This window comes from Aquila chrysaetos, chromosome 13, assembly GCF_900496995.4.
Source record: "Aquila chrysaetos chrysaetos chromosome 13, bAquChr1.4, whole genome shotgun sequence".
NCBI classification, from domain to species: domain Eukaryota; kingdom Metazoa; phylum Chordata; class Aves; order Accipitriformes; family Accipitridae; genus Aquila; species Aquila chrysaetos.
The window spans coordinates 36951433-37239790 of record NC_044016.1 but is presented as its reverse complement, the minus strand read 5'-3'; the positions used below and the strand labels follow the sequence as shown (position 1 = coordinate 37239790).

Sequence of the window (288358 nt, the reverse complement as noted above, 5' to 3'; positions counted from 1 at the left end):
TGGGTGCTCCAGGCCTTTATGATTTTCAGTGCCACTCAGGCTCTGCTGACTGGGAAAAATGGGCCTCAGAGAGCAGCGGCAGGTTCAAAGCTCACCAGCCAGGCCCCAGGAGCACAACGTGGCATTGGTTTGGGGTTTGGGAGAAAAAAGAGGGAGGAATGCAATAATTTATTCTAAGCTTACATCATTCTTGCTAACAGAATGTAGTAGTTTAAGGCTGGTTTAGAAGTGATTCTCCAGGCTGCATTCATCCCTTGGGCTGTTGCATGGATTTCCCCTCACGCTGCACCCTCCCTGCAGTGAACAGGAGAGGGCTGATCTCCGCAGCAGTCTATTCTATGTTACATTTAGTAGTTTCGTAGTCAAATCCATAGAGTCTGTCTTTACTCCAAGTCATATTCGCATTCACCTTCCAAGGCGTTGTCTGTGTGTTATCAAATAAAAGGCTTAATTTCATAATCATTTTGTAAGAGACAAAATGTCAACACCCACCTCCTCTTTTAATTTTAAGCTATTTTTGCAGCTAAATAGAGCTATGCTCATTATTTCACTCCAAGAAATGAAATAGACTGTTTTTGTGTTGGGGTTGTAATCTCACAAATTGTATAGTAAGTACTCTCAAGAAATAGCAAGGAGTTCTTTTCTATAGAAAAGGGACACAGAGTTAATTAAAGGACATGCTCCAGCTGGCTTGCAGACTTTGGCTACTCCTTTCAACAAGAACCAGTGTAGCTGACCTGCCTGGAGTGCGGTTTGGATTAGGGATACAAGAGAGCATCGGGGTACGCCGCCAGTACGAGCGGCAGGTTTGAATTCCTGCCGGTGAGCTCAGGATGTCTGTCGTGTTTATCTCGCCCACTCTGCCGTTTTATTACTCGCAAGAAATGCAGCCAAAGTCAAGGCGGTGTGCTGATAGCATGCTTTGTCTTCCTCAGAGTTAATAACGGACTTGGAGAACTGAGTTATTACGCTAATCGTCCCAATTCAAAGGGGTTGCTATAGGAAGGCTGTGGTTCTGTGTTCCTGGCCAAATGGCAGTCCTCTGGATTGCCTTCCTTTCTCTTCCCTTCCCAGCGATTCAGCCCACCCGCTCGCTTTGGTGGCTTCCCTGACTGACTTTCACACTTTTCTTGAATGGTTTGATCCCAGGAGCAGCCTGACAAAGAGCAGCACTCACCAGAGTGCAAAATGTGTGGCGCTTTTAATTGTGCTACAGGTCAAAGCCTGGTTTTTAGTCCGAGGTAAGTAACAGTGGTGGAGCGGTGTATGACAACCTGACCTTGATGTGTTTTCCTTTACCCCTTGAATATTAAGATCTAAGTGAATATGCGACCTTTGTGAAATGACTTGGAGGATCCAAATCTAGCCCCTCTTGGGGGGATATTTAGACCACAGAAGCTATCATCTAAGCTAAGTTGACATTAATTAGTTTTCTTGTTAGCAATTTCTGAAATTATGCCATCTCGAGGATGAATTATAGCAGCTAATTAATAGAACTTAATTTACACAGTGTCATTGTGATACCTCCTCTAATACATAATCACAACAACAACATTAACAATAATAATAATCTTCTCTGTCACCCAGAATGTTTTTCAAATCCTGCTATAGCTGATCACATTTGTCAGTCTTTCTGTCATGAAGGAAAGCCAACATTATTTTTGTTATTCTTAGATGCGACTGAGCTTATTGCTTATTTTAGTATTCTTGCCTTCAACTTTTAAAATCTAAATTTTCATTTTAACTTAAATTGTATTTTATGATATATTTATATACTTTTCAACTAACTTTTATACTTACAGGCAACCAATTATTGTGCCAGAGGATCCCAGAGTTAATATTTTTGGTTTTGAAGCTTCACTTTATTTGAGACTATATAAATAAGGTTCTCATGAAGTATTTATACACCCTAACCCAGCTCGGGGAAAGAAACCGAAGCAATGAGTAAGTAATGAAGAATCAGATAATATTTGTGCTTTTACATTTTAAAAATAGAGAACTTGTTTTAAAAACTACGTGAACTTTCAAATTCTTAAAGGAAAAGAGAAACTTAGTTGTCACGTAAAACCAAGACTCATTCAGTGTTGGTGGGATTCTGCATGTTATCTCTTTTTTTTCACAGTGATCTGGTTTTCTTCAATTGAGTTATACTTGATTTATACCTGTAACTAGCTCTATATACATAGACAAACCATCACATATCCCTCTCCTAAGTAGGTGCATATCTCTCATATGCATACATGTCTGTATGTGTATTCATAAACACACACCCATATGTACAGCTGGTTAGCCACTTGCTAATTTCTCTGTTTCATGAAATACATAGTGTGCCTTACAAATTCATCACCACTTCTCTGTGGTGATGTCACCTGTCCTCTGCTGTTTCAGTGATGTATATTCAGCTCCTGAAACCTTTGTGCAGATGGCTTTGGATAGATTTTATGTAGTCGCAGTATCAATGAAAACTCTCTGTTGTTTGAATTGTAGCTAATCTAGTATGTGCATGATTTACTGGCATATATGTAGCATTTATCACAGTAAGAAGAGATGAAATGTTTTAATAGCTTCATTGTGCTCATTTGGGTTGAAATTTGTCTTCCTCGTTATGCAGTGGCATTCACTCCCTAAGTTGCTATCCCAATCTTACACTAGTAAGTTCTTTGTATCAAGCATTACCATCAATTATTCTGTCTCTCTTTGGCCTGAATTTGTAAATTGCCAAACATCTTCAGCTCTTTTTTGTAGCAACGAGAGCTGAGCTCACAACCCCTTTCTAGAATGGGACTTAAAGTGAACCAAATTTATCGGTGTAAACAACTGCAACTCTAAAACAGGTAATTATGTCTTCTTGAGATAATATCCTTCGCATATATGTTTATAACTCTGTGGGAGTTCTTAGAAACTTGAATTAAAAATTAGGCTTTCGCTTCCATAATTTTGTCTGTTTTTCTGCTACTCCCACTGGTTTTGATTTTTATTTTAGGGCTCCTTTCTCCATAGAGGGTTTTTCTGATGACCCTTCAATGTCTTCTAAAGACGTTTATCCTACATACATTGAATGTGATTTGATTTAGCCCTCCCCCCACCTCTGTTTTCTAAATGTTTCTGAAACACACGGGTGTAACAATAAGCTATGATTCAGCACATTTCCATCACATAAAAATCAAATTTCAGTGGCTCTGATTACTCCTTATTGTGCTGAGATCAATAGATGGGAGAACCCTTAACCTAGCAGCGTGCCAGAGTGACCGACATGTATTCATAAGAACAGTCTATAAATTCAATAGAAATACTAGGTTGAGGGGGCATTCATGCTTTGAATAGCAAGGGGTTTTTTAAGCTTTTCTACCTTGCTTTACACAAATTGGTTTTCTAAAAAGGCTTTGAGTCCTTCAGAGTTTGTACTTTGTAACTGGGTAATAGAGAGATGTAGATAGTTACACAGTATCTACCAAAATAATGATTCTGTAGTGACTGAATCACACTTCATTTTCATTCCCCAATTATAACATTAATTCTAAATTTCACTTGTTAAAACCGCTTTCCCATCCTGGTGTTCTATATTGTACAACATGGGACGTTACAATGTATTGTATTTCATAGAAAATTAATTTCTAAATCAGACTGATGTGTACTCAGGTGAGAAGAGGTCACACTCCCTTTTAAACTCAGTGATACGAGTCTGGAGTATTCTTTTGAAACCCACTGGAACTAACGTAGACTTTAGTGGTACAAGTAAGAGGAGGACTTGACCCTCACCATAAGGATGGACAGGAAAAATATTGTGTCACTATTTGCAGTATTAGTACCACTCTGATAAATAAACTATTGTGCCTTACATTAAGTTCATTTTTTTATAAAAGTTGTCAGTCAATAACTGATAGAAAGGTTGCAATTTTGTCATGAAACTGAAAAAAACACATTATTTTCCAAATTGGCATTTCATTCAGGATAAACTATTGGCTTTGTATAGAAAAATAGAAGCCAAATCTTGGTGTAAGTCAGTGTAGCTTCTTTAAATTTTTTCCTTTCCAATTCATGCTAGGGTTATTTTTGCCCTTTAAATGATGCTAATTAATATTTTTACAGAACCTTGAAAATGGTAATATTGGTGTTTTATGCACAAACATACGTCCTATATCCTTGCTCTTAAGAACCCGCACTCCAATTGGATGAAATCTATCTTCATTAAAGAGAGCAAACACCATTTTAATGTACCATTTTAAGGGTCATAGCTTTACTTCCTCTCTGAAACAAAAATGCATGTCATCTATACTGCCTGAGAAATCAGTACTCCACCTCTTTTCCAGAAGAAATTCAAGTCTGCAAGAATATATGCAGCATAAAAAACATTTAAGATTTTCTTGCTGAAACCCTTAGACCCTTCTGCTTCTGCGTAAAGAAAATTCAAATAAACCTATTTTTATTTATTCAAACACAGCCTCCTTAGAGCTGATGAAATTGTTTTATTAAGATGCATCCTTTGATGAATTTGTGCATATGTATGGAATTTGTGAGGAAGGAACAAGGATACTTTCTTTTGGCAAGTATTACATCTTTCTCTTCCATAGAGTATAGTGCTCTTTCAAACACATGAAATCAAAAGCCTCCTGCCAAAGGCAGCTTTGTATGGTAGTTGGTTTAATTTTTCTTGAAAATTTTGCCATGGGCTATTTTGAAAAGTGTGTTGCTGTTGCAGAGCAACGCATTTGTTTCACATGAACAGTGGCAAATTCCAAGACTGGCTTACACCCTTCTCTACAGTTTTCGAGCACCGGTTTCTGAGAGTGCCAGACATAGTTATGTGAACATTGAGACGACATTTCTGACTCCAGCTATTAAAGATTTATTTGGCTTGAGAACATGTTTTGGTTTTGCAGATGATTACAAATGGCAAGGAGGCTGAATACTGGCACTGGAGATAGTACAGTGTGACCCTGATGAGCTACCTGATAGACGTGACAAAATAAAAACAACCTTGATTTCCATTTGCATGCTATTGCAGACCTTCTGAGCAAGTAGCAACTGAAATAAGACTGCATTTTGCAGGTAATTCTTATCAGTTTATTTATCGTAACTTAAGATATGTGATGTTCCCACTTTTTGAAATGAAAGTCAACATGAAGTTTGTCTGATCACCTTAAAGTCATGTTATAAACAGCTCTTTCCCATATTTAGCACTTCTCATTACACATAATACATCTCTCTGACCAATGTTGCAAAATACTTCATGGAGAATATTTTCATCAGAACAAAATTCCTTTTCTGCTTACATATTGTCCAGAGAAGACATTAAATACCTGAAACTACAAAACATATTTCTGTTTACAAGAAAATGACATTGCATATGAAAAGCCAAAGAAAAGTATCGGATATCTTATGAATTCTAATGCAAAGTACTTTTTTTTTTTTTTTTGACTATTTACATGCTGACTTGAATGCTTTTTGTTAATGTGTGGTCTAAAAAACCAACCAAACAAAAAAACCAGAGTTCTGAGTGGACCTGATTTTGATAGCACTTAGCCAAGTCTAGAATTTTATCTAAAGCAGAGTAACACAGAAGTTTAATAAGACTTCCACAAGGTCACAAGAGAAATTAGCTTTTCTGCATCAAGACTTATAGGTCTTACAGGACTATACTTCTTCCTTGAAGTCGTTTCTTGTCAAATAGAAGAACCTCAGGAACATTTTTAGGTACCCACCTTTAAATTAGAAGAGTTGTTGAATACAGAAGAAACAAGGGATATTAAGAAAACACAGTTGGTTTCATCTACTACAAATGTGCCTATGGGTTGATATAGCTACCAATGTGCTTTTTTTATTGATATTATTCTTTCTTGTCTGCTTGCTTGCTTTTTCTCCATCGCTACAGCCTGTCTTCATTGGCAAAATCAATCTTTCCTGTCCTTCTGTTTTTTATTAAAACCATTGTTGCCTTTTGTTGTATGTCCAGAATTGATCCCTTGTGATAAGGAAAGGTTGGGTGGAAGGAGGGCCATAAATAGAGTAAATCACAGCCAAAAGAGCGTGATATTTAACAGCTTGGGTTTGCAGCAGTAAAGGGCAAATTCGCAGGTGTCACATAGAGTGCTTTCATCGCCCAGAGGGGCAATTCCAACAAGGACTGCCTGCTGCAAAGTACAATGGTGTGAGGTGATTCGTGGGTCACCTGCACACAGTTCTCTTGATGGATTGCAGAAACTTTCTCTTGTACTGATCTTAGCTACATCCTTGCTGCCTGGGGTTTTCTGACAGGCCTTTTCTTCTGTCAGTAATGGACTCTGCCTCCTGTTCAGTATCTTTTTCAAGCTAGTTACAGAAAATCCCCTGTGATCTATCGTATAGAGCTGGCAATCCAAAGAATTGTGCCCATGGTGTACTACTTTATTCTTTGCTCTCTCCGAAGGAGTTGACCCTCTTGCAACATTGGCAGTTGGATTAATGTACACAATATGCACTTTGCAGATAATGCTATTGACTGTATCTTCACCTACCGAGGAAAAGGAATCCAGAAGGGTAAACGGGATTTCTGGTGACTGGGAGGAATGTGATTAACTGCCTGATGTAATGCCCACTGAAGTAAGCAAAATGGTTCCAGCTAATTCCATTGGACATTAGAGTAAACCTTTTTGGACCAGACCTCAAAAACTCAGACAGTAGATTTTAGTAACAGCAGAACTGAAGGAAGGAAAGTAAACTTCACGTACTGGTTATATCAGAGTAAAAAGCTGAAATACTATACGAGGTCTTTCTAGCGGTGGTCATTAATAGAGTTTGACCACTGAATCCATACCAAGGCCTCATAAGCAACAAGCAAAAAAAATAAACAGTTTTAATATTAGAAAGCTGTTGTCCTTCTGTGACTGTACACAAATATGCGCCCACACATGCACAATTTGGTAACTTCATAGTCAGAATGTTGGAACTGGCATTTTTCCAAATTTAGATAATGTAAATCAGAATTTAACCCCTTGGCTTAACTGCACCGATAAGAAATGGCATTTGTTTGTGGCCCAGCAATGTCGAGGCATTCCACATCCACTGATCTGTGACAGTAAGCACTATTTTTTTGCTCAAGTGAGAGAAATTATAGAGGCGTAAAGAGACAGTTCAACTGCTCTTCAGATGTTTCATTTCTGCAAAACTGGTGCAGCTCAGAACTCCACACCAATTAAAAATAAGTGAATTACAAAGAAAAATCAGCTGTGAGAACATGGACTAATTGGACTGGAAGGAGAAAAATAATAAAGTGGATACATATTTTGAGAAGTGCTCACAATAAATAAAAAGGAAAGACACGTTGCAATGTCTCCATTTTTGCTTTATACAGAGTGATGCTCAAGGCAGGGTGATTCATGTGATGAAATAGAGGATCTGAGCAGATAATAGTTTGCCAATTCCCTGAGCTGCTTGCAGGACACAGAAGGTTGTCCAATTAATCCCTCTTGTTTGGATTAATCATGCCAGTCTGTTCTACAGCAGAAGCAGCGACCAAACAGGAACAGAAGAAATGCCTCTTGGGAGGGATTTCACTCAAAAAAGAACTTTGGACTGAATCAGTATCCTGAATTCATGCAATAATATTCACAATTAAATAAAAATCCTTCTCCTTTTCATGTTCAATCTCTATCATATATTGATTAAAATAAATCACATATAATAAGCTTGTAAACTCTGATATACTAGGTATCATACTCTCAAATTATTACCTCTATTTCAGCAAGGCTTTGTGCAGCACCCCTGCTTACAGCCTGAGTCCTGCAGACCCTCCATGTTTATTGCTTCCTTTGTACCTTTCCCATAACTCTTTTTTCAACTTCTTGCATGCTAGTCTCTTTTCCTAAGACATAGCAGAGAATGAAACAAAGAATGACCCTTACATGATAGATCCTAATAACTGTGTTACCACATTTATTAATGCATCTTCTGAATACACGAAAAGTGTTCAGATACCACAAAACCAAGGACAGAATAAGACAACACAAGATAGGACTAGATGAGCTGCTTTTTTCCTGTGTTCTGGCTCTTGTGTAAAATGTATGATTACTGCCATTTGTGTCATTCTGTACACATTTTGTAGGAATTGACTGCTCTCCTTTGGTGTAAAATTGCTAGTACATACTTGAAGAGGGTATTCTAAAGCAAGTAAGTGCCACATGGAAATGCCTGTGTTCTTTAAAGGCTGTCTCAGACCCAATCTTTCTTTACCTGCATTAATTGCAAAACACACGTAGGCTGCAGCAAATTCTGAGATTAAAAATGTCCGTAGAAATCTATACCCTACATCACACTCTCCTCAAACACATTTTGAAGTTTAGAAAGAAGTAGTTGCATAATTTGTTAAAAATATGCTTTTAGCTTCGTTGTTTTCTACATCATTCCTATTTGTGTACTTGTACGCGCATGCACACACACAGATGCATACTTAGATTAATATAACTACCTGAAGCAATACTGAGTTGCTGAATATTTTATGAGCCTTTGGAAGGTTAGTCATTATGCGTGTTCCTCAGTGTGTCTCATTCACAGCCATTTACGGCTAATTGCAGCAGGACCCTAGAACGTCCACAGCCCTTAGCTGGAATAGTCAGAAAAAACTTCCCTTGTAAACACAGAGGGGTGAGAGGAAGATTGCCTTGGGTGTTATACTATCACAGAAACCATAATTACATCTCATTACAAAGGAGGGTAATTCCTAATTGCATCTAATTACAATGGAGGGTAAATGATCAGCAGCTACTTAAAATGTGCCTTAAATTTATTAAAATAAAAGAAAAATAAATAAGAATGGAAGTTCAATCCCCAGAGGTAAAGTTTTATATAGGGCCAAGGTCAATTATCCATAATTTTTAGTTGTTAAATGAAGACTTTGTATCTTTTTAAGAAAAAGTTTAGCTCATACTGCAGTTTTAAGTTAGAAACAAAAATAAATGAAGATTTTATGACCTTTGTTATTCCACACATCTGTCCAGATGATTATGCTGCTGCCTTTCAACTTTAGAGTTTAAGAGTCTATGAATCTTAAAGTCATGAAAGTGTATTTTCAGCAGTATAGGGAACTTTCATTCCTACTTGTTCAAAGGCTGAACAATTTCATAGTTTCATTTCCACTTCTTCATCTAAATACTTAAAATTCTGGAAAAAAATTGAAAAATTTTCACAAAATGTTGCTTGGTTAAAAACTTGCCTTTACATCAAAAATATCCCAATGAAATATGCCAAGCAGCTAAATGATTGTCTGCTGAAAAATGTTTTTATGTTTATGCTATTTTAATGGAAATATTTATACAGAAGTTCAGTACTGAAACATTTGTCTTGCTTTCTGACTATTGACATAGAATCTGAAAGAGGCAGTTACTCCTTTGGAATTGCCTGGGTCATCTTATTTTTCACTTTAATGTTAGCCAGAGTTTCAAAATACCCAGTACCCTTCAGCTCCCTTTGTTCTGGCTTTTCAGTACTCATGTCCCTGTGTTTCTTCTGTCAGCGTTGAGCACAGGACATTCGCACCACATGTCAGCGTACAGAGATGTAAAGCTGGCACAGGGTCAGAATCGGGCATGTGGTTTATAAATTGGTAGATAATGTTACTGAGCCCCATGTGAAAATGGAGGTGCTAGAGAAACCTAAGCTCAAGGGCATTGCCTTGTGAAATATGAAAGGAAAGATTCTAGGGAAGTGCTCTAATTTATTTTAAGTGCCTTTGCCCACATCCTTATCCCTCATTTCCGTCCTTCCTTCCTTACGGATGCTCAGAGATTTGTATCGCTTTATTTGTATCATTCTTGCTGCATTTGGTCTGAAGGCTTGAGGGGAGAGTCAAGAGAAGAATAAAGTCCTGGCCAAGCAGGGGCTGAATTTTCCCCTAGGAAGACTTGTCTTTTTATTGGCAGAGCTCATATTGATAAGAGAGAGGTGTGATTCTCACGTTTAATGAAATTCCTGTAACCTGAGGCATTCACTTAACATCTGCTATGCAGTGAAGATGCATTGAAGGTTATTCTGTGCACTGTATTTGGTTAAGAGGACCCATTAGCATCCTCCCCTGTGTAGCAAAAAATCAGAATCCGAAAATGGTCCCAGTGCCAGTTTAGAAAGCCAGACCAAGCCACCTGACTGAAACATTTCCTAGCACATGGAACGCCTATTGTCCAATCTTGTAAGCAGTCCCACTTCCAGCTGTCAAGGGGCTGGTGTCCTATAGAAATAAATCAAGGCTGACAAACTGTAGTTTAGCAATAACAAGCACCCTGGGTTGGAACCGCATGATTGGCAACCATGATAAATTTCTGTAATTACTATTGACTCTGGGCAGGCGTTAAATGCTTTAACATATTGCTAGAGTGGTGAAGTTTTGATTAGTTTAAAAAGATGTATTGCACATAACTTTCAAATGCTGGTAGACTCTTTTGGTGCCTCAAGACAGGTGACAGCATCCTGCTGAAGATAGCAGTGACAGAGCTAGTAACTCCTGTTATCCTTTTGCCTGAAAAAATTCTCTCTATTGGTGACAGAAATGATTGCTCTTGCTGTGATCTTGCTAATCTGTCTGTAATTTTCCATCCGCCACAATTACTGATCTCTCTTTTTTCCCTGTACGTACATTGTTATTGCTACTTTTGTACTGTAGCAGATGAGACAGTACTGTGAAGGGATGCCTAACTGGGTTTTGCTTCTGGGGAGTAAGGCTTTTGATGACAATGGGAGTTCAGTAAATACGTGCACAGACATGCTGAGGTTAAGGTTGTGAAGGACTGATTTGGAATTTTGCATATTGTAGTTTCTATTTTTCACACTGTTCTCATTGTAAGTATTGGGTTTATTTTTCTATCTCTCCATGTTGTCTCTTTCTCTATCCGTGATGCCTATTCACATCTCTGTCAACAGCACTTCTCTCTCTCCCCTGCCCCCCCCCCCCCCCCCCAAATGATCACAAAGAACATGGTCTGTCATATAACCTGTCCATCATACTCTTCTCTGGTCTATCAAACTAAGGTTAAATCTGGTAAAATGTTTTCAGTCCATCTGTGATAGACATACGTGACATGTAGAGAAAAATAAAAACAAGCCTATATAACCTTAATATTTTCTGCAGGAAGAAAATAAGAGGCAAAAAAGCAGGTATGTTAGAAGCAAAGTTAGATTTGGAAAAATGCTACTGAAATATAGATATTCCTAGCCACTCTTTGGAAATTTTACCGAGCCTTTAGAATAATCTTAAGTCATACTCCTTTTATGTCCCAGTCACTATGCTGTGCAGCAGTAAATTGAGTCCTGTTTCTACAAGCTCTGATTGAAAGGGACATGCATTCTTTTAACTGCCCACCTCTGAACACCCGCAGCAGGAATAATATTAAATTAAACTTACCGTCTTGGCATAATTAAAGTATAGAGCCTGCATAAATATTGCATTAGGCTTATTGATCTGAAAATTATTATTTGACCACCGCTAAGCCTTTAGAGTATGTCTACAACCAGGTTTTTGCTGTCATAAGAGGAATATCTGAATTGTCATGTTACTGTTTTATCTAGTCTCTAAGAATGATTCAAACCAAGAAGTCTCTACTTTCTGTACCATAATTTTATTATTTGTATTCCTGTGAGCCTTACAGCTCCATTCTTTTAATACATTCGAGTATGTATTCAGAAAAAGTTCTCATGCTGAAGAGTCTGCAAGAGCAATGAATTCTCTAGTGGGAGCTTAGAGAAGGAATTAGAGGAAGAGGAGAGAAGAAAGAGTAGAAGGAATAAATGTATTGTAGTTCCCATTTTACAGATGGGCATAACCGAGATGCAAAGATTTCAGATCAGGAAGATGCATTTACAAAATTGTTGTAATCTGTCTTGAGTACAAGAATGCTTGCTTAATTTTGAACATATATGTACCTTCCATGTAAAGCTATAGCTACAGAATCTATTTCCGGCCCCCCCGCCCCCGCCAAGTTGTGTACTATTGTACCTGGGGGAGCAGTGAGCGAGATTCCCTTTCAACACAGTTGGTCGTTTACTTGCAAAGCTTGACATCTGATTATGTCTTCCTGTAGTATTAATTTATCTTACACAGCTATAAAAGCAATTAATGGTCATTAAGTTATGGAGTACACTAATTATATCTATTGCTCTTCTTTCTTTCACAGATACACATCTGTGTGTGTACAAGTGTATATATGGTTTTGAGTAGTGCATTATGGTGTAGTTATGTAATAAGATACCTGTTGCTTTATAGTGATTGAATGATGTATGTCCAAACTCAGTCTGTCAGTTTACTACGGAAGAAATGTATATTGTGTGTCACTGTGGTAACACAGTTGTAGATATAAATAAGATTTTCTGAAGTTCTGTTTACACTACAGATGGTTTAAGCAACACTGGGACAGAGCCTTGGCTCGTAACTGCCTTCATAGGAGATACGAATGATTATAGTACCAAGGATTTGTTGTTAACGATGTATCTAGAACATGCTTTGACTGCAAAAGAAATATATGTCCATTTTAGAATATAGCCATGAGAAAATAAATGACTCTCTATGTAAATAAGAATTTGTCGCTTTGCAGTATAGCACCGAATTATTTTGAAAAACACCAACTTACTTTAAATAAAATGCACTTCAGCTGGTGCTTTCCAAAAAAGTTTGGTCTTGTTGATTGTGATCGTCTGTCTATGCCCTGAGATTCCTGAAGGTGGCTGAAAACTGACTAAAACTGCAGTATGCATATTCTCAAAGGCTAAAGAATTTTTCTTTCCTCAGTCTTGGCAACAGCCCTTACTGGAACCAGCTAGACAGGCAGGCAGAGCTAATTGGCAAGAGAGCAAGTGAATGACATAATTGGCTGCAGCATATCATTATCTTGGTGTACCAGCTATAATGAATGCCATTCACACAGGCCAGATGCAGCATCCCAACAATATGCTAGGGCAGAAAGAGTGTTTTATCAGTGGTGCTCATTCCTGATGCTCAGTGTTGTCATCACTGTGAGAAATGAGCTCTGCCAAAATGCATTAAATCCATAAAATGCACTTCCATGCAAAACGTAGCGCAAGAAGGATTATAAAATTAAAGGGAGAACTCAGTGTAGCCTTGCTCAATAGATCGAATTTAAGAGGGGCACTATGCCTTGTTGGTGAAATTCCCATACTTAGACTCACAAGTTCTGTTTCTGCCCCAAAGTAGTGTACAATCTCAGGTAATATCTCCACGTCAGCTTGCTTTCCCCATAAATGGGAATAATTACTGTGACCTTTCATTGTTCAGTAATCAAGAAGATAGGGGTTACAGAAATGCTGTTGATTTTTGAAACTTTTATATCAGAGGGGGTGCAAACTTATTCTGAGGTTGCTTCAGAATGGTTGTGTTCTGTGGTTTGTTGTGACTCCAAGTTTGGCAAGGTACAGTTTTCAAAATGCGGGGTTGTTTTAGGTAGAACCCAACTACACTTTCATGTCTATAGGTACATCCTATATTAAACCTTCTCCTCTGAATCCAATATAAAGATCCAATAAATTTAGGAGACAAGAATATTTCACATACCTCCAATTATAATCAGATCTGGAGAGAGACTTGTAGGTAACAAATTACCTGCACGATCTTTAACCCCAATTACCACCTACATGTGCTCATCCATAATTGTCTTTCTTGAAAACTCTTTCTTCCTGAGAAAGTAAATGATGAATTAAAGTTGTGGCTGTCTGTGGACAGTTCCAAATTGATGTATTGTTTGAAGGTTCCAGTTCCCTAAAACACAGGTATTAGCAATCTCTTCACACACCACATAATCCTTCTGAGCTCCTCCTCCCTCATGAGTGTATCCCGGGAAGAATGAAAAAAACCTGTGATATGGAATTTTCCAATGCAAATTCAGTTTAAAAGACACAGGAGAGGGAGTGATTGTGACAGTTACCAGTTGTTATTTATTAAATTGGCTGATCTGCACTAAATTGTGTTTGAGTTGTAGCCCTAAATTTGAGTTAATGAGGGCTGCAGTATTAACCAAGCTCTGATATTTTAAAGTCATGGGTTATAAACTTTATATATGTTTGTTTCAAGTGCTAAGTTCTTACTTGCTTTCTAGATTGTAGACTGTTTGGTTGTGCTCAGCCAGTGTTTTCAAATACTTCCATGAAGTCATAAGGATTGGAAATACATTCCTCATTGAAGAAAACCTGGGATGCATATTCTGTCTGGGAACTGAGGACTCCACGTCCCTCCATCAGCTATTGCCAGACACAACCAAAAACAGAAGTCATCTGTGAATGGCTACACCTCAGGTTTAAACTGGGAAGGGATAATGTGATTATGTGCGCTGCCACCATTGGACCACATGATGTGATCACAAGCTTATAGTGTCAGCTGGTGCTAGTGGGGATACAAAGGAGAGAGAGAAAGGGGGAGAGTTTCAGCCTGGTGGGACTCCTTAGTTTTGTCCTACCAGGTAAATCTGTGTGTAAGATAACCTTAGCAGACGTGCAGTCTGAGTAGAGATTTTATATATGTAATTTCATCTCGTGAAATGATGATGGCTGCACTAAAGACATCCAGATGATCTATGGAACTATGGCTTCAAATATAATAAAACAGAAAATAGAGTGGAAGTATATGGATTTTAGCACAGATACAAAAGCAAGTGTTTTTGTGATTGATAGCTCTCTTGCAGGCATTGAACTGAATTGCTAGTAGCTTGGCAATGAATGAGCTCAGCCTAGTTAAGAGGTAGCATTTAATATTGCTAATTTTCTTCTTCTGATCTGTTTGCAGAAATCCTGCAGTGTGAAAAAAAACTCATATCTGTTTTCTAATCTCTGAATTGATTGTATAAATAGGGAATCAAAAAAGACTGTCCATTCTTTCAGGTACGTTTGATATTCTTGTTATGTCCTGCTTTATGGGCAGGGCAGTGTGGCTGGTGTTTACAGGAGAGAGGATGTCTGTGTCTCTACCACCTCCATAACTCTCCCCCTCTCATCCTGGAAGCTGTTTTTCTTGTTATTATAGCATTCTTTATGATCCATTGAAAAGCCTCATGGTGCTAGGATTGGCAGTGCTGTTCTTCAGACCCGTTGCTGCTGAATGTAGCATGTAAAGTAACTGTGGGAGGTGATGGGTGGGAAGGAGAGGAAAGGAGGGGTACATCTTAACCCTGTATTAGATACTTTTGTCTGTGCATTTGCATTAAAAAAATCAAACCAAGGAATGACCTTTCAGATGACAAATATTACTTTTGCTGGTACATTAAGATTGGGGTACTCAGAATGGTGCGGGAACATGGAAAACACAGGATGACGGCATAAGTGCAGGCAAGTAGGAGAAACAAAGCTTCTGGATCATTTAATCCAAATGACATTAGCCTGCTTTGGAGAGCAGTGAAATCAGCAAAACCCCTTCCTTTACTCCTCACAACAATTTTGTGCTTGGCCACACAGTGGCTGAGAGCTGTTGTTTGAACTTTAAGAGAGAAAAATAACAAAATATTGTGCCAAATTCATTATGACTTAAATAAATTTCACAAATGATAATCAGGAGAAACTAGACCATTAACTGGGCAAATGCAAATATTGCTAACTCACTGCCTGTGAGAGAGAGCCTCAGGTATTCTCCAAGAGTAAACAGATGTAACTGTATTGAGTTTAGCTGAGTTATGCTGACTTACATCAGCAGAAGATCTGGTCCAAAATACATACCCAACTATCTCATGGAAAAACCTCAAAGTAATTAATCCTCAGTCTTTAATACAAAATTTTACTGTACTTTGTACTGAACTCAGTGTTATGACAGGACATTAGACTTGTTTGGAGCAGGCTTTTTACGCTGGGCCTTTCGGGGGAGTTACGCATTTGAGTGCTTAGTGTAAGAATATTAAATAATCGTAGATGTTACAGAAACGCCAGCATGCTTAGTCCAGCCAAGGACCACTCTTCCATTCTCTGGTGTAATCAGTTTTTTTTCTGGAAGAGGAAAAGAGCCACTTCATAAGAAGCAGAATCTATCATGGTCAGGAACCGGTCTGAAACAAGAAAACCTGCAGAAACTTTTTCACTCTTCTTATCATTTCTTGTAATTCATTTGTTCTCTTATGGCTGGAGGAGCAAGAGGTGTCCTGTGCTTGACAGATATAGCCTCTGCAGCTGTACCTTTCAGTGCTGGTACTTTCCAAGAGCTTATTGAAGGTTTTGTAGCTTAGACAGGGGAGAAGAGATTGCTTAGATGGCTGACCTGTTTGATTTTGACCTTGTAAGGAAGTTTTTATTTCTTTAATAGTGTTTGTTTTAAAGAATCAGGTGTAACTTTGAAGATTAAAATCCCTATATTTGAGTACCTGCAAGCATAAAAAAAATGTAAAATAGAGAGAGGGATTTAGCCCAAAGAACTTCCAGCTTATTCCCACCACTTATTCTTTCTTTGTGATGCAAAATACGTGTCTTTCAGCATACGGTATGTACTGTGTTTTTATACAAGTAGAAAAATAATGTTAAACATCAATTGAATATTTTGAGTGCTGTAGGAATATAAATATGTGATAACCTAAGGCGTACACATTGACAGTCCACTTGCCAGAAGAAAAGAACGCTGGGTAACTCGAAGTTTGCAAAGGAGTTCAGGAAATCTCCTTAAAACTCAAAGTGTCTGTTGCAACATTAGTGGTGTTTTATCAGTTAATATAAAAGGTGTTTGCAGCTCGGTGAAACCCAAACATTAAGATTATTGCACATTTTATTGGCCTTTCCTGAGCTCTGAAACTTGAAATTCATCTGCCTCTAACCTTTTTCACCCAAGTCAGTTTCATACATAACTAAAGAGCGAGCTGAAATTACAGGGAGCTGTTAAGGAATGAATTGACTTGCTTTCTTCTTTCAAAACTGATATTAAAATATATGAGGCACAATTGTCAAACTAAGAAATTGCAGGATGATTCATAGGGAATGAATGGCCAGCCTGCTAGTCTTTCTGCTCCCTTACATTACTGATTTTTAATACTCTTCGAAGGGGAAGATGTTTGCTTGCCATCTACGAGAAAGTAGAAATGAGGAGGGGGTAAAGGGAAGGCATGATCTCTGCCCAGCTGCTATGCGCATATTGCAGATAATGCCAATCACCAGAGCATGCTGGAGATGTTAGATGTTTTAGTAAACAGCTTGTAAATGAAAACACAGAGGAATTGCCTCTCTCCCCTCCACCATATTTTATCCTTCCCCTTTTGTAAAAGATACTTGTCAAGCAACAGTGTGTTTGTCAGTGTCATAGCCCAGCATCCAGGAGCAAAATATAAACCAAAATTGATTTGTACATTCAAGGGTGAATTTTCACTCCAGTTTGCTGAGCTACAGCAGTGAAGCATGTCTATTTAATTTGCAACATAAAAAAGGATAAGTGCCATGCCAGCTTTGTGAATGCTGTTGGTTCTACATGGGTAGCAAGGGCTAGAGGTATCATATAAACTGGGGCCTTGATCTTGGGATTCTGCACAGATGAGTACACTGCTACCTTCTAATGCAATTGAGTGAAGATATTAAGCAGAAGTTCAATAAGTTTAATGTTAAAAGCATTTTCCAAATTGCATTAAAATTAATTAAAGTTGGGGATATGCAGGCTGGAAAACGGTTCAGTTGTTATCAGTGGTCTTCAGATAAGGGCACTTTCAGTCTCCAAACCGGACTCAGTAATCCCAACTGTGCAGCCTCTTCACCTGGACATGCAGATGTGATAAAAGGTATGCAGAAAACAGGTGTTTTTCAAAATGCATGTCAGGAGATAGAGCATTCAATGAAAGGATTATGTGAACAATCTGTCTTTCCATGATGATGTTCCTTCCAAGGCTGAGGTGCTAGTTATGTTTTTGAGATTGTTCACAGCTTTTTTAGATAATGCGATAAAGATTTAATCAAACTTTTCTTTCTCAAACTTTTTACTTATGATAAATGCATTCCATTTATTACATAGTATTCATTGAACTCGTTTTTCAAAAACAGTTGTCTGCTCATATTTTTTTGGTTTCCAGCTTCTGCATATCCCAGTGTTAAGCTGCAAGCAGTATTGGAAGTGATACTATAATCTGTAGATTTTTGATGGCTAAGTCTTGTAATGTTATTTACTACTTGTGCATTCTTGTCATCTTAAAACTACATAGAACTAAGTATGCACATTTTTCCTTCTCCTTGTCTCCCAAAACTGTGATTGAGTTGAAGTAAACTTGCTTTACTGGCATAGTTCTGCAACTCAGACATTCCCAGTGAGGGTTTTTTTTTTTTTCCTACTTTTTTTGACAGCAATGCTTATGCTAAGATCTGAATTTACTGAGTTAAGTGTATATTCTGTGCTGTAGTGGTGATTTCACTTTCCCACTTTTCTGTAGCCTTTTTCTGCTCTTGCACCTTGAAAAATTCCAAAATATCAACAGTCCTTTCATTGCATTGTTTAGCATTTCACAACGGCTTTCTTTGCTGTAGCTTTCTCACCTTTCAACCCACTAATTACATCTTCCATTTCTTTGTTCCAACACGAGGTAGTGCAGTGCCTAACTAAAGGTGTTATAACACAGGCAACCAAGTGGAGTCTATTTAACAAGCCTTAAAGTTTTTCTGCCCATTTATGTACTCTTTCTGTCGAAGTGCTTATATTTGGCAGCACCTTTTGCACATTTCAGCTTACCACTGAAAGTGGCATTGAGTTCAGAGTGTTTATTCTTATCTCTTATAGCACCTCTTCTGATGAAGTACTTCCTCTTCCATTTTCTTGTGCTACTTCCCCTGTTTTGAGGAGTTCCTTGTTTTGACCTATTTTGTTTCTTTTATATAATTCCAGATATTCTCAGTTATCTTGAACCTTGATTTCCTTACCTTGTACATGTATTATTGTGACATTTATTATGGTGTCACACCTGAAAGACCATGTCACATTAATGTTGACTACTGTGGTGTAGCTTACAGTTGGAAGCCTTAAAGTGCCTGATATCTGTTCTTCAAATTCAGTTTGAAATGATGACTGTAGGTCTCATAATGTCACTATCCGTAATGCTCTCAACAGTTTTGTGTTTCTGGAGTTTGACACTTAGTGTCACCACACAGATGATCACTTCCAATATAAGCTCTTTTCTATGTTCTGACATTTGGAAGGGTTTGTCTAAATGTTCTGAAATAAGCGTGGTCACTCTGGCTTCTGGTGACTCCATCTGGGGAATCCCAGATTGTTTTATGTGTGGCTTCTCCTGGAATGCTGTACCATCATTTATAAGCTGTGATCCCAGAAGCAGTTCTAATGTTCTTTTCATCATTTGGATTTTTATATGCATTCCTTCCTCTTCTGAGTGTTATAAATACTCATATTGGAAACAGCAACCACCATTGTATAGCATATGGCATGTCTGAGCATGCTATCAGTCAGTGTTAGTAGGCTTTTATAGAACTGATCTTTGATCTCATCAATGTAGTTGTCTGCTAGTGAAAAACATCATCATACCAGGTTTAAAACCTTGCTTGGAGAAATCGGCTGTGAGTAGACTTCTAGACTATGAGTGATACTTCTTTTGTGTTTTGAACTCTTTAATTTTCTTCCTTTCCAGTGGTAAGGACCTTGCATTCTGAAAATATTATTGCTCCCCTCCCAATACTGTTTCATCCATTCCTGCCTACCTACAAGTGCACATTCAAACTATTTCATGATAATACGCACCCAAAACTTTTCATCATTTGTGTAGCTTGCGTAGTTGCAGCTGTTGCTCTGACGGTTCAACAACAAACTTTCATAATTTCTTCACGTTTAATCAGAAACTTCAGTCTTTGCTTTCTGATTTCTTTTATCAAGACATGCCACATTTATCTAGACAGATTCCATTACTTTGGCATGATTTCTGTCAGAATGGCAACACACCTTGCTGTGTCCCTAAAACTCAAAGGACTCTTGAGGTAGATTATTCTCCTGTCACCCCCTAACCTGCAGAACTCCTGAACTGCTTTTTCCTTGGTTCCTATTCTTTGTTTCAGATTGCTTGGGCTGTCCTACCAAATTTCTGCCTGTGGGACTCATATAATCAAAGTAGTACCTTCCCACAGCAAGGAAAGTTGCTAGTAGAAAAAAATAAGAAAAGCACAATTACTCATGATTCATTCTTCTTCTGACATCTACTGAACTGCTTTAGTTAGGGATGTAGTTTTAAACTGTAGTCAATGGAGGGAATAACTCAGCCTATTTAACATCCGAATCGTCCTCTAGAAGTTCCTGTTTTACTCTGTCGGCTAAGAGCTGAGGGCTGCTCTCACTCTCCATTGACTATGTAGATCATCCAGGTCATCGTGGTGTCAGCTTGGGCACTTTTGAGTGTCTAATACCAAGCAGAATGAATCAAGTACATGTGACCAGAATGGTTTTTTTGAGGGTGGGGAAAAAAGACTTGCTGAAACAGAAGGTCTGCTATTGCTGTCTGTCTAGCAGATCTTTTCTCAAACAAGGAGCAGGAAAGCAGAATTTAATCCATTTTATGCAGATGAGTCGATATCTTTTGTGTTACTGTGACTGTAACCATCAGTGCAAACTAATCTCAACTCCCACCGTTCTTCTGAAGCTAAGTCTGTTTATTAGAACACTTTATATTTCTTTGTGTGACTGCGTTCCTGTCATAAGTATGTAGATCCTTTCCTGGTGTTTTGCTTGCAGTATGCATCCGTGTAGAACCAGAGTTAGTGATGTTTCTTCACATCATTGTTCTTTATCCTTTCTGGTTTTGACAAGATAAACAACTTATTTACTGTTTTTAAAAACAGAGGAGGTAGTAGTCAATTTTTTTTTTTTTAATGGCCTGTCACCTTTCAGTTTGGGGCTTAAGATGTTCTGTGATTGGACTTTTTAACCAAACCAAGAAAAAAAATAAAAAATATAACTCAAAATAACCTGAAGATTTAAAAAAAAAAAAAAAAAAAAAAAAAGCCGTGTAATGTGTTTTGCCATTAAATATTTAGCATAACTCATCTCTGCAATCAATACATTTAATTTCGGTTTTCCTACAAATAAAATGGCAGAAGTAACTGCTTAGGTTGAAACTCTCAATTCCACAACTAGTTTGTGGTAAAGTGGAAGACTTGTAAAAGCCTTAAAAGCCTGGAAATTTGAAGTAACTTGATAATTAGGTAAGTATCTCTATGGTAGGTATCTGTGTTCCTGTCTATGGACAGCAGACAATTAGATGTTTTGAAAATGCATTTGAATAATTGTACAGTGCTGTGCATTCCTCTCCAGAACACTTCTTCCTGATGTGGGAATTCCCTGTGAATGGTTACAGTTTACACATTTTACTGAAATTTTTTTCGTTGAAAGACATTGAAGTTTTCACTTTGCCAATGTTAACAGTACATGTATCAGGGCAATATCATTGTTTTAGTTGTGATTTAATAATCTGCCCAAAAGCTTTCTGTGACTCCATTAGAAATAGCTGTTTAGCTAGAAACACTGAACATTCATGTTGAGAAGTACTTTTTTTCCCTGAAGTACTAAGACAGCTCTGAAATACAGTACCAAATTGTAATTCTCTTTGCTTCAGAAATTGTCTTCTAGACTACAACAATTTCAAATGGAGTTTAGACACTACTTTTTAGATATTGCAATAATTTCCAAATACCCTATAGAGGCAAAACGTTCTTTTTTGCTGATAAACCCGTCATGAAATTTCTTTGAAAGTTATTTTTTATTTTAAAAAGAAAACAACATCATCCTTTGTGTTCTTATAGCTTCTTGCAGCTTCAAGCGTTGAGGTGAGGTAGTTCAAAAAGCCTTGCTACACTCCCATTTGTCCTCAAGTGGGAAGGCTAATTGTTTAAAGAAAAAAGTTAGGATTCCACTGTTGTAGGAATCTTCAGGGTTTGCTTTGGTCAGTTCTGATGCTGAATGTGAAGGGAATACTGCTAGGAGAACCCTGCATTAGGTTGACTGCTTACTGCAAGAGCTGCAAGACATTCGTATAGAAACTAATTCTCTCTTTAGACTGAACTTTCTACCCTGAGCACTGCCTGCAGCATCTCCTTTGTTCTGAGTTATTCTGACATTCAACGATACAAAGAAACCTAAGCATGGTTCTCACATTGGCTGCAGCCCTGCTTCATAGTAGTTCGAATCAGGAGGACTGGAACATTGAAAGCATGGATTTCAGCATGCAATTAAATTATTGCTGTTCATAAGCATCACTCACAGCTAAACTGTTTGCCTAGTGACAGAGAGGCTGATTGTCTGACTCTCTGAATTATATTCAAATAACAACGTCCCATTTCTCGAGGGACCCATTGGTGCACTTACAAGCTCTTTAGGGCTTTGGCTAGGCTTAATAAAAGACGATGGATTTGAACTGGCATCTTATGCAGTGAGGCTGGTGTTGTAGATGCCAAATTAAAACTAAACTCTTCTCCTGTGCAAGAGTCGTATAAAATTTAACTGAGAACAAATATTCTATAAGGAAATAGGAAGGACTAGAGAGTTATTTATTAGGAATAAAATTTTCTACCTGCATTTATAATATGTTTTACAAGAGTCTTCAGAAGGATGAAATCTACGAAAGTCCCAGGTTTCTTCAAGTGAAAACCTCATTATGAACTTTTATGAAAACACGATTGCGGTAGGAGGTGAGGCAGGAGAAATGACTGAAGAGAAGAACTGTAATGATGGGAAAAAGCATGAAAAGATGGCAGAAATACTATTGAATTTCCTCCTTTCTCTAAACAAAATCAGTTTGTTCAGACAAAAAAAAAATTGCTTAGTTCAGGCTGGGGAAGTTTGAAGGCTAAAATACTACAGTGAAATGTAAGAGTTGTTTCATGGAGAAATACTGGTTTCCTTATCGTAATATAGTTTCTTTAGTGTTAGAAGAAAGCAACTTTTTCTGTGACTAGTTTCCATTGTCATGTCAAGTTCAACCCTACGAAATTATATAGGACTTTTACCATTAGAGTTGTTTTGTTTTTCTCATTTGCCCCTCTCTCTGCAAGTTACAGCAGCAACATGATACTAAAAGTAAGAATCTGACTGTTCATTGCCTTGTATCTTCTGTTTTTACCTTCACCAGTGCAAAGTACATGTAAATATCCTTTGTCCTCAAATCATTCCCTAAAAACCCTTATCAAGTTAGAATAGATTATTTTATACCTGATGTTCATACTTTCTGTCCAGTAGGTTGGCCATTGGAAAATGCAAGCTAAGTGTCCAGCCTGACTTCTTAGGTCATTGTGACACTGGGCAAGTCAGTTATGTTCGTTAAGGATTTATTCCTTATACGTATATGAACATATAATTTTTGTCTCTCATCAGTTGTCTGTCATGTCTGCTTAGATTGCGAACTCCTTGAAGCCAGATAGCTTACTGTATTAGGTGTTCACATTATATTTGGTATGCGGCATCATGGGATTCAGTCCAATTTGGGCCTTCAAAATAAATTTCATTATATCTAAGTAAGGGATTTTGTAGCAGTTGTTTTCTGAGTTGGGTGGACATGTTTTTTTCCAGGACTACCTGGACCAGTCAAAGGTATTAAAGTGCCCAGCGGCTTATTGCTGGCTGTCAGCTGGGGGTTTCTGACTCCCTTTCATAGAATAGCCAGCAGAACAGCATGCACTAAACTGCTAGTGCACAAAATAGTCCAAATTGGATAAAACCACTTTCATCAGCATTTGATGTTAATTTGTATGACCCTGAAGTAGGTGAAGAGGGCTTATGCATTTTGTTCTGTCAGTTCAGATATGAAGATAAGAACAAGTGGTGCCTTAAGCCACCCTAAGTGTTTGCAAAATAAACATCTCTGTGACCAGAGATGGCTCTGGGAGCCAGAAAAATGCCACAGAATTCTGAAGAGGTGCCAGACAGTAAAATCTGCTGGTCAGTTTGTAACAAAGGTTCAAACAGCAATGAGGCTGCCTTTCTTGCATTCAGTATATAGCATTTCATAGCTTACTTTCCTGAAATAATATCCCAATTAGGAAAGTGTCTGTGCTGCAGGGAAATATTCTCATCATGGAGCACCCTACAGAGTGCCTCTCTGCCTGCTCAGAGTAATGAAGAAAACACAGGGAAAGGGCAACAGAAAATGTGTAATTTCTAATAACTTTGTGAAGCTGCTCTTAAAGCTGGAATAGGGCAAGCTAGAGGGCAGTTGCTCAGTGAGTCAGTAAATAAGATTAATTAATAAAATATCTTATGGAAAATTCTGCATCGCAGTTGCAGCTACAAAAGCTCTTAAATGTCTACACTCTCTTATTAAATATTGGAGGAAGGAACTACTTGGGAATAGATCTTATTTTGTTCTCTAGACTATCATTTTGTGTAAGTGCAGGTCAGATCCTGTTAGATTCCTAAATAAATCTGGGCTTTTTACAAAATGGTACAAGAAGCCTTGCTGAATGCTTGGGTGCAATCTCCATAGCAAAATTTATCTGATGCAGCCTTAAGTTTCTTGAAGGACTACTTCACTTAATCATAACTATTTTCTGCAAGCATTTTAATCAGTTGCTAATCCTCATCTCTTCATTCACATTAGATAATTAAATCAAGATTATTATTTTTAATGTTCCCTCAAAACCAGTGATCCTTATGAAAATGGGTAAGATTGTCTGTGAAATGCCATAAATGGTGTCTTTTTCTTTTGGGAACTGTTCTGTGTCTTTTATTTAACATTGCTACGACAGGCTATTTATGAAATACCTTCTTTCTTCATGATGTACAGTGGGCCAGTTTTGAAACTGCATTGCTAGGGAATCACTTTTTAGATGAACGGTGGAACAATACAGGATTGTTGTGAACCTTTAAAGGAGGAGATGAAGGAGTAGGTGTAAAGGAGGAAACAGAAGCCATTTCTAAAAGCATTAGGTCTATGTGACAGGGCATTACCAAGGCAAAACAGTGAATGGAAATACCCCAATTGTTTTATTGAGTATAGCACAATCAAAGGTCATCAAAAGCAAAGTAAATGTATTACTCTTACCCTTCTGAAAGGGACTGCTGAAAAATGGCAAAGCTCCAGGATGAAAATGACTTAATAAAAAGACTAATAGTCTCTTGAAATTGTTCTGTCAATACTTTTCTAGGCAACTCAGAACAAGAGGATTGTTGCAGCCATCTAAAGATCCAGGATATTTTGGCACCTTGAAGTAAATTTAGTTCTCATGAGCAAAAACCAGGTTGGATAGCTGGACCACCTCTATAAAAGGAAAACGTCAAAACCCCTTCATATCTGTAGACTGCCAAAACACATGGAGGTTCTAATAGGGATAGCCTAGAAAAGCTGTAGGGATGAGTTTGCTGAACGAAGCCATTCGCAAAAAACATAGGAAGACGGGAAGAATTGAGAGGAATATCAGAGTAGTCTATGTAAACAAAAACATGGAAAGCTGCTGAAGAGGTAGCAGCAGAGTAACACTTCTGAGACAATGATTCATAGGTGTTGCAGAAGACTGTAAGATACATTAGGGAAATTTCTGTTTTAAGTTTGTTTATACGGATGACTGTGTGGTGTTGTACAGATCTTGACTGAAATGCATTGTTAGCTATTTTCTGAAGGAATGGAAAATGCCAGGTTTCTGGTAGGCTGTTTTCACCTTTTATCGTTTTAGCTCTGTGTTCTTATTTTTATTCATTAAAGACAGTTAATAAATTTAATGGCTTTGATAGTAGCAGTAGATCACCCCCGACAGCTTTTAAGTAGATTTTTGATAAATGAAGATACTTGTCAAAAATAGCAATAAACAAATCATGCAACCAGAGTTAAATATGCATTGAATCCCCATAGACATATCTGAAAGACCTTGTTAGATATAATTGTGTTTATGTTCCACTTTTTCTTCCCTCAGGTTTTGTTACTGTAGATAATACCAGTAAAATCATATTTGCTTGTATGATTAATCTGCCTTATGGCTTCTGCAGTCACCAAAACCTGCTTGTGGTATTTGCCCTGATCACAGTTGAGATATATTAGAAAACTTTGGACCTGTGGACATATATGCACTGCACAGTGCCGATAAAAGCAAATTATCTTTTCATTTTTGCACATCCTTAAACTTCAGGTGACATTGGCATGCGATCCAAGTTGTCTTGGATCAGATGCTGTAACTGTTAAAGGCTACGGAACTGTGATAACTTGTTCTGCATTTGGTGGGCTAAGTCAGTAATAGCAAGAAAGCATAGTCTCCAAAATGTCTGAGTCACTGTTAGCATTGGAATAAGGCTCTTACATCATTTAGGTACTTTTAAACTCCTTCCCTTTTAACTGTGTGGTTCTGGGCTATTTACTGTATAGCAACACCAAGACTAGAATCGAAGTCTGAAACCCTCTTCAGTGATTTATATACAATGCCATCCTACTATTTCTCAATTATTTGTCTCCTGTTTCTTAAGAGAACTTTGTGATATCAGCAGGCGTTAAGTTTTAATTAAATATGCCAATATTTCTGTACACTAAATCACTCTCCTGCTAGCATTAATGCCCACTTACTGACTGTAGCAGCCACCAATATCCAGGGTTTAAATCCGTAAATGAAACATTTCTGTACTATTAGAGAGTAGGAGGTGCGTAAGTAAAACAAAGTAATGAATTAAGCAGTACAAAAAACAACAACTGTTTCCGGCATTAATGTGCAATGTAGGAGACTCCCAAAGCATATCAAGTGAAGCTCATCAGGGAAATTCTACCAAGGCTCGACTCGTTGAATATCAGAGAGATTATTTTGTGTAAGCCATCTGAAAGGTATTGTAACATAATTAGTTGTTCAGAGTTGTAGGAAGCTGCTTGCCAATTCTTGATGGATTTCATTTGTAATTTGCCTCAGGAGTGTGAAAGCTGCTTCAAAACCTGTTTAGAGAGAATTCTTCCGAGGTAAGACTATAAATATCCACATAAGGTTAAGAAGCATTAGCATGGTTGAGCTGTTAGAGCCACCGCTGTTTGGCTACAATGCAGACAAAATGGAATTCACTTCTATTGTGATCATTTGAAGTCCAATAACTTTCTATAGTCTGTAAGTATGGAACTATGGTGGTCTGAATGGGCATTTAGTTTGTCACTACTTTGTAGTTTAGCTATTAATAGGTTTATCTAATTACATCCTTCATAAGGTGCACTGAGAAAAGTTACTTATTAAAATTCTATGTCCTTCCTTTTCAAATGCATGACTTATTAAAAGTGTAATCGTTCAAGGGGAAATGAAGCATTGGGATTTATATTTATTTATACAGAGAGAACTAAAGCCTTGTGAAGTCAGTGGAAATTTTTCTATTCATCTCAATGACTTTTGCATCAGGCCTGTAAGATACAAGTAGAGGCAACTTCAAACCCTCTTAATTGTTTTCATGTACAAGACAATATTTAGTAGTTAGGAGTACTTGCCTTTTTTTTCTATTCAGCATGAAATATGCTACACAACAGGTTTGGCAAAATAATATGAGACGAACCTCCAGTTATTAAAAAAAGGCCAGAGTCAGTATTTTTAAAGGAATTTTGGAATACAGATGATATCATAAGTTAATGTATTTGCATTCATAACTCTTCCAGGTTTTAGTATCTTCTGTTAAACACTGTTCCAAAGCTAAACTGTGAAGTAGGTAAGTTATTGGAGTTAGTTTTGACTTTGATACTGTTTCTGATTTAAATTCTAGTTTTGCAAAAGTTTGTTCTTAGTACTTTCTGAGGAAGTTTAAATGATTGGCTGGTCCCCACATCCTCCATTCATTTTCCTTCCACCGCTGTTCTGCTTAAACAGTTTGTCGGGCAAAGAAACACTGTGTACAATAGAACTGTGTCATGATCTTAGCTGGTAATGACAAATAATAACCTACTTGCTTGGATGATGAAAAACTGAGACATTATTGCAGAGGTTTTTGACACCTGAAATCCTGGTTCTGCTGGAGACAGCTGGACCTCTGCCTCAGAAGCATATGAGTTTGTGAGGAATAGTGAAAGCAGTGAAATTAATTGACTTCAGATTCCCATTTCTCTTCAGATAGGACTAGATGCTCAGTTCCTTTTCTGCCTCTCACCCATGGACAATTTTGAAATCTTGGCTGTTGTGTTTATTTCTGAGGCATAAGATTTTATCCTGATTCTGTCACGTTTATACCTCGCTATTTTTTACCCATTTTTCATATGGAGTGATATTTTAACTGACATGCTGAGTTATGCAATAATATATGTAAAATCTCCTTGGTGATATTTTGCAAAGGAGAAAAAATAAAGCTGTCAGGGAAGTGATCTTCAGAAATACAAGCTTTATCCTGGCTGACTTACTTCACGTTGTGTCCCAGTGCAAATCTTTTGTTATTTGAGAGTAAGAAGACTTATCTCTATTTTATTCGCAAATCCAAAAGTTAATCTGTTGTTTTCTCCCATGATATAGAGCAACACAAATATTACAATTAGTGGGGTTGCCTTGCATCAGCCAGAAGGACTGTCAGATCGGATGGTGTATAAGGATTTTTAGATAAATTTTACCTCTGGGAAATCTCCAGGTTTTCATTACATTTCTGGAATAATTGTCCTCCCCTTTTTCTCATTTCTAGAGGGAAAGATAACACCTCTCTTTCATTAATGAGCCTTCTTTTATCTAAATTATTTAAATACAAGGCAAGGTCCCTGCTCATTCTCCTGCAATATAGGCAGTCCTATACTGAGATACTAAGGACACTTCTAAATGAGATTTAATAATATAGTAGGACATTTAGCATATATTAATTAAATATCAGCAGATGGTAAGGAGAGCCCTCGCTGAGAGTGAATAAGTAGAGAGAAATATAACTGCCATGTAATTAAGCCAAACCTGCAGAAACAATGAAGGTGCAATTACTTTTTTATTAACACATTACACTTGCATGCAATGCTGAGGAATTTAATTACTACCTAACTTCAATTATGTTCAGCTCTGGAGATGGTTCAAGTGACAAAGTTCAAGTGACAAAGTTCTAAATCTGAAGATCTGCAAAGTGTAAAGGTGTTTGGATCCATAGTTGCTTGCCATCTTAATTGCATGAATAGCTGTACTCTTATCAGTCCAATAGTGTCAACACAGAAAAGAGGATTTGCAAAGCCCTGCTTTTCCAGCCTTCCTTTTTTCTTTCTCCTAAACCATGCCCACTGATGAGCTCCACTGAAAACCTCTTAGTCTTAACTCTGCCTGGTCACAATTCCATCTGGGTTTAGATGTGCTGTCTTACACTGGGCTTTGAGGTTCCTGACTTCCCGTCTCTGTAGCCTGTAGCTGGTGGTAAGTCTGGAAAGGGAGATGATGGGAGATGATTTCTCTATGTCACTGCTGTTAGAAAGCTGCACAAGAGTAGAGCTCTGGTGTGGATGTAGGCTGCAAGGTAGAATGTAAGTTGTATTAAGACTCAGGTGGTCTGAAGCAACTCTCATGAGTCAACCTGAAAACTGGTGTAAAATTTACAAAATCTAAATCATTTGAGTGCCATCACCACAGAAGGAAATATATGGTATCATGGCAACAGCAACTGATTTTGTATTTTTGCCAGGCCAAATAAAGAGCGAGATTTTTCCTATCTCCTCCAAGCAAAGGTGCCCTCAAGCTTCTGTCTCTTATGTGTCCACAAAGCCCTTTCTTGGGTGTTCTGCACTGTGCTTAAAACATAAACAGATATGTATATAATATCTTATTAGGATTAAAATTCAACTCTTACAAAGAGTTGAAATCCTGAGAGGTCCATAAGCACTTCGGTTTTTCACCCCATTTTAAAGACAGCATTGCATGAATATATGCATGTATGCCTGGAGACAGATATGGGTGAGTGCTTGCACATCAGAAAGCTACTTGTCAAGGATATGTGGGTGTTGGAATAGATGTTTGTATGTCTAGTTCTCATTGGGTCATTAGGTGGGAAAACTAACAATTACACTAGCTAGCTGAGATGTATCCCCTGAGACATGACTGGTTATATAAAAATAAACTAAAACCTTAATCCTGAAGATTTTTCAGGAAAAATGTCTGCATTTTCACATTATTCCAGGGAAAAACTATTTAGTTCCAGAAGCAGCTCCGTTAACTTACATTGGTAGAGTCCCTGATATACTCAACCTGACATAAAATGCCAAGAAATGGACAAGAATGACATTTAAATGCATGGAATCGACAGACCTACCTCTAGGTGTGGGTTGTTTGGAGTTTTTTTCCAAATAATAATGTAAAGATACATTTGCCATCCAATTCTACTACCTTAAAGTACCTTGTTTGACATTTTACTCTGATGAGTGAACCTTTAACAAGGTCATTAGCTTTGAAGGATTTTCTCTTGGGATTGTGGAAAGCAGTTTATTCTAAATAGCCGGGAAAAGAGAAGAAAACATAAATAAAAATAACACTGTGGTAACTGTGAAAGATTTAATTTGTAATGAACATAAAGTGGAAGTCTCAAAAAAAAATCCAGCCCTTCAAGAATACAGCAGTCATTCAAATAAATAAATCTAGCTGCACCAAAATAACTTAAAAAAATAACAACTAAGGCCCCTTCTGTTGTTTATTAATATGGGAGTCACTGCATTCATGAGACCTGAGGTACTACATTCAGTTCTGAACAGCTTGGTGCTAGAACAACTAAAAAACATTCACAAAAGAATTGCCACTGAACTTAAGAGGTAACAACGGAGTGAATTACAGGTTAGGCATTAATAAGAATATAAGTGGTCAGATTTGTACTTAAAAAGCAAATGTGCATGTGAATGTGAAGAGATAAAAGCTGGAAGTGACCCTGATACCAGAACTTGCTAAAACATGAGCTGTGCACGGTGGAACTAAAGGATGCAAAAGGGTCATGCAGGGTCTCTTGTGCAGGCTAAGTACATGGCATTATTTGCAGCTAGGTTTGAACATCATGCAGTCCCAGCCCAGAAGACTTTTTGATCTTCAAATCAATTTGGGACAGCATTCGTTTATTCTGTGAACTCTTTGTCCCAGCCACCAATGTTGGAGACATGTTGAACAACTTGATAGCAATAGTGTTTCCCAGCATGTTAAGCCATTTCACTAATGTTGCCTAGGTGTTGCTGTGGGGTTTCTTTTTTTCTTTTTGTAAAGTGAGAAAAGGTTCAGGCCAGAGGCAGCATCTGCCTGTTCCCATTTGCTAGATCAGCATTTACCAGGAAACTGATGGACGATGTGTCATTCACTGGCATGGACTATCAGACTGTTAAAGGTCACAATGGATATCTGCAGGAGACTTAATGCAATAAGATAATATGGATAAAGCAGTTCCATTTCACTAGAAACTGAGGTTATACCTGCTGAAATTCCTGTATTTGGAAGCCAACAGGGTAGTGAAAAAATTGCCTCTAATATTTCTCTTTTCCTAATTCCCTCCACTACTACTTACTTTAATGAGTGTCATGTTTAGAGAAACAACCCTAAAGCTTCCTCCTTCAGCTCCCAGTGACGGGATGAACTCTGAGTATCAGATCACTCCCATTAGTGGTTTTGAATGTTTGTTCAGATGCACCCATACTTGAAAATACAGCTTTACTTTCTGAAAAAAAGCAGCAGTATGGAATGATAATAAAACCTTATGCTACTGCACTTCACAAGATACTGTTGTTGTGGCTAAACAGGACTAGAATTCAGAGAAAATCTAGTATGATGTCCTCATAACAGATATGCTATGTTTTCCTCAAAAATTCCTTTAAATAGTTTTTTTCTAATTTGTCCATATTAATATAAAATTCAAAAATTACAGCTATTGTAGATCTTGTTCTCCATCATAAGAGTGTGCTGGGGCAGTCTGTTAACTTCCTCAAGGCCCTGACATATGGATGCAGATAAACCAGTGTAGTTTAATATGGCCTCACCTTATAAGTGTTTAAAACAACCACAGACGTGGTCCTGGAGTCCTGAGTATCACCCTCATATATTACATGACAGAGGGGAGACCTGCCAGGTGGTGTGATTTTTGTAGGGTGGTTTGTCTGCTGGTGTTTGGGGAACTTGCTGGAAACTACAGATGAAGTGTCAGTTTTCCATACAAGGCATGCAACAGGCCAATGCACATTTTCTGGCTTTATTCTGGAGACTGAACTGGGTGTTAAGTGGTGTTTAAGTGTTTATGCTAGTCCTCTGCATAGAGCTAAATTTTATTATTTAACAGGTGTTTTTCTAGCTAGTCTTCTGTAAGTATTCAGTGAAAGCTTTGTGCCTCTTGCCTAAGGTTCATTCAGCAGGTTTACAAACTCATGAACTGAAGTATTAATATCATTGCAACTCCTTTTCTTTGCTCTTCCTTCCTCTAAAAACACCCGGTGGAAACACTTAATCACATTTTCCAAGGGAAGATAGGAGTTTGGCTGTTGCTGCTCTTCTGTATTTGTATCACAAGTGTGAAATTGGATGCCTGTGAATTCTGCTCCATAAGGATCAAAGTCCTTTTATCCAGATGAGTGCACAAGGTTATGTGACAAACCTGTGAGCTGAGGACCAGCCAGGTTATAACTAGAGAGTGACGGGGACTGAAATGTCACAACTCCAGCTAACTATGTGAGAGTATTCGGAATAACTGGATAATGAAAACTGCTGGTAGCCTTGAAAATTATCACTGCGTTACCTGCTTCACCCAGGGAGATTGTTATATGACAGAGAACAATGCTTAATTCTTCTTTTGCTTTTAACCCTTCTTTTTCTTAAAACACTAAATTCAGAGAAGGTAAATCCTGGAAATAGTCTTCTATCCTATGAATTTGGGGTCCAAAGCCATCAATAGCTGGCTTTGATTATTGATTTAGGGAGAGACCAGAAGTACATTTTATGGATTTTCATTCAGCATGTGTACGTTGCAGACTACTAGTTGCAGTGCGCCAATCTTTTGCTCTCCTCAGGGTCACATAAACCTCTGACCACTAACATGTGCGTGGACCCTTTCACCAGTGGATTAAAATAAAATTGTCCACATGGCATTCAAAAGGAACAATACCTGAATTTGCACATCTTCTTTCCCTGGCTGTACCTTAAGAAGGCACCTACACTCTGTTTCTGTCCATCCCCTTTGACAATTTCCTGACATACTTCACTGGTTTGAAGGCTCTCATTTCAGACTCAAATGGAAGAGCCAGACTATTACTGAGAAACCAAGTGCTATAAAGGGAAATAGAATGAAACAGAACAATGATTTGTGTGCTCCTGTGCCTGGTCTCTGACAGCAGACAATGCTGGATGCTTCACAAAGAAGCTGTAATAATTTCCCTGTCCCCAGCCAATACAAAGCATGCAGGTAAGCCACTTGATGTCGTATCATACAGTTGACTTCTCTTCCTGACTGCTGATGACAGTAAAGAAACAGGGGTGTTCTAGTAGCATGTAGTAGTGACACAGAATTGTCTGTTAACTTTGTGCTTTTTAAACTTTACTCCCTTTAAGTCTAAAGCAATTTTTATTTTCTTTTTTTTTTTACAAAAAAAATTATAATTGTAACATTCCACTGTAATACATGAAATAAGAAGTAGAGTTGGGAACAGAACCCTGGAATCCTGTTCTCAATAGCAGAGTAAACACCTTGTTCACCTTGGTAAGGGAAAACAGATTCTGTCTGAATCTTTTTTGGCAAACAGTTAACACCAAGTTCTTCAGCTATACTCAATGGAAGTAATTTGTCCTTTTTTTAAACTAATTTGCAACAGGCTAGACAAACTTATAGAAAGACATAATATACTGGTATAAAAACAGATTTAAGACAACTATAATCCTGTAAATGGATAGCAGTGTGAATTCCATTTTAAAACTGTGTGGATACTGTGACTACTACGCTATATAGTGGTTCTATGTATCTCTATTAATGTAGGCAGGACTCAAACCTGACATATACTGACAGCAAAGTGTTATGGTGTGGAGATCAAGTAAATGTTCTAGAAATAGCACTTGAGACATCTTTGTCAACTTATCATCAACTTTAAGTGCAGACCAAAGCAAATATTTGTTTCAGCCTAATTGGCTGGATATCACATTAATTGCACTATTTAGTAAGTTATTATCAATGAACACTGGAAGAAATTTTAATAGATTTATTTGCTGCATATAGCACAGGAAAAAAACCTTCTATTTAATACACAAATACATTGCACATTATCTCTTGTTTCACAAGGGGTTTGTTTAACTAAGACTCTGACTGATACCAGCAGTCTCTTAAATTGAAAAATTGCAATTCATTCCCCCACAACTTTGATACAAGTCTTATCAGCATGAGGAAGTGACAAAAACATATCTCTTCTCCAAGACAGTGTAAGGATTAGCTGAACAGCAAAAGATACTTTATTTTGTATCTCAGAAATGAAAATAATGGGTAAAAAGCTTTGTCCTTTATTGAAAGCATGGGTGTAGACATAGGGGTTGATGTTATACTCAGGTTTACCCCTACTTATCAGCAAGGCTACCTCATCTTTTCATTGCTCCTCTGGCTTAAACTAGTAGTGCAGTGGTTCTCAAGGTGTGAAATGTGTGAAAGAAAAGGGAATGTAGAGGAACAGCTAACTAGAAGATAAGAGTATTTGTTGTGTCGAGCTGCACCACTGTATATTGTTAATAAGGAATTGCTTTAGCTCAGGTCTGGAGCCAAGATTTGTTGTCTTCAGATGCTTGTTAAATCTTGGCGATGGTGTTATAATTTGCGATGCTGCCTAAGAGTTTCTTTATTCAACAAACTGACTGCAAACTCAGAACCAAAACATGGTTTTAACCTCAAAAGAGCTTACAGTAAGTATCAGCCAGCTGACAACAGTTGGATACAGACATGAGATAAGAGGAAAACTGGATGATGCTCTAAAAATGCAACTGATTAACTGTTTTCAAGAGTCCTGGAAAAAAAGGATTATTTTGAAATGAAATAGGAGGTTTCTGAATGAGTAATGGAGATTAAGTGAAATGCCCAAGTTCACACCATGAATCTGCAACAGATTCAGGACATGAAGCCAGCTCTTAATTTCCCAGTTCCATCAACAATAGAAGATGATGCTCCTTCTGGGGAGTGCACCCAAACATAAAGAACTGGAAGAAGCCCTTTGCCGTTGATAACACACCAAGGACTTAACAACATAATAGTCCTTGTAGAGATTACAGCACTGTGGCCTTTCCTATATTTTGCCTCCAATTAAAGGAGTTATCTAAAGCTCAGGACTTCATGCAAAGCTGTCTGTGACTATGTGCTTTGCTTGTTTGCATGTATATGCCTCATGCTGATAGTACCAAATCCGTTAATAGAAAGTGGATAAGAGTACCTTGAATGTGAAAGGGGCTGTATAAATCCATTTTACATTCAACTTACATTCTCTCTAGCAGCAAACACTCTCAAATGGATGAGTATTTTATAAATATAGAAATGAAATATACTAAATGTATCTAGGGATGAGAGACTATAGACACTAACCTTTAAGGGAGTTGGAAAAAATTAACTCTGTGAAATCTGTCCCCTTAATCATTCATATCTAAGCTAGTCAACCAGCCAGAGATTCATTTTTAAGCCTTCTGCATTTCTCAAAGTATTTCTTGTAAAGGAAAAGGGATAGGGCTGGAAAATCTTAACTGTATGGACCAGGACAAAATGTTTTCCACTCACAATTTGCTTTCTAAAGATGGCATGAAACAGCTGATGAACAGGTAGGCTGCAGAGTTGGTGTTTGCTGACTGGATTAAATCATTCTGTATGTGAGGTAGTGCAGTCCAGTGGTCGTAGACAGCAAGCAAAATCAAAAAATCTGAGTCTTTTTTTTTTTCTTTTCCCAGCTTTACCACCAATGTCAAGTGTTGGCGAACACACTGAGAACACTTCAGTGTAGCTCTTCTTGACCTCTTCCTCTCTCATTTCTCCTTTCCAGCCCCGCAAGGGGATTGGAACCTGGCACTTTGAACCCGTGGTTTCAACATCCTACTGTGCTGTAGTTTCCCTCTTTTATCTGAAAGAAATCGTTCAATCTCTGGGTGAGGAGTTTGAGTGATACTAGCGCTTCTCTCGCTCAGTATGTGAAGATAAATACATTAAAGACTCTAGGTATGCAGATTACTATGGTAATGATACCATGTAAATAGCTTGGATAGGAAGGGGTGCAGTCATAAAACAGGTCAAAACCTTTTACAGATGAAAAAGTGATAGAGTTAAGCATAGTTATTTTTCTAAACACAAGTCAATAATTTATTCTGTCAGTCCTTTTGTACCCCATCTCTTATATTTTCCTTTGAAATTCAGAGTTGTAACTTCCCACCCACATGAATGTCTTTAGGAACAATCCAGTTCCCTATAACCAGGTACAGGAGTCCTCTAAATAAATGTAACTTGTAACTTTAACCACTTACTCTAATAAGCCCCCACAGGGCCTAGGTTGCCAGTATTTTTTACAGAAAGGACATTGTGAAGAGAAAAGCCCATAATGATATTTGCTCCTTGCTTGTGCATTTTACTGAGCTACAGGCACAATCATGCCTAATTAAGTCCCTTTGTTGTTTTTCATCATTTTTGCTCTAGGCCTGTAGGTACACGTACTAGTGGTTTAATTATTAAAGGAGATCAATGGGTGGGGTTTATGGTTTAGTTGGATGGAAAGTTTGTTGAATGATAATATGTAATACTGTTTAATAATCAGTATGTGATGGGAAACTGCTTGAAAGTGCAAGACTCTCCAGGTCACCTACAAACAGTTGAATTTACCAGCTTTTAAAATGTATGGTAGCAAATCTTCAAAAAAAGGGCCTCAGAATATGTGAGCCAACATCTAAGATCTGTCAGTCTGAAACATTTTTACATCACATTTAGGTTTAAACTTAATTCCAGCTAAAATGTGTAACACTGCCTTCTGTGTCTTTTAGAAGAAAATAATAAGGCCCATGTCTTAGTTATCTAAGATGGGCTCTGGCTGTATTGAGGAAAATTTATGTGAGATCTCTATTTCTCACTTAAAATTCCACAACTGCATTTAGACTTGAGTGGAGTTATTCTCACAGAATGGAATTGCTTCAATTCATCCAAATCTGGATCACTTTTCCTCCCCTTTAAAGGAAGAGAAAAAATAACTTAATTAAAGTGACATTGTATTAATGGTGGATCACGTCAGCTAATAAATAGTCAATGCTTTACATGCCACATTTAGGTTTCTTCCTTCTATTTAAATAGCAGCACAATTTGACACTTGTGTGTGTTAAATCTTCTCTAGTAGACACCATGAGCAATGAATTAAGTGTGAAAATCAGAATAGCATTCTAGAAAGAAAAGGAACTTGTCAAACTCATGTCTGACAAGTGCCTGGATGAGCATCATGGCAGTTTGCATGTAGAAGTTGTGCTGGATGGCAAACTGCATGGGCCATCAAATTCAAGGACCAAGATGGAAATGGACTTGTCATTTTTTTTGCAAAACACTCTTCCTTCCAGTACAAAAAGTATTATTTTTATCTTAATTACTACTATCTTTGTTATTTAATAACATGTGTGAAGAAGAACATTTCCTTTTAGCTCTATACTCTAGAAGGTATTTGGTGTTTCATTCTATCATGCAAAATTCAGGCTTTACAACTATAAAATTCCAAAATGTTTTACAAGTGGCCCTGATCTGGCAAAGACCTACCCATCTGTTTACTTGAATAATAATAAGCATTTCTATTCCAACAGTGCCCTTTATCTTGCTTGGTCTTTACACAGAACCATCTGCTTCAAATTGACTGTCTTTCAGACTAAGCTCACCAAGAGCCCTGACCTTGTAATCTCATCTATGCCTTTGACCTTGCAGAGCTTCTCTGAATGAAGGATTAGGGTCTGCCACATGCAAGGCAGTTTGTGAAAGCAGGGTTTAACATTGCAGATTTGTAATTGGAGTCAATGAAGTTTTTCCTGAATATGACTTGAATTTCTGATTTACTTTGAAGTAAGATACAGCAAGAGATGGAATGCAAGTTCACCTACTTCATGTGTTGTCTTGTCTGAAAGTCACTTCTTGGTCAACTAAAGCAGTAAGCTAAATCCCTGGCTGTTAGACTGGACTGTTTATGCTACCTGCTGATTTTTGTCTTTTCCAAAAGAGTAAATGCATTATGTAAGGCTTAGCAAAGCAGGTAAAGGTATCACTCCACAAGGGAGTACTTCCAATAAGCTGGATTCCAGGCAAGCAAGAGCATTGCCCACTGAGGCACGTGTTTGATTGTAAATGAACTGTATTTGTGAATTGCCTCCTATTTACTGTAAGGCTTTCAATAGAGATCTTTCTTGAGCTAAATTACGTTATCACAATAAAGTTACAAGAAACAGGATTTCTTCAGCCAAACCTACGTAGTCATCAAGCACCCCAGTTGCTTTGAAGTATTCATGCAGCCCTAATAGAAGATACTCTCAGATTTACCAACAAGTGGCCTTGCCTTTCATAGAAATGTTACTGATGAAGTGAGAAGCATGCAGAGAGCACATGTGGAATATGAATGCATCAAGTCTGCTTGGTCTTTCCAATTTGAGACTGACTCTTCTGTGTCTTGATGCCTCTTTGCTCTAGCAGCCTGAAGTACTAGCTTACTTTGGAGGATTTGAAATTATTTTCTTCTCCCCTGTATCCCTATCTTCCATTCCTTTTCTTAACTCTATATTCTTGTCCATTTGCTGGAGAGAGAAATGGAGAATTTTTGCTGTTTTTTATATACATTCAGTGACTGCAGTTCTCAGAAGAGTCATTCAAACTTTTTAACAATGAACTCTGATTTGTTCTTTGATATTGGAAGCTACAAGAGTTAGAGACATAAAACTCCTCCACAGTATTGTATCTTGAGGTCAAACCATGCAATCAGCCTAATTTTCATATGATCACCACTTAGGACCATAAGCCTCATGTTTTGGTCCTGCTTTGAGCAGGGGATTGGAGGAGGTGACCTCCAGAGGTCCCTCCCAAAGTAAATTATTGGAAGAGTCTATGATTCTGGTCTATCAGATGATGCTTTTCAAAACTGTAGCAGGCCCTTTGACTCCACAGCTGTGAGATGCGGAAACTAGGAATGAATATTTCACCGCAATCTCTTCTATCGACCTGGTTGCAGTCATGCTTTAAATTAACAACAAATTCTCTTGATTGTGTTTTTGGCACATTTTCTCTGATAAATTATTCTCATACTTTATAGCTTCTTAATTTTTTTTTTGCAGCACTGTTTGTGAACCCATAGAAAGTGATGCCTTGAAAAACAGACAATGGAAGACATATTACAAACTGCAATTGCATGTAATTGCTGCTTTGTAAGAATTCATGGGGGAAAGAAAAGGCTTCCTTATTCTTTCAAATTTGACATTCAATGTGTAAATGTTTAAATCTGTCTTTTTCTTGTCTAATTTTTTTTGTTTGTTTGCCCTAATCATGCACTGAGAATGTTTGCAGGCTGTTACACATATGATGACCAGGATATGCAACAGTCAGAAACTGCTCAGAGTCACTCCCAGGATAACACTGTGTCTGTCTGACTTGTGGTGAAGCTTGGGGAAAACTTAGAATATTTCATCCTGTTGGGCAGTTGATTGCTTTCTTGCTTTTTAAAACTCGGGCTTTGTTGTTCTGTTCTTCAGAACTTCACAGGCAGAAGTTGTCTATGGCTCAATTCTACCCTTAGAGACCCTGGGGAACAAGGCGTGGTTAGTTGTTCCTATCCAAAATTTGACAAGAGTTCTAAATGAAGAAGTCATAATTGCCTTCCTTTGATATTGGGCTTTCAGGGTAGAAACAATAATCAATTAGCTTCTCAGTCCTTCCCCACAGGTAAAAGAGAGAATGCTTGAAAGTGAGTGGAGTATATCTGAAGAGTTTTGCATTTTATGTTATGACATCCTGTGTCATGCCTTACAACGATGAATGTGTTAAATGTTACCTCTTCAGGACGGTGACACAATTATTTTTCAGTGGTGCAGAAGACATGAAGAATGGTAAATCTATTCTAAATGTTTCAGGCTGCTATTTCAAGTGGTCTGATGCGGCGGAGGCCTGCCTAGCTATGGTCAAAACAGATTACACAAGCAATAGGTGATATAGGTAAAGAAGGAATAGCTGGCAAACTGTAGAAAATAATCTCCCTTTCTGAAGATGTTGGAAAGCTTTCTAATGCCTTTGCCCTTTGTGTGATCTTAGCGTGCTTCTCAGACTTCCTCTGGAATGTATTATGCTCCTCATAATTAGTTGCCTGTCTTCTGCTGGGAAAACAGAAAGCTAAGGAAGGAGGGGGGAGCCTTTGAGATGATGTCTAAGCAGTAAGTTCCCAGTGTTTTATTGAGAATCCAACATTTCTGTTAAGTAATTTCCCCAAGCAACTGGGATTTACTCAGTGTTCCTAGTTATAATTAAATGATAAATCTCGGCATGGACAGCATCCAATATAGAGTAAGTCAGTTCTACTGAAGTGGAGTAGGACCCAAGATACATTTAACTAGGAAAACAATCCAGCTTGGGAAGGCTGTGTTCTCCTGTCAGAGACCAGGCAAAAGGCAGACATCACTGCTTCATAACCCAAGAGCTGTTCAGCAAGTAAAGAGTATCAGCCATATTCTGCAATATGCAATTTTCTATGAAACATATTTATAAAGGGGCTTAATATTTCATCATCAATGTGAATTGTTCTTACAGGGCTCTTTATTGTTGTTGTTACTTGTAAGAAGAATCCATGCTAAAAGAGTAGGTTGATTAGTGAAGGTACATTACAATGTAGTTACTTATTGCTTTACACGTTTCCCTAAACCATTAAAAAACCCACTTCATATATCAGTCAGTTGGCCTTTATAAAATATTTTTATTAAAAAGTTTACAAGACTGGGCCCAAACAGGCACTGCAGTTCAGTAGCAGGTGTTGTCTGCTTCTCTGTGCATCAACAGGTTCAGCCGAAATCAAGTATCTTGCCAGTGCTCTATCTGTTTTAGCCTTTGGATCTATGTTAGTCTAGAATAAGCTCACCTCATGAAGAATGATCTCTTACTGACTCAACAGTGGAGACTCCTGACTAGAATGTCCTTATTATGGCCAATGTCTCTTTCATCATTAGTGAAAAGACCCTAGTTCATTAAGCATTCAAAGCAATCAGGAGGTTGAATCATACAGAACAAACACCAGTAGCTAATGTATATGCAATGCAATACAACAGAGGAAGTATCTCTTGTGGGCAGAGTGGCAGGACTAGTAATTTTGTGAATTGTATCATTAATAAAATATATTCTATTTGATGCTAACTTTGGAAGGTTCCTGCATGATTATTACATTTTTAAGCATCAGAATTTTTTTTTCTAAAGGCTTTACTGGAGGCTAAATTGAGTTCTAATACAAATTTCGAAGAGGTTCTGCTGAAATGCCGTTAAAATTTTAACTTTATGTTCTTTCAGGGGTTTAAAAGTTATAGAGGCAAAGCTATACAAGGCAACAGGAGTTTAACTATAAGATTCCTCTGTTCTGTAATAGGTAGAATGTCCAACCTGACATAGATTCTTTGTTGGGTTATGTATTCTGAATATTCGAGGTTTTTTCTTAGTAAACGGTTGTGTTAACTAAGAGGTTTTCAGCACTTGATCTTTTCAAGTGTTTTTCACTATGAAATTTCAAGCCTTTCTGTTCTGTTAAATTAAATCTGAAAGAAGCCAGGAAGGTGATTAGCCTTGATTGTTTTTATCCAGGACCCGTTGCATTGTTGTTCACTCTCAACTTTCAGTAGTTGCTTGCTGGTCTCTGACCATAGTCCACGTTACAGATTGCATGACCTGGGAGTGCTGTACTGTGTGTTGGCCTGACTCCTACCCAGCTGGAACCTAGATATACACCAATCCGCCTCTGCACCTTGTTTCAACAGGAAGGTATTCTTGGTGGTGGGACTGTAATGGAGCTGGAGCATCCTCTGACCACATCCCCATCACAACATCTATTTGTCAGTAAATTATTCGTTTGACAGAGCTAATGGGTAACAAGTTGAAACATTCAGAACGTCCCAAAAAGACAGTTTTCCTGCTTTCTCTGAAGAACTTACCTATTGGTAGATGTTCATGATATATGAGAAGCAAGTCCTTGGCCCATCACTGACTCCATATGATATATAAATGTCTTCATGGGTTTATTGCATGTTACCTCCTATGATGGTTTTAATTTACAATCCAGAGTTATAAAATTCTGGGAAAAATGTCTTTTGCAGGCTGTTAAGCATTAGCTTTCTCCTATAATATTTTTAATATGCCACAGACACTCATGGCAATTAAAATGCCTGCTGATGTCAGAAGCATCTCCTGTGGCACTTTTGCTTTATGCTATCCAGGAAAAAAATCCCAAGTTCTCATGCCTCTCTGAAATTATTCCACACTGTTTTTAATTTTGATGATAGCTAGTCAAAAATTTATGAATAAGCTTGTCTGCTATCAAAAGCTGCCTCATGGAACTTTACTATATTGACACTCCATCATGATAGGGAAATAAGTATCATCTATCTCATTTAGCTTTGGAGAATGTGTCTGCAGGAAGTCAGGCATAGTTAATGATTCCAAATAGGCAGCTCTAAAAAGCATAGGCTGTATTTATCTCTGCTGTGGACCCAGAGCAAGTAGCAATACTACAAATCCCCTGTCTTCCCTCTCCATCCAAAATTCCTTATTAACCCTGCCAACATATCTCAGGTTTGAGCAGGGGGGAATGTCACTAGGGTTGAGCACATAGTTGTTATTTATATGAATGCAGAGTCATCAGGAGATCAGATCTTTCCAACCACTGGAAATGAGGCTATCCCTTCTGTGATGAGTATTATGTTGGTCTCTGGAAGAGACTCTGAACGTGGGAGCCCCCTGTAGTTCATATGGAAACAGTGCTCTTAATGCCTGAGCTCTCTAGGAAGAGCCCCCGGTGCTGGTCTGTGCCGTAGGTGCTCCTCAAATTAGCTGGGGACGAATGTCTCTAGCATGAACTTTTTAACATAAGACACCTCAAATAGCAGCCTGGCTATGAAAGTGTGTTTTACTGTGGTTCCAGAGCTTTGGTGTTCTTAGAGTAACCAGGCAAAAGATTTGTTTTCACTATATTATTTATAAATGGGAAGCAAATGTACCAAAATAAAAGGCAGTGGAAAGTAACATAGTACTTTTATAGTCAACTGACTCTGACAAACAAATTGGCCAGCAGCACTTCATTAAGCAGATCACCTTGCGTAGCGCACACTGCTGTAAGAGCAAGTTTTGCCAGAAGTCAGTTACAGTTCACTAATGAAAGATGTTTGAATAGTTTGTGTGAAGTCTCTCTGGTTTTATTTTACTTTATTGAAGTTGAAGATGTCAAACAAAAGCACTTTAACTCCCTTGATTATGCTGTGCTGTTTCACATGGGGGTATTTATTCATGCCTGTTTTATTGAACAGGGTGGGAGTCAGCATATACAAGAAATCAGAGATAAAATAAGTGGAATGGGAAGTGCAGACATCAGTTGAAGGGTCAGCAAGGCTAGATGTGGAGGACAGCGCTTGGACTTTTTTTCTAGGTTTTTTGTTTTCTTCAGTGTATTTACACCCTTAGGGAGTTCTTTTGGTTAGAGGAATGGAATAGGAAAGTGATTTGTTCTTTTGAGAACAATAGGTAGGAAAAAAAAACCCTTCCTCTTTTAATGTTCCTGGTTGATATTACCTTTAGTAATTGTCAGTGTGCTGGCTGTATGATTCACTTCTGTGTAACCATGAATTTAGGGACCTAAGAATGGACTTGGAAAAATGACATAGCTGAATTCCAAAGTGAAATTCTGATTTCTTTTCCTTAGCCATTGCCCAAGCCCAGAGGTGAATAAACCCTGAAGTATTCCATTTTGAGCCTTCCCAGCTATCAACCCTGGGCTCCCATGTTGGATTTATGATATCATTTGTAAAGCATTTTCCCATGTCTGCAGCATCCTTCCTGCACTGGAGCGATTCTGTCCAGGGGACCTGCACAACACTTTAGGATATTCTAAAGTAGCACTGTGGAAGGGTTAAAATACCATGAACAGGGATGCAGGATGGATAAATCTGTTGAGGCATATCCATGCTGCAAAAGTAGGGGCAGCAGGAATAGATGCAAGGCAAGTAGGAGGGTGAAAAAGCCTTCATGTTCCTACCTTCCTCCCAACCCCAAACTTTCCAACTTGCAGTTCCCTTTCACTATCTGTGTATTCAAGAGTAAAATTGGGCCCTAGGCAGGATGATGTAGTCTGCTACCCAAGTAATAGCACTGGATTATTAACAGGAGTTTCTTGCTACCCAGTTTGGTGCTTGTTTCTCTAGATCAGGGTGCCTTAGATACACACCTAAAAAGTCAGTAATGCATACTGCTAACCTGGGCTGGCCCTTTGAAAAAGGTTTTTGATCAGAGGCACAGAACAGAAATGCTTTAAAAAGTGTGAAGCCTAACTTTTTAAAGCCTTGAAAAGCTTGCTCACTTCTCACAAACACAGATTAAAAAGGTGGAAAGAGGCCAAAGGAAACAGATAAAGCAGTAAGTATTGTAAGAAGAGGAAGGAAAAAAAATGAATGTATAACTGGGGTATGATCCAGCTTCTAAGGAGATCTGGGCTTGAGGAATTTGGATGGTATAGTAAGGATTATCTTCTGCTGCTGTCTTTCTGCAACAGCATTACAGTAATCATAGTGAGAATTATGACTTCAGTTCCTATGAGTGCACCCATACATATGTTATGAATAGGAAACAAGTAAATATGCATTTGTATGTATATGTATACACACATTAACAATATTGCAAAATCCATGTCTGCTTTATGACTCCATTTTATAACACAAACTGAATTTCCTTTCCTCATGCTTACTCTTTATAAATTTTGTCCTACTTGCTCACACAACTGTTTCTTAAAAATCTACATGCCTTTGTTTTGACAGGGTTTAACATTCCCCAAAGGGTTATGTGCATTCATGTGTAAAAGGGAAAAAACTGTTCCTTACTGTAGCAAGAATGACCCAAAATGCACATCTTCACTCCAAAGCATAGTTCTTGATCCTCTGAGTGGCTAACCGTGTCAACAAGCTGTTATTATCAAAGTTTAACTGAATTATTTCTACAAGGTAATGCGCTAGTGCATAGGGTTATTTTTAATTCTTTTGTTTTCACTTCAGTGGAATGGAACAGATAGAAATCAAATCTTTTGGGGAGAAAGGGAATGAAAGGGGAGAGCATTAGGACATGTACAGAGTGAACTGGTCTTGCTCCTTTGATTTTATGCCTCTCTTTCATTACCACTTCATGTAGCATCACATCTGCATTCAATGGAAAATTAAAACCTTTCTTGCACAAAACGCTCTTGTGCAAAAGGCAATATTAGATGAGCAAAGCACTGAGTGCTGATGCTTCAAGATTTAAGATTTTGGTATACATGTGTTACGTTATACATTTCATATATATGCAGATACTAAAAACTGAAATACCTGATAACTGATCTCTAGGCTACTTATTTCCTGTCCCTCTCCTTAATGACATTCAACTCTTTCACTTTGTCTTATCCTTCAACTCAAGCTAAATGGATTCTTGAATTCTGAAGTTTTAGTTTATTAGGGAATTGTGATTTTCAGACCTTGGCAATACTTGTTTTTTGGCAATTAATCTCCTTCTCATACAACAAAATATGTGGTTTGATGGTAGGTGAAGAATTAGCATCCATTCTGACTTCCATGATTATAAACTCATGATTGTGCTTGCTTAAAATGAGATGCTGAGCAATTAAAGACAGCCTACTCACTATGTAACTGAATACTTAAAGGAAAATCTCAAGATTCAGTTTGCATTTCTGGATACTCACAGTTAGAGATGGCTATCTGCTACTTTTTTTCCTCTGAGAGTCAGTAGAAAAGTATGGCTTAAGAGAATAGTAAGAAAATAGTTCATGTGCCTTCCATATACAATACTAGCAACACATGACTTCGTGGATGACTCGTACCACTTAGGCTAGAATGATCACTGGGGTTTAGGAATATGCATTTGTGCCTAAAAAGATAAACTGTCTGTATTGGTTCTTACAGCAAATGCAGTGATAATTATCCAGGAAAAATATGAACTGTAATGAAATCAAGATGTGACCTGAATAAATCTCAAATTTATACTGAAATAACTGAGATCCTGTTCACCCCATCCCTTGCATCTATGACTGTCAATTGGAAAGAAAATTGCTACTAATCTACCTGAAATGCAAAGCTTTGGAAAGTTGAATTGATGAGTATCACAGGAGTTACTCCTGACTTGTGTTATCCTCACTTTGATGACAGTTTTCCATTGTCTGAATGTGTTGGTATTTTTGTTTGTTAGTTTTGCACTGAGATAAGAAAGGAGCGTTTAGTTCCATAGAAATCAGTGGAGCCTCCTCTGATTTGTACTGACATCAGTACTGTGCTCACAACATGGCTGTGTTTAACCCTGCTTAGTATTTGTGCTCTCTCAACTTACCAGAATAACTGCGTTTAGTGAAGGGCTTACTGTTTCATTTAAGAGTCCTAAATGAAACACATGGTGCTTGCTGGGAGTGTGAATGAGCAGGGCATGCTTTATCTCCTATGTTGTGAGAGTGCCAGAATGCTAGGCTATTTTGGGATGAGGTAACAGACAGAATTAATGTGGTCTCTGGCAGAAATCAGTCCAGGGTTTTCATATTATTAATTCTATGGATGAGGATAAGGGTCTCTGTTTTGTCCTTAAAGCTGTCACACCCTTTTCAGCTATTCATATTAAGAGATGCCTTAGCAGTCACGAGGTGGATTTCATGAAAATTGGATGTCATCTCCTTCACTAAATAGCCAACTGGTGCAGAGAGCCTAAGTGAGTTGGTGAATTTCCCTCCAGAGAGGGTTTCATTTAAATTAGTGGATAAAATTGATACTTTTTCAGAACATCTGTTCCTGCTTCTAGACTCTTGATCGTGGTGGTAATAATATCAAGTGCAACTATCCAGTTTTTTCTCAGCCATGTTTTCTAAATCTTGGCTATTGATATTGTTTAGCATTGTTAATCGGTCTCCCTGCTTCTCTTCTCCCTTTTATGGGCTTGCCTTTCTAGACATAATTAGACTTTGTTTATGCAGATATTTTGTAAGTGGCTGTGGCAGTCATTTTGGTAAGTTCAAGACTTTGTGTTGTGGTGGGCTTCTAATGTTCATTAAAATCTTAAATCAGATCAAAGGAAAAAAGCATAAAAGGCAATTAAAAGCCAGCCCACATCCATATCTAGGTAATCAAAAAGTACTGTATGATAAGAACCAGATTAGAAGCCTCCAATGACTAATATGCAGCATTTCTTCTGAGTCACTGCCAAAAAGTCCATTTACAAATATATTAAACAAAATGTGCACTTGATGGTGTCTAACTTCTAATCTTTGGTCACGATGAAAATTGACCTTTTATTTCTACTCCTTGTCTTCTGTACCGTAGCCATCTTTTAATCATGACAGTGCTCTTCCTCTCTCACATTAAGTTCTTAGCTTCCTGAATAGCTTCCGCAGTGATAGTTCGAGGAATTTTATATTTAAAAGAATTCAAAAGCTAAATTTAAAAGGTTATTTTTTGACACTAAATTGCATCTGAGCTTTATAAAAAATGGTGGGAGATTTTGCCTCTCATTCTGCAATGTTTAAGTTGACATCTAATGATGTCTAATACTAGATAAGTAGAGGACAGGTAATGCTGAAATTTGATAGCACTATCCATCTTGCTGCATCCCATATTGGTGTCAGCTCAATTCACATACGGACATTGATTCTTCAGCTTGGCATCCTTCAGCATAGGATCTGTAAAGACCACAAAAGGTGATTAAAAGATAAAGTGGAAAAGAGTTTTCTGAAGCATGCAGCTAGATGATGACCGGACTTTAAGTGCCAAAATTGGTAAGAATTTGTTTTTCACAGGGAGGGTGAAGAGAATTGTAATATTGATGCCACTTTAAAAAAAATTGGTTTAAACTTTTGAGTGTGTGTATGCATGCACAAACGAAAATATCTTGTTATTACTACAATCGCATTTTATTTTGAAAAAAATTTAATTCATTTTCCTTGGGTTTTTGATAGCTGGCTTTTCAGCCAGCCAAGACGTGAAAATGTTCTAAAAATGCGCTACTGTCATATACCCACATTCAACAATGTCAGCGCTAGCAACACTGACAGCCCTGCTGAAGAAGGCCGCTAGCATTTCTAATACTGTTGATGTGGGTCTGAACAAACTGATAGGGTGATACAGACAGAGATAAAGGAGTCAGCGGGTTATCTGGATTAGGGTTTCCAACGCTGGAGCAGCTGTGGTCCGAGTTTGTGTTTTCAGTAGAAAAATTAGAGTGCTTGTAGGTAAGTCTGCTGTCGGAATCTTGTGCATAAACACAGTAGATACACGCTGCTGCCAGCGTGTGTGTTCAGTCCCTTGAACTCAGAGGAAGTTATGGGGAATCAGCAGCAAAGCGTATCCTTAGTTTTTCCATTTCAAGAACAAGACTTGCTGCAATCAGGTAGAACGTAAATGTTCTTTCATGCAGTAATTGTGGCCATGTGTTCCCCTCAGGAAATGATGGGGGGTTTATTCTTTAACTTTTTGGAATGTTATGGCTTGTAAATTTAGTTTTGGACTCTTTTGTTTCATTTTGGTTTTGGAATACATTTCTCCCCCTCACTTATTTATTACTGTCCTCAAAAGGTGAAATCAAATGGAAAGCAAGCCTCTTTTAAAAAGAACATTGTCTGTTCCAGAGCCCTTGGTTTATGGAATGTTTATTATGCTTTCTCTTGGTAGACAGTCTTTTTTAAAATCTGAAGAAAATGCTAAATTCTTTGCTTTCTCATGACCTCTTTTCTTTCTTCAAACATGTTTATCACAGGGATTTTTTCACAGGGTGTACAATAAAGTTATATTCATGGATGTGCCTTTCTTACTAACTCTTTCTATATTCCACTTTTGCCAACAATCTTAGTTTTTTGTCAGTTCTTTGTATTAAAATCATTCCAAAAAGCTTCAGTAGGGTCCCTCCATGCTATGAGTTATGTGCACTTACAGGTAAAGTGTTTAGTAAATAGTTAAAATAGATAAGGGAAAGGATGATGAGTATAGTCTTATCATCCTTCATTTTATAGGTAAAGGCACAGTGACAGAGATCAAGGGGCTCACAAGAGTTCATACCTTGAGTGTGTGATAGAGGCAGGACCAGAGGAACATCTTTTACCCCTTTCTAGCCCTCACCATCAAAACTATTAATAAAAGTGATGGTAATATTGTGTATCAGAATACCTGTTTATAACTGTGCACTGCACAAACAGCAAAAAAGTTTGTACCTACTTCAAAAAGCAGTTTGTCCTTCGACTTTTTTCTCTACTGCTCTGTAGCAGTTGAGGTCAGTTTGGACCCTTGAAGAAAGTTGTGTTGTATGAGGATCTCCATTCCTGGTTTAAGAAATGAAGAAATGAGAAATCAAAGGGACTTCTCGTTAAGTTTAGCCATACTTCTGTTTACAGTAAACACATTACCTCAGCTGATGATGCAATGAGGGTGGTTAATTGCTTTTCTTATCCTTAAGACAGATTCTGTACAGGTTTCTGTTGTTACTTTGTGTATGCCTGAATGAACTACTGATGGTTCTAAAAAATCTTCATGAGAAGAAGCAAATATATCCTTAAAATTACATTCAAGTATACTTTCTGCCAATAACTAGTCTCACAATGACATGTTGGATATGCTTATTAAAGTGATCCTGATATGTAATATTAAAGGCATTATATTTAAACAAGAGCACTTACAGTCACATAAAACCATGTTAAAAGGCCTATGGGCCTTCACATTTCTTGACATAAACAACTGTCAAGGCAATAGCAAGTTTTCCTTGTTTTCTAGTTACTCCATAGTAGCTCCCCAGGATGCTGTAAAATGTCTGGTACACACCTTTCCTGGAAAAAGGAAATGGGATTAATTGTATCATGAGGTTAGTCCAAAGCAGCAGTTCCTCTGTTCCTCTCTGCAAAAATGGCTTGACATTAGGTGTTGCCAAAAAAGTTGCCAAGGCAGTCCTTCTGAATTTGAGGACTGCTCACTGCAGTGGGAAGAATTTATTGGCCATTTAACAGCTGTGTGTAGTGCACTCAAAGGATGAATAAACAGTAATGAATTGGAGCAGCTTATGCTTTATTTATTTATTTTTTATAGTGGAATTGGTAAGTAGTTTTGAATTATCTGCGCTGCTTCTGGTCCTTGCAGTGGGTAATTATCTCCTAGGCTTCCTATGGTTTGTACAGTACTCTGTCCATCTGCATTTCACCTGGGGAAATCCACGTTATGAGCTAAGAACAGCTTTACTAGCTTCAGTGGGAGGGGGAAGGGATAAAGTCTTGATATTTTCAGAGCAGAGCTGGCAGTAGAGCTGGCAGATTGTCGTTGTTGCTGAGCTTCTTGTTTTACTGCTGTCTTGTGCTAGTGACTCAATGTTCCATGCTTAGGAAATGTCAGCTTCATGGATGAGCCATCCAATGAGAGTATCAGTTCTCTCAACAGGATGAGATCCTGGCTGAAATGAGTAACTGCCTGCACGCAAATCTATCCTGGAGTCAGTTAGTTAAAGAGTTAGAGGGAGGAAACACCATCTTGCCTTTTTTTCTCTGTTAACTCTTTATTTCTATTTTCTAAAATACAATTCTCTATAGGTGTTATTACTGATATACATGTAATTCCTTATCTTACTTAGCTTTCTAAACCAGGTGCGCACATGCCAACTGCAACAGCAAAAGCAGATGGTGAAAGTTCCTGAAGTCCCCTGGTACTTTTTGGAAGAGGAGATACTGCTCTGAATATCCTGGCTAATTATACTGTATGCAATTGCGTTTTATCTGTCTGTGTTTTTCCTTTCTTTTGTTTGAGGAAGCTGTGTATTTTTTTTAACCTTCTTCTAAATTAAAGGTGACTTGTGTTTTTAGAGCTGAGCACAAGAAGAATTCTCACCTTTCCATAGCAGTTGAAGTTTACTATGCAGAAATGTTTGATGCTTGGGTAGATATTAAGCTTTTGTTGAAGATTTTGGCAAAAAGTGTGTGTTTAAAGCTGGTTGAAACATAGAAGGGTTTCTCTATTGGAAATTCATTTTTGATATTTGTATTAAATAAAATTAAATATTATTTAGGGGCAGCCTAAGAGAAAATTAGAAAACATACTTTCTTTGGCTTGTTAATATTTTCTCTACAATATAAATTTAGGGGTAAGGGCAAAAGAAACAAAATACTGCTGTAAGAAATCACTGGAACCAACAATTAGTGTGTAATGTTGAAATGGAATCTGGAATATTCACACCTTTCTCTGATGCAGCTGATACTGGCCGCAGTCAACCAGCACGCTACCAAAGAGATTCTTTCCAGGCACTTATTAAGTTTCTGGCTGTCTATGAACTCAGCTGCCCTATCTCACAAATTGTATTACATGTATTTTGAGACGATTTGGAAATGAAGAGTGTCTGCAAAGTACAAGTGTTGCAAGTTAATCTTAAGACTTTTTTTTTTTTCTATCTTCCCTACCTGATCATTAAGATCAAAATGCTGATATACTAGGGACGGGAACTAGGATGCCAAAATGAATAAACTAGAGTTGTGCATATGGGACTTGAAGCCAATTACTGTAGGAAAAATACACATGTGGAAGGATAATATTCATGACTGGAAGACAGAGATTGGAAAGCATGCACTGTTTAGATCACACAGAAGTAAAGGTTAAATTGGTCAAATAGCATCATATATCAGTGAATGGAAACATACCAGAGCCAAGAGTCTGCGAAGAAAAAATCTATTTAGATCAAAATCAATTTTAGGAAGAATGGCAAACAATTTAAGTAAAATAGATCTGCAAGGCTTCTACAGCCCCTCACAAGCTGATTTTAGTAATGACCGCAGCTCTGCAACCAGAATTGGGTCATTGTAATAGATCTTTGCTTCTCAGATATGGTATAGAGAACAAATGCTACCAAGAACTACTGTGTACAAATATTCCTGGATTAAATTCAAAAGCAGCCTTTCCCAATTCATTATTGAACCACCAGGAGGCAAACACGAATGTGTCTGCATCAGGCACTCATGAAAACTTCTTTGGAATACTTCTCACAATCCAAATTATACGGGTTCAAAAAGGACCTCTCGCTGCCCCAGCTGCAAGGATTGGCAAGTCTCGCTGCAAGATAGCAGCAATACTTTCAGGGTTTGGTAGTTTGAAGCTGTTTCCTATTTCCACAAACCTCAAAAAACATCAAGAAAACATCAGGGCGTGAGCAGGAGGTCCAGCACAGACCCGGTAGGCAAAGCAGCAAGGATTGCCCGTTTCCACTCATGCACAGGTGATGTCCAAGCCAGGCTCTAGTGTTACACTACGATCTAGTTTAGACAAAACCACAGGACCTCAGTTCTGTGAGACGCTCAAGATCTTGCTTTCCGGCGCACAGTACACTTGGTCCCGGGAGTGAAGACATGCTTTGGACATCTCCCTCCTCTCCATCGATAGGTGGAGCTGCTACAACGCAAATCCATGGGAAGTCACTCCGGCAAGGGCTCCCTCGGCTTGAGGCTTTTGCTGCAATCAGAATGAAATACGAAAACACATCAAATAGAACTGGCACCCCTTTAAAATTGTATCTGTATTTGTTATCCTATCAAAATACATATGGATGAGGAAGATAAAACTATATTTTAAAGACCAGTTCATTAACTTCTGATGAATTGATATAATATACCTGCTACTGTTCTTTAGTTTATTGTATCTTTTTTATCAACTGCCAACTCCCTTTCATGACTTTTCTTTCATGAATTTTTTTTGAGATAAAACAACGCATTTTAGAGAAGCTACTGATGCCTCGAATCTAACATTTGACCAGGAAACTGTATTCTCTCTTACAACTTCAGTTTGAATCTTATTTGGGGTCTGAATTCATTCCTCTTAGTAGCCTTTTATTACTAATTGAACTGCTATTACTAGTCCATATAGTTCCTGTAAGTTTAGTAGGAGGGCCTGCATTCCCAGAAAAGGGTTGGTTTTTTTTTCTTCTTTATCTTAGGATAAGCAGAGATAGGATATGCAGTAACTTGACAAACACAGGGAGTTACTGTTCTCCACCTGAGCCATGTTAAGGGTTCACGGGTGCTTTCCAAACATTGAAGTAGTTAAGTAGAGAGAGCTGTGTGCATTAAGCCACCTGATGGTGTTAGAATATTGCATTCTCTTTGTGGGAGGAGAGCATGGAGATGGGAGTTAGTGCAGCTTGGCTGATGAATGGTAAATAATGAAGCCAGAGCGCTTCAGCTGTTTGGGGTCATCTGTACAGACCCTAGATAACAGCACTCCCAAAGCAGCGTAAACTCTTTGGTTTGGTTCCCCAGCAGAGGAGGATAGTTAATTAGCTGAATAGTGTGGTAGGGCTGTTCTTGCTACTCATGTAATTAAAAATCAGAAAGATACTCAGGCTGTGCTTTGTTTTTTTTTTTTTTTTCTGATTCAGAACTTATCTGTTAGTAGCTATGAATTCAGAGAAGCTAAGTGTGGCTTTTTGGAATGGGACAGGCACACCAGCTTGCTCTGTTGCATTAGCTCGGTGCTTGCTTGGAGGAACAGAAATATGGCCCATGTGTGGACTTAGTTATCTGAAAAATAAAAGGTTGGTTTGGTGCCTGTAATACCACCAAGAAACCTGGGAGAATCCAGAGCTGTGGCACAGCTCTCAGCCTCGTCTGAAATTGCTGAATGTTTGCCCTGGCTGCACAAAGACCAGGATCCACCTCAAGGAGACTGACATGTTATGCAGCTGAGTCGGAGAAGGGAAGGAAAGGAGTGAAGGGAAAGAAACCGCAGTGTGGCAACTCCCTCCCACTGCTTTGTTCCACAGGAGATCATTAAACCTTAAAGGTAAGAGAGGCATTGTAACCCTTTCTTCCTTGTGTCCTAAAAAGTAAAAAGTAATGGCTGTATTTAGAAAACCAAATACAGTCGCTTTGTTTTTTAATGAGACTTTTGAAAAATGTACTTCAGAACCTATCATCTCCCAGGAGTTAATTGATACTAAAGTTGGTATTTATCCTACTAAAAAATTGAAGGAAAGGAACAAAACGTCCCGCCGTGAAACAGGACCCAGCAACTCCTTCTCTTTCTCTGCTCTAGCTTTCAGCACAGAGCAGTGACTACATGCTGCAGGCGTGACCCCAGAGAGATAAGGGATTTCACTGGAGTGTGGTTTTCATTCTATCCTCCCACAGTGATCTAACAGAGTTTGTTTAATAACATTCCTTTTGTTCTGGCAGATAATCATGGGCTAGCCCAGATAGCATCACAAATTTGCTCCTTTCTGATAATAGGATTTTATCAGGGCTTCAGCAGCATATAGCATTTACAGGATATGGCTTTAATTAAAATGACAATATGGGACAGCTGAGGTTAGATTCCCTAGTCTGGCATCTCTGTAATGTCAGACTGGAAAGGGACAGGGTAATAAATGTCTTTCATCTGGTATGAGAGAGAAGGTAGAGAACTATTTTGCTGACATATTAATCATATCTTGGCTGGAGTTACTGCACTTGAAAGTTCTAAGGTAAGCTGTCCGTGAAGGCATACAGTAACTATAGACTCTGCTGATGGATCCCCAAATGGGCTAAAACTGAAATGGCAGGGTTTACACCTTTTTTTTCAGTCATTGGTGATGGGAACCTCAGATCTTGTGATGTGGAATACAAGATTATTGGAGTTCCCTGCAAGTCTATGGCTGTTTCTTAGTGGGAGTGCAATACCTTCTGTGTTTGGGCTGTGTAATAGGTGACATAGTTCAAGCCTGTGCATGCTATCACTAAAGAAATAAGTGTTGTAAGCAGCATTTCTAAGGTAGCGGGCTGGTTTGGAAAACACAAGCTGTATCTTCTACTAGCAGTTCATCAACTTTGAAATTCAGAAATCATGAAAGACTAAATTTCCCTGGCTCTGAAAAAACAGCTGGGGGGGAGACATACCCTATGCACTATACAGTGCATACTGCAGAAGGAAAATTATAACTTGAAGCTAGTTTTTCAATGCCTGACATCAGATTTGTGCTGGTACTGAGTGCTTAGGTAGATGAGAAGCTTTTGGTAGCTCTCTGAACACGCTCTTCTATGCCCCATACGGAGTAAAAGCTCCAACTTCTTTAAAGTTCACATATCAGAATTCACAAATCAATAGTAACCCCCAGCCAGGCAAAGGTTCCTTATCTTTGTGCTACTTAATGCTTGCTGCTAGAGAAATCAGGCAAGGGATAGTGAGTCCTGCCTTATCTGTAGTGAAAGACTGGCTATCAAAAAATCTGCAATATGCAGAGCCTCACCTCCTCTTCCCATCTGCCATCTCAGGAACTCTGCAGTCCTTGTTCCTACTCCCCAATTCAGTTTCATATTGACAACAGCCTGTTCTCCCTCACCATCAAAGATCAATAGGAGACCATGTTGTACTGGTGGTTACAGAACTCACTGAGATAGCGATAATGTTGGTAGCTGGTGAAAGAAAAGGAAATTTTTCAATAACAATTCCTCTCTAGAAAATGTTGGTTCATTGTAAACCAAGCTTTCTAATGAGTAAGGGACCCCAGAAGTTCCAGGAGACGGTGTGCTTATGCAGGACTTGATGTTAAACCTAATTTTCAAAGTTGCTGAGTAGGTGCAGTCATCTCTAACTTCTGGAAGTTTTCAGTCTTTGAAGGTGCAACTGTGACACAGCAACACATCAAAGCAGGCATCTACCTTTAAGCAAGTTGACATACTGAAGGTTTTCCAGTACTAAGCATCTTGTAAATTGGAATTTCATTCTCTTAACACCATAACACAGTCAAGGCTAGTTATATGATGTCCTAAATAACAAGAGATGGCAATGGATGAAAAGGCACTAGAAATCAGCTGACTTAAGGGAAAATAATTACTTTTACTCAGCAAGGCTGAAGTTAATATTTTTGAATCATTGAATTGCCAGATAGAAACCTCCTAAGAGAAGGAATTTTTCTTATTAATCTTAGTGCTTTTTCTTGCTTTGTTTTATTCTTCTGTATATATTTTGTAGCTTTTAAAAGCTAAATGAAAGTGCTTTATATCCTGTCATTATTGACTTTGAAGTCAGAGGTTAAAGAAAGTCACTCAATCTAGTTCTTTTCCTGAATATATAGGGTTTATTCCCTTGCTGAATATCATGTTCGAAAAGCCTGATGTTATGTTCTGCTTTGGTGATATAATGTAATACACAATAATTTGATTGGTTTTAAAATTTTTTCGCATCAAGGTCGTGTCACTTGCAGTGCAGATTTCACTTACACAACACTGGAAGAATTGGTTTTATGTCTTACTCTGCAAAACTCCTGGATTTATTAAAATATATGTGTATGTGTGTTTAACTGCATGTGAAATACAAACTTCCTATTAAAAAACATCTGTGTTCTGATCCTGAGAGCACAAATAGTGCTATGAACTGAAGCACTGTACACTTTCTGTTGCTGTAAGAACTTTATTGCAAGTCACAGCTTTGCTTCTAATCGAAGTGCAGTCTCCTGGTAATACTTGGCTAGAGTCACATTCCCAGCTAAAAATATAGTATCTGGCTTAGAAATGTGACATGTCTTTTTATCTTAGTTCATTATAACTACCCTTTAAATAATCAGTAATTACTATCCTTTAACCTTTAGTTCTAACTTGAGACAGCAGTTATTTAATATTATTTTATCTTAAGTGTTGAGGAAAGTAAAAATCTGTATTTCAAAGCAATTTACTGTTAAGTTTTTATCATATGATGTGTGCTTCTAATAACTTCATAATTATTGTTACCTGGTCTGTCGTCTTCTGCTTCCCTTCCTCACAAATCTTCTTTATAGCATGATCAAGGAATTGTCTACTTCAGCTACTTGTGCGTGGAGGCATAAAGAAGACTCAAAGCATGAAGTGCCCTGGCTGGAGGCTGAAGGAAAAATCCATGGTAAGCGCTCTACTTTTAAAAATTATGTACTTCAGTATGTGCTCTGGTTTTTGTTGTGTTATGTCTTTTGCAATGAAAAGTTGTATGTGAACTGATATGATCCAATTATCCCATTCTCTGGACTTATATTACAGTCACACTTAGATTCTCCAAGCAAAAGTTGGAGCCTTGCTTTGTAGGAGTTATGTGAAGTGAGAGGTGATGCCTGACCCAAAGGCACTGTGCTTTAAATACATAACAGAGCCTCAAAAATGAGAGGGAAGGTGTAACTTGGAGGAGTGAATTGACCTGTCCTGAAGTCTTCATCCAGGTTAGTGGTTTCCTGCAGCCCGAACTAGTGTCCTAGTGTTCTTTCTTCCTTTAATTTATTATAATGAAGAGTAAAAAAACATACCAGTGATGACCTTGGACAATTTATCTGTGACTTTTGAGGGATTGTTTGACCTTGAAGCATTTTTCAAGAAGCAGGTTGGGAGCAAGAGAGTTAAATTTTCTTTTGTCTAGGCTGAAATACAATTTTCAGTGTCATAATTGTCTTTGTTACCTGTTTGGGAGTTGTAATCCACTTGTAAGAAATACTTCTGTAGGCTCTGTTGCCTGCTATAAAAGTGGAAGAAGAATTGTGTGTGATTAAAAGCATTCAATTCTTCCAATTTTTTTTTGCAGTAACAAATTCCTGAACTATGGGAGAAAAGGGTCTGTATCACACCAAAGGTGAGTTTTATGCAATGCTTAGTTCCTGTGAAGAGATAAATTGCACCCCAACAAACCATAAAATGTGCATGCTTTAAATACTACAAATACATTGCAGGCAAAATATTTCCTCCTTTGTCTATCTGCCAACACTTGAATATGGGGGTGTATTTTCATTTACTAAAGCAGATGTAATTGTAAATCCTTAAGATACCCTCAAGATTAGAGGAAATTTTTCTATTTTTAGTAAGTTTTCCTGGTAAAACACCAACACATGAAGTCAGGTCTTGGTTAAGTAAAGCAAAAAACCCCTGCATTCCACTTCTTTCTTTTCAGAGCTCAGTAAGTTTTCCCTAAAGCCAGAGAAAATTCTACTTCATCTTTCATAGAAGGCCACATCCGCTAAGCTACTGACTTCGTGGTCTCTTGTGTGATTACTTATGACAGAGTTCATTGTATTTTGTTTGAGAACATAATTAAGTCTTTAGTGCATGACAGTCGAGTGGCTAGTCAATGTTACAGTGCTTGCTGCTTCCCTCTGCTGCACAGAACTAGAATTGCTTGGCTGTCTTCCATGAATCTTGTCTTGCAGAGAGATGCTACCATTCAGTGGCAGATAATATGGATGGGTTTGAGGAGTGTCACGGTCCACTCGGTGGACTCGTGATGGTTCGTTTGCTACGATCTCGAAAGTGCAAAATTAAGGTGACCAACACCAAAGGGGATAGCAGTAATCACACAGTATAACTTTATTGTATTGCCTGTGAAGAGGCACGCGATAGTTAGAGATGGGTGAGAGAAAGGAGAAAAGTAAAGTTAAGTTTAGAGAGAGGAGAAAAAAGAGGTTATAGCTACCACCGCTGATCTCAAGACGTCCTAACGGTCCCGGGTCCAGCTAATGCTGCGTCGTCGATCGTCGTGGTCCTTGGTGGGGAAGCTTCAAATTCCCATTGTTCAGAAGTCATCTTTTATGCTTAGTAACACACCTTGCTCCACCTCTGCCTCAGGAGTCTCCGCCCTTCTCAGAATACAATTATCATATCTCCGCCCTTCTCGAGCGAGGCTATCACGCAGGCGCAGGGTCAGTGTCCGAGGCGTGGTAAGTCTTGGAGGCGGGTAGCCTTCGACCAGGAGGTGTGTTTTGGTATTATAATGAAGCAAAGTTCGTCTAGAGTTCATGATTTCTTCATCGATGTTATGGCAACAGGTGCAATCCATCCTTTTTGACAGTAGCTATGCGGTTATCTCTAGCGGTTCTAGCCAGGTACCTTCCAGGAGCCTTGTACCGCACATTCTGTTCTTGGGATTGGCCGCTGCGCTCCAAACAGGCCGTTGTCAGGTAACGTACTGTTCATGTTCCTGATGACAATGTTGAGACAATGCTGATTTTCTGACCGACTCTTACAAGGGGGTACCTGTATAGCGCAGTGATGTAGTTTAGTCCAAGCTGGGTGCTGCACCATATCTGAAACTATCTTGGCTGTCTCTTAACAGTGCTTCGTTATCTTTTGACTCCACCTCAACTGGAAACTTGCCAGGAAAGATCCTGTTGATACAGGTTATTTCAGCTGAGGGTCTGACTTGGGTGATGCAGTGTTTTATATCATTTAGTGTTCTTGTTGATGACGTTCTGATGTAACCTAGTCTCTTACTTGTGAACCATTAGGTCTGCATGCCGTGGAGGCAGACGCTGATGGCCTTGACTGTCACTTGGGAGGGTTTGTACATATAGTGTGTATAAGGACTGCTCTTATCACACCTGGGCCCCCATTTGTGTTTCAATCTGGTAGATGTCACTGTGCTATTACTAACTTGAGGAATCTTTTGGAGGTGGTAAAAAAACCCCTAGAGCTTGGTGCCACTTGCAGGAGGGTTTACTGAATTCTGTGCAGCCTACTCTTTTTATCAATTTTCACTGTAATGTGTATGTCAAACCTTAGAGAAGCATTTGTATGGCCTGTTCTTGACAGGTGGAATAGGTTAATTCATCTGAAAAAGCAGCACCGTTTTTCTTGATGGTAAAGGGATCATTGAAATGCTGAACAGACAGGCTCTTTTCTCTGTCCCTACCTATAGGTTTGTTCTCCAGTACTGCAGAATGTATGCTAAACATTGTGGTAGTTATTATCCAGTGCAAGTATAAAATAGCGTTTTCCACTTGTCCACACCTGCTGGAAACAATAGAAAGAGTTCGTTCCAGTAAGCAGCCTCTAAACACTGCAGGCTGATAGGGGGTATACAGTGGGATTCATCTTCACTTTAGCTAAATTGCAAAAATCTAGTAAAGTGGACCCAAGACAAATTAGACGGTGAAGTCATGTGACGGGTTTGCTAGCTTTAGCATCAGAGTGCTGTTATTCTTAACAGTATTGATAGCATTGTACACAGGAGGCAAAGAACATTGGGTTAAGTTGAAAATGTGAACGCTATCACCACAGCCTATTAAACCAATAGATGTCATTTTCTTTTTCCTGTGTATATGCAGAATTTTTTTTGTAAACTGCTCAAGTATGTTAGCTTAATTTCTGAGAGATTTCCTGATCAAATGGTATGCTGAAGGTGTTGCAGGGTGGGGAGAAAAAGGTGTTTATGCCTAGCTTAAGAGGGTCTAGTATCATAAATGATTTTTTTCTTTTTTTTTTGGCAGAGGGAGTCATCCCATTACATGAACAATATTAACCATGGTTTTTTTTCACTGTCTTTTTTTTTTTCCCCTACCTTGCAACAGTTCTGTCTCTGAGAAAGCAAACAGAGTGTGAGTCTGGACAGTCTTATTAGCCCAGAATTACAAAGCTCAGAAAAATGCTGCAGAATTTAGTATGACTGCTGCCCGTGCATTAATGTTACGTGCCTGACAGGGCAGTGTACTCTTATTATTGGATACTAGTAATAGGAATAAAATGCTGTAAAACATTAATAGGAGCAAAAACCTGTGGGGCTATCTGAACCTATCATGTTGGGAATTATGCTGGGAAGCTTACAGGTTTAACAAAATATAGCGAATCTTCTATGCCGGATATAAAACTCTCCATCAAAACATCAGAATGTTTGGCACTATCTACCAGTGAACTCTCATTTATATTCTATGGGAACTTTTATAAAAAGGAAGCTGAACTACAGCTTTAAAATGAGAGCTTATGTTACAAAATCTGCTCTGTTGGAGGACTTTTCAGTGACACCATCATGTGCTGATCTAGGAATATGTTGTAATTGCAATGCTGAAGGACCATGTTTGCCCCTTCCTGAACAGGCAAGCTGAGCTACTGCTATACAGTAATTCGGGCACCTCTGAGCTCATGGACTGTTTCTTTGGAGGGTGGTAGTGTCATTAAAAGTAACCGTGAAGAATTAACTTATTGATGAGTTTAAACTTGCTGTTTAGGGGTCCTCAGCCTCAAGGAAATGTTTTTTAGGGCTTTGTATACTGAAAAAGTTAGAAAACCACAACTGTATAAATTTTGCTTTTTAACTGCATGTTCCATTGTAGTAAATCAACTTATTCTTTGTTACAATAGATGGCATTAGCACATTACTTGTCTGCAAGGCACTGCAGTAAAGTTTTTTTTCCTATCATTTCTACACTATCAATGTGGAGATAACACTTTCTCTTTGTGGAAGAGATAGGAAGCTAGATCAGCCAGCAAGATGAGAGTGGTGACTTGTATAGGTGGGTTTGAAGAGGACTGTGGGTGGTAGGCTTGAAGGCTGCAGTTATATTCAAGAGGCAACATCACTAAGCAGGATTTTATGGCCCAGACCTGTCATTCCCACCCACATGCCACTCTTGGCACTGTGCCTTTGTGTAATGTGGTGAACCACATCAAGAAATTGAAGAATACCCCTCTTAAGTGGTGTATTTCCACAGTGGTATCTGTTTTGCCTTCTACTGCCTAACATGGCTTTTCCAATACTTGTACTGGTATGGCCCTTGGTCTGCAGCGAGACTGGGAATGAGAAGCTGGGGCAGAGGGGCCAAAAAGTGCTTACGTTCACAGCCAGCTGCTGGGTGTCAAACTTCACCTGTAGTCTAAAGGATTGGAAGTAATTTTGTTTTATTACAGAGTTTCTTATTTTGCTGTGCATTTAAAAACTGGATAAAAAATATGAATATATGAGAATGCACTAAAGCTGAAGCATAGAAATAAGTGATTGACAAGTATGTGTCTATTATCAGAGGGTATGCCTTCTTACAAAATGGGAAAAGCTGATATCTGAGCAGCTTTTCTCGCAGGATTTTCCTCTTAATTCAGGAACTGGTTGCAATGGTTGTATAGCTGCCATCTCCACACAATTGCATCACTTGCTCAGCTCTAGTAAGTTCCTTCAAGTCTCTTGTCAGTATTGCAACAGTACCTCATCCCTGCCACACAACACTTGTTCATCTCACGGTGGTTATACAGATCCTTTGATGTGCTCTTTCAAATTACAGTTGCCTGAGAGATACTTAGTTCTTTTTTTAATTAACGCCTTTGAGACTCTTGAGTCTTTTTTTTTTTTCCCTCAAAATCCTCAAGCGATTGTAGAAGTGAGTGGATGGCCAGCGGATCTGCCACCCTTCTAGACGTGTGGTACATTACATTCATAGACCTTGCTTCTCCATCTCTATGTATGTGACTGTTGAGTTGGAAGAGGGCGAAATCTTCCTGGCAAGAGACCTATGTATCATAGTAGATCCCTATTGGCTCCGTGGCAGGACATGCTACAGGGCAATCATTTCTTTGCTACAGTGACCTCCATCTGGGAATGATTTATCAGGTTTTATACATTCCTGCTGCAGTCCCCAGAGTGGTGCGCAGGCAGGCTTGTCTGCCCTTCTGCAGCCTGGGAAACATAGCCTCAGGGACGTGTACTTAGCAGCTGAAACAAGTGCAGTCATCTAACAGAGCGGTATTCAGGGAGTGGCAAGAGGTTAGCTAGCATGCTTCATGAGAATGGTGGGAGCTGTCAATAATTGGGTTCTTTGCCTTCTAATCGCATGAAATGGGGAGAACAGCTTAGCTAGCTGTTTGGTACTTGATTGATTCGTGTTAACTGACGCTTTTCAGAAAATGGTATCACTTGCATCGAAGCGGGCGTCTATTGTTTCTCTGCCTTGTAGCTGAAATAATGTTTTAATAGTTAAGGAACTACTCAACTACTTGTTGTCTTTCACACCTGAGATCATCAAACAGTTGCATTTCATGATGTGTGACTAATTATGAATAATTCAGAATTGTAGTTACTGGGTGGATGCCCTCTGCTTTTGCACTGGAGATTAAAATGAAAATAATAAAGCAAAGCTTTCACTTCCCCCTTTTCCTCTTGTTACTGAAAAGTCGTTATTGTGTGGCCATTTCAGAGGCACAATTAGGTAACTTAATATGACACCTGTGTATTTCCAGTCCTGACAAAATTGTACTTAATTAGGGTAAAAATAATCTCCCATTTGTCATGACTCACTGTGAGGCTTCAGTGCACTGGTTAGCAAAAAGGGGAGACAGGAACTGTGTGCGATTAGTCCAATACATTCAGCAAATCAAAGCAGGGTGAAGTGTCCCTAATCAAGCCAAACATGTTTGCAATTTAAATGACTGGTGCCTGCTTCAGCATCTTTCCCCAAGTACCTTGGGCTTCACAGGAAACATGTAGCAACATCCAGGCTAAAATTCAGATTGTCTCATTAACCCTAGTCTGGAGCATTAACCTCTTATCTTGCTAGTTAGCTGATGATCTTCCTTTGCTGGTTCCATTTCAGGTTGGGTTTGGGGTTTTGGGGGGGGGGGGGGGGGGGGGGGTGGTGGTTTTGGTTTGGGGTTTTTTTTTTTATTTTGGGAGGGGGAGGAGTGAGAGGGAGGTTCAGCTCTCCAATTATAAAATTCGTTTATGTGTTTCTATCATTTTGTGACCTGTTATTCTATCCATCTACATTTCATGACTGGATTGTAATCATGCACAGTCACTGAGTATCTCTCAGCCTTCACTGGTTAATTGCCAGAGGAAGGTCTTAGTGAATTCTGCTTTTCAGTGCTGTGTAAGTTTGGATGAAAAAAGGTGGCAATAACTTCTCACTTGATGAGAAGGTTCTGAACTTACTCAGTAATAGCCTTTTGAGAACAACACTGCCTCTGACTGAGACTGAAATAGCTAGACACATCACTCACTTTTTTTCCATGCTGGCAGAACAGAAACAGACTTGCCCAGTGTTTCTTGTCCCTTGCCCTCTAACTATACTCTTGCTCACAGACAGCAGCATCCCTGCCAGCTCTGAACTGTACAGCAATGTCTGCAATGTTTTGAAGAATCTCTCAGATAGTCTCTTATGGCTTGAATGCGTAACCTTTTTTCTTCTTTTCTTAACCACAGATTACAAATAGCTAAGCTACTGAATTGCTTGTCTAATATCCTGCTGCTTTTGATTTTCTTTGCTCTCAAAGCACACTTTCTAATCCACGCGCATCTCACCCTTCAATCCTCTATTTCTTGTCATGCACCTCCCATTCCAAGTAGAAGTTTAGACAGGAAGATCTGAGCCAGGATGCTAAATCTGGAATAGATACTTAGTGGGTGATTTTAAAGGATGGGGTAGTACCAATGACATGTGCTTTTTATTTGCAGTCTGAGCTCTTTACACAGAGGTTAGAGCATGTTGTATAGCTGCCCTTTGCCTGTAATCCAGCTGCAGCCACAACAAAAATGCCTGGATGTGCGACAAGTGAATGTAGGTGGGATCAGAGTATTAATTTATGTAGAGAAATCTAAAAGGGCATGGAAATAAAATAATAATTAATGCCAAAGTAGAAATTCTCCTTTGCTCAATTGAAGGAAATGCTGCAGGTAAAATTTCAAGTGCAGCTGATTTCTCCAAATTACAAATCAAGGAGTGAATTGGGTATTAAGATTATGACATTTCCTAAATGCCTGGGTCTTATGATTCTTAAAATCGATTAGTGAAGTTCAGATGTTCATCACCCCCTTGGCATGTTAATCCACATTTTCCTATTCTGATGCACAGCCAACCACTTCAGCATTTTACTTTTTATCAGGTTAACTTTGCTCTGTGGTGTCTGTCGATTTTTGGAAAGAGTAAACACAGGAAAATGCAAATAGTTGTATTGTATTTCATCTTAGATTAATCAATTTAAAAATAATATAGATTTTAACTCATCAGAAATGATGGTTTATGACAGCTCAAATGGTGACTTCATTTTAAAGCAAGTGGGATGGAATTGTTTAAAGAAACATCATGGGCTTTTTTAAGGTGTATTTTTTTTTTCTATCTCTGAGGAGGCTGAAGTTTATCCTTTGGAATAGAAGGGTTTATATAATTTTTTTCTTCATTTGGAAACAAAATAACACAAAACTTGAGAGCAACACTTTCATTTCATGTTACTAAAATGTAGGGTAAGGAAAAATCTTTCTAAACTAAAGCTAAGAAGAGATGTACATTGCGAAGAGTAAGACTACATTATGAATCAGAGGTAAACATGCTACTGTGATATCCTGATGAAAGATAAAGTAGAAATTGGCATATATACCTGTCATTCTCATTGTGCTCGCCCTTCAAAGTACTCTGTCCAGCAATGAGTTGGGGTTATATTGCAGAACAGACTAATGCAGAAATCCTGAGATGCTCTCAAGTCTTACTAAGCTTTAGAAAAGTAGATATGAGCTTTCTGCTAGGAAATCTAAATAATATATTCAGATATGTGTATATATACACACTAAATTATGCAGCCACTAGATGTCCTAATGCAGAACTGCAAATCCAGCATGAGCCATGGTGCACAAAAATTACAAAGCTGGGACTCAAAATATGTAGATGATCAGTTTTTAGCTTATATACTCTCAATTCCTAGAATATGGCTGAAGAGACTGTAGAACACAACTGAAAATGAAACTATTCATGGAAGGCATGTGTACTGGCTGATTAATTGCCATCATACATATATGTTATGTTTTAATACTGGTATAGCAGAAGCTATGGCAACTCAGTCTGTTAGGGATTGTTTCTAAGTACGATGTGGCTGGACCCAGTATTGTATCTTGCTGCTAAACATTTTTGTTGTACTTGGGGTAGCAGGTGATACTATTCTGTAAGATTTTACAAAGTCATATGAAGATACAGACCCAGTTCTAAAGGAAATGCAACCTTGAAACCCTGATCTTATGGAGAGGAGTGAGGGATGTTGCACAAGAGAAGAAAATGATAAAACTTTTCTTTGACATGATTTATTTTTTAAATTTCTACATTGTAAGTTGTGTAAATGCAAGACCCTCATCTTGAAGTTGCTCTCTCCGCCCACAGAATATCCCAGCCGTCATGAGGCTGTCAGTGCACAGAACTGCCCGCATGACATGCGCAGTGAAAACGGGTGTTGCAAAACAGGCATTCCATGCTTAGGAAGAACCTTTGAGGCAGAGCTTGTTGCAGAGATGGAGAAATGGTTGGACAGAACTAATATCTGGCAATTGTTTTTTATTGTTGGCCTGGCAGAGCATATTCTTTAAAGGGGGAGGGACGAGGGACTGTGTTCTTTAAATGTCAGGTGATCCAAAGCCTCTCACTAACGCATCTATCTCTATGTTTTGTTCAAAGAGTGCCCTGTGGAATAGCAGAGAAGCACCTATAGACTATCATAAACTTGAGGGCAAAGGAAAAAGAACAGCCTGAATTTCAGCTGTGTTTCTGCATATTCATGATGTCTTGTGGAATGCTACACTCATCCGTTATCTCTGTATGTTTGGTGCATAAGAATGGCTTTGCTGGTCAGACTCTTAATGGTTCATCTGCCCTGTAACCTGTCTCTGAGAGGAGTAGGAGATGCTTAGGCAAACAAAGTACAGCATACTTTTCATGCTCTCATCTCTCAGCCACTGATGTATAGGCTCTTCCTGAACTGGAGGTAGGTTGCTTAGCTAATATATTGGTTTTAATATTCACTAATGTGCTTATTGCCCATGAATTTGGCTAATTCGTTTTGAGCCCTGCTCTCGTGTCCTCTGGGGTAGCTTTATAAAATATGCATATATAGGACTGTGATGAACATCTCCACAACTAAAAATATGTCAGGCTGTAGTTAGTCTTCAGTAATGATCTAGAGCACACCTGCATGGTACAGCAAGCCCTCCTCTTACGTGTGGGCAATCCAAACACAGATCCCACTGTCAATTTGTGTTGAAAACTCAAAATCAATCCGTATCTGCTGTGAGCAAGTAGTGTCTTGAATCACACTGTGGAAGATAGGGTTCCTGAAACACGCTAATACCACTCGTACTTCGTCTGCAGCCTTGGACTCGGAACACATATTACAGTAGCTCTCCTGTCCTTCATGTGCTTCAGCAATTAATTTATACTAGCATCTACAGAATGAATGCGTTGCTTGTATTCTGTGTTAGGAACGCAGCGGAGAGAAAAAACATAATGCTTTTCTTTCTCTTGACACATACACGCACACCTGGGTCTTCAGACCCAAAGAATGCCATCTCAGCACATGGGAAGTGTTGAGAGCTACCACAGGGGGAATTTAATCCCCTTCTACCTTTGCTACATGGAGAAGAGTTGTAATTAATCATTTGTGCCCAGGCTTCCTCTTTTTCTTGCATTATGATAGACAGGGGCCATTTCTTTAGTTTGATGCCACAAAATGAAACACCCAATTCAATGGAATGCACTTTGAGGTCAAAGGCTTGTCCCTACATTATTTCTGTGTGTAATCAGATTGCGGGCTGGTAAGTATTGCTGAATCAAGGCAGGTAGTATCACAACTTTCTCACAATTATAACTCTTCCAGGTGGGCTGGGTCATTTTTCCCGTTTTGTTTAGGGTACTCTTGTGAGAGAAAGAGAGAGAAGGGGAAGGATAAATGTTGGAAATATGCTAAAAGCAAGTAGGAGGTGCTTTTTTATTGGCTTCTGAGTCATGACAATGGAGCCTGTTCAAAGTGCTTCACGTAATTTCACTACTTATTTGTTGTTACAGTTGGATGTTCTTGCTTGCTCCTGAATTATTTCCCTATTGTACAGATGTGAATACTTGCACTAGAGCCAACTGGTATGTGTCTAATGTTCTCTGTGGTATACATCAATGGCTTAGATGCATTTATTCTCCTTTTCTCATTATATATGTTAAGCGTAGCGATGGTACATTCTATCAGATTCCAGTGCTGTCTCAGGTATGTTTTTATTTGTGAGAGCTGCAAAATGAAGCAGCTGTCTTTCACCTGCTCCTGAGAGCATGTCAGCAATGACCCTCCCCCAGCCTATTGTCTGGCATACAGGTGATGTGAATTCTGATTTATTGCAAATCACAGGTGGGTTACTCCAAGGTCATACATCAAATAAGAAACAAAATGTAATCACCTGGCTGCAAATTTTTATGTTGCACTTGAGAAGAGATCGAGACTGAAAGCACCTTTGCAAACTCAGCTGGAACATTCTGCTGAGCTTCCAGGGTGGAGAAGGTGATTTATTTTTTATTTTTCTTTCCCCCTTCAGGCTGTAGCTGTATGGCTTATTGAAAATTATTAGGGTATTGACATATTCTAGCTAGAAAAAATTACTTCACAGTTGTAAAGTGCTGTTTGTTTAATAAGATAATGTGGTTGAAGACCGTAGAAATATCTTTAGCAACCAGCTCAATGGCACAGTACAAGATGTAACCCGAGATGTAGAGACGTGGGAAAGAACGTGCTCAGAAGTATCTGTTGAGTGAGGTGGTGGCAGAGCTGAAGAGTAGAGTTGAGACTTTGGCTTACAGAGTCTGTCTGTCCCTCCTGTAGGCACTTTCCTACTGCCTGGGTATGTGCTTGCTGTGGTCAAGGTATTCAAGAAAGTTGCTTTGGTTTTCTTTGTTTCCCCTTTTTGATTTCTGTTTAGCGTCTTTTTTTCAGCAGCTGCATCAAACCTTAGACTTTCAGATTCTAGGAAATCTAGAATCCCAGATGTGGAATATGGACTCTGTCAGAAAATGAATATTGCTCATTGTAAAGTTTAACCCTTGAAGTGCTGGGGAAGAAGAAATCTCTTCCCTGCAGCATTTGCAGCTTCTCCATTAATTTTTCTCCATGTTCCTCCATTAGTGCCATTAATCCTCTTTGGATTCCTGTCTTCTCTTTGATTCTTGCTCACACCCTGATATCAAAGGTAGAATCTTGCTTTCCCTGTGACTTTCCTTTTGTTAAAATGCTGTGTAAATAGCCTCTGTTCATAGAAATATAGCGCCATAGCATATAGAGAGCTTTGTTTCTGTAAGGTGCTGTACATTATCAGTGTGCATCAGTGCTTAAGGAACGTTTAATTTCATCTTTAGCTGCCTTTCACTAGCTCAGAAACTGCTGCATACTTCCCCCACCCTGAGATTCTATCTTTGTGGAATATTCTGCTTTATTTATGTTTCTGAGTGCACTGATTGAAGTTACCAGCTGTTGCCCTTTTTTCTGCTTTTGCTCTCTTCCTCCCCATCATAATTGCATTATAAACAATTATGAGAACTTGATACTTTTATCTAAAGCACCAAACATGGACTCTTTGGCATAGGCAAAAATAGATAGATAATTAGTTGGGCTTGAAGCAAAAGTGGCTGTATGTATGTACTGGAAAATATGGCTATGGTGCTGACGTGCTAAGACTTTAAAGGGAGTATGCTAGATACTCTGACATGTAAAAACTTTTCCTGTGTAGCTTCCTAGTTCTGGCCCTCAATGTTGGGGCGTTTTTGTTTGGTTGGGGTTTTTTTGTTTTGTTTTGTTTTTTCCTTGGAACCCATTGAATGTGGAGAATGACCTAAAAGGCTGTTGACGAAAATGTATTTTTCATATATTTGCTCTCTGCCTTTGCAGCTCTGCTTTTCATTGTGAGCTGAAGTCTAGCACAAACACATGATGGAAAGGGAATAAGAGATCTTCTGATGTGATGTTCTCAGATATCGATTTTTTTTCTCTTAAAATTCTGTTTACAAATTCCTTTTGCTTTAATTATTTGTTTCCTCCTGAAAACACCACAAAGCTAGCCTGCAGGAGGACCAATTGACAAGCCTTGTTCTTAAGTATATGTAACTAATCCTACTGCATTTTTCCCAGAATTTATCAGTCAGAGATTTCAAAACACTTTGTAAGTAGTAACTGAGTCCCCTTAAACTTGAGATGTGCGCATGCTTTAGATTTTGTGAAGCTGGGGTAGAGTGAACTCAGTGCAATTGCTCAAGTGTAAAGCATGTATGGGAATAAACCCTTGTATTCTGACTTTTATGGTCTTGGCACTTGGTGAAAATGGAGTTCATTTCCAAAAGAAAGGGAAATGGAGAACAAATACAGTATTTCAGGGGTACTTTGCATACTGATGCAACATGTAATATCTTGGCTAGGAACACACCATGTTTGACTTCCACAATGATAATTCTCTTACAGTCATAACGATACAAATGCGATCTGTTTGTTCTTATTGTGTAGTATTGCAGGAATCTCATGGTGAGACACTTAATTAGTATCAAATCTCATTTTGTACCTTTTTCTGCTCCATTACTGCAGTTTTTGTATCCTACTGGAAGCACTGATGCACCAGATTTCACTGTGGCTTTTTTTTTTCCTTTCCTCTCCCCCTCTGCCCGCTTGATGGTAAAGAAAACCACACCAGTCCCCGAAATCTTGTGCGTTGGCCGCTGACAAGGACAGAGCCTGTGGAAGAGCTGCTGCTCTTTATGACTGGAAGTTACTCCTTTAGCAACTTATCTTTTCTTCAAGCGGTACCTTTGTTTTCCTATTTCTTATCTATCTAATCTATCCAGAGTGGTACAGCAGCAATTTCACTTGAGCAAACCGGAGATTTTTTGGCCTTACTATCTGCTTCCCTATCAGGTATGTAATAAAAATATTTATATGCAATTAGAGAGGGGGAAGGGAGAGTGAAACAGTGACACTCCTGGCAAGAAAAAGAATTTTTGATCACAGAGCCATGCAATATTAATAAAGATGGCACAAAATGTATTTGCTTTGGGTGTGGGGGATGGCTGTTGTAGTATTTTCCTCATGTTCTTGTTACCAGTAGTAGGGTGTGTTTTGGGGTTTTTTTTTTTTTTTTTTTTTTAGGGGTTTGTGCCCAAATGTGTGAATCATGCTGAGAGAGAGGGTAGAAAAACCTCCAGAACCCCCAGAACTCTCGTGAATGCAGCTGGGGGGGGGAGACTTGTACGCCCCCCATCAAACCCCAATCGAGTCACACGGTCTTGACGAGCAACGTTTTCTGCTCCAAACTTTGCTCCGGCAACCGCCGGTAGCCCCGGCCCTGGCTCATCCTTTTTTGTTGCCGTTTGCGGTTGGTTGCTCGCCCAGCGCGGGGCCGGCCCCCCCCCCCGCCCCCGGCTCAGTGGAGGAGTCTGCGTGTTGGCAGCGGGCAGGTGCGGGGGACGGCGGGGGGGAGCGCACCTGGGCACCCCCCCCCCCACACACACACACCCGCACACACCCGCACCCCCGCCCCGCGCGCCGGTGGCAGAGCCCGCCCAGCGCGCGCCTAATTGGCTGCGGGGGAGGGGCGGCTCATTAGGGATGCGGGCGCGCGCCGCGGCTGGCTAGTCGGCGGCGGGTCGGAGCGCGGAGCGGAGCGGAACGGCGGAGCTGAGAGCCCCGGCCCCGCTCCTCGCCCTCTCCTCACCGGGCACGGGGCGGGGGAGGGGGAAGCTCCCCGCACCTGAAGAGAGAGAGAAGGGGGGTGGGAGAGGGGAGGGGGAACAAAAAAAAAAAAAAAACCAAAAAAACCGAAAAGGCGAATTCTCCTGCCTGAGCTCGCCTCCGGAGGGACCGAACGGAGATTTGCATCCCTTCTCCTTCCACCGGCCGGCGGGGAGAGGCGCGGGAGTTGCGGGGTCAGCATGGGCGGAGTGGCTGCGAGGAGCAGCTGCCCCCTGCGCCTGAAGCGGCGGCTGCTGTTGCTGCTGGGGCTCTGCAGCTGGACGGCCGCTCTGCGAGGTAAGCGGGCGCCCGGGGCTCGCCGAAGGGTCAAGCCCCGGCAGCCTGCCCGGCTTCCCCCGCAAGCTGCCGGCAAGTTTGCGGCGGGAGCACCGCGCTCCGGGCGGGGGGGGATCGGTCGTGTCCCACCGGTTGCTCCGCGCGCGCGGAGCTCCCCGCGCCTCCCTGGCGGGCGAGAGGGGCGCGCGCCGGGAGGACCGTTCCCGCCGGGGCTGAGGGAGCCCCTCGCGCCCGCCTCGGGTCTGTGGGGAGTACCTTAACGGCGGGGAGAGCGGGCACCCCCCCCCCAAAAAAAAAAAAACAAACCACCCCCCCCGCGAACCCACCGCGGGAGGTGACAGGAGCTTTGCTGCAGGACAGCGTGTCCGGAGTCGGTCTGGGGTAGGGAGAAGCGGGGAGCTCTTGCGGTGGCAACTGTGGTTGTACCGGTAGTTCGGATTCTTGGAGCGGGCGTCATTTACCACAAGGCTGCTGGTTTAATAGGCGGGGAGAGCTCCAGGCTGTTAGGTGCGCAAGCATCCTTGGGAATCCAGCGTGTGCGTGGATCCTCTGGGCAGCGTCTTTATGAAATATTCACGGTGGTCCTAGCGACTAGTCGGGTTGTCCCAAAATGGTGGGCTTTGGGAGATTCAATGACCTCTTCTGGCAGTGAGAATCTGATTACCTGTCAAACAGTGCGAGTGCCTGAGGTTGGATGTGCATACGCACGAGCGTGTGTATTTTTTATGTACGTGAGGTGGATATTTTGAGATGCTTGGAGTCTTTTTTTTATTTAACTTTTTCCTGGTAAATCACTTGAGCGAGATAATCTCTTTAGGGCAAATAGCCAGAGGATGTCACCAACTCTTCACCCTCTGGCATCCCTGACACCTTGGCTGGTATATCTGGACTTCTCAAAGTATTCAAAGTGCCTGGGAAGTAGGGGGCAATCTAGTGTTATGTTATCCTTTTTGGAGGAAGGTGCCTGTGGTTGATAAGACATAGTTTCTGTATTTAGAGTCTGTAACCATATGTTCAGTACAAATGGCTTACTTTTACAGAACAGAGTAATGGGACTTTGTAGATCCTAAAAGATTCCTCTCGCTGTTTCAACACTAGTCCCTCTGTGGAGGTCTCTCTTTGCATGCCTGTTGTGTGTCTCTTTCTTCTTCTTTTGTATATACTTTATTGGTTTTGGTCTCTGTATAGGAAGCCATCCGCAGGTAGCTAGCGGATTATGACACCTTGCCACAGTTCCTGGGAACCTTACTGGCCACCTGATCTGCTATGTTATCTCATTCAAGTCCAATGACTGGTCTAGCAGAGGGGAAATCTGAGAGGTTTTTGTGTAACAGGCAAAATACGGCCTTTTAGCGGTTCTTGGAAAAAAAACCAAAACACTTTACAGAACGGTGAAATAAATGATGAGAATAGAACGAAGTCTAACATTAATTTTTTTTTTTTTAATACTTTCATCAAGAAACATCTGTGACTGCAAAAGAATGCATGTGTATTTAAAGCAGTGATGTGAGGTGCTAACTGCCTTTTGTTTGACACGTCTGGTAGGACTCTATGGCAGTTCTTGCACCCTGTGAAGTATGGTCAGGATCAGGCCCTATAAGCATCTGAAATTTCCCACTGCAAGTCATGTGTAGCAGGATGACTCTTCTGTTGCTGTTAAGGAACAAATTTTAACTGTTTAATTAAAAATTGCCACGCAGGACATTTCAAGTTCTAGACTGGAGCAGAAGTGGTTTTTGACATTATTCTGAGGAAGAACAGTATATTTTTTCATCAGTTTGGTGTCTGTAGTCTCTCAGTTGTGATGTTGCATAGTGTTTACTTGTAGCTTTGGCTTAAGCAGTTAACCTCAGTTAACAACCCATTGAGCTATAAGATCTCAGTTTATGAAGTTGTCTAAAAGCTGCCTCCGAAACAAATTGTTTTCCAGGATTTTATTCTGAACGGGGATTAAAGAAAAATGAAATGATTGTAGATACCCTTCGCACTGCATTTTAAATCTATTGGAATGAATATATGTACACAGCTTTGGGCTTTTATTTTACAGGAAAAATTGCATAGACACTATGGTAATTTGAAAATGAGAAGAGAGTTGCTAATATTTATTATCTCACTGATGCATTGAAACTAATTTTGGGTTGCATGTATCTGAATAAAGATGTCTATAAAACATGAACATTAGTATTCTTCTGTGTCTTGATATTAAAGCCTAAAGCTGTGTGTTACATGGTGTTCATAGATCTGAGTACGTTTTGTTCTAAATTGGCATTGTTTAGGGATTTTTCTTTTCCAGTAGTATGGCACTTACTGTACAGCTTGGTAGCCACTGCATATTGCTACTGATTTTATTATGAAAAAATGTTCCGCTAAGCCACCTAATGGAATATGGGTGGGTCTGTGGACAGGAAGCTGTTGAAGTAGATACCTCCTTTTAGTCTGAAAATTTTGGTGTGTTTTTGGTTTTTTGTTTTTTGTTTTTTTTTTTTTTTAAACATAAAAAGCACTGACAACATGCAGTCCAGAGAGCTGCATATTTGAAGTATTATTCTGCATCTAGGAACCAAGAAGACAAACCAGCTTCTGGACAGCAGAGCTCTTGGAGAAATAATGCTTGTTTTAGGTAAAAACAGCAAATTCTATTGATACTGAAATAAATCTAGTGGTGAAGACAGGACTGGTATGCAAGTTTTTTGTGTCCTGATTGTATCTTTTGTCTTGCATTTAATAACGTCCTTGTGCAAATTAGATGAGCCTCCATTTATTTCATTGTAAGTGGGTTAGAATGTCATTCGTGTATCTGAGAATTCTGTCCCTATTTGCGAAGTACTTCATTGTTACCAGCTTAGAGGTGTGTAAGAGCTATCACTGATGCTTTCTTTGAGGAGTGTTGTTGATTTGCTGTGGCCAGCTCTGCTTCAGAGTTTACACTGTGTTAACAGAGTAGGGAGGTTTTTTAGGTGTCTTGATTTCTATATCCAAAAGGAAGTATATTATTTCTGTTGCTTTATTAGTCTGTCTCAAGTTCTCTTTCTCTGTTCCTCATACTCTGCTGAGAGTAAAGCTGTTTGATTATTTGTAAGTACAGTCAACAGTTTACTATCTGAAATATTTCTGACATGTGAGCCCCAACTGAATACACACCATGTCAGCATATTGATTTATTTGATCTTGAAGTATGCGTGTTATTAATATCTCAGCTAGGTGTACACTTGAAATATTCTTAACGAGCGATATAGGAGTAAGCAAAAATTAAGGCAAGACGTGGGTGCCATATGACTCTCTTGTATGACTTAGATCAAATCACTCCATTCAGATAATGTTGTCTTTTTGTTGTTAGGACAAAGCATTCATTAAAATAACAAACCACGTGCTCTGCTTTGAACCGTCCTTCCCCTTACCCTGTAGTGTGTAGTGTTTTATGTGGGTTTCTCTGTCAGTGTTTATATTATTTAACTTTGTAACTGCTCAGAAAATAAACTTCCTTTACTCGTGAGTTTGTTTACTAAATGCTTTATCATCTTTCTCAGATCTTCAAAACGATACAGGCTCAGTTTGCATGTGGTAAAGCATTGCTTTGTTTTCATAGGTTGAGAAACTAAGGTTTCAAAAGAGAATAATTAATTTCTCTAAAACCACAGGAAATTTGGGGGCTTTAAAGAGCGGTATTTCAAAACTGGGTGCATGATGCAGAAGTAGTCACATTTTGGAACTTGGAATATCTATGTGTGTATCTTTAAGTCATTGTCTAGTTTTGTTAAGGCTTCCATTTAGTCCTGAATTTTTTCTGCATTTATTACTGTCTTCGTGATTTGTTGTAACATAGTTTGTGAGATAATTCAGAGAAAGAGTGGGAAAGTCTGAACATTCCTATTGAGTGTAAGACTGACTTTGGACATGAATATGCTCTAGTTTTGTCTGTTATAGAACACTAATCCTTATGAGGATTGTTTTAATTTGCACTCTGATAATACTTGAGTATATTACTGCTTTGCACAGAGAGCATACTATGAATTTCTGGAATGCTACAGATCAGAATGGTAGTAAGTTTTCCTTGTATTACTCAAAGACCTGAAGAGCTACGCATATGATCCTGTCCTGGAAGTGAGGTGTGCACAGCCTCCATTGTCTGCTTTCTTTCTAATGCATGCATCTCTGAAAATATTTCATTTTTGGAAAGACAGGATAATTCTGCCCTTTAAAGGAGTGTCTTGCAGGGATGGTTTTTCTTGGCTTATCCTTCATACACATGTGCTTGTTCATATATGTGCTCAAGAGATGTGCAATTTCTGTCTCTTCAGATGTACAGAATAAAGCTTGATACGTACAGGAGTGAAATGAGCTTTCCATGCTATGAAAATTTTTCCATCTTCATACAGTAAGAGGACTTTGTATCAAGATGAATTTTCACCAGGGCAGAATAGAAGCTTATCTGATGATATTTTCACAGTGAATTACAGAAGGTAAACGCAAACAGTATGATATATGCTAAGATGGAAAATTACTTATGGTGCAAAGGATTCCTCAGGGCCGCTTGATGTATCTTTTCTGTATTTTTAGTCCTGCTTTCTGGTGAAAGGTGGAGTCTGAGAAAAAGAGCAGAATTTTAACACCAGAGGCTGCTGTTTCAGTTGGTTTTAGATGCTGCTGCTGTTGCAGTGAAGCAGATGGTCAGATTCATTTGTATAAAATAGAAAAATGTTTCATTTTCTATTTATACTTTTAAAGAACTTCAATAACTATGTTGTATCATGTGGCCTTAGCTTAGAGCATGAGTATTTGTAAGTATGAAATTTTTTATGCTCCATCGTATCTCATTAGAGATCAATAAACCACATTTTGAAGCATCTTGCAAGTAGGTATTAGAAGATGCTAACGCTGTGTACAAGCCTAAGTAATCTGAACCTTGTAATTTACCTGCATAATTGTGATCAATGTCATTCTCATCCATCTTCCCCTCCCCACCCACCCTTGTGTGGCCTTTTTTAACACCATTCAAAAATGTTGCTAATAAAGACTTATTTGCAGGCTCTTGGTCAGTGGAGTCCAGTTACTTGCCCACTACTGTTTAGTGCCAAATGCTTTATAGAAACTTCCATGCAGGGGATGTCAGAGGGCAATTACACTTAAACATGATGTTCCCTAATGAGTGTTCTGCCGACTACTGCTGTAGGTATTTTGTCTGTTTTTGGCCTGTTTCTCTTTTGAATTTTAAAAAGTTACAGACCTCAGTGAAGCCCTGATGCACTGATTTCATTTAGTTCCATTTAGATTAAAAATACTTCCTTTAGGAAGCTTAGCATAGTTAGAATTCATTCAGCAATTAGCTTGCTTTTGGATTATTGAAGAGGATGAATAGGCGGTATCTAATTAATTTGCTTATACAAGGTATTCTTTGTGCAATACTGTGTCTGTATTGAGGTAGAACAATGGCAAATTAACATGGTTTCTGAGACAAGAATATGTATGCGAGATTACATGCATGCATCATAAACACGATTTCAGCATACAGCTATCCTAGTCTTTCTATACTTTCCTAAAAAAAAAATAATAAAATGTTACCATACATGTTTGAGATTCCTGCTGTGAACATCTCATTGGAAACCTCTGCTTAATGTGTCATGGAAAGAGAAAAATACAAGCAGCCAATGACCTTAATTTCTGGATAACAATGTTCTGAAGAGTTTTTAGAAGCCACAAACCTATTGCAAGCAATTGAAAGAAGCAGCAGCCTGGGTCTGGACAGTTCCAATGGAAAAGCAATGCAAAATGGGAAGTCCCAATGCTAATTACCCACTTTGCATCCAACTGATGCTGACTGTGACTAGCTTGCCATCTGAGGGGAAGCTGGCCTATGAGGTGGCTCAGTTTAGATGCCAAATATGCTCTATGAGTCTATTGTTTCACAGAAAAAAATTTTTAGTAGAGTCTCTTCATTTAACAGGCATGCCAGGCAGAGATGACATGAAGCTCTAGCATCCAGTCTGTGAATGCTACAGACCAGTTTTGTGTACTGTCTGGACTGCATGATTCCAGTCATTCCCGGTTCTGTAACAGTTGTGACTAGGGAACACAGATGTTGAAGGCTTGGTTGGGACTTGGATGTACCTGCAGTTTAGTCCCAGCTCCGCAGCTGACCTGTAACCTTGCAGAAAATGACTTTGTGGTGATAGTTAACTTTTCTTGCCCTATGTACGGTACCTGTACAGTAAGGGTTTGGGTGTAATTGTAAATGGCTTCTATACTTTGAAGGTCCAGTGGATGCTTCAACACTTGAAACGCTGTAATAAAAAAGCGTAATTAATCTGTAGATAAAGCTTATTTAATGTGTCTAAACATACAAAATGTAATCAAAATGAATGGAAATAGTGTAGCTGAGCTCTTTTTTGTTTCTTCATATCCATGCTTGTTTTAAAGAAGCAATAGGAGCAACAATAGGAAAACTTTTAAAAAAATTGCTTCTGACTTTTTCCAAGAGACCTGCTTTTTGCCTTTATGCTGAATGGAGAATTAAAATAACATTTAACATGCTTTTATGTCTAATTTGTGTTGAATGTCAAAACCTTTTTGAAAAAAAATCTGCTCCTGGTTGATGAGAGTTTTATTTGTAGGAGGATAAACCAAAATATTTTGGTTTTTGTTCTGTGTGTGTTTTAGTGCTCTTTGACCCACTGCACAGAAAACTGAAATACCATTGCAGGTTACTCATCTGTAAATGGTTAAAAGAAGTGTTACATTACTCATCTTCTGCTTGGATATGCTTAATTTTTTTTTCAGTAGAAGGTGCTTTTGTGAATCTAAAACTTTTCTTCTGTGAGTGTTTCTGCATGTGAAATTGAATTGCTTGAATCCTGCCAGACAATGAATAGAAAAAGAGCAAACATGGAGATTTCTTATAAATTGTGAACAGTTATTCACAAAATTGCTTCTCTCCTTACACCATTCCTAATAATAAATTGCATTACAGAAAAACAAATTTGCTCTATTAATTGAATTCAGCCTTTCATATAAAACAGTATCTGATTTGCAGTTCAACAGATGTGTCTATGACTTTTATGGTGACAGATGCTTCAGGTTAGCTGTGTTCTAGGCCAGATTTAAAACCGCTAAAGATCTGTAGTAAGCCATTACCCTTTGAAATATTAATTTCAACTTCCAATTCAGGAGGTATTTGCTGATGATGACATATTGTAAGGTATTTACTGCTGCTGACATAGATAATGCTAGTTTTCAGTTGGAACTTTTTGTTTTGTATCTTTTAACTTGGCTGGAAAGAACATGGACTGTTTGGAATAAAAAAGTAACGTTGGGTAGCAGTTAAAAACGCTTTGCCTGTCAAAGCTATGTACTGCAGATCAATAATGAATGTAGTGGATGCACTGGAAGACACTAGGTGGTGCATATATTTAATGCATGTCATTCCTCTTCAGCACTATGTCCTAACTGAAGGCTTCCAGATAGAGTTTTGAATGTTGTTATTCACATCATGTAGTTCTCGGAGCTAAGTAATTTTAAAAAAATACAGATTTGTTAAAATAGCTTTATAATTCTGGAATTAGATTCCACACACACACACTCCACTCCCCCCCCCCCCCCCCCCCCCCCCCCCCCCGGATAGTTGTGCGTTCTTAAGACTTTGAGCCTCCTAATATGGTTCATAGGCAAATGATCAGTAATTTCCCTTTTATAAAAAGAGTGAAAGTAGCTGACAGGTATTCCAGTGATAAATATAGCAGTGTAAAAAACCCCTCTTATTTACCATTATAAACTATAGAATCCTGATAGAATCAATAGGTCAAATCTGTAGATCCAAGATTGAGTAACTTGGTGTATCTTAAGCTAAGATGGAGTAACATGAAGTGAGATGCTGGAGATTTGTCTTATTTTTCTGCCTGCTGTGTCCATTCTGATTTTTGCTAGGTTGAGGTTTTTGGGACCCATAATAACCTAGAAATAATGTATGATATTAGGCCTGGTATATATTATTTATTTCTGAGTGAATGCAAACATCTCAAAACTTACTGCAAAGGGCTGGCTATGCTGTAAATAATTTTGCAGAATGAAAAGTTTCCAGGTCTTGACATTCAGTTTTGATCAGCAGAAGTATGAAACTACCCTTTCTGAAAGGTTTTGTGAATAAAATGCTGGGAAAGTCCCTGTTAACTAGAACAGTAAGTAATCTTGTAGCTAGGAGTTTCAGGTAGAGCACAAAGGATCTGTATGTAAGTTTGGTGAGTCTATCTGGTAGTTGCATCTGGGACTGAGAAACATTGCTGTAAGATGTTTTGCTGTTGCTGAAGCATGGTGGTTTCTTGAAGGAGAAAGGAGGAAGGATTGCTTGGAGCTTTTGGGCTGCTTTGTTGGAGATGTGCCAGCCTGACACTAGGAGCAAAAAGTTGGCAGTATATGTAACCCTATGTTATTTAACACTTTATTTATAGGGAAAATGTGTTCATTCATGCATTCTTTCTTGTTATCAATCCAGTTTTTTAGGCTTTTCCTAAATAGAAAGCAAATTCAGTAATATTAATTTAGTTTCTAATAAATAGTGGTAGTATCTTAGAAGTGGAAACAAGTTAGTCCGTTCCAGTTGTCATTTGGTAACATAGTTTATAGTTCTACTGAATACCCAGAGGCATTCCATTAATACCGAATTTCCCACAGTAACAGCAAAACTCCTTCTACTCTCACTATAATATTAAAAGTGTAGGACTTATTTTGTGTCAAATGAGCTAACAAAATAAAAAGATGAATTTAAAGTATTTAATCTGTCAGCATCAATGAATCTAAGAGGATTATCATTCCATTACGGCTAATAGATTTTTTCCAAAGATAACTTTGCTACTTGACTTGCCTATTTCTATGAAGATTGTTACAGATCTAATTTAGACTACAATTTAAATATTCCTGCTCTATTTTGATTGAATCTGGGAGTTAGTAATATGTGGTACCTGGCTTATGTTGAGCTTTGTAACTTTCTTCGATCACTTGAATAGAAGCTCTCAGTCTTGCATCTTAATTCTTCATAAAGATTGTGTACTGTTTTCTGTTTTGAGTTGTACTAAACATGACTTAACAGTTCAGATTTGAGAGCTGTAATTTAACAAATTATGTGCCAACCTCTCCTTGCGTTCTTTCTGAGGAATTAGTGAGAGGTTGGAATAGTAAGAATAAAAATCAGGATTACCCTTATGATGGGTATCCTCCTACTCTGTAAAATGAGTAGCAAAATTCCCATTGATGTACCCTAGTATAAGGAAAAAGCCCTGAAGATTGGGATTCTTGTCTTCTGAGTCATCATAACTTTTATCTAGGTCTTGGAGTGGGCAGTGATGTGTTAAGTTTCTTTGAGATAAACAGGTATGACTTCATTTGATGCCTTAAAGAAATAGAATGGGAACACTTGTATCTTCCCTCCACCTCCCCAAACAAACTCTGTGGAGGAGGGAGAAGAGTACCTGGTAGGTGGAGAAACTTCCTGATTTTAGGCAGAGCCTGGGCTGTAGCTTTTGACTTGCATAACTGTAATAATGCCCTCACAAAGGTCTTGAGGTTTAACAATTAGAAATGCTGTAGTGAAGGGAGAAGACCTGGTGATAGATATCAGTCCCAGCAAATAAATTCCCACTCTCATATTACATGCTGAATTTTTCACCAAAAGGCTATCACAAGATATTGCAGCATACATGATATTTCACTAAGTTGTTTGTGAGAATTAAAAAGTTTGTAGTGATGCTAACCACCAATGAGTGTAGTGAAGCATTGTTGCTGTTTGATTAGTGAAATTATCTTAGCCACATCTGGGTGGACTGATGCTCCCCTTGAATTTGGAATTTAGCAGATCCTTAGTCCTTTGAGGAGACAGACCAGAGATACATGTAAATGAAGACTGCATCAGCCTCTTACAGCTGTAATCATCTCCCAAATTAGCATTGCAGTGCTGTAGCTTATGATGTCAGACTGAATTACATGGCTATCGAAACGCCACAGTGTACTTCAAAAACTGTTTGGATTCTGTGAATAATTTAAGGACTTTCAGTTTCCAATATTTAGTGCTTTTCTCTAGTTTGCTGTTTCTAATCATCAGGGGTTTTTTTGATGAATACATTAAATGCAGAAAAGGTGGCAAACGTGAGAGCAGGACCCCTTCACAAGTCCAGCAGTGATGGAATACCACTGGGGGGAGGGGGAGACTAGTAAAACATTGTAAATGGTGACCACAGTATTTTTAGCTCTCATCACCTATTGCTTTGATGTAAGGTTGTGTCTGTAACTAAGTGACATTTCTAGCTGGTTTTACAATTTCCAGCAGAACAGCTTGAGCAGTCATGAACTGATTTGTGCATTTGTGTTTGAAATACAGCCGTGCTCTTTAGCACTTTTACCCCTTGAAGATATGAAAGCACTCAAGAGATTTCATATTTTTTCAAAGGGCAGGAGCAATGTTAGTGAAAGGGGTGGGGGGATACAGAAAACTGACTGTTCTACCTCTATATTTTTTGAAAGTGTTGTTACTGAAATACCTCTGTGAATGTTCTCCAGCATCTTCTGGTTGAATGAAGGGGTAGTGAAGGCGGAAGGTGAAGGACCTTCTTTCTGCTGATCAGATATTATTACTTGTCTTGAAAATGCATTGTGTAGCCTACGTGCTGTTTCTCTTAGAGATTTCCCTCATGTAAAAGATAAAATAAGACTAAATGTTTTGGAGCTAAATTCAGAGTCCTGCTGCTGCCCGCTATGGTGGTGGTTAGCCAGCCTACAGCCCTCGTGAATGAAATCATAGCTGCTAAGAACCTGGCAGAACTATTCTTGAGTGGTTTTTGTGCTTTTGGAATGTCAGTTATAGTCTCCTCTGTCCTGTAGGGACAAAAGATACACCTGTCAGGATGGAAACAAATAACAACCACTCCGCGGTCCAGTTTTATTCAGCTGTACTGCACCTGCTGCACTATCATGCAACTTGAAATATTCTGTCATCCTAGCCTGTCACACTTGACCTCTAAAGCAGCTTTACATGAGAAAGTAGAAAAAGCTGCTACTGGAAAACAGGACTCTGCCTGGTTCTGGTTCATATTTTTTAACCCTTGCTTTCTTTGCAAGTATACACAATAGAAATCCACAAAATGCTAACAGCTCACACAAAGGAGTTTGGGATTTTTTTTTTTTCTAAACCCTTTGGAAGTTCTATATTTAAAATGCTTTATCAAAGGTATAAAATGTTTTATGGGGAATCAAGCTGTTTTTCATACTGGATAGATAGGAAGCAAGTTCATTAACCCAAGAGTTGTTATGGATGGGGGAGAGTGATTGCTTCATTTTTTTCAGTGCACAATACATCTGGAAATAAACTGCATGTTCTTGCTTTTTGTTGTTGTTGTGTTGTTTTTTCTTAAGCTGGCCAGTCACAGAATGACATGTCACGTGTCCAGCCAAAACATTGGCTTGTACACATAGGACTGCAGTTTGCTGCCCTGTGGGTCTTTTTGCCATGTCACGCACATGGAAAACAGAATGGGAAGCAATGACTTTGACTCAGCCCCAAATGAGACATGTAGGATCAAGCTTTGATTAAAAAAAAAAGTGGGGACTCTATGCTCTAAGTTGGCTTCTGATGACTTTAGATGGGGATGATCATTCTACCTGAAAAGACATCTGAAAATTTGGGAGAACAAAAAGCTCCACTGTTGCTAAAGTAACTTAGTGATACTTGTTCTGATTTGGACTACAGTGTCCTGTAAGTAAGCTGTATTTCTCTGTGGTGAAGGCTCACTATTAAGACCTAGCTGATGATGATGCATGGTAATGGTTTGTAGTGCTTCTCAAGAGCTAGCCTGACCCAGCAGGCTGCTTAAAATTCATGTATGGTATCAGCTGTGAAGCAATGTCTGAAACCCATAGAGGGCTGCAATATTCTAATTTATTGCCAGGTCCTCTTTTATGCCCATTGAACTATTCAGATCTTTCCACAGTTGATTATTCTTTTCTGCAGTTATGTTGGAGGGGGAAGAAGGGTAGAAAAAACTCTTTTGCCACACAAGCATGTTACTATACTAGTATGTTGCCATTTACAAGCAACCTTTTACCTCTTAAAATAGGTATCTGTAATAAGATGATGCAAGAGAAAAAGGTCACTTAATAAAGGGGAGTCAAGTGCATGTGGAATAAATAACTTCTTTTTAATATAAATTGTAAACAATAGTTTGTTATAATGGGAGCTCCTGCAGCTGAGGGCAGTTTGTTTCCATTTTTATATCATTATTTTAGCTTAGTAATGCTCAAATGCATTCTTGAAAAAACTTTAAATTGGGCTAGTGAGTGTGGTTTTTGTTGGGTTTTTTTGTTTGTTTGTTTTTTCTGTGGTGAATGAATTGAAAACATGCTATCTTTCAAAACACTTCAGCATATACTATCAAGATTTTTTTTCTCATTTAACCAAGCTTTGTGAAATATTTTATTAACTATTGCAACATGTGTCATGATCACACACCATGCTTACTTCATGGAGTTCCTGGTAGCATCTGTGACTTTCAAATTTCCAATATTTTCCACAAAATGTAGTTGACATCTAAAAACCTCCAGGTGGAAACATTGTTTCACAATTTGTTAGCTGCTTTTTTGTTTATCTTCTAGTGATTTTTCTCTTGGTTTAGGCTGAAGATTTTCTTTTCCCTTGCCTCTGTGGGATTAAGTTGGATCTGAGTTTGAAAAGAGGCAGCAGTTAGATAGGGAATGAGGATGAGGAAATAAAATATATTTAAATAAAACAACCTCCCTTCATAGGAACAAGCACAGAACTTGTTTTAAGCCCAAGCTGCTGTTCTTGCACTCCTATTTATTTTATATCTCCTAGCATTGTGGACAACAGTAGGAAAAACCCTCTTCGTGGCTATTTAAAATGCTGTCTCAGTGGTTTAATAAATACAATTCACAAAATTCTGCTCAAGCATCTGATACGGCACGTATTGTAGCAGTAAAACACAGCTATTATTTTTACTCTTGATAGTGATGTGTGCTTTGAAAGGCATGTTACAACATACTGTCTTGTATGTTAGTGAAGAAGGTTCTATTGCAATTCCTTGTCTCTGTTCCATCTCCTTTAATTCAGAAAAAAGCGGATAATTTATATACAGTATTTGAGCCATTTGCCAGCTGGCCTTGAAATACTGATACAGAATACTTGTGGTGTTAACGTGTGTTGGTTTTGCGAAGGAAATACAAGATACTAGTGAGCAAGCTGGATTTTGATCAGGGCAGCTGAGCATTCTGATGCTGCTATTTCTAATATGTCTGTGATATCTGGCTTGGTAGTAGCACTATGACTTTGTTAAGCAGATTACAAACAGTCACCTTTGCAACCCTTTTTGTGTAGATTACTTTGCAATATTTATTGCTATGTAGCTGTCCACAGACAATGTATCTTGATATTTTTTAATACATTTGAAAACAAGGGTATTTGTTTTGCTTTAGTGCATTGTCTGGAAGAACTTGCTCAAAAGCGTAGAGCAAATAAGGTTGATCAAAGGATTGTAGCCTTATTTATTTTGGCAAAAGTATTATATTGGCTATTGAGTGGCTTTTCAGTAAAACAGACTTGCCACTGGCAAGTGTTAATGAAGATTTAGACTGTTCTGTGAATAGAGTCCTATACAGAGTATTGAGATGATGCCCTGTATTTATGAAAACAGATTTTGACCTCTAGGTTGTCATTAAACTATTTCTGCTGGAGATCAGCAAATCTCTTGTGGCTATTACAGTTGTAGTAATCTGTTCCACTGATTTGGCACTACAAATTTCTCAGTAACAACATGAAGTAAATTCTTTTAGTAAAGAGAAGACTATGACAAGGTGACTATTGAGAGTGTCTTTTTATCATGTCAAGGATCTCTAAGACTTTAATTCAAAAAGTTAGGTAGCCCTGTTAGTGCTCCTGCAGACACACGTTCTCACATATTTGTGCATGGTTTTTGTGGAACTGATTAGAACACTAGAGATCTACCAGATTCAGTTAAAAGACTATGGGTTTAGGTAGCTGTATGAGTTGCCTACATGTTTCCTGCCTTCAGCTTGTCAGAGGAGGATACGTGGATATTTCAGGAATTCTCTATTTGCTGTATGTGACGTCTAAGATACATCCAAAAAGGTTTGGTTTTCATTAGTGACATTTGAGACAAGTGAGAATGAAAGTAATTTAATTTGTGGTATGGTTACTTACAATACAGTCTTACTTTTCTTGATCTTTATGTTTGTTTGTTTGTTTGTTTTCAAATGATAGACAAGCTTCTTAGTGGATGGAAATGAAAACTTCATTACTTAAACATGGTCAATATCTGTCAGGTAAATTCAGGCTCTACCAAATATTCATTTCATAATTGGGTGAACGTAAGCAGTGGTATAGAAAGGACTTCCCCTAGTTGTACAGTAAGTTAAAATTAAGAAAACCTTCAGTATTGTGTTCTAGCCACTGGAGTATAAAACCTAACTGGCTATCTAAGCAGTATTCAACAAGGTAATACACAGACATTTGAAGAGCTGGGGTGCAGTGGAAATCGCCAACATGCTTTATCATTTCATTGTTCTGTGTAGTGTCTACAGAAATCATCAAATTACATTTTTAAAACATCTTTGACACCCTTCCCTTTGTGTAAGATGAGTCAATAAATCCGCAAGTTTTAATTGTCCTACTTGTAGTAGTCCTTCTCATAGGCTGTTTGTTGTGACCATTTAAGTTGAATTTATTGTGTCTGCTATAGTAAGAAACTCTGAGTTTATAATCAATATTTGCTATCCCTAATTCTGTGTCTACTTTCCACGCTTGAAGTGATAACTGAGATGCTAATGTGAGAATACACAATCTGCTTCGTCGCATAACGAAATCAGCATTTAAACTGAAATCCCATTTAGCTTGCTTTTAGCAGATTACCTTCTTGTAACCTAAAACTCAGCACATCTAGATCTGGTCTGACATGGCTTTTCTGGTTGATAGGCTCAGCCAACGAGTAAGACTGTAGACTACCTTCAATGGGTTGTCTAGAGCTCTTGACTGCCCTTTGTGGTTTGTCTTTCTCTAATAGATAGGGAAGGTCTAGACTGAACTTCAAGAAAGTGAAATGAATTATTTGTGCCTTGGCTCCTCCTTTGTTGTTCTCCCTTATTTATTAGTATTGTAGGGACACAGAGAATGAATCTGATGCTGCAGTAGTTTGGGCAAGCTGTACACTTGTTAGGTCAATCCTAAATTTTCATAGAATACTAAGCAGCAAATCCTTACATTTATAAACAGATGCATCTTCTTCCACACTGGAATAAGCTAGGAAGCTACTGAATTAATGAAATGCTGAAAGTGCACGTGCTGAAGCTGTTCTCTTACTCGGTTTCTTTCTTCTACCATTATTCTTGCAGTAGATGCCTGTAAACTACTTGATTTAGCCTTAATTTCAAGCACAGCAGAGATGAAGGGGGGGTGTGCATATTTCAACAAGTATTCACTTGTATTCTAGCTTTTTTTGTTTGCATTTATTTTATGGAAGGATTATACTTATTTGACAGAAGGAGATGTACAAAACATTTGTGGCAGTGTATTCCACATGGCATTCAGCGGGGAGGCTCAGGAGTCAGTTCCCTGGGTTAGACATTGATGGGAAAATGGAAAGCAAGTGTCAAGTAAAAGCAATAGTCACTTATTTATAGTGGAAGGAAACACTGCACATTGCTTATCTGTTCTAAAAGGGGGAAAAAGGAAAAAACACCACTGTGTTCTTGTAGACCTGTACTTGTAATACACAAGCGAGTAAAAAAGAATCAATTTCTTTTAGCCTGTAAATTGCTCCTAGCCTGCATAACACTTCGCCAAATAAAGAACAGTTGCCAGTATTGTGCTTTAGTTGTGTGTCACAGCAATGACTAATGAGCAAGGGTGTGGATTTTGAATAGTACCACCTCCTTCCTCACATCTTATGCTAGTTAATAACCTGGACTGACTCATTGCTTGTTGGACTCTCCTCCCCTTTCCCCTCTCCATTTATTTGCATCTTTTAAAAATTACCTTGTTACACTTCCAAAAGACAAATTCTAGTGGAGGGAGGCTGCAATAGCTGCTGGCTTTCCCCTAGGCAGAGTTCTCTGGCTTCCAATTAGCTGCAGAAGAAATCTGGCTGACAAGGAAATAAAAGATGGAATTCATATACTCAGCTGTATGTAATCAAGACATAAACCACCCCATAACATGCATCAACAGGGCCTGTAACAATGGTTTTAAATATTTTATATTCTGCAGACAAAGGGTGCTATTTATGGTTTTACATGTGACCTAGATTATAATTTTGCCGGATATTGTAGAATATCCTCTCTGTCTTCTACTCCATGAAATCCCAGTGTTGCCTTGGCTTACTAAAATCTTTCAAGAGAGGTCGGGTTATGCTCTCAGCTTCTCTCAGTGAGATTTCTTGAGTGCTGCAAAACCTCTCTTATACACATTTCATGAACAGGCTTTCTGCTGGTTATTATTCTGAGATTTCTTTGAGACATGATTATTTTGCAAATACCTCTTCTCTGAAGTAAAATTACATAATAACTGCTTGTTATTAATAGTTTTTCCTCATTTTAATTTGTGGGGTTAAGTTGCCCTGTGAAATAGTATTTCAATGTTTTTTTACATTATTAGAATAGCAAAAAAGCAAGGTTCCTTGCTATTCAAATGTCAGAACATTTGTAAATTATGTTGGATAAGTTGCATTTCTTGTCTTTGTTAATACTAGTTCAAACCTCAAGGTCTTTTGCCTGTGCACCTAGATTTTGTCATATTACTACCTGTTTGTCTAGAATGGTAGTCGTCTTTCAAAGAAAAAGAAAAACAACCACTTAAAAACCAAGATGATTGGCTGCCTCAGTGTTCTCAGTATTGACCATTATCACAAAATTGCAGAGAGTTTATATTAGACTTTTGGCAAACATATTTCTGTATATGCCAATATGCTTATCAACTGCTCTATAATTATTACAAAATTATATTAGTTAGTTGTTATTCAAATATTTCATACTGTTTTAAGTTTGGAGCAGGAAAGGAGAGAGTCTGAATGTAATTTCCTTGTTTTACTGGGTTGCTGAGTTATCAATGAGCTTTGCATCCTCCGTTTTCTATCATTAACTCAGCAAGACTGAAGCAGATAAAATATTTTCTTTGACTTACTGCACCTCATTTTGCATTTTTGCATACATATTTTTAATTCTTTCATCTAGGTTTATAGCATGACTTTGGTTTTGTTGCACATACTAAATCTTCTTGTACTAATTCCAAAGCAAGTTCATCTGTCATGATTACATTTAATTTGGTTGTTTATGTATGATGTTTCTTCAAGAAACAGTTTTCCTAGTTTTCACCTTTATAAGAGAGATTTGGAGGGAATAATTTCCAAAGATATTGTAAGGAGGCTACATGGTAATTTCTTATTCCTTTGATGCAGTATCAATGTCTTGATCCGACTTTGCTTTCTGCTCCAGCTCTGTGGATGAGTCTTCCTAAATATTTTTGATAAAGCATTATGTATATGTGTGTATGTTTATAAACCATATACAGAAAATATAAGCATCCTCATCTGTTTCGTGTTATGAATGTGTAGTCTGCTGTTTGTTGGTACTGTGAATTCCAGGGTACTGTTCTAGATGGAATTCGGGCTGGTGCTGAGTAGGCAGGTGAGAATAATTTTTATTTTATGCCGTGTTCTGAAAGGAGTTATCTATAAATATCTACCAAGTTACTACTTTTATCTTCCTAAAAATAATTCCTTAGAACTGTCCTTTATGAAAAGGTTTACAAAAACTTAGCAATAGTTAAACTCACAGTGTGCTGAAACTACCAGCCATCAGGCCATGTCCAAGAAGGTATGTTCACTGTCTGTATCTATAGAGCTGGTTTTGTAATGCTATGAAGAAGGCTGTACACCTGCCATGAGCTCTGTCCCTCCTGCCTCCCAGTCACATGGTGTCTTTTTTCCGATATCCTATGTGATTCTGTCTAGAGCCATATTCGCCTTCAGAGAGCACTGTGAGTCTGAAAAGGTGTTCTTCAGCCGCAGAGCCACTTGGGCCATGCTTTCAGGGTCTCTGCATGTGTAACTTTTGTGTCTGGTCTGGAGAGACGCCTTGCAGTTACTAACTGTCAAGGTAAACATATCCAATATGTCTTTTGTCCTCTTTTGTCTTATCTTAGCCCCAGAGAGTCTAATATAAATAATATTTTACCAGAAATGATTCTGCAGTTGAAGGCAAGCAGAATAGATGACCTAAATAGATGCCTTTCACCTATGAATATCCCTATCAGACATTTCGTTGTATCAGTCTGGCGCTGAGAGATAAAAAATACAGAACAGTGCTGGTTTTTACAAAGTTTGAGAAATTCTTAGTAACGCTGTGAACTAATAAATTTTTGCTTATCAGAAATATGAATGTCATGTCTCAATGTCTGCGTTTTTAAAAGAAACTTCAAAAGAATATCTTTGTCTTACGGATTCCCTAGTTTTTCATAAAAGGCTGAAAAACACTTTTTGCAACCTTAAACTGCTGTCTTCTCTCAAATCTGTCTTGACAACTGTTTAATGGTGTTATTGTCACAAATGGACTTCCACCAACGTTGGAGACATCTGAGCAATTTTAAATGACATTGGAGTTCATGTAGGCGTTCTGCCTAGAAAGTAGCTAGATTAAAGGCTGAACCATCTTGTCTGCTGTGAGCTGTGATATATCCAATGTAGTAAATGGGAGCGTTATAGGCCAGAAGCTGAAGAGAGTAAGATGGAAAGAAAATGGTCCTAAAGGCTAGCAAGTCAGGGGTATGGATATTTTGGTTAAGGCAGTAATGTAATATCTGGAAGCATGGGTTCAATTTCTAATTGATGTTTTTCTGATCAGCATAATTCCTGTGACTGTGCACAATGAGCTTCTGGTTTCCTCATTTCAAGCTCTTAATTTAGTTTTTCAGCTTAAGCTTTTGGGGAAGGATTTCAGTGTTTGTGAGATGGGAAAAAAAGAAAGCATATAACTCACCAAAATGTTATTATTGAAATCATTCCATCTCTTGGACAACGGCTTTAGATCTGACTTGGAGTAGGCTGTGAATGACACATATGATGATCTGTTGGCTGTCTTGTGGACTTCAGGAATATGTATATGATTAGAAGGTACTGGCAAGGGAGCAGGTGCCCATATGTTTTCCAGTGCCATGACGGGCGTTGATTGATTTGTTTTGTAGGTTTTTCTCTGAACTAGTTTCAATTTAAGATGACTGTACAAGCTTTAGGCCTGACATTCCAGAAAGGACAATATGTGAAAAGTTTTAGGCTGTGTATTAGCTGTCTAGATTGTATATTTTTATAATGGTTTTATGTCAGAATTTTATCAAGTAGCCTTAAATCAGCAAAAAATTCTGCATCTGTAAGTGGATATCACTTGCTAAAAACCAAAACAAACTTAAAAAAAAAAAAAAAACAACAACCTGTAGAATGTTGCAATTTTCCTTAAATATGTTACTTTCCAAACCAACTCACTTCAGAACTCTTTATGCTTAACTATTCTGGTACTGAAAGTGCTATGGGGCTTTCTCTCTGCAAGCTATCCTTGTGATCCTCCAATTGCCTCTAGACTATCATTCCCAGATGCCAAAACGTTGTACAAACCTGTCCGTTTAACTCTTATCTTTCTCTGTTTAATGAATAGGCAGGAGACTTTCTGTTGTTCTTGCAGGTCAGCTGTTGTGGATCACCCTTACAACTTCACCTCTGTGAGAACCCCTCTCTATTCAGAAAGGTGGTGTGAAGTCTGATAATGCTTTAGGGAAGGGGATTGCTTGAAATCTTGTTTGTGACCCAAATGCATAAGACTTAGACTACAGTTTTGGTTTTGTTTTGTTTTGTTTTTCCTGTAAGTTTAAGATAGCTTAGTGAATGCATTTGTCAAATGTTTCTGATACCAAGGATTGTGTACTGGTAACAGGAAAGTGTGGTGTACTGACATTTTTATGTGAATTACATGCATTTACAGGATCCAAAGTCAGGTCTTTTGATTGCCTTGTTAGTTGCCAGTGTTGATAATGTTTTCTGAGAGGTGAAGCTGCATGTTACCAATTGCTAAAGTATAGAAGAAAGCCAAATAGTCGGCTAAATGGCTTCTTTTCTTTTTGTAATAAACAATACTCTTTCATACTTTATTAATGGTATGTGATGTCCGTCCTTGTCGTAGTTCTCTTTGTCTTTCTCACACTAAAACCAAAGGATATTAGTTTGCCTTTCTCAAGGGAGGAGTACTGATCTACTCATGAGGAGGTCTGGTTTACAAAGCTTGTGAAATCCAGAGGAAATCCTTTGATTGGCAGGGAAAATTGCCACAGACTTGACTTTGCATGCTGTAGCCTCACCAGAGATTTGCTTTGATGCTGCCTTGTTTCCTGCTAATATAAAAACAAAAGTTGCTGCATTCCCAATTACTACTTTATCTGTTGTAAACATGGTCCCTTGGGAAGGTGCTTACTTGGAAATGATTTGCATGTTTGACAGCAGGTTCTTTTCCCTGTGTTAAAAATGTAGGGCAGTATCTGTCAGTAATAGAGACCCTCTCTTCATTTTTCCTTCTCTAGTGTGGGTGGATAATTGTATTTGCAGGCCCAAAGAAAAAATCTGCTGTCATGCAGACAATTTTCATTAATTTTGTAATAACTTAATCTGTGTCAAGGAACATAAAATGGATCAAAACCTAAACGAGAATGACTTTTTAAATAATAAAATATTGGCACGCAGCTAAGCTTCAATGCATTATCGTTCAGACTTGAGAAGCTGTTAAAGTTGGAATGTTGTGGTGCATCTCAAAGGAACCATTTTTAGTTTAATATGTTAAATTGCATTAAAATTAAAGTATAAAAATAGTCTCTCCTAAATTACATCTGCAGCATGTGACTTCTCAGGCCTATTTACTTTTTTTTTAATCCTGCTGAAGTTATGACTAAGAATGTTATAAGCTTTTCTATTATATGTATGGTGAAAACCAATTAGTCTTGCAGTGCTGGGCCTAGAAGCCTGCTGATGCAATGTACTCGGTCATGAACAAAAGAAAGTTATTAGAATCATTTGCAGCAGGCTACTCTGGAAGCTGTAGAAATACATTCAGTTAATTGAAGGCAGAGTTTCTAAGAAGCTCCAGTACTATATTTCTTCCCCTCCCCCAATCTCCAGAAATGCAAAGTGTGCCCTTTAGGCCCTCGTGAGAGTGGGGAGGTGGAAAAACTTTAACACCCTGGTAAATTGGCTGTGTCTGGGTGAGTGAGGTAGGACCACCATGAGCACTGCTGAGAAAAAGGACTGATCGAAAGTGATGGAACATCCATGCACAGTGCACCCCAACGCTCGTCTGGGTGTGGCACTAAGTGTTAAGAAGGGCTGAATGAAGGTAAAAAAGACACATTCATAGGTTACAGATTATAGTCTGAAGGTGGCACAGAAAACAGGGAATCAAGGATAGAATGTATATATTAAAATCCCTGCCTTGCTAGGGCAATGTCTGTTTTGGAAAACAACCCCTTGCACCGATGTATCAGTTGTTTTTACCCTCTTTCCTTGCTTGGATATTGCCTGCCTTTGTCTGGTTGGTTTTTGGGGGTTTGTTTCTTTTGTTTGGTTGGTTTTGTAACATCTAGCTCACTGGGGATAGGCATGGGCTTTGTACAGTATCAGAGCAAAGATTCTGGCATTGTTATTTATTATCTTAAAGTTCTGAATTCATGGGAGCAGCCCTTACCACTATAAACAGGACTTGAAGTAATGAGCTTGCTTTTTTTTTTTTTTTTTTTTTTTTTTTTAGTAAAAAAGGTAATATTCAAAATGTATCCCTCAATAGACCACTTTCCCGAATTCCTTGTCTTACCTTTTTTGGTACATTTTAATTTGCATTGTTGCTGCAAACTAACAGAGTAAATCATGCATGGAAGATTTGTTTTTATGTTCTGTAATTGCTCAAAATAAAGATTTCTGGAGCTTTTTAAAGCTGGAGTAGGAAGTATAAAAATACCACGTTCCTGTGAAAATTTGGTAGGTGACTTTTTGTTAGTAATGCTGGAATTCTATTGGTAAGCTGTACTTTTCTCAATAAATGGTAAATAGAACCAGGCTTTTGATTTGACAGGAATGGAGAATGGAAAGACAAATCTAAAGGGGGGCAAATACTTAAGTGGAATAAATTGGAGAGCTGGAACCTCTGAGGGATTTAAACTAGTACTGGCTGGCTTTTTAAGTCTTAACAAAACACTATGTTTTTAGTGGCTCTGATCACCATGCTTAGCAAAAGAAATTATTACTTTAATGTTCCTTGCTGTCACTAATGTCCTTGGCAATTGTATCATTTTAGTATATATGTAGGAAACAAAGTATTTGGCCAAACTGTTTTTTTTATGAGAACAAATGCTCTCAAAGCTGAGTGTGGATGTCATATTACATAACTGATGCATGAATAGTGCCATACCTGTGTCTTGTTGGGTTTTTTTAAAGACTGATTAGCGTTATTCTGTCTGTTAGTGTCTGTTTTAATATTTTAGCAAAATATTGTCTAAAACCAGTTGCTTGAGGGTTGGCGGATTAACACAATAAATAGTGCAGTAGACTCTTAATTTTATACTTGATTTACAAAGAAACTGCTGAACTTGCAGAGGTTTGCATCTCTCTATTTCTCTTCCTTTTGTGGACTCTGGTGTACATGTGATGCAGACTACCACAGATCAGGTAATCTAAATGTACTTGCAGGGAGCTTTGTAATAAAAGTTTGGTTAACCACAAGAGGCTTGACAGATGAAAAGTAAAACTTTATTTACAAAATGCTGCAAAGACAGCGATCCTCTGTGGTTAATTATACTTTATATAATTGGCACAATAGTGCTACTTTACCTGAAGATGATTGATCTTGCATTCTTTTACATACACTTAGAATAAAATCTATTCCATATTACTTCCATAAGTAGTTGATTGCAAGATGGCTTTGAATTTCTGAGTTATGTCTCAATGCTGACAGTAACATACTGAAGGCTAGAATACAGTATAAAGGGACCAAAAAAGAAGTCATCTTATGCTTAATTAGTCCCACAAATCTAATTTCATGCTTTTTGTAAAAAACAGAATAGCTTTTGGGTAAACATTGCCCTTCATTTTCTATATAAACATATAAGAATACATAAATGCTATGCTTTGAATTAACAGCCAGTATTGATTTACTGTCAAAGATAAAAATATTGGTGACGTGGGGGAAGAGCTCTAGGAATTTTTATTTAGAACATTCCAAAACATGATCCCGATTAATCTGCTTGTTCCCAGAGTTCTTCTGAACTCCATAAAATTAGAATTTTCTGTCTTGACTGCAGGAGAAGACTGTATGTTTGCAGTATCCAACACATGCTTAAATAGGATTATAGAAGTTCAGGGAATTGGGCATCTCTTCTTACGTTGCTGGGTCAGCTGAGTAAGTGTAACTTGGATTTGTAGTCATCAAAAGTATTGCTCATGGGAATTACCAGCTTTAGTTTAGTTCCTTGGGAACAGCTGACCTTGTTGGAAGCCATTGTACAAGCTGTATTGATCTGGACCTTTGTCACTTTTAGCAAAATCATTTTAGAATGAGTCATTGGATATGTCTATACCATTCTGAGCAGAGTGTATAGCTTACTGAGCAGCTGAATGTATATTTTACATTCTGTTCCTCTTCCATTTGTCAGATTGTCTCCTGACAGCCTGTGTGAGCATACTTGGTAGCGATGTGAATACACCAAACATACTCCAAGGGGTTCATTCTCTCTGTGCTCAAGGCCATGCTTGCAAGACTGCAAGATGGAAAATAGATGAGTTTTGTCCTGAGGGAACGTTTGAGGCCACATATGTGCCCACTAAGATGTGAACTCCTGTCTTAATTCTGATAGCTGTTCAAATTTCAAGCAGTTTGGGAGAAGCATTCCTGGCTACAGCATTGTTAATGAAGGAAACTTTTGGGTAGAAGGACTCTGGTCTGTGGCTTTACCACTTGAGAACTCAGTTGTGCTTCTGTACTCTTTCTATACTGCTTTAGGGTGGTATCTTGCTAGGTATTTCACAGTATCTGCCTGTGACTGGCAATGTATCTTTCAGTAGCTGTAGAATGGGATGACTTGGCAGGAAAATAACCCAGAATTCTGAAATTTTTGGTGGCTCTGTTGCTGTTCCTCAGTACAAAGAGAGTCTGACCAACTCAGTGCAGATTTTTCACATAGTTTTAATGAAATCATTGAGAATATTAATGGTGCTGCTGTCTGACCTCTTGAAATCACTGTTGTGTCCAGTCAGGTACAGTAATGTGACAGCTGCCTCCTCACTGGCAAGTAGAAAGGTCCAGCAATGGACCTTCAAGGTACAAAAACAAGATTCTGCAACTGGAGAATGGTTACAGGTCATCTGTAGACCAGGAAAAGTGTAAAGATGAGTGCGCTTGGCCTCAGCAGTGAATTACAGAAACATTTGCTAAAAGAGCATTGTTCTGCTTTTTTTCCATTTAAAGAATGATTTAATTGCACGTGAATTAAGGGTTTTTTAGATGGATTACTGCTGTCAATGAATTTCATAAACTATGACCTGTGCTCTGCAACCTCCTCTCAAATGTTTGCAAAAATATCCAAGCTGCTTAACCATGGTGACATAATTGTCAAATACGTAATTGTGCTTTGACTGCCTGTAGCGCTTGCTGTCACTTGAAAATGTCAGAAACTACTACTGTAGGCTATGCAGTCATTTAAATATCTGCCCATAGTATATTCCTTGCTTGACGAAAAAACTTCAACGCCTTGTGTACTAGTGCATGCTTTCTGATGACTAGGGAACATTTTAGATTTCATAAAGCATCTACAAAACCTCTGAATAAGCTACAGAGCTCAGAATCATTGGGTGGAATTGGATTTAGAATCCTTTAAAAAGGACTCAGAATAGGACCTGTCATAATATGCAACTAGGAACAAAAATCTGCCAAATCCTCTGAAGTTGGAAATATTGATTAGTTTCTCAATATACATATGAATCACGATGGCATGTTAAAAACAGACATTGTGACAGTCCGGTACCAGTTTGCTCCGTGGGTGCATCTAACTTTATGTCATGCACTGATACTGGAATTGCTCTTTTAAGTGTCCATGTTAATGAGAAGCAGGTTGTTTACTGGGGTCAAGCCAGTCACTGTTGTTAAAAAAGGACTGTCAAAACCTTTTTTGGAAACAGATTTTGCCATTACAGATAGGAAATGTGCACTGCTAACACATTGTCATTTCTTATAGACAAATTGAAACATTTTAGAATGTCCTAAACATTTATTGTCAGTGAACTCAAACCTCCACAGTAACTTCTTTCTGCTTTGCAAGCTCCAGGCAAGAATGTTCTGTTACTGGGTTATAGGGCAGGAAAAGGAGTGCTAGAGGTAATGTGCACTTTGAATAGTTGGCAAGGTTAGCTTGTGTTCTTCAGAGGAGAGAAAACCCACTTGGAATATTATCTTTCCCCCCCCTTTTTTTTCCTTTTTTTTTTTTTTTTTTTTTTTTTTTTTTTTTTTTTTTTGGTGAGCCCTTTGTCTATTAAGCTTGGTACTTTGGTACTTTTTGCTTGACAGCTTCACTTCTAGCCATCTGTCTGCTTGAAGAAGATTTCAGTGTTTCATGACAACTACAATATTTTGAATGTAGTAGTAGTAAATCTATGTAAGCTAATGATGAAGAAACTTTCCAAAGGTTTATATTTTGGCAAGTAGCCAGAACTCAGGGTTGCTCGTACCTCTCTGCTGCCCTCTACCTACCCATGTATGTCACTCAGTAAATGTTTCCTCCTTTCCTTTTTTCTTGTCCTGAAAATTTACCTTTCATCTTGTCTTTTTAAGCGTTGTCTTTACTATTCAACTTTGATGAAAGTGTCCTTACAGCTTACACCCCTTTAATGAAGTCTTGAAAAGTCTGTACCAGAAAATGACACACCTTCTGTGCTATTTTCCTGTTCCTTTGGTTGGGACTATTGAAGTCTTGGTGTTTCATTCCCCCTGCTAAGGCTGAGCCCTGAAGCAGACTATGGCAGGAGGGGGAAAACACCAGGTATGAGAGGTTAGCATGCACTGCTGGAAGCCATAAATCCGGAAGGCGGCACTCTTTCAACTCTGGCAATCCTGTGCCTACGTTTTGTCTTTCAGAATTTGTCCTTCCAAACCTATTAGCATCCCCAGCTGCTAAAATATATGGTATAGCTATGTCTGGGATGCTGTATGAAAGTCTGTAAGCCAGTTACAAATTTGTGAAAACATAACTCTGTTGACAGCTGTGCCATTCAATGCTGTCTCTCAAAAATACAGTTCCTAAGTATTGCTCTCTTTGAAAGCAGGAATGCTGATGTGAGACAAAAGAGTTCTAAATGGCAGGTTAAGAAATACCTAAATCCCTGTCTGGGCTTTGACAGTCTTTTCCATAACCTAGTCAAGTGAAAAGGAGTAGCTAATCTTAGCAGCACAAGGTTTTTTCCTGCCTTTTTTTTTTTTTTCCTTCTTTCTTTCTTTTCCTCCTTCTTCCTAGAGTCAAGCTGAAGTGCTTGTTTTAGGTCATGTAGGAAGTTTTCTCTTTCCAGATAGATTCTCGTTGCTTTGGTATTTGTATCCAGGTAAAACAGAGTGCTTTTCATCCTGGCTAGGGAAGAGACATTCCTGACTGCTGCCTTAAAAACTCAGACTTAATAAAGATATTAAAAAATGAAATAGTGCTACTCAGCTGGTGTGAACTGGTGTTATGCAGCACTTTCAGGAGCTCCACACCTTGCACCCTTTGAGTGTGTGGACAGCTATTCTCTGGAGAGAGATTGAAAGACAGCCTAGTGAAATTAGTGTTAGGAGTGCTGCTGTACCTTAGAGAGGAAGGGTGTGGAATTGGTAGTTCGACTGAAGAAGGGGTTAGTGTTCATAGAATAGAAGTCTTAGGTGGAACACATCAGGTTAACATTAAGGAGCTGTTCTTCACAATATGTGATCTTACTTTGAGAGGAAGATATTCAGAACTGCCAGCCAGCTTTGTCTAAATGGTGATTCTCTACTATTTTAACTAGCTGTGTATATCTGGACCTACCACTGATACTGAAACACTGCTACTTTAAAGTGCTTTGAGACACAAACATGATAGCAACAATAGAAATGCTTCATTTTCCACTTTGCTCAAAAAGCTGGATATTTTTTTTTTCCTCTTAGGGCTTTTTTTTCTCCTCTTTTTAATGGCATGCAAAGTGGCATTTTCAGATAATCCTCAAAAATAATCTTTGCAAAAAGGCTCCTTTACAGTGTAGTTTTTGGCTTATAGATGTAGAAGGAGCAATTGTCATTTGGTTAGAGCATTGGTCAGAAATGCAGGAGGTTTGGATCTGTTTTTATGGATTTTAACAATGACCTTAGGCAAGAAGCTTTCCTGTTCTGTGACTTGATTAATCTAAAATAGGTAAATCTTCCTGGCATGTGCCATTACTCTACTTGGTGATAAATCTGGCTTTAAAAGCACTATTTCAGTGAGTTGAGTGTAAAGCTGCTTGTTGCCAAAGGTTTTGTTTAAATTAGTGTTCAGTTAAAATGTTTTATAGATGATGATGATGACTGCATATTTGCAAGCTCTTGCAAATGCGTGTAACATGGTTTTTTATTCTTCTTTACTTAAGCTTAAGCACTTGGAAGCTGTCCTGAAGAATCCATACAGTTAGCTTCTCAGGAGAGCTATGGCAGCAAAATATTTAGAAAGCTGGAAATTTGGCAATTTATGGCAATCTTCTTTTTGTAGAATATTTGTCTGTTTTACATTGTAGTAGCTAAGGGTAGGCTGTGTATTTGAGAGTTATGAATAGAACCTTGTCTAGAATCTTGATTTATGTACAAATGTACTGTAAAGTCTTCCATTATTGGTAGCATGATGTATGCATAAAACATCTGTAAATAGGGCTCTCCCTATCCAATGATGGTGTCCAGGTGATTGTTAGGATGGCAGGTTAAAACTTCTGTGCTAGCAATTATTTATGATCAGAGGAAATAGAATCTTCCCTTACCTATTCTATATTGTTATATCTGTTCTATTTAGAAAAAAGGCATTTAAGGTCTGATTCTTGGCCACACTTACACAAATGGCTATCATGAATCCTGTTTCAAGACCTGCTGTGCTTTCCTGAGTAAGAGCATAAGTGCTCCAGAGCTGTTTTTAAGTATAGATGCAATGAATGTTAGTTCAGGTAAAAACCCCTCATACCAAAACCTGATCCTTTTTCAGAGCAAGAGAATACATTACATTATCACTGATTTAGGAGTTATAACGAGAAAAGAAAACGCAATTGCAACCCATGGTGGATATACAGTAATTGAAACCATCTAAAGGTAGCACAGAACTTTTGAGATCTACTTAAATTGTTCAGAAGGAGCCTTACGGCTTTTAAAGAAGGCTGTATGCAAGTGACAGCCCAGTCATTTGCACAGCAGCTACTGGCTGAAGAGATGCTGCCCAGGATTACTGCATTTATTGCTTCAACAGTAACTAAAGTGGTATAATTCCATTAAGATCTAATCTGAAATTGTTTTCAAGCTCTGCATGTTGTGTAGAGAAAGGCACAAATAAATTATATGTCTAGATTTCTAACCTGTGTTTTGAAGATTTGAAATATACATAGAAGAGCAGATCATTTTAGCTTTTTGATTACTGTGTAGTGATAGTGCTGGGGGCTCTAATATAAAAGCCTATGAAATTGAACTTGATATGAACCATGACAGGCCTGTTTAATGTGCTGATGCTTGGGCTTTCTAGGTTTTTTCACTGTATTATACAAAATGGGGAAGAAGTGGTAAGTGTTTTTAAAAATTATTGTGTAAGTGCAGCACACTGTCATACAGTAAAGCATTTACCCTGGGGGAAACAGAATGTAGCTTGGTGTTTGTTGTTCTGTCCCTTGAAAGTGCCTGTTTTCTGCATCTGCTGTTTCCTTGAAGTCTCTTTTTTGTTGTTATTTCTCTCTCTCTCTCTCTCAATATTCCTATTCAAAATAGTGTTATATTGTGATCTGGAAAGAGGAGGAAAACCAGAACTCTGAATATAAAAACAATTGTTGTCCTTAAAGAAGGTGAAAAGAAGGGCTGAGTATTTAGAAATTGAGTGCTTGTACATGCCTTTCATTTTATCTGTAGTATGAACCAATTACTCAATTCAAGATGAAATGACGAAATTGCATCTGGACAGTATCAGACTCGTGAAAACCTGACCTGGTAACATCTATTCTTTAAAATTTACCTCTGTGTCTGTCTTTGTTTTCTTCTTTTTATTCTGAGAAGATGTTTGGCATGTACACATTAAAAACAATTAGAATACTTGTTGATCTCTTTAATTGTCATTTATTTATAACAATTGAAATTACCATTAAAAGCTTTTAATTTAAATAATGTTTGTGAGAGTAAGTTGCATGAAACAGTGGTTTCATCAATAACATTTCAAAAGTCAATCAATGTTAATCCAAGTTTAGGTTTTAGAGCTCTATTAACTGATGGTGATATTTAAAAAAACCCAAAAACAACACAAAACAAACCCTCTTGAAGCATTGAGATTTCATTCTGGTATGAAACGTACTATGATATAGCACTCTGGCAGTAAAGGTTTGTTAGAAGCCTAGAAACAAAGTCCTTGACTTAACATCTTTGAAGCACAAAGCATCTTTAATATTAAAGGATCAAATAGGAAAAAATTACAGAGTCTGTGTGAAAGAATTTGCTGATAAAAATGCATCTCATTGATGGTTTGCATTTCTAATCTAGTGTGGATTTAGATGAAGCATCTCCTTTGTATATTCCACAGGCACAGTATGAGCTCTGACGATATAGTATAGGTGGGATGAATAAATAGGGAATCGCGGAAAACATACTGGGATGATTCTAATGGTTTTTTTTGATAGAAATACTGTCTTTGCAATATGGTCTTTTGTAAAAGAATAGAGTCACACGAGGATACTTCTTATTGTAATTTTATGTAATTGATTATGCTGTGTTCTTTCAACTGTGCTTTTCTAGTTTTTTGCATATTTACCATATGGTGAATGACAGCTCCCTGTTTGCTTATTGAAACATGACCTTCAATAAGGTGTGCAAGATCAAATAATTAGTGAATTAGATTCTTAGCATTTGTAAGGTCTCATTGGTTTACTAAAATTGATGAAATTATGTGGGCTTACACCACCAAAGGGTGTGGCCTACACTGGGTAATACACTAACTATTAAAAAGTAGGTTTTAGGACATCTAGGTCCTCCTCTGGCTTCTTCTGTGTACTTGTTCTTTTACTTCATTTAAGTCTTCTGATACTTACTCAGAAGCTGGATTTTTTTCCTTATTCCACCTGGATTTTGAGAAAGGTGAAGGTGAGAAGTAGTAGAATCAATGAATGCATTACTGTGAGTGGTTTTGAGTAAGATAAGTGCTATCAATCAGATTTTTTCAAGACCTATTTAGCATCCAGCAGCTTCTGTTAAGAACAGATGAGAGTTTGTGAAATCACTTAATCTGACCCATCTTAAATAAGATAGCTAATTGGAAGCCAAGATTTTCTTAGAATCACAGAATGTTGATTTGCAGGTCAATTGTGAAAATCTAATGCCTGTATTATGTTGGTTTTGTTTTGGTTTTGGGGTTTTGGTTTTTTTTAATTTCCAGATCTTTCACAGAATATAAATACCTGGGTTTGTCCAGTGATACACAGGTGTTAACTTTCTTTCCTTTTACTTTTTGGAGTGGGGTATCAAATGCTGAATATTTTTTCTGGTGTAAAGAATGAGAGGTTATGGGTCACTTGTACTTCTTAGCACAGGGTAGCAGTACTGGTCAGCACCGTACTGCTCTGTCCTCCAGTATGGCTGAACTCACCTAGTTTACCAGAGAGTAGGACTGAAGTGCTCTGTCTTCAGCAGGTTGGGTTTTTGTTTGTTTGTCTGTTTTGGTTTGGTGGTTGGTGGGGTTTTGTTTAAATGTATATGAAACAGCAAAATAATGTTCTTGGATAGATACATAACTTCTTACCACTGAAGGCAAATCTAATGAACTGTTGCATGTATTCCGAATTGGCCGTATACGTTACTCATATATAGCTATAGACATACCCAAATTCAGATTCTTAAAACAATGCTTTATTATAATTACGACAACTCTTCTGAGCCTTCTATGTGTCTGTTTTACTTAATCTGCTTCTATATTAAAGAATCATAGAATCGTTTAGGTTGGAAAAGACCTCAAAGATTATTGAGTCCAACTGTCAACCCAACACCACCATGCCCACTAAACCATGTCCTGAAGTGCCTTGTCTACACATTTTTTGAACACCTCCAGGGATGGCAACACCACCAATTCCCTGGGCAGCCTGTTCCAATGCCTGACAACCCTTTCAGTAAAGAAATTTTTCCTAATATCCAACCTAAACCTCCCCTGCCACAACTTGAGGCCATTTCCTCTCGTTCTATCACTTGTTACTTGGGAAGAGGGACCAACACCCACCTCGCTACAACCTCATTTCAGGTAGCTGTAGAGAGCGATAAGGTCTCCCCTGGGCCTCCTTTTCTCCAGACTAAACAAACCCAGTCCCCTCAGCCGCTCTTCATGAGACTTGTGCTCCAGGGCCCTCACCAGCTTCGTTGGTCTTCTCTGAACACGCTCCAGCAGCTCAATGTCTTTCTTGTAGTGAGGGGCCCAAAACTGAACACGGTACTCGAGGTGCGGCCTCACCAGTGCCAAGTACAAGGGAACAGTCGCTCCCCTGCTCCTGCTGGCCACACTATTTCTGATACAGGCCAGGATGCCATTGGCCACCTGGGCACACTGCTGACTCATATTCAGCCGGCTGTCGACCAGCACCCCCAGGTCTTTTTCTGCTGGGCAGCTTTCCAGCCACTCTTCCCCAAGCCTGTAGCGCTGCATGGGGTTGTTGTGACTGAAGTGCACAACCTGGCACTCGGCCTTGTTGAACCTCATACAATTGGCCTTGTCCCATTGATCCAGCCTGTCCAGATCCTTCTGTAAGAAACTGCCGTGTTTTTCACTTTGCTTCCATAACTGGTGTGTTGCTGATGTGTTGCTTTTCAAGAGAAATTGCGCATAAATAGATGGGGTATAAGGTTATCCTAAGAGGCCTGGGTAAAGTTTAGTTTGCTTTGAAAAGTCAATGCTAATGCTGATTATTTCCTTTTCAGTCCAGCCTCTGTAAAATAATATAACGTTTTCAGAGTTTGATTAGAATCTGTATGTGTTGACCTTCTGAAGTATTCGCTTAAAGGACTTGGTTTTCAATGTTAAGTTCTCAGCTGGGAAGCTGAGATACCACAGCTGCTGCTGTTGGATAAGGGCTCCATGGCGGAAGTCTTACACTGTAGTAACAGTGGTTGGTAACAAGTTCATTACTTACATGTGCAGTGTTGCTTATGTAACATGTTGGTTTTATGCAGGAGAATTTGACCTCCTTTAAAATGGGGAACCTGAAGTACAGAGGAAGGGCATAATTTGTTTAAGATTACAAAATAAGCCAGTACTATTGTGGGACATAGTGAGTTCTCTGGAATTCAAGCCCCATGCTTTCTGTCTAGTAGACCATGTTATTGTTGTACAAAGAAACATTCAGAGTCTAGAAAGATGTGGTGTGCTGTGAATGCTGAGAAGTAAAACACTGTGCTACTATTGAGCAGAGATTAGGGTTTCTGTGCTGTTAATGGGTAAGTTTAAGAATCTTAATTGATTTCATAAAGCTGCCATACTGTTTTTTTGCCTTTATAGCACTGGGTCCAAAACAAGCTACTTCTAAGCTGTTGCTGTATAGAAATAGGAGAAGAATTCCTGTCTAAGCCCCGTGGGGCTGAGAGTGGCAGGTGTGATAAGGTGGAAAACCAGGCTAAGCAGATGGGCAAGAACAGGAAGAACTGTGTAGAAGCCTCATCCCCTAAACTAAGCAGTGCACAGCAATTTGCATCAGTGCTGCAGCGAAACAAACCTCTGTATTGTAACAATTTAATTGTAAATTGAAACTGCCTTGGGATGTCATAGCAATTGAGTTTCTCTGCAGAATCATAGGACTTGAATTGCTGCAGCTCTGCCAAATGACAAAAGATGCACATCTGTGCAGAAAGATGTGTTTCTCCCCTCAAACATATAAAATTGCTCGATTTCTTTTGGATGTCTTCTTGCAAAGAAATAAAATGGGATAAATATCTTTTTTTTTCTGTAGCTACTCACCAGGTTGGTTTTGCTTCTGGCAAAATCAAGCAGAATAGTAGCAAAGAAATGGAAAGGAAGAGGGAGCTGGGCGCTCACACGGTTAGCCATGTGATTTTTCATCTCGGTAAGGAGAGTGTGGGGAAAGAATTCATGAATGCTGGAAAATAAAGCAGTATCTATGTTTCTGTCTTACCTTCTTTCTCTTCCATGCAGACACAGTATTTGTATATTTATGACATAGGTGTTGCTTTAGATTTAGATGTTTTTGATGCTATGCAGTCTGCTATTGTACATAATTGAGGGAGTGAACTATTGATATAAGTACTTCTTGTTGTGTTTGAGTGCATTTGCACAAGGAGGCTGTACTGCTTTAAAATGTTGTTTCATAAAACATGACAATTGTAAAATGCACAGGTGAACACCTGGAGAATTGAAGAGGGAAACTTTGCCTTTTAAGGGTGATGAGAGGGAAAGAACCTATATTAAGAAGATGGAGCAGTGCTTCTTCACTAAAGCAGAGGTAGCCATTTTCAGAATAATTTTCAGCACAGAATTCTAATGCTCACCCCTCATCAGGCATGCATTGTTCTTTGTGTGACACACTAGCTGAGGCTCACTTGTCTCCTTAGACTTAGACAAAAATACATGGGCATAAATTTTAAAGCAAAATAATTGCATTTATTCCCCCAAAAAACATGGAGAAATTGACTTCTGTATCGTGCTGTGATTTAATAACTATTTATGGGATGTTAGGAACCATTTGACTCCAAAGTTTTAACTTAAAATAAATAAATCACACCTTATTTGGAAGATAATTGGGTTTTTTGATATTTAAATATATCATATGCTGGTATAATTTAACATTTTTTAAACAAAAACAAAGGAGCTCGAAAGTTCCTTAAAGACTACAAACCTGTTGTGGTTTGGGTTTTTTTTTTTTTTTTTTTTTGTTTTTTTTTTTCCCCATAATTTTGCAGAGATTTTAAGTAATGTCTGAAACGGGTAAATGATTGGGCTTCTTTTCTGTATTCTTATAGTGATAAAACAGGGAAGGGAAAGCCAGAAACAGAGCTAGTGGAAAGATGGTAAATTGTTTCTAAAGCAATGATGCCTTTTAAAATCCAAAGCCAGAATGAACTACAGCTTACTTTTACCATGTTAAACTGTCCTGTGAGTTTTGCAGGTTTGCTCATTGTTCTTTGCAAAAATCAGTTTAATTCATTGCTTTTCTTCCTTAGATCCATGCTGCTTTTCCATTGTTAAAGCAGAACATAGTCTTCTGTTCCTCTTAGCCAAACTTATAAACAGGTATACTAGAAATAAATGGAGTTTCTATTAAAAAAAAAAAAAAAAAATAAATTTCCAGGTATATGTACTTTAAAAAGTTGTTATAAGATAAGGTAGTTACTCTGTTAATCTTGTAGTAGTTAGGCCCACAGCTAAAGAATCCACTACAGACAAGCTGTGGTTGGCACCTTAATCTGAGTTTTGTGTATTTTGCCATACGTACAAACCTTCTCAGAATAGTTTAGATGTAGCGAGTTGTGCAAGTAAGACTGTAGGAACAACTGGATATGGAGTAGTCTTCCAGAATGACATCAAACAAGAGAATGACAGAAAATCATCACTGCACAGTGGATCAACAAATAGGTTTTATTTATGTTCTCAACTATTCAGTGCTGCTGTTGCTCAGAAGGCATTTCTTGGGCCATAGCTGGCAGTAAAATACTTACCTGGGAGATGGTAGCTTCATGTGATGTTTCCCAAATCTTATTCGGATCAGGAGAAACCCAACAGCACAGCCTTTTAACAAAGCTTCACACATGTCAGCCTGCATCTGGCTGAGGCTTTTCAGTCATGTTAAAGCAAGCACAATGGAATAGATTTAATAAGCAATGCAACATTTTCTTTCCGAGTAAGACAAGCCTCGTTTGTCTCGCCTCGTGATACAAATGCTGTGTTGTTACTTTGTCTTAGAGTACCACCCGAGTGCAGCAACTTGAGCTACGAATTTTGCTAATTTCATATAATTAGTTTCTTTAACATGCTGGTGGGTAAGGTCGCGGCTGGTGTTGTACTTTCTTGGTGAAGCAATCTCCTCTAGTTATTTTTTTTTCTGGAAGTTTTCTGGAAAATATCTTCTACATTTCTATTTGTATCATTATGCCTCTCTGCATTCCCTTTCATCTTTCCTGTTCTATGCTGTCTGCAATGGTGCTTTTCCTTTCCCTTGGTCACTGTTTGAAAGGGAATTATCAGGTCAGCAATATAGCTCATGAGAAATGGCCTGTAAAACAACTTAGATAGCAGATCATCTATCTTTATTTGATGCATTTAGATTCCTTAATACACTCTGGAGGAATTTGTCTTACCTGTGTCAAGATTTTCTCAGCAAGCAGCCATTTCCTTAGCAATAACAGTTTACTTAAACCATCTGGTTTGCTTCTTGTAGTATTCATTTGCTTATATTGAGAAGATGAGTGTCTACTTGGAGGTGCCTCTCGATTTATGGCTAGCAGTGCTTTTCTGTCTGTGTCTGCCTCTATGCCAGTTGTCCAGTCTAGAGGCAGAGAACAAATTGAAATGGGTAGTTCTCTGCACACAGGGATTTGTGAAGTCTGGTTCATTGACTTAAGAGTCTAGTAACCTGTGTGCTGGAAATAAAGCTTTTTTTTTTCTGTAATTGGAATACAACTGAAGCCCCCCCCCCCCCCCCCCCCCCCCGGGTCATCAGGTCACTAGTGTAAAGTGGCAGTTTTTACTACAGACCTACTACAGACAGACACTGATGTGCTGCAACAGGGATTTCAGCTTCCTCCTTGTCAGTGGGGTAATGTGTGCAGATGCAGCTGTCACTGGCTGGTTGTTGATGTGATACTCTTGCCCCTCTCTTCTATTCCAGTTCTCAAGAGTTTAACCTTGTATTCCTTGTGTATCCTGTGCTGTAACCTGCCATTTTGATGATCTGTCAGTATGTCTATTGATTACCCAACATTGTCATCTGAATGTCAGGTGTCCAAAGAATAAAACATAAAATTGGAAATGGTTGATGGGAAAGTTGAAGGATAAAATCCAAATCTACAATTCCAAGAAGTGTGCATATCCAAGCAAATGAAGTTGCAGTGGTTTGATGCACAGAAACGAAAAGCATCTTTTGATATTAGGTTGGATTGCAAAGAGTGCTCAGCTATAATAGAATTAAGTAAAGGAAGTGTCAGATTAGTTCTTATGCAGCAAATCTTAGCTGAAATTCTAGAAAGGTAGAAAATAGATAACACATGGTATTGACCATCCCTTGAATGTAGTCCTCGTGTACACAACTAGAAGTTAGTTGTAAACACAGTGACCAAAGGACTTGAGCATTTTTTCAGTTCATGTACATTGAGGTGTTTTTCTGTGCTTATGAAACATAAACAAACTGCAGTACAACACTCAATACTATCTTAGTTATTAAACCTTTTAAACAGCCATGGCCTTTTGTTTTCTCATTATTTATGTCAGGTATGTGTATATCTGTTCAGGTAATCATGCTATGTAACTACAGAGGAACATAAATGATATTTCTTGATACACTGAATAGCAGCCTCGGAATATAAATGATATTTATGAGGAAGTTGGGAGTGCTTTAAATATTGTGAAACCGCTTACTTTGACACATTGGGGATAATGATGCTGAAACACTAAGCTCTTTGTAAACTGTTTAATGGCAACAATTTTCTAAATCAAAGCAATCTACACTTCCCCATTTACAATTTCATTTCTAAGTACTAAAGTCTCATAAAAGGGTTTACAACATTGAATCTTTAGCTTCTGTGAATAGTTATCTAGCACTGATGCAATAGCATTATCTTCAGTTGAATATTTTATCTTTAAAATTATCAGGATTTTTTTTTTGCTATTTTTTATGCAGAAATAGAATGCTAACAGATGCAAAATTTAGTTTTAAACTGTGCTAGGGGCTGAAAAATCACATTTTGTGGAGGTGTCATTTGATGCTTTGAATATATTTTAGACTTTAATAGTAAAATGTTTAAAAAAAAATTATAGTGCTGATCTTTTTTATGCTGGGAAATGATACAGATGTGAGAGTGCACACAAAACTTTTTCTATTTTATCTCTGCTCTTAATGTAGTAATGATGTCACAGTTCCACCTGCATATTCACTTTCATTGCTGACCTTTCCTAACTGGATGTTTTTTTTGAGAAGCAGGTTCAGTATTCTTCTTATATTAATGAATATGAATGATGTGAATTTCATAAAGCTTATATCATTTCCTATCTGTCTTAGACGATCCTTCCTCAAGACATGCAATTGTGTGTGTACATACACATAATTTTTAGCAGGAAAGTAGCAGTTTTAGGCCCCACCTGTAATTCACCTTAATTATGCTGGCTGTCAGTGCAGAATCGTTCCCTACAGAACACTTTCTAATGTATCTAGAATAGTTACACGTCTCAGGTGATGTTTCCACCACTTTTCCCTAGAGAAACTTCCACATTCTCAGATCTCACTGTCAAGAATGTTTTTGCTCATGTTCAACTGAAATCTTCCCTTTTTAAGAAAACTCGCTTCTTTCCGTTGGAAAGAGACTACATTGTTTGCTCAAGTCTTCAGTTGTCTGCTCTGTTGGCATGAACAGTACAGTAAATCCATTTTAAACCTTGTTTCGACATCTCACAAAACAGTTTTAAGTTTATAAGGTTTTTTTTATATTGTTGGGTCTGCCCTGTGAAGTCTTATTTCAATGTTCTTGTGAGCAGAAACACAAAAGCTTGGAAAATGTAAAGTATACATCTCATTTATCTAAGACAAGCTGAATGTAAGTGTCTAATACATGTGTTGCATTAACACTTAGAAGTGAAAGACTTGTCTTCAACTCATCTTTACCCCTGTCTGCTTTCTTCTTTCCCATATTTGGCAGGTTATTTTTAAATTTTACATTTAGTATTTGTGAAGACGTCTGATGAGCACAAACAGAACCTAACTGAAGCCTCTGTGTTTAATATCACCCTTAAAATGGATTAGTGTACGAACACGTAAGCATATTCCTCCAAATAATCCTCCTTCTTTTCTCTGAAGGGCAGTCAAGGACTTGCTGTAAAAGTTACTTCCTTGAAAGAGGAGTTTTTCTGTATGACCTGACCTTGCAGAGGAGGCAGGACTGCATCTATTTTCTCTTTAGTCCACTATATGCATCTTCACTGGCAAGAAGTATTAAATCTTAATTTAGTATTTTAAGTAAGAAGTCATGAGTATGCAGGTGTGGAATTGCTGTTGTTTAAGCTAACAAGAATGGATGCGGACCTCTGTGGAGATGACCTTGTGTTGGTTTTCATTCATACTTAAAAGTAAAATGTAGGGTGTTCAGCTTTATCAATTGCATGTAAACTTAAAAATGTTACCAGGTATTGCTGAGCTGAATGAAAAGGGAGAAAGGTTTTTTTGAGGGGTTTCTTTGGGCTGATGGGTTGTGGGGTTTTTGGTGGGTTTTTTTGGGGGGGGGGGGGGGCAAGGAAGGGGGGTTGGTTTGGGGTTTTGTGGGGGGGGGGCTGGGGGAGGTGCAGATTAGGGGTTTTTATTCCTGTAATATTTTTGGTATCATTAAGGCTGGATAATGTCATATTTTTAGGTAAATAATGACTTAAAATAGGACAAGAGAGATCATTGGCCCATGGTAGTGCTGGGCATAGTAAATTACAAAGTCGCTCCCAGGCCACACAAATTAAAGTGGTGTTTCCCAGTTTCAGTAGTTTTCAGAGTATGTAACATAATCAGTTGTTATTCTGGTGAAGCTGCTGAGTGGTGACTTGACCGTTTTGAGATCATCCAGCCTTACTGTGATATGGCAAGACAAATCTTTATGGAGAGATTAAGGAGGGAGGGAGATGTTCCTTTCTGTCCTTATCAATCCTTCATCATCAAGCTTTAACACTAGTAGGATTCAAATGCATTCTTAAGGAGAAAAATAGTGGATCAGTTTGCACCTCATCAAGCTCATCTTTTTCTCATGTAAGAGCTTTTGTGGGTGGTTTTAATAAGTAAATCAGCAAAACAGGAAGTTTGTCAAACCCCTGGTTTTTGGTTTTCTTTTTTTTTCTTTTTTTTTTTTTTAATATTATTTCTTAAATCCATGCTGTGGAAGACATAGTAAATGGTTTTGTACTTATCTAGAATTACTGCCCAGGTAGATGTGTTGCTGTCTGCATTCTTTTGGAATGCTGACTGTACCCATATTGTACAATTTGTCTTGTTTAGTACAATGTCTGTTCGTTTCTAGTCATTGCTAGGCAAAAAGATTGCCCTGTCTGTATATCTGCATTTCTAACAGCGGCAGCCTGTTAAGTATATACTATTCCACATTCATCCAAAGGGAATTTTTATCTATTAAATTTCAGTTACTTGGGAAAACACTGTGTGGGTATATGTGAAATTTTACAGCACCATTAAAACAAAGTGAACTGAGCACAGGTTTATTAAAGGATGTTATTGAAACTTCAGACACATTATTCTATGGTGTGTGGCAGACAGAAGCAAAATGAACTTTAATCACTTAAGATTAATGGAAATTATTTTCTCAACTTGTGTCATAACAGTGAACATCAGCAATCACGCATTCTTTCTTTATCACATAGCACAGAAGATAACTATATGAAACTAATGTAAGACCTTAAGATTGTCTGCCCTACACTGCAGTGACAGTGCCTTTACTTATTTTGTAATGAAATAGTAAAAGAATCTGAGTTCTTGTGAAATACAATAATATTTTTAATTTTTCTATTGACATTTGTGGAACAGTGGTAAGTGTAATAGTCACGTAGCAGAACGGACTTTATCTTCTCTAAAATCATATCAGAAATCTAAACATGATGCTTATAAAAAATATACTCAGGTGGTCTTCCTTTGCATGTGGTGGGTTTTTTTTGTTTTGTAGCTCTAACTTCCCTTACCTCTTGAAAGCTAACAGGTAGTGCTTGTCCCATCCTTTGAAGATACAAAAATCTAAGCCTACATAATAAAATGAAGGTGTAATTGTAGTGCAAGATAGAGCAGTTATATTAATTGGAAGTGGTTAGAAAAAGCAACAGTGACAGTGAAGAAGCAGTGGTGCAGACTTTAACAAATACTAATAATTGGAGGATGGACGCTATGGTTTTTTGGTCTGATAGCTCAAGGTAAGCATAGTTTGTCCTTTTCTTTGAAGTAGTCTAATGTAAGCTTTGGCAATAGTTCTAATTTACTTCATGAAACACTAATTGAGCACACTCAGAAAATATTTTTCTATAGGAAAGATCTTGACTGGAGAAGTGTCTTGCTGAGAACAGGTAGTTCATGAGCTTTTTTCTATTTCTGTTTTGGCTCTGATTCCCTTTGCTCTGAGTATCCCTTTTTAATCTTTGCAGATTTTGCATAATCCTGATATGCGGATTTTATAAAGTTGTGTTTCAGACATGCCTTTAAAGGGTTTAAGCTTTAGAGCTATGGAAGCCTGGAAGAGTCTTTCTAGTGACTAGTGTTCCTTCCCTGCAATACCTAACTGTAAGCTTCTGGTGAACTGAAGGTTGAATTTCTCTTTCCACATGTCCTCTGTACAGTAGTTATGAACTCCTCCTGAATTATATTGTTGTCATGAAATCATCCTGAGGCTTCTGTCATAGACCTTTTAACAAAATGCAAAATGTGTTTTACTGTGCTAAATGTTCAGTGTTAACTGTGTATGCTCTAATCCTAAACAGAGATTTGAAGAGAATGCTTAAATGTTGGTTACTATGTCATGACATATGGTTACATTAAGATAAAGAAAAAAAAGGTAACTTATAGTAACAGATGGGCTTGAACTCTTTGGAGCTGTTGAATACTTTTAAATTTTTAATTTACAATGAATCTTTCATACAACATTTAACTCTTCTGTCATATTCTTTTAAAATATATGATGGCTTTTCCATACAGTTGTCTAGAAATTGCATATGAATACTGAGTGGTAAAATTAGACAGTCATTAGAATGTGAAGAAAAGTAATTTCACTGAAATTTTGATGCATATTTGTTGCTGTTCAGAGTGTTACATATAAGGAAAAAAAACCAAAACATTTTTATAATTCTTTTTATTTTGGCTGCCAGTAAATAACAGGCAAATGGATATAGCCCATGTGAAAAAACAAAACAAAACAAAAACAAAAAAAACCCAAAAAAACCCCAAACCAACAAAAAAAACCAAACAACCAAACCAAACCAAAAACAGCAACAAAAAAAACAAACCACCAGAGCACATGAAGTAGCTTGACATACTTTCGTTCCTTGGCTATGAATTAAGTTTGATATTCCATTGGTTGTTTCATAGAAATTATGCCTCTACCAGTCTGGAAAATGTCCAATGTTGAGAGTCAGAAATATTGTCAAACACAGTTCATTAGAGTTAGAAATTTTTCCTAGCAAGTAAATTGTCTTGCCAACATGTCCTCATGAATTAATTTTAACATGGATGTTAAAGAATTTAGAAAACTTCTCAAATATTACATCTTTCCTATGCCTGAAAAAAGCTCAAATGCTACTCAATTTCCTGCAACAATAATAATAATACTAAAATAAATCCTAATAAGTTTTGTGAAAGATGCAATTAAATCTCTACTCTGAATGCATTAAAGTAATTGAGTGGCTCTGGGTGCAAACAGGCATGATGTAACTTGCATTCTCTACTATTGCGTTTCCAAGGAATGCTAAATATATTAGTGCAGGAAACTAAGGTTTAACTCTTTAACTAGGAAAACTTCTCCTAAGCTGACTTTTCTAGGCAGCTTGTTTGCAAAAAGGGAAAACAAGTTTAAGTGTTTCACTTGTTTTCCAGTTTGAAAACATAAAACATTTTAAAATTTCTCTGAAACCTGAAATGGTGTTTAAACCCTTGCAAGCTTGAGAACAGACTTGCTCATCAGCTTGCCAAAGTATGTAAGAGGTAAGAAGTAGAAGAGAGCTGAGGCATAGTTAGGAAAGTATTTGGCTATGACAGTAAAGAAGCTAGAAATAGAATTAAAATTAAAATGAAACATTTTAATCCCAGTCCTAGGCCAGCAGTCTCAACCAGCCATTGCAACCAAGCTGCATTTGGGACAATTGTCAATATTCCCCTTCTCACTGGGTTCCATGTATCCAAAACGGGTTTAGCAATACTGTCTTTTTTGGGTTGTGTATCTTATCTAACCTAACTTATAATGTCTACATTACTATTTGAGAACGATTGCACTACTGTCTTGTGAGTTCACTGAGACCAAAGACCAGTGAAAAATTTCTGTGTGTATGAAGGACTTAAAGTAGTGGGACCTTCATGTATATACCTCATATGCTGCACTTGAATGAAACAGGGGAAAAACTTGGGCAAAGCATTCCTAGAGTTGTAAACTGACAGAGGTAAGAGTGGAAGTGCAAATTTGATTCCAAAAAACTCCTACAAAACAATACTCTTGCAGTACTGATGTTGGAGAAATTAGTTCAGATCTGTCCATATTTTTCATTTACAAAACAACAGAGCTATTGCTTTTCCTTTAACTATTTGATGTGCAGATTTCATCATGGTGAAATCCCAAAACCTTAAGGAGCTGATACTGTGTCTAAAAGACACAGACACTCAAAACTGGATTTAAACAATTACTTTAATCTCCCATCTGGTGGCTGGACTTGTCATGAGCTCTGAATGTCATCCTAGCTGAGGTTGTCTGCAGTCCTTGTGGTGTGTGGACAGTGGCTATTCCAAGTAAAACAAAATTTAAGAAGTTGCATCTAATTCTCTCAAACATGGTAGGAATGCTCACCTTAGAACAGTGCAAGTAGGCATAGATTTCTTTAAGGAGCTTTATGATATTTGAAGTAGCACTTCTTTTTTCTTTTTTAATTTTATTTTTTGACACAAAAGACTGGTAAGGGATGGAAAAAGCAGTGCATAAATCTGGGTTTGGAAAAGAATGACAGGGAAGCTGTGTAGATGTAAGATGTCTGAAAATAATTTCTATTCAGACTGAGTGATTCAAGCCACATGCTGTAGTCCCAGAAAGGTTACACTGGTGTACACTGCAAGTAGCTTGTGCTTGGATTATTTTTTGTTTGTTTGTTTCTTTTTTTTTTTTTTTTTTTTTTAAGGAAGTGCCATTCATTCAAGAATTTTTTTCAAGTAGTCTCTCAGTGTGCCAATGATTGTTCATCTCAGTACGTTGCCTCCCATGCTACAGTTAATGCTTGAGAAATATTGAGACATTAAACTTGTAATAGTAATGCATTGTGTGTGTGTGTCTGTGGGTATGTATTAACAGCCTGCTGCTAGTGTACTATTATTTAGCACAGGTGTTTACTGTAATTGTGATATATTGGGAAAATATGAAGTGTTTAATGACTCTCCCATATTCTTTTCCCGCCTATGTATAGTGACAATATGGGAAAAGTTAGCAAACAGGTCTTAAAATCAGGAGCTAAATGCAGATTCTACCCACAATCCCTCAAACTCACTGTGTTTCTTTGCACTGCTGTGAATCATTGAGTACTTATATAAATTCATAGAAGGTCAAAATAAATCTGAAGTAAATTTGATTTAAAGAAGTTTTGTGATGTCTCATAGAGTAATGCTGTGGTTATTCATAGGTGAAGTTCTGCTTTACATGCAGTTTTATGTGGGTTTTTTAATATATTTAATTGACTAATTTCAGCAACTGGCTCAGAGCAAGGACTTTTTTTTACTTTCTTCTACTTATCTAACAGTTATACAGAGAATTATATGCCTACTAAGAAAATGCAGAAGCAAAGGGTTAGTTCTGAGTGAAATCCAGGATCTCTGTCTTTGAATTTATTCTGCTTGTTGTAAAGCAGTATATAAAGTGATTCATGGACATAAACAAGAGAAGCACATTACACCTTTGAAAAGATTAGGCTATCTCAGACAGTGAAACTCCAAAAAGCTCCGAGTAATGATTCTTCAGTCACGTGTTATGTCTTGGTACACATGCTTTTGAAGGTGTTTTTACAGGGCATTTAAAAGGATTATGGTATGTACTAACAAATAAATAATCTTAATTAGATGTTATATTAAAATGATTTCATGAAGGCCTAAGTTGAAACATAAGTAGCATTAGGAAAACACTTAATTACCAATTAACCGACTTAAAACTGTATCACTGTACACTGTCTTTATGTAGCAGAAGACTTGCAGCTCATGAATATTTTTCTGTAGCTCTTGGTTATGCTGTTAGTGAGCTTCACTTTAGAAGTGGGATACCCTGGCTGTCCTTTCCTCTTAACTCATAAATACTTCAAACTGTGCCATCCCTGTCTGCACATAAGTAAATGCAGATAAATTGTCATTCAGTCTGGATTGTTCCTTTTTAAATTAAAATATGTTCAATTAATGTTGGCAAAAGAACATTTGTCACTAATCTTTATTCTTATAAATTATATAGGTTTTTACCAAGGCGTGTCCCCCTCAAATTTTGGAATGAATATGTGCAAAATCATAAATTAGTCTTCAAAATAAAAAAAAAAAAAATGTTTAAAAGTAACCACTTCTTTTAGCCTATTAAAATGCTGTACAAAACATTTCTAGATTTATTTTTTTTTTGGACAGCATTGGAAGAAATACTGGAGAATGCATTATTGTAAACTGTCCATCACCAGCCTTGTCTTGTCCTGCATAGCTTTGCATATTGAAAATCTCCTCAAGATTAATGAGGTTGCATACCAAGTCTTCCTGAGATCAGAAGCTATGCAGTATTGTCACATCTATTCCTATATGGTGTGCTGGACCAATAAAAATTGAAGAATTTCTGTCCCGGTGTTTTTCATAGACAGATACCCCCAATGGAATCAGTGAAAACATAAATGAAATTCAGGTTGTGTCTATTTTGGCTCACAGATATCTGAATTTGCACTATTCACCAGACACCATCTGCGCTTCCTCAGTATGCTCAACCACCTACCCAAGAAACACTCTATTAGCCTGCATGTTTGTAGGCTTTTTAGATGCTGAAAACTTCGTAGCTTTTAACCCTCTGCAACCTCCTTATTTTAAAAAGTGAAAGGGTAATTCAAGACAGTTCACCAGGCTGAAGTCTAAATCATAACTTGTCCTAAATTGTCTATGAAGTAGTGTGAAATGTGACCTAACTATAAAAAATATCCACTTGTCAGTACATCATCCTACAGACGTATGGGTTTTAAAAATAAAAATAATAATAAAGTCAGTATTGCAAGTGACATTTACTACAGTGGATAATGGTTTATGGTTAAACATATGCATGCTAGCAAGAAATCGCAAGTGTAGCTATAGCACTTCTTATGTGACAGAGAGCAGCAGGATGGCTCCAGAGTGTTCAAAGAGGTTTGTCTTGGGGAAAGCATACAACCCTGTATTCTACAGAAGAGGATCTATTTATATGCAAATGTTGTCATAAGGCTTCAAACTTGGATTATCAAAGGGTATATCAATACAAGCTTGTAAATCTTTCTGCTGACTTTTTATACTAGCATGTGTGTGACAAGTGCTGAAACAAAGATGTTGGTCAGATTGTATGCATGGCATGCAACTTTTCAAAAATGTATGCGAGATGCACATTTTGCCAACATTCTACATATACACACACACACTCTTTGCCAATGTTTGAGATTTGGCACTTTAAAGTGTATATGGCTTTGGTGTATTTTGCTTAAATTACAAATAAAAATACTGAGAGATGTTATGTTAAAGAAGGTTCATGTTAAAATTGCATAAGAAAATCGTTCACTTGGGGGGTTGCCTCGTTAATTTCTTAGCAACAACTGGACCAAAAAGGTTGATTATATATTAGAAATTATATCGAAAGTGATTCAATCAGTAGAGTGAAAAGTTAAGGAAAAGTTGCCCCTGAACTTCCTCTTGAAGCGTAACGTGTAACCAAACAGGTTTGGAAAAGAAGCCTACAATTGTTGGTGTTTCTCTGAAACATTTCATAGTGAATAGGGTTTGGGGTTTTTTTCCAACAAAATCCTCTTTCTTTGGAAAATCAATTACATTCTTGCCTAAGCATTTCATGTTGGAATACTAGATTACACGTTATAAATGAAATGCTTATTTCCTTTTAAGTGGATTTAAAGTGGACTTAGAATCCCTTATTTAAATAGCCATGGGAGGATAATGAAGCCATATTTTTCACCCTTAGGAGGTTGGTTCTTTTTCTGCAGTTGCAGTCTGGCCGTTAGATCCGCAAGATGAATTGCATGATTTTATATGAAATCTACAGTTGGCATTATGATGACAAAGTTCAGTGTATTATTAAATGATTGATTTGCCCGGGAAGAAGCTTGTTAGTGGAATGAGGATCCATTTGTGCCAGACAGATACACTGTCCTATCAAACAGTAAGAAATACATATCTGAGAATACATGTATGTAGCAAAACACGATTACAATTGCAGAGGATTTAGTTCTGCCTTCTAAATCTTTCTTAATGCATTGCAAAGGGATCCTGCTGTCATAAAAATAGAGGGAAGTACATGTGACTCCCTTAGATCCCTCCGTAGCCCAATTATATATTGACCAATGTAGTCCTACATTTAAGGAGAAAAATGGCGATGTGGGGAACAGTAATGTGCCACAGTAAGAGTGTTGCAACTTCAACTAAACTTGCTTATTAGAGCACTGGAAGTACTGTGTTGCTTATCTGTCTGAGATAGTGTTAGTGTGTATCTGGGATAATCAGAAACAGAAGGAACCAAGAAAGATAAAACACCATCAGCTCTACCAGCCCTCCTTTTCTAGAAGGCATTTGAAAAAGAGTTGTATAAACAGTATGCTGCAACAGAGGGCACAACAGGAGATAGAATCATTAAAACAAGAGTTCTGAATACACAAACTCCATGGGAAGTTAAAACCTTCAGGCCATGGAAGCTGAAATAAGCATAATGAGAATTAGGAAAGAGTGGAGGGACGGGGAGCCATGTAGTTCTTTTTGGCTGGTAAACAGAACTGGAGAGAATAGCCTTCTGTGTGTGCATGAAGTTCTGACAGGTCATTAATTCTAGAGAAATTGCTCCACAGCTGCTGATGTGTGGATGCCATTTCCAGATATCTCATTAACTACTGTCTAGGTTAAATGCTGATGTTCACTAGTGTAAATCCAGCTATGCAGCTGGTGAACGTAATTGGTTTGTAATGCATTTTAGCTGGTATGTTAGTCTGGGGGGAGAAAAAAAAAAAAGGAATAATTTTCAGTGGGACGATTGTAATTTTGAGTATCACATTCTGAAGTATGAAATAAATAGTTCCTACTCGAAGAGGAGGACGATGAAGCACCCAGGTCCTAGAGGCATACTATTCCGATATGCTCACTAACCACTTTAGCAAAAGTCCCTGGGTTGTGTGTCATAGCACAGAAGCAGCCATGAATTTAATGGATAGCCATGTATAAATAAGCATTGTTTAGTTTTGTTGTATTGCTACCCTTTCTTCCATTGCTTGAAAGGAGGGAGATGTGGGGCACCCTTTCCCCATGACAGAGAATAAGAGGTAAATCCTGCAATTCCAGAATTGAAGTGGTAAATAAAGAAAGAAACTGTTTAATCATGCAGGCTACCAAAATGACCTTGTACTACTTGCATCTCCTTAATCAGCAGCTGGCTTATACCATGTCTTTTGCTAGTTGCAAGCAACAACAGAATCTAGGGGTGCACTTATTTCTGGGATAAGAACTACATCTCTCTTTGCAAGACCAAAAAAAAAAAAAAAAAAAAAAAAAAAAAAAAAAAAAAAAAAGTGTTGATAGCGTGAAAAATAATAGAAAGTTTCCGAACTGTTGTTCAGTTCATTGTATGCTAGTTGGGCCCAAGAGAACATCCCCTATCTCCTTCAGTTGATTATGCAAATATGAATAAATATGTGAATACCTATTCCTACTTTTTATTCTCTGTAATCTAATGTCTCCCCTGACACAATACTCTCAAATTATCTTCAGTGAGTAATGACTTGCATTTAGCATTTTATACCAAACTGTCATATAGATCATTTTCTGTTATACTTTACATAAATTAGGAATCCTCCCCCATGGAATGTGTATGGCTGCCAGAGAGTTTTTACAAGATTAAAAGTGCAAACAACACAATTCTGGTGTAATTTGGAAACACATGAACAGAATAAAATGGTAAACTTGGAGGTTACAGTAAATTACAGTGTCATTAGTCAAAATCATTCAGGGAGTCATTTGGCTTTCCCAAAATATGATTATTTTCTTTGGTGGTATAAACTGGTAACTCATAGTCGTTATCCTGTTAATTGTTATTCAGTAGCCTTTATAGGTCTGTCTGGAACCTAATAGTCAGATGACCTCATTACAAAAAAAAATACAGATGTGAGCACTGCTTTGTCTGGAGGCAGACTTGATAGTTAAATGGGATGAAAAGGCTATAATCATAGCATACTGCTACGGAGGGTCTCCACAGGCAAAGGTGGAGCAACTGGGAGCTACTGTACTCAACAGAAAGTGCTGTCCACACTCAAGGTGCAATACCTACTAATAGGAGTATTTTCTGGAACTAGAAGAACACCATTCAATTTTTTAAGCTGATACAGATAAACGTGGCTGAATCATATGTTCCTTTGAGAGTAAGTAGGATTTTTGTTTCATGTAACTATCATTTTGGCAACTTTCAGTGCTAGGCTAAACTTTTTCGGCGTTGGAAGTTGAGTATACTAAATGGGGCACACACCCATGACATGTCTAATTCAGTATTTTCCAAATACTTCAAGTATGTGAAGTATTATGAGCTAATTTTCAATTGTTCTGTACCCTTTACAATTCATAGGACCCATTTTTGCAGCACAGATACAAGGGTGGAGTGGGGTTGGGTTGTACTTAATTGTGGAATAAATTACATAATTGATTGCCATGTCCTGGATTAGGAAAAGTGAATGAAATCTTGACGTGTCCAGAGTATGTTTTATTCAAAAGTCTACTATTTACACTAATTGTAAAGTGTGAAATATCCAAGAATTTGCTGTCTGCAGATACTTTATTCCCGTGAATACCAGGCTGATGATAAATGCTGGGAAATGAGCAAATTCTTTGTCTGGATAAACTTTTAATAGTAGAAGATCAATGCTTTCCATTTCTAAGAAACTGCAAAGGCTTTGGTGATTTTTGAGGCTGGATAAAATGCTGAGTGATAGAGAGACTTCAAGGTACAAAGTACAGGGTTCTTTTTAAACTCATAGGAAAATGCTAATTTTTCCTCAACTATAAACAAAGTGCAATTTAAGTAAGTTCACAGTAACTGTAATACACTAGGGAGTGTTATTGATAATACATGGAGTTGGTTTGTTGCATTTCAGTGTTCTTCAGATGTAAGGTCAACATAAAGCTGGTACTGAACAGAAGGTGATTTGTGCATGCAGCTGAGAGCTCTCAAGAATGGAACTTGGCATTCTAATTCTTGAGCTTAGCTGGTGACCTTGGTTTTTCTCCAGTTAATAGCGCGATGTCTTTAAAATGAAGACGTAACATTTTTACCCAGTCGTAAATAATAGGGCAACATAAAATAAGGAGAAGCATGCTGAGATAAAAATAAATCCGTAGTCTGATATACCTGGTTATGTGCTTAAGCTAAATAGAATATAATTTCTAAACAGGTTGTATTTTGCAGTTGCCAACAGAGCATTGAAAGCATTGATAGATGAACTATGAATCCTGCTAGAAGACTTAAACTGTCTGTTCTGTGCTTCTACTAAACTTTATTGTCCCACAGTGGAATAAGCAGAAGTGAAAGTGTGCCAGCTCTAAAAAAGATACTTCCTAACCCAGTGTCTGAAGTCAGGGCTTCAGGAGGTCCATGATGGTAGATTACAGCAGAAGGGTCTTGTCCCACTTCGTCCTGTCCATTCTGTCCTTCTGACAGGTGTTGCCATTCCACAGGTGAGAAAACCTGGTTACTTTATGAATAAGTCCTTTGGCATACATGGGAAGACATTGCTTCTAAACCAGGTAACAGGGACATGAAATGGCCCATGAAATCAAAGAAGAGTTAGTAAGAGGTGTAGAAAAATATTTACAACATTGATCTTTAGAAAAGGAATGTAATAAGGAAAAAAGATGGCAAAACCAATTAGAACAAATTTTTGTGTGCTGCAAGCAGAATAACTATTCTTGTCTTGGAAGGGAAACCAGTATAAAATAGTGAGAAATTCTCTTGATATATAAGCAGGAGCTATCAGAAGCCACTTGAAAACCTGTAACAGTTTCACGTGCAAGAGAATAAAATATAATTTCAAATTAGTTGTTTCCTGTTAAGAAACTCTTTTATTCAGGAAAGGGAATTCAGTTTTTCATCTAGCATTAAATGTCAGGTTTCAAAATTTCAATCAAGCATGCGGACTCTAGGAGAAATATTACTCTAGGGGATAGATTCAGGTGTAGATACCGAAGCTGAGCATTGTGTTGGCCTTTTCTCCTAATCCTGGTATAATAAAGTTCTGACTCTTTGCACTTGGGGGCTCTTGATACTGGGGAGAGTAATGCCAGGAGATTTCTGATAGCTGTTTCAATGCATCCTTAGAAAAGCAGCTTTGAACAGGGACTCGGTAGGTTTAGTGGTGCCTGGCACTTGAAAGAGTAGCATGTGAGAAGGAGGCTCTAGCAAGCTATCCTGCTGTCAGCTCCTCCTCTTTATTACATTACTTTTTTTTTTTTCCTTCTATTATTTCTGTTCTATTGCTTATGCTCAGTGGCTGTATCAGTCCATTCAAAAGCAGTCTCATGATTTTCGTATGGCACTGCTCTGTACCTGCAGTTTGCTTACCGATCTCAGTGCTCGAAGGGGCAAAGTTGCTATCACAGACCGTACCTGTTACTGGCAGTGGTTTCACAGAACTGTGGATTATTTAATTCCAGATGCATCATAGGTTGTCAGAAGTATTTATGAACTTTGAAAAATGCCTTTATGTGCCTCAGTCTTATACTAATGAATATTAAAAGGAAGCAATTCTTGTGTGCTTTTTCTCTCTTGCACTCCCATCCTTTCTACGTCCCCTGTTCCTTAATAGCTCCCAACTGGTATCCTGGCAATAGGAGGGGGTTTACTACCTGCTGTGTCATCACCAGGAGGTGATATTTCACAGTGATAATATAGTTCCTATAAAATGTGACTTTTAGGAAACAAACTGGGCCAGACCATCTGAATTCTCCTAAGAGCACCCATGTTTAGCTTTTCCTATTTATATCCCTCCAGAGCAAGAGATAAAAAATTATATTGCTTTTAAAAAGAGATAAAAAGTACTGTGGGTGTGACTGCTTTCCGGGGGACAAGGAAAAGGGGAATAACAAGAGTTTTAGGTGATGGAAGAACAAAACAGAAGGTAAAGAGGAAGGTTTTGTGGAACAGCAGGAGAGGAGGGATGGTTCAAAGGAACATCAGGAGAGGAGGTGTTGGGGGAAGGAAAGAACTTCTAGTTTGTATGGGGAGAAAATCTGTCATCCAAATGCATGTGCAGATGCTGAGTCTGTATTGCTGAATCAAGTCTATGTGTTTTGTGAAGGGTATTTGCCTTGTTGTAGAATAGGAAGCAGCAAATCCTGTTTTAAGTGCAAGAAATACTTGATAATTACTCTTTTGCGTGGCCTGAACTGCCTGGCATTTGACAGGATCACAGCAGTGTCTAGAGGGCTCTGTCAGAGATTGTATTACAAACCAATAGCACAAAAAGCCACACGGTCACCGCAACATAGCGAGAAGTTCAGGGGTTGGGATATTGTCTTGCAATGTGGAGAAGTTGAATTTATCTCCTACTTGCCTCACCTGGAATAGCCTCCCCGTTCTCTCGTTCAGTTTATATTTTATTAACCACATAACATGGAACAGGTTCAACTGGAACAGGTCCAACAGGCAAGGGGAAGGAAGACCAAATTCCTGACCCAACAGTTGCAGCTTCAACAAACTAGCATTTTCAGACAGAAATTCCCCAGACTAATGTGCACTTTATAGTCACTGGCCCCTAGTGAAAAACAGAGTAAGTGCCTGCTCAGTAGTTTTGTGGGCAAGATACAGAATTTGTTATCAAGATAACAGAAGTTTACTCAGCTAGGAGACTGGGATAATGGTCCTACTTTTTATTCTTTTTGTCTTCGAAATACACATTTCTCATTCCATAGAAGATGTCACTGCCAGTTAGAAAGTTGTTGTACTCAGGTGAAAATTTCTGTTCTTGAACCAGGAAGAAAAAGCAAACAAGACTACGACTGTCTCTATTCCAAACATAAGACTAACTTAAAATTCAGAACTTCAAATTGAAATGTAATAAAAATAAGAAAGATGGGATTTGTTACTTAGATTACTCTCTGACATCAAAATCACTTGCAAAAGAAACAGTATATTGTTACCTTAAAAAATTGAGGTTTGATCAAGTTTGTATTTGAGGATTTTCAATTTAAAAAAAATTATATGGAATTTCCTTGCCTTGCTCTTAGAAGTTTCAGCTAGAGACCAGAAGGACCTCATTAAAGACTGCTGAACATTTTTTTTCTTATTTTGCTACTTCCCTACTGATACTTTTATTACTTTTCCCTATGGTGCTTGACAATGCATGTGTTTTGTGTAGTGCATTACTAAGCATAATAGGAAAGCATGTGGGGAATAAAAAGAAGTTATCCTTGAAGCATCCATAACATCAGCTAATTTATGTATGAAATCTGCCAGCAATATAAAGAAACTAAGCAGTTGTGTGTTTTCAAAGACACTTCTGCGTTTTGGTTATGTAATTCCAGAAAGAAATCTTTCATCTCACTGCTTGGCAGGGCCAGAAGCAGCTGCAGTGTGACAGGAAGGAGGACGGGAGGAACACTTACAATGTGGTGGGTGATGCTAATCAACTGTAGAAATCCCTTCGATAAATCCCTGTCTTGGTAGTGTTGCTGTTTCCTCCTTTGGCCTATTTTTTTGGTATTCTGTCTTGTGCTGTGCTAAATGCCCTTTGCTGATGTATAAATGCTTATATGCTGTCCTAGGGCATACAGTCCTATCGGCTAATACTAAACCCCACAATGAATTACCACCTCCACCCTGTGACAATAAGAATGTAATTTTGCAAGTAAAACTGTTTCTACCCTAGGAATAGGTCATAGTTATGCTGTTTAATACCAGGAGAAAATAGGGGCTTAATCTACTCTTGCGCCCAGTCTTTGCAACCAAATCCAAAAGGTTACTCTGCACCTCTGTAAAATTCTTAATTGAAGAAGTGCCATAGATAACGGCTTGCTTCATGTCCAGAAACAAAGTAAAATAGTGCATTCTATCCTCCTCTATACAGGTTGTTTTACTGTTCTTGCAGTAGTATGAGCCCTGTGCCTGTGGCCTTCAGGGGATCTAACCTCTCCTTAGCCTCCCTTCTTGAGCATACGTTGTGGTGCATTCTGGCATTCAAATAGCCTTTGCACAGACTCCAGGCATTGTGATTAATAATTCAGTATTATGCCAGACATAGATTAGAGGCAAACATTAGTAAAAAATAGTAAAGGTCATTTAAACGGCAGGAAACAAGATTCTACAAATAGCGTATGTCTGGCAGCTTTGCTAAGCTCCATCTCAGAATAAATTGGTGTTAAAAGCCCACTGGATGCCCATCAAAATCTGTGAATTCACTGTGAAAATCCCTCATTGGCTATGTATGTCTTGTCACCACGTGCTGACTTCTTTACGTGATGACCTGTATTTCTTCTGAAGTGCGACATTACATTAGAAACAATCACATGCGTCTGTTAAGAGATGCTTTCACTTGTCAGCATCTCCCCTTTACTTACACTTACTGACTTTGGGTTTAAATAGAAATAAATTCTTCCCCCTTTATCATCCTGTCTCTACCATCCTTTCTTTATTCAAAGAAATAATTTTACTTGAGAGACTGTAGTTGCTGCTTTGTTTTGGTAGGTAGAGGTTAGAGTGAATTTTCTCTTTACCATTTTCTGTTTTAATTTCTTGGCTTCTCGGTTTCCTCTTACTCTACTGTCACTTGATGGCTTCTAGTGTGATCTAAAGGGAGCTCACCACTAACGTTTATTGTCTTGGAAATGGAGGGAGTGCACTATTGTTCTGGTCACCAGTCCCTCAGACATGGCTAATAACATCAGTCCTTTATCTTGTCAAAAATCCCGCATTTGCCTGGCTGGAAAATACAGTCTGAAAAAAAATCAAAGTAGTAATACATGCAAACATTTTTACCATTCAGTCAACCAAAGTCTGAATAGGTTTCATGATCACAGCAACCACATTCACAGCAACTACGATTTCATTTACTGGTCTAAATAGTTGGAATCTAGTTGTTCATTACCACGCTTTTGGCTGATTTGTTCCAGATATTGCATACACCTGACACAATGAATTGTTGCTTGACTGGTTTTTTTTCTAACGTGGTACTGAGTTCTTCTGAAATTAAGCTATGACCATAGATGCTGAGCACGTTTGAAAATCAAATCCTTGTGCATCCTTTTTCCTCTTTTACTTTCTTTTATGGACAGAGTACTAGATTTTATATCAATATAATAAAAACTTATTAAATATTCACCATCTAGTATGCATTACTTTAAAAACAGATCATTAAAAAGATGACCAGAATGAAAAATCCTCACAGTCACATAAGAACTCTTGCAACAGAGAAAGACCCTTTTCTTGCCCATACTGCTTAATTCATACATGGTGGTTTCATGGTGATTTTTTTTCCCTTGATATTATTCTTAATTAAGCCTCAAAAAAGAGTCAGAATGTGCCTTTGGGGGCTAAACTCAATTTAATTAACAATATATTCTACCAGATTTCTTGGATGTTATTACACTTTTGCTTCTTGCCTGTAAGACACACATTTCTTGTTTGTGTAGTTAAGAGATTAAATAAAACCATAAAAAGGGTTATATTTTTAACTCCAGAGTTTTCTTACCCCCACATGCACCTTTTAATGGTTGAAATTAAGCAGCAGGGAGATTTAGGCTGAATGTTTCAAGGCCATTATAGTTAGCTATACCTCTGAGATCCATTCGGCAATGCAATGCTAACAGAGCACTTAATCTACGTCACGGCAAAGACTCTAGGGTGCGTGCCCAACGGAAGGCGTTTATTTACCAAATTAAAAGCACAGCAAGTAAAGGCCTGGGTGGTATTTAAGCATATTTTATCGACTCCTATTCTGCTTCTATTTACTAAAGTTCTCACTGATGGAAGATGATGGATGAGCTGATTGCTTGGCTTTCGAAAAGGTGAAATACATCTTCTCTGATTTATTCTTCTTGCATTGACAAAACAGCTTTTGGTGTAATTGGAGAGTATCCAAGTCCAGCTAGATATGTCGTGTCCTGGCAGCTTCTCTCACTGCTGTATTACACTCAAGCTTGTGTATGTCTCATAATGGAGAGTCTGACAGATTTCAGATTTAATGTTAAGTCCGGTGTTAAAGCCAATTATAGACATATATAAATCTATAAGCCTGCCTGTGGATAATAAAAAGATTTGTGTATTCAGTTCCTGACTTAAATTAAGCTATGCAACTTCATAACGGAGAAGGATCTGGCCCATAATTTCTGTGTTTATGTGATACACGGTTACATACACAAATATGTTACCAAATTTTACCTAAATATTATTTGTTGAGTACCCAGTATGTAATGCTCCTTTGGATATATGCATTGACTTGTGTGTGTTGTCAATCTACTGAAGTTTTATTTGCTTTTGATTAGATCCTGGTTTAGTTGAATGGCTATAGGCTTGGCTGTGCCCATAGGTTAGATTTCTCACAATATACTATGGAGTTTTCTGATAAGAAAATTACTTAAAATATGTCATAATACTGCACTGTGGAAATGTGATAAGGTTAATCATATCAAGGGCTATTTTCCAAACTCGTATGTTTAAATTCAGCCTAAGGTAACACCACCGATTTTACTACACATGCAAGAGCAAAGCCTGTATTTTATCTTTTACACTAAATATCTGTGTCTCGGTTGTACCTGTTGATTTTTCAAGATCTAGAATGGAAGATGTCTAGATGGAATTTAGATATACGTATCTTCTATAAAATCTATGAAGTATATGTTAAACACGTGAGATCTAGCATTTCAGTGTTCCATAATGCTTTCATATCTTTTTAGTGAGTCTTTTTTTATGGAAATGCTGATTTTTCTGTAGCTACCTAGTTTGTCTCCATCTCATTTCAAATGTCACACTTTGCCATGATTTTGGCTATTTCCTACAGTTCATGATTTTATAAACTCCCTTTCAGACACTGATGTTCACTGTAAGGCTACATCAGAGCTGTCAGACTTGACAAATAAATCCTCAAGTCTTGGAACAAAAGGGCTTTCAATCACAGAGCTGGCGATAAACATACTAGGTTAATAATACTGCTTTTCTTAGGGAGAAGATGACTCAAACAGCAATGAAGTAACAAGTGATTTTTATCATCTTGCAGATATGAAAAGAATATTGTTTGTAGAGCATTTGAACATAGTTCTTGAATAATTCCGCATTCTTCTCGGTGCTTTTATGTAAAAGATAAGGAAAAATGTTCTGAATGTAGCTGATAGGGCTTGGGGCAGTCCAATACCAGTTTGTGATCGTTTACTAGAAACAAGGTGTCAGGTTCAATGTGTATGTGTGCATGTATGTATGTTCTTAAGTATGTGAAGGTAATTGTAGGCTGGCAGATTCTAAGAAATGCTGTTTCTTTCCTCCTAATGTTGAAGGCTAAAAGGAATAGTTTAGTTTGGAGTGGTACATGTTTTCATCTAGTTGGTCAAACATGTACAAAAGCTACGCTTTTTTCTTTTCTGCGCAAACCCCTTAATTTTGTGACTTTTGCAAAAACGCTGTAATGGTGTGCTGGGGTTTGTGTGAAATTCATTTCAATTCACCTCCCTTCAATTTCTCTTTCAGTTCATGATTTACATAGTGTGTACAGTGAAGTGCAACTCCCTGCTGCAGCTCCTGGGCTGAATGTGTGCGTATCTTACATTGCTTGTGGTGTCGTGAACTTCCGTTAGAAAATACAGTTCATATTCTGCAATTGTGTTGTATGGATGAGTTCTACAGAAGTTCTCAAGCCTCGTTGAAATGCAAGTTCTTTTTGTTACTTACTGGTTTGGTGAAAAGGCCCAAAATACTCTGATTGAATTCTCATTATTTATGTCTCAGGATATTAGATACTTGAGAAACTATTGGAGGAAGTAATATGAGAATGTTGGCAACTATGTGATCCAGCCATTATGTCTATGTTCGTAGTTCACAACCAGCACCAATGGAAGTATTAATTAGAAAGCTGGCTGCAGATCCTCAACTTTAAAAAAAAAAAAAAAAACCCCAAAAAAACCAAACAAAAAAAACCACAAAACCCCACCACAATAAAAATCCCCACTCAAATCCTTATTTTTCAAAATACGTGCTTTTTGCGCTTCTACCTATTAATTGTTCTGTTCTCTTTATGGTGCTCATTTCCTTTCTTGCTGCTATAATGGCTTTCTTATTCGGTATGCTGTAGTTTCCAAACATAATTAAATTACAGTATGCTGTGTTAAGCAATACGAGTCATCGTACTGACAAGAGAGCTTTACTGTGAAGAGACTGCAATGTAAAAAGCACAGAGAATGAAGGAAGAGAAGTGCCATTTTACAGACCAGAAAAATGAAGCTCAGAAACAAGGTACTTGCTCAAACCCACATTCACTTTCTCTTTGGCAAGAGCCGGAAACTGAAGCCCAATCTCTTTGCCTCATACATGAGGCCACTGTTAGGTAAATTTTTTTCTTTTTCTGAAATAATTAAAAAAATATTTATACATATGTATTTATGGAGCTTTCCAACATTGGGAAATACAGAAAGAAGCAAATGTTACTGAAGCTTACAAGGAAGATCAAATTAAATAGAAATCAAGTCTGCAGACTTTAGGAAATTAAACACCTTGTGTCTTGGAAAACTTTCTGTGATGTTAAGGACAAAAAAAAAAAAAAATGCAATCAGGGTCCCAGTGGGATTATTATTACCTTTTTTTTTTTTTTCCTAACTAGCATTCAGTTAATTTATTTTTCCTGTAGTTGCATGACTATTTTTTTAAGAACTTGCCACTATCTGAATAGAGGGGTTTATGGTTATTTTACTTCCTTTTTTCTTCTTAAAAAAGACCCCCAAAACCTCAGGCTTGCCTCCTGCTAACGAAGTGGTAAGAGGGAAATTTCACTGCAGTCATTCTTTTGGAAGGTAGTCAGATACCACATTATTGGAGACTACGTAAATGAATAGATGGATGTAAACAGTATGTTGGGGATTAGTTGTCAATGTCATTTCTTATGACTTAGTTGAGTGAGTCATGTATCTGTGGCAATATATTTTTATTCAACAGCCTTTACTTATTAAAGGTAAGGCAACAGTAGCTTTTGCAAGACTTTTTAGTCTTTTTAGTTGGCATTTAGAAGGGAAGATAAAAACCTCTACACTTTGCTCTGCTTAAAAGAAAGACTGCAAATGCCGTTGTCTCTGACAGGCTATCTAAGATTTTGAGGAAGGGCTTTGTACATTATTAATAAAAAGGTTGTTATCAGTATAATTTTTTTCTGTTCTCAGTTCCAAATGTGAAATATGTGAGTACTTGTTGATTTAGCAGAGCTAATTCTATGTGTATGACAAACTTGCTGACGTTTTTAAGCATCAGAATATATTTGCCATGCTTTCGTAATAGGTACTTGTCTTTTTGAATATATTGTGTATTATATATTGTATTTGTATATACATTGTATTGTGTTTCACTTTGTTTCCTATGACATAGATCAATGGGATCAAGCTGGGAAGCAATAAGAACTAAGAGTATTACAGCACAGACAAGTTGCAGGGAGTCTGTTTCATCAGTGCAATTTTCCATGCTGCTGGTCCTAAGTGTTTTAAGGGGAGGCATGTAGAGGGATGATAGTGAACTCTCATTCATGTATCTAAATAAAATCCTATTTAAGAGTTAAATATTTTTGTTATAAATTGATACCAGCTTTAGGGAGGTCAGATGCATCAATCACTGATAGACTGCAATTCTTCAGATTAACTAGACTTGGCAAATGAGTTAAGCATAAGTTGTAAGTCAAGCATGTGCTCAAATCTCATTGACTTTTTAAAAGCAATATGAGTGCTGTTCTGTGCTAAATTGGAAACTTAATGCTGTTTCACTGTCATCAGTTTGAATTTATTTTTAGCTGCTCACACAGTATCAGGAAAAGAAGGTTCTAGACACTTAGTGTCTTCATATGATGAAGAAACTAACCCAGCCTCACTTTAAGATTGTTGTGCTGATATTGCTCTTAGAAGTGTAGCATCTTTTCTCCTTTTGCAAACTGATCATTAGAGGTCATCAGATAAATAGTACTGAAATAGAAATATAGACTGTTTGCAGGGTATAAATATGTGCTACTGCTTTAAATGGTAAATAAATGAATTAGGGGAATATTGTTGGATCAACTTCCTGTTTTTCATTGTGTCCCTCGGCAGGATGTCGCTTTATCTGCCAGTGAAAGGCTTGGCAGGCGAGGCATGACAAAACCCCAAATGTAGTGGGCTTCAGTGGGAACAGCTGTCAATATAATTGGTATCTTATCCATCAAACTGCTAACTGAAAGTTGACATTTATTACAGCTAATAAAGCACTATGCCTCTTAACATTGAGAAATTGAACTTAAATATCATGTTTGTGGAGTTTGAAGGAGATGGATTTTAATGTCATACTCCATAATTTTTGACATGCTGGGGAAAAATGGAAGTGTTCTGGGATGTTATTACTGGTTTTTGTTTTGAGAGTGGCTCTTGAGTTGTGAGTGCACAAAGGTGGCCATTACCCCTCTTCCCCTCCCCACTGGGGGGAAAAAAAGTTTGTTTCCTGGTATGGTTTCTAGCTATAGATATACATGCCTATCGTGGGCATTATGAAAATATACAGCATTCAGTACCAGAGTCTGTATTTCTAACCCATTCTTGATTTAGTCTAGTACTTCAGTTTGTAGGTTGCATTACATATAACGACACTGCCTCTCAAGCCATAAAGTAGCCTCCACTTCAAAATTGAAATAGTCCAACTCATAATGGCATGAAAAACCCTGTACAGTGGGCGCTTTGTTGATTTACTTGTTTGGCTCGTTCAACACAAAAATTACTAGCAATTTTAGGATAAGTTATGAAATGTCTTGTATGGTTGGACAAGAAGTATAGTTTAAAAAATAGGACTGTGAATTGGAATCTGAAGGGACTGCATTGTCCTCTGCAAGAAATACAGTCCTTACCAAGACTTAAGGAAAATCATCGCTCGGTGGCTTCTTTCCCTAGAGCCTTTCATCTGTCAGAAATACTGTTTGGGTCATAGTGTTTCTTTTCCCATGCAGAAAAGAAATACGGGTTGTTAACTGAGCAATAGCAGACAAAGGTCTAATTTCATAGAATCCAAAAAAAGAAAAAGCAAAAATATTCCTTTAAAAATCAACCCAGAATCCCACCTCAAAGTTTCTTCCTATCTTGCTTAGAGGATAAATGAGGTATGCTCTCAGGATGCTGGCATGGCACCTTCTGAAATGCTGAAACTAAGGGGGCTCATGCTTCCTTACCCAAAATGCAGGAGTTTTTAACATCAATAAATGGTCTAGATTCCAGAGCTTACCTTAAAGCGTAGTCAGCTGTAGGCTTCTTTGTAAAGCATTCTGCACTGTAAAAGATCAGAAAGTACAGCATTTAGTAAAATTGCTTGAAACCGCATGGGTAGACAAAGCTGAAAACAGTAAAATTCATGCAAGGGTAAGCTGTAACACCCATGAATACAGTGTTTGAGGGAAGGAAGGGGAAAAGGGTGGGTTAGTTTTATTACTTCAAGGTGTGTCTATGCCAGTATAAAGATTTCAGTACAAGAGAATGTAGCTGATACACATAAGTGGATAATCTATTCAACTATAGATTGCCAGTCTCACCCAAAAGTGCATGCTTGCAGCACGAACAACTTGCTGCAGAGCCAACAGCTGTAAATCTTTTTGGGTCTTTAACATGACAAAAGCAGTCAAAGCCTAAAATGCCCTTCTCTTTGAAAAGCAGCATGGAGCAGGATATAGAAAAGATTTTTCACAAAGTAGCATGCGATTCAGATGGAAAATGTCAAGTTTTGAAAATTATTAATCTTTGTGCTGCACAAAACTGTCAGCTGTAGGGGCGTTGAGTGTAGGAGGTTCTTGAGAGAGAGTATTTTCAAATTCTTTTTTTTGTTGTTGGTTTTCTCCTTTGTTTTGGAGTTCTTTTGTTTCTCCCCCCACCAGTAGCTGAATAAACAGGCAGTTTAAGTTCACGACTACGACAGTAGCTGCCAGGTAGCAAAAGTTACAAAAAACCTGAGGTGAGTTAGTTATCACACTTGAATGTTGCCACCCCTGGATTCTGATTCACTATAAAGGGAAATGTAAGGGGGGGGGCGGGGTATTTAAGAAATTGGTAAGCAACTGAATGAGAAATTATTCTGTGCCAAGTTATTACAGAAATTTGGGTTTGGTAGGAGATGCTAAACTAGCTATCTGCCAAAGTTGTGATCTGGAATGTCTTAAATTGTTTTTTGCTGCTGATAGTGGATAGTTTCTGTAAAAGCTTATCAGATTTTGATTTTGCTTTAGCCAGTCAAAAAGGTGAAATGATTCCAGTTTCTGTTAAGGCCCAGAGGAGGAAACATTCATTGTAAGTGTATCCCACTGAGGACCAGGAACAGCTCTTTGTAGGGAAGTTTGCTCTCCATTCCAAACCAGGTACGTTTCTCAGAGACTGTTGCTTTGAGTTGAGTAGCCACACAGTCCACAGTGTGGTTTGTGTGAGTTGAGGAGAGGAGGTGTTTGTGTTAGAGTTGCATAACTGGACTTTCAGTAACGAGACTTTCTTGGGCTGGGGATCTATCAGGTATTTCTAGCCTGTGTTCCATGATCATGATGCCTGTTGAGGAGTGACTTTTTAGGTTTTCTGTTTAAAGGATCTTTAAGATTGGAACACTCAAGGAAACTGAAAAGATTTTACACTCTCGTTTCAGGTAGGATATCTTTGCTTAAATTCTTCTAGGGTTTAGGAAAAGCTATCTGATTGTAAGAAGAATAATGAAAGAATTGCAAAATATTTATTTGTTCAAACAATTAACTGGAGGGCACTACAGAAATCTTATCATGTTCTAGTGCAGAGAACAGCTTATGAGAACTATAGTAACATAAATAAATTGAAATGCCTCACAGCTCTATGTATATAATATTACAGTGTGCTAGAATATTTTCCTATTTCAATTTTAATTGCATGGATGTTAGGATAGCAATTAATTCTAAAAAGGAGGGCAATGCTAACACATTGTATTCTCATAAATGCATCTTTTTCATCTTTTCTGTCTGTAATATCTTTTCGGGGGGGTGGGGGTGGTTCTTTTTTTTTCTTTTTTTTTTTTCTTTTAATGTCCACTGTTGTTATATGTAAGGCTTATGATTCTGGAATCCTGTATGGAAGTTATGTTTCATAAGCTTTTTCTTATTTAATTATATATGTGTATAGATAGTACACGTTCTATGGTGGTTAGATATTTTACTAATAACTAATGCAAATTTTAAGCTGTATTGGGTAGGAAAATAGCCCCAGTTGTACCTTGACATTCACTAAGGTATTAAAGCTGAAAATATTCTTTGCAGTAAGTCATGAATCTGCAGAGCACATCTGCTTACTGTAGGCTATGACATTGCGGATGTATTGGCTTAATCAAACCAGCCAATAAAGCTACAGGATATTTTCAGCAGAATAGTAAAACCCAGATTGATTTAAGATTATCCTTTGAAAATAGTGATATTAAGGTGAGTAAACACAGCTATTTTCCTGGCATTTAATGCCTCCAGTTTTGATCCTATTAACTGGTTACCACTTGTTAGGAAGCATGTGAATTTAAAGGCTGTCTGTCTTGAGAGAAGAGGTTCCATGATACTTAGGAGCCAGAGGAAGGTATGTAATGTATCCAAGCTTTCAACTCCAGATTAAGTTGGCATAGTCAATAGGAAGTAGTAAGAGTAAAGACCACAGGTTAATTGGGTTTAGTCCTTTGGGGCTTAAGAAGAAACTGCCAGATGTTATTGAAAATGTATCATTTCAGCAGATGTGGATATGACAAACCAGTCTGGTTTTGAGAATATAGTGTATATTTTTCACTAGCAGCATGCATCATGAGTACAGCTGGATCGAGATAACTTGTGCTAATTTGAAACATTAATGATAACTGTGTCCAGCATTCCTTCTAGAGCAATTTTCCTGTTGTTTGTTTTTCCTTGTGTTGCCTAATCTTTCCTCCCCTGTTACGTCTGACTTGGTGAATTCATTTCTTGAATTTGAGAGGGAGCACAGGAATATGTAAGTGTGTTTTTGTTTCTGGATTGTCCTTTGGGGTTTTCATCTCAACTGCTGTTTCAGAATTTGAATTACAGTGCTTATGCAGACGGATCAGGTTGCATACATGGCAGCCAAGGGTAACAATGCTGTGGGTGCCTGATGACCAGTAAATGTGGCAGGTGGGTTAATGAAGAACTGACCAGTCTGCAGTGCCATTATACCAATAAACTGTAAAAGATGTGGGGTTTACTATGTCCTTGTCCTACTTCTCTCTTTGTGTCTGTTTCCTTTAGCTGGTGCAGCTGGTCATGTGTCTATTTCGTAAAATATTTGAAGGAGGGGGATACCTTGGAAAAGTATTTAGATATAAAGTTAATAGCCAGTACGTGGAGGCACAAAGATTGCTATAGTGCCTATAGTACTGGCTTTTTTTCCCTTTTGTTACATTACATTTAGTTGCTGCAAATGCACATGTTAAAATATTTGCAAATATAAATGTCACTTGTTGCTTTGATTGGAATTTACAGAAAGATCTAAATAACCTCTATGATTCAAGTCTCTCTACATATGTAGAAAACATCTACTAATTGGATCTTGCCCATTATGAAGGATACTGGATACTTCATAAACTGGATAGTATTTGACATACCTTTTTTTATTTTTTTTTTTTTTTTAAGAAAAGCATTATAAATGTTTGCTTCCAAAACTGTATTATTTAGCTGCAGATAAAGTTTTTTTTCTGAATCACAATAAAAGAAAATTTCAGAATATCAAGATCCACCATTAAATTTAATTAATCTCTCTATTCAATTTGTTCAAAGTGCAACAAGGAATGGAAATGCTTGCAAATACAGCTAATATATGATTTGCTATTCTGTATTTTACAGGAATTTGGAAATCTACTATTCTTCTTATCTAAACTCATATCTAAATTGTGCACTGTGTATTATAGTTAGTGATGTATATTAACATGTAATGTTACCTATTTTCTTACAAATTTTGAGTTACCTGAAGAAGCAGAAATAACTGCAGCGTTCTTTAGTCCAATTTTAATTAGATCATTAGGGATTTAAGACTCAGTTGATGAGAATTACACTGTGATGTCTTACTTTTGGCTACTGAGTGTACCTAAATTGTGTTTCGATATATGCATTACTGCAGTGGTCTCAAAAACTATCAGCATTAAAATAAAGGGCAAGAGCCCTTCCTTTCAAGAGCTTCCTTTCTCACTTTAGGCTAGAAGAAACAACACTGTATTTCTCTCTTAGCTTATGGTTTTTTTTCGAATGAGCATTTCCATATCATTGTCTCAGTAATTAAGATTAACTGAACCCAGACCTCATCATAGGCATAATACTGTCTTCTGTGAACACAGCAGGAATGAACATTACTTTATTAGGTGAAACATAAAATTTTTAGTAGCAGATGAGTTAATTTAGGGAGTCCTCCTCTTTTTAATCCATTTCTTCTGGAAGTTGTATTTGTCAGTACTAGGAACATACTTGTTATTTAATGGCAATATGACTGGAAAAATAAAGAGTGAATGTTTGCTAGTGAACACTTTGTGCACTGAAGACTGTGCTTATTAATATGTTTTAGGGAATTTTTTACGACTTCTGAAGAGAAATGCTGTTTTACTTGGGGTGAATTATTAAGGGTAACAGATTGGCTTATTTAGTGACTACCTCAGGAATTTTAACAAAAGATGGAATAACTGCATGTAAGTATAATTATTAGTGTACGTTGGACACAGTGGACTATAAGAGGCTATGTTAGCTAAGGAGGAGCTGGAGAGAGCTGTTTGTACGTGCTAGGAAGGAAATATGATCTCCTCTTATTTCTATTCCTTGTTATATAATTTACTTGGCAGAAAAGTCACTATATCTGTTTTGTCTCAGGTCAGGTCCTGATTTTAATTTACCTGATACCTTTATAAAATACCTTTAAATAAACCCAAAGAAGCCCTGGGATTCATGTTTTGTTCTGCATGACTTGTGTATCTGGTAACTGGCTATGGCTAAAAAAAGGGAATGTGTGGGAGAGGAAGTTCCTTTTGTATTTGGAATTGTGCTATTGTCTGTTCAGATACTATACTCATACTCACACCATACTCATTTTTTTCCATGCTATAATTTCCTTATGACAGTGACTGATATTTAAGTTTGATTCACAGCAAGGTTACTGTGCAAGGCAAAAGAAGAAAATAAATGAAAAACGCCAACTTTTCAGATGGGAACAATATTTTAGCTGATATTAGAAGTAGTGCATGTAAGCATAAGAGCTATTTCTGAACAGAGTAAGGTCGATATGCTTACATCACTCTGCATACCACTTGGGATCTTTGTTGCCTTATCCCTAGTTACCACAACTCCTATATATATCAAAATCCATGTGGGGGTTGGATGGTTGGCCTGTGTTACTTGGGATCAGACCAAGATCTTGTGAGGTTTTAATGCCAAACGAGGCATTGCCTCCACAGTGGTGCAGCTTAACTAATGTTAGCGCAAGCAAGTACTAGAATGAGCCTTTTGACTAAGTAGGTTTGAATTGGCTTCATAGCAACTTACATTGAACCAATTCACCTTTTTTCCAAGGCTTTTCTCATTGTATTAGCACAGGTTTTATCTAAATATTAAGTATAAGGGAAGAAAATGGCTTTTTGGCATTGATTCAGCACAAACCCTGAGGTTTCTATGCTCTTTCTCAAAGGACTAGGAGATAAATGATAGTATTTATTAATATGAAACTGCTAATATGAAAACATCCAATTCTAGAATACTTTGAAAATCTCAAGTAGGATTTCTGTAGATTTTTTTTTTTTTATAAAGGAACATTATTTTATCTGAATTTAGAAATAGTAAGACTTACTGTTAATGTTTGGATATTTAGAAACTCTGTCTTGAGATGTCTTGTAGCTGAAGACAAATCCTACTTTATTCATGCAAACATTAGGCTTTGGACAAATAAGGATCCCCTGATCTTTCTGTTTTTCTGTTTCAAAGGTGTTGTATGCTACTTTCTGTTCTTTGCTCCAATGCAGGCATTCTCCTCAGTGTTTGAGAATATCAGGTCATCAATACCTTTCTTGCTGGCATGCAGGGATTTGAGGAGTTTAAATGGACAGGCTGGGAAGAGTTTCTGCTGAGATTACAAGCATAGCATTAAATATGCACTGCCTATTTTTCCTATGCTGTCAGTCAAGAAAAATGTTGATGTGCTTTGTTATGCAACATCTGTTGTCAAGAATTGTATGCATTATCATCTGGTGGTGGAGGAAGAAAGGTGGGGTTTTTTTCCCCCTCCTCCAACATTTACAAAAGAAATTAAACTGACATTTATCTGCAGAACACCTTTGATGCTGCAGTAGCTTTAAGAGAAGAGCAGTTTGGTATATGTGTAAGTTATTTTTGCCCCCTCATTTTTTAATACATTATCAGCAGTTGTACAGCAGTCTTATTACTTGCTTGCAAACAAAACAAGAACTTGTCTGTAGTCCAGTTTGAAGCAGAATGCGAATAGATCTGCAGTAAGCATCTCCCCCAGCAGTTGAATTGGTAGTTGGGCACATCAAAGCCTTTAGCCTTAATAATGACAATTGATTTGTGATTTAAGTTGGAGGAAAGAGCTCTGTGGCTCATTCAGTAAATAAAATGCTGCTGTAGCTAAGTATAAGCATTGTAGCACAGGTGCAACTATGAACTGGGTATGAATTCATTATATTTATTATTGCTTTGTTGCTGAGCTAGAAGTACTTGCATCAGCAGGTACTGTATTTTGGCCCAGGGTTTGATAAGCAGATACATTAAGTAGATAATTGTACTTGGGAGAAATCCTAGTTTACACTCATTGTTTGTGGACAAATTGGAGTTTTTAGTTTACTTCAGGTTAGTTTTTCCCATGGAAGTTACTCGCTTTGGTATATCACAGTGCAGCTGATCCAAATGATAATTACAGTCTTGCCAATCAAGGGAGAGCAATCGACATGGAGTATCTTTTGAGCAGTACTAGTAGCTGAAGAATCCCATCCTTACAATTTCGAAGCTGATTTCAGTCTTTGGGGGGGTGGGAACATGGAAGGAGGGCAGCAAATTAAAGCTCTTAGTGTATATCTGATTAGATTTGGGCTCATGTATATTCTGCAAATTGCAGGGTCCTAATAAAAATGAGTTGGTGATATTTAAAAACAAGTTAGTTACATTATGATCATCTCCCCTTGACTTTTACGTTAATAAGCACATTAACTTTATCCTAACATAATTCACTTTCTGTTGGTGAATTATTTGTTATCCTTGAAAGGAATCCAAGCAGTTACATATTTTATTTGCTGCACTCTTAGTATCATTAGTAAAATAATCGGGGCTTTTTTCCTAATATTCTCACAGATAGAAAAAAGCTACTATTTTTTCTTCATTGTTGAGGATCAAAATGAGCATTTTAGCCTTTCTCTAGCTTGGTTCTAATTCATTCCCTGCCTGGGTCATAGGCACTTGAAGTTCAAAGCTACTTTTTTATATGTAAACTAAAAATGTAATTTAAACGTTCTAAAAATGTCCTTTGGTTAAAAACCCCCCTTAAATTTAGACTTTAGCAAGACAGTTTATTTGCTGTTGTGTGCTGAAGACCAGTCTACTAAAGAATTATGTGTCTAGCTTTCAATGTAAATGTAAGATATCATCTAAATACACAGAAAATCCAAGCAGAGCACTCCACACAAGCCTTCCCTCACTTTTATATCTCCTGCTTTATCTTGTGCTTCTGTGCTAAATTGTAGTAGTGACTTTCTCCAGCTGTCTGCAAGACCTGTTCCATAGTGTAGAAACTGTAAGTAAATATTTGACTTTTTAATGGCAACCATTATAGCTGGCAGCCCTTTGAGGCACATGGAACATCAGTTAGCAAAATGATACTGGTTAATTTATTCAGAGTTCATTTCTTGTCACCTTAAACAGGCCAAGTATCCTAGGCAACAACAAAGCTTGAATCTTCAAGGCAATCTGTTGATCCCAAAGGTGATCAACCCCAAAGGTGATGCATCTGGTGGTCTTATTACACCATCTGGAAATATGTGGCTGCGCAGTGAGATAGTAAAGCTTTCCCCCTTTCTCCCTACAGCCACTGGATAAACACGATGTATTTCCAAGAAACTGTTGTTAAAATTTGCATAACTAATGCTATTGCCATTTAAGACGAACCCTGTGTAGTCGGCATGTGATAGTAGGTATTTGATATGGACTGAGAATTTTAGGGTTGTTTTGAGGTCATTCAATAATCTATTGAGGCCTTGGTATTTTCAGTCCTGTTTGTTAGCTAAATATACAATCGTTGTCCTCATCCATTTGATTCTCTACATGCACAAGTCTGGTACTACCATATATTTTCTCATAGCATTTTTAAAGTAATTTTTTTCTTCTAGTTTGATACTCTTTGGACATTGCATGCTGGGAGGCTTTTTGTTACAGATTCATCTATTTAGAATGCTGGAGAATCTTTTTTCCTTTAAAGATTTATATTGCTTCCATACTGCTTAAAGAAAAAAATCTAGATGTTAAATAAATGTATGAATGTATGAAAGATTCTTCAAGTTTGTAATCCACTTAATATTTAATAAATGCAATATATCATTTTTATAAATATGTATAACTTGGATATAAATAGATTTAGAATACATAAGGGATTACAATAGGATAACACATTCATCTCTGTTGGCATAGAAAAGACCACTAATGTTTTATGAACATATTAATCCTCATTGATGAAAATAAATGCCCTACCTTCCTGCAACCCATTAATAACGTGGTTTATGGAAAGTTACTTTTATGAATTTCATTGAACTGTAAGTTTCTCGTGAAATCGCTGAAGAGAGGGTGCAACAATGTCAGCCAAATATTAAATTCCAGAGGGAAGGTGGTGCTACTAAAAAGGTTTTTTTTTCTTTTCCATTTTCTTCTTTTTATAAAAAGAACCCACTCGAGCTGTATGAATGGGAGCTGGTCTCCACATACTATTCTTTCCTTGGTTGCTCTGCTGAGACTGCTTGCTAATCCCACTGGCACTTGGCAGTATGAAGTGAGCTGTTTCTGGTTGGAGTTAAGAGTAGGTGGAGGTGGTGAAAGGTGACTGCTTTCATTCTTGATCTGTGTAGGTGATGTGATCAATTCTAGAACTGCTGTCGGTTTTGTCTTAGTCACTTAAACATCTGAATGTGTAGCCCTGCATAGAGCTGCAGAAGTACTTTTTACTTGGGTTGTTTGACAAAGAATCAGAGAATAATTGAGGCTAGAATTTGTGGATAAAGGTGTGATGCTTTTAAACTTTATTCAGTTTTATATAAATAAATATATATAACTAAATTGTGCTTTCTGCCATGTGCACAGAGATTAAACGAGGACTATGAACCTTAAGGGAAGTATGCAGCCCTTAGCTAAAGCTCATAAGCTATTAAAAGGGAAGGAAGATGGAATAAATGACGATTGAGAAAATGACCTCACTCGTATTACCATAAAAATCCTTCCCGTGGAAGAAGTCCTGCTTACTGAAGGAATAGTACTTTTATATTCTTAAAGAATACTGTCACAGCAAAATTTTGTTGACATCATAGGGCCTTTTTCAAATGGATTGCATGTGAGGAGACATTTGGATGATAATGTTGCTGCTGTTCAGTGAAAAGTGGGGGGAAAAAGGGTTTGTTCAGAGAAATACACGAAATCAGAATGTTTTAGGGATGTACAGCTTTTCTGCTCAGTTACAGTTAAGGGAACCCATGTGTGCCCTTGTCAGTGAGAAGAACAGGTGGTTCAGACTAACATGTTGACTTGTCTTTTAATGGACAAATAGTGTGCACATGGTTAGCTATCATGGTTTTTTTGGCCAAGGAGCAGTGAATTGTTAGAGCAGGCTTACTCAGTTGCTTACAACTATGGCAGGTCATTCTGTCATTCTCCAGACAGTCCCACTCACCACTGGTGGGTCTGTGGGTAGTCTTTTGTACACTATGCCTTTCTCTTACATGTCTGTTTTATCGCTGTTGAAAAAGCATTTAACCTTTTACAGCTTCATAGACATAAAGTAAGTTACGTAGGAAAGGACTGTTAAAGTGAATAGACAAACAGGCACTTAGAAGTATGTATATTATACTTCACAGTTGTCTTGATTTTTAATCCTATTAAGACAACTTATTTCCATGATTATATATAGACTTTCACTCTCCTTTCCTGCTACTAAGCTGGAGACAATGTCATCCAAAGCCGTCTAAATAACAGAGGAATAGTGTATGCAGCTTAGCATGGTTTTACTAAGTACTGGAACAGAGCTCTGTGGCATTTGGTTCCTAGTTTCATGGCTTGCTTTTATTCACATAGTCCATTTTCAGACTGCTTACCCTTCTGTAAAATGAAATTGATAATATGTGTTTCCCAGATTTGTTGTCAGACTTCCTTGATGCATGCAAAAATAAGTAATGATCAAAGAAGCCACAGTGCATTTCAAAGCAAAGCAAAATGGAAAAAACCCAGGTGTATAACTAATAGTTTCAAGTAGAAGCATCCAGCTTAATATCTAGTCCTATGCACACAGAAGAAGAAATGAGATTCTTTAAAATTCAGATAAGCAGGGTTAGTTTGCAGCTAAAGATTCTGAGCACACTGCTTTTGTGTGATAATATTTTAGATTTATTTCCACAACTTATTGCACATTCATTTTTGGGGGTTTTCATTGCAGAAAATTGCCAGGAGGAATGGATTTTGTCTTCCTCAGCTGGCAGAACAATTTTCCACCTGTCGCCCAAATATTTGATGAGAAGGATTATGGTACAGCTGCTGGAGGTTTATACTTTATATCCATAGGAAGCAAGAGGGGCTGATGAAACTAATATACTGATATCAAAAGTTGGCTTGCTGAGATGTATATACAGCACTTGTGACTTTCAACACGTGCTGAAAATTTAGGAGACCCTCTCTGCTAAGATGTGAAATACAGAAATGATCGTGGTTGTATAGTATGTTTTTGAGCAATCCTTGATTTCCCACCAGTGCTCCCTTTTGTTCAAAGGAACACCTATCCTTTTAAGTGCCTGACGTAGTTACTGAGGCATGTGGGTTTTCACTTTCACAGTCAAGTTTTTCAAGTACTGGTAGGTCTCAGACCCTAACAGTGTAGCAGATTTCATCAGCAGAGCAAGAGGAGTTAGAAGGGGTCCATTCTTTGCAGCTTTTACTTCAATTTCTCCACAAGACGGCATCCTATGAGATGTCAGTTTTTGAGAGAGTATCTTAAAAGCAGAAGTGGCAATTACCTCAGACATGCAAGTTAAAAGCAGGAGAAGTGCTCCCTCCTTGTAGGGTAGATGTGAATATCCAGTAAAACAAAAAGCCATATTACTGGGTTGCAAAGGCATTTAAAATTCTCTCTGCTTTGCAGAATGCTCTGAAACTGTTCAGAGTCTTTTCGTGTTCTTGGGCTTCCTTACTCCTGGGTATAAAAGCATCATCAAAAAGAGAGTTTTTCCTCACATGCTTTTTTTGGTAGGTACTTAACACTTAAGCCATGAGTTTTGCTATGAGGTTCAGTCCATTCTGGAAATGGAGTAGAAATAATTTAGCTGTCGTATGATTTTATCAGCTTAGAATCTTCACTGTGATATTAGACAGTTTTTTTTCAATAAAGCAAAGTTGGTCATGGAAGATGATTCTGGGTTTGAATTTCTTTGATTTTTAGGTTATCTTATTTGTGTTTCACAACCCTGAAAACTGCAGTTAGAATACACAAAAACAGAGAGAACCAGTGCAAATACACATTATTTTGATGCCTGCTAGTTCCAAAGGGATTTTTTTTATTCAAAAGCAAGTTCAGCTGCTTGACAGTTCTCCAGTTGTCTCTGCCTTGGTGTCACAGTAAACCCAGAATACTCTTAGTTTGTGTGTATCTCAGGTATAACTGGTAATTATTTTTGTCTTTGGTTCATTAAGCATTACTCTTTGGTGAAGCCCTGGTGGGCAGTTGTCACATTGCAGTGGGAAGTTTCCTTCAGTGCATTGTCTTATACTGAAATGTTAGGATGAGAAATTTGGCTGAATTCTTAGGTCTTCCTCTGGAAGATTTCCTTTCAGGTGCAATACGCACCTGCCCAGGCACACCCTGTGCCAACGTGCAAATTAGAGAGGAGTAGATAGGTGACAGATGCTTTTACAGAAATCACATTGATTTTCACTGGCATTGTGCTGTTTCCTATACAGGAAATTGTTGTAGATGTAGACTTGTGTTAGCACTGACATTTTTGCATTACTGTTGTATCATTGTCTCTACAGACTTGCACTGACATTGTTTTGTTTTGTTTTCATATCATAAAGTCATTTCGGTTCAAACATCAGTGACATCTTTGTGTTTTTCCACTTTGATATTTTATTATTATCTTCTACTCATGGGGTATTGTCTTGGCAACCTAATTACAATTTCAGGCCCTACTGAAATGAGAAGTGAACAAACATCTCAGGGGAGAAAGAAAAATGACCCTAAATATGTATGTTTATGATATATGTACATGCTTCAGTTCAAATTACCTGTTTCATATGCCTGAAGGTGTTTAAGCTGTCTTACAACCTTTGGTTAGGCACAGAAGTCACATTAAAAAGGGTTCTTAATTCCATACCTTTCACGTGCAGTGAAGTTTCCTTCTAATATTGTCCAGTTTTTTATAACATGGTTTGTGTAGCAAAATAAAGCAGGCTTAATTCATAGTAACACAAATGTAAGCAAACACAGCTACACTTAATCAGATCATACCAACAGGAAAATATAATGCCAAAGATTTCCCCCAAATCAATTATTGATTGAATTAAATCCAGATTTTATTAATCCATTAAAACTTATATGGCAATTTTACAGGCATTGTGGGAAAATTTGTAATGAGAAAAGGTTTACCCACATTGTAGTTCTTAGCTGTGAATGCATAGTGTACTTACAGGTGTATAAGCACATTTTCTTTCTGAAAACATTCTTCCCAAGCTGCTTTTAATATATTTGCTTACTGCATTAAATATTTATCATTTAAGCAAATCATTGTCACGTGGAACCTGCTGGAAAGTAAGACTGGATATTGAATGTGTCTGAACATAAGCAGTACTGCTGTCCTTACTCATTGTTTTGCTGTAGCATATTCTTACCATATCTTGTTCTTTCGTTCAGTGGAAGCTGCTAGCTGGTAATGGTGTCGATTCTTCATTCCTGGCTCCAGCCTCTCTTTCCCAATGGGACTAGGAACAAATGAGGACTATTTTTGACATTTATGTTGAGAGTCACCAGTGGCTGAGGTGTTCGTACGAATATTTAAAGGCATCAAGGATAAAGTCTTGGTAGTTACTTTGGTAACAAAAATGACTTTGAAGCCCGAGTTACTGGAACAGTTTTGGAAATTTTACCATATAGCTCATGGGCAAGTCCCTCAAAAGGATTGCATGCTGGTAACCAGAGATGACTCTTGAGTGTACCATTCCCATGTTGACTGTGACCATCTTAAATATTGAGGAGCAGGAGGAAGAAAGTTTTCTAGCTTTTGCCATATGTAGTTAACAGTCTTCAAGGATTTCCTCACTGGGTGTCATAGTTTTGCATCATTCGCATGTGCTCACCAAATAGATGTAGAACAACATTTTTCTTCTTCCCCAGCATATTATATATAACTGCATGCAGTGCAGAACATAACTGAATTTTAGAAGATCAAAGATTATTTTTCCTAATCCCCAGTCCAGTGAATTAAATATTTAGTTCTTTTCCTTTACTAGACTTACAAAGCTTGTCTGGAATTTGCTGAAAACTACGTGTCTTTGAAGAAGAGGACCAATGGCTTGCATGATAGTTTTCCATTTGTGTGCAGTTATGTGTCAGGTTACACAGATAAAATGGCTTATATTGAAAGAAGCATGTGATGTATACAACAAATGTAGTATCAGCGTAGCAGCGGTCATAGTACATGGATAATGTATATAGAAATCAGTGCATTGCCACAGGTGCTGGAGGTGCATGCAGACATATTCATTAATAAAACTGGATATGGCATTGTGCTGTACAGTAGCCAGAAGAAACCAGGAATTCAGTTAAAAACATTAAAAAAAAAAATTCAAAGCATTTTTCTAAGTTTACAAATTATATCTTTTGGGAATATACTGCAGTAAAAAAAGCAGGAAATAGTGACTCTGAGATTGCAGAGTCTGGGGCAGAACATCAGTTAGTGCCACTTTGCTTGTCCACAAATCTGTATCATATATTGATACAGATTTGGCAGGCTAATGAAAATGGCTGTATAGTAGGTGCTCTATGGCACTCATACTAATTAAGCAGTTCTGTATCATTTACCAGGAGTGCTGAATAAGTGGTAATTGGATTCCCCTTCAATGTACAGAGTTTAAAGAAAAATTATGCAGTGAAACTCATCAGCATGCATGTTTTATTACTGACCATTCTCACCGTTCCCGTATTGTCAATCTTTGTTAAATACCATGTCCCTATAGGCTTTAGTAAATCCGTGTACTAGAGGAAATAACAAAGGCATTAAAGGATTTCATGTGGGCAACAAAATCTCATATTTCCATCAATATCTGAGTGACTTCCCAAAAAACCCCACATTGTTGCATATAGGACAGGGTCATCTGATTGAAAGAACATAGACAAATCTCACTAAGTTGCTTTACTGACTGAATAATGACTCAAATTTTATTATGAAAACCATTCCATGTATAAGGAAGTTATGTATTCTGTAATACGAATTCTTTCATCTTCTGACTTTCCTGTAAAAATGAGCAGACCTGTAGAAGACAGTTGGCATTATTTAGTTTTGTTGAAAATAATGACTGCAGGTGGTTCAAAGCTCAACAGGAATCAGCAGCATCAGATACATGGAAAGGGAAGAAAGTGAGTGTCTAGAACTTTGGTCATCACTAATTGTCTTTCAGCTAGTGAATAGACCTGTCCAAAATGAGTGGTTGGGATGTTTACATCTGGGAAAAGGCTTTTTTTTTTTTTTTTTTCTGAATTGCCTACAGGGGAGTAAGGCTCAGAGTGCAGAAAATATCCAAAAGCCTAATAAAGAAACCAAATGCTAATGCCAAGATTTATAAATTCAGGGGACTTGGAAAAAGGAAGCAAAGGGGGAGGAACTTCTGAGCAAGACAAGGAAGTTGGAGGGAGTTCTCTTATATCAGAATGGCTCTTGTTTCCGGGCAGGGACAGCTAATAAAGGAAATGGTCTTCAGGTCAGTTACATAAATTAGAAAAAAACCTGAACAACAACAAAAAAGAATCCCACAGATAGAGAGGGAAAGCAGGGATCCTCTGATCTTAGGAATGCTTAATTAGAGTGGGAGGAAACTAAGGTAGGAAAATAATCGTGTTTGTTACTTAGTCTAGAGCTTTGTTTTTCTTGTACCGCGGAAACTTAAAAGTGACTGTGTTCAGAAACTTACGAGAAGTCTTTGTATCTGTGCTTCCAGCCCTTAGACAACTATGTTTTCTTTTTTGCAGGGGTGAGGGGGAAGAGATGGAGAGATAAAGGGAATAGAGAATTCTTCAACTTATACTGGGTTTTATATTCTGAAAGTGATGGTGGTAATAATGGAATCTACCATGATGGGTAGCATTAGAGGATGTATTTGTCTTAGGAGGATGATTGTTACAAAAGGATTATTCTTATTTATTCCCAGCAAGTTACTTGGCTTGTTTGGGACACTTCAATGTTGTTGTTTTTTTAAATAGGGAAAGTAATCCTACTTACTTATTTTAAATAATTCCTAATTTGGGGGGAAAAAAAAAGTTTAGAACTCATGATTTTTCACTGTTTTAAAATCTTACTTTAACATCTAAATTATATCCTAATCTGTTTTGAAATACTGAAGGATTCATGTCTGCTGCTATCAAGATTTTCAAGTGTGATCTGACAACTAACAGCAGTATATTTATTTCATAGAAGAATTTGGTGTTTGTTCCTAAGTTTGTTTGGTTTTTTTCTCCTTTCTTTTTTGTTTCTATTATTGTCATAAAAAGATTTAAAGTCCCTATTGGACTAGCGTGCAGAACATAAAACACAAAGCACTTCCTCAAAGGTAATTTTCCAGGAATGAAAAATACAAGAATTGTGTTTGATAGTTTGGTCTTCTGTCATTCACTGTTGCATTAAAACAGCCATTTTTCTATACCTATGAATGGCCTGAATCTTGAAAACTGACAGTTATAAATGAAAAACCTTAATAATTTGAAATCAAAACCCTTACAAAGTTCCACTAGGCTTTCAGATGAATTCGAATACAAGTTAGGGTACAAAAAAAGATGACGCACAAAATTCCATGTATTCAGTGCACTTTAGGAGAGGCTTTGCTTTGGTCAGCAGCTACTGTAGTTATCTCAGCTAAAATATTATTTAACCTGAAATGCATATATATTTATAGAAGATCATTGTTAGCCTTCTAAATAACATTTTTTAGGACTTGACCCTAGGATCTGTTCTACCTGATTAAGAATGGGCAGTATCTGGTTCTTAGACTGTCAGAACATCAGTCTAGGCATTATCTTCCTACACGTTATCTAATTAGCACTGATGTGACTGAGGTCTGTGACAGCTCCTGTGATTTACATATTTAATCGTGCCTGTGTATATATGTAGTTATAGAGATGTAAATATGGTGTCTTTATTTTATATTCTGGACTGTTTGGATTCTGTAGTGTACTTCCAAGAAGCATATTTCTGAAACAATGAATTGCATTCAGTTGAAGTCGTCAGTGAGGGAGGTGAATTGTGTGATACAGGTTTGTCTGGCTCAGTACATCTTCCTGTTTCAGCTAGGTACTTCTAGATTATTTTTAGAGAGAATTGATATGTCTCATAATAATTCATCTAATCTTACTTTGCTATGGATTGCAGTAGACAAATTGCTTAGGACTTGAACACAAAATAACGTTTTGGGCCAAATACTCCTTTCTTTAGTCTCTTTGTTCACATAATTTTACCCTCTCCTGAAGCTTGTACAAGTCTGTTGCATGACCTCTGATTCATATAGGATCAAGAGGCGCAGTGAGCTAGACAATGCAATTTGAAATCATGAGACCAGTTGTTGCTGTGATCTTAAGGAACTGGCCCATCAAATTGGAAAAGTGATAGTACAGGGTGATACCAGTATGTCAGAAGTTGCCCTCTAACAGTTGCAAAAATACAGGGAGAAGGATGTAGCAGATTTGAATTTTACTGATACTACAGTACGGTTGAAAGAACTTCAGTGTACTGGAAGGAGTTCTTTTAGGTTGACTGAAACATACCAACTAGTGGAATCAGAGTAGTATCTCCTAGAACAAGAAAGGTTCAGTTTTTCAGCTCTGTCATGCCTGCACGCACATATGGAGTCTGTTGATCTGGTAGGTAATACCAGAAGAGAAAGTACATTTTACCAACATCTGTTACCAAAGAAATTTAAGGTAATCACAGAACACCACTGATTCAGATGACTGTCAATGAATGCATAAGTATCTCATGGTGGACAGCTTGTACAAGTGCTAGATTTTTTTTTCTACTAATAGTGCACTATGGTCTTTAAACAGGAGCATTTCAGAGATCAGACTTAATGCTGATTGTTTTTAAATGCATTTATTTGCTGTACAGATGTTTGAGGAGGTAGTGCGTGAAACATACATTTCTGCTAAAGCAAAGTCTTCTACTTTATTCTGTGGTTTTAAGATTTGTAAAGCACTCAGAGCGCTCGCAGAGAGGAGTTCTGTATGAGTCTATCCTTTCTTTAGCATGACAAACTTCACTTATACAGATTGGTAAGAATATATAGCTTGAGATAAAAGCTGGAAAGACTCCAAGGCTAGAAAGGAGTCCTTACTAGTAGAAGATGCAGGATGGATGAAAAAAAAAAGTAAGAGTAAAGAAAAGGGTGGCCTTTGTCACGACCCAGACTGGACAGACCAGGGAGTCCTGTTTAATTCGAAATTCCCTCAGGCTAAATTAAGGTGAAACGACACCAAATGATCAGTTAAAGATTTTATTTATGACAGAAGCAAACGGAACTGGGGAGGCGTGGTAGTAGGTGGCAAGGTTTCTCACAACAGGAATTGGCATAAGACTACTTCTGTAAACCGTGTAACCATATAGAATCATAGAATCACAGGATCATTTAGGTTGGAAAAGATCTTCAAGATCGAGTCCAACCATTAACCAAGCCCACTAAACCATGTCCTGAAGTACCCTGTCCACTCGCTTTTTGAATATCTCCAGGGATGGTGACTCAACCACTACCCTGGGCAGCCCATTCCAATGTTTGACAACCCTCTCAGTAAAAAAATTTTTCTTAATACCTAACCTAAATCTCCCTTGCCTCAACTTGAGGCCATTTCCTCTTGTCCTAACTCCAGCCACCTTACAGAAGAGACCAGCACCCACCTCACTGCAACCCCCTTTCAGGTAGCTGTAGAGAGTGATAAGGTCTCCCCTCAGCCTCCTCTTTTCTAGACTGAACAGCCCCAGCTCCCTCAGCTGCTCCTCATAAGACTTGTGCTCCAGGCCCCTCACCAACTTGGTTGCCCTCCTCTGAACATGCTCCAGCAGCTCAATGTCCTTCCTGTAGTGAGGGGCCCAAAACTGAACACGGTACTCGAGGTGTGGCCTCACCAGTGCCGAGTACAGGGGAAGATATACATCAATTCAGGGAATAAGGAGATCCCTCCCGTTGAGTCACGAGGTTCAGAGCAGACCCCCTTGCTTTCCAGACTCCTCCTCAGAGAAGGGCCTGGGGCGGCTGGATCCACTCTTAGTCCCAGACTTGGTCAACAGTTTAGATCTTGAAACGGATGAGGTGTAGGGATTGTGGAAAAGGAAAAGGAAAGAGAGAAGACAGAGAGAGAAAGGAAGAGAGAAAGATTTCACTGGTCCTGGGTCCAGCATTGGTTCAGTCAGCCGAAGGGTCCAGTTCCAGTGGGCTTGCACACCTGGGGCTTCAGTTTGTGTCCTTTTATCATCCTTGCCCCTCCTTCGGGCAGGCACCCAAACTCGTCAGGTTAATGAGCAGGCTGTGAGCCTTTGGGCTTGGGGGTCATTTGTGGAGTAACTTCTCCTTCCCTGCAGACACTGCCATTGTTTGATCTTTGTATCAGAACAGCTTATCAGAATAGGGAGCTGCACACTTTCCACCACACCCTCTCCCTCCTGTTGCTGATGTCTGAGCTGATGGGTTTTTCACCTTGGTTCTTTGCTGTGCAGGGTTTGTCTTTAAGCAGAACTTGCCCCACCACAATGTTTGAGACATTAACTCTTTCAGTCTCTCACAGCCTTTGAAAGTGAAAGAAAAAAATGCCTCATTTGTTAATCTAACTTCACTCTTGGCATCAGTAAACAGTTAAAAATTGACATGAGTATGCATTCCCAATTCACTGATAAACTTCCTGTTGTAGCTGTGGTTAAGTAAATGGTAGCACTTGTTCAGAGCGTGATCATACCTGCTGCAGTCCCAGGGAGCTGTAGACACTGCAACTTGTCTAATCATCACTTTTTTTAGCGTGTATGGCAGGAAATGCCATCTTACTTAGGGCCAGAGTGCAACATATAAATGCAGAAGGGTATTTATTTTAATGTATCGGAAATACTGCTGTGTGACTCTTCTGTTTAAGCATGATAAAGGGACCAGTAAAGTAAGTCTTGTGTATCATAAATCACCCTAGATATTTATGATGCAAAACTTGTAGATATCACAACATGTTAAATGGGTGTCATTGCAGTCCCTGTCTGAATAGGTAGCCACATGGAGAAAAGTAGTACCTCCAAAAACAAAAAGCAAGGAATGCAAATCCTTTGTGAATTTTCTTACAGGCACAGAGCTGCCTTCCAGCCTAACCTCACACAGGACAGGGTAATGAGTTGCTTTGCTCACCTCTGCTAATGGTTGTGTGAACTTGTACTCAGTGAAGTAAAGTCTTGCCAGATGCTGATTTCATCTGGATGATAAAATGTCGTACAATAGGGAATTCAAGCAATTACATTTGCAGAGCATGCGAAAATATAGTAATATCTGTCTGTTGGAGATAGGATATAGAAAATCATTCCTCCTTTTGTGTACTGTGATCTTTGTTAGTTTGATTTTCAAGGGCACTTAATGTAGTGCCAGTTATGTTTAAGTGAAAAGATGCACCTTGACTTACCTCTTTATGTTAAATGTTTTCTTTAGGAGGAGTGAGCCACTTCCAAAGCCCAAAACCATTCTGCTGGTGACAGCATAAAATATTTTGTGCTTCACTCAATTTATCTGTTGGGGAGGTGAGCTGGACAAAAGCATCGCAATCCCCTAAGACGTGTAGAATCTGTTGTTTTCAGGTGCCCATTAGTAACGCTTAACAAGAATATAAAGCCATATCATTAAATCTGGATGCCACTTGCCAGGAGAATTGTGCCTTTAATTTCAGTGGGGCTGGGATTTCATCCTTTGTGTCTTGCCCTAAATAGCAAATTTAGTGGAATAACAGTGGGTCATTCTAAGTTCTCTAGCTGAATGATCCTTATGAAATTGTCTGCTATTCTTCCTCAACGCAGGCGTGTTGCTGCCTTGTGAAACACTCAAAGCATTGATGAGAGCGTGGGATTTCCAAGCCTCTCCAAAATCTTATAATGACATTTTTGTTATTTCCTATAAAGCATGGATTTAATAAAGCCTGCAGGGACGCAGTATTACTGAAGATTGACAAGATGGAAATTGGCATTAATGTTCAGTAGTAAAATGCTAAAATTTATGATAATATTTTATAAAGTACACTGTGAATGTAGTTTAAACCATTGAACTCATTTGAAAGTCGTAATGATCTCACAGCACATAGTGTGTATTTGCACACACAGATACACTGAGTGCTAACTGAGAGATACCTATTTTTAATAGAAATAAAGACAAAGTATGTTCTCATTATTCTGTAATCTACTAGACCTGTGAAGGTTTTTAGACTTACTTCATATCATCATAACTTACCTTTCATCTAACTTAATTTCATTGGTTTTGGTTAAATCACATTTAATTAACATTGCCCTCAGCTATTCCTCTTTCTCTGATACTGTGTTCCCTTCATCTGCATATAGACTATGTCCTCCTATGTTACTGTTTGGCTACGCTGTACATATTCAGTACTTTCTAATCTTCCTTCATAAATTGATCCTTTCTGACTTATTTTTGTTGCTGTTCTCAGAATTTTCTCACAAAACTGACAAACTACTGAAATAAATCCCAGTGTTGCTAAAAATCAATGGGAATTTCCCGGTTTTGACAGCAGCAACTAGGATTTGACTCAATTAGAAGAGTTGCAGTAAAGGAAAAGCTTCTATTACAGTGCTTCTATGTTCATGTCTAAGCACAGGAATTCATAAAATAAGACATGTCGGCTTATACATTGCTGAACGAATGCCCTTGGATCCTACCGTCTGTGATATAAGCTGAGAAAGCTCACTATCTTGCAGTTTCTGGCCCTACAGAAACCACTTTTACACTTTTATATCACCTTAAAGGCGCTGTAGTAAATGGGAACAGTGTAAAAGCATATTGAAAATTTTCTCTAAGTGGGTATGAAATCACAGTTTGCTTATTCCAATGTTGGAGTGCTACAGTAATGCTGTTCGTATAAATATATTTCTCTGTGGTTAACACTCTGATCCCTGTTAAATCTACAGCAAGTCTCTAAAGGAAATAAAACTCAGTGAAAGAAAGGAAGATTTGGTAGTTAAGGCACTGGGCTGTCACTCTCAACAGAATAAGGTTTAGTTTCTACTTCTTCCACAGACTTTCTGTATGACCTTAGGTGGCTCATTTAATCTTTCTGTACCTCAGTTCCCCATCTATAAAATTGGCAATAGTGATGATGCAGTTTTCTGATGATTCTGATGCTTCTTTTCTGACAATTTTCTCGACAGTTCTTACACTTAAATTACCTGATATTTGTGTGTGTGTGTGTGTGTGTGTGTGTGTCAAATTCCTTGCAAAGCACAATCCTGACAGCTATTGAGTTCTACAGGTGTTTCTCTAGTAAACTTAGTTTTTAACAAAATCCCAAATGGTATTCAACCAATTAAATGAGATGATACAAAGGGTGCAACAACAAGAAAAATGTGTATTTTCCTTTTCTTCCCTTTCAGGAAATGATAACAGTGAAGCGCTTCCAGAGTCTATCCCATCTGCTCCTGGAACACTGCCTCATTTTATGGAGGAACCAGATGATGCGTACATTATAAAAAGCAACCCAATTGTCTTACGCTGTAAAGCTATGCCAGCTATGCAGATTTTCTTCAAGTGCAATGGTGAATGGGTCCATCAAAATGAGCACGTGTCTGAGGAAAGCATGGATGAGACTACAGGTAAGGGATAATGTGTCCTTTGGGAGATATATCTGAATGCAGCGTCTACACAAACACAAGAGTCGTGTGACTTAGCGGATAGTTGCAGGCTTGCACTAAGCTAAAGGAGTGGGAACCGGCTCCAACTCAAAAGTCACAGGGCAAAGTCCACTCTGCCCTGAGCACAGCCAGTAAGCCGTGGTAGGAGGGCCCAGTGTATTGGCATAAACTTATTGCTGGGCTATGGTGACAACGTGTTTTGGTTGGCTTGGGGTGTCAGTAAAGCCAGCTCGTATCTGCTTGTGATGTACCCTGTAGACACAGCTTTGCAGAGTTGGGAGAAGCAGTTTCCCAAAATGCAAAAGGGAAAGCAGTGGCTGGAAGAGGGTAAGAAAAGGACAGAGCTGACAGGCAGAGAAGGGGAATACAGATCCTGGCAGAAGGGGCATAGTATGAATGAGGAAAACAAAGGGAATGAAAATGACTATGGATGTAGGAGGCGCTAAACGAGATGGTAACAAACTGGATACGCACCACCAACTTCTCCATGTGGAGACGTAAGGCCTGATCAAACACTAACCATAAACAGTGAGCTTTCTGAAAGAAAATACCAGTTCTGCAGGGAAGAGTAATTCTCTGTATTTCAGTGGCGTAATTTGTAGTGGGAACTAGAAACAGGGAAACGTATGTTTTTATGAAATTCCTGTCAGGATGAACCCTGAAAAACCACCAATGCGGTGATTGAAATTTGCCTTTGTCTCCAAGCAGTGGTAGGTATTTGGTAGGTAATAAAGCTAAGTAGGAGAAATCCATTGAGTAAAAGTGTGTATCTAAAAGAAGAGAATGAGAAGGGAGAAAGTTGAAAATGATCAACAGATTTTATCATGCTCCCAGCACACCCTATATCTTTTCTCATTTAGAAGCATCTTGATAAGTATTGCAAACCAATTTAATGCTGCACCGTCTTGTAATTTCACAATTCTGTGTTGTTATTGCTTTTCTCCTCTTTTTAAATTCCAAGATTGCTAGGCAACTCCATGTCTTGGAAATAGCAGTGTATGCATAACATCCTCTCTATCAATGTAAGAAATTCCTTTTTAGAGGAAAAAATGCCATTTAAAAAGAAGTTACATCTCCTAAAGTGGTGTTTGGCATTCTTTTTAAGTGACACATTCTGAAGAAATTTCATACTAAAGGCTTTTTGTAAATGCTAATCTGGATGAATTTTAATTTTTACAGTTACCTTTTCAAAAATAATTTAATAGGCATAACCTTTACTTCTAAAGGCATTGCTGAATCAATATAGAAGAAATGTCGTCCCTAAATGTTTTTCTTCCATATGGTTAATGAAAATCTGTCTTGTGAATACTGCAATTATGTTTTCTAAGTCTTGGATTAATAACAGAATAAAAAAAGATAAAGTAACATTAAGTGTTTTGGGGTTTTTTTGTTTTTTTTTTTTTAAATAACACCAGTAACATTGAGGTTTGAGACATGGAGACATAGGCTTAGGAAATTGGATCTGGAATGTAAATGTTGCAGGTTTGAATTTAACCCAGGGACAGAGCTAACCCTACAAGTATTGTTCTCTAAACATAAGTCTGGTCCAGACAGTGCAGCATGTCCGTGTGTTCCAAAAACTACCGTAATGGTACTTAGGACACAAAAATGTAAGTAAAGGCTATGTACAGTGTAACATTGAAGGGCAGGCATGGATGTTTTCTTACCATGATGTATCAATATCCATAAATTATTTTGGAACTCTTCCTTAGTCTTCAGTAAACAGCAGACTATTGGGGTTTTTTTTTTTTTTTTTTAGAATTAATCTGCATACTGACGGTGCCCTCATTTCTGGAGTCAAATCTGGGGCATAAACATGTCTGTTACCAAGCATGCACAGTGTTCTGCGTACTGCGTGGGCTCCATCTGTGAAAAACTGCACTAGAATTTATGCCAAGAATGGTGCCTCTGGTTAAAGGGTGTGATTCTGGTGTGCTCACTAAAGGGAGGTTACAGTACATTAAAAAGGGTCTGTCCTTTTCCATCCTTCCACTATTTGTTATGTGATTAAAATTCTGAGATGATGTATAGAACAGTGGTGGAAAACAGCAACAAGAAACCCAAACAAGAGGAAATTTAATGCTGAATACAAGAAATGAATCTTAGCATCTCTATAAATTCCTGCCAGTAAGCTCTTAGCCAGGCATATGCAAGAAGTACTTGGCAATGGTACTTGAAAGCACAGTGTTCTGATGGATTTTACCTACAGCACTGTATTGTGTACGTATAAAAGGACAGGAAGGACAGCTGTTGGTAGACAATGGGTATATTTTGTCATTGTGATCAATATGGAATCCAATTTTGCAAGATTTTGTTTTTATAGGACAGAAATAAAAATCTTAGAGTAACACAGGAGTTGCTGTTAATTTGAAGAGGAGGAGCAGAAGGAGAGGAAGGATTTTTGTAGTTTTGTAAGCTTTGTAGTTATGGGCTGTGACGTGCTGGCTGCCTGAGAATGTAAGAGGTCCTGGTGGGCTTGAAGAGTTTGCACTGAAGTCTCTCGGGTTGTGGATTTTCTGCTGTTTGTGCAGAAAATTAGTGCAGGCAGGCTGACACATGCTGCAAGTACGACGGATACGGGTTCCTATCTCTGTGCTGCCACAGTCAATTGGTCGGTTAGAGACCGAGTTACTTCATCCTCTCCTGCCTTATTTCCTGAGTTGCAGAAAAGATAGTAATCCATTGTCTGCCTTTTCTGTTTTTTTCCATAAATGTGGCAGAAAAGGAACTTTGCTCTCTCTATGTATTCTGCCTCATAAAGTGAGAGCCTGAGCTAGTAGATGCTACTGTGATAAAAATACAATAATTACAGTTTGATTAATTTCCTTCTGCTTTATTTTTCTTGCCTGAACATTGCAGCATGCACCTCAGAATTAGTTTATAAATATTTCAACTTCTGGTTTCACCAGAGGATCAGACCTGCTAAGAGTAACTACAGTTTTCTTGTCTGATAAATAACAGGATTACAGCAATAACTGCTGTCAGTGTTTTTCTCATTTAAACAAATAAAGCTGACAAATGCTGAAGTTCTGTGCAGCTCTGTTATGTTTAGTACATGGAGAGCAATTATTCATCTGCTGCCAGCATTAGTCTATCTGCAGCTAAACCATCCAACAGTGCAGAAAGCTTATTAGCATATCAGTACCATAGTCATAATTTTATATTCTGTAAGGCTGTACTGTATAACAAAAGATGATGGTTATAATTTACACAATAATTTAAAGGGTTGGACTTGCAGTGCTTATTAGAGTTATACAAGTCACAGGTAAAATGTTGCTCTTGTTTATTATGTGCCTGTTTTTATTTGCATGGATTTTTCATTCTGTGTCATTTCCTATGAACAATTTTCCTGGCATTTCTTGAGATGCAGAGGGTAGGTGAGTATATTTGTTGGTGAAATATAGTGATGATAAATGAAGAATATATGCTTCTGTTCCCGACAGGTTTACCTTCTGTAGTTGTTTCTAAAACAAATGAAAATTAGGTGTACTTTCTCCATAAACAAAACATGACTTTCCCCAAAGACTTGATGTTCTCCAGAGGTCCCTTCCAACCTCAACAATTCTGTGATTCTGCTAGTTTGGATGCATTTATTTTGTCTATTGGCAAATTGGGAGACCTTTAAGAGGAGCTGAATTCCTACCTGTCCCGTTCCCAAAATGCTGAACCACTAGCTTCTCAAAATCATGTGCTGTTTGTTTGCCTGATTCAAACCACATTAAATGTTGCTTCAGAAAATATAGGCTGATATATAGATTAATTAAATAATGTGTTAATGAAAGGAAGAGCTGGGCTGGAGAATATGCTACCTTAATAAATCTGAAGCTGTAAATGCCTGTATTCACTGATGACTGTTCAGAATTTTACAGTACCAGTGAGTCTAGAAATGGCTTCCGTTTCTCAAAAAAATCATCATCATGTGATGATTTTTTTTTTGTTTGGTATCAGTAAAGATTCTGTCGTTGTTAGCATGGATGCACCGGGAAGCTGTACAATATGTGGTTCTCATACCTTCATTTCTATTTGCTGCTTCCAAAAATTCCTAGAGTATCTCAGAAATTGAGAGAGTTCAGTAGACGGTGTATCAGAACCAGGTGGGTGAACGGCGGCGCTGTCAGCAGGGCTGTAGTTAATGGCTGGTAACGGGGAGCGTTCTCTCCCGGGGAGGATACTGCTTAGAGATCATGGTGGTAACGAGCTGATCACGGGATGGGAGGATAGCTGGAGATACTCAGGTACAGCAAGAGGCTGTACCTTCACAGCAACATACAGAGCAACACTGTTTACAGGCAGCATAGACACACAGGCGGATACGATGTACATGGCTGCACAGAAGTGCATGTCAGCTAATTGAATGCTGGATGAGTGATTCCTGACTGGAGACAGGCCATCTTAGAAAGGTCAGTATTTGTCAAGGACTTAATCATTTTACACCCTTGTCGAAGAAGTCTTTAAGTAGATGGGTTGCAACCTTGTTGGACATGGTTGCAAATTAGCTTGGATTTGGAGGCTGTGGAGCTTTGATGCTTTGTAGCTTTGATTGAGGTCCCTCAGGGACTGCACACAGCTTGATTTGCCATAGGGAAGTAACAAGAAAGTGTATGTCTGCCAGTGTCATATAGCATGGTGGAATGCCAAATCTTCAGCCAGTGAAGACCTGCTGTGTCAGGTCACCAGGACTCGGATGCTCTCTAATGAATCTTAGTGTAGCTGCTCTTATCTTTAACCCATAAAGATCCCTCTACAAAAGCATGTATGGCTGAGAATCCAAGGATTCATCCCTGGCAGAGCAGCTTGGATGTTTAAATTGAGATGGTGCATTTTCATCATTCATTCTACAGTCAGTATGTCAGCAAGGAGAGGAGTTTCTGACAGAACTGCTGAGTTCCATGTGCTGTGTTTATTTCATAATGGCTTGTTTTCACCATGGCAGAAAATAAAGGGATGTTTTGTAAACAGTTTTGTTGAAAACTGCATGAACATATTTAAAAAAACAAAATGCAAATAAAAACAACCAGGAAACCTCTGTTTGTTTATTACAGAGTGAATAAATATTTGAGTGCCTAAAACGATAATTGAGACAACTTAGGAAGCTATTGCAGGTTTGTCCATGTCTTTAAGTATCATTGTGAAATATAGAAAGCCAAACAGGATAAATGAAAAGTAGCAAACCCCCCCTTTGCCTGTTGCTGGAAAAGTAGCAAAAATTTTGTATCGCTTTATAGTATTTAAAGCTTGTCTGACCTTCCCCGCCTCACTTCAGTGAGCATCCCCAGTGGGCCTCATCTCTCCTGTTTACCAAAGGAACATGTTGACTTCCTAGTGCCTTTCAGAAGTGAAATACCCAGCTGTTAATGATGCCTGAGATTAAGTGGAAGCCAATTTTTATGGAGTTCAGGTTTAGAAATTTCTTGCTGCTTTATAAACTTCACAGGCATGAAATATTTTAAGATTGAGTTTTTATTCATTTCCAGTGAAGGGGAAGTAAGTATCTTGGGACTGCAGAGGAGGAGAAAGAAGGAAGTAGTAGGCATGAATGTTTTCTATTTTCAAATTAATGTTTTTCTGACTAGCTCTTTCAAATGATTCCTAATGCCTCTTAACCCAGATTTGGATTATATTTCTTCTCCCCAAGGTTGTCGTGCAAAGGTAGTTGCAGATATGGCAAACATCCCAAGTGTATAAAATCAGGTGTCAGGTTTACAAGGCTTCTTGATGTCTTGTATTTACCTTCAAGCTTTGTCTGAAGCAAATGCTTCCGGTCTGAAGGGCAATGCTGCTAAATTTCACCTGTGCCCAGGAGGTTATGAAAATGGCAGCAGGCTAAAAAAAAAAGCACAGGTCTTTTCCCATCTTTACTCCTGGCTAGCCGTGATTATTCCCTTAGATCCTTTTCTCAGCTCTTTAGGTGTAACTGATTCCTACCTCAGGAAAGAGATATGCATTCGTTTTGATAGACAACAGGCGAATTGGCAGTAGACAACAACATTGCACTGCAGGTGAATTTAGCAAGGTTATACTTTGGGAAACAGTGTAAAATAAGCAAGGTATCGGTCTGATGTTATAAACACTTCTGTTTGTGAAAGTGAAGAAAGGCAAGACTTCAGTTTTGTAGCTGGTTCACTTGCTTCCCAGAAGGATAGGGTGGCCATGTCCATTTGTGAGCTGTGAAATTTATTCCCCTCTCTTTCTTTTCTCCTCCTCCCAGGGTGTAATGGCTTGAGCTTAGCTTTCTCTGTGCTGCAAGTATAAGACACAGCTTTTCTCTCCTGTATAAGGAAATGGCTGCTGGATGGAACTGCGGTAGTAGTGGCTGGAACAGGCTGGAATTCAGTGGGGCATTTGATTAGTTCCTGTCATCCATGCATAGTTCTGGCTGTTTGACTTGATTGGGAGCCTTACCAGGGTACTTCAGAAAGGCTTTCAAGGGCACTGAGACATTAGATCGGAAGATAATTTTGTTGTATATTATATTATAAAATTCCAGATAAACATTCTGGGTGAAAAAGGCACAAGAGACAAGGTTTCTGAGAAAGGTGTTATATTCATGCAAAGACCACAGTGGGTGGGTAATTCTTGTAACTCAATGCATTATGACCTACTCAGCTTTTAGAATTTAATTAGTAGCCATATATTATTGTCAAAGTAATTAAAGCTTTGCCTTGATTAAAAATGAAATTGTTTAATTAAAACAAAAAGGTTTGGCTAACCTTAGCTTTATGCCCAAGTAAGCCTGTATCAGCTAATTTTCTGTATCTTTCCCCTTCAGGATTGAAAGTTCGAGAGGTGTTCATCAATGTGACGAGACAGCAGGTGGAAGATTTTCATGGGCCAGAAGATTACTGGTGCCAATGTGTTGCATGGAGCCATCTAGGGACCTCAAAGAGTAGGAAGGCATCTGTCCGCATAGCTTGTGAGTGGAGTAAATGTTCTGCTATTCTAGGTTTTGTAAGGTATGGAAACATACTGTTCTTTTAGGGTTAAATATAAATGGATACTGGTAAGGTACTGCTGTCTTTGCAAGCCTTCCCTATGAGATACTGTAGGAGTATCACAGAAAGCATGCCATGGGTTTTTTTTTCAGAGCTTTCTTTTATTTTAATGTGGATTGATTGATTTGCATTTACACTCAGCAAGTCTGTTTCAGAGGTTCTGGACGGCATATGCACAGTGTCACAACAATGCAATGTAATAAAAAAGGTTAATGCAAATTGAAAATCCCCTGGAAAATGCCCTTTTGCTCCATGTTGATCACAGGGGTCTAAAAAAATACGGAAAACCATTTAACAATGTCTGTCTTCTACACTTTGTACAAAAAAAAAAAGCAAGAATGCATTAGAAGCTTTTGTAGCATAGTATTTTAAATCTCGTTCTCAATATTGAAGCCTATCATTGGTCGTCAGGTATGATAAGCTGTGGGGAAAATGAGATAAAAGTAGGAAAAATGGAATAATTCCAATCAGTAGAGGAAAAAATACCTTCCCTCCTTTTTTTGAGGAAATGAGAGGCAAACATCTTAAACAGAACTAAGACTGCTACAGAAATTCCATCATTTCTCTGTGGGACTAAATATACATTGTTGAGAAAAAAATCCTTTTAAATGCTGTTCCTATAGACATTTATAAGAACCACTGCTGAAGACAATAAAATTGTTCATGAGTGAGGTAGGTAGTCTTCCACTTTTTTAACTACATAGTTGATGTGAAATCTAGATCAGATGGTTGAATCTGTCATTCAGAGAAGTTAAAGCGACTTAGGAAAAATTTCCTTCTTGTGACAAGGTAAAAGTATTATTCTTGCACGTCATGCTTGGACTGGAAAATCGGACAACAGCTTCTCAAAGTCAGCCGATATATTGCATGTGTCGTAATGAGGAAGTTATTCTCAACATGTGCTTCCCATGTTGGAGGACATTACACAGAGGATCAGCCCTTCTTGTGTGGGAAGATGGCTAATAGCAATCCTCTTCTTCAACTTCTGGCTGGTAGGATTATTCCATCTCACTGCCACCCTCGTTGTGACCAAAGATTACTAGAGGGAGATGGGAATGGATTTGAGGCTGGTGTGTGTTCCCAGGTGCTAACATCTGCTTTTTCATATGCTTTCTGCAAGGCCTTATGCTTTGACTTTGGAGCCAGCTGCATGACCTATAGAATCACATGGTGTGACATCCCGTATTAAGAAATTGGACCCTGCATAGTTATACTGTGCTGTTAAGCTACTTATAAATGATTCTGTATGCCTGCTGCTTGCCATAATGGGATTAGAAAGGAATTCCACTGTGCAGAGTTGTGAATTATTCAGTTAAAATGTATGTCTTTCTAAGTCATGCCAAACAGTGACAGAGTCGTTACCAGTGGTAATTTTGAAGGCGGGCATGTAGTTATGGTAGTTGCTGTCACTATTTGCTCAGGGAGCATCATTACTTCCTACTTTAAACAAAGTGAATAACTCTGGTCTTGTAGGCTGACAAATGTTAAGTTTTAAATAACACCACTGTAGATTAATTAAGAGTTATTGGGGAAGGGGAGTTATTTGGCTTAATCTCTTTTAGAATAGAAGACTCATTCCACAATTTTTAATACAGTGGGGAGCAGAGGACAACCATTGTCCCCAGATAGGAAGTATTCAGACTCAGTTTATCTCTGCTCTTCATATCTGAAATAGTGTGGTGTAGTGTTATAACTCACAATCAACAGATCATTATTTGAAAGATGCAAAAAATGGAAGAGTCAATAAACTCCATCATAGCAAGAGGGACATAAAAAAGACAGAACCCAAATACATTTGTTACTGTGAGACTGTGGAGATACTCAAAGGCTCACCCAATTTTTACCTTGCAATTAGATCTGCTACATTTTTCTAACAGAATCAGAGCCTGAAACCATCGTTTTTGCAGCAGTGCTGCTTGCAGAGAGTTCAGGAAATTACTTTCCCCCAATCTGTTGTGAACCCTTTTCCTTTAAATCACCAGTTCAGGTCTTTAAAGACCTAGCCCCAGGAAATGATGGCAACAACCTGCAAAGAGTTGGGAGAAATGCTTCTTGGAAGGAGATGAGAGGCAGGAGGAAGGGGTTGGAGAGGTTCAAGCAAGAAGCTCTGAATGGTAACTTTTATCAGGTAGTGTTCTAGAAATTCTTGATAAATCTTTCTAAAATTGTGCTCTTTTTAACAGGATAACTTAAAATAAACATTTGAAATAAATAATAGGACAATGTAACTACTCCTTGATTTTATAAATGACAGGGGGTTTTGTTGGCTGTTTTAGTTTGAATGTGTAAATATGTGTAAATTCAATTTTTTATTTTACTGCATTAACTGTCATAACCCTGAATGAGCTAATAATTCCCCTGTATTGCTAAGCTGCAAAGGACTATTATTCTGAATTGAATTTTTATTGACTTTTCTCCGCACTGTGATTTCCCAACCCCATAATATGGCAATATGAGTAAAAATCAGAATGAGCAGAAGCAGGTGGAGCCGTGTGATGGGACTTTTAAACCCATCACTGTGGTACCAGTTCTTCAGCAAACCACATCCCCAGCTGCCATCCATAACTGCAGATATCGTATTAACCTAGCAGGCACGCCAGAGAGTGTTCTTCGTTTCTGTTTTATGTAATGTACTGAGTGTGGCTGAATGTTTCGCCTGAGAACTGTGTTCCTGTACTGGCCATTTGCTGTGCTACTGTTACTTGAAGCCATGGTTTTTTTATGAAAAGAACAGCAATTCTTGAGTGCAGAGATGATGGGACTTGTTAGTACTCCAGACAGAAAAAATGAATAGCTGCCAACAGATGTCTATAAACCACCCCCATGAGTTCCCAGGGCTCACCCTTTCACGGACCTGTGTCATCCTGTCTGTGGTGAACAACCTAGCTACTTAATTTGGGGCATGGATTTCTGACTTGGAGAATACCCTGTAGAGGACTAGAGTTGACAATGTGTAGGTCCAATTTGTGATGGCATACAGAACCCATAACTTTTTCACAGCACTTGTCATTGTGATGCATAGTGTGGTAGTGTCAACTTTTTTTTCCTTTGCTTTTTACTTTTTTTTTGCACCTAAAGCCTAGAGATTCTGTATTGTGAGTCAAGTCCAAAGCATTACAGCACTTTATATTTCTCTGAAAAAGCAGGTACGTATTTCTTTGTGATAGTGTGGAACGCAGAGAAAATGAAAAGATGGCTCTTACTCCCTTTTTCATCCTAATAAAGGCATTTGTAGGCAGAACTGCAGCCTAACTGTTAATGAATGACTTTTTAAATAGAGTACTGGAGAACATATTGGTTATCTGTGGGGAAAAAAAATCAACATTAACAAAGAATCATAAAAAGGAGAATACATGCACTGTGTGCATCTTTCTCTAGTGATCGGCTTGCTAAATTAAGTCTTAAAGTATTTTATAAAATATATTAAAGTGTAACTGATTCAGAGCCTCTGCTATTTAAGGGGGTGTATTTCATGACATGTAAGCAATGAGAAAATTAAATCGGTAAATCCACACTGTGGAATCTGAGACACTGTTTGAAGAAAATGAGTATGTCTAATGGAAACATCCTAACTCTCAAGGCACATGTAGTAAGTAACATTCCTTCCGTTTTGTTTTCCTTTCACAGCAAGCAAAACTTTACATATCCATGGGCGTTTCTGGGTTAGGTAAATGCCATTGGATACAGGTTTCCTTTGTGTCTGTTCTGGTTTACCCAGACACTTGTACATAGTAGTGCTGCGGCCACATCAGTGCGACTCTTGAGACAATATGCCCTGTTCCTTTCCCTGAATTACTAGCTGGGCCATGGTATCTGAAATGAAACAATCTTGTAATCAGCCAGTTTGGAATGTGCGGAATCACTCTCAGTCCTTTCCTTCTTTCCCTATAGCTTGCAGTATGTAGGCGATCTAAACAAAACATCTAGCTTAGAACATTTTATAAAATATCCTGGCACTCATCTGAAGTAGCATGTACTAGGAAAATTACTCACCTAGTCTTGGATTCATTCAATTGGTTCTGACAGCACCCTAACAACACCACGTTGTTGTTTTTGCATTTAATTCTCGTGTTGTGGAAGGGCAACGGCTTGAGAGATTGAATGCACAACTGGAACCACGGAGTTTGGGGCTTCTAAAATTGATTGTCTCTTTAGTCACACACACATCGTTCCTTAAAGGTGGAGAGATGGAAACAAACTAAAGATGATAGGATCTCTTTGCCTCTCATCTAGGGAAGAATTAGTAACTCTCAGTTGTCCATTGCTTTATACCCACACTTAAGAGAAGAATATGGCAAAGCGGTATTGTTGCTCACTTCTGCAGCCTACATAGTATTGTTTGGGGAGGAATGGCTTTTGGAGGTATAATGAATTATTGCATTAAACTCTGCAGATTTACGGAAAAACTTTGAGCAAGACCCACAAGGGAAGGAGGTTCCTATCGAAGGGATGATCGTTCTCCACTGTCGCCCACCTGAGGGAGTCCCTGCAGCTGAGGTGAGGCTTGGTGCAGTGTCACTGTTGGTGGCTGATGCCTCCTGGGCTGGTGAGAAATGAGGAGAGAAGCAAAAGGGGCTTGGCTACCATGTGGTTCTCAAGGTCCAGCGTTGGTTACAGTGTTCTTCTCTCACAGACTGCTTTAAATATGTATTTTTTTGATTATGTAAGTTTTTAAAAAGTATGGCTTTTTACCAGAATTCAGGAACATTTGCTGAAAAAATCCTAGCTTTGATACCATTTTCAAGTTTTATGCTTACAAACTGAAAACAGATTGTTACTTACTTTCTCAGAAATTACTGTTCTCATTGAAAAATAAAACAAAGAAAAAAAACCCCTAAAAATATTATGATAAATTGTTGCTGGAGAGAGAAAATCTGCTGCAAAGAATAATTTGGGTTTTTTTTGTTTAGCTTTAAACATGCTTTTTGTCAAGAGAGTTGAATCTTAACAGGAAACTAATGGGGATGCCTTAAAATGATAATAGCCAGACTATTCTTGGAGGAAGATGTTCGAAGTGGGTGGTGTTTAAAAATCTGCTAAGGCGGCATTAAAAAAAAAAAAAAAAAATCTGATGGTGGAAGCTAGCATGGCATCACACTGTTCTTACCTAGCAAAAAACAGACTGGTGGTGGTAGTCTTGAGCCAGTGCTGCCATGGCAAGACTGAGATCAGCAATTTAAATCTCTTGTGTACCTGGGTGAGCTACAGTCACCACGTTCAGGCTGCAGTGTAGGCTCAGCCATACGGCTGCAGCTGTGGAACAGCCCCAGTAACACTGTGCTGTATTTCTAATTGCACACTCTGCAGTGTGTTCTTTAGCATCCTTTGATGAATAAGACAAATAGTATCACTCAGAAGTTATTTTGGCCCTTATCTCCACTATTGCTGTGGTATGCTCTAATTGAAGGAACAAAAGCAGCAAGGAAAAATAAACTCCAAGGAAACATGCATTCTCTTAGTTAAGGAGAGAAGCATGTTGAGCAGATGCCATTGAAAATAGAGGAGAAATGCAGCAAACTGGGGTGCAAAAGACACTGAAAATCAGGTAGAAGTGTTAAAGACCAAAAGGAAAATGAGTTAGAAATAAGAATGGTGAGTAGATGGATTTCTATCTAGGCATCTAATATGCATTACTGTGTCATTCAAATTTCTGCTACTACATTCTTCTCAGCTGTGCATTGTTTTTACTCATGTTTAGTGGTACTAGAAAAATGGATACTGCATTACAGAGAATTGCCAAAATGATTTAAATGTGTATTCTGGTAAACATACCTATTTTGTAGACAAAACAAACTTCCAAAGGTGTAACTGCCTAAACATCTTGGTCTGTGAAGGATTCATTGCCCGTACTCTCTGCGGAAGGGATGGTAATCACTGCCTGCAGAGGTTCCCCGAAGCCACCAGTTGGTAACCTCAGTGACATTTTTCTCTCAGACAATATGCACTGCTAAACCAAGTTTTCTGAATACATATCTGTCGAGATTGCCAGTGTATCCTGTCTCAGATAAATTTGCTATCTCTGTGGTAAAAAATTTCCACTATGCTTATTCCTTTCACCCTGGTTCCCTTTGTTCCACAAAACTAGACAGACTTTATAGTAAAACAAGTGAATGTTTAATAATAAAGTGCCCAAAATCATGTGCAGAGTTACAGGAAAAAGGCTGGAAACAAGCAGTTACAAAGTGAAATGAACCATGATGTGGCCACTACTTGACTGCAAAACATCTTTCTTAGCTGTGGAAATATATCTGACCTGCAGTCCTGGTGGTGTGTGTCCGCCAGGAGCTTGGAGCTGGCAGCCCGGTTTTCATGGGGGAACTCTGCCTTGTCCAGTGCCTTCACCACCTTTTTTTTTTTTTTTTTCCCCCTCTTGTTCAGTTGTCTAATATACTCTCTCAAAACTTTGTAGGCTCAAGTAATCCTTGTGACTTGCATTACACTGTATGTTCACTGAAGTCATGTTCTTTAATGTGATAAGGATCCTAGTAACTTCCTTAGAAGATTATAGTACGTTTTTCTACATTGACTGTTTTCATAGTCTGAAGAGTATGCTGCCATGTATGTCAGTTTGGTTTTGTTACTAATTCTATAAAGACAGCATTTAAAGGTGAGCAGAAAGTTTTCAAGTGAAAAACTATATAAAATCTATGTGTTTTCTTTGAGACCAAAAGAAACAAATTACAATAGGTACACTTCTACCCAACAAGTATGGTTTGCTGAACTGACTGCATACATTTGACTGTTTTCCAATTTCTGTATAGTTAAATAGCAAAAAATGCTATCTTTGGAATTCAGGCATTTGGGAAAAAATGGTGATTCTCAGTCAACACTACTTGAATTTTACTGAGAATTTTAGAATTATTTGAACTACACTGCTTTACACTCAACAATTAAACAGGATATTTGTCTTTCATAAAAGTTAGGAATTATATCTAATGAAAACCTGACATTTTAATTGCTTTCTGCGGATAAAAATTGTAGAGTTCTCAATAAACCCTGATTTACTGATGTTGATTGTAAAATTGTTATTGCTGCTAATAAAGCCTCTAAATCTTAACAGGTCATATTTGCTTTGGACAATAAAATTTCACATAAAGGCTCAGGATGCAAGGCTAATTCTGTGCTCACCAAGGTAAACAGTCTACTGCAAATAATTCAGTGTCTTTAGAAACTGGGTACCAGATTCAAATAAGTAATGGCTCTGGTCTTAATGGCAGTAAGCTTGAGGTTATAAACTCTTTTGGTATTTTCAAGTTAAAGATGACCTGCCCTGTTAAACATGTGGATGAAAAATAACTGAGAGAGCTAGTAAGTCTTGCTCAATAATTGTTATGTGAGTACTGAGAAGTGTAGAAGGTTTCAAAACCCAGTGCTGGCAACAAATCTATGGTTCTGATCCAAGAATTTATTTCATTTATGTTTGGATGAAGCCCTAGATGAAAACATAAGGCTTGAAATAACTACGGACAAAGAAGCTCGTCTTCTGTTTCATTAGATGCAAAATAGATGCTAATTGTGGCATTGTTGTTGTTTGTTTGTTTGTTTGTTAAATCCATACTATGCATGGACCTGGAAACGCAAACTGAAAACAAAATGGATAGGAGACTCCAGTCCCTTTCATGTTACCACGCCAATATCTGCCTGAATCCCTTGGGAAGATTTTGATTATTCCATCAAGTGCAGAAGTTCAGGAACATTATTTTTCCAAAGAGCACACATTTCCTGTGCTTGCCATAGTCATGAGTTAATCTAGCGATTTATTTGTGACAATGGCTATGAATGACTGATACAGTCAAACCTCTAATCATGCAATGCAGCTCAATAAGAGGCAGACATTTTACAACTGGAATGAAATTTAAATTCAGCTCAATTATTTATGTGAGCCTGCCCCATTATCAAGAATATAAATCTTAATCTCTGGACTTGTTTTTCTGCAGCTTAGAGGTGCTGAAGATTTCTTAAATCTTAGAAGCATTACAAGTAAATGTTCTTGATCTAGCTTAACCTGAAAAATCCTGTCATTAGTCCTATAAGAAGTGGAAAGCAGGGATATTTTTTAGTGATGGCTGACATCACAGTTGCCTCGGAATTACCAGGAGGGAGAACCTTTCTTTCCCACTATTCCTTTCTACATTTCTAGTCACTCCTCAAATATTTTCACCTAAGTGATTTTAGCTGCTGCTAATGTTTCCTTGTTTAAAACTGAGTGAGTGGATCTCAGCAGTTCTTGGTAGGCAGATGTACTTGGTACTAAATATATCAGCATTTCCCAGGCATATTTATGCCATTATGTGCCATCAGTGGCAACCCCTCACTGTGCTTTTGTGCAGGAAAAAGCGTTTAACCGAGTAGCAGCATTAGGGGTCCACATCTGAGAATTCCTGAGCTGTCATCACAGTCAGCATTTTGCCAGTGGTGCCTCTCAGTACTGATCCTTTTATTTACTTATTTTGGGGGGTGGGACAGCAGGGATGACACAGAGATCGTACAGCGATCAAGACCAAACCTCAGAGAGGTTCTCTAGAGAGAATTCCTCTAGATCAAGTTTAGTTTTGTTGGGAGAAATTTCTGTTTCTACCATCTGTTCCAGAATGAGTAAGGCTTCCATATCTCATCACCAGTAGCAATGAAAATACCCAGATTAAGTTTGCTTATATGTGTTAATTTCCGCACACAATATGTATAAAAGGAGTTAAGAGAAAATGGATTAAAGGTTTGGATCCATAGTTTAAATGTATCTAAACTGTATATTGCTTAAAACTTGGCTTGTATAAATTAATTTACAAATAATGGAAGCTCATGTGACATTGTTAATGCTCTGCATGCTCATACAGTTCAGTTTTAGTAAATAGTCTTTAAGCTGAATAACACATTAGTGAAAGCAAACAATCAAGGAGGATTACAAATAAAGAATGGCAGTATTCTAATTCAGCTTTAATGTTATACAGGCATGAATCAGGAGCACCAAATCCTGCTGAGGCAAGCACTGATTTTAATGCTGCTTTGAAATGCACTGTACTGTCTTGATTCATTTAGCAGCAAATTTCAGTTGCTTGTGTCAGCTAGGTCTTAAGCAAAAGACGTAAAGGAGCATCGCTCTAAATCTGCATTCTCTTTCCAAGAATTTGCTTACACTCTTCATGGAGCCTAAGTCCATCTCTTGTGCATGAAATACTTGGAATGTGCCTGATTTTACTACTAATAAAATCTCATGTGGCAATGGCAGTCAGGAAAACTGAGTAACTGAGCTATTACCTATTGTTTTACTCTTTTGAATAGTTTAGACAGCCTTAGCAAATTACGGAACCATTTTGAATTCTGTATGGGCAGGACAGGCACCTACCTCTAAACGTGGTAATAACCACATACCGTCTCTTGAGTACCACAGCTCTGCTCCTAGAATGTGCTGCCTTTCAGTTTATATGCAGGTCTAGGTCAGCTGTCTTCAATCAGTCTGTAGCCCACCCTGTATTTCTGTCTCTGCAGCCTTTGTTAGCAGGTTTCCCATCTCCAGAGTTTGCCTCTGTGGAGAAGGGAACATGAGAAAATTCTTCATGTCTCTGCTTTGGAAGGTTGCTGAGGGTTTGGGGCATTCTGGCTGCATTGCCACAGCAGTAAGAGAGTAAGAAACCCCAAATCCTGACACTAGGCAGACTATAAAAAGGTTTTAAGAGTAAGAAAAACCAAATCCTGACACTAGGCAGACTGGAAAAAGGTTTTAAATTCTCTTCTCATGCATTCACATGGCAAGTAAAACAGAGCTGGTGAGCAGCTGTGCTTGCAGGCATCAGCACCCAACCCAAATAAATTCAGTCTTTTGAGTTAAACATCAAAATAAAAAAGAAAATCCAGCATTTAAGTAGAGCATCTGATAATCCCCTGCTGTAGCAAATGTTGATTTAAATATAACAGAGTCTCTGCTGGCACAGGCTTGATGGGACCAGAGCCATTTCTTTCACTATTGATGCAGAGTTGGCCCAGGGAAGAGACAGTTCTGGCTTTCAATCCCACAACAGATTCTCCCCATAGATATGTTTATTAATTGTGCGCAACAGAGGCCTCATTTAGCTTGGAGTGTATGCAATGAGGCCGTTGTGGTATAGTATAGGAATCAGCTAAACTCTCTGATGAATCCTTGTCTGCTGGTCATTTTTGTTAGGCTGCTAGGTGGGTACCTTGGGCTTGTATTGCTCAGACTGTTTCACTCCACGGGTATCAGAGGAAGTATTTCTGATTTTCATTGGCATGATGAAAATGAGAGGAGAGGGAGGGCTGAGTTTTCCTCTCAGAAAATGTGGAGTTGAATGTTGAGTTTGCCAGAGCAACATCTTTAGCCTTGCTACTGGTGATTATCTGCATCTCTTCACAAGACTAACCTTGCTCATTATGTACAGCTTGTTCTTTTGGGAACATTCTGAAGAAATGTGCGAAGGGAAGAATGGCTTCTCTCTATTAAAAAGACATTCTTAAAAGCAATTTTATTTGGCAGTGACATAATACACGATGCATTTCTTCGAGCTGTATTATCTGCTAGTCTGACTTACTGGGAGCCTTCCTTCACACACAAATTTCTGTTACTAGAAAGAAACCACCTTTACGGCAGCTTAAAGAAATACAGGGTCTGGTGCAGAGCAGCTTACCTTAGCTGAGGTGCTACATGCCTATTCAGTCATTGTGGCACCTTGGGCTAGTGCAGGGCTACGTGCCAGGCTCTGTGAGCTCAGATAGCCCATCAATTCATCTCTAAAATTACATCAGATATATCTGCAGATTCTTTCCTAGTGGGCAGCCAGCCCCATGTATGACTAGCCTCAGCTGCTATTAAAAGTGCATCAGTTATTGAGGTAAAATGCTTCTTGTACTTGGGTTTTATTATTTTTTTCCCAGTGCACAGTGCTGTGTTTTCTGTATATGTGTTTTGCACTTGTTTATTGTTGTTGTGTAAGTTTAGTTTATTGCTTTGCATTATTCCTAGGAAGACACAGCAGTTATTCACGGTGCACTCCTTTGTCTCGCACCAAGGAAGTATTACACTGGTTTTAGGTGACTTTTAGAGCATATCCTTAACCGGTAGCCTCGCATAAAATATACTTGGCATTCAGCTTTAGCCAGGCTCTTAAGTCCTATGTGTGGCTTATAAATGGCTACAGTTCAGCCTTGAAAATGTGAACTGAAGACTGGCTGGAGCAAATGAGGCATAGCTTTGCCTGTTTTAAAAAAGAGAGAACATGTTGTGTAGTGCCTGATGGAATTTGGTAGTCTCTCTGTTCACTTCCCCACCCCTGTTTCCTACATTCCCAGGCATTTTCTTTTCATTCATCCCAATCCTGGAAAAAAGTGTATCAAAAGGCAGTTGTGCAGTCCCTGTTGGGATCATGTAAGTAGTAATACGCTGAAGTCAGAGCTTCAGCGTGTGGTTCAGTCAACAAGTGGTATAAATTGATTTTGCTTTCTGTTTGTGTAATTCTGATGGTTTTTAGGCAGTGCTCCATTTTATAGAGTACTATATATAAGAAGACCTTTTGTTGCTTCTATACATCTTCTCAAGTGACTTTCCTGGTATATTCTTTCCTTATCTTCTCAGCTGACCTTTTAGTCTCTCTTTAAATAGTTTTTCTCTAGTCTATGTTCTCTTCAGTTTCTTGAAACTCTTCTTTTTTTTGGGGTGAGAGGGAAGACATAAAGAATGGATCCTCCTTTTTGCTGGATTAGACAAGCTTGCTGCTCTTTGTGTATATGCCAAGTGTTAGTGTTTTCAGTCTCTCCTTCATTCTGTTTATTACTGTCTCCTTCCTCCTTCTGCATTTAAATAATTCTTCTCTAAAGCATATACTCTTTGAGGTCCTTTTTCTTTTGTTCACCTTCAGCATAAAGCTGGCTTCCCCTGGGGGCCCTATGGGTATAAAACACCATTTGCATGGTTCAGATTGTAGGGCTAGGAAACTAAAGTGGTATTTTGCACTTGATGCCATGTATAGTCTGATGATAAAGAGTTTTAGATGCTACCACATTATGTATGATTCTGTAACCCTGTGCACGCAGGCTTACAAAGATGTTTAAACACATCCGGGTCCCTAAGCCAGCCAGCCAGGCTAGGTCACCCAGCCCCTTTTCACAAATCTCAGCTTTAAATTGATACACAAAGTGCAAAACAATGGAGATGCAAGCTGCGAGTTTCTAAATAGGTATTAAGCCCTCATCCTTGAGAAATACATGTTGTACTGCTATTTTCTATGTATTACAGTCCTGCCATTAACATGATATAGTGCTGTTCATACCTATTACCTTGACTATATAAAGCAACTGTGCTAAGATTTCATATCCATAATGCTGGCAGGTTGGTAACCCTAATCATACTTTAGTGTTTTCCTGTACTCTTGCAAAAGGATATTTTTCTTTCTATTAATTTTAAGAATATACTGAGCACTGGAGTCACTGCCTCTCAGTGACACAATCACTTACTTTCAAAGTGAAACAATGAAGAATGTGGACAACTTGATTCTGTCATTTAATGCAGTTCTGTACCAGCTTAGGTGTAGCATCTGGAATCAATATGACTAATAGATCCTGGTGGTTTGCGACAGAGTCAGCAAACAGAATAAATTATAACATCCTCTCTAGTTCACTGATGGTAATTCCTTCTTACTGTCTGGTTCTTGATAGTCATGATGTTGCCCTCCGTGACTGTTGTCAAACCAGTCTTGAACTGTAACCTGGAAAATACTCGGTCAATATCCATTTAATTAAGTTTAGGATAATCTCTGTTCTGTATGTTCTACCTTATTAGTGCTTCAGAGAGTAAAATATTAATTATTTTTGGTACAGGAGCAAAAACAAAGTGCTTGCTTTTGTAGCTAGTAATCTTTTTAGACAGATGTTGTGGTATGTTGGAGGCATATTACTACTGACTTTTTCTTCCATCAGGGACAAAAGGGCTTTAAATTTCTCAAGCTGTCACAGGTTGTTCCTGTTTACTTCAGTGGACTTGGTAATCAGGTTTTTAAATGTTTCTTTAATTGGATAGCAAGCTTCCACATTCTGTACTGAAATTAACCATCAGAAGGAGTTTCTATCACCTTCTGGAGACCTGGGTTTAACATGAACTTTGTATATCTTGAATTTGAAGAAGGTTGTGAAACTGATAGTCCTGTAAAATGAAGCACCTTCTAAAACTGCCACTGAAATGCATACAGTTGGCCAGTGGTGAATTTAATAATTTCTATCATTGTTGGTAGTTACTTTAGATCTATACTGTTTCTTAGAAATGTCAGTCCCTTTGTATTGAAGTGCCATATAAACCATGATATTAGAGATAAGTGTTTATAAACCTCAGGCTTTCAAATAAATAAAAGCAAAACAAAAAAATCTTTAGCTTACCAGACTCTGCTTATCTTCACTAGAACAATGCTGTAGTGCTTAATGCGAGACCTGCGGTTTTGTGTTGAACACAGTATTAGCTCAGGGGAGCCAGTTCCCAACTGGAAATGCCTGATGGGTAACAGCATTGAAGTCCATTGTGATGCATGAGGTGCAAACCTGAGCAGAAGTTGACCTTAAAATTTATTCTAAATCCCTTTTATTATAAATAGATACTCTCTGAGACTAAATCTCTGAATAGCTCATATTTGAGCATTAGTAGCAACTTGCAGCACTTTCTACATCTACTGTCTGATTTTCGTTGTTGGCTTTTTTTTTTGTAATAAAAGGGCAGCTGTTGTGCTAAACTATTACTGATGAGTGTAAACTTGTGTTGAGTGCTCTGCAGAGGTTTGTGGAATACTCTAAAATATCTTTATCATTTAATATATGCATATATTTAAGTTTTAAATGTGCTGTATCCAGTGCTACTTTTTCAAATGTTTAACACAGATTTTGACATTTTAATGGACTGCTGTAGATGTTCCAGTGAATATCTGCATGAGTTCCAATGGTTTATTTACCGCTATAGCTTTTAATGGAAATGTAAAATCATTTCTCTTCTGGGCAGTACATATTCCATTGCAAACACATCAACAAAATGTGAAACCCACATAAAATTCAAAAGCTGCAAGTATTCCAAAAGTAGTGAGAGTCATTGCTGCCTATTTTACATAGGCTTGTGTATTTATGGGACTTGTACACATACAGTAAAATGTAATATGGCAGGATAATGGTATTGTAGTAAAACACTATGGCAAAAAAGGCTGGTGAATTATAGTCTTCAATGAATCTTGTTTCTAGTTATAGAAAACAGAGTATGATTACTAAATGCAAACAGCATGCATTTTATACAGTTAGTTATAGATCTTGGGTCTTGTGTCTGGAATATCAATATTTCCTTTACTTTTAAGGTATATTGGTTACAAATACAATAAATGTGTTTCATTTTTCACTGAAGACATTTCACTTTCAAGACGAAGCTCGGGCATGTGCAATATGTCTCTATTATTATTTATCTACATGTAAGCTCTTCCTATAGACTGGTTTTACTTTTAAGCAACCACTGCAGCCAACATTCACATTTTTAAAATCATGAAGTTATGGGTAGCTGTAAGAAATTTAATAGTTAACTTAGACATGACAAAATTAGATGACACTGCATTTGGAACAGTGAAATAAATTCCTTTTGCTTTGTGAAGGAATTATGCAAATTCTTAACTCTTACTGCTAGTAATGAAAAGTAGGTTTCAACGTTTCAGAACCCCTGACTGTTTCTCTGTAGTTGGTTGGTAGCACATATGTCGTTAACACTCTAAGGTCTCTAAAGCACCCCCGGCTCTGCGGGAGGGAATGTTGTCTTACACTTCAGATCTTCAGCCTACTACTGAAGCGTTACTCCAAACTGTTAATGACGAGTATTGTTTTTGGAAAAGAAATTGGTCATACTACAAATCCATGTTTAATACTAATTGCTAATGTTTCTAAACAGATACATTCACCTTGAAATAGTCTGTGCTATGTTATGATGGTTAGCAGGTCAGACTTCTAAGATATAAAAGCATTAAAATGATTAATAAGGTCTTCTGAGGTGCTACACTTACGGTAGGGCATATGTAACCTTCAGGTTGTTTGGGTGACAGCCAGCTGACTAATACAAGATCTTAAAATTCTGATTGAATTGGTATGTATACTCTATGGTGTTGCTGTTTATGAATTATACCTTTAAAATACTGGCATTTCAGGGGGAAAAAAAAAAATCCCCTATTCTAGAAAGCAACATTTTAATGACAGTTTATATGTATCTCCCACATAATCTTCTGGAGATATTAAGAACTGCACAAATATCTAACTTATGAGAGTTTTCCATATAGAATTGTATGTAAGATCAGTTTTGGCATAAAGTAGTAAAGAATTATGAAGTACAGATATCGCTTTGGAAGTTGCTACACAGATATGAATGCAAGAAACATTTCCAGAGTCAAGCCACATTGCGTGAATCATTGAACAGATCATGATTTTTCATAGACTTAATTGTCTATGTCTGTCTTTGGGGAGTGAAGGTTCTGTTAACTACAGCACCGCTTGCAGACTGAGGACCAATTATTCATTTAGCTGGGCAAAATAGGTATTTCTTCCAGGTTTGTACGTCACTACTGCTTTTTTTCTGTAGCTCCTCCAAGAATCCAAAGAAATTCAGGTATTTTTATTAGACGCTGTCCAACACTGTACATATGGTGAAAACTACCACAGATTAAAGCAGCAGTTACTGGGCTAATGAAACTGAGTGGCTGCGTGTGTGGACAAAGCAGTTTTGAACCCACTTAGAACATAAAATTCTGTTGAAGAGTCCTTACAGATTTTAGAAGTATCAGATTACCTTCCCTTTAATCTCTGTTTATCAGTTCTCAACATACCCTACCGAAAGAAACAGAACAACCTTTAAATGTTGATTCTGTTCTACTGAAACCATGTGACAGCTTACTTATAATTGCTCAATTATTCTAGTAATTTCTTCTCCAGTTTTATTTGCTCTGCGTTTTAACATTCTGCTATTTCTGTTGCAGACACACAAATGTGCCCTGTTCAGTCCAGATTTTTAGCTGCTTTTAAGAGCAACTTCATAATTTTCATTTTTCATACTTTCACATCTACCAAAGATTGAGAAATGGGCAGTTATTATGGATAATACATGACATGCTAGTCTGGACTGACTGTGTTCAGAACATGACAATCTAATAGTATATAAGGCCTCTTTTTTCTATGAAACATCTGCTCAATTAAAGCCTTTTTGTTTAAGACTGTGACTGCTTTATAGAAGCATGGACAACACAAAACCAGAATCAAGATTTAGTTTATTTTATATGCTGTTTCATCTTTGGTCAAATCTAGTATTCATTCCTTGCCCTTCATCACCTGTCTTCTTTGAGAGGAACATCTGCTTCAGTGTTACCTTTCTGTCTTCCTGAAGTACTTCATCTTCAATGCCCTGAACTTTTTTTTTTTTTAACTCAGCCTAGATCACGCATTAGGTATTACAACAGCACTTGTAATACACACAGTACAGAGCCTGGAGTAATACACTGTAGAAGTTCAAACAAAACAGGTTTCAAAGGCAAAAAAGGCTTGTGATTATCAGTGCTTGTAAAAACCATTTAAATGCTGTTGCCCAACATGCTAAAAGAAAAAGCCTTAGGTTTCACAGTTACTCTGTGTAAGTGGGGAATAAAAAGGACATAGTCTTGCATAGAACTGGTCATCTTTTAAATATCTTACAGGTATTTTAGAGGGTTTTGTTAGCTGTACGCTTTCCAGGGCAACACAACCAGTTACAAAAATTGGGATATCTGGTTGTGCAACTTAGGTTAATGGTGAGTTTGTTGGGGTTTTTTTGCTTCATTACAATCACATTTTTTAAAAAATTTATTGCCAAGCTATTTAACATTGAACTGGATATATTTGGGATGCTCTTTTTTGGATATTGGCAACCCTGAAATTTTATGGAGAGCCCGTGTTGATAATGCAATACTTTTTTTCTTATGTTTGTCCTTGTTTCTATTGTGGACAGCTGACTAGCAAACAAATCTCTCTTTTAAAACATACTTGAATGAGCAAACAAGGTCAGCCAGGTGTGCTGCATGAGTCCCATGTAGCTGGCTATTGAGCCTCTGCATATAGTAATGTGTTTTAAGACTTTGACTGTCTTATACTGTAGTGTTAACAAAGTGACATGGGCAGATAAAATAATGCCTTTTGAGTATTCGAGTCATGAGGAATTTCTAAATGGCTTCTTGTAGGGATGCCCTGAGCATTTTTCATGTGTTCAGTGTTGCTGCCTATTGTTCAAGCTCATCACAAAAGACCTGCCGATCTCCATAGCCTCATAGACAAAATACACCGCATTATATGCGAGCAATCTCAGGGAGTCATAGATTGTATAAGATCTGCGTAAAACTAACCTATGTATTTGGAGTCTCTGTGTGTTAGATCAACAGTTGTTCTCATTCTGTAACACAGCTGTCACCTAAATTTAGTTTTCACACCTGTGCCTAAGATACAGTCTATCTGACTGGACCAGTCGTTCATCATTGGTACATCTACTGGCCAGAAGATATACCAGTGTTGTGGAAACCCTGCTTCTGATATGTTTATCATTTAGTGAAAAGATGATTGAGTTCCAGGTAAGCGTATTCTATGACTTATCTTGGAAATCAAGCTCGGAGGTATTTAGCATGGTTTGAACTCAAGTACTTTACCGTGAGTATGCAGAACTCTACCAAGTTGAGTGGAGAGCGATTCCTTTAGCTAGAAGCTGCTACAGCCTTTTCATTCCCATTTAGACCAGACACTAGAGAGAGGAAGAACACTTACACTGTGTTTGTTACCTTCTGTCATCCTAATATGCAGTTTGAGATTATTCTCGTCTCTTCATTATTCTGCCACTGCGTTGTTTGAATGCGTTAAATCTGTCACTTCATTTTTCACCTGTACCCCTTTTTTTTACTGTACCAATTATTTGAAACAATGGCATTTGTCAGCTCTCTTCTTGTCTCCGTAGTGATATCTCCAGGTGCCTCTTTTGCTGATTTTGTACATTTTGCAGCTATTGGAAGCATCTTATACCCTTTATTTGAAAAAAAATCCTTGGATGTTTTCTCCAAAATGAGTATACATGCTGAATTTCATGCAAGCAAGTGAACTGTGTATTATGTTTTCCTCCAGTAGAAAAAAAATGTTTGTTTTCCTTCTGAGATTTGACTTATTCTAAGTAAATCGGTACACCCAGGAGGTACCGAGGTTGTGAAACAGAAATGCTGGAGCAAACAGTTCTGAATTAGATTGCTAAAATGGGGGGGGGGGGAGTGAGATAACTGTGTAGTTCCCCTGAATAGATAATTCCTTTTTATAAAGACATTTTATGAAGCTTTGGGGCTTTTCTTTTTTTGGCATACTGTATTGCAGTGGCATGTATTTTTCTGGTACTATTTTCAGAATGTTCTTAATTTTGAATGCTTGAACATGAAAGGATACGACTTTATCGTTATATTTATAATTATAAATAATAAAGGTAATTGTGTGAAAGAGTCCTACAAGGATTTGGAAACTTTACTGTGGTGTATGTTTTGACCGAACAAGATAGTTGGAGGCTTTATCAATACTGGCCTGTTGTTCTGGTCAGCAGGAGGAATGACTGTTGTGGTTATTTACTAGTGCTGTTTTAGTGCCTAGAGGTCTTGTTTGTTTTTTCTGTTCCTGATTCCTGGAGGTTAGATCTTCAGCATGTTTGACAGTCTTCTCCTGAAACTTCTAACTTTATAATACAACAAACCTGCTGTATTTCTGAGTCTGTGAAGAGCATATAGCACTTCTGCACAATACTTTCATGTGCAGCTGCTTTTATTCCCTTTTTCAGTGGGATTCAAACTTCTGAACTTGAATGCTGAAAGGAAAGGTTTGTGAGCAGAAGGATCAAATCTATTTGGTAGAAGGCTGTATTATCCTCTGATAGTTGGTTTATTTACATACTTTTACAAAGACCTGACAACATCACATGGGCAACTAGAATTCAGAAACACGGTATCTTTTGCTCAGGGAGTGGGCTACTGTGAAAGGAAAAGATGCAAGGGTCATTGGGACAGAGAAGCATGGCAGAGCATTTCTCAAACCTTCCCTATTTTATGCATTCAGAAACAGGCAGGAAGGAGATATGATGTGTTCAAAGCTACAGAGAAAGCTTCTCTTGGAATTGGTTTTGGGTTTTTTCTAGCCAAAGTCATTCAAGATGTCAGGGACATATGGTACAGTTTGTGTTGGAGCAAAAGAAGGAAGGTGTGTTAATAACTGCAGGGAGGATTGAGTGAGAGAAGGAACAATCTGCTAGGGGTCAGTTCTAGACTGAGTGCGGGTTCTGGGAGAGCATTGCTGCTAACCAGGACAAAAACATCTCTTGGGCATAGCTTGCCTGAAGTAAACCAGACTGCATTAACGATTTTTGATCCTCTCACATTAGCGCCCGTTTTGCTAAATTGCACCTCACAGTCATAGCAAGAGCAGCTGGTTTACTGTCAATTGTGACTAGTGCTTTAATCGAGGAGAGGCGAGAGGGGAAAGTGGAAGATGTCCTTGGGGTAAAGTGTTTCTGTATCGACTACACTTTAGTGCAGATTCAAATGTCTTCTGCTAGAAAGTGAGTATCTTGTGATGAACTACTACCCATATGCTCATAGTATTTTTTTTTTCTTACTTTGTTAATCACCCTTGAAGCTGTTCTTGCTCTTCCTTTTTATTTTTGTGATTCCTGTGCAACTTAATTTTCCTTTTTATATCTAAGGAAGCTCCTCTACCAACTCTTGTCTCCCTCAAAATCAGGAATCCCCAAATATGTTGATCCTTTCTGATCAACCACTTGTCTTCTCCCACAAGCAAGGGAGATGTGTACATGCCCTTATGTTCGTTTTTTCCCAAGATTCTTATGATTTCCCTGTTCCTATCCAAATCTTGGTCTAATTGCGTGTTTCCAAACACATCTGTCTCCTGAATCCCATCACCAACACACACACTGAAGGTACTCCTAATGCAAACACATATTTTCTTTTCTCTCTGTTTGGAGACATGTATATATGTGTGCATATGTATGTAGTCACAATGCAGTTGGACTAACCTTGATATATATTACAGTGGGACCAAAGGAAAGCAATCAAATGATTATATGATGTTTTGTCCTACTGCAAGTTATTGGGAGCTCTTAGAGATACTAACGTAAGCTTCTACGAAGAAAATTTACCCTCTTGCAGATAGATTTCTTAACTTCACAGGAAGGGGAAAACTTAGATCCTTTAAAAAAAAAAAGAAAATAGCACATTATGCTGTTTCAGAGGTGAAAAGGTTGTTGATAGGTTGAAACATTCAACCTACTCAACCAACCTGATATGAGAAAACACCCGCTGGTAGATACCAATTTCAGGATCTTTAACAACTTCAAAGGACCCATCATATTTGTTACTGCACTTTCTAGTTGTGTTTCTTTTTACAACATGGCTTTTGTGTCTAACATAGTGAGGGTTCTCTCTATTCAGATTCTGCTGATGCAATATACTTGTGCTGGTCCTTTTATAATCTGGAATAAATACCATTAGAGTATTGTGAAACTGAAATGTTGTAACATTAAAGGTTTAGGGAATGTTTTACCTCTCTGGACATAGATCAACACCTTTTTTAATTGCAAACAGTGTTACAAAAGAAGGCAGCAAGTTGTGAATCTGGTGCTCAGTTGCATTTGGTATACATCTAGTGACAGGGCATAAATGTTACACATTTGTTAACTAACAACTGTATTTCTTTAAATATAGACATAGAGTTTGAGTTTAAATACTTTTTCCAATGTGTACAAAAAGATGATTCATTAATGGATATAAAGGATGTTTCTGTTAGTAATATCTCACAGCTACATTCTTGAAATTGTATCTGAAGCCTACTAACAAAAAAGAGCAACACTATGTATTCGTGATTCACCGTAACTCTTGAACAGTAAAATTATAGCCTTGTTTGCTGTAATGTACAGAAAAGGAGTACAGAAGTTGCTGCGTTAATCGAGATGAGGAGGCCACACAACCAACCAAACTAATGACAACTAACCAACTAAGCTCAGGTATGATTACTGAAAGCAAATAATAGAGACTACAGTTCTAGGCAGGATCATATTCACACTTACTAGGGTGCTATTGTCCTGGTTTCAGCTGGAATAAAGTTAATTTTCTTCTTGGTAGCTGGTGTAGTGCTGTGTTTTGGATTTAGGATGGGAATAATGTTGATAACACACTGATATTTCAGTTGCTGCTAAGCAGTGTTTATACTAAGTCAAGGACTTTTCAGCTTTTCATACTGCTGTGCCAGTGGAGCCTGAGGGTGCATAAGAAACTGGGAAGGGACACAGCGAGGACAGCTGACCCAAACAAGCCAAAGGGATATTCCATACCATATGATGTCATGCCCGGTATATAAACTGGGGGGCGTTGGCACGGGAGCGCCGCGGATTGGGGATTGGCTGGGCATTGGTCAGCAGGTGGTGCATCACTTGGTTTGTATATTCTCATAGTAGTAGTAGTATTTTCCCTTCCTTTTGTGTCCTATTAAACTGTCTTTATCTCAACCCACGAGTTTTACTCCCCCCCCCCGCCCCACCCCGATTCTCTCCCCCATCCCACTGGTGCGGGGGGTGTGGGTGTGGGTGTGTGAGCGAGCAAGCAGCTGCATGGTGCTTAGTTGCCATCAGGTTAAACCACAACAGCTATCTGAGCAGTACTCCTGCCATTCAGTTTTCAAAGACTTGGACCTTTCTTCAAAGTTTTCTTGAGAGCAATAATCTGAAGTATGGGTAGAGATACTACTGGGTTTTTGTAATGCCGTGCACTGAGGATTGATCAGAAGCAGTCAGAAATGCAGGAGAAGAGATCTCTTTATTTGTACTTTGTTTTCAATTACTCTAAGCTTTCTGTGATAATTTTCTTATGTCTAAGAATTTGGTATAAATGTGGTACTGCCTATCAGGATGCCATGTTAGCAAAGCACTGTAAACATCGTTTCCAATAATCTTATCTAAAACTGTTTTTTCAGTGTCAACTGCACTTTTATAATTACTTTCCAAATGTCTGTGCATTGGAAAACAAATAAAACCTCACTGGTGTGACACCATAAACACCATCCCTAAAGCCTTTAGCTGTTCTTTCTAACCATCCTTATTCACAATACTGAGAAATGTATAGTGTGCATTGCATACTTTTAAAACAAGATCTGTGGTTTACTATATATCTTCAAATTCTGAGTTATTTAGAAAAAGAAAAGCTCTAGATAAGTCTGATCTGCTCACCAATATTGCTGAGCTTTATAGTCAAGGGACTAGGATTTGAGTTTCAACTAGATCGTTTATTTCTGCTTACCATAAAATAATTGAAGTCAAGTCATTTGTGTGCACTGCCCCACTGGAAAACTGCCATATAAGCCCACATAATAACCTTTGGGTTTATTAATGCTGATTCATTCATAATTTTTGCATGTAGGTAAAAAACAGTATAGCAATTAATGTCAGATACTTATTTCTCTAAAAATAGGAATAAAGATAAACTTATTTGGGGATCTGATTATATCTTTAACAGTCAGACAATGTACCATTAGCAATGGCAAATTTAACAATGTACCTTCGTAACAATGTTTTAAAATAGCATGTCTGAGTCAACTCCTTGCCCACCTTTAGCATTATAAATTAAGATATACATACAGGCTGTCACCTTTCCCATTATACTTATTCAAAAGCATATTTTAATTTTACTTTGACTCACTCCATCCCATGTTAGCCTTTATTCCCCTCCTCTGGATTTTTCAGCAATATGAATTTTCTGTTGTGATTTTAAAGCACACAAACAAAAATGCTCACTTCATTGCAAACTGGATGTAGCTCAGAGTATGAGCTATGGTATATAGAGTGCCATGAGCGAGTATCATCTCCCTTGGCTTCCCTTACTATTGGAGGTTTACGTAGCAAATATACTACCTGTATGCCACCATAAAGTGAAATAATAAGAAAGAAAATGTCCACTAGCAGCATGCAGCACTTGAGTTTTCAGACGATTCCTCTTGCAACAACCAAGCACATCTCTTCAAAGAGAAGATTCCTGTGCTGCTTTTCACAGTACAACCAACAAAAGCCCAGGTTGATTTATGAGTTAGTCATTGTGTCAGATTTATGTAATGAGATTATATATTCAATCTAATGAAGGAAAAATATGCTTACCAGAACAGTGTGACAGTGTTGTGATTAAACGATTCGGTAGCAGTATTCCCTCAGTGGATTAATTTAAAAAAATGCAGCAGGTACAGCTGACCTGCTGCTTGTGTTTTGCTAGCGATAGGCTCCTAGCAAGGCAGATTAATGTTTTTTGATTGTGTTGATAAAGTAACTATGTGATCATAAAGTTAGATATGAATGGTTTGTATCCAGCAAACTGGCCTTTGTTTTTTATTAATCTCCCACACTGATTCATGCTGATGGAGGCTTCTCCTACTTATATGTTTGAGTCTTAGGGTAGAAAGCAAAACAAAACTGTAACAAAGGTATGCTGCCTTCTTAATGCATCACTGTAATTGGAGCACCTGCCCTGCCTATACTCATCCGTTCTAACTGTAACATTAAGGCAGATTTCTCCAGCTTAGACGTACTTGAATTTTTAGAAACAGGAATTTCATGCTAGATCTGAAAGAAATTGAAAGGAATGTATCTTGCTCTCTCTTACTAAACATTATAGGTCACTGAAAAAGCCATTTTTTATAAGGTTTTTAAAGATTGGGGAATGAGAGACCTAAATCAATGATAAGGTAGAACTTTTTCCAGCCAGAGGCCTGAGCTGATTAGTATGGGGAGGAGGGAATATTCATAAAAGCCAGCGTTAGCTTAGCGATACAATCTCCCCAGGTTTGCTCTAGACTCAGTGGAGAAAGTGTCAGATATACCTGCTGTTAATCATGATGTGGAGGAGAATCTATTGCAAACATTTTCTATTAAAAGGAATTTTTTTGTAGAAAATAAGTCGGCTTCAAACAGGTTTTCTTCTCCAGTTAAAAAAAAGCTTTCAGCTAGAAATTAGATATTCAGAGTTTTAGAGGTTCTCGGCCTTTTTCTTCCTTCTTTTTTTAATGCGAAGTCAGGTTCTAGGGGGGAAAATATGGTATTGCCTAGTTCTTTTGTATATATAACGGTGTTATTTTTGTTCTTAGAGAGCTAAGAGCTCAAGTAGAGATGCCTTCTGTATTATTTATACTGAATTAATTAAGTACCTTCATGGGCAACAGCAAAAATAGTATTGGAATCAACTTCAAGGTAATGTTCACTGTTCTGCAGTTGTCACTACAGCACTGTAAGAAGAATTAAGATCCAAAGAGGTGTCTCTAAGAGACCTATTTTAATGACTTTTTGTCAGTTTGGATAGGTTGGTTCTGTCAGGTCAAAATTTCACATGCAAACTTTATTCCTGTCTATTGAAAGTTATGGGGGAGTATTGTTTAATTAAAACAACAGATTATGGATATGTCAAACAGGTATTACTGACAAAGGACACAGACATAAAAATGCACCTACATTCCAGATTATTTCTTGTTACGTTTTCTTTAAATGGTCTATGCATCAAGACATCAAGACATCTGTCTCCCGCCTCCCCCCCGCCTTTCTGCCCCCCAACACACTTTTTTGTCCTCTGTATCACCGGAATCTTTACATTTATCTTTAACATATGCAGGTATTTCTAACAGCTTCACACTAAACATGTTTTTTGGATAATATTTATTACCAGATATAGGGCTCTGACCCTTGCAAAGTTAGAGCTAATGTTAGTAATGACAAGACAATGGGCACCTTCAGCTACAGCAGACAGATGTATGGAGGAGAAATTTGAGAATAAAGAAATCAGAACAAAAAAATGCTTGAGAGATGTATGAGCCACTGACAAAATGTGGGGTTACAAAGCACTTCATCTCAGGTCATTGGTTTTAAATTAACGTCTAGTCAGGTGTGGCCAAATATCTGAGAAATATTTGCCATTGTTGTCACTTGTAAACTTGCTGTTTGGCCATGCTCCTTGCTGTGCTACTTTTAGTTTTGTCTGGTTCACAAAAAGACAGCCTCTGCCTTGCTACAAGGGAACCATAAGATATCAGAGAGTTGTATTCAGTGTAGTTACCTGCAATCTCATGAGCAGCAATATACCTATTTATTCATAGCATTCTCTACCATACTTTCTAAACACTGCTGTACTTACATTTAAAATATTAAGTGAATCTTGGATTGACAAAACAGTTTTATCCAAAAGATACAAATATTGGCATGTTCTCTAAGAACATAATGAGCAGTGGTATTGGCTTAAAGGAAGGTTAAGGATGTGTTTACTACTTTCTCCATCTGAGAGAGAGAGAATATTTAAAATCTGTAAATTGACTATGCTATAAGAAACATTTGTGCTGCTGTAAGTCAGGTGTTGACCTTTCCCATCTTAAAATCCTGAAGCGTTTATCTTGCATTGAGAAAGCAATTGATTCTCTCTTCAAGATAAGCTGACATTCTAACTATATTATCTTTGATATATATGTACTCTGGTTATTGACCACATGAGAAAGTCAGATGTATTTAAAGGGCAGGATAGTACAATCTAAAAGCAGGAGTACCAAGGTCTTTTGTCTTCTGACCTACAAAATTATCATGTGTGCCCACAAGAACTCTTGAGTGGTATTGCTCCTGTTGGGTATTAAATCTCTTTATAGTCTCAAACAAGATACGCCAGAAAGAATAGAAAATTCAGTCACGGGCAGCCAGCTCTCAGGATGTTTAAATTAGACTGAGCAATGGATGAAGAACTCTTAGTGCATCAAATCAACTGGTATCTGACCTACTCTAATCTTCAAGCTTTAAATAGTAAGTTTGGTATTAAAACCAAACAAACAAAAAAGTAATTTCTGTTACTCCAAATAAGAATATTCTTTAGTCTTACAGGAGGTCTAACAGCTGTATAGCCTCCCTCTCAAATTTGGCAAAGGAGGAATAAAGCTTAGCCAGAAGAATGTTACTTCCTCATCTGGAGTTAGTCAGCTTTTCTTCTTGAATTACAGAGGTGATGTCTGTGTAAAGGCTTAACACAGTCCCTGTGAAGGTGAAATAAAATGCTCCCAGTGATATTGCCATCGGGCTCCAAAGCAGCTGAGATTTAGGGGCATAACACTCTGTTCCCATAGAAGCCACAACTATAACCTGTAAAATGGGCAGAGTTTTAAGGGGACCGTAGCAACCTTTGCCAGAGCTTTCCTGCAGTCTCTAACTCAGCTCTGCCTCCATCGATATTCTCATGGATATTTGTGAGTCTCCAGAGTGTTTGAATTTGCTATATGGCAACTGGAAGATGTATGTCGGTAGTATCTGTATGGCTACGTATACAAATAAGGCTGACATGCATACGTTATTTATTTTGCACATACCAGGCACAGTGAGACTCCATCACCCGCAGCAACTCAAACAGCAGTTGTGTTCCTATGATGTGAAGCTGACAGGCTGTTTTAATGTTGTATACAGTAGACAGAAATATGGATGAGTTGGGATAAGCTTTATTTTTAAAGAAAAAGAGTTCGCAAACTTCTGTCGTAATCTACCTAGGATATGGTGTATTTAACTGATTTTACTTTGATAATGCTGTAAGCTGGTCTTTGATAATTGCTTTCTGTAATTGGAACAAATTTAAGATTATGCTAATTCATCTGCTGCCACCCAATGTGTAGTAGCTGAGTTAATCTATATCTGCCCCTGCATTTCTTTTGTAGATCATTATGTGATTACCCTTTGTTAGAAATTGATGGGGGTATTTTAATTCTGAGCAGATTTAATTTCAGAGGAAAAACCCCAGATATCTGTATGTAAACTTAAGGCATATTATAGCAGTTTTTAAGTCTAGTTCGAGATAGAAACATTTAAGATCTTCAGACAGACTAATTCTTAAAAAGAAATGTATTTCATTGTGTTACAAGCAACTGTACAACCTCCACTGATGATAAAGTGAGGGTAGTTAAATGCTAATGAGTTTTGAATCTACTCTTCTGGCATTGCAGGTTGGCAATTCAGAACACTGGTCCTCATTTCAGTATGGAGACATTATAGGTTTCTTTGTTGCCTTTATTTTGCTTGGTTGTTTTGTGTGTGTGCTGAATTTCTCCAAAGGTTGCATCACTGCAAGTAACAACAACCTTTTGTCATCATGAGTCCTTTAAATTTATCAGTTTATCCTATAAATTAATCCCTTAGTTCTCCATCTTTGAAAGCATCTGTCTGCTGAGGCAAAGGCAGTGAATGTGTTTGAATAAGTCTGGTTTTTCTTCAAGGGAGGGGAGGCTGGAATTAGAGACGAGTATTTGCAGTGTCATCAAGCCTCCAGATAAGAAGAAAAAGGCAATGCGTGCCCTCACTTACAAATCATCTTTTGATCGCACATCTCTCAACACTTTCATGTTTATATTCCGTCTGTTAAATGTTCTCCCTTCACTGTGATCATCATTCTTCTAAATGCTTTTCATTCACCAAGGCTCGCAGTCCTAGACTCAGTAAACAATGGATCAGTGTGCACTCCCTCCTGGAAAAGCTGTCTACAGGAAAAATAGCCTGAAGTGCTAGTGTAACAGTAATGAGGACCTTGAGCCCTCCTGTGCCCCCCACCCACTCTGTCCCGCAAAGGCCCCTGACCTGATGAGAGTCAAAACGCAAAATTTATAAATATAGTTGTGAAATAATGAACTCTAGTAATACTAGATGTTTGTCATTTCTTTGACCATTACTATGTTTGTCATTACACTGCACATAAAGTGAGTTTAATTCTGACTGCGACCATTGAATTTCTGTCACTTGATTTATGCTAGTGCTGCTGTTCTATAATTTCAATTGCATTCCTGGTTTCTTTGCGGAACCTTCCTCTGATAATTAGTATTAAAGTTAACTGCAGAAGGGAAGCTGAATAGTAAATGGATTACTTTATTGTTCCTCATCTTACTCAGACCAAAGGAAAATGTAATACATTCAAAGAGATACTATTAAGGGAGGAGTTCAGCACTGCTGGATTTAATAAGGCTGTTTGGTGACTGCTCCAGAGCTGTGCCTGGCCATCTGCAGTCAATACAGGTGGAAGTGTCAGCCCTGTCACTTAGCTCACAGAATGAGAGGCAACAAGTATGAATGCTAGCTGTGTGATTTCCTGGGATGCTTCTAGCAATGGAAATTAGGATGCCTAAGCTACTGAGTGTGTTAAGTTCATGACAAAGCATGATTGTCTCCTAACAATACTAAGGAAAGCAAATTCAGGGAGTGAGACTTTTGGTGAAAAGTCTCCTTTGGGTTTACCTAAATAAGCGTAGCTGTGCCAGGCACTGCCTCCTTTGACGTCACGGGGCACGCCTTAGCAACTCACTGTCTTGAAACTTCACTCTAAATGTTTATTTGGATATGCACTGTAGCATACAAAGTGATGTGGTCCCAAAACTCTTCAAACTTTTGTGAAGGAAATTGTTTAAAAAAAAAAAAAAAAGGTTAAGACTTGAGAGGAAAATGAGAACAAAACAGCATTATGACAGAACTTTATAAGAATGCAGAAATAGACAGGTATGTCTTGAATGCTTAATGTAAGCTTTGATGGTGACATTCTGTCTTTGTTACCATTTTTGGTTAACTGCAGTTTGAGGAAAAGAATATATAGAGCTAAAATCTTTTAACTACTTTCAGTATGAAATGTACAATGTACTTCATGCTCAGGTAATGCGTCTTTTGACAGATAAGTAAAATAATCACTTAATTCCATAGTCACCGTGTAGGGTAAGTGCCACAGACCTAGATTCTTTTCAAGATAAGTTCCCAGCTGTCTGCTGTGGTGCCGGGACATGAGAATCTATGGATGTGTCAGTCGCACACCTTCTGTCCCCAGCTAACCAAAATGACTGATGCTACTGGAAGGGGAACCTGCTGCCTGGCATGAAATCTAATTGGCTTTGATGGTCAGCTTTTGCAGATTTGTTTATAAACTGGAAAATCTACAAATTGCAGACCATCTGCGCAGAACAGTGTGCTAATGAATGCCTGTAGCTAGCAAATCCATAAGCTCATTATCACAAAGTTACAAGTCCTTCCACAAGTTCCTAAACGAGGTTATTCATCTGAACTGAGATGAGAAGGGTATTTGACTTCAGGGTACAGCCATACCTCCTTCAGGTCTAGAAAAGCTATTAAAATAATGCACATTTATTCAGTCTTTTAATAGAATCTGTTGATTCTGCTTCTATTTTTAATTTTTCACTTCTGTAACAGCAGCTTACCATGCCTTAACTATTTCTTTTTTAATGTTTCAAGTAGAGAAATGCCTTTCAGATAATTGCTGGGTCTACTCAGAGATATGTTGGTTGGTGAACTAGAGAAGATGTATTAAAATATATTACACACAGCATTTCACAGTATTTATGTACCTTGACAACAAATACTAATGGTCTCTGGTTTAAGAATGTTTATGTAAACTGGGAATCTATTATGATGACATAGCTCTTCCACTGTGTGTGATGTCAAGCAATTTCATCTTTATGTTTCTCTCTCAAAAAAAGTGGAATTAATAATACTTATTATGTGTCATCCCCATCTATTATGAAGCTTAACTGATCTTTGTCCAATTGTTTGAACATGTAAAGCACTGTATATCAAGAGTAGTATTTTTAAATACTTCTTATTGTCTATCAGTTAACATTTTCTTCCATTTTCTTGGAATAAAAATCAGCCTTTCTAAGTTACTAACCCATACTGCCTTCAAAAAAAAAAAAGCAGTAATCATTAGCTGAATTCCACTTGAACTGCTAATCTCCATTGGTCATGTCTCTCCTTCTGCTCCTTGAGTCAAAGGAAGTATTTCCCTATCATATTAATGAGGTCATTAGCCCAAGGCATCAGGTGCCTTTCTTTGGCATTACAGGTTTACAGACTTTTCCCCATTTTTTCATTCTCTCAGGAAAGCCAAAAGGGCTCTCCTAAATAGGACAATAATTGAATAAATGGTTACAATAAAAACAAAATACGCAGTGTAGATTCAAGAACAAATACAGAGGAAATGTTAAGATGCTATTATTTAAGAAAATGAATTCAGGTTCAAGCTTTTAATACTAACGGTGAAGAGAACCAGGAGGTAAATGACATACATTCAACTAGAATGATCCAGTATTTTTTATCATCACTTCTTGATTCCTTGGATTAAATATTAAAGCCTCCTAGCTACCTACCACACAAGGAAAAGTGTAATTTATTGTTCTCCTCCTTTTTTTTGCCCTATCCTCTTCTGCCTCATCTTTCCTTCCTTTTCTCCTTATAGAACAAAAAGTAATGTTTCCCTTATAATCCACAGCCTTGCAACTCTGAATGAGCGCTTTGCCATTTTTTTTTAATTTTTGTTATTTTATTATGTCCTAGCATTTCATTTGCTGTGCCTTTTTTAATAAGCTCTAGGGTCTTCAGAATGGGAATAGTTTCTTTTCTAAATTTGTAAATGTCTACCTTTTGGGGAATCCCATCCTAGCTTCATTTTTATCTTAATGTTTATAATAAAGATCACAATGACATTAAGTCATTGAAATATAATTTTGCAGATTTCCTGCTTCCATCTTTTCCTACTGCATGTTCTTCTCTGCTTCATCCCTCTTCAGGTGGAATGGCTAAAGAACGAGGAGCCCATAGATTCCAACCTGGATGAGAATATTGACACCAGAGCAGACCACAACCTCATCATTCGACAGGCACGTCTTTCTGACTCTGGGAACTATACCTGCATGGCTGCCAACATTGTTGCCAAGAGAAGGAGCATGTCCGCGACAGTTGTGGTGTATGGTCAGTGAAAAAGTGATAATTATGGAAAAACTTAGATTTGTGGGCTTTTATTGCTGGAGTACTTTATATTTTTAACATACGACTGGTTCTAAATCAAATGGCTAACCTCCTTCCTGTTATGATGAATTTCAGTTCTGGTGCTCAAAGCTGAGATCATGCCTGCTTTTAGAGTGGTTAGAATTAGGAGGTTTTTTGTTTGTGATGGATTCCCAGAAGTTATGTCAATAATAACAGTCCTTGCTCCAGATGTTAAGAAGATGCAATTATAAGCTAAACCACATAAATAAGCCTTGCCTGTATCAGGAGACCCTGAAGCACATGCCTAGGGAGGTACATAAAGGGCTGCCTTAACTGGATCTGTGGTACTGCAGTGTCCAAGCACTAACTAGTGAATCTAGATGTTACATAGCAAAGGACAAAAGACCAGAAACTGTGCTTTATTACCATCCTCTGTTGCTCTCCAGGTTTATTACTGCATGTGACATTTTATTGGTAGAGGGAGAGCATTCCTGTATCACCCTTTTTGAAATAAAGAAGTCTTGTTTATGATTTAAGCAAACCATATTTCATGAGAATTGAGGTGCCTGCTTTTACCTCCTCAGACTCGAATATCAGTCATTGCACTTCTTAGCATATTACTCTTCCAAAACAAACATTTGTGTTCTCTGTCGCCACGGCCTTTATGTAGTTGTGTACTGATAGGCAGCAATGCTCCTACTTCAGCTTGGGACTTACCTGCCTTTGAATGAAACCATCTGATCAGATTTGTTGGTTTATGTCTCTTAGCACACCTACCACAACCTTAAGCATGTTTGTGTTTTGCAGTTAATGGAGGCTGGTCATCATGGACTGAGTGGTCAAACTGCAATGCACGGTGTGGTCGGGGCTGGCAGAAGCGATCACGGACCTGTACCAACCCTGCTCCACTCAATGGAGGTGCATTTTGTGAAGGGATGTCAGTGCAGAAAATTACCTGCACTTCTCTTTGCCCTGGTGAGATATGCACAGTCTACTAAGGAATAACTTTGGAAGTCGGTCACATTTACGGGAGAGCTCTTTCAGTCTGAAAGGCCAGGTAGACAACTGTGCTTTGAAGAGCCCACTGAGGTCAAAAAGGAAATTGGAAATACTTGCATCCTTATTTAGACTACAGCTCAGAGCTTTGTGTAGGGTCTGAGCAGTAGCCACAAGGACCTGTGGCCTGATCTGCCAGGTTTGTCAGTGCTTTAACTTACACTACAGCTAACTAAATACTCAATAACAAAACAGCAACTGGTTCAATGTGAAAAATCATGTAAGTGGGTGGGAGTATAGGGAAAGGGGAGGTGATGTTAGTAACGCTAGAAAGAGAAACACAGAAACCTTAAGCTAAGAACTTCACTTAAAAGTATTATTTAGCTTGCAAAAGTTTGCTTGCAAGTATGTTAACCTTTTGAAATTGAGCTTATACTCTACACGGAGCATGGTGTTACCTCTCTGGACACTGTACATTTCCTCATTTGTTCACCTGAAACCTCCCTTATCTGATTTTGGAATTGGTGCTTCACATGTACAGCTAAAGTAGTACAGTTAGTAGGATTGTATGCATGTATGTTTTAAGAGACTATGTTTGCCTGTGGTCACAGCATAACTTGTCTGGGTTCTGGCAAATCTCTCTTCTAGCTTTTAGATACAACATGTCCTGAACTGGAATTTAAAGAACTCAATATTATTTATATATGTCTCTGTGTTCATCTGACTGTTCTTCAATCTGATTTATGCATGAAAAAGAAAGGGAACTGTGGAAACCCTTCTCGTTTGGGACAGGGTCAGACACAGCTATAAATCAGTCAGCAAAGCAACATATTGATCCATTGTCTTGTTCAGGGCATTAGCCAGAAGTCTACAAGGCCAGCTATGCTCTTTTTGTAAACATCAGCATCGTTTCTCTGGTAGGAAAATGTGTGGCCTCTCTACATCAGCCTGTTTTAAGGTGGAATTTGTATTGAAACATTAGAAGCTAATAGCCAGGTGGCAAAGGAAATGTTTCCTCCTGCAGTTTTAATTGACTGTATTTGCAAAATGTTATATACTGGTGCTATTTTAAAAGCTTCCATATTGCACGCTTGAGGTGGTACATTCTATTGCTGGACTTTAACTTCACATCTGATAAAACTATATTTATTGCTCCTGAGAATTATACTTTGTTTTGCTTGCTGTGACCTGAGGAGAGATATGAAACAAGTGTACCTCTTAACTACACCAGTTTGGTTTGCAGTGATGATGCTTGTTTTTTCTTCCTCCCCATTCAGTGGATGGAAACTGGGAGGTGTGGAGTGAGTGGTCTGTGTGCAGTCCGGAATGCGAGCATTTGAGAGTTCGGGAATGTATTGCGCCACCTCCAAGAAACGGAGGAAAGTACTGCGAGGGCTTGAGTCAAGAGTCGGAGAATTGCACTGAAGGGCTTTGCATTCAAGGTGAGTAACAGTTGGCACTGAATTAGATTTAGACTGTAATCCAGGTAATGTAGCATATTTGCCACATACCCATGTCAGCAGAACTCTTCTGGCTGAAATATTACTGTGAAAAAATAGATTGTTTTCAGAGGGTTGCCTACGTGAAGTTTAAAATCCACAGTGGTTTCTGAGCTATTGCATTTGTGTAGCACATACTTTACCTATTAATTATCAGATGATTCAAAAAATCCAAATAAAGGTTTTTTGCAATGTGTAATTATGACCACCTGCTACAACGTATTTCACAGAATGTACTACTTAGCCTTCTACCTTTTCTTGCAAGTAAACTGGCAAATCACCAACATGAATACTTCTGGTGCAAGAGCAGAGCTGTTTAAGGCTGAAGTTTACTCCATTTGTTGCCTTTAATGCAGAAGTTAAATAAAGGCAAATCCACTTCATGGTGAGTTCCCTGTGAAAGGATTTGCCCTTCATATAAATGTCTGGAAAGCATCTGGCATTTGGTAGTTGCTACTATCAACAAACAACCAGGAGCCAAGAAAATCAGCCCTGCAGCTGTAGAGTTGCAGAACACCCGGGGACAGCTGCATAGTCTCAAAACTAAGAAGAAATTCACAAGTTTATTCCTACACTGAATGCTGCTCCCTATCCATGAAGTGATACAGTCACCTCATCGCGTTCTAGCAATGAAATGGCAGTGGTGGGAGCAATCAGGAATGCTAGGGCTTAAAGATGTAACTGAAATAGGTCTACCTTTTATTTACTTCTATATTTAAATAGTCCTTTTTCTTTCTTTCTATGGTACTGCATTACCCTTCCTTCTTGATCTTTTGCATATATGTGTTCATGTTATGCCTAGCAGTCATTTTCTTCTTCCGCCATCATGCACGCAACAAAAGGAATATGGCTATAAATCTAAGCCTTGTGCTCCTAACCATCGCCTACGTGCTTACAATAGTGTAAGTGCTTATGGCCTTCCCCCATGTGCACCTTCCTAATACTGGTTGGCAGTTTCAGAGAGAAACAGCTGCTGTGCCCAGTGAGTTCTTCAATGAAGTACATCTGGTGAGATGAGGAAAATAATTTTCTAAACAAAATGAACTCCCTTTTTTCCCCTGAGATTTTAATAATTTCTTAATGGCAGATAGCATCCTGTATATTTACTCAGGTTTCAGAAATACGTGTACCTCAGCTGAGACATTAAATAAGATTTTGTTTGGTTTTGGAGAGAGGGAACACCTAGCAGTCTTGCTATATGTCTCTAACTACTTAAAGTTTCCAGGGTTACAGAACAGCTCTCCAGCTCCAAGGTGTCAGGCAGACAAGCTTCAGTGTTCAAAAGGACGTAAATTAAATTCAGACTTTTAAAACATGGGGAAGGAAAAAAAAGAGAATAACTAGTGAGAATATGTGAGCGCTGCAATTCATTCAGCTTTTGAGGACCAATGTGGTGATCACATGATGCTTTCTGAGGTCTTTCTCCCTCCTATACACTAAATGAATGCCCTTCCCTGCAGATGGCTTGATAAATCCAGAATCCATTCATGTGTGCAGATTAGCATATCCATTGGAAGACTGTCAGAAGGATGCATTGAAAGGGGCATGAAAAGATGCAGCTGAGGTCTGCACACTTACCACTATTTGTGACAGTCATGAGTTGGCTTACCATCTAGTTGGCTCCTTCTGTGGTCTTCATCAAAGTTAATAAACGGTGGCCATATTCAGGTCACTGCTTCCAAGAAAAGCCTTAACAACACTACAGGGTGGTAAACATTACCTGTCCTACCTTGAGAATAATATCCTTTCATATTGTGTAGTTGTGGGTCAGTCCTGTGTGTCATCTTCCATGCTGCACTTATGCTTTAGAGGTAGAGGAACAAGCACAGTATTATGCTTATTTTGGTAGTCTGAAAGGAGCACGTGGCCTGGGGAAGAGCTATGGTTATTAAGTACTGAGATTCATGATGCGCATTTTATTTGATGGTGATGGCTTCATTCCATGTGGGAAATGACTGAAACTCCTCGAGTCCTTGTAGGCAGCACAGTTGGTTTCAGACACAGACCGGGCCTCTGAGCACTGTTTTATCCACAAGAAGGTATTGTATCACATGGGCTTTTGTTGCTGGCTTCTCTAGCTGTTAATCTCTCCTTTCTTAGCCTCTCACTCTGAGGAGTTCATCCAGACACTGTCTACAGGCAGGTTTTAGAATGTCCCTGTCGCGCTCTGTATGGTGGTGAATTATCACTTTAATATCAGCGCGAGTCCTTCTCAGATGTCACAGAAGTGTGAAAGGTTGGTGCTGTGCTTGCCAGCTGTCTTTCGAGGACTACCTCTGATATTTACTGCTAATTCCAGAAGTGCATTTTCAGGAACTATTCTAGGATAAAGCCCTCTGAATCTTTTTGTATGAACGAAGGTTTCACGTACTGGTCAAATGAAATGTGTTACTACATATGGAGGGAAAGGGACTGGATGTTTGGAGTTCTGTTCACAGACATGTTACCAGTGCAATGGTTGATTTTTTTTTTTTTTTTTTAAATGTGTCTGTGTTCCCTAGAACAAGACTTTTTCATAGTAAGAAATATAAAAACTGCCTTGTAAAATTCTCAAGGGTGAACTCTGTATGTATTGGTGCATTCATTCAGTGTTCTATGCCTTTATTGAAAACTTGCTTTGTTAGTGACTGATTTCTCTTAATGAGCAACCTTTACCCCCAGTACAGGTCACCAGTGCTGAAGTCTGAATAAGGCATTCAGGATCTAAATCTGTATGGCCTGCAGCTTTAGTAAGAAGCTTGTGTGCAAGTTCCTTCAACAGAAAGAGAAAAGGGGGTAGGATGTCAGCTGGTCCAAACAGTTCACTTCGTCTCAGAGGGGGTATGAGACAGGGGGAGAGGTTGGCTTTTTCCATCAGATATAAATGTAGTAGTTTTGGCTGTGGAAAATAAAGCATACTGCCTTCTGAAAGGTCTGCAAAGAAACGTCAAGGCTGTAAGGAGCCAGTTGCCAATTCACATTCCTTCTCAGAAAACAAAATTAAAAAATAAAATAAAAAAATAAAAAAAAAAAAAGGAAAAAAGACATCCCATGACAGTCGTATCACTGATCAGACATACTCATACAGTGCAGCCAGAGTATTTATTTTTTATCTTATTAAATTTAATGCCTATAAAAGATGTCATATTGACAAGCCTGGAGACATAAATTCTCTGTTTATCCATAGAATAGAGTACAATAAAGTATAGCTTCCCTGCTATTGCTTTACTTAAGCTCCTCTGTTAATGTGCCCTATTAAGAACTCCAATAGTAAGCATTGAAAGAAAGCCCTTGACACCAAATTATTTGATAGATGCGCTATTGGAATAGTTACAGCATGGCAACTAACTCATTAATTACCCGATGATGATGATTTTCATTGTCTGTCATAAGCTTTGTATAAAATCAAGTTCTTTGGCTCAGGTACTGTTCCTCTGCTCTATGTTTGTATAGCCACTGGTGCAAAGAATATTATTATTAATGAACCCCTAACTTACCTGACTAATCGCACTGCAGTAAAAAAGAAAAATGCCCCAACAAGTTGAAATCAATTGAACTAGCACAGGATTTCATCATCACCTTTTCAGAAGAATTGTAATTTTTCTTTGCCATGACATGTAGAATCACTTTATAGATGCAATTTTAAGAAAATGTAACTATTTTGCACAACCATGTGCAAACAGAAGTGAAGTAAACAGTGTATGACTGAAAACAAATGTCTGGAATAGCAAAAGCTTTCTCCTTCAGAAGCAAATCACTTTTCTACACATGGGACTTAAAATGCTCTTAATAGACTTAAAAGTTCTTAATACACTATGGGTAAAGAACCTGCCTTCTTTAAAGTAAATGGATCACTATGGGTAAAAAGATAGAAAAAGCATTTTTTAAAATATGAGTAAATTTTGTACAGATTTAATCAACTTAGTGTCAGCTGTGGAACACAAAGTGTAAAACATATCTTCGATGTTAAAAGGAACTATCAAATCAAAATCGTTTTACAAAGGATAAGTGGCGTAAGTAATAAAACCCAAATTTTATGATTGAAATGAAAAGCCGTTTAAAATCTAAGCCTACTAGGGATGCATATGTTGACATCAAAGCAATACTATTTAAAATTAACAAATTAAATTCTCAGCTTATGCTGAATATCTGGGGGTAGAGGGAAATCTGCTGCTGCTGGATTTTCCATGCAGCAGTCTCGTTGGGTAAAGTATTTCTATTCCTTTTATAGGGTGAGATGGGAGTTAGGGAAACTGTGAACTAACAACAATAGTCTAAAATTAATCCAAAGACAAATATAATGGAAGATTTCTCTCTGTTGCACACACCAGCAATTTTTCACCTAATATGAGATCAGAAACTGATCTCCAGGTGTTTTGTGGGGAAAAAAATCCACTCCAGTGTAATTTGGAGTTGAGCATGCTGTCAGTATTATCCTTCATATACAACAGTACTTCCCTGGAACTGAGTAAGCTAAGTAGTAAAAGAGGAAGCTAAAGCCTAGTGATATAAAAGCTGTTACTGTTAGGTAACGAGTGGAGCTGACATCAGCTCTGGCCTACATGTTCTTTGTGTTTTAAATAAGCTCGTCTCCTCCTTTTGCTGTGATGAGTAGTACCAGGAGTGTGTGTTGGTTCTCAAAGTTGAATTTCCATATGCATTCAAATAGACTGAAGTATTAAGTGTCTCTTGTTTCTTTCATCTTGGAGTGTGATACTATTACTCCTTTATGGGTCGTGCTGTATGTATATACTTGTGTCAAATTATTTTTAGGACTGTAATTGCTTTCTCAGCTAATAGGAATTGATGCAATTACCCTATTTTTAAAAAATCTTTTTCCCCTGTTCATCTTCCAATATGTGCCTTTTCTGCTCTGCTTTTCGTCCTATGGGGAATTGTGAAGGAAATGCAGTACTGTGCTACAGAAAACTAATCTCTTGGAGGTTATTTATCAGGCACAACTTGTTAACTTTGTTCCTTTCGTGAGGCAAAAATAGAAATGAAACATTTCTTTGGTTAACAAATAAGAACTTAAATGAAAGTAAGGATGAGAACTTAAGATGCCAGGAAAGCGTAGGCCTGATTCTGAACTGGCAGAAAAAATACTAATCCTTAGCATGAATTTTCAAATTTGGAGTCAGTAAATGAAATGGTGATAAACGACGGCCTACTCTCAGGTTCTTTATTCAGTCCCTGACCGGAGAGGTTAGGAATAACACAAAGATGACACCCTTCCATTCACAGGAACATCCTTTTTCTCGCTTTGGTTTTTGATTTTCTGGATGGACCCAGATAGTCCAGTCCTTAACTGAGGAGCAACTGAAAGTGCTTTTCCTTCAGGGAATTTCTTCTAGAGTTGTAACAATTGTGAATAGATGCAAATTTATATGCAGAAGAAAGGTAGAATTATTTTTGGTTTTGATATATACGAAAGATTGCCAGGACTGCCAAGTTGGGAGACAGAGATTGACTCAATCTGAATGCAAAGGCCACTTTCACTCAAGATAGTCCTAATAACTTACTAGTTTCTTGCATATTTGTTCTTTCATTGTTTATTCCCTACCAGTATTGTCAGTAGTATACTTTTCCACAGTGGATTCCTCCCTATCTTGCAGAGGTGAAAGCTTTTGCTTTGCCTTAGTAAAAGAGACGGTTTTGTAGAGTTTTTTGTTTTATCTATTTGCTTTAAAGCTATTTTTTATAACTTCAAAAACTATTGATTTCTTTTCCCAGTTCCTCAAAAAGAAACAAACAAGTAGGCCATAAGCAGATGAACCACAAACATGTTTTTGCTAATGCACCATAAATCACAAATAATTTTGTTTTCCATTTTTCAACCAGCCATGATACTGAATATTGCCAAGAGGCTTCTGGATCTAGCAACCTCACCAGTTTATATGGCAAACGCATTTCCATTGTATTGCAGTTTTCTGTAGCTAGCACTATGTCAGCAGCATGCAAATGTTTGTTTCCATTGCAAAGCTCAAGTCTGACACTATTCATTTGGTGTTTACGTACATTACTTCTTACCAAAAATAAAAACAACCTCAAGAAGAAAAACACCTCCACACCTTGCTTTTTGGCAAAGCCAAAATCCAAGAATCTTTTGGGTTAAGTATTATTAAACCTATCATTTTCACAAATACTAAAAATAATAGAAGGTGCCTAATAATCTATTTGCTTACATTATCACATAGTAAAACACTAAGCTAAACATCTTGTACCGTGACATGGTTCTGTTAAGACTGTTCTTTCCCGGCGTAGATCATAGGATTGCAGTAACAGGGACTGTGCTGATAACTGACGTCTAGAGGTAGCCAGTACCAGATCCTTCATACAAAAAGAAACCCAAAAGATAAAATCAGTGAACAGCTCAGTCAAAGGGAATTTCCTTACAACACAAAGCACCTACAAAATGGATATAACCTTATCTGCTTAAGGATTTATATCCCACATTTTATTGTCTATTAGATTAGTCTACTTCTGCTGAACTGCTAGCCTCTGTTGAATTGTGTAGAAATAAGTACATTACGTGTTGTGTTTTGTTTTCTTCAGGCAACCTTTCAACAAAAAGTATTGGAATAGTTGCTTAAGTTAGGCAGACTGCCCAAGAAACTAAGGGGTGGCAGAATTACCTTAAGACTACTTTTATCGAGCATGCAGAGGGCAGCCTTGGGACAGTCCCAGCCACCCCACGCAGAACATGAATTTGTAAGCAGGGTCTTGGAAATCACAGGCGCGTTCCCTCCGGACTGCTGCACTGGGACTGGCATGCCCGGCGGGTTGCTTTGCTGCTGCGGTCACCTACAGAGTCTGTACTCGTGCAGTGTGGTGCTGCACAAGCCTGAGTCTCCCATTTTCTAAAGATTGCTTTTTCAGATACTAGGTTATAAAGGATAACTCAAATGCTTATTACGAGGGAGACAGAGAAGTCTCATTTTTGAGAGATGCACTACTGTATAAAACCTATTTTACAATATATTTGCATATGCATGGTAGTACATTGATTCTGTATGTTCTTTATATACACATATAGATGTCATTACTGGTGTATATTTAGATACATAAATGTGACTATATTTTATGTTTTTGTATTTTATAAATTACTTTAAGTGTCCATCAGTAACCTTTCCATATGTCAAACATACAAAGAAATAATTAAATCTTAACTGACTTACTTTGCCAAGTGATCCACTTCAAGATATTGAACTTTCTTATTGATGAGATGTATAATATTCTAAATAAATGCATCCAATAAAGCTAATGAATACTTGAATTAACCAAGTGAGAAATTACTGCAAAGAAACATCCTGAAATAAATTTAGGGGAAAAAAAAAAAAGATGAAGGGAAAAATATGGACAACATAAAATATTCATGTTGTCAGCAAACAAGCAGAAAATGTTTCATTTATAGAGCTAGACAGAAGCGATATAGGAAATAGATATGCTCCATGTAAATTTATTAAGTGCAACTTTCTCTCTCTCTCTCTCTCTCTCTCTCTCAGATAAAAACCCTCTTCATGAAATAAAATCCCAAAGTAAGTTATTTTTTTTCTCTTGTAAATATGATTTTTCTCATCTTCTCTGCCATTCTGTTTTATTTGTTTAGGAGCGAAATAAAACTGAAGGTTATATGAAAGGCTTTCACATCTCCTGAAAGCATCTTCTTAGCAACTTTGTCATCATAGGTTTTGGACTAGAAGTAGAAAAGTCACCATCCTTTAGTAATTTGTGTCTGACTGGGAGCCCTTTCTACAGGCATGCTTATCTTGAAATTGATCTCTTTAGGACTTGTAACTAGAAAAAAAGAAATTAATATAGGAGTTTGGCTTTCTTGGTTCAAATCTGGTTCTGCTACTGTCTCTGTCTTATCTTGTTCAGCTCACTTCAGCCTTCATTTAGCAACTGGTAAAGGGTGTTTATTTGCTTTACACTGTAAAGAGTCTATAGATATCATTTATATACTGCTCTGGGGGGCTTCCATCCTGCACTCTTTGTTTTTTAGTCTTAGATTGCTTTCAGTGGAATTCTAGTTATAGAGCAACACATTTGGAGTGAATTGATTAACTGAAAGATTTTGTTACGGAAAAGAAAAAAAAAAAAACCACCCACAACTTCACCAAAATCACAATTTCCGTGAGGCTTGTCTCTTTTAAAGTGAAGACATTGCTTTTTTCTTTCATAAACCATACACAAAGTTTTGAGGATTTTTGCTTAATTTTCAACAAAAAATTGTCTTTGAATTTTGACAAATAGATTTATAAACACATTTTTGGTTTAATTGCTTTGAAGGACTTAAAACAAGAATCCACCTGTACTGAGAAGTAATGCATGCAATTGTTTATATCTTCTTTGAAGACAGATTCATCTATTATGTATTACAAAATATGTAGGTTTTAAGTCTTGAGTATTCTTCCAGGATATAGGGGCATACGGTGATGAGATTATTTGAAATTTTATGGAACTTGGGCCCTAAATCATTAGGAGAACATTTAGAAATCCTAACCTGACTGCACCTCCTTTGAGCTCACATGCTGTAGACTGCAATGTCAAAACACTCTGCAGCAAAATTTCTTGCTGGCTTGAATGAAGGCCATTTGGTTATCTGATCCCAGAGTATTCCTCTGTCTGATAAAACAACTGGTCTAGTTCAAATCCATGTAAACCACAGACAACTTCGTAACTATTTACAAAGGAACATAACTAAATTGCAACAAAAATGTGATGCAATAAAAATAATAATTATAGAGGAGCGCAGTTATTGTCCGAGATGGCTACAGCGCTTGGTGAGTGAAAAGTGTTTGGCTTTTTAAAAGCTCTCAGTTTTTAATATGATGTAGTTATGTAGGGTGCATGATAGCCACCCAGCTTCACCCATTAAACTTAGAAAATGCTTGCGTAGAAAGAAACGAATGCGTAGAAAGCTTGCGTGAGAATATTTCTCCTTTATGTTTCCCTAAGTATTTCTAAGGAAACACAAAATCAAGTTTAGATAGTTCAAAAATGTGCTGTGGTTGCCTTGGCTGCTTAAGCATTTTTAATTTTGTCTTGTCTTTGTCTCACTGGAATCATCTCCTAATTGGTCACGTACAATTCGTCTGTGTCATAACTTAGCTCAGGCAATTGATATGTTTTTGTTTGTTTATATGCACAGTTCCCATTTAATTAGAGAATCTTGAAAGAATATCAGTCAGATCGCTTTATTTTCTGATTTATTAAAAAAGTAACTTTAATGGAATTGATTTTGGCACATAAGATGCCTAGGAGAATTAAAGGGTTTCTTTATAGCTATGGGGTTAGAAACATATACTACAGCTTGTTGCTCTTCAGCTAACCAGGAACTTAGCTTAAGACTGCATGAATCATCATTGATGCAAAATCAAAGTCAATTATGAAGATAATTGAGAAACAACCTGTTCTACTAAATAACCTCTTACATGATTCTCTGACTTTTGATCCTTGGTCTCAAAGACTGGCTATGTGAAGAAATGGGCTTAAAATTGCTAAGGGGTACCAAAAGTGAGAGTGACAGAAAACTGGGGGAGGATGGGAAGCTGGAGAAATCTTTCAAATCTCCTAGCAAACTCTAATGGTAGACGGGGGAAAATGTATGCCCTGCATAGCTCCTGGAAAGCACTTATTGTAAATGAGATAATTTAATCAATTACGTTTCCTAATGTACTAAACCAAATGTTTCATTTTCTGCTCCTGCACATCTTAAATTATCTTCAGGTGCTTTATGAAACTTAATCATAGTTAATAGAAACTTCATTACCATCAAATGTGCTTTCAATAAACGTTGTGTAACAGTGTCAGGAGGTGGAGTGAAATATAGGCTACAATTACCACAAACATGTATCCTGTAACTGAAATGTATAAAAATTGTAGTGCTTTACAAGACTCCCTACCTCCTCTGGGCTGGGAGGATGCAGTTCATTAAATAGTAATTGGCTGACTATAAATGTTTTCTTTTTTAGTTTGTTTTTCACTTTTTTTTTTTTACCCTCTGGGAAAAAAAAAAGGCAGAAAATTACTCTGTTCCCCAAATTTGCCATGCTTTTCTTTTAATTTCTAGTCCCCCCTAAAAAGAATCATCCATAAGAAAAGATAGAAAGCTGAAGAGATTAAAATTACTGTAAAAAACCCAGTATTTTTTTCTAAAGAAATACTAACATCCTAAATAAAAATGAAAGTCCTCTTTCTTAAGCAGCTGTGTTCCACAGGAACAATTCAAAGGAATACCATGTCACTCTTGTTTTACTCTTTTAAGATAAAGCTATTTAAATATCTGCTAAACTCTGAAAAGGATATCCTTTTCCTCTGAACTCTATGTGTTGGTTACTTTGGGTTTGTGGGTGGTTTTTTTCCCTTGCAATGGAATAATTATGGGAACACTTGAGTAACTTCCAGGTCTTCTATGAAACAGGACAATGACCATTTTATTAAAGATAAGGAAATTCAGAGAGAATAACTGTAAGAGTTTTTAATCATATAATTTATATAAAAGTATCAAATTCAAGTTCTAGGGATACTTAAAAGTATTCACTGAAAAAGAAAAATTCTCTCCAGAAAAATTTTGCTTGAGTCAAACTGTTTGCATTTTTTTAAAATTCTGTATTCTTGCTCTCATCTTTGACCCATGTCCAACAGTCTTGTGCAGTTATAAAAGTAAGAACCTTAAATTATCTGACATCTGAATTGATTGAAAAGAAGCAGCTAAACTATTTAAGTAGATTTAGAGTAATAAATTGTAGTTACTCAAGGTGAGAACTTGAAGTGTGTTTTATATTCTGGTTTTGATGGTGAAAGATCAACTCCTATATTTGCTACATACTGCCATTATGGTGGCAGTAATTTTTTACTGATAGGTTATTTCTGCATGTGTCAGACTTTGTAATTTATTATCCCCAAGAGGTAGAAGAGGTAACTCAAATTTTCAGCACTTTTCCGTTTTAAAGTAATGATCAAAATAGAAGACTTAAAGATACTTTATGGTGAAATAACTACCAGCTCACTATGGCTGTCTAGAAAGGAAAAGAACCCACTTGCTATTAGGTTTCTTCTACCGCTGGAGATAGATAGCATTCTTCCTCTTGGCATATTCATTGTACTAATTAGCCACAAAAATTAAGTCAACAATAGAGTTTCATAATTAATTCCCTGTAACAACAAAATACTTTGGGAATAGAAAATTGGAAGAAATAGAAATTTAATTCGTTTCTATACTTTTCTTTCTGCACCTTATACTAGAGAATAAAATGGAGGTGAACCAGTATGTGATTAAGGCACTGGATTGGGATTCAGGTTGTCTTGGTTAGATCTGAGGTACTCCCAGTCTTCCTTTGTGACCCTGTCTTTTTGTGTTTGCTTTTTCCATCTGGCATAAGAGAACATGGGCATCTCCCATTGTTAGTCTGATACATTTACACTGTCAGCTAACAGCTTACTTTCTAGAATTCCTAACTCTGAACCTAAAATGCTTAAAATTATCTTCACAACATTTTCAAGGGGGCATCTAATGAAAAAAATGGAGGAAAAAAAAAAGGCTTCAGAAAGAAATCTTTTTCTCTAATAATTTATTTAGTAGAACTGTGTGGCAATTCTAATGTTATAAGAAGTTGGATAAGAGCTACTTACTTACAAGTTTATTCACTTGTGATTACTTGTAATGACATGCCACAGAAGATGGATTTCTTCTGAAAGCTCATATTTGCATGGAAACTTTGTGATCCCCCCCCCCCCCCCCTCTTCTCAGCAAGTTCTAAATGTGTTAAAAATGGAAACCTTTTTTCAGTAGGAGGTTATTTGAAAATTCAGCAGAATTTTTTCAGAAGTATTTTCTGGGCTAAATAGCAGTTCGAGTAAAACATTTCAAAATTTTTATTTTGGGTTGAATGGGATGTTGGAATGTTATATTTTGGGTTAACTGGGAACAGTTTGAGAATGGGGATGGAAAGGGTGTTTTCTATTAAGGATGTCTGAGCCAAAGTTTATTTTACTTTTGATTCAACTGCCCAACTAAAAAAATCAGTTCCATTGCCTTACTCACAGCAAATATCCCACGTGCTCCCGCCCACTTAAAGCAGTGTTTACGTACTTGGTTTCCTTGCTGCTGCAATTCATATGGCGTTTCGCTTATGTTAGAGAACAGTCGGTACTCAGCTATTGCGTTTGGCAGCTGGTGTGCCTTCCCAGGAAGTTCAGCTGCTTATATTGTTAGTTGTCAGACATTTAGTTTACATAGGAAACTGGTGAGCCAGGAAAATTAGCTTTTCTGATGCTGCCCATAGCTACTCATTTCTTTCATCTCAATGGTCTGAAGTTTCATGTTCATTTTAAAAATTCAGCTAAAATAAAGTTATCTGACTTTCTGCAGAAAAACATGCACAACAGAAGCCTCCTCCCAAGTAGTAATTAAGTAATTTCAGTAATTGGCTATTTATTAAATGCTGAATTTAACTTCCTACCCTATTTCTGTACATTGCAGTTTATTGACTGCTATTGAATAGTCTGGATTTCCTAGTTATTTTTTGTCACTGTCATTTGTTATAAATAAATGCACTTTCTGTACCAAGTGCTTCTCACTTGACAGCAGAAGTGCCACATAGTAGGGTAACAGATGATGTATAGGGTGAATACATGATTATCTCTTCCTCTAAACTGGAGTTTGGCATTAAGGAACTAAGGACCCACTAAGTGTACTTGTCAATTAATTTAATTTCATGGTACGTGGTCCCAAATCCCAGAAGATCTAGAATAGTGGGACTGGATAATTCAATTATATAATATCGCAGGTTTCATTTGGATTCATTCTTTCAAAGCAATGAATTCTTCTTCTCTGCTGTAAAAGTCTGAAGTGTTAGAAAACTTGGTTGTAAGCTTAATGCATGGGTGTGATCACAGGGAAGGTTCGGTTTCCAACCTGTTTTTAAAGACTGAAGATGCTTGCAGGAGACTGAGAAGATATGTGGGATCTCCTCAGCCCCTCTCTAAGCTGTGAGAGGATGGACTGTTTCTTCTTATACTAAAGCTCACACAGAAAATAAAGAGCGGGGAAGGGGAAATCTTCACTAAGATTTTTCAGAGGATTCATAACCTCCTGGATTAGCTCCAGAGTTCAAGCCTAAAACTTGCATGTCCCTGGAAGGTAGGAGCAGATGAGACTCACGCTGATACCTAAAGCAGCCCTCCCTAGCTGCAGTTGTTCCACGCCCTGCCTTTAAGGGTTGTATTACCATACCTTAATGATCTCCACTGGGCTGGAATGGGAAATGATGGCATACCTCAGCAAGGAGCCCAAGCTAGCAGTGTGTGCTGATGAGGGAGAAGGCTCTTTAGTGGTAAGTGCTCTGCTTCTGACTGTTACGAGTCCAACTCCCCCATTTTATAAAAACTGTGAAGACCATGATGCAAGTCCCAAAACAAAGTAAGCTCACCTATACGGGAGTGATGCATCAGGAAATTTGCTCGTGCTTTCAAATGCTTACTTTTCAGTGTTCCTTTGTGCTCCACTATCCTGCTGTGATCTGCTCCACATTTACGTCTCAAGCTTTACTTCCCCGGCCAGGTGGCTGTGGCCTCATGTAAGCCCCTTTGCTCACGGCCAGCCAGTGCCAGTCAGAACATTTCATGAGTGTTGCTGACTTGGTACCCACTTTTTCTCCTTTCAGATATTGAGACTGCCAGTGACATTGCCTTGTACTCCGGCCTGGGAGCAGCAGTCATTGCTGTAGCTGTGCTGGTGGTTGCCGTTACCCTTTACAGACGGAGTCAGAGTGAGTACGGCGTGGATGTGATTGATTCATCTGCACTGACGGGCGGCTTCCAGACATTTAATTTTAAAACAGTCAGACAAGGTTAGTGTTGTGATTTCATTTTCTTCTCTCCAGAGCTCCTACTGCAAAGAGATGCTAAGCTCATATTCAGTGACTGGCTGTGGGAGGGCATTCTAGCTTATTGCTGAGCAGATGTGTTGAAAGCCAGAGAAGGTTAGCTGCAGTACAAGGAACACGATCAGGTGGTTAGAACTGTCTTTTACTGTCTCTGCTACTGATCTGTCATGGCAACTTGGACAAATACGTCATCTTTCTTGACCACACTCTTAAGTGCTTTACAAATACTGTCACTAGCTTCTACACTGAAAAAGCCCAAACAAACCAAATCAAATTAACCAAATCAAAACAAACCCACAAAGCATGTCTGTAGCTAGAGATCTTCTATTTTCTTTACTCCAATAAAAGTGGTTAGTTTTTTACTGTTAATCCGAGAAACCCAACTTCAAGTATTTTTATGAGCTGCTGTTAGCATGCAAAATCCACATTCTGAGGTCTGTGGGAAATAAATAGGTGTAAACATGTATTGATTTAAAAAAAAAAACAACCTTCAGAAAGCCACCAATACAATAAAATATGGAAGAAATACTTACTTTTACTAAAAGCAGCACTCAGATGTTTTCTGGAATATTATTTCCTTTGGACAGAAAGGTGGGGAGGAATACAAATGGTGATTACTTTAAAATAGAATGTTTCTTTAATTCTGTACTGACATTCTATCATAGAGACCTGCCTTATTGTGGGTGGGTGGGTGTGTTGGTGGGGTGTGAAAGCATCCCCATGTCTCTTCTCTCTTCAGAAAAGTCAGATATGCTGCAGAGTTTTTGGTTGGGTATTATTTGGGGGGTTTTGTTTGTTTGTTTCTTTCTTTGGTTTGGGGTATTTTTTTTGGGGGGGGGGTGGTGTTTGTTGTTTTTTTGTTGCCGTTGTTTTTACAGTTACTTTATTGTCTGGGAGACATTCCTCACCAGGCATAAATTGCAAGAAATAGGAAAAAGGGCTTGGTAGACAAGGATGTTTACTCATTCGTTTAAAAATCCGAGCCTTTAATTAGAGTCATGTAACTCTCAATGACTGTCTCAAATAGTAACTTTTTCCTTTGTTGTTCAGTTTGCCATGAAAGTCTTGTTTTGAGTCTGGGGAATTTTTTGTTTGACTTAATGTTTCAAAAACATTAGTTCTGGACGCTCTGAAAGTATCTGAGTGTGCCAATTTCTCTTATGCCAGGATGCTATTAGTTCGGTTTCAGTTGCTTTGGGTTCTCTGTCTATGGGTTTTTTTACATAACAGCATTTGTAAACTACACAATTCAGCGGAAAAAAAGGCCAGTTCTCTGTTCAGTTTGCTGAGAAAAGAGAGCACAATACTGATATACAGACAACATATTTATAATGTTAGCAACCCAACGTGCAGTCCTTTAAAGTGATCAAATTTTCAAGGATGCAGTACAGATAATTTTCACAAAATCAGTTACTTTGGAAAACTTTTATTTACTAAAACCCAACAAACCAACCAAACACAACCAAACAAAAAAAGACCAAACCAGCTAAAGGATTCAGGCCCTAAATCTATCTATTCCTTCTCTTTTTTTCAGACTTTTCTGAGTTAAAATGGTCCTAAATGAATAAGTGTGTTATTTTTCCCTATATTACTCTTGTCCCACTTTCTTTTCAACCCAGTTCCCCTCAGGCATGAAGCTATCATTTTGTGTAAGCCTATGGAAAAAGTCTGCAGGAAGATGTGTTTTCACCCAATGCGTTTTAATGGGGGGGGGGGGGGGGGGGGGGGGGGGAAGGGCATACACACAAACATGAATCCAAAACAAAAAGGAAGTTCCTTCTTGAATTCATGCACTCTGGAGTTGCCTGAAGTGCGGAAAACATAGCGATCAAGTACCTCTTAGATCTATTGCATCATTTAATCTGTTTTTTAACATTATCTTATGTGATTTTGAGCTCTGAGAGTATTGGGAAGGAAGAGCAAGTCAAAAAGGAAATGGTGGAGAGGTCAGAAAGAGGTTTCTGATTTATCATCTTAATACAGTAACTAACTCCCCGATCTGCTTCATTCTGCCAGGTAACTCCCTGCTTTTGAACTCATCCATGCAGCCTGACTTGACAGTGAGCAGAACGTACAGTGGACCAATCTGCCTGCAGGACCCCATGGACAAGGAGCTAATGACAGAGTCTTCACTGTTCAACCCGCTGTCAGACATCAAAGTCAAAGTTCAGAGTTCATTCATGGTGTCCCTAGGGGTGACGGAAAGGGCTGAGTATCATGGAAAGGCACATTCTGGAACTTTTCCTCATGGGAATAATAGAGCTTTTGGTACAATACAGGCTAGAAACAAGGCTACGTATATTCAGAACCTGTCTTCTATTTCAACAACAAGTGAGCTGAAGACAACTGCCATTTTTGGACACCTAGGTGGCCGTTTAGTGGTTCCAAACACAGGTGGGTAGATCCTTTCTCATTAAGAGCATATAAAATAAATTCAGATTAAAGTTATTTTGCCTGATGTAGTGTTCTATAATTAAATAAAAAGGAAAGAAAAGAAAAAGTAGGGGCTCCCTTAATGCAAATTTTAGGAAGTAGAGCATGTTGCCCACACAGGAGATGACTGATCAGAAGAAAGCCTGGGATGAGTAGTAAAGAGGCATTATGCCTATTTGAACTGTTATAAATTACTGCCTCTCTTGATGTCTTCAGCATCAAAGTCCTATTAATCAAAGCTGTTGCTTACTTGGATCCTGATCCAAAAGAAGGGCTCCCCAAGAAGGAGGTCGATATTGGATCAGCATCTTATATAATGGGGTCATATTCAAAGCAGAATCTACATGCATCAACATCTGACTGCGTTAACATTGTCAGACTTCATTATGTTATTGAAGTCTGCAGCATATAACAAACAGATGTCTCTGGAGAATAGCTTCCACTCTCAATGAAAACTCTAGTGCGGCTTTCATTAGCATTTACTCCTGGCTTTCTCGTTTTCTCTTTCTTTTAGCTTAATAGCTTGACAGATTTCCATAGTGGGGCACTTCAAAGTCAGCTGACATTTCAAGATTGGGCTATGCACTGAACATCACAGCAGAGATGCTCAATTTGCATTGTTTAAGACGTAGAGTTTGTTTTGTGACTTCAGAGTTTTGTTAGATGTTATTTTAGACTTAAGAAATTGTTTGTTAAATTAGCTGAAAATATATAGCACCAAATTAGAATCAAATAAAGGATGCTAAAATCATAGTCCTGCAGTATGTTGCACTACATCACTATGTTCATATCATGCTGAATAAAAATTATGTTGGATACTTTCTCTTTCAAAATGGCAAATGTAGCAGAAATCGCCACATACCACCATTGCTAGCTAAGAGGATATCTTTCAAACTCTGGTCATCTTTATCCACTTTAAATTCAACCGTGTGTTCATTTGACTAGTGTGTCCAGGCTTATCTCTTAGTATCTAGTTGAACTGAATGATTTAGAGCTTTATCCTTCATGTTTCATAAAATGGGTACTTTAAAGGTTACCATAAAAAATGTGGTCTGTATTTAGAGAAGATTGGTAGCAGTATATAATTCAGGGATACAATAGTTAGAGTACAGTCATACACAACACATGGAATGTCTTCCTTTCTTCACAGATTGTTTTTATGTTCAGGAATGAATTTTACAAAGGCAGAGGCACTAAGTCAGTTAAGTCATAAATGAAGAAGTCCCTTATACTATATATTTAACTACTTTATATAATGATAGTCCCATCAATTAGATCATTTAAATACTAATTTGGTCCTTTTGCAATTTATATGCTTCCTTTCTGCCTATTTATGTAAGATCAAATTTGGTAGCCAGTTGTAAATTATAGTGCAATCATGTCACTACTTAGCTGAGGTTCTGCATTGTGTGACGTATGCAAAGTAAAACATAGTCTTTCTGTATTGAGTACACTATACAACAGTCTAATTTCACTGGTACCTGGTGGAAAGCATCCTTGTTAACTTCTAATTTATACTAGCGGAGGAAAAGGAAAATCGTATCACTTGGATTCACTAGTTATTATGAACAAAAATGTATGGTGATTGCCATGCAAATTCAGATTAATTTGATTAGGTAGTCTCCGTTATGAGATTCCTTGTGATCCTAGAATTATCAGATTTGATTTCGAAGTTAGAAAGAGAGAAAGAGGTTTCAAGAGAAGCTGAAACCATGATCACGTCTTGTAAAACGTGGAGCTATGCAGATGGCAAGAAGTGTATCACTACAAGGCATTTTGGCAAATAAAAGTGAAAGAGTCAATGAAGGATTAAAATCTTTCATAACTGGCTTGCCCTAACCACCTTCCAGAAACTGGCAAAGGCTAACTTAAAAGTTACCAAAGGGACATGTGCTTCTCACTATATTTATTATTTTAAAAAAAGAGAAGAACAATTAAATAGGGAACTCAAAAGAGATTGTTTTATTGCTACATCAGATAAAAGCCTGACAGGGTAACAAGACCATCAAAGTGACTGGGAATACAAACCACTCTTGCTGGAAGCCTTTAAGGAAACAGCTGATGGTACCTTTTGTTTCCATAAATTATTCCCTCTTGTGTAAGTGGTGAAGTCAAAAAGAAGTTTGCCTGTACCCAAGGATGAGAGAAGCCTTCAGTCACATCTAGACTACAAATCCAGTGTCATTTAGTGACACAAAACAATGGGAAGTCAACTATTTAAGAGCTGTGTTGAAGCAAGACGTTTTTAGGCATATGACTATATAATTCCAGGCTCTAAGACAGTTAAATATTAGTAACTATATGGATCATATCAATAATGTATTTTCTTTTCATCGGATAATGTTGTAGTCAGAACCACTATTTCAGAGGAGCGTTCTTCTGCTCTACTGGATGGCCTTTCTAGGTTTTGTAAATCAGAGGCCAGTTGTGCATTGTTCTTTACATCCAGTGCCTTTCCCAAAGGTAAGTTCTGCCTTTGCTCTTTTGTAGGAGTCAGTTTGTTGATACCACATGGAGCTATTCCTGAAGAGAGTTCGTGGGAAATCTATGTTGCCATCACTCAGAAGGAGTCCAGGTAAGAAGTACATAAAAAACCTACACGCACCCATCCAGAACCTGCGGAACTGTCTCATTTAATGGATTTCTTGTCAACACTTTCTAAAGGAATGGAATGTGCAAGAGTCACTCCATCTTCCCCGTTGCTGGTGTGACCACACTGTTGTGACATACGCTGTATCTGTATAAATGACAGCAGCAATGATCTTTGTGCGATGCTTCTGTGAAATCACATGGAATTATTGCAAATGTTGTTAAAGGATGGGATGCCTCAAGGAGATTGATGCATGATAAGTGTTGAATTCTGAATCAATGATTTTATCATTTTTGATTTGCAGACTTATGTCATGCAAGTCTACTAACAGCACAGGTGCTTTCATTAATTACTTGTTATAGAACCTTTGTGTCCAGAGACTCTCATAATATGCAGACAGCGGGTTAAAATTTGCTATCCAGGTCATCAGTTTGAATGACCCTATGGTGTGTAGGTACCAAATTGTTGTTATTTCGTGACAGTTGTTTGGTAGCCTAGATGATGCAAATACGTGAATGCTCAGGACCATTTCTTAAATTATGTTGTTTTATAATTCATCATTAAAATCTGTTGCCCAGACAGATTTGCCGGCACCAGCTGATGAACAGTACAAATTAAACTGCACTTTGATCCTTAGGGGTTTTTTCAACATTGCATCTGGTGGGACAGGAAGGTGATGTTTGAAATACTGGTGGTCTTTCATAAATAGACAAGTTAATTCTCTGAGGTTCTCAAGGTTTCAGCTCTGTCATGTTTATTTCAAAGAGAAGAAGGAAAAAAAGGAAACAAGAACTATGGTTTGGCAAATGCAGGTCACTGGGTTTTTTTTTATGTTGATGCATCACGTATGTTGCGAATGTCTGTCGTACAAAAGAAACCTAGCTCATTTCTAGATGCTTTTAAAACTTTTAAAATGTTCTGTTAGATGCATGGCACCAAATTCGGTTGCCAGCTGCACATGTGGGTGTTTTCATCAATTCCGCTGTAATCACTTCAGTTGCCTTCACTCTGCATCAGAAAGACAATGGAATTTGGCCCAAAGACACTTGCTTTAGAATGGATTTTCCCCTTTATTTCCATGAATAAACATGGCCAGAGAAAGAGATGGTTTTAGCAGATTTTGATAGCTGTTCCCATAAAAAGACTTCCTAGCGGCTTTAATTTTCACACAACATGGATTATAAAGAATCAAAGTGCTCTGCACTCTTGTTTCTTTGAGCCTGACAGACCACACATCAGCAGAACCCAAGTTTAGTTCAGTTTGCTTGTTTGGTTCACTCGCTTTCAGCTAGAAACTGATCAAACCCTACAAGAGAGTAAAATTAGAAAACTGGTATGTAATTGAGTGTAATTCAGCAAATGAAGAGAGCTTGTTTAGTCTAAGTGTAGCATTCTCACTAGACTAATACCTGGATTCAGAGGGAAGGTAAAGCTTATGAAATGCTACCCATAGTGTTGAACTGTTGAGACCGTTAGAACATATTCTTCATTTTTAGACCTATGGTTGGTTTTTTAATTCCCTAAGACTATTTTTTTTGTTTGTGTGGGGTTTTTGTTTTTTTCATGAGGTAAAAGTTTGGGTTATTTAGTTTCTAAGGTAAGTTTATTCTAAAGTGAAAACTTTAGGGAACGGTTATGTTTGGTCCTTGGCAAGTTCCCTGTGAATTTAAGTGACTTGAGAGATACTAGGGTTTGCACTACTCTTAAGAGCTGAGGTGAAAAGCGCTAGAAGTGCTTGGGGTAAGAAGTGCAACCATTCATTAACTAAATAATGTGTCTAGTTGCCATAGTGAGATACAGGAGCAGCCCACAGTGCCAACACTGGGTCAGGATGCCTGAAGTTGCCCCTGAAGAACTAAAATGCGTTTGAAGTTAAGTCTTAAACTTCTTGTCTGAAGTAACAGTAGTAGAAGAACGGGAAAGAAAAACAGGAATTTGATCTCAAGTTACTGTCTAGACACCAAGCAGTACTTAAGATACCTCTCAAATTACTACACGTTTTAGTGTTATTAATGACTAGTCATGCTGTCTTCTTTCAGTATCAAACCTCCACCTATTGTTGTAAATACTTGTCCCAATTCCTTTCCCCATGCAAGCATTTGAGTTTGAACAACACAAGAAACTCCTCTACCGGTTTGTTTTACCCCATTTCCTGCCTGTATTTTCCAGGATTTCATGTCTTTTTGCAGGTAAAATACGGGTAAATATACCCTGTCTCTTAGCTTCTCAGTGACGTATTACTCAGCAAAGCCTGCCACAGTCATTCTGGCTTATATACTTTGTTCAGGTATATTCCTTCTGCCTGCCACCCCCCAGTTTAGGGAACCTTGATGTTACCCTTTAAGGATTAAGTGTCAGCAAACGCAAAACATTAAAAAATCTTGTGCTCAGCCTTTGACTTGTGCTACTAGACTCTGGTATGTGTATCACTTAAGGCTTTGTTTTCATTACCGCTAATGTATAACGTACTATACGTCACCTTCTTCACTTACTGTTTACAATGGGTTTTCTTTATTTTGTGACTCTAAGTAGAGTCAGTCTAGTGCCTGAATAAGACCTCTCAGGAATATACTCATGGCAAGCAGCAGAAACAGCAATTTAGTCTTTTTTACAGCACTGTTCACCTTGGCATCCCTCCCTTTTTCTATGCTAGATAGAACTCTATTGCTGCAGGTAGGCCTCTAAGACTAAACAAAATTTCTCACCTCTTGCTGTCACTAAAGGTATGCAACAATGGTTTTAAAGAAAAAAAATCATTAAAGCCGGAGTCTTTCCCCATTTAAACCTAGAGGAACATCTAGGTACCTGATGTCGGCTTCTAAAGTAGTAAGGTATTCTGTGTCCTTAAACTGTCACAAGCTACTCTTCCACACTTCTGAACAACTGCATTTCAGCAGTGGACAAGGCAATCTCTCTACTGCCCTTCTCTGGAGGATAAATGACTGCTAAATCTTTTGAGACTGTCAGATGAGAAGTGACAGGGATAATAAAATTATATTTAATTGAAATAAGCTACTGAAAAGCACTCTACAGTCCCCCCTTTTGAGCTGTTGCCAGAGGTCAGCTGCTGCATCTTGTGTGCATCTCTGCAAGTACAAGACCGTGTCTTCATCCAGTGAAAAGTGTTAATGATACAGAATCTGCACATACCAGATCCTCAGCGAGTTTAAAGTAGCAAGGGTCGTTAATTCTGTAATGTGGCTTTGTTCCACTGAGGCTTTTCAGTTGAATTTTCTCACCTTTTTTTCCTTGCTGTAATCTAAACTTCTCTTGAATTGATTTCTTCTATTCTTGATGTTGAGTTTTTCTGCTGCTCCTAATTCTGCATGAGGCTGGCAAACTGTAGTTCAGTAAGTGCACTGACAGAATTTATTGGTCCTACCCTTACATCCAGTCTTACAAGTTGCAGTGAGGCACTCCAAACAATATTTTTGTTCTTAAATAACCTTCTTAGCTTTCTTGAACTACCCTTTCATAATTTACATTCCGAACAGAGCTAAGTGAATAATCTGTAGTGTATACTTTAACTGATTAATTTAAGGATAATTTCAGGAGGCATTGGTCCCAGGTGAAGAGTGATTCGCTGATTAAGTCTCATTATGAGTACTTGTGAGAGGGACAGTTTTTAGAAGTAGTAATCAAGGGCAGTTTTGTACAACTGGAGACAGGAGAGTTGGTTATAGTTCTTTACAGCAGTTATTTCTCTTATCTCCCTCACCTTAAATATACATTCAGCTATAAGCACTGAAAAATTGGTGGATATATCTGAGGAGATGTGGAAAGAAGAAAATAACTGCATATGCAGTAAATATTTACTTACAATAACTCATAGCCAAAGGATTGCTGGAATTTTCCTTTAAGAACTGAAAGATACAAAGCTGTCTATAAATTTTAAAGCCTAGAAATATTTTTCAAAGCTTAAAGAGAAATCTATTTTTTTCTCATATCTGAACTCCTTTGTGAAAACTTCCATATTCCATCCCCATCTGCTGCCATACTTTTTTGATCATTTTCCATGAAAGATTAAGATATGTAAAAGGAAGGAAGAAAAAAAAAAAAAAACCAGCTGTTTTATCTGCAAGGGTTCTGCAGAAATGAATTAAAATAGGTTAATTAAAAACAAGCAGCAAAATTTGCCTGCTCTTTTTCTTTTTTGTAGGCAGAAGCAGAGGTAGCAAACCAAACCAAAGATTATCACAGGGAGATTTTTTCTTTCCTTCTTTAAAGTGAAATTCTGTAAAGTGAGACAAAAACAAACATTAATTTTTTTTCTCCATCAAAATACTGTATTTTTCTTCACATAGTTGAGGCAAGATTGATGTATCTTTCACCCATCTGAACTGGGTGGAATAAACCAGACTTTTCTAGCAGCTCCAGATTGCACTGACGTGCAGGGAACCTTCTCTTTTATTGCCCATGGGCTTCCATGTTCTGAGGGTGGGAGGACATGCCAGCAGTTCAGAATTAGTACCCGAGTTGTACGTGTGTATGGAAGATGATAGAAGTACTAAACCACCCTGCAGAACTGCTATACAAGCACATGGTCTGTCACGCGGATATCCCTAAAATGTAGACAATTGTCCATCTGAACAGGCGCAACGCTTGGATGTGGAGGAAGAGTAAAATAGTGGATTAGAGAAAGAGGATAGATTTTCTTTACTTCCTAAGTTGAAGATGTACCACCATTAAAAATGAAGTGGCTCAAGTTATAATTAATTTCTGAATGAAACCTTGTCCACATCATATGGTAGTCAGTGGAATTTAATTTAATGTCCTGTGTTGTTCTTGCAGGGATTTGAACTCACCATAATAGGTACCTTATGCATCTTAAATGTGTCTGAAAGAACAAGGATCATACTGTTCAGATTTAGATTATTTGGGCCTAGTGGGTTAGCTGTCACTTCTATTCTAATCTTCATTTAGCTATTGAGGTAAGTTGGTATGAGATATACCTTAAAAGACGCAGAGGAACAGAGATGATATGGGATCTGATAAAGCTATGTTGAATTCACTTTGTAATTGGGGGGGGGGGGGGGGGAATCCCTGTCTGTGTACTACTGTGTACTGTGATGAGATTATCAGCTGGTTTTGCTGTAAATTGATACATTCCTCTGTGGAATGAAAAACTCATTGTATCCTAACCAGAAATCAAAGTCAGGTCTGAAAATTCTTTAGTGTCTCATGTAACTGAACAAATGAGTAATGGAACTGGTAGTCCCTCCAAAAAGACACCAAACCAAAAAGTCTTAGGGACACGTATATGGGCTTCCTCCAGGATGCTTCTTGCGGCTAGAATTTCCTAAAGAACCACTAAAGGACTACTTACAGAGAAAAATAACTAAGCTCAACCTTCAAACACCATACGTGTGCTTTGATGCTGGCAGAAAGTACAGGTTATTGATGTTTGTGAAAGAAACAACACAGCTATTGATTCTGGCCCAAGCGAGAATGAGTGAAATGTCTCTTGCCTCCTTGCGTAATTCTGACTTCGTACTTAAGCCAGAAAGACTAAGCAGAGCTATGCTGAAACAGAGATCACTATCTGCTGGTTTGTTCCTTGAACCAGAACACCTCAAGATGCACCACTGAAGTTAGTTACAGGCTGCAGGGAAGTACAGCTAGCAAGTGGTTCTGTGCAGTTAGAAATTGTCACTTGGTTAACGGGAGTGGGATGTGTATGTCTTGGCACTGTTGACTGGGAGATCTCCTGGCTAGTTCTATCCAGCCAAGAATCAGCCAGAGCCTGTAGGTAACTTAGATGGAAGGACTCCTCACCCCTAGGCCATTGTTAACATCCCCCCATCCCGAATTCTCCCCACCAAGGAGGCAGGTCAAGTGTGTTCAAGAAAAGCAAAACAGTATTTCAGTAGATGTGACAGCAGCTCTGTGCAGATGATAGATAGCACTGAAATACTTTAGGATTCTACTAGAGATTGTGTGTCCATTCACAACAGCCTAGTCTTGAACCCCATGTGCTCATCATGGAAGAGCTAGCACAAGGGCTAGGGTGTGGCTGTTGTCTTTAAAATGCTAGTGCTCCACAACCACCTGCTGCCAGCGTACGTGCTTAAAGAGGTTTTAGAAGTGAAAAATGAATAAAAAATACATACTGCAATCCAATTAGATTGTTACGAAGGAGAGAAGTGACTGCCAGCTGTGGCAGAGTAGCTGGTCTTACTGGGGTCTAGAAATAAGATGAGAACAGCTGGAACAAAATCACTAGAAGCACTGACACCTTTTACATAGCGTGACGCTTCAGCTTTGAGCTTTCCTTTTTATAGAGGGAGCATAATACTCTGGTTAAAAAAAAAAAAAATTGCAATTGTAAGAAAAGGAGATGTTGGAGAGAGGCAGGCTGAAAAGTGGCAAATTATGATTATTATATGCTGAGCCCCATGAGGAGATAATTTCTGCTAAGTCAGCACACTGAGCACATTGTCTTACCTCCCCAAAACTGCCACTCACCTGATGCTTCTCAAGTAAAGGGGGGAAACCTTGTCATGTAGTTAAGTAGCTGGGGGAGGTGGGATCTGCTTCTATGTATGGCTTTTACATGTTGTAGTTACGTGCTAATGAAAAAGCAGATGTTCTTGAATGCAGTGAAAGGTTTGGTATTCCAGTCAGAAAGAGCTGATAATCCAGTCATCTAATGATAGAACTTACTGGCGGGGTGGGGGGACATGAGGCATGGGCAAGTATTTGGGATCCTGGGTTCTGGTCCCAATTACATTACTGATTCACTCTGAAGAAGTAAGCAAATTTGTTGCAGTTCTCTTATGTGCCTTTAATGCACGTAAAGCTCTATAAAATATCCTGTGTGAAAACTGTATCAAAGAGAAAAATGTCAGTCTGCAATTATTCAGATAATACAGTGTCCTTGTTGAATGTGATCTGTATTCCATACTTGATAACAAGGTTAACTGAGCTATAACAGATGGCAGAATCTGCCCTGAAATATTTGTATTTTTCCTGACCGCCATCTTTTTCTCTTTCTTTTTCTCCTACAATACACTCTGCATGCTGCTGTCATTTTAATAGCATGTTTCCAATACCATACCGATTGCAATGTAAGAAAAGATGAGAATAGCCAAAGTGATTCTTAATTAAGATGACCATTTAGTCACCTACAGTATAAACAAATCATTTTTCTTTACATGTGCCAGTATAAACTGTAAAGATTTGGGTCCCTGAATATAAAGAAACCCTCACACTGCATTCTTCCATCAAACATGAAGTTGGGAGTTGTTCAAGTATATTAGTGTGTTTGATTAGTATCATACAAAAACTTCTTATGACTTTGAATTAACTAAAATTTGTAAATTGTGAATATGTGCCTCTATATTCTAAATATTAGAAAAAAGCATAACTGAGATGCAATGACTATGAAAATACTGTAAAATATGGTTTTCAGAGATTCCAACCATACAGTCAAAATAAGAGTGGGGAAGATGAGAGAGTGGAAAAATAGAAGGAGAAAACTGAGAGGACTGAGAAAACCAGGTCTCATGCTACTACTCCCCCTGTTTTCTTTGCCTTTTGGATCTGTAGGAATTTAGCATTAATGTGAAGGTTCAATGGTAACTGAACAGAGCTGGACACACAATATAAAAAATGGAATGTATTTCTGATGCGCACCTAACTTCAAATGTCCAGCGCCTATACATAGTATTCACATGATGGAATTTGCATACACAGAATCAAACCAGACAGTCTTGCCCAGACTTAAACATATTTTGTAATTATATAATCTGAAAAATCAAAGCTTTATGAATGTATGCATTTACATGCAATGTGGTATATGAATGTGACAAATAATGTACTTTATTTTCCAAAGGCAAAATTTTCTCATCTCGCAAAAACAACCCACAGCAATGGAATCCATTCCAGCTGTAAACTGCAGGCTTGATGGGTATATAGTTTAAATATCATGGTGTTCCTTTTTTTTAAACTGATTGTTTTAAACCATGAATTTATTTTGCTGCTTTTCCATCACATTCATTTGTATGAGTGTCGGTGCAAAGGGGAGGGAAAAAACGGTATTTCAGTGTCTGTAGCAGTCTGAAAGCAAGTATTTTTGCCATCCAAGGAGTGAACTGCAATGAGAAATCCAGACTCAAGGCACAGATGCGTTCATTACCAGACAGTCTTCACTTCCCAGGTATCATGGTTCATTTAGGAGCCTGTTATGCCGTTAGGTTCTCTGTTGCAGATGCTAATGATAAGCCACTAGGAGAGTAAATATTGAAAGGCAAATATTAAATTATTCTCTGAAATTCATTGCGTCCAGGAAAAAAGGGACACTCAGCATTGTTTCCTCTTCACTTCCTTGCTTCTCTAGTTAACCTTCACAGTATTCCAACATGGAATTTTAACAGAGCAGTGCTTTGGGATGGAATGCACACCTTGGTAGCACCACACTTGCAACTTGGGGCCTCTGCACAGCAAAAAGTGATAAGAAAATCTAGCACTTGTAGCACCATTTGCTGCTTCTTTAGGCTAGGCTGACAGACATACAACCAGCTGCTTTGGTAGCTGACACAAACGGGGCTTTGAGTGGCACCGGACCTTCTCCTTTTGAGGGACTAGATCCTCCTCATAAAATTTTCTCAGCATTCTGTCTTCAGGTACAAATGCCCCTCTAGCAGCAATTTCTAAACTGAAAATGAAACTCTCAGTGCAAGAAACCTCTTTCTTTACTAGTACATTGTAGAGGGCAAAATATTGTGGGGTGAAATTCCTAACTTTCCTTGCCAGTGTAGTATTTTTAGAAAAAATGTTTTTTAATTTTTTGCTCAGCAATAGTGACTATTTGTCTGTCTTTTACTGGAAAACTTACAGACCTTTGATTTTGATGGATTTGAGGGGACCAATCTGGTTACTGATTTGTTTTACCTCGCAACAATGGGAATATTAAATACTCGCATTTGGTAACGTTTCCCTTTCCTGCCTTGCCTAATAAATGGCTCAGAACTGCATGAGAGTCTTAATATCATGTCAGTTATTACACAGAAGACTGTTGCTACTTGCAACAAGTGTAAGAGTTCATCTAATTAACTGATTTCAGTTCATGTGGCATTAAATAATTCCCAGGACTCCCATGTTTGTCCAATATGTTCTATGAGGGGAATGATTCTCTAAAAGCAATTAAATGGTTCCTTTCAGACTAGTTCGTCATTGGTCATTCACATACACCCCTGCTATTTCTCTCTCCATGATGTATGCAGTTGGCAATTATACAGAGTGACCCTGGAAATCTGCCAGTGGCTCTGGCTTGCTTTTTGTTTGGTTGTTTTTTTGGTTTTATTTTTTAATGAGGTAGGAGGGAGGGCGCTTGGTAGGCTACAGTCATCATATCTCAGTTGTCTTTCACATCAACTTTGACAGGCTGCTACCAGGACTCTCCTACCACTATTGGTGTTATTTCTTTTTCTGTCTTGTATATTTGTGTTTTGTTTCATTCTTGAGGCTTGAAAAATTTGAGCTATTTCTGATAGGAATCATCACCAGTAGCATAACTAAAACTCTGGATTTATGTCTCCTAAGGGTGTTGTGCTGAAAACAAAATAACCTATATTTTGCTCCCATTACTAAAGATGAATTGTCAAGCTTTGTACTGGAGGTAACTTTAGCAAAATTCCACCGCCACCAGCTCCCCACCCTCCCTGTGTTTTACGCGTTTGTCAGCAGCAGCCACTTGGCAGAGGATGTATGTGTTGGGAGAGAGATAGGATAGAAATTCACCAACCAAGTTAAATAACTAAGGTTTGACTCCCTCTCTGGAAATACACTTTTGTCACCCCCTTCCTGCAGCTGCATCAAAACAGAGATAAGGAAGTAGAACGCATCAGCCTTTGCCGAGGTACAGCAGAGAGGAATCATACGAACTGAATAACTTACTGAAAAATAAATACGTATAAAAGTTGGCTTGAGGGGTTCTAATAATTCTGAGGCATTTTTCTTTGTGTTTGTAAGTAACTGGATGATTTCTTAAATTAGCTGGAAAAAGAGGTGATTTGGGGTAACTGCTGGAAGGTTTTATTTTCAAGGAAATCAACTACCATTTGTAAAGAGTAGCAGTGGTTGGTGTTAAGTGATGGTATTTTGTGCAAAAATAGTATTTTCCTAGCAATGCAGGAGATGTGAAAAATTGTTTGTTATTCATAGGCGTAAGCAGAAGCAAGTAGTTTTTTGCTTGAACTGTTTGCTTAGAGCAGTCATTCTAATATCAGTTCAACAAATCTCACATGTCTCTAAATGCAGTAAGACCGCTGCCATTGCTGAGATGCTTTGCTGCAGCAAGGCCTGCAAGCAGTGTATGCTTTGTGCTCTCTACTTTTCCCTCCCCCTCTTACATACTTGCTGTTTAAGAGGAACATGGCAGCTATAGCAGAGGCTGTGTTTGTGCTTTGATTTTTTTTTTTTTTTAGCCTAAGAATCCTACAAACACTTAGAAGCACTGACACTTAGGGAACATTTTTTATTATGACACTTGAAAAAGAAAAAGCAGAGTTGGCCTTTTTTGTTAGCATGTTGTGTCTTTTTTTTTTTCACTCCAGTCTTCATCTCACAAATACTTGTACATGTAGTCTTTAGTAAGGGATGTCACTGAAGTTGTCGAACTTTTCAAGTCTTTAGCAAGAATGGTGTTTTTATAACTGCATTTTCTGAGCACCTACTACTACAGCTATACTGAGAATGCTACCCCCAGGGGATGTTAGATAGATAGATGTGCAAAGTCAATTTACAGGATTGGAATCTGATTAAGTGCAGGGCTACACATAAGTGTGCCTACATGAGAGCTACATTCACTTAAATGTATTATCCAAGTCAGGTTGGGTAACTTAGAATTTAACAGTATAGCCATGAAGCGCTGGGCTCAGCACAGGCAGTATGGGATGGTTTGGCTGTTGCCATGCTGCTACTGCAAACTTCTAAAGGGCAATGTTGTTGTTGTTGTTAGCTTGTGACATGGCCGTGGAAGTATATCCTAATTTTTAAGCAGGGTTTTTCCCCTTACTTATACCTTGGTTTTATTATTTTATCTTCTTATTTATATCTTTGGTTGAGGTTCTTCCCCTCATTTTTTATCTTGGAAACACCATTTGCTTTAATTTTAAGAGTGAACTACATGTCCAGGAATTTAGAAGCTGGACATAGGGATCATACAAGCCAGGTGGATTACAGTGTAACAAAAAAAAACCCCAAACAAACAAACAAAAACCACACCCAGCCACCCCACTCCAAACGAAACAAAACAAAAAAAAACCACAAACAAAACCAAACCAAAACCAACAGGGCAAGATGTTTCAATTGCTAGTTTTATATCCAAGTGAGTCTCATCGACTTTGTCGCTGGCTCTGCACAGGTATTTATTGTAAGAGGTAGGGAAAACACAATTTATGTGGGACACAGGGTTAAATTCTTGTCAGATACTTCGTCTTTATAACTTAGCAAGCAGTTAAGCTAATCAAACATAGGTGATTACATTCAGATTAGATGAATCCCTAGACTTCAGTTGTGCTGATGGGGATCTCCATTGACTGTAATGGAGCCCACATGCACATATCTACTTTGCAGAGTTCTAAATTTAAGCAAAGAAGTCCTGTCCCTGATGTCTACTGTAAGTTTCCTAGCTTGTTCATTCTGCAGAATATAAATGTGTTTTCAAACCAGGGAGATCACACTCAATCTGGAAAAATTTATGAGACTGTGTTTTTAAAACCGTAATTTGTTTTATCTTCAGTACTGTGAAAATATTGTTGATGACAGTCTTTGAAGGCAGAATTAGATGGTAATACTACCAGCTGGTGCATAAAGCAAGGCTTACTTGCATAGAGTAATTTTAGTGTTGTATTTGATTTAAACAAATTGAAATGTATTTTAAAGACCAGAATCCTAAACTGACCAGCCAATGATTTGAGTAGATGTGGCCTAACAGTTTTGTTTCATCTCCAGCTACTGCTTCTACATGAAAATTAGCACAGTAATTGGCTTGCTTATCCTTTTCTGTAACGGATGAGTGAGGTACTTAGATTTTAACTAAAATATTTTAAAATTTGCAGTTAAAGTAAATTTTCACTCCTTATTAAAAAGAGCCTGACAGATGTTATTGTCTCTCCCTGCCTCCCCCCCCCCCCCCCCCCGCCCCCCCCCAAGCCTACAGCCAGAAGGCACAGATGTTCTTCTAGGACCAGAAGTAACTTGTGGGCCCTCAGACTTGTCTGTCAGCACCCCATTTGCCTTGACGATACCACACTGCGCAGAAGTAAATTCGGAGCACTGGAATATTCACTTGAAAAAAAGGACACAGCAAGGAAAATGGGAGGTAAGTTTAGACTTCTGCTCCCACTTAAAAGGTTGTATTAATGATGGAAACATGATTACTCTTATTGATGCAGGCACAGGTCAAAGATTATGTAAGTGATAGAAACAGGCATCTTAAAGAAACAACAACAACAAAAAAAGATTTTGCATTTTGTTAAGAAGCAGCTAAACTGTTTTCAACTATTTTACCAAGATGTGCAATAAAGGGTCAACTTTATGATCTAGCCCATGTGACGTGAGAAAGTATTCATTTTCTCAGTTCACTTAATAATGGAGGCAGTAGCCATTCATTTGTAAAAACATTGTTTTGATAGATCATAGATTCCACAAAGACTCATGTGAGAACAGATCACTATATCCACGCAAGAATTTATCATGACATAAAGTTATGGAACTGGTTAAAAGTACAAACTTCAAGTTTAATTTTTTTTTTTTTTTTTAACCTAGAAGGATCCTCCTGATTTAAAAATCTTGTCTCTTTGTATATGTCATTTTAATGGGCATTCAGTGATCACGCTGTGCTCATAACCTCTGAAGGATTAGTGTACATTAAATGAAATATTTTGCTTTTTTAGTTGAACATGCATTTTCTAATCCTGATTTACTGGGGAAATTAAGCTTCGTGCATTCATGACATGGGCATTTGATCAGTTGTGTCTGTCCACCTGCATTTTTTAAGCCCACTGGCCATCTTCGACTGAAACTGCTTGGTAGGCAGCACTCAAACTTATTAAACTTTCTGCATCATCTGGGGAGACAGCCTACTAATAATACTCATAAAGGGACGGCTAAAGCATGAACCAAACTGTTATTCAACATTACAGAAATCCACACAGGATAGAAAGGTGCTGAATTTCCCAACTATAAACTGTTCACTGTACATGTAATTAGAACTGCAGAATCCGGTAACTAGACACAAATCCATAGTCAATCAGATTTTATTGCACTGCTGCTGATGGAACTACTTGGTTCATTGCATTGTGAGGGGAGAAAAAAACCAGTAGTTAAAACATTCATGGATACCATAAGTCACTCTATCCTTTTCCTCCTCTAAACCACTACTATGTTGTTCGTTGCTCTTGTTTAAACCATTTCAAGTTCAGCTTAGTTTTCTTACCTTAGATGCGCTCAATACTTAGTCAGCTCTATCAGTGTTGGTTAAAAACACCCTGGAAATAATGAGGATTGTAACACCAGACTGTAGACTGCTCAGATACCTCATCTAATGATGCTGTAATGCAGAACTAAGCATGAAAGGCAAAAGAGTGGGATAGGTAGTTTTTTGATGAAGGTAAATGTTAACTGTAATGGATGTTCTGAAAGGAAGTCAAATACCAACTATTGTTCAAGGTTTGCTTATTGACTTTAATCTTCAAGGTAATTTCTTAACTTGACATTGGGAAAAAAAATTAGCTAGAGAGTCAAGAGCACTTGAAAAAAGATGCTAAAATTGCTTACGCATCATCATGATTATTATATGCTGTACACATTGAATTCTGCACAATATATTGCCATAAATCCTATTGCTGACTCAGGGCTAAATAGCGAGTATTTACTCATTTAGGTAGTCTACCTTCTCCCTTTCCCTGAGGTCAACATGAGTAAAGAGTGTGCAGATGGGCTCTCAGAAATACTTTACATTCTAGTTGAATAAAAATAAACAAATAATGTCATAATTCCTATTGTCAAGGCCTATTGATTTTATTACTTTAATTTTTTTTAACCTGAGTTTCATTTTGCAGGAAGTGATGTCTGTGGAAGAGGAAACTACTTCTTGCTACTGCCTGTTGGATCCTTATGCCTGTCACATTCTCTTAAACAGCTTTGGAACTTATGCTCTTATTGGAGAACCGATCTCTGACTGTGCCGTTCGACAGCTGAAAGTAGCGGTTTTTGGCTGCCTGTCTTGCAATTCTCTGGATTACAATCTGAGAGTATATTGTATGGATAACACACCTTGTGCATTTCAGGTAAATGGTTTCACTTTGTTATTTTGGTTTTAGTTATTTTTCCATCGAGTACTAAAATTCCTTTATTCCTGGGGATAGTCCCTGGGCAACAGCAACAGTCCAGAACTCGAATGAATGAGAATACTGTGGGGTTTTTTATGCTGCTGCTGCATGACTTGGGGTAAGTCAGTCCCTTAATTTCTCTGCAGTGTTTTTCACTTGTGGATTTACACTGCAAGAGCTTTAGGACAGCCAAACTGTCTTTTCATTTTTTGCCAGGCAGATGGAAACCCACTCTGCCCACATTCTAGACTAACCAAAAATGACGTAGCCATGGTTAACACAGCACAAAGCTACAGCTGATAAGCAAAGAGTGTTAGGTTGGGCTCAGTGCCTTGGCTGCTACATGGCATAGGCAGAGCTTGCTTGCATCTGGAGCTGAGTGCTACTCCACTACAAGTAGAAAATGTAAGTCATTATCATTTGATGTATAGTATTTATCACGCTTGTTACCCTTGCACTCTCATTAGTCAGTTCAGGATTTCCTCTCCTGTTTACAATTTGAGCAAGAAGAAAGAGATTGCCTCACCATCTTTTTAAACAAAAATTAAATTATGATCGTGCATTTCCCCTTTTAAAAAAGAACCAACACAAAACTATCCCCAAGAGGCTATTAAAATTAGCATGATTTTTCTACATGGTATTTGAAGACAAACCAATGAAATTCCCTGGCTTTTGCAGCCTTAGTAAACTCAGAAGCTTTAACAAAATGGTCTTCTTTTGGGAACTGAAATGAAGACACTTGTGACAGATGAATTTTTGCTTCCTTTTCCTATTGTACAGAACAGAAACATGAATCTTAATGAAGCACGCACTAATGTCTATGTGCCTCTAATAAAAGCAAAGCCACTGAAAGGATTGTTAAAGACTTACAATAGCTTTGTAATTATACCCTTTATAACACACAATTTGTGGGCTACCAGTATTTTCCTAGATGAGTCTGTCGAAAATTGTTAGAAGAATAATTACCAGTTTTCTGCATTCACAGAAATTAGAACAGGGTGTTTGTACATAATGAGACAACTGTATATTTATGAAATTATACTTCCCTTAAAAGCATGCTACATCAACTTCATGCTAGTGTAAATATTAAGTGGCGAACATGGAAAGTACAGATTTTTTGGAATAAAGTATTGGAGTTGGGCTTACCCAAGTTTTGTTTGACACTGTTAATCCTTTATGGTGCAGTCCTATATAAGACACAAAGTTCCTTGATTTTTCACTTTGTTCCTGTGTGAAAACTTACCTTACTTGCCATTCTAACAGATGACTTTGCCCTTTATGCAATTCCTAGTGTGTTGGGAACCTTGGCTCTCAAAATATAAGAGAACCACGTCCCTTGTATTTTGTGTTTTGCTGTAGTCCTGCTGACCCTTGTGGAATTAAGGACCATGTGCATTATGAAAGGCGGAGCAGTGTTTATACAACTACAGTACATGTAAAAAAAATTCCAACACATGCAGGGAATTTTGAAAATAGTTATGAAATAAGCTATTCCCTTTGCAGTTGAAAATCAAAAACTAAAGTCTCCCTTCTTATTCCTTCTTTCATATAAACCCAGCCATTAGGAGTTAAAACAAACTGAATGCCTGTAAATTCGTTTATAATAGAAATCCATTATTATAGTTTCAGAAAGCTCTGGTAGTCATTATATTTTCAGAAGGTCACAATGATTCCAGTAGCTCTTCTAATAATAACTTCACTACTGACAAGCACTAAACCTCTTTGATGCACACAGATTTTTTATAATTTATGTGGATAAAAGTAATTTTGAAAGACTGCTTGCTAGCTGATTTTTAAAGACTTCTGCAAGCTCTCCTTCCTCACTAGTAGTATTTTTACCGTAACAGTACAAGAATAAACATTACGTAAGTACAGGCAGGGGTCATTTTTTTACTATTATGTTTTAAATTCACAGAATTATATAAAAATCTAGGTTGGAACAGACCTCTAGAGGGCTGTAGTGCAAATTCCTGCTCAAAGTCAGCCCTTCCAAGATTGCTCAGGATCTTGTCCAGTAATTCTGAAAATGTCCAAGAGAGGCGAAATGAAACTGAAGCATTTTGTCTAAAGCGTACCCTTGGTGTGTTTCTTTCAGTGCTCTTTAAAGTCCTGAGAGTACTTTCTCACCAAAACTGCTGTCGATTTAATCTGTAACTGAGTAGACTATTCACCAAGCATGTGTTATGTTGTCTATCTTCCTTTTAGTCTGTTAAATAAATATCTCGCTGAGCTTTGTATGTCAAGTGTCATACTGTCATCTGGCCCATGAGAGAAATACTCCACCGCTGTACCCTGATATGCTGTACATAAACATAAAGATGTATTTTCACCTTCCATAAAGATGGATTTTCATTAGATTTGGTATTTGTTCCTAATACTGAAAAAATTCTTTCCTCCTCTGCGGTTGCAGGAAGTGGTTTCGGATGAAAGACTCCAAGGAGGACAATTACTGGAGGAACCCAAGCTTTTGCACTTCAAAGGGAATACCTTCAGCCTTCAGATATCTGTCCTTGATATCCCTCCTTTCCTTTGGAGAATTAAACCATTTACTGCATGTCAGGTACTTGTCAATTTTATCTGTTTACCTTTGAATTCAGAGGAAGTGAGAATTTTCACTGGTATAGGCATAACCCAGAAAAGACAATGGTCCCTTTTATTTTTGAAAGGTGTGGTTTTAATCTCTGAGTATGCAACAAAAATGCATTGCCTTATGATTTTGCTAGTCTAGCCTCAATGTTTCTTTGTAGTTAAGAATTCAGGGAGGATTATTTCTGCCTGATAATTTCTGCAAAGTTTTTTCTTTGGGGCATTACCTCCTTTGCTGATTGTGAGTCCCTGGTGCATGCAAAGTTCTGAGAGTGACTCAGAGGCCTCAAAATACTTTGTGTGCAGTTCAGCACTTTTCTTAATGCTACGTACAACTTCTATGAATAAATATATTGCTTATGGTATATTAAACTCAGGTAATTTTGTTCTCTGTTGGCAAGTAATAGTCCAGAGTTCCCAGTCAAAACTGAACTGCAGGGTGCTGTTAGAACAAGACACGATAGCCAATGCAAATTTCTCTGTATTTATCTTCATGCACTGCAAGGACCTCACTTTGCTGAATCTAATGCAAGTGGCACAGCCCAAAGTAGCTATTAAATTTATTGCTGCAAGATAAAAACAAAAAATAAAAAGTCAGATGAGGGAGCCATAACCCACAGAAGAATGCTTAAGTGCTGGGCTTGCTTTAAGGCAGGCATAGAACGGCAGACCTGCTGAAGATTTTGATCATAGTAGGCACATTCCCATTCTCTCAGCAGCCACTCAGGGTTAAAAAGAAGCATGTGCAAAACAACCTCTGCTGACAGAATGGTCTGACACGGTGCTGATACTGAAGCTAAATAAATATTTACATTTTATAATTGAGTATAGTTTGGATGACTTGGACAGGTAATAATTGTTCCTAAGAGAAACTGCAGAACAACTTATACTGGCTTTGTATTTCCCTCTCGGTGAAATGTGTTGTGAAATGTCCCAACTCTCTTGACAGCTCTGATTTGGTTCCAGCCTTTTTATATATAAAAAAAATCTACTTCTTCATGTGGAGTTTCTTCCAATGTTTACTTGTTTTCTCTCCTGCATACCACACTTTAAAAACAAGCTGGCTGCTCTGGTTGTCAAAAACAACTGGAAGGAGCCTATTGCATAATTGTCATTTGGTCCACCAAATGAAACCATTATCAGATAGTGCAATGAGGCAAGACTTATGTTAATGATCTCTCAGACAAGTAAAGATCCTGCTTCAAGGCTTGAACAGATGAATAAATCATCATGTAAAACTGTGGCATAAAAGCAGTTAATGGCAGGTGGTAGTCAGAATTTCTCCAGACTCTGCTAAGTGCATTTGTTTGTCCTGGCCATCCTGCAGGAGCAGATGCTGAGTGCTTGGCATCCTTCCCACCGTGTTCACAAGTAACTAGGGAGAACCCTGAAAAACTAGTTGGGTGTTAGAGCAGGAAGAGGCTGTGACAAGCATGTTAAGAAGCCAGACAGGCACCTTTGGGGGTTAAAAGCAGCTGTCCTCCTAGCATCTTGTGTCTCTTAGAGGATCCAGTGTCTGTCTGTAGCTATGAGATGATTTACATTCCCTCTGTCTGCTAGGAACTTAATTACAAAGGGAGAATAAAACCGAAAGCATTTCTGGAATACTTTAAACACTCATCGTTCCACCATGCTTTGCCCCCCTGTATTATGTTTCATATAATTCTTTTCAGCTGAGTGATTCTTCCACTCTGAATGAAAGCAGAGATGATTACTCTGGAAAAATCTAATTACAGTTGCTCCACTTCTAGTAGTTTGCTAATGTTTTCTTTATCGCTGTTGGTACCTTGCTACTGCTACCAACTCGGGATCTAAACGCAGAGCTTATCATTATCACTTAGTGCATCGTTACAGATGGGCTGAGACACTCTTAAGAAGCAGTAAACTGCATTATCAGCTATGAGTACAACAATATTCTCCCTAGTTTAGTCTTGACTGTACTTTAAAGTATAGGGTGAGGCTGATCTTTGAAGCTGTATATTCTCAGATTACCAGTGCATAGCTAATGTCTTCAGGGGCACAGAAAAGATCGCAACCTAAGTCCAGTAAAAATGGCTTATAGGAAGACAAGAATGAAGAAATGCATGTTTTCTGAGCTGTAAGCTTTTAGGTGAGCTTCCATATATATATAAACTGATCGTTTAAGTTAAATTCATGATTTACTTGATTTAAACAGCTAATTATGACAAGTGACTAGTTGACAGGTCACTCAGTTATAACTATCAGTATTAAATACTGAAGGAATTATAGCTGCCTACAGGCAGCACATTTTATGTCCTTGTCTGTCATTTATTAACCCTTTATAAAGCTCTGAAAAATGCAAGAATGCATGCCCAGATTAAATTTTGCGTATAGTAATTACTGTATTTTCTTTGAAGGATCAGCTTCACATGCCTTTCAAATACATTCTAAAATTTAAAAGTAGTGTGTGAAAAAGGGACAGACTAATCTGAAAATCCATAATCCTGCTCTAGAAAAACTAATGTAAAAATCTTTAAACTAGTTTTCTCGTGTTAGAATAATTGCTCACTGAAGCTGTTTAATGCTGTCCCATATTCATATGGATGAATGCTAAGATATAATAGAATGAAATATTAATATCAGTCTTTTTTCCCTTTTACATTCTTCTCCAGGTTGCCAATTCTACAGTATTTTCCAATATCTTGAAATTAATAGAGAACATGTTTGGTTTAATTGTTTTTACTATTTACAGGCCTTCATGGCTACAGTGTGGAACACCATAGTGGGTTTGTAGCTGATGTTAGTTTAGAATTAAAAAAAAAAAAAAAAAAAAGTGTTCCAAAAGTGTTAAGAGAAGAGACCAGCAAGAGACCTTTGGTATTTACAAAGTAATCATAAAACAGAAGTTAGTTGCCCCCTATGTACTTCTCCTGTCTATTTCCGTACGTTTTTAGGAACTCAAAGCAACCAGAGATGCCAGAAATCTCTGATGATTAATTGCTGCAGTTGTCTATGTAGCATTTGATGAGGGCATTCATCCCATAAACTGTCCCTGGCTGAAGTAGAGGAGTCACTGAAAGTAGTCACAGAATATAACAGGATGAAACTAAGAAGTAAAACTGAGACTGACCAATGATGTGCAGTGGGCTGCACGTGACTACCCAGGCAGGTGGGTGTTTTTAAATTCGGATGGAACATAAATATAGAAAATACGCTGTCATGCTCTATGCTGCATTAACTTACAGAAGAAGAACAGTTCTTGATTTGAAGTTCCTTTTTTTGGATTCTGTAGTACAAAGCGATGGCAAGCAGACACAGATTGGAGTAAGAGTGCATCTTTCTCGAGTTTCATTTTAGATGGGAGTCTCTCATCATGTATGTCACTGAATGAAATCTAAGCTTTCAGTAAATGTAACATCTCAGTATTTATCAATTGAATCGTCACTTATTAGTTTTGTCCTACTTTGAGTTTGCAGGGATGCTAGTAAAAACGCAATTGCAGAGAAAAATCATGGACTTTTTTCCTATTTTGCGATTGTCACAATTTCTCTTTCATGCCTGCTTCCCTGTTGTTGTGGGAAATGTTTCTCTCATAGGAAGTCCCATTCTCTCGTGTGTGGTGCAGCAGCCAGAAGCCACTGCACTGTGCCTTTTCACTGGAGCGCTACACACCTGCAACTACACAGCTGTCCTGCAAGATCTGCGTCCGACAAGTCAAGGGTCATGAGCAAATCCTACAGATCCAGACATCCATTCTAGAGGTAAAGTGTTCTCTCTCTTTTTTTGTTTTGTTAAGTTGCTGTGTAGTATGTGACATGACCCCTCCCCATTTTTGTCCTTTCTATCTCTGTTTAGTTTCTTATGCCCTGTTCAAAACTGTTAACAAGTATATAAAGCCTTAGCAATTCCATTTCCAGCAGAAATCAAAGCACAGAGATTCTACAACACTAAAAATAATTTATATTTGAGTTGGTGGTAATAGTTTTCTTGCAAAAAGGTTTTGATAGTTTGCAGAGCACTGAGAGTTGAAAATGGATGGATTGCCTGTATGCTCTTAGGCACTGACTACTCACTTACTAGAGCATTTTTGTATACACAGAATGTCTTGCAAGGATGGTAGCTTTGCTCACAGGTGAAAGATATCAAACATCTAGTCAAGCAAGCTGGTGATGTGTCCTACAGCAATGAAAACTTCAGCTGCTTTTTTTAGATTATTGAACGTCTTTGTTGATCAATCCAGATTAATACTTCTGGATTAAAGATATATGATCATTGCTAAATGCACTATGCAGAGAATGCAGCAACTAAATAAGAAAACCGCAAACATCATCCTGTATAAAAACATCCTCAGAATACGGCCAAGCATTTTACTGGTTCTTTATTGTTATTTCATAAAAAACTTCTGTCATTCTATGTATCTCTCAATAGAGTGTTGCTGCTGCAGGTTTTTTTTTCCTCCCTCTCTCTCTCTCTCTCTCTTTTTTTTTTTTTTAAGGGACCTATCTGTCCACAAGTCCCCAAAGCATGTTACAATTTTGTCTTCAAATGGATTTGCTAGCATGGAAGGTTTTCTCATGCCTATCTCAAAAAGTGATTGAAGAGTGCGGATAATTTGACTGTTAAAAAAATATATAAATAACAACTGAATACTTGAATACTACAATTCCTTGAACTAACCAGGTAGCAGTAGCTTATCTCACATGTGCAGGGTATGAAACTCTACTATTGTTCTGCATATTTAATTTAACAGTCAGACCATGAGAGATATCTACAGCACCGCTATTACTTTGCATGGATGACTTTTGGGATGTGTCATAAATGTTATATGAAGAGACTATAGCATCATTGTTATTTAATATTTATGCTGCATTGCACTGAAACGAATAACGCATGGAAATGTGACTCTATTACACAAGAGTGGTATAATTTTATAGGAAAAGAATGGGCCAGATCTACAAAAGGACCTGGATTCCAAAGACATTTTTAATATGGAAGAACTGAGGTACTTATAGAATTTAGGTGTTTTTTAAAAAAATCACAAATGTGAGATTTATGTGTCCATATTTTAGGCTTAAGCAATTAAAGATTTAGAAACCCATATGCTTTTGTGGCATTGCATCTACCAGTCACTGCTCTACTGGACTTCATCTGTAACACAAAAATTAAAAAAAAAGAGGAAACTAGTAGAAGGAAAATGACACTGTTTAAAATGTTTTTATACATAAGTGCTTGTGATGTTCTAGAAGTTCCTTCACGAATCAGAAAAATACCTCTTAGCTATTCAATTTTCTGTTGTCAGTTCTACAAACTGTAGCTGGAATCTCAGCAGGCTCAGGTTTGATTCTTTCTTTCTCCAAAAGCAGACTTGATACACCAATAGGTATACATAGACAGGCTCACTGCAGGTAGATAGATCCCTGCATAACAAGGCAGCAAAAAGCGTACAGAACTGTCTCCACTCCCAGCTGTTCTCACTTTGAAGATTCTGTGCAGAAATCCTGTCTCACTTCCCCTTTTCTCGACAGGCGTGTACCATAGGACTCTTGGTGTTCCTCTGTTACTGTGCTAAAGACAGCCACCTACAGACCCACCGTAGGCAGAAAGCCTGATGCCCTAACTGCTTTGCTTTTATATTCTGTGTAGAATGAAAGAGAAACCATCACTTTCTTTGCACATGATGACAGCAACTTCCCTGCACAGATGGGTCCAAAAGCATTCAAAATCCCCTACTCCATTAGACAACGAATCTGTGCAACGTTTGACACACCCAACGCCAAAGGCAAAGACTGGCAGATGTTAGCACAAAAAAACAGCATTAACAGGTAATGGAAGGCAATTTTGAAAGGTGAACATTTACATATGCAGTAGCAATAATTTGATGCTGTTACGGTTTTCTTTGTCTGCTGGTATTAAAGATGTGTGCATAGTAATTTACATACTTAACTCTCAAGGATAAGCTGTAGTTCATACATTCTTTTATATACGACTAGTTGCTGAAAACAGGAACTGCCTTCTCCTCTGAATAAATCAGTGTGCCCTGTCCTATCTGATGTATGTTTGCTTCTCAGGTCAGTTTGTTCTGGGCTGGACCTTTTCTTTGTACACCCACAAGGGTGGGGTCTTGGTGAAGTACGAGACTAGAAGGACTTCGGAGGTTGCGTGTTCTCTCAAAAAAAATCATATGGCCTGTTGCCTTGGCTTCTGTCTACATATTTTCTATTCCAAAATTAATTAAACATTTTGCAGATTTTTTTTTTTTCCAAGGAAAAGACATATTTAAAAAAGAAAGTCATGCTCTACTGTTAGGAGTAATAATATTATGATTATTAAAACTGAAAGAAGCTGTAAAAACTGATTTACTATTTATTTTGCTTCTTCCACTTGGCTAAATTAAATTGGTGGAGGCAGTTCACTCACAGAAATATTTACCGATTGTCACGAATGCCATAAATATGTTCCCAAGAGGGCAGAGGGATACTTAAGCAAAATAACTTTTCATTGACTTGTTGCTTTGCATGGGAATCTCAATAAACCACATCTGAACCAAAGAAAAAAAGTAACTTATAGTCTTGCAGCAGTGAGAGAGTCAGAAAATTCTGCTTTACTTAGCAGTGTTTACTACCTATTGTCAGGCACTTTAGTCTCCCCTGGTTTCTGTTCCTCGCGCGTAGAGGAAGCTGGAGATTTCTCTTTCTCAGGAAACTGAGACAGTGTACTAAGGAGATTACATTGACTTGTGTAAGACCAAATTTGTGATAACCCTTAAACTTTTGATTCTGTGTTGGAGACACCTGGTAGGGTCTTTGCAATATCTATTATTTTTATAAAATCAAATTCATAGATAGAAAAAGGAAGTTGTTGAGCAGTTTAAACAACCCAAAATGTAGTTATAAAACCAGATGGTAGAGCACAAATACTTGACTTCATAGATTTACACATATCTGCTGTACAGCATAATCCATTAGGGTCATCGTAATATTTCCCCCATCTATTTCAAAATACAGGCTACTGCCATACTAGTAGTTATGTCTAGGTATTACTAGTAGCAGTCAAGGTATTACTTGACAAGAGTAACAGCCTGGCTTTAGTTCCTCAGTTTAGACAGTAATCTGTTCTTGCAATGCACTAAAACTATTCATATTGTTGCTACAAAGAACTTCTTCAAAGCTGGAATTGTACTACACATACACAAACTGGTCACTGTATGTTAACTTTTGATCACCAATAGAGATGAATGTCCTGAGGAAAGGTGATTAGCAAAGCTTGAGGCGGGGGGGGAAATAGTATCTGCCTGTTTTTCACTCATGAGTAACAGTCCAAAAATGGTCAGTAGCAAATATTTAATTATGTTAGAGTTGGTTTAAAAAACCAAACAATAGCATTCAAGTCCAAATTTCCTTTTCTGTGCTACAGGTTAATCTGTTTCTTCTTGTATTTTTATATATCTATCTATATGTAATACAAATGTATAAATAACATTTATGCTTGTGAATGTGAAGTTAATATATTTATCCAGATTATTATGTCCAAAGCCCATAAATAGAAGGAGTTATAGGGTAATGTGCTTAAGATACATGCTTTGTTTTACCAAATTATTTGCAAATCTCATCCCTGCAAAGTCCTAAACACTACATATAAATAAGATATAAATTTACAAATTAAAAATGTCATATCTTCACATAACCACAAGCATCAATTTAAGTTACATAATTCCTCTCCCTGACAAATACTTGCTAAGTTTACTAATGATGCTTTCCAGAACTGACTTGTTTTCTAAATCATACAGGATGGTGCTGCTGGCCAGCGTTTATGTACCTCAGAATATACAAGTCCCTTGTTCATTCTCCTTCTGCTAAACTGAGCAAGTGACATTTGAAGAATAAATGCACCATTGTGTCCCCTCTTCAGGGTTCCCTCCACTCATCTCATCTAGGTCTTGCTGAAGGTTTTTTGTTTTTTAAACGCATCTATAGCACTAGGCACCACAGAGGGCACTTTCACATTCATGGTAGCTACAGTATATGCTGTTTTTCATCCTTTTTGTTTTACCTTTTTCTCCCCTCCTTTTAGGAATCTCTCCTATTTTGCTACACAAAGCAGTCCATCTGCTGTCATTCTGGACCTCTGGGAAGCCCGACATCAACATGATGGCGATCTTGACTCCCTAGCCTGTGCCCTGGAAGAAATAGGAAGGACGCACTCCAAAATCTCAGACATAACAGAAACTGAGATTGAGGAGCCTGACTTCAACTACAGCAGACAAAATGGACTTTAGTCACTTTTTTCCATTCAAGAACTGATGGCCAGCTTTGACTATTACACTAGAGATTCTCTTTGGCAGGGAGGAAATAAGGGTTTCTGCACAGTGTGTATGGAAACAGACACTCATTTCCACAATGCAGTTTTCAGTTGGAGGAGCAGAAGAAGCCCTACTAAAAATCATCTCAGTAATAAGGAAAACACAAGCTTCTCCCTGTCCTCTCTCATTTAAAATTCATGTTTTAATGTCAGAAACCAAACTACACGTCTATCATTCCTGGGGCAGGAAAGAGTGAGATACAGAACCATAAAAGGTAAATATTATGACATAATGTATTTAGGAAACAGTAATGCTAATATAATGCCTAGTGAAAATCAGCAAATATGATATTGAGTATTTAGAGCCGCCAGAGGTTAATCCTAGTTTAAAGGTTTGTCTTCTTGGGGCCGTGACTCCCTTTTGTCCTGCATCTCTAACTTACCACACTTAAAGAGTGGGTTTAAAATGTCATTTGATATCATGTTGTCACTTTGTATCTGCTACAGAAAAAAAGAAAATCTGGCCTTATCCTGTTCAGATGTTTGAGGAATTAGAAGATCTCATAACTATTTAATTGATATTATGTGCATTCCAAACAATTTCTTTTAAAAATTCAATCACTTAATGAATGTACATTTGCTGCAGAGCTTTCCTGCCTATTCTGTTAACAGAATAACAGAACAAAACCCTTCTCTGTGAAATTAGAGTGTGCACGTGTGAGAGAGAAATTTTCTAAAGTTCTTGGTCTGCAAACTTGGTCAAAAAAATGTTTCTTTGGGGGTGGATATAGCCACCAAATAAAATGCAGGAAATTGCCAGCCCTATTTTAGCAAGTTTACACATTTTTTTTATTGCTTCATGTTCTGGGGCTGAACTAAAAAGTAAAGGTGAAGTCAAATCGGCAAAGCTTAACTTTGGTTTAGTTCCAGACCGAAACCAGAAACCCCACATGATACTGCCAAAAATTGGTTTGATTTCATTGTACAATCTGGAAATTTCACAGGATATAAAGCTGGCTGTGTTACATTTGGTTTAGTTACAAACATATTGCATTTACCACCAAAACCAGAATCTAACTAGAGAATTCTCCTCATTTTTTATCCATTTTGTACAAAATAATTTATTACTTCAACTGAACCAAAAAGAGAGCTGTCACTGTGAGCGTGTCCTAGTGGAACTGGTACTGAGCCAAATTTAACCATTATTTTTACTCATATATTCTTTAAAATTAGCCAAGGTGCTCATTAGCTCTGGCCCTAGGCTATCAGTTTTGGTGATAGGAATACAATCAGTATAAAGCAGGAACATAAACAAGACTTTAGGAGCTTTATGGAAATGCAAGAAATTGAAAACAAGCATTCTGGGGGTATTTTACCCCCGTATTTGGCTGAGAGCAGCATGATAGGCCACAGGGTAGGTACTTAGTGTGCAAATCTGTAATAATCTGAAACTATTTCTTTACCCAGGATTCCAGTTCTGAAAAGTATGATGAACAACTCTTGACGTAAGACTTTGCTTGTTCTCGCTCATCTGAAATTGCAAATTTCATTGCTTTCCCAGCTCAGCGGGCTGGAATAGTCTTAGACTTCTAAATACTTAGACTTCCCCAAACATTTTCTGCACTTCAGTATTTCATGCAGCCTGCCATGAGAGTTCCTGTTTGCAATGGAAAATCATAATGGCTGCAAGCATATTTAAGACTGAGACAAAAATACCAGCTGATTTGGCAGCAAGCTGCCACTGTTTTCAGCAGCACATGGTTCTATCTGTGTTTGAATTATATTTCTAGCGACTTCCAGTCCTCCTCCTCGGAAACCTGTTCTTCATTGGACAAAATATCATGAATTAAAGAAAAAAAACCAGGGAATGGCATCCACAGAAAAGCAGTGGAGTTTTAGTGAGCTGTCGTTGTCTGGGAAACCAGCTACAGTCACTTTCCAGCAGTTAATTTGTTCTCAGCTTCTCCTCAGATGCAGTTTTAATTTTCAAACTAGCTTAGGTTAGCTACCACAACAGAGACCTAAGTACTACCCTGCAGGTGCTGTAATATATTCATGTCACTCCGAAGAGCTGTATGTGTTTTCTCTTCTTGTATTCCAAATATATGTGAGCTACACACAGCATATGAGGTCAAAAGAGCTGCTGTATGGACCTCAGACCTTAAAGCTTTTTCTCAGGAAATGCACAGTGTTTACTTTCAAGACTTGGGTAGCTTTGAAAAAAACCTCTATGTACAGCAACACCCAACTCTGCCTACTGAATGCTCGGTAAAGCCTAGAGAGAGAGAGAAACCAGAAGCTGTCTAGAGTGACTTCCTCCAAAGTACATCTAAAAGGGCCTTCAGAGTGAAGGGATCTGGGTTGTACACCAAAATCCAATGAAGTCTAGTGTCTGAGTTAGTTAACGTACTGAAAAGGAATAAATGTCAAAGTTTCTTACAGTGCCAGAAAAGAAACCGTTCGGTTTTGGGCCCAAGGTAAGGTTTTAATTTTGCAGTGCTCAAGAGAGTATTGTTGTTTCCCTTTAGGTTTTGTTTCCTGGTTTTTCTTCACTTTTGCTAAAGCAGCTTCTTTGTTACTCATCTTTCTTTAGTGAATCTGAATCAAGAACTCTGACTTTTTGTAACCTATTATTGTTTTGATGCTCTTGTATTATTAAGTGGACTAGAAATGCCACAATACTACTTATTTACCTTTCTCGCACTGTAATGGGGTTTGAAACAGTAACCAAACCACTAGCCTACATTTCTCATGTGAGCTTATCCAGCTGCACACCTGAGTCTTGTAAGAACTGCCATACTATGTCAGGTGAAAATCCATTCAGTCTTGTGTGCTATCTCTAATAGTGACCAGGATTGAAAGTTTAGGGAAACAGCGTAAGAAACATGCCCTGTACTAAAGGACTTCCTCAGCAGGGGGATTGCATTTGGACCACTGTGTCTAAGAATCACTGATACTGTCCTTCAACAAACTGACTCATCCCTTTTGAACCCACTGAAACACTTGGCCTTCATGAACAATATCCAGGAGAAACAACTATCACAATCTTTTGCCCTTTTTTTTTTTTTTTTTCCCTAAACAGCCCTTCCTTTCCAAGCTTTCCTTTCATGTAACACATGCTGCCTAACAATTGCACTGGGTTCCCCTAGTTCTGTGCAGTAAGGAATACTGAGTAACTGTTACCAAATCACCTTATCCATATATTATACATTCTTTTACAGGCTTCTCTCACATTTAATTTCCACTCACTCTCTTGTCTAGGCTGAAAAACCTTGGTTTATTCTACTTTGAACATCCTTGCTGTTATTCTCTGTATCACCTCTAGTTCTGTATCTTTTTGGAGATGGAGCGACCAATAACCTGCTTTTCAACAGGAACACAGGCTAAATCATGTAATTCCTCCATTTCCTCAGTTTCTTGCTATTCCCACATTCAGTATCAATCCCAGAGGATTAAGATCTTGCTATAGCATAAAGCCACAAGAAACGCCTGCAAGAGACTGCAGGATGCCCGAGAATACAGTAACTGACTTTACTATGCAAATTACTCAGGCTAGTACATCCTGAACATCCAGCAAATAAAACCTGTGAGGAAAAAACGCGTAGCTGAAAAAGAAGACTGAGGTGACAGAGATGATGTCAAAATCATTAAAAAAAAAAAAAAAAAAAAAAAAATCCTAAAAAGTAAATTATTTGTTCTCTATGCTAATGATGGATATTGGTAGGCAGTAACTGGACAATAAGAACTTGCGTTAGACTTTTGAGTGGAAAAAAAAGGCTTTTTTCAATTTAAAAAAAAAAAAAGAGAAAAAAAAAGAAAAAAAAAAAAGGTTTTTTTCTATTCCCTTTCCCCCCACTGCATCTGTTGATTACCTGGTGTGTCTGATACACACATGCCTGTTTTCAGATGCTCTCTTTCTGTTGTTTTCTGTTAGCATCATGGCATGATATTAATAGCACTTAGCACTTTTACTTATAGAGGCTTATGCCAGTTCTCCTCCCTTTTTTATGCAGAGTCCCGGTTTTAGAGATGGAGAAATTAAAACAGTTTTTAGGTAAATGCTTCTGCTACCATATAAATGGGGCAGCCACGTGGGTTTTGTTACCATTAACAAACAGCTAAACAATACAAGTAAAAGATGTTAAATGTTTGCTTCCTATTTTCTGCAGTAGAAAGCAGCTGACTTTGCCAGCTCACCGCAAGCCTGCTGTAAGTATGCTTTGCAATACAGTATTCTCTCAGAATGATAATTTAGAATTTGTATGCAAATGCTATATAAATAGATATGTTGAACATTATTAGCAATCTTAAAATTCTATAAGCACATTTTTAACATCTATGTTAAGAAAATTTTTTGGAAATCTGTATACATATATATATATATATATATATGATTTGATCCAGAACACAGATGTAAAGGAACATCTGAAGCAGGATTAGAGGCCAGAAATTAATAATTTATTCCTCTATTTTATAAATTATAACTTTTGAAAAATAATTTTTAAAAGCTCTTCACAAACTAGAAAGTAAAAGAAAGAGAAATGTAATGTTACACACTTAAGATTCCATCTAGCTGCCCTGAGTCTGAGATGGTGAAATAGCCATTTTGATTTTACATCACCAAAGAATCTGCTCTAGTATATTTTCATCCTCCTAAGCACTTTTCCCAAATATTTCTGAGCTGTGAGTCATATAAGACTAATAGTTGCATTTTAAAAATGACTTACAATTTTGTCACCAAAGTGGTGCACTTCACAGCTCCACCAGACTGCAGCATCATAAAGCTAATTTACAGTTTTTACAACACTGCTTTTGCAGTCTTACTAGTTTACATTAAAATCCTTTAAGCCACAAGGAAAGGAACCCTGCTCTGTAGATTTAAATTCAAACTTCATTTACCACTGCAAGTCCCATAAAACCAAGATGTACTCCCACAAAAATTTTATTGGGCTTTTTGTAATAGATGAAAAGATATCAACACAATTCTCTTAAAATACAGGGAACTATTTTTGTTATTATTTTTATCTCTAGCAACAGCTGGTCTCCTCCTCCATGGGCCTGTGCACATCTTGCTTTCAGCAGGTTAAGGGAGAAGCTTATTCAGCATAAATCACTAAAACAGGGATCTTGTCATAGGACTCCATGGTATTAACATCATATTAAAAGGTCTATTCTTTTTTTTTTTCCACTTGAGAGATAGTGCTATATGAGAGTTTTAAAACATTCAGCAACTGATCAATTCCAGATAATATTTCCCACTACAAAGAATAAAGCTTATGTATACAGTGCAGCTAAAACAAGTGAGGAACTGTTGTGGACTTCTGTTCATGATTTGAATCCCCCCTCCCAGTCTATTTCTGCCTATGTATATTTAAGCAAAGGGCTGCATTATTTCTTGGATGGTAGTTAACTGAGTAGAAAACAGGAAATTATTTCTAAGTAAGTCCTTAACAACTGTGAATGATCTGAAGATTTGTCTTTCTAGTCTTTCTTTTACTAATTTGAATTATACTTGGGAAGTTCTCCCACTTCTTACACAGCAGTAGAGATGGTTAACAGTATTCCCCGAGAACATTTTTCATGGTAAACCTGCTGAAGAATGTTTTCTATGGGTTGTTCATTTGTGGTATATGCTTCAGTAAAACTACTCCCTTGAGACTATTCCTGCTTCAGAAGAGGCTGGCGGGTTTTCCGCAGCAGCATGTAAAATGGCACATATATCCTTTCTTGGATATATAATCATTGTCTAATTAAAACTGTCTAGTTAAAATTACTTAAAGGATTCCTGAGCAAGTACAGTAACTAAAAATACTAGGTATATAACACACAATACCTGTAGCAACAAATAAAACTCAGTATGCTGGCGAAAGATCAGGAATCATTTTCTAGTAACGCACAGTCTAGCTCTTTTCTCTCATTGCCAATACTAGCATAAGTGGTAGCAAAAATCTCCTTTCCAACATGGACAAAAATAAATAAATCACTCTAAGATTAAAGAATGCTTAGAGAATCATTTGATAGTAACAGCGTCTGCAATGCAGAAAACAACTGATGTTCTACTCATTGCCGCAATTAAAAGAAAAATCTGTCAGTATCCATGTTCACTGTTCTGTCCAAAAATAAAATAAATGTCTAGGAATTTGCCACTATATTTTTTGTATTAGAGGTGAATAGTACAGATTCTACTAGTGTTTCTTGTCTGGGGCTTGGGTGGGTAGGGGTATATTGTAATTTTCAAGCTATTGCAAAAGCTGCTTTTAAATAAGCTGTTCAATTGTATTGAATAACTGGTTTGTGCTTTACAAGGGAATCCGGGTGAGCCAGGATTCAATGGGTAGCCTCCTTGCCTTGCTGTCACAGGGTAACTAGAGCTGAAGTCACTTGTGAAAATTTAGCTAAGGGATAGGGAGATTAGATGACCCATCCCTGATCTGTAATGTGGTGTACTGTAATCTAATGAGATTAGACACTCACCTACTGTAGAACCGTGGTTTTGTCAGCAGCTACTTAGTTTGTCTGCCCCGGTGTGATAACCTTGGTTGAGAATGTACTTCTGCAGATTTAAGAAGATGTCAAACCCCTGTGTTATCTGGTCTCTGTATATAAATCTTGTTGTCTAATCCCAAAAGGAAATGTGTAGCACAAAATGAAGTTAAGGGTGTACTGCACCAAGCCTGGTTAAAGTTTTTTTCTGATACAGAAGAAGGGGGGGAAGACATGAATCTAACAGCAAGTGTATTTGCTACAGAGAACAAGAATGTTTCCTAACAAATCCTCACTTAGAACTGACTGAAGCTTTGTTTTTGCAGTTGAAAAAAATGTAAGACCTGGTATTTCCCATACTGAAATTTGGAATATTAACCTTATGGTGGTGATACCTTTTCAAGCAATTCCTTCAGTTTTGCCCCATTTGTGCACTGAAGTTGGAGGGGGAGGGAGGAATATTTTTATATGAAGCTGTAGACTTTTGCATTCTTTCGACTTTCAATCTAAAACCCAGATATCATTAGTGAACCTCACAAAGTTCCCTGATGCATCAGTAAGCAGTACACACACACACACACGTATATATATGCCTCATTGGGGATGTGGCATATACATACTTCTGGTATATATGTGGGAACAGCAAACTGACATCATGTAATTTGTGACTTGGGAGATGTAGCTGCCTCCTCCCACCTCTTAATCAAATTCATGCTCACTGTGACTCTGCTGATCTCAATTTATACATGGGTACAAAAACATTAAGTGTATACCTTTTGTTAATTTGGATCAAGTAAAATGTGATGCTGGTCAGTCTGGTGAGACTTAAAACGATGTTATGCATGACTAGAGCTAACTGAAAGATTTCCATTGCATTTTCAACTTTCAAAAGTTTTGACCAGCCTTTTGGTGAAAAGGGGAGGGGGAACTTCAACCTAATCAAATACAAAATAAATAATAATTTTTTAAAAAGAGAAAAAACCACAAGTATTCCTCTAGAGATACCTATTTTCTCTTCTGCTCCTTTATTTTCGCAATGAATAGGTTCTGAAAATGTTGGTTCTTGCTCATTTGACTGAGCATTCTTCCCTCCCCCTGCTTCTCCCAACAGTTTCAGTGTGTTCTGAACTGAGAAAAGAGCAGAGATTTGAATGCTTTCTTTAGTATGAAGCTGAAGGAGTAAGGAAGAGAGAGAAGAACATTAAATAAAAAGCATGGCCTTGGCTTCATACCACACTTTCTGTGCCTTGTTCTATCAATGTAAATTCTGAATGTTGTACAGTAAAATACTTGGGAAAGACTCCTTGGAAAAGGCTGCACTGGCTTCTTTTTTCAGCACATGTACATATATAAATATATATACATATATATATTTGGTAATGCCAAACAGCTGTGTTATATTGTACTGAAAAAGTAATAATGGACAGTTTGGATGTTTTATGTAGGGTTTGCAAAAATTGTATGGCTATAGCCTTTTGAAGATAAATGTACAGACGTAAATTACTGCATATCATTTATGAATAAAGAGTCTTTTACTGACAGATTACTGTACAAGTGGCATATTAATTTCTGTGATAAAACAAGATGTTCTGATATGAATGCTTTGGGATGCGTCACTAGTTTTATAGTGAGCTTTGTATGGGAGTTTATGCTGGAAAATGTGTACTGGACACCTTTTTCCAGAAAACCTGCAAAATCTACGGGAATAGGACCAGAACTGAAGTTTACCCTTTACTGACAACATTGTAATCAATATCAAGAATATCATCCTGCTTTCATACTAGTCTGAACTACAGCCCAAAGAATGCCAATTACATTCTACCTAAAATGTGATTTCAGGTATTTCACTAAAATGCCGTATTTATTTGTCTGAATGTATGTACAAGCCCTACTCCAGGACTAGGACATCTTTGTCCTTTGCACTCCAAAAGCAACATATATTATTCTGCTTTTTGCAAGATGGAAGATGCAAAACCTCTCTGCGTATCTATAGACACGGACAATTCCTTCTAAAATGCAGATAGTTCCATTGCTACATTCAATAAGTGGTTGCACCTTGAATCCTGTATCACTGGAAACAAAGCTTTGAGTCCTATTCCATTTACCATGTAAATGTAATCTTTTGATTTGTAATACCCTTTACTGAGATGCACCAGATAAGAACTCATTGTCTTGATTAATCCTCCCCATACAGATAAGCTCACAACCTTAGATCCTACTTAAAAGAATAGAAATATCCTGTCAGCAAATAGAGCACTGGGTCCTGCAGTCAGAAAGCCTCTGATTACTAAGTAGCTATCAATCACCAATACATTGCAACCTGACAAGGAAGGTGGCAAGTAAATACAAGTGTCATCTGTGCTTGTCTTCTTCATATGCATAGACATTTGCCTATCACCAGCGTGGGGAGATGACACTGGGGATGATGGGCCCTTGGATTAAGCCAATGCAACCCTGTGTGTTTTGCGTTTGGTTTTTGGCTTTAATAATTTAGCTACTGTCAGCCTTACTTCACTGTCTCAGGAATAGTGAGTGATACATACGCCCTTAAAATCCTTACCATAGCCATCCTAGCCAGATGGTATCTTTACATAAACAAAGACTAAAAGGTGAGACAAAACCTTCAGCTTTCTGCTAGACATAGTACATAGCCCTTTTCTGGATGGGTTTGATCTACACTCCAGTTACCACTGTGTCACATTAACACATACAATTAAGCATCAACTACAAATATGCTAGGCTGACAAAATGAGAATCTGGATATGGCACTCACCTTAAGTGAGACATTATAAAATGTATTATTAATACATACATACCAGGGGATGCTAGGACAAGCTGTTATAAATCAAGATATCCTTCAAAGATTTTATTACATGCATTTAAGTTGTTATCATCCAAGACATCATACACCATATAATGTAATGGCCACCCTTTATAATAAATAGGACTATCACATTAACTGCCTTTGACATTCATTGTAAAATTATTCATGATTAATTATGTTTGCAGAGAAATAACGTATGTTATTATAAGTTCATTGCATTGTGATTTAATGAACAGCCACTTAGAAATTACACTGCAAGTAGAGGCTGCTGCCAGATTATTTTGAAACAGAATGATGGCCTCCATTGAACACGGAAGCAGGGTGGCATTCTCATTATTTACATGCCACATTCCCTCATGCATGCATAGCTCCCCAGTCCACATCTAATGCCCTGCTGCACTCAGGTACGTCAGAAATGGAGGCAGTACCCAAAAATATAACGGCATTTTGCATAAATAAAATGAATTTTCTTTACTCTGATTATAAAATTGCTATAATAAGACATGGATCCTTTGTTCTTGGTGGACAAAGTAAATTGCTTTTCTTCCTTCACGAGTTTGATTGTTTGAGAACCCGATTATCACTTTGTAAGAGGCCCCTGTGCCCCTCCTATCATCCTATTCTAGTAGTACATAGTCAGCTGACTGTATATTACAGTTCCACCTCTTTCTAGCCAAACTGGCATCAGTAGTACACTTCAATAAAAACCTCCTCACTATGGGTCTTCTGATGTACACAAATATCAAAACCCTAACAACTGGAATGCAGGTTTCACCATTTCTAATCCACATTGCTTCCAAGTATACACCCCTATACTGTAACTTGTCAATGAAGTCATGAAGCATCACCACTGGAGAAATCAGAAAAAGGTGTGGCTAAAATTAAACAACTGCCCCCCTCCCCCCCCCTTCCTTAGTCCTGAAAAACAAACACCCCCCCATTTATTCTACCCTTTATTTATAGCACTGCTAAGCATGCCTAAAACACAGCCACTACTAAAGTGACTGGAGACTACTGGTGTTCCACCACAGCTTCTGTTCCCAACTCTGTACCCAGCTGCACGGTGCCTGGATAACTTCCCTCTGCTCACCTTCTCCATTTCATCCATCTTGTCTGTATAGGGCTACAGCACAAAGCGCAAGGGAGCACTGAGCCTGGCAGAGCTATTTATCTTTAAAAAAATACACCTTTGCATTAGCGCAAATGACTACTTAGGACATTGTGCAATTGCAAGTACGTCTCTGCCCCCCCCAACCTCTTTCCTCCCCTGCCATAGCTTCTTGATGAACTCTGAGATTAGCAAAGAACCTCGATATTACTGTTACTTTATTGAGACTAATTAATTTTCTTTTAAACAGTCAGCTACCTAACCCACTATTAGAATCAGTATCTTCCCCCTGCCAGAGTCAGGAGGTAATCTTTACTGATGCAATTAAAATTATAATTACTCTCGTTCCCTCATCTTGTACATACTTAGGTATATTTGAAGAATTAAGGCTTCTTAAAACATGTGCTGTTCATAGATACCTGTTTTGAACACAGGTAGAATGTCAGCTCACAAGCTCAAGTGTAATAAAGCATTGATCTTTGAAGATAGTGAAAGCTGGGTGACACTGCTGGAAGAAGATAAAACCTAAAACTGAAAGAAGGGTTTTTTTTATCTAAACTGTAATGCAAACAACTAATAAATGTTATTTAATAAAGTGAGGGTCCCATCTATTCCGATTAGTAAAGTAATTTTGGTCTCCGAAATTAAATAGCCCGTCTTAAAATGAGTTCTATAATGCACTGTAGAGAGATGTGGTTTGAGGACATTTGGTTCAAAACATGTAGTGCTGAAGTTCAGATGGAGAGGACCAAGAAGAAGAGAGGAATTTATATAGCCACTGTACATACAAAAGTTTCCGTGTTCTGAAACTACTTAACAGATGAGATTTAGACAGAATATCTGCCTAAAGATGATCACAGGATCTAACCAAAACTATTGGAATGGTCTAAAACCTGGTCTTGTAAGAACTGCTTCTCCAACTCCACAAAGCAGGCTGTCACACTCCATTAGGAACCACTGCTTAAACCTACTGTCCTCCTTTCACTGCATTCGTTTGTTTACTATAGAAAAGCGTAACAAATAAACGCTACTTCCTTCTGCACAGAGAGCCAGTCACAAAGAGGGGGGAGTAAATGTTGTTTTACCAGCCTAATGCCCATGTTTCTGCTACTGACAAAACTGTGGAAGATGTACAGGAAGGGGAGCCATTCTGAAAATGCAAAAAAATAAGGTAATATTTTCAACACGAAGGAAGGACCAAAACTCACCTATTGTTAAGCATATCAGAACTTATTATGTAAAATGCATTCAATTTTCAAACATTTCTGAAAGATTGCATTTAACAAAGTATCACTTCAGAGGACTTTTCTTCTACTTCAAGCCTAAATACACCAGCAATAATTGAACAACTGACACCACTTCAATGAAACCTTGAAAGTCAAAAAAGAAAGCAGCTGTTCAGTCCCCAAAATTCACCTGCAACTGAATTATTGTAGCATTATGAAGTTTACTGTAATTGCAAAATTACATCATTTCCTGTAACCTTTAACATCCTCCTACAGACTAAAGGCTTTTTGTGAAGCAAATATCTAGTAAAATAAGCATATGGTCATTTAATGTATGACAGCTCATCTAAAGAGTGATTACGTGCTTCAGCTCAACATATAATGCATACCATTGTCTAATTTTCAGTCCTGTTCTGTCTTCACAGAATTTAGAAAGAATAATTACAGACTCTGTGAGGAATAATGAAGCAATGAGCTGCCTTCACAGCTACAGTCATGGCTGGTCACTTGAACAGGTCACAGACTTGTTTAGTGACATGAAATGTCCCCAGGGCCCTGTTGTATAGACCAGAAGATTTTGTTACAGTATGTTCCCAACAGCTGTTAATGGACCTAATACAGAATACGTGGTAGGAAGGATGGCTTTCGTTGGTAGATAGAGAGAAGATAAGGAAAGAAATGGATTCTTTCCCTGCATATGTTTATTTTTTTGTTTTGTTTTAAGGCCATTTGGTTGCTTACTCAAATCCTCCAACCCTTCCGTTGTGACAGGAGGCAACACTGGAGAGAACTACTCCTCATTACAAACACCACAGACTAATTTAAACTAAACTGAATAAATCCCAATCTGTCCTCTGCTAAGGAGGTTTGTGCATTTTTGCGTTTCTTTTCCTCTTCTAGTTGTGAGATATTGGTTTGATTTTATGTAGTTAGTATTCCATTATTTACCACAGCTTCAAGGCTATCTTCCCTTATTTTGTTTCTGTTTGTTTGTTCCCCCCCCCCCCCCCCCCCCCCCATCAGCTGTATTTACTAAATAGCAGCAGCCACTAGCAAATTCAAACCTTAAGTAATGGTCAATGCCTAAAGTCCTACAGAAAGCTTTGTTAGTAAAAAAAACCCAACCAACCCTAAGCAAGCCCAGTCACTGATGCGTTGCTACGTTTTGCAGAGATTACGCGTGTTTGACATTGCAATTACCCAGCAATTTGACATCCTAGCATTTCCCATGGTTGAAGCATCTGTAATGCTATGTTTGTTTCCTCAACAGGAAGGAAAGAAAATATTACTAGAGACTTCTACTCATTTTAATTCACACTTTCATAATGCACTTGGAAGCACTACCCTCCCAGAAACCTAGGAGCGCTGTGAGAGGGCTGTAAAGTCCTGTCACTGTGCTCCACCTCTAACGAAAAGGTCTGCTGGCTAGGATTTCTTGCAATCAACTTCACACTTAATGTGGCATCGAAACCATCTGCCCTGAAGTTAACTTTGTTTTGTTTTTCCAGTGTGGGAGAATCTCTCACAAGTGTTAGAAAATCAGATAGGCTTTATAAAAGATGCGACCCCACCACTATCACATTGGCAAGTCCTACTCTGATTACCAAAAGCCATGCTGAAAATATTCAGCATATTGGTTAGCGTTTGATCAAGATGCTCTGTCCTCTCAAAGGAGAAAGTACGACATGGTGAAGCATGGACTCTGCTACAATGAGTTGTTTGACTCCTATCCTTGATTTCAAAATATGTGATTGATAATATAAAGAAAACAGCACTCCTCCTCTATGGTCTCCCCACCCTGCTTCAAAGCACGCCACATAGTGTCTTAAAGATCAAAGAGGAGGGACCTAGAGGGCCGATCAGATGGCACATCCCGAGCGCTTTGAACTGCTGCATTCTCTGCTGTTTTCTTTAGTGGAGAATTGCTCAAAGATGTCTTTACTGAACACAATACTTCACTGGCGGCTCCAAAGTGCCAAACTGTGCAACGTTTAATTCCCCAGCAGAATGGTATTATACTGCTAGCCTAGAAGAGGAGAAAGACCTTGCTTAAGGTAGTCAAACCTGCTGGAAAACAGAGAAGAGAAAAACAACACTAATACACCCAAACAGGAACTCAGGATAGCTGGGTGTAATTCTGTGCTACATTTTGTGTGTGATGTCAGTTATCTGATTTTGGGGTCCTCAGATTTCTCTCTCTAAACTAAATACAGCAAAACTTCCAACTCCTCTACCCTCCAAAAGAGAAAAAAAGCCACCATATCATCTCTTAGTATTTTAACTCTTCAGAGCAAGGAAAAATCTTTCTTTTACAGTGGCTAGTACCTCAGGGGTTGGATCTGTATCTGTAATACAATTATTAAGTTATTATTTACCAACACTGCTATGCCAGACACACTGTAAAAACTATACGTTGTTTTTCCTAGAGGGCTAAGGCGGCTGAAAAAAACCGATATGGCTGACAGTGTTTTGTGATTGTGTTTATAAGATAGGACCATGTGACAACCGCCTCAACAGCGTGGCAGTGAGTCATGTATTATAATAGGCAAAACACAATATTAGCACGGCTCTTTTACATATGAATAAATCTTTAGCTTTTAAAAAATGCCTTCCGATGAATCCAGAGTTCAAAATAAGCTTTAAAGCAGGCCCTTTAAAAAGTTCAGTTCCTTATATCAGAAATACTAAAAGTGTTTTGTTTTGAATCATCTAGTAGTAAAGCATGCTTTGCTGTGCATGAGGGCTCTTAGTTCTTAATCATGCCTGCTACAAGGATAATTTTTCTACAGAATTAATGAGAAGGGTAGCTAAGAGTAACTACTGAAAATCAATGCAAGAGCTAAGAAATTCTCACGATGGAAAAAAGTAACACTGGCTTTCTGGGAGTATATAAAACATTGTCATTTACTGAGGTCTTTTAGTCTCACTGTGCCACTGTAGAGAGAGCATAAGTTTTGTTCTGCCTGTAGACAGACATTTCTGTACTGGGTTGATTTTAGAGGCAGAAACATCACACTAATATGGAGAGACACTACCGGGTATACATGTGTATGCACACGCACACACACACCACCCCTCCCTTGGTAAGCAGATAGGTCTTCTGCCAAAAATCCCTGGGATATGCAGAATGACAGTATTTTCCTCCCTCTTTAGTGGGATAACCAGCTCATTAAATCTTAACATGAAGGTTATTTTATTACGAAGTGACAGATCTAAAGATTTACTTCCCCATTCTTCACCTACCTTCTCCCTTCTGCTTATTCTTTTGTATTTGTTAATGGCCTTTCTCTTGTTATATAATCCTGTCAAGAGTGTAAAAATATCTCTCAGGACTGCTCATTTGGTCTAAATCATTCAGCCTGTACTGGTGACAAGAGAAAGTGTACATGCCACGGTTGATGCAGAGAAGGAGTTCTGTCCTATACTCCAGTAATTGTCACTGCATGACAAGAAAAGTGTAAGATTTAATAAGATCATAAAGTAGAACGGCATGAGCTGGTGTGATAGGTATTTTTTTCATTAACATTCAGAAAATCTGGATTCAGTGGGACAATAAATTACAGCAATTGAGCAGGAATGACCCGTTTGATTGTTCAACACTTTCCAGCAAACCAGTGAAAGCAGCAGGGCTGGGAGCACCTCTACCATCAGAACAGCAACAGTAAGTATCTTCGGTAGCATTAGAACCATTATTCCCTATGTCACCAATCTGCCTCTGGTGATTTCAAGAACTAGAATCATACTCTAAAGTAGTAAGAAAACTGAGTCTTTGCAACTAGTTTAGTTTTGAATGTAATGAATGTAGTGAAAGCAAGTATTTCTATAAAACATGATGTGCATCCACTTTAAAATGCTGAGTACTGACTACTGATTGTCGGGTTATGGCAAGTTTCCAGTGCAGATGCCTAAATCAACACTAGGGTAAAATAAAAGTAATAAAAAAAGGAAAATAAAGATACCTAAGTGAATTTTTCCTTTCACCCATTTCCAACTCTATAATAATACAGTCCCCTCAAAGACTGCCATGTACCCATGCTGGAGGTTGCAAGACTGGTGAATTTTTCCTTTCACCCATTTCCAACTCTATAATAATACAGTCCCCTCAAAGACTGCCATGTACCCATGCTGGAGGTTGCAAGACTGTGGTTAAAAATTCTTAGCCAGAGTGGAAAAGAAGCTGAAGGACTAAAGACAGACACACAGAAATTCCCAAGCAGAGACACCTAAATTTATTATTGTGCATTACTGCCTTTCCTGCCAGCTCATCAGCTTCCTCTGCTGACCACACTTGTCATGTTTATCCAAAGTCCTCTGTGTGTTTGCTTTGCATGGTGTCACTCAGCTCCCTTTTCCTCTGATTCTGCTGCATTTTAACTTGTATTTCAGCAGCTGGCATTTACGTTGTACATAGACATGATGCTTGCATCCACACTCCAAAAAAAACCCAAACAAAAAGCCAAATGGTTTTGACTCCAGACGTACAACTTTCTAAAGATTAAGCCATATGAAAGGACTCAGCAGATACCTGATTCTCTCTTAGTTGTTATACTCTGCAAGAAGGACCAAAGAGCTGCTCTCCTCTTCAAACTGAAAAGGAGATCCAACCCAGTATAGGCAAAAGCAGTTCAAACTACTCGATACTTTTGCTATAGATGGGTAGAAGATACCCTATGCAGCTCAACTCTTGACAGTCCATTGATATTGAAGAACTAACCTTTAAAACTAAGGAAACCACTTCAGCTTCTCTGATATCTGAATGAGTTGAAGATAACATTTGAAAATCTATTATCAAATAAGACATCATTCTATTTAGACACATTTCTCCTTTGTGCATATTTCAGGGCTGTTGCTTCTTCTGTGTTCGCTATTGTTGTTACTATTTCTGAATAATATTTGCATAAAGATTGGGTCTGTTGCTGAAAAGTGAGGACACCCATTATTGAAAGGAGAAGTAAAAACCAAAATGTCACTTTATATCATGCTTCTTGTAATGATGTAAAAATATAAAAAGAAAATGATCGTTTAAATAAAATATGAATGGAAAAATCATTATTCCATATAACAGCACATAAAGATGGATATACATTACATAATCTATGTAACTCCCATAGAGGGAGGAGAAGGATGGTTTTATACTGAAGTTACAGAACTGGGAATACAAAGATCAAATCAATTCTCAAATCTATGACACTTGGAATAGTCAGTTTCCTTGCACTGTCTTTCCTTATCTTTTATATGTAAGACTACAATATTTCCCTAATGCAGAGATATCCTAGAAAGAGAAGCCCACTATGAAACATGGCATTTTCATTCTCAGAATCATACCATTACTTCCCTCCTCCTGTTATCTCTATTTCCTTGACCAGTCAGGCATTATCTTTCTTGACTAGCTCTGCTCTGATTTTACCTTTTCCCCCAAAGCAAACTTCTTTCAAGAACTGCAGATGCTCAGTCTTTTCTGTTTACTGTTGATGCATCCAGAGTGGTCACACTCCCTTAAAACAAAGTAAAAGCAAAAAACATTTTACACTTTTCCCCCAGCATCTCCTTCCTCACACAAACATTTTTCTCATTAAAGCAGTCACAACTAGACTGCTCTAACTCCCTTCATTTTATCCTATCGCATCCTCAAAGCTATGTGCAGCTCCTGAAGCAACTCACAACTGAAAAGATACAAACATACCTTAAAACCACACTCACTTCCACCCCCACATGAAAATACAGCTTTCCCTAACACCCCATGAGGTACACGTTATATCCCTTCCAAAAGCACAGCATCCAAATCTTCCCCGATGAGAGATACATAACCGAAAAATACGTGAACAATTATCATCACTCTTGTGAGTAATGGGAGTTGCTGGGACACACACATCTTTTGAAAAAATCTGACTTCTTAAAGGTGCTAATTAGAAGCTGAGGTCTTTTGAGAAATGTCATACCATTTGTGGGCGATGAACACTTTTGAAAGTAGGACCCTCAATGTCTTTATCCCCATTTCATATATACCCCCTCTCATTACCTGGAAACATCTGGGTTTGCTTCTTAGAAGCTTGCCCACGTCTAGCAATTATTTACTATTCATTATCACAACCTTCTGCTTTTCACAGCCATCTACAAAAGTGTCAGATTCAGGAAACTGGGACTGAGTAGGAGACAAGCAACAGAGATCCTGGTTTAATGAAAACACCAATAAGATTAAAATTCACGGGAAGAAAAAGTACATTAAGCTTAGGCTTGATTTACAAACTTTTCAAGGAAGCAACAGTTGTTCTTTAAAGGATGTGTTATGATCAAACTAATTTACGGGTCTGTAATAGAGTGGTGAAACCTCTGTACTTAACATTTATGGGGAAAAAGAACTTAACAGTTTTGCTGCATACAAATTCAATTAAAATTTGACTTAGGAAAAGGTGCTGTGATTTTTTTCCTTGCATTTTGTCCTTCACTAATTACTTTTTCTTTTTAATACTCTCTGCCATCTAATACACTTGGAGAAATATCTTTGCAAATAGCAGCCTCATTAAAACCCTCCGATACAGTTTACAGAGATTACAGATGTGTACAAAAATGGATGTTGCTCTTTAAAAAGTGCATTTTCCCCCGATACTCCTTGAAGAATAAGTTATATGCCAAACAGACTGTCATTTTTTTGAACAGGTGAAGAAACCATTATAAAATATCCTAGACAACCATGCACCATTTTTATCCATGCTTATTTTAATCCCTCAGTACATGGTGCTATTATGCATGCAAAAAGGTAATGAGGCAGGCAAAGGTTATTACTAGGGACACTATTGGAATGATGAGGGGCTGCCAATGCATAAGACTAACCTCAGGCTATCTGAAATTGAAATTTTTGGTTAAATTAATAACTCAACATGAGACCAGACGGTAATGCTGTCTGTCCCCTGCAGGGCTGAAAATGTCTTTTGACATTAATAAAAAAAGAAAGGGAGGGGGTGTTACCTGTGAAGACGTATAGAGAAGCAATCCACTCAGCTGCGTTGATGGCACAGAAACGTGGGAGGTGGGAAACAAATGGAATAAGACAGTGCCCTTCCTTGACTACTTGACAAGCCAAGTGAATGCTCCTGCTGACTGTGGATAAGTTGCAAGAGGAAGCTAATAAGTCCCTCCATCTTTCCCAATACTTCCAGGATTTTTTTTTATCACTAACAAGGGAAATTGCCTCATTATCCTCATTATTATTCATAACAGCACCAGAAATTTTCTGAGGTATTTTACAGAGCAGCTTTTAAAAAAGCCCTGCTCCCAGAGCTGAATAGTTTACAGTCTAATTTACACATGCAGCTCTAGGTCAGAGGCACAAACAGCATCTACGAAGATGGGTGAGGAAAGACAAAGATTAGAGTAATAACATCACACGGTTAATTTGCTGTTTCTATGCGCAAAGCGAGGTGCAATGTTTGGCTGAACTGGTGATATCTAGACACCCAAGACAGACCTCGCTTCTTTGAAAGAGGTGAGGAGGGCAAGGGGAGTGGCAGGAAAGGGAGAGGAGGAATACATTAATAAACAACATGAAGAAATCAGGTAATACTGCAACATTAAGCTGGCAGCAATTCTAAACTGGGCAACACTTGCAAAATCTGTAGGTTCACCTTCAGTCCTTTGGTCCAGTGAGAGTGCTCAATGACACAATACACAGACATCAGCAAGGACAGAATTCTGATAAATAAGAGCAAAACTGAAACAGGTCGGGTTTTTTTTCTTGGAAGAAAGGAAAATGAAAAACAAAGAGAAGACTAAAATAACTCATAGAGAATATCAGAAGACTGTGATATGGCTAAAGATCCACCCACTGGAGCAAATCTAGGAAACCAGGAGAAAACTATATGAGAAACTACCGCATAAGCGACAGGAGAAGGGAGTCACCAGGGGAAAATATATTGCATCCTATTAGTTCTCTCTTGAAAGAAATCTGTCAGCATATCTATCTTGTCTTGCATTGGTCAGACTGGTCCCAAGGTTGTGCATGGCCATGTCTGCACTGACACACCCTATTTCTACCACAAGTGTCTCTTAGAACTGTCTGGATTGTACTAGCAAAACTCTGGGCTGTGGATATTTGGAGCTAACTTACCAACTTCAGCCTCTGAGACTTTATCATGGCAAAAGCAGGGGGGATGTTCCATTATAGACAGCAAAGGGCTTGCTGCTTTATAGACACTCTGCTGTTTGTGTATTTCAGTATTATGAAGTAGACTGTTGCCTTCTGTACTACAGTGTGTGTGCACTGTCTCTGAAGTCTCACTCATTATACTATTAGACTTTAACAGTGTTCATAGGTTGTTTAGGATTAATGAGGCAAAAGTCCTCAATCAAGAAGCAATTTAAGAGTACATTGCTAATTCCACAGAGTTCTGTAAATGAACTAATTCAATACTAGTTGACCTTTTTATTTTGAGGGATGATTTGTGTCTATATTTTCCCTGAGCGGTGCCCTTAAGCAGTGACAATTTGGAAGGGCATTTCTGGCCCAATGACTGAAATCAATCAAGTTACAAGTAAGATGAACACACAAGTCAGGAACAATACACTTTAAAAATGTACTGGCACGCAGCCCAGTAGTATGAGGATTATGGCAGCGTCTATCTGGATAAGTAAGGAAAGAACACAGTTCCTTCAGACGGGCAGAATGAAAGGCAGAACAACCAAACTGATTCATTTCCAAGTTGTAAGACAGTGTGTCAGGAATGTTCTGCAATGGTTCTTTCTTGCTTAGTGTTGAGAGATACCGTCTCATTGCATTAGTTGGCAGAAGTGGGCAGCATTCAGACCCTGGCCCTTTTCATTATGCCTTGGGGCACAGCAATGGCAAGTGCATTCGACAGGGACACTGTTCTGAAAATGGACAGAGAACTTAAGAAGCTTATTTTGTCATTCATTGGTACAGCATTACTACATGACACTGTCTGCAATTGGCTAGACCAGGGATCGTGATCCCTAATTTACCCTAAATTACCATTTTGCCATCATCAAAAAACAAAGAAAATTTTTGTTATCATTTTTGCCAGGATGGTAGCATGTGGTTGTTCTTCAGGTCATTATGTTAAATATTACAGTAAGGACAGAATACTAGACAGACATTTAGAGATGCACGTTGACTAGAACTTAGCAGAAAATGAAAACAATTGTCTTCTTTAAAACAATGAGAAAAATACTTTATAAAGTCTGCACTACAACTACATGCTACCATTAAAAAAAAGATTAATCAAGTAATAATGTGAGTTAGACTAAAATGATACTTAGATTTGGAGAAACCTCCTTGCTACATTATAACCCTGTGAAGCTTGGTCACATGTAAGGCATTCCTGACTCAGTACTGACATGCCTAGCAGTATATTCACCCTCACATGAAGATGAGAAGGACAGGAAAGAACAAAATAAGCCCGAAAAAGAACAAATGTTAAGAAGCTTAGGGAAGCAATAGTTTTGTCTAATCTGAAATGACTCTTTTATTCTCTGTGTTTCTCATTGTAATTAAGATGGGATCTGCTGATATAATGGCAATGGATAAGCAGCATTTGTGTTAGTTTCCAAGAATACAAGGCAGATTATTGCTTTGTTCACATTTAGTTTTTCTTACAATAGTGGTGAGGCTGTGAATTAACACACACAATTAGGGCTTCTCCTTTCTTTTTTTTTTTTTTTTAATATGATAAATCTTTACAAATATTCATTTTTCTGCTAGCAGAAGGTTGCTAATTTTACTCTAAATTAATGTATTCCTGTTGTGATGTAGATTGTGTTTTATAATGCAATTTACCTAGTTTTCTCCTTCCCTCCCCTATGCATAGATTTCAACAGCCTTTGTGGATAATGTCATTCAAGTAAGTAATAACCAGTAAGATCTTGCAATTGAAGATACGCACTTCTCCCTACTGACAATCATTTATCATTATGTCTTCACCTCTCATTTAGCAACCAGAAAGCCAAAGCTTAAATATGGGGTTCCGTTCTTTAGAACTAACACCTTTTCAGGTTTTGTGCCAATGCAAAGCAGCTGCAAACACTGGCTAGTTGGTGTTTGAGACACAGAGGAAAACCAGGAGAGTCCATCTACAAGTAAGGAATTTTAAATCTTACTAATATGAACTGAAATTTACAGTGGCAGGGAGTGCAAAACCAGTTTCTGTCTTCTAGCTCCAGCAAACATACATTATACCAACCAACCAACTTCTCAGCAGAAGTCTTACGGAGCAGTGACCCTCGAAGCATCAAGTGACTCCACTCAAAATGAGTGGTTCAGTCCCACTTTCGTGGTGCTTTATACCAATGCATTTTCACCTCACATTTCTAATTTGTGGAACACATGACTGTGCTTCGTTATTGTCAGTCAGCTTGCCAGTGGTCACTTCTGAAGCCATTGCAACCTAACGGCTTGCAACGGTCCTTCCTGAAAGCAAGTTTAGGTGGTATCTTCTGGCCCCGAGAGCATATTTTAAGAGGGAGTGAAGGAAGGACAAAAAGTAGGGGGGAACGCTTCAGAAATTCCAAGTGTAATCACACAGCACTTTTGTAATGTAAAAGCTGCTCTGGAAATGTTAGTTTTATATAAAGTCAGTGGTAAAATAAAAAAGTAAAAATAACATCTATCTTATTAACTCATGATGAACACATGAATCTTGGAAACGCTGGAATAAAAACACTACATGATAAGCAAGCTCACTTAAGTGAAGTTTTTTAGTTGCCAAGACAATTGCTCTAATCAATAATACTATAGTTTATACCTGGACCAAAGCCATACTTTCCACAATGCTTCTAAGAGAGGTACAATCAATTTGGCTGCATGCAGTGCTGAATGAGAGGAAACAGGGAGAGCGATACAGCTGCAGGGAATGTCTGAGTCAGTGAGGATGTGCAGAGGGTAGGGGCAGGGAGCAGAGAAAGTAGAGGAGGGGCTTCCTTATGGTTAAAGGACAGGATTGAACTAGGAAAATAGAAAGCAAAAAGCTGTAGTAACACCTTAAAGAAGTTAAAAAAAATAAAGCAGTACCCTGCCTTATGGAAGAGATGTGAACGTAAAGACAAAACATAGGGTTGGAACTTGTCTTTATGTATTACCCAATCTTGTCAGTTATCTCTGTCTTCCCTGACAAATACCCTTAAATATCTGAGGTACACTGTTGATGTCCTTCCTTATAACAGAAATAGTAATATCTAAAGTATAGTCATAGTACTGTTTCACTTGATTGCCTAATAAAGAGGAAAAATCAACCTCCTACTTCAAGACATACCATTTACTGGGTGAGTCAACAAAGGCATGAGATTGCATTTTTTTTAAATTACAAGCACTTTCCCAGGAATTTTACCCGCAAATTACATGTTAAATATTCCATCACAAACGAAAGTTAATGCACCCAAATAGTTGCGGCAGGCAATGCAAACACTCTGGCCATCCATCTGCTGGTTACAACAGTTAAGATCACAACTGAGGCAACTCTAGATATATACATATACAGTAGGTCTTTCTCAAACTTTCCTTCTTTCCCTGACCTCCAAGGCTGGCACCCTGATATCAGCCAGACCTATTAATTCCTGCTGCAAATGCAAGCAAGGAAAATTCTAGAGCTGAGAGATGGCTACTCTGACAGTCTAACATCTCAGATTAAATTGAGCAGAATTTCACAGGAAGAGAACCCTGTGCAAAATGTCAAACAAGAAAAGAGATTTTCAGGAAGCTCAAAGTACAGTAATCATACTGTTTTTCCCAGTACGTGGTTAAGTGCAGCTGACTTTTACATATTTACTTGCCTTGCAAACATTTTCCAATGTTTAAGCTGAAAACCTTATATAGTTTCTATTTAGTCTGTGGAACTCAGTAGATGAAAAAACATTTTTAAATTGAGAGGAGATTTTAAAGCTATTAACCGTATTTTTCCTTCTTTTTACAAGACAAAATACATTTAATGACATGCTTCACAGCCTAAGTGACTATGGGCTGGAATGGGAAGAATTGTTGGCCTATCCCATTATGCACATTTACACAGCTGGACAAATCTGCAAGAGCCACGTGAAGAAAATTCACAGGAACTGGGACTCAAAATACATTATTTCTAATCCCAGTTCACCTACAGACCACGTCAGTGACTTGAGCAACGTTCTTCTAAAAGGGGGAACATTTTCCTACATCACAAAAGTTTAACAAGCCGAGACAGTCATATATATAAAAAAGAAATCACTACACATCCCTCCTTTAATGCAAAGCTTCAATTAGGTTAAATGCATTTATTACTTCAGAATGTTTCTGCTCATCCATCAAGCTAAGAAATACTAGAGAAAAGTTTAAATGAATAGTTTTCATTCACTTGCTCATAGTTATGTTCTCTGGGAAGCCTTTATTAGACTTAACTCAAGAAAAAGCCTCTTGCAATACGCAGTCACATCAGATTGCTACTCCTTGAAGACTTATGTAATGAAACGGACACATCCCCTTCTGCTTTCATTCTACATTCTTGCTTTAATTATACACATTGTCTGTTATGAAACCTTGTCATGTTGTCACAAATGGCCTCTGTGCTGAACTTTGCCTTGTCAGGATAGCTTTATCATTCATAAATATTTCAATGAGAACCAAAGACTGTTTATGAAAGATTGATTTCTTACAGTTCATTGACCCTTCCTTTGAGGCCTTTTATTAAAATTAGAGTAAACCCATCCTAGAAATCTGAGCATTAATTGTTAATATTACAGGCTACTGAAACATGGAGTCCTCAAGGAAAATAGATACCCTGCTGGCTTAAAGTGCTACATCACTGTAGGAATTAAAGGCAATCAACAGTTTAAATATGTTAATTTTCACATTCAGAACCAAACTGAGGTCTTTAACGGACTTCACATTAAATCAGGCAGGTTGAGTGCTTTGGAGGCCTCTTGTCAAAATTTGGTTTGGAAAATTGAACAGCAACCAGTTAGATGTTTAGGCACCCAGGAGTTTTGGCTAAGTCATCAGGTGCTGCCTGCTGTGCTGTCCAGATACCCCAGTTAACCACACTGCTAGAAAACCGCATCTCTGCCTTTGAATCAGCCAGGGGCACAAGATCAGAAACTGGAAGCAGAGCAGATAGATTCTCTGACTTTTAACAGCTGTTTCTGTTCTTATCTGGTGCCTTATGTATTTCAGCATTTTAAGTAGCTGCAACTCGACCAAGGGAACACGGGTGAAATTATTTCCAGAGGTAAATTTACTGCAGATCAAAAATATTAAAAAAAGCAAAAGGAAAGAAAAAGAAAGGCCAACAGGAGGCTCTCAAGTCTGTAAGCATCTCAGATCCAGGGTTCTGTCTTCCAAATTGCACTATGCAGAGATGTGATGCTACATAAATAACAAATCGTTTAGCTGATCAAAAGCACTACAACAGCAAAGGTCCTCTTTCCACACTAATAACATCTTCATAACATCTTGGATCTATTTCTCCAGGACATTTTCCTTTTCCAAGAAAACCTCTGCTATCATCCTAAGAACATGCACCTACCTCAAGAACAAGCCTCAGCAACATATTTACTTAAATGTCTTCCTTTGGGTATATTTCTGATCTATTGGGACACCTTTATGATCATCAACTGATCCCTCTTTTTATTTCATATCAGTAAACGCAACTAGGAGCTTCACTAAGGGCATTTAGTGTTGTATTTAAAATTTGTGTGCCACATCCAAGGAGGATACATAAACTACTAATTAATCTGATATTGCTCTGTTCCTCGACATCATATTCCATCATTGTAGGGGCAATTGCTAATTTACATAAAAATGCTATCAAGACCCTAAATCCAAATGATCAATTACATGTGATCGTTCATTGTTAAGAGGGGTTAGAGAAAGACAGGGACATCATTACTAGTTTAAATGTCTTTTATTTGCTCTAAAAGTCATACTTTAATGCAATTCTGTCAAGAATGCAGACCTGTCCTTGTACTTGGTCTTATCTGCTATAGATATGCCAGATGGCTTGACAGCCATTTCAGAAGCTTTGTATGCCAGTGTGCTCACCTGCAGGAACTAAAGACAGCAGGGGTGAGAATTTTCTGCCCACTTTCACCTTTAAAAAGAGTTGAGTGTCAACCACCCAATTCAAGACAGGATGCCAACGAACTAGGGGAAAGAGCTTCCAGGTGCTCTGCACCCAGACCACAGGTGCTTCCTTGTCAGCAAGTAGAAGAATTCATAAATCAAATGAAGAATGGCGGGCAAGTAATTTTGCTTCTGCTCTAATTCCAATCTATCCCATGGCAGAAAAATCAAAATCTCTCCACACTATATTTAAAGTTGCCTTTTTTCATCTTATCTCTCCCCAGCCTGTGTTCCACTTTTTTTCTTTTTTTTTTTTTCTTTTAAAGAGCAGTTGTTTCTCATATAAGATTGCATAACTGCTCCTTTCAAAGAACAATGTTTACATTACTATAGGCCCCTAAAGGTCACAGTGAGATGACTTCTGTATATAACAACATACCATTCTTTTCCAAAGAGCTTGAATGGGAAGGCCCAATTCTGCAACAAGCTCCACACAAACAGCACTGCCTCCCTGCGTAGTGAGTGGGAAGGATGCTCAGTCTCAATATAAATTGCCAACTTCTGCATTTAATGTCAGGGTCCAAAACAACACTGAACCCAGGGAAGAGAGAAAAAAAAGGTTCTTGTCCCCATTTAAATGGAGACAGATATGAATCAGAGATATGATGTGGACTTGCTAAGAACACACAAAGAAATTCATAACAGGACCAAAATCATGGTCTCCAAAGTCCTAGTTCTTGTCTATTTTCCTCCTCTTACCTACTTCTCTCTGAGGTATGGGACACAGTGAGAGCAACAGTCACTGGAAAAGCTTTGCACACTAAGGACATGCAAAAAGTCACTTATTAGGGACAGGAAAAAGAGTCTATTTTTTGTTGGCTGCTTTTAGCAACTCCTGAGCTCTTTGCAGTTCCTGGGAACATAGATGATCTTGACCTCAAGACAAAACTATCCTCTGCTCATAATCAGATTCTCCCTGCAGACAAAACATCATTAACATTCAAAACCTAAAGTGTGTCATATTCCTACAGGTATAATTCCAATGGTTCATTCAACATGGTTAAAAAAAAAACCCAAAAAACCCAAAAACCAAACAAAACACAAAAAACACCACACCAAACACTCTCAGCAATTAACCAAGGATATTGATGAAATATGGACCTTATAATACTCCAAATTTACTTGCAATACTCATGTTTAACTTTGTGCAAGAAATAAAACTATATTCAACATATTGATTGATATATACTAATTTCATCAATAAAACCCCTCAGGTTTGGGGAGAGGGTTAAGCCAGATATTGTACTGAACCTGTCAGCTTTGACATTCTGAAATCTAGATGAATGCAAACAGACTAAATTTTTTGTTTGTTTTTGTTTTAAATTACACATTGTAACTTTTCAACCCAGACCAGAAGTTTCCTTTCAGGTGGATAAACAAAACAGGGCACTTTCCACCTCTTAATTACTCATGCGTGAAATTTCATTTCCAGAGGAACTGTGAAGCCCTGAGCTTTTATGACAAGAAGCAAATTGACACTTGAAAGTCCTGATTATGGTGAAATTCTGATTTCACTGAGAGAATATAAATAAATTGCACAGTCCAACATTATTTAACATGTAGCTCATCTCCGGAGAAAAGATTGCACCATGAAGATAAATCTGAGTTGCACTCCAAGTCTTCAGTCTTCCTGTAGAGGAGGCTGGTCCTCTGATTACTGAACCCGAGCACTGAGCACCACAGCACGAAATTTAGGACAAGTATTTGGCGGCGGGGGAGGAGAGGGTAGGGGAGCTTAAAATACGCTAGCATTGTTAATCGCACTAGGGCTTTTTCTCACCATTTTCTTCTTAGATTAAGAAAGACTTAAAGTACCCTTTGTCTCTTTGGTGCACTGTCCACAGAACACATTAAATTACTACGGGGGCTTCTTGTGAATTCTGGGCACAGTTTATTAGCACAGGGCTGCGCATAGTTCACTGTCTGCTGGCATATTAAGTACACTTCCTATCTCTGAACTTCTATTACACCCTATCATAAGCACATCACAAATATTAGTTAATTGAACTTTGCTGACCTGGAAAGTAGGGCCACCAGATGAATGATCCAACAGTTAGAGTGCTAATTTGAGACCTGGATAATCTATTTTCCTGTCCTTGCTCCCTCTTGTCTTATGGTTGTTTTATTAACTCCTAAGCAAGTTACACGGCCTTTCATTAGTTCTGCAAAACAGGAGCATCACAGTGAGCTTCCAAGATAAATACTTTCAACGATACAAGGCATTCAGAGGTGCCCAGGGTGGGTCATATCAAGGGTCATTTACATATTTTAGACAGCTAGTTACTACATATGTCTTTACAGACAGTGATCTCGAACAGGAAGGTATTAAAATGATTTGCCAAAGGTCACACGGGAAGTACCTGTTATAACTAGCAACAGAACCCCCTTCTCCTGAGTACCATCCCTTTGCAAAAAGAAATAAAATGGCACACATTTGGCAGCGGGGGGGAGAAGTATGTATGCTTCTCTAGGAAAAAAAAAATATGAATCCACAAACCAAAAACCCACTAACTTTAGGGCAAAAAAAATACACAGTATCTTACTTGTCACCATTTTTAGAAGTGTCTCTTAATTACGTAGTGTAGTTGCAAACTACAAAAGATATAGAAAAAAGTCAGATAAGCTCCTGACAAATTCCAGGGTTCTCAGCAGGTGCCGTTTCATCATTTCAGTCCCAGTTAAGATGCTGCTGCAAGACCTCTGGAACCAACGCACTCAGCATTTTACAATATTGCAATTAATTCAACTGAGTGAACTTCAAAAGGTATGCTAAATGGTAATGACTTGGGTCATTAACTTTAACAATGTCAGTCTGTTCGCACCATCATATTTACTATAATTAGCGTGCATATTATTTAATAGTATGCTACACACAAAGAAAAGTATTTCAATCTACAATCAACAGTACAATACTGGAAAATATCAGTGATTCAGTCAGATGTGTACCTGTATGCTTCCCCCCAAGACACATATAAAATAATTCTTTTATACTGCATACTAGTCTACTTCCTTTTGGAGGAGGTGAAAAAAGCAGCAGAGCTTTAGAAAGGCTACTCAGAAGTTAAAGAGGGTATTTTTAACAGAAATGACAAAAACTTGAGAAGTATCATTTGAAGACAACTTCTCTGTTGCACATGCAAACTAGATGACCTGAACAGCTGTGCACAGTCACACCCTCTCCTGTGCCCCTTTTTTTAAAAAGAATACTTAGCATTAAGTACCTTCACTGCAGTGAGACTACAGGTAGCCAATCATCTCTATTGTTAGAGCTTAACCTCTAAGGAACTACAGGGGTTTATAACTAGGAAAGCTAAGTTTAGCTAAGGAAATAACCCTTACAATGGTATCTATATATGAGTAGATCTTTTTTTCTCTGACTTGGAGCAATTACAAGATGGAATATCACACTCAGGCTGAGCTACTAGGACTAGCAGTAGACAGATCACAGAGGGAGGACAGGAAAAGAGTACTAATATAAAGAACCCTGAAGTAGACAGCAGGGGTTACAGATTATTACCTTTCTTCTGGTTGGTTGATCTTGATATCTAGGTGAATACACTATACACATTACTCTGTGTGACTGACCCAGCACCTAGAACCTGAGACATCAAGCCCCATACCTTCTTGTATAAACGTCAACTATCCATGAACTAAAAATGTTCTTTGAATCATAACTTGTCAGTGTCCTCATGTTCCAGCATCTCCCATTTGCCTGTCGGCATTCTCCAAATGCCACTGCTGCTCAGAGCTCTTCCCTTGTCTTAGTTTCTAAATTGTATGGTGGCTGAACACATGGAACAAACCCAGAGTGTTGCTGTGGGTGAAGATTCAGAGTCATTTTCCTGCATATGAAAGTGCTACGATGCTACAGAATGAGCACAACACCAAGAACATAACCCCCAATGTGGTCATTAAGTGCTTGGATCTGAAGAAAGAATCATATATACTTCAAAATGGCTTAAGCTGAGTCAACTCAGTGAATCAACACATTCCCTCCAGACACAGAACAGCTGGCAGAAGTGAGCTCGCTGCTGTCTTTGCCCACAGCGTTCCACAGTTATCTTGTCAGCAGTGCAAGAGTAACAAATTGCATCTGCTTATTTCTGCTGTTGTCTTTAAGGTGGCTGCAGATTATTGTTTAAACCTGAATTCTCTTCTCCCTGCAAGTACATTTGAGCACATCCGTGCACACTTTGGGTCTGAATTTGCAAGGACCTTTGGTACTGTAAAACGTGTTATGGATGCCATGACAAATCAAACAGGACTCCCTCAAGCCACCTATGAAGACAACTAGCAACTGTTGAGCAGATGTCATAGTTTCATAGTCTCAAAATTTGCTGTATTTTCCTTTGTGACTTTAAATGTGTGAAGTTTAAAATGTGTAAAGTTTATTTAATTTTTTTATTTTAACAAATTCATTCAGTGGTTATTAAAATCATTGTCCCTCCTACCAAATAGGAAAGTGGCTTCGCTCAAAGACATGACTTTCAGCTCAAGTCCATAGTTTACATCTTAAATGGAAAAGAACAAGAATACTATAATGCACTTTTAATCTGTCATTGAGAAGGTTACCTGTTGAAAGAACCCAGAAAGGACAGTCAAGGACTAGGAATGGCAGAGAAATTAGGAATAACTTAAGTGGCATATGCTAAACTCCTGATCCTGAGGGGAACGGACTCGGGTCAAGTTAAAGAAAAGGCAATAAACTCATGATTGCCTGAGAGTCTTGTTGCTGTGACTATCAATGAAATGGACAGATCTGTTCAAAGAAAAATGCATCGAGACCCATGTCCCACAAATTAATTTACCACAAGCCACGAATCACCTATGACAGGTTATATACATCAGCAACTGGACAAGATTTTAGCTGGTGAGTAACAGGTAAAATAATCCTACGAAGAGCCCCTAACCAAATCGTCTTTCTGCTCTGGGTTCCTGTGTGTTGTCCACTGATTAGCTTGTTTCACAGTCATGAGGAAAAGCAACATAAAACATGTTGAGGGATTTTTTTTTTCCTTTCCCAAAGTAACAAGTAGTTGACACCCATTTAAATATTCAACAGTGCAAGTGTTCTGCCATTTAGTCTCATCACGTTGCTACGCTGTGGAAACACTGGCTCAGTTCACCTCTTAGATTTCCCAGCAGAAATAACACAAGCCTGGTGTGAACTGAACGTTTGTGATAAGCAAACTTCCTCCTGCTGTTCACGAACTGAAACCTGAAAACAGTCAGTAATGCACAGCCTCCTCATTTTTCCAAATGGCTGTTGCTTCCATGCCTTTGCAGAGATCAAAAGCTTAATGGCTGCGCACTTGCTCTCTCATTTCCTAAATTCTGCCCCTTACAGGTACTAAGAAATACCCTAAGAATATCCATTATGTTAGACTTGCAACCAAAAGTTGGACTGAGGTGTGAGGCAGAAGGCTGGAGAGCTATTTCTTTAACTATTCCAAATGCCAAGGAACAAAGAAAATCTCTGGGACCTAGAACAAGAAACAGTGCTCCTGTTTATACACAAGTACAGGAAAGCACCATTTCTGCTCTTAGAAACATTTATCACTTGAAGTCTCACCAGCAGGGATTGTTATTGCTGCATTAGGCTGACATCTGGCAGAGAGGCTGGGATGGAAATGGAGAAGAGCTGAGTGAGAAGTTGCCAAGAAGACGTAATAAATTCATTTCTCTGACACAGGACGAAACTTGTCATTAAATGTCAAGTGCTACATTAACAGCTGTAGGGGACCAAAGCTCTGTTTCAACGTCTAGGCTCTTAGCAATATATGGCAAAAATCCTCTCCCAGAATCACTGCCTATAAATGGCAAAGTATTTTTGCTCTGGTTTCTGTATGGAGTTAGACTGACAGTGGACTTGCAGATAATCATACATAGCTGTTACCCAAAGCACGTATGCATAACAGAGTTGGACATACCAGTTCACATTTTGACAAGTATAAGCCAAAATAATGCAGTATGTCACCAGTACCTAACATAGAAAACTAAGACAGACCTGGCTTTAGATGCCAAATCAGGCATTCCTGATCTGGGTGTGAAGTATCCAAATCTAAAGCTTGCCCCCAGTCAGTCCTAGATCAATCCTTTTGGACTTAAATTTGGAAAAGAAAATCAGAAAAGAAAACTCATAATTGATTGAGCCAACTAAAAGGCTAAAGGAGGTAGCACCTAGAAGTGAACACATAAAGGATTTCCCCTGTATTTTAGAGATCCTACCACCCCCCCAAATTCAAGTAAAAATTTTGCCCACTATCTTACAGAGTCAGATGGGTCCCTTCTACCTTTGTTCCTTCCCTGTCCTTGTATTTTCTTCTAGGTGAAATGAGTAAACAATGTAGAAACATGTTCAAATTTGCAAAGTCTATCTTCCTATTCATAGTCCAGACACTGAGGCCAGCCTGAGGCAATGCTGCTGAACATGCAGCAAATGCCAAGAAAATTAACATGAACTTTTTTTCTTTCTTTCTTAATTTTTTTTTTTTTTAACAAGGTACCCCATTGAAATTCAACATACATTTTAGTGAAGCACTCTGATGCTGGGTGACCTTTGTGTGACATTTTCTTTGCAGATGTGCACCAGGAGACACCAATCCACCCTTTAACAACTCCATAATATAGCACCATGGCCATGGGAGGGAATGATAAAGACTGCTGTGATGAGTGCTAATTCTTGTGATATTGGAAGGCTCCTTAAATCAAAGCACTGAAACTGAGAAGTGAGGTGCATAACTGCAACGTTTATTGATCATTCATTACCACATGAGCATAATTCTGCCCTGAGAGAACTCCACAAAGTCCCTGTATTTGTGGTATCAGGGCACCTACCAGTTGTTACCAAATAAAGGTGACAACTGTTTAGTACAGTTGACAAAAAGAGAAAAAAAGAGTTAACCTTACAGGCTACTAGCTTTGCATATTTAATATACTTAACCTATACCTTGCTATTCTACTTCCAAACTAGTCTTAAGGCTAACAAGCAAGTGCTTCCCCCTGCTTAAAAGAGGAAGGAGATGAAACAAACAAGCAGACTGGTACAGCAAACCCCAGTATACCCATCTATGAAACAGCAGAGATAATAATTTAAAAGAATCCAGTTGCCAAAACTGTTATAAATCATAAACGGGTTGCTATTTGGATAAGTTCTGCAGGATTCTTGATTTTTAAAAGTAAGGATAAATTAGAAAAATAAACCTTTAGAGCAAGCTTTCACAGTTTGTTTGGGTTTTTAAAATACTTTTGTAAGTAGAATTATCTGCTTCAGGGACATTAAATCCATCAGTGGAAACTCTTGTACATTACCACATTGTGAACATCTGACCTCCAACACTGGGAAATAATGAAAAATTAATGGATCCAGATGTGCCAATCCTGCCAATGGACAGATGTTCATTTTACACACCATTTAGAAATACTCAGTGCATTTGACTACAAGATGATAAAATGTCTAAATAATAGGAAGAAATGGAATAGGGCTTAGAAAGTGAAATCTGCACTCTTCCAATATACGAAAATGCACAGAGACAGGCATGCAAAAGATTACACTAAGAACACGTCACATGTGGCAGCACCTTTAATTCAGGAATTTCTAATAGGACAACTAGAAATTGCCACTATTAGGGACAAACCTAACAACTTCGTCCAAGTCATACCTAAAGATGCCAGCATAAAAGAATAAGTGACAAATAATGTGAAGAAACACAAAACACACTCAAAAATCATCCCTCCGTTAGATATTTGACCAGCCAGAATATATTCCTCTGCCATTAACTAATACCTATCTTTTATTCTCCTCTTGCTTCTGGAGCTCTTCTGCCTTCTTGGAGATTATTTTTTCTTCTATTATGCTTGTCCAACATGGCACTTACCCTTTAATGAAATACAGATAAAACTGTCCCTTGTCAAGCTGTGCTTGTCAGGCCTAGAGAGGGTTTTACTACATCATAAAACCACAAAATGCCCCAGTATTTAAAAAAGATCTATCATTCTATCATTATGTCATCTAGGTTCTGCACACAGTTCTTTGCAATACAAGAATAGATCCCTGAGCAGAAAAGCAATGGAAAGAGCTGCTGCACTGCATGTTCATATGTATTCCAACCTTTTACATGAAGTACTGAATGTTGATCGCTTATTACTGGCTACAACTGGAGACAGTGATAGTTCTCATTTAACTGTTGCTGTAGGGTCTGGTTTTGAGACTGTACACCCTGCACAATTTTTACGTGCCAGTTGGGTGGGGACAACCTGACTATCCGGCAATTGCTACTTCACCCGGGATTCCTAACGTCCTTCCATCTACATTTGCAGCCACCACCACCTCTCATCCTCATTGGGGAAGCTTTCAGTCTGCAAATGAGCATCTGTTTATGTGACACTGAACAATTTGTTACATTAGATTCTGAGAGCATTTTACTAAGAAGCTTATTTCTGCTCGGTGCTTCGATAATTACTCTAGTGAACAAACTTCCAGGAGCAGAGAGAGAAAATGGAAGTTGATGGTGTTTGAACGTCATTTCAACACTGACTACACAAAGCTCAACCTTTCAGTAGCAATTCTGCCTTTGTTACTTTGATTTTGCAAACAGTTGATAAAGGCAATTCTATTGACCAGGCAGATTTGATTAAAATACTGAATTAAAATGTTCTATGGGGCTCTCAGTTAATACCATCCTTCACCTGTAGGGTTCCTCTATCCCAGTCAGATAGTACAGATTCATCTTGGTAACTGAAATATAGACCAATTCCCTGCTATATCTTGTTTACTATCCATCTTGTCTCTCATGTTGACTGGTTCCAAGTACTTCAAAGAAAGAAGGTATAAGCCAGTTCTCAAAAAATCTCTCAGCTGCTAGGGCAAAGGAATACACATATCAGACCACAAATAACATGCACAGCTCCACAGAGCCAATGATTGTCTTTGAGAGTAAAAAACAGGAGGAGCAATATTGTCATTCAAAGGGAAATAAACACAGTCTGATTTCAGTGGTTTGAGAGGGGTACTACTAAGATGTTTCATTTTCAGCTCTAAGTGCAAGTTACAGGGGAAACGCCTTGTCTTGCTGTATACAATTTTCCTCCTTTGTAAAATGGAGTACATAACAAATATCTAAAAGCAGGGTATCTGCCCAGACAAGGTCATGTGCTCATGTTACCTCCATTATTAGTGCTACTGCCTTCAGATTTCAGATGCCCCTTTACATAAAAAACACAGCAGCAGAGAATTAATTCCCTGGTGCCTGGTACCTTTTAAACTTTGACAGTAATGCAGAGTGAAAATAAAAAATTCTCAAGCCCCTTTCTCGTTAGGCAGTGACTTAAATCTAAAACTGTCCAGCTGTCTACAACAACATTAATTTCTCGAGCGGTAAAGAATCTGATCCTGCATCAAACAGAAGTGGTGCTTCTGTACAAACAGTGCTGACATGCAAATTCTGTTGGGGGGGCGGGGGGGGATTAGTAACTATTAACAACATCATCCTACAGCGCAAGCCAATCATCAGCTCTCCTGTTGATAGACCTGGGAGCAAAAATACAGAAAAAACCTTGTACAAGAACAAGCAATTTAACAAGCTCCAAAGAAAAGCCTTGTATTTTCTGGTCTTTCAATTTCCTTTCCTTATCACACATGAAACCTGCAGCTCTCCGTGTCTGACCAGCGACTCTCCGTGGAAGCATCACGTCCACCTTGTCCACGCTTCCTGCTGTACTCGCCACATTGCGTACACATTGCATTCTGCCTAATGCTTAAAGCTGACAAAAAGTAACTACTTCCAGCAGGAAACTAAACAGGAGGAAAAGTACCCCTCCCTCCAAAAAATGGAGATCAGAAGAGATGACTCACGAGCAGGCCTTGTTTATTAGAGTGCCCCCTTCTTTCTTTTTCTTTTGAAACTTGCAGTTGTTGACAATAGCCCATAAAAGATGCAGAACTTATACACCACCAGCTTCTTGTCTTTAGAGATAATCAGTCTGTTACTGATGGACGGCTCTGCTGTCACTCGTTCCGCACTGACGGGAAGCACAGCTAGCTAGAATTGCGGTACGATTACAATTGCCTTGCCCAAGGTCACATATTGGCTTGTGGCAGAGCTGGGAACAGGCTGACAAGAGGCTACCTAGTGGCTTATTTTGTTAGAGTGGAACTGCAGGCCTGATTAAGACAGAAGAATAAGCAGTATGCCTATGTTATGTTACCGCAGGGTAAGAGAAGATATGCATGGACAGTGGCCGAGTTCGCTGTCCTCACAGCCCTGAAAACGATCACTGCCATGAAGAGTACAATTCTATGCTTCTCACTTAGCATTCATTAGGTCTTCAGTGGACGTTAACTGCAAAGACTTATTTACACAGTTTATGGGGAATAACACAATGATTTATCAATCCCCAAAAGAAAAAAAAGCCCAATTTCTCAGCTGAGATTAGAAGAGAAAAAGGAGGAAGAGGCAAACCCTTCGAGCATAAACAGATTGCACTATTTATACATGAAAATGTTTTCTGCATCTATAAACTTACCATGCCCAAGTACTTTAATTAATCGCAGTGGTTGCTATGGTAACCTTCCTAACTCAATTATAGATCTACAAAGAGGTGCAGTGTATTTATGACAGAGAAGCAGGTAACTCTTTTGCTGAAACTGAAGCAGAGAGCAGGTATCACAAAAATAAAAACATTATGCAGTCATTGTCAGAAGGTACACAACGGATGCAATGGATTTTTGCTTAACCACATCTGACCCCCGAGGTCCCTACCAACTTAAATCATCCTGATTCCACCCACTTTGTAGCCTCTTGAGAGATGATACAACATAGGAGCATCATCAACAGATTTGTGCCAAACTAACTGACTAAACAAAGCTGATTTCATTGGCTCCATCCTGCGCTGAGCAGAATGGCAACGTGACAGGTGAAGAGGAAAATGATTTTGGTGAGAGAACTGTAGCTTTTGACAGGATGAGTGAACTCACAAGGGCCTCCAGCTCCTGGGGAACACAGCTTTCACACGAGGCTGAATGAACAGCATGACCTTAACAGGTAGAGCTCAACTACTTGACCCTAAAGATAGCATTCTGCTCTGCTACAGATTTTCCCTCTGACACTGCAAAAATCACAGGCTCTCTTGTTTATACCTCAGTTCCCCATCTGTAAAACCAGGACTGTACTTCCTGATTCCTACACAACTCAAAGAGACAAAAATTATTATCAGCTGCTCCAACTCAGAATGGATAAGGTCTGTTTTAAGGTTACTATCAGATTGATGATTTATGGCTAGCTCTTTCTCCCACCAAGTACTATAGGAGTTACTATTCACCTGCAGAGGCTGGGCACAAGAGAAGACTCAAATGTCTCACAAAGACCTAATTACTTTCCTGCATTAGAGCAGACAAACAGCCTGCGTCACAATCAGTATTCTGCCTCCAGTAGGCAGAACTTCTGTCTGGTGCAGAACTTCTGAAAATAAGAAAGGGCACAAAGAGACTAGATCCAGATAGGTCAATAGTCAGACATAAGTATTGTATCGAAACTTGTTAAACTTACCAGCACCTTGGGAGCAGGGATGGACCTCATCATTTGTGGTAAGGGAAGAGGTTATGTCACTCTATGGCTGATAAATCAGATAGATAGTTATGCACATGGTCCCTCTTCATGACAGCATAACACAGAGGCCTCTTAAATATGAGTTGGTCTGAAATTTGCTGCTATTAATCACAGTTATTTTCAAAGTAAAAAAATTGCTTTGAGAATTCATTCTATGTTGTCCCCAAAAGATAAAATGCATCTCATCACTTGTACGCTAAACGTGAAGATTTACTTAGCAACATCTTTACCGTAATCAAGAAGATCTACATCTCTCCAGTAGTGATGTAGATGTTTCAAAAGCGGATGCAATGTTCTCTATTTGTGCCACAGCACTGAATGGTCAACAGAAAAGGAAAGGCAGGAAAAAAGAAGCGAGAATTAAAATGGCATTTCCTCTTAGCCTTATCACCTGAAATCTGACAACTGATAACCTTCACATCTATTGTGAAAAATCATCTTGCCATGTGAACTGGGTTCTATTCTCTTCCATACCTGCATTGCTCATACCTTCATTTCTCTGGCTTCTTTTTCAGGAACAGACTCACATGACAAAGGAAACACTTCTTTCCCAGCTCATGTGTCTGTCATCCGTTGTCCTAGACGTGACTTTTAGTCACTGTGGCAAGGTATTTTTTTGCCCCTCTACAGATCCTGTCACTTACATTAAGCGTCCTTTTCTCCCCTTTTAGATTAAATGCCTTGTTAGATATTTCTAAAGGTGTCTTTAGCGAGACACAGTGATATTTCTTACCCTCTGTGCCCTCATCCTTCAAGGTCACAGACAGAGACTTCAGCTTGTTTCTTAAAGGTTAAATGCAAGTTCCAGAAGAGCAACTGAACTTTGGAGAGCTAAAGCAGGAAAAAATCAAAACCTTCAGAGAATACAGTATTGTTATGTGAAAAGTAGTGAATATGAATGATAGAACTGGCAGTTGGAGAAGCTGGACAGAGAACAGCGGCTCCCTTTCTGAACAACAACTTTATCTGTCTCTGCAAACCAACTGCTACTTTTTCATATATTTTTTTTTCAAGCCTGCCCTGCTCTGAAGAACGTTGCAGCCTGCAGAGCAGGAAGTTGCCAGAGGCTTTTTATTTCAGCAAAGCCCCCCACCAGCTGTGGCTGCACTCCCTGAAGGATACACAATGTTAACTCTTCAGAGATGGGTATTTTCCAGTCTGTCAGGCAAATGGATGCTTACTCAAAGTCAGAGTGTTCAGAGGTTGAACAAATTTTGCTCTCCTCTTCAACAGGCACTTTAAATCATAAATTCCTGCTCAGCTTTCTATACCCATGTTACTCTCTTAAGGCTGAAATTAGCCCAGTTCAAAGGATCTTATCCTTTAGAAAGTATTTTTGCTTTTTTTTTTTTTTTTTCATTCTCTACCTTTTTCTGCGCCCATCATGTTTAACACTGGTCCTTTCAATTTACGGGGCTTATGACAGATAACTGCAGAAATTTATATAGGTTGCATACATACTGGAATTCAGACTAGGTGATATTATAATCTCTGCTGGCCTTCAACTCATTCAGCCAAACAACTGTTATAGCACACAGCCTAGCTGTGCAACACCTATACTTCAAGACTTTGCAGGAAAATCTGAATCTCAATCCAGATTCAGAAAATCAGAATCTCAGTCCAATGCATTGGTCCTGTGTGCATTGTGATCACTGACAGTAATTTGTCAATTTTGCATCGACTTCTCTTGTCAGGATCTTGCAGTATTTCACAGTTATAAAACACGCAGAATATTAGAAATACCAGCGTATAAATGGGTGCTGGGCAGCCGCCCTTTGTTCTAGCATACCTGACCTGCAAAACTGTCTGCTGTTCCAGTTAGGACTGGACTGTTTGGACCCATGTTCTCAGGGCACAAAACCTTGCAAGAGGAAACCACCTGAAAAACTACTTTCATTTTGAGTCTCACAACTGAAGGTGTGTTTTCCCCAAGCACAGACTGCTAGTATTAGGTCACCCTAGTTCATGTTCCTCCACTTTGAGGAAATCCCATCTGTAGTCCCATTTTATTATAGATGGATCTGCCACACTCGTGCAAATGCCCTGTCAAATGAGAGCCTGGAATGACAAAAATGACAAGCTTCTACTGTTAAATCGTTAAGAAAACAACAGGCTTTATACTGAGAAATTGGCCAACCAGCTCTAAGTAATGTAATATTGTAAGTGGGCTATAGTAAGTTTAGGCTGGGTTTATATACATCCAGAATTTTCTTCAGTCTATCAAGGGTCCATCTTTAAAAGTATATTTTTGTTCTTTGGCTTTTGTACTCATACAGTTCTGGTAATTGGACGTGATTTTTACCTTGGCCGCATTTGTGGAAGCAGGGTCTGAGAGGGAATTAATCCATGCCTCACTAGCATAGTAGCAGTCTCTAAGGGTCTGGATTATCGGGGTTAGTTTAGCAGCTAGCTCCGCTACAGCACATTATACATGACTGGACATCTCTAAGGGCCAGAAAGCACTGCTGAGGAATTCCAAAAACATCTTACTGGAAAAACACAGCAAGAGAAAGGCATTCTGTTTTCTTCATCATGGTATGGTTTAAGCAATTAAAGACACAGAGCAAACCTGTTGTAGGTGTCAACTATGGTGTTCAGTTATTTTTGCAAGTTCAGGGATGACTACAGATTTACAACTTTTTTATTAAACTATACGAGAGTTCTCCTTATCAGCGAATGGATGACTACATTACGATCACCAATGAAAAGAGTTGTAGACACTGGGACCTTTCTATATATATTTTATATATAAGAAAATGGTAGATCAGACACTTCCATTTCCAGTTCTCATTATTCAAGAGCAAGGGAGATCAGTGGACCAGAAACAAAGAAAACTTAAAAAATCTAGGAAATGTTCGGTGCTATTTGCTGAGAAGCACCAATCAGATACCTGAATTCTAAAGAGATAAAAAAGCAAACCCAAGCTACTTAACACATGCACAATGAGAAAATTCTAACTTTGCACTGATTTAAGAAAAGAAAAATTGACCTTGCTTCAAGGCATAAATTGACTTCTAATGGATTAGGATTTTTCCTGCAAGCAGGTCTTAATTAAAAAGTGCACAAAATCACTTTGCAACATAATTGTTAGTGGTAGCCACTATTGGAGAGACTATTAAATTAAAGTACTACCAGACTTGATAGTGCTATATGGCCATTCCCCATGCACTAAAGAAATAAGTTTTACACATCCAGAGTGTAAATCGATTACAGTAACTGGTTTCTATCCTACCCAGAAAAAAAAAAATCTGGACAAAACCCACCTAACTACCCGCTATATCTATTCCCCATGGAAACCGGTATTCTCAGAACTAGCTATAACTATGCAGTTCATAGAATTATACAAATAATAAGGAATGAAGGGATGCAGGACATTCATAATGGTAGTAGCTGTAAGGCTTGGTTTGGAACCAAACCCAGATATTCATGTGATTTAAGAGCGATCCTTACCATTCAACACTATGGCTACAGATTTAACAAGTGACATACAAGCAGTGCACTGAGAAGCCCAAACACAATCATTTCTGCTATTCACAGTTTATCTTTCCAGACTTCCTCTCTTCCTATTGTTCTGGTTCTTCTCCCAAGGGAGATTAGATGTGGAAAACAGCAGGCTGACCTTTAACACTGCTCTAACACTTCACCTTCTTCAAGTCCTTTACAAAACAGCTAATTAAACGTATCGTTCCCCCAGTAAAATACCGAAAGCGCTATTCCTAGCACTGGAGATCCAATTCTCCTCCTAATTGCATCCTGTACAGCACATTCTAACAGCTCAGACTATCTAAATCAGCACTGCTTCACTGAAGCAAAAGGAGTTTTGCCAATTGACACCAGCTGAGGTCATGGCTATATTGGGTCAAAGGTATTCCTTGGAAGTATGTACAAAATGATTAGGACTATTACTATATGAAGTATTGAACACCTTTCATACTTCAGCAGGAAACTTGGAGAAGCAAATATAGAGATACTGAAAATCCAGTTAATGCCACTAAGAAAAGGTCATATAGGAAGAGTTGAGATCACAGCCCATGTCAGGATTATCCCTCTTCCATCTCCATTTCAGTTCTGTTTTTTAAAAAAGCAAGGACTGTGGAAACTTGAAGCTTAATACTTGATGTAAGCAGATGCTCATCTACGTCAACAACACTGCCTTTAGAATACCAATCTCTGAATACAAACCTCTATGTGAAGCTAACGCTTGACCCCACACTTTTATTTAGCAAAGAATTATAGGCACAGCACCATCTGCAGATTTGAATAGGTTCTGTGAAGGGATTTTAAGCAAAGTCAGTAAACAGCTATGCAGAAATTGTCTCAAACTCAGGTAAAACAAAAGCATGTGTTGGTAAGAACCTGTAACAAATGCTAATAACCGGGAGAGTATTTGCCCTGTATGAGTTGACCTTATTATGTACGAACAGTTCATCTATAATGCATTTAACTCAAGTTCTTCCTGTTCTAATGAATTAACTGCACTCTAGTGGACTGCCACTGAGAACTTGGTTGGGAAAATAGCTCCAATAAAAATCACATCAATAATAACACCTCCAAACCATTTAACAGTCCGGAAATGCTTAAACAATGATTTTCTTTCCCTTCTCTTGTCAGAAAGTCTTCAGAGGATATAAACATTCCATGATAATCTTTTGTAAATTGAGTGCAAGCAATGCTCTTTTTTTTTAAGTAAAAAAAAAAATAAAAATCAATAAATAAAGAAACAAAAATAGGCCCACAATGGGATGCAATTTCTTCTTCAGGCTTAGAACATGATGTCCTTACACCACTTAATTACTCCACCAGAGTAAATTCTCTCATAATGGCTGCTGACAAAAGATGACATTTGCATTACAAATCTTTTCAAAACTTTTGAGAGGTACTCAGATTTCTTAAAGGTAATGCTAAGCTGGTATTTAGATGATACTATCTAAAATGATAGCACTCTCTAATTGTTTTCATGAGATCACCCAGTGAGATTCTAATGTATTATTTATATTACTGGATGGGCAAACTGTTGTGCTAAGTGCTGTATGAATACATAACTGTGACATTCCTTGTCCTAGGTAAGCTGTAAAGACCTCAAGTGCAGAAAGCATTTAAAATGTGCTTAATGGTAAAAGCATATTTTAAAACTCGCTGAAGTCAGTCTTCCTTTTGTAAAACATATTAATCACCAATCACACAGGGTACATAGTATCCGAGAGAACTACAAGCTCCTACATATTTTGCTGGCTAATAACTGCTGTAATGTAATTATACGTTGCCCAGGATACAATAGCTGTTCTAGTGTATATATATATATGCACTATAAAGGGGGGGGGGGTGGGTGGGGAAACTTAGCCCACTAAATTAAGTATTGCTAAAAGAATCGCTATAATTATTCAAACAATGGGCTTCATTCATATTCTTACAAAATTCATATTCTTACAAAAAGAGGACAATGGCCAGTTTGTGAATCGGAAGTTGTCTCTTCTAAAAGACATGGCATCTCAACAGACATGCTACCAAAAAACCTACACTTGGGAAAACATTTTAACACTTAATTCCTCTTGCACGTGCTGTTATATTTCAGAAAGCATATGTGGTTCCTATTGCTTTTAAAAGAGTGGAACTGTGCTAATATGAAAAGGAGAGAAGAATCAGACCAAAGTAGTTCAGGAAATTTAACAAAGTTTACCCAAATATAAAGTTAAAGCAAACAGTTTGATGATTATGCAACAAGTGTTGAAATGACAACAATTTTATTGGTTTCCTTGTGCCAGCTGACTGTGCCATTATTTTAAGGATCACTTATTCTACAAATCGTTTTCCTCCTTCCTTCTGACTTTATTTTCATTGCACAGTGGAAGATTGTAAAATGCCCCAGTTTCATCTTTCACAAGTAATCAGTTAGCATGGGTATTTTTTCCACCAGAGCAGTTTCTCATTTTTATGTACAGCATTTTCCTATATCACCCATAACCACAAGCCATGACAGGCAAGAGTGAAACCTGACCGTGGGGGGGTAAGGGGGGGGCAAGGGAAGGGTGGTGGGAATTGATCTGTGGTCAAGCCATAGTGACACATAGTAAACAATGAATCAAAAGACATAGACAAGGCTTTATCTTGAATCACTAAACACTTCAGAATGTTCTCTTTTGTGCTCAAATCTTTAATTACCTTTTAAAAAGTTCATAATTTAGTCTAACTCTTTATCATTTTCACAAAGTTAAGGTTTTTTTTGGTTTAAAAGTGAATTGCTAGAACACTACTGAAAAACGAAATAATTTTTCTCTTAGAAATGACCTGAAGTCATCCAAATGTTTTTTGTACTTGTTTTTAAACAGTCAAGAGTTTACTGCTGCAAAGCGATACATTTCAGTTGTAACCCAGTAAGCCTCTTCTAGCCTGCGGATTAAAGATTGCACTAGGAAGAAATAAGAAAACTCCATCTTGCACTTTGCTTTCATAGCAAGGTTACTCTGAAGTGTTGTACTGTAATGAGGTACCAGCAGCACAACTATCATGGCTGGGCAAACATGACATCCTTCGCATCATATGCCATATAGTTCATACACGGCCTCATACATTAGAAACTGTTCTTACAAAGTGAGTGAATGCTAAGCAATGATGAAGAGGGTCGGAGAACTTTCTCTGCACACTCTTCGTACAAGCAGGGAAGCATACAAGATCAGCTTTACCCAGGCTTCTAGAAGGATGCTGCACCTATCTCACTGCCCTGTTTATAAAAAGCATCCCCATTGCCCCACTCTGTGCATTAGCTGTATGCTGCTCTGCATACGTCTGCACAGTTTTTACCAGTTCTAGTTCTTTACAATTGCAAAGTGGTATCATGCTTAGCAGCATCAGTCTTTCTCTTTGGAGCTTTAAGATAAACTTTTCCTTCTTGCCTCTAGCAATGTGTGGTCTAATTAGATGTTATACAAGGAAAAAGCATTTCAGAGGTGCTATGAAATTGTAAAAAACAACCCAGTAACTGTGCATTTAGGCAGAGACCCAAAAGCTCCACTGACTTGTATTTGGTACTCCGAGATGGATGAATTGCACGAGACTGCCAATTCCTGAAGTGCCATGAAGCTTGCAGGATTGGGCTGAGACCTCCTCCCACTGTCCATCTGCTGCTTCATTTGCTTCCTGTGCAGTGGAGAAATCAGGAGGGGTTCTGGGTGGGCTTACTGGGGAGTAGCTTTTTAAGGTATCTGACAATAAAATGATGTATTGGCAAGGCACACCACCATGGCTGTACAGTAACCAAACCATGCCATGCCATGTATGGACAATGACATCAGTAACCAGCTGTTCAGGATTTCTTGTCCAAATTTGGGAAATATGTGGGTTCTCACCAGCAGTCATGTAATACCTGCACAAAAGAACATTTTCCTCAGAGCACTAGCACTGAAGAAATGCAATGAACCTGATGATTGTGGCTCCTTACCACAACTTACTCTCATTCAGTTTCATCCAGATTGATGCAGTGAAAGAGCAAGCAATAAAGCAAGGATCATCATTAGTTACTAAAAAGAACTAAATGCAATGCATAAACCAGCAAGGATGGGGGTGGAAGAGCAACTGGTGAATAATCTTCGCAAGAACAGACATGGATTTCATAGTTGTTCCTCATCTTTCTCACACACACACCCACCCCAAAGGGTGATTACAGAAACAGATGTAGAGTTCTAGAAAGCCGATGAATCAATACACAGTTAAATTACACAACCCATAAAAATCAATGGAACCACAAGATGTAACACTAGGATATAAAAATCCTGCAAACGATAAATAAAGCAAAGCCATATTTAGGGACTGTCTTGATATCTATGTCTAAAGTAGAGCTTGGGCACATTGTCAGCACCTTAGCAAATTACTATCGAAAAAAAAAATCTTACAAACAATGTAGCTGTCCAGATCTCACATGTTTCCATTTTCCCCTTATATGCCAAATACCCCCAAATTTAGAGCCATTTCCTTTATATACCTTAAGAGTTTCTGAATGTAGCACACACACCTTATTCCTTTTCCCCAGAAATGCCTCTGTAGCATAACTACCCTTTCCCTTAGGATCAGTATTTGAGAGGACTGGATATGTCTGGCAATCAAATCAGACCACACTCAAAAGACGCATGCACTTTCAACTGTAACATCTCAAATATTTCAGAAATATTATTTTAAATTCTGGTTTTTTGTTTCCATCTCTTTTTCAAGACAAACGGAGAGAAAAGAGAACCACAGTCAAATTAATGTATTTTTATAGAATGCATTGATTCTACTGTTCGCTCATACCGTTTCTGGAAACCAAAATTGGACCCTATGTCCTTAAGGGGCTCAATTTCCTCTTCACTGATTCATCTGTAACAGTTTACTTAACTGTGTCTCTAAGCATCTCTGCGGTCACATTGATCGCAGTGGGACAACTTATTTCCACACACATTCTTGTCTACCTCTCAGTGCTACTATAGAAGCCATGAGTTTCCTACATGGCATTTGAAAAGATTTTATGATGATGTTGTTGTTCTTCTTCAAAGCTAATATTCAGATCCTAAATCCTAAATACAAGTAAAAATTCAATAAAGGCAACAAGGTGCATATGCACATCATGTCAGCTGGATGAGGAGGTGCATTCATCTTGTGGAAAGAGTGAGCACTGGTATACGCACAGCAATGGACTGGGACTCATATTAAAGGTTAGTGGGGTGTTTTCACTGTCTCTGCTCTCTTTTCTCTCAAAACCGAGCCTAAACGACAATGCTCCAGCCTATGCCCTGAAGATACTGTGATACATGTGACACCTGGATATCAAGCGCCTGGCACTAAGCATTCAGCCACTTTTCCTCATGCATTGTCATCACAGCAAAAATGAGGCCTGGAAAAACACGTTAACAAAATGTTAGAGAAGTGAACAGAATTTTAGTAAATGCCATCCAGAATTTGAATGCTGGTCAGTGATACCAATCTGTTCTGCGCCTGCCACAGTAATGGCTGGTTCCTCAACACAACTGCTTCAACAGCACTGCTGGTCCAGCTCACTGAATTCACAGTTAAATGACTAATGCCTTTCTCATCACTGACATTCACAAGACATCGCAGCAGACAAAAGAAAAAAGCTCAAAAGTATGACCTAGACACCTTCCCATTCTCAAACTGACCATAGCTGTCCACTCCACAGAGAATAGCGAACTGGAGATTCAGGGTTCCCGGATACTTCTTCCCAGCTCAGCTGTGAGACTTCAGATTAAAGCAATGTCAGATTATCTTTTTCCTACATCTCTACAAAAGATGCTCATTTCACAACACATTCAGAGACCTCTAGAATGCCAACTGTGTTGCCAGAAGAGAAAAGGCGTGGTAGTTTCAGACAATTCTGGTTCAGCCCCCCAATGAGTGCTGCATAGTGTGACAAACACTCTTCTAGCACGTGACAGTGGCTATGCAGCCCCATCCTGTAACAAGAAAGTAGAAGAGGATCCCAATTTTCTTTGTCTCCTAAGACCTAGACCAGTAAACATTTTGTATAATACAAAACTGGAGAGCTAAAGATTAGTAATATTGAATGGCCCCAATGCCTACATTCAGCTCCTGGCAATCTTTCTACTCCTTCCGGAAAGGTTCCCATTGTGTATATTGCATATGCACATACGTACTCCTATATTCAGACATGCGCCCTTCATGAACACAACAGAAATTTGGGATCCTTTTCTCATTATCATTTCATAAGTTGCAGGATTTAAAGCTTGTTTGTGTTACAGCTGCTGATGTTAAAGTAACACTTACCCTGAAGCTTTCATAAATTTTTCAGAACTGCTATTATTTTTAACCTACTGCCAGAGGCAAATCTAGCAGAACACAGCTCTAAGAGGTCATCTATTTCTTCCTAGTAAGCAAACTCAATTTCCTTATCAGGGCAATAAATATTACCACCAATAATGTTAAGTGCAAAACAGTTCCCACTTCCGTTGCCACCATGGTAGAGCACTGTTTCAATGATGATTTAGTCAAAACTGCACTTACCCCTACCGATCTCAATTTTTAAGGAAAAAGAAATTACAGTAAAATTAAACAGCTTCCCATTCAACAGCGGGCATTTTTAAAAATCTATTCTAGGTTAACACCTCCTATTCTTGCTATGAGCTACACTCAAATCCTCAGAATTCATTATTTAATTCAAATTGGTCTACAGGAATAGTAGGTTATTTTGAAAGTTGTAACATAAGATCATTAAAAAGTACAAAAGATTTATCTGTTGGGGGAAAAAGTATGTATACAAAGGAGGGGGAAAGAGGAGATCTCAAACATAGGAAAATGACAGTATTTTCTACCTTAACCTCTTCAGCTATAGTTGCTAAGTAACCATGACACACCACTGTGTATTCTCTGCAGTGTCTGGTCTACAGCCTGACAGTTTGATTAATTCTTCTGAGTACCAAACCTGCATGGCGAATATTTTAAATACTTAAGCACTGGAGGCGGGGAGGGAAGACCATCTATGATTTATAAATTAAGTTTTATTACTAGGCTGCCATATTTAGATGGGAAACTAAAATCCTCTTCCAACAGAGGAAGGTGATATATGGAGTGGTTTCTTCCTCTAACATTTTTGCCTCACATACCCATAAATACATTTCTCCATCCTCAAAAGCATGCATGTTTGATTATGGATCCTGTGTATGAATGTTTGTAAAGAAACAGTAAAAGAAAAGAAACTTTACATTGTCATTGCATTGCTCTCTAAGTGTCTACATTTCTACATGAGGAAGTTCAAAAAAATCAACGAATATTACCGTGTCAGTGTGCACATAAAGCAAAACTCTCTGGATCTTACCTGTTTATAACACCTCTAGCTTCAAGATTTCCACACTTCATATTTCAGCTGATCAGGAGATTAATTAATACGGATTTTAAAAATCATTTTACCTCAGTTTCAAGCATTTATGAAGTTATGCCTGCCTTCCCCACTCCTCTGCATTTTTTCAGGTTGTTTTGGGAAACATAGAGGGAGAAAAAGTGCAATACTAGCTTAGAGAAGCTTTTTTAATTGCAAGCGTAATACCGTGCAAACCATCTCTACAGCAACTACTTGAAAGACAGCCAGTGCTGGGCTGAGATATCACAGAAAGGCACAGCCCTATACAGAATCGTGTAGCAAGAAGAAATCTCTGCCCATCTAAAAACGCAGGGGGGATTTACAAAGCCAGAAATTAACTGTTTTCAAACTAGAGTTCAAGCAGGGCACTGGGAGCAAAGCAGGTGTCTTTGCTTGATCTTCAACAAAGAAGACTCCCAAGTTGCACTCTTTGGATGACTAACAGCACACACAACCGCCACGGGTTATAAGGTATTTGCTCTTCTCCTTTGTTGCCAGTGGTTTTATCCAACTTCAGGTAGACAGAGCAGTGATAAAATACTCTCTTATTACTCCACTATTTAAAGAAATTATGAATGGAAAGAAAAGACGTTCACAAAACTTTTTGCTAACTAATGCAGCCAATACTAAAGAACTATTTGAGAACCCCCACCTCATATTTTCCAAAAAAACCATCATGTTTCTCCTGAGCCACTGACCTTCTGTATGGTAATAAAAACTGAATTCCCTTTGTGTTTCCATTGTAATGTAATCGTGTCATGCTTGCTAAGTACAATTTGACTTGATTGACTAATTAGGCACTGCAGATTACCAGTCTTTGAGCAATCAATCTGTCTGGTCCCATAAAATATTTCCTCTTTTAACTCTAAGGAGCCTTTATAGAGACTAGAGTGTATCCTCCACCAGTATGAAATGCTTTGCTAATATAGGACTCAAAATGTACCATGGGATTTGCTAAAAACAGGCAGAGATCTTTATGCATTCTTACTAGGAATGTTCTCTGGTAGAAAGATAATATTCCTGTTCGGATGCTTCCTGAAAATGCTTTGTCCTGTCTTTTGTTCCAGCAATTATCCTACTCTGTTGCCTCAGACACGTCCTATAAATATTGACAAAATTAAAACCACTGGATTGAAATGTAATCAAAACTATATTTTTGGTCTATTCATATTGTATTTTGACTCTCTATCAGAAAAAACTTAATACTATCC

The 288358-nt window shown here is 38.1% G+C and overlaps 1 protein-coding gene across 3 annotated transcripts; it reads left to right on the top strand.

The window, feature by feature from the left end:
• Positions 1–71273: 71273 nt before the first annotated feature.
• UNC5D (unc-5 netrin receptor D) lies at positions 71274–246971 on the top strand. Of its 3 annotated transcripts, none has more exons than XM_030035760.1 (17): positions 71274–71504; positions 154269–154487; positions 161296–161439; positions 165912–166015; positions 192179–192359; positions 193185–193352; positions 194651–194815; positions 202357–202389; positions 208522–208626; positions 210760–211137; positions 213667–213751; positions 225923–226091; positions 227833–228060; positions 230513–230662; positions 234246–234410; positions 236293–236471; positions 238720–246971. In XM_030035760.1, the coding sequence occupies exons 1-17, from the start codon at positions 71408–71410 to the stop codon at positions 238922–238924; spliced, it is 2775 nt and encodes a 924-aa protein (XP_029891620.1). In that variant the 5' UTR covers positions 71274–71407; the 3' UTR covers positions 238925–246971. The 3 variants fall into 3 exon arrangements, with proteins under 3 accessions (XP_029891620.1, XP_029891618.1, XP_029891619.1); XM_030035758.1 differs by having other exon boundaries at positions 208522–208707; XM_030035759.1 differs by lacking the exon at positions 202357–202389 and having other exon boundaries at positions 208522–208707.
• Positions 246972–288358: the final 41387 nt, after the last annotated feature.

Coding starts and splice junctions, on each gene's coding strand:
- UNC5D (XM_030035758.1), top strand. CDS start 71,408: ATGGGCGGAGTGGCTGCGAGGAGCAGCTGCCCCCTGCGCCTGAAGCGG. Junction 194,816..202,356: donor TGAAGGGCTTTGCATTCAAG/GTGAGTAACAGT, acceptor TCTCTCTCTCAG/ATAAAAACCCTCTTCATGAA. Junction 228,061..230,512: donor ACACACCTTGTGCATTTCAG/GTAAATGGTTTC, acceptor CTGCGGTTGCAG/GAAGTGGTTTCGGATGAAAG.